Source organism: Phascolarctos cinereus, unplaced genomic scaffold, assembly GCF_003287225.1.
Source record: "Phascolarctos cinereus isolate Bilbo 61053 unplaced genomic scaffold, phaCin_HiC Scaffold_9;HRSCAF=440, whole genome shotgun sequence".
NCBI classification, from domain to species: domain Eukaryota; kingdom Metazoa; phylum Chordata; class Mammalia; order Diprotodontia; family Phascolarctidae; genus Phascolarctos; species Phascolarctos cinereus.
The window spans coordinates 171,545,556-171,833,913 of record NW_027556402.1 but is presented as its reverse complement, the minus strand read 5'-3'; the positions used below and the strand labels follow the sequence as shown (position 1 = coordinate 171,833,913).

At 40.1% G+C, this 288,358-nt stretch overlaps 4 protein-coding genes and 1 pseudogene across 4 annotated transcripts; 3 read left to right on the top strand and 2 right to left on the bottom strand.

Annotated features, from left to right (window-relative positions):
- The first annotated feature begins 2,947 nt into the window (after positions 1-2,947).
- LOC110212319 (sodium-dependent phosphate transport protein 2B-like) lies at positions 2,948-31,908 on the top strand. Its single transcript, XM_020992331.2, has 13 exons — positions 2,948-3,049; positions 12,307-12,421; positions 12,534-12,668; positions 16,382-16,510; positions 18,337-18,480; positions 19,006-19,117; positions 21,020-21,215; positions 21,974-22,069; positions 22,542-22,662; positions 24,318-24,485; positions 25,123-25,239; positions 25,364-25,488; positions 28,615-31,908. Exons 2-13 carry the CDS (start codon positions 12,310-12,312, stop codon positions 29,245-29,247), a joined length of 2,088 nt encoding a protein of 695 aa, XP_020847990.1. The 5' UTR covers positions 2,948-3,049; positions 12,307-12,309; the 3' UTR covers positions 29,248-31,908.
- A 22,678-nt stretch (positions 31,909-54,586) lies between these two features.
- On the top strand, positions 54,587-67,543 carry LOC110212327 (sodium-dependent phosphate transport protein 2B-like). The gene is given in 13 exon segments (XM_020992338.2): positions 54,587-54,700; positions 54,821-54,967; positions 55,848-55,976; positions 57,088-57,231; positions 57,802-57,913; positions 59,333-59,528; positions 60,218-60,313; positions 60,780-60,900; positions 62,237-62,404; positions 64,182-64,298; positions 64,410-64,534; positions 66,742-67,009; positions 67,012-67,543. Coding segments are annotated over 13 exon segments (1,944 nt in total). The 5' UTR covers positions 54,587-54,588; the 3' UTR covers positions 67,221-67,543.
- A 7,403-nt stretch (positions 67,544-74,946) lies between these two features.
- LOC110212336 (sodium-dependent phosphate transport protein 2B-like) lies at positions 74,947-131,043 on the top strand. Its single transcript, XM_020992341.2, has 9 exons — positions 74,947-75,002; positions 89,823-89,951; positions 93,004-93,115; positions 117,256-117,452; positions 118,776-118,896; positions 124,672-124,839; positions 127,207-127,323; positions 127,447-127,571; positions 130,004-131,043. The coding sequence occupies exons 3-9, from the start codon at positions 93,103-93,105 to the stop codon at positions 130,592-130,594; spliced, it is 1,332 nt and encodes a 443-aa protein (XP_020848000.1). The 5' UTR covers positions 74,947-75,002; positions 89,823-89,951; positions 93,004-93,102; the 3' UTR covers positions 130,595-131,043.
- Positions 121,673-122,493, bottom strand: LOC110212354 (proteasome activator complex subunit 1 pseudogene; annotated as a pseudogene).
- Positions 131,044-148,161: 17,118 nt separating the features above from the next.
- SEL1L3 (SEL1L family member 3) lies at positions 148,162-270,283 on the bottom strand. The gene is made up of 24 exons (XM_020992320.2): positions 269,973-270,283; positions 254,864-255,431; positions 240,764-240,890; positions 236,946-237,067; positions 236,539-236,654; positions 232,750-232,808; positions 227,821-227,953; positions 223,190-223,322; positions 220,297-220,437; positions 210,987-211,198; positions 207,344-207,523; positions 199,308-199,427; positions 195,195-195,335; positions 191,182-191,244; positions 181,431-181,607; positions 180,093-180,220; positions 179,217-179,300; positions 169,321-169,411; positions 169,122-169,206; positions 168,129-168,238; positions 161,029-161,156; positions 158,713-158,815; positions 158,537-158,609; positions 148,162-149,474 (listed from the first exon to the last, which is right to left on the bottom strand). Exons 1-24 carry the CDS (start codon positions 270,189-270,191, stop codon positions 149,347-149,349), a joined length of 3,441 nt encoding a protein of 1,146 aa, XP_020847979.1. The 5' UTR covers positions 270,192-270,283; the 3' UTR covers positions 148,162-149,346.
- Positions 270,284-288,358: the final 18,075 nt, after the last annotated feature.

Here is a 288,358-nt window from a genome sequence, read left to right as displayed (position 1 = left end):
GGAATATGTTTATCTTACCTCCTTTTCTCTTCATCTCCATGACTCACTTCCCTGCTGTATTTCTGGAGTCTATGTATTTCCAGCCAAGCTTTTGGAGTATAATGTGGGGATAAAGATTAGAGCAGAGTTGAGATGGAGAGAAACGGTGTAGGCAGCTAGATGGCACAGCAGATAGAGCTCTGGGCCTGGAGTCAGAAAGCCCTGAGTTCCAATCCAGCCTTAGACACCTACTAGTTTGACAGGAGTGACTTGTCCAGAGTCACACAGCTATTAAGTGTTATGAGTCCAAATTTGAACTCAGGTCTTCCTGATTCCAGGCCCTGAGCTCTATCCACTACACTACCTAGCTGCTCCAAGAGAATAGACATCCTTTTTTAGCCACCTCTGGAGAATAAACACTCTTTTCCACAGGGGACAAATGAAAGAAGTGTCTATCTGTTCTGAATTTCAGGAGGTGAATAGCAATCAATTGACAAGCATTTATTAAGTGCCTACTAAGATCCCTGAATGAAGTGAGGTGTCTACTTATAGCATGGCTCATATCATGCCAGGGGAGACAATATGTACATATAGAAGTATGTGTCAATAAAAAAATTACCAAGGTAATTGGGGAGAGGGAGAAGCAAGAGCATCTCGGGAAGGAATCAGCAAAGGCTTCATATAGAAAGTGGTTCTTGAGCAGAGCCTTGAAGGAAATTAGGGATTGTGTGTGTCAGAGAGGGGTAGAGAGTCCATTCCAGGTATGGGGGACAGCCTAAGCAAAGGTATAGAAATGGGAGACTAAATATCCCAGTTTGGCTGGACCCAGAGTATGTGGAAGAGTAAACTTTAATAGGTTGGCTGGAACCAGTTCCTCCTCCACTCCTAGTAGAGGACTCTGTACATAGCACACACTTGATAAGTGTTGCATGAGGATAAAGGATCTGTTGTGCGACAATAAAGGATCCAGTGAAAATATAAAAATAAAATACAATATTCTCATACTAGCCTGGAGGCTGTTCTTACCTTACCCTTCCTTGGTGGAAGGGGCTGGGTTGGGGGGGGAGGTGTTTGGACTTGGACTCATTGGACAAGTCTTGAATCTTGACTCTTCCACTTACTGTGTGACTCTGCCCTGGATCCTCAGTAAAAAAGAGGAGATTTGATTAAAATATACCTCTAACTTCCTTTTCAGCTCTAGGGCTGTCATCCTCTGATTATGTTTCTACTAAAAAGTGGGAAAACATACTGTAAGAAATGAGGCTGCCCACCTCAGCAAATAAGAATGTAAGCTTTTTGAAGGTAGGGACTAAATGGTTCCCTTCTGACTTCATAGCCCTAGGGCAAATTAGATGTTTTGGGAAAGAGAACAGGCATTTGTTAATCACTCTCCTATGTGCCGGGCACTGTGCTAAGCACTTTGCAAATATTATCTTATTTGATCCTCACCACAACCCTGGGTGGTGGGTGCTACTATTATCCCCATTTTACAGATGAGAAAACTAAAGTAGACAACAGAGGTCAAGTGATTTGCTTGGGATCACACACCCAATAAGTGTGTGAAGCCAAGGTTTTCCTCCCCTACCTGCCTCTCTGTAATTAATGGTTGTTGATTGCTTACTCCGACTTTGGCATCTTCCTTCTGGCCCTCACCCTCTACCCTTGAAGCCCCTTTTCCTGTGGGTGAGTTCTTCTGAGGACTTCCATTTTAAGGAAGGGTATGGACCAGATATTATTCATACTCAGAATTGCCTCACTCTCAACCAGTGCACCTCAACACCTTATCCCACTCTCTTTCTACCTCCACTCTCTTTTTTTCCCACTTCTCTTTCCTGTGTTCTCTTCTCCCATTAGAATGTAAGCTCCTTGGGGTAAAGGCTGCCTTTTTCAGAGGAGCTTGTATCTGTACCTCCTGGGCTTAGTACATAACAAGTGCTTAATAAATTATTGTTGACTTGATTAATTAATAGGAAAAACTGTTACCCCATCATAAAAATGAGAATGTAATCTTCCAAAAGGCAGGAAATGTTTCACTTTTTTCTTTTGTGTTCCAAATAACTGAAACAGACTAAGGATTTTAATGAATGACTGTTGATTGATGACTTGGTTCATACTTTAGCCCATAAACTCACCCTGCCTCCTCCTCAGCTTTTTGTGGTTGTTGAGGTTTTAAGAATAAAGACTACTTCCAAGAAGTCAAATCCTCCAACTGAACAATAATGGAATTCAAATTCTCTCCTTAATCTTATACCAAGATCTATCCATCCATTATTCCTTCCTTTCTTCCTTTCTGTCATCCATCCATCTATCAATCATCCATCCATCTATCTGTCTGTCTGTCTGTCTGTCTATCATTCCAGGCCTATTGCTGGCCCAGCAATCCACTAACTACAAGAAGCAATGCTGACTATGGGGCTTCCACCGGTCTGAGCACCTGAGCATTGATTGGGGTAAACATTCTTTGTTTTGAAAGGATTTGTAGAAGGATTTTTAATTGGCTTGCCTTTTTTATCCGACTCTTCCCGCCCTTTGTTTTTAAATTGGCCTATAAATGCCGATCCCCACAGAGATTAAGCCCTGAAAAGAACCGCATACCTTCTTTAGAAGGAACTTTCAGGGGCCCAGAGAGGGACTCTGGGTGGCCACAAAGCACCCAGAGCCTCTAGAATTGTGAGTGGCCTGGACTCAGATTCACATCTCCTCTAGTCGGGCTTATGCATGGAATGAGAAGGGCCACTGGTGTCCGAGAACTGATAGGGTGAGAGCAGGTGGGCAGTTTTCACCCGGCTGCCAGCCCGCTCTGCTGAGCCGAGCCCTACCCTGCTCTGCTCTGCCCTGCCCTGCCCTGTCTGGGAAGCGTGGCTGGATCACTGCGCAGACGGCAGGTAGGCTGTGTCCTGGTGGGCTGGCCAGGTGCAGGATTGGAATGTGGAGTGTGCGCTGACAGCAGCAGGAGTTGCTGCAGCAGCCGTATCTTTGCGCAACACCTTCCTCTATATATACCCGGGGCTCGGGAATACCTGGTGGAGTCATTCCTTTAGTTCTTTGGCCCAGGAGGAAAAAAGGACTGGTGAGTACAGGCAACTCTGAAACTAGGACAGAGACTCTTATTTAAAAGTCACTCAAAAGTTTGTTTCCACTCCTCTTTTTCTCCAGACAGCTCTGGCTCGTAGAAAGCTACTGAGGGTGGAGGATGTATTGGCCGTCCTTATAGCATTTCTGGGACGTACTAAGGGAGGTTTTTTTTTTTTAAGTTCAAACTTTGTCACTAGGTTTCTGCTTTTTATTTATCTTTAGGTCCTGAGATTGAAGTAGGGACTCTTGAGATCCAAATGATGCTTCTGTCTGCTGTCCATTAGACAGACTGTGCTCACAGCACAGTGCCTATAAGGATTTCAAAGTGTTACCTGCTGGAAAAGGAGCCTAAAAGTGCTTGTGGGGAAGGGTGGCTAGCTGCCTGTTACCCTGGAAGGAGGGTTTTCTCTGAGTTGAAGAACAGAGGGTTAGACAGCTGTCACTTTTCAGCGGCTACAGGACAATGATGTGGGCCAAGTAGTCAAGCTTGTGGGGATGCAGTTTTTGTAGAAGAATATGCGTGTTTTAAGTGTTGATCCACTTAGATGTCAGAAGAGTGCAGCATCTTCTGGGAGTTTATCCTAGTTTCAAAAGGTGAGGACAGTAGGCTAATTTATGCCGACGCAGAGAAAGTAATCCAAAAGCTTAAGGCAGTGTTGATGTCAAGGATGGCCAGAGGGAGTAGGAAGTTAGGAGTATTGAGAGGGCTGGCTTTGGAAGCAGAGGACCTGCTCCTTCCCATTTGGGAGACACTGGACCTCCACCTGGAACAGCCTCTGTTCTCTCATCTGTAAAATGCTAATATTGAACTAGGTGATCTTTAAGGTTCCTTTCTTTAGATCACTGCTGCTGGACTGGAGATCTGGGATCAAATCCTGGATACCAGTCTTGGTTGAGTGACCTCTCACCCGTCTAAGCCTTAGCTTCCCCCTCTGTAAAATGGGGATAATATTGTGGTGAAAATATTTTGCAAACTCTGTAAGTTCTATAGAGATCATAAACTTAAGAGCTGGAAGGGCTTTGAGAGGCCAGCATCTAGTCCAAACCTTTCACTTTACAGATGTGGAAACTGCCAGAGAGGTTCTGGTAATCTGCTGCACAGGTAGTGTAGAGTCTGGATTTGAACTCAGCTTGGGTGGTTCCTTAGCTAGTGTTCTTTCTGCTGTTGAAGTGACTTTACCTGCTTGCATCCCATCTTCCATTTAAATTTTTTAAAAAATCATTTCTGCTCCCTGATATTTTGCAGGCTGATCTAGTTAGTAGTATATTGGGTTAGCTGTGTATTTGTTCATTGCCTAATGCCCTCCAGCACTTCTTCTCTCTTCCCTCCTTTCCCTTCCCCCACTGTTTAGTCAGTAGGAAAGTTGAGGTGGCCAGAAACCACCATACTATTGTTTTAGATCTATAGATTGCCAACTGTGCCCTTGATAAAGATCTTTTTTGTTTTTTAACAGTATTTGGGGCAAGTAAGGTATGTTCTGCCACGTTGTTTGAGAATCTCAAGTAATTGACTTTTCCTTTGTTCTCATACTTCGTTATAATATGTGCTTGGTAGTGTTAGTCTGAGTCAGTTATTGCTGTTAAAAAGCCAATTCATTCATTTTCCATTTCCAACTCCATTCATTCAATTTAATGAAGGAAGAGAGCCTGTAGCTCTGAACCCTTGGTAGATTGCTGTGATTTGGAATAAAGTGGGAGCTATATAGTTTTCTCCTGCCATGCTCGGTAGAAATAAAAACATCAACAAAATCAGATGAAATTGGAAACCTTTGAACTACATTTTAGGAAGGAAGGCCTAAAAAATCTATTGTACTTGTGGTGCAGTGAAAAGTCTTGGTGGTTTTTCTGTTTCATCCCTATCTTTCCTCTGTGATGACTGTGCTATCATAAGCCTCCATTTCTATGGCTTGGCTCTTTCTGTTTTGACAGTCACATGTTGCTTTTTCTCCTGGATGGAGCAGTGCTGGTCAGTGTTGGTCAGGCAAGAGTGACAGAGCTACTCTTTGGTCTTTTACAGGGTAGAACTGGAGACTTAGTCTTTCTCTATTTTGTAATAGAAAAGCAATAAGAATCCACTTCAAATCACATGTGTAAAATGCTATAAATGTTAACAATTATTGTCTGTCTACCTGTACTCATGACCTAGCTAGGGAAGATTCACCCCCCTCTTTTACAAATGTGAAAACTGACTCAGATCTTTTAACAATTGTGCAGAATAATTTTCAGCAGGAAAACAATAAGAATAGTTACAATTCAAATCATCATGAAACTTAGTCTTGCTCTTCTCCTTTCCTGGCAGACCTTTTCCTTGGAACTGCAAACCAGTTCTGTGTTAGAAGTGGAAAGGACCTCAGAGGTCAAGTCTAACCCCCTCAATTTAAATAAACCTGAGACCCAGGGATGTTAAGTGATTCTCCCAAGATAAGACAGATGATCAACCTCAGTGGTAGGATTTGAATCAGGGTCTCCTGTCTCCAGAAGCTGTGTTCCTTCCATTGTACCACAACTGCTTCCTCTTTCCTTCCTTCTTGTCCTCTATTCACTGCCTACTGGGAGAAATTGAAAGTTATAGAGTGACCTAAAGGGAATGGGCTAAGGAAAAGTGGGGGTTATTCTCTACCTGACTTGGGATTGACTTGGCTATTTTAGAAATGAAAGCAGATCTGTGCTTTGGGAAAGTAAAGGAGACAAGAGTTGAGAAATGCTGGGGGAAGGACATACTTCAGGAAAATGAGGATTTATTAGAGGGTAGATCTCATGTAATTGAAAATACTGAGCAGTGTTACCTTACCCTTCTGACACTTTTTGACTATGCCAAAGAGCCTAGTCCAGATTATTTAGCATCCCATCCCCCCAGTTTAGATAATTTGGTGGCCTCTGAGATCAATCAATCAATCAGCCATCATTTATCAAAGACCCACCTAGTAAATAGGAGGCAGTTAGGTAGCTCAGTGGATAAAGCATTGGGTCTGGAATCAAGAAGACCTGAGTTCAAATTCAGCCTCAGACACTTGCCGGCTGAGTGACTCTGGGCAAGTCACTTAACCTCTATTTGCCTTAATCTATTGGAGAAAGAAATGGGGGGAAAAAAACACTGGCATCTTTCCCAAGAAAAGCCCACGGGCAATATTGGCATGCTATGGTTCATGGAATCACAGAGTGTTGCACGTGGCTGACTGACTGAACAACAACAATGCAATCTCTAAAGAGTTTACAAGCAAAGTTCCTAGTTTGCCTTAATTAAACAAATGGCTGGAAATGGCACAGCACATACTGTTACCTTTTTCCTAGGATTTCAAGCAATCTGGGTGAGTTGGCCATAGTAACTTTTACCACTATCACCAAAATACTTCCCCCCTCTCATCCCAACTACACCTGATGGCTCCATCCTTGAACCCTTAGCTCTTTCTGAAGGACAATTCTGCCCTTGAAGCACTCTTGTAGAGCTTAAGAGAGTTCCTCATCCCTGTATCCCTTACACTCATCCTCTTGCTGTTTGATGGCAACCCTAAGTAGCCTAGGCTACCCTTAAACTAGCTCAGCAGCCCCTAGATAACTGGGAGTTTATTCTAGTTTTACCTGGGCCAAACAGAGGATAAATGTAGTAACTGGAGCTTCCAAAGTGGTTGGATTCTGCAAAAGTCTGTTGGATTGGGTAAATGGGTCTCTGTATGTCTGCCTGGAAAATAGGTGCCAACTTCCTTCACTTACCTTTTGTTCTGAAGCTGCCAGGTGCCCTACTTTATCACCTGGCTCTCTCATCCACAGGAGCTTCTTTGGCTCTGGGGGTGGAGAAGGCCAGAAAAGGTGGAAGGGAGTGGCTCAAACAACTGAAGCAAATATTTGCTAGGTAGGTTATCCTGCTCTTCTGGCTTCTGGCCTCATAAGTATTAAATGGCCAAGCCCCACTAATATTGAAGCTTGCCTAAAACTCAACTTACTTAGCAATGCTTGGGATTCCTGCCTAGATGGATTGGGATTTCTCTGGAACTACTTCAAGTAAATGCTAAAATGTTGCTGAAATAAACTCCAGTGGGCTTTTCCTTCTGAACATTTGAAAAGCATCTTGGAATCCTAGAAGAGGAGCATGACCTTGAATTTCAGCTCTTTTTATCAATTGCTCCAGTAAAATCACTGACCAGCTTCATGATTGAAAAACCCGTGAAGATGAAATCTCTTGTAAAGCTAAACTTACTCTGGCCTTATTTTCAGGGGGAAGAAGGGTGAAGTAAGTTAAATGCTGTTTCTCACTAAATGGATAACCAAGTGGGAAGGAAAGTGAAATCTCCCCAGTGAACATCTACCACTTACTGATAGAAAAGGGTAGAAAATGCTTTGTTTTTCTTTAAACTGTCAGCGGCTAACAGGTGACTTTGAGAGGTTGACATTTGTTCATTCATTCTTCAAATGTTTATTTTTTGTGACATCTTCCTAAGTGTTTCCCTCTGAAACAAATCTTTTGTTGAGCAGGTTCTCTCTGTCTCCCAAGTTCACTGTTTTGTTTAAATGGGCAAAGTGAGAAAGATCTAAAAAATGATGCTCTTGTGTGACAGGAGAGAATTCCTTATCTCTTTATTTTTGACTGTAAGAGCCTTGACTAGTCCAAAAAAATCATCCCTCCAATTATATAGCCCAAGAGCCAGTCAACTGAGGTAAGAATCTAGCTCAATAAATATAGTGAAAATCATCAGACATCTTGGTGATAGGCAGTTGACAGACAGCATACTTCTCTGTGTATTGTATTCCAATTTGGAATTTTGAGGGTCATGGAATAGTTAAGTGGCTCAGTGGATAAAGCACTGGGCCTAGAATCAGGAAGACCTGAGTTCAAATATGGCCTCAGACACTTACTAACTGTGTGACCCTGGAAAAGTCACTTAATCTCTGCCTCAATTTCCTCATCTGTAAAATGAGTTGGAGAAGGAAATGGCAACCCACTTCAGTATCCTTGCCAAGAAAACCCCAAATCAGCCCATGAAAAGTTGGACATGACTGAACAAAAACAACTGTGGAGTATCTCAGGTATCTCTGACTTTACTGGGATTTAAAAAAAAAATTCTGGTCTGGGAGTCAGGAGACATGAACTGTGTGACTCATTATTATCCTAGGAAAGTGACTTAATCTCTCTGAGCCTTGGTTTTCTCATCTATTTGGCTATGGTAACTTGTAACTAATGTCTTGGGACTTCTTTTTACTTGATATTTCAGTTAAGAAGTCAGATTATTCTAGTTTTATCTTTTGGAGCAAGGTAGATGTTGAAGGGTTTGCATAGTTAGATATCATTGTATTCTAAGGAAGGTAAATAGAAAAATCACTGCATTGATGTCTTTTCCTGGGTAGGAAAATCCTCCCCAGAAGGAGGAGTAGAAGACCCTAAATTTCAAGTTGATTTTTAATAGTAAGTGTGGATCTGTTCCCTGAGATGTTGTTGACTCCATAGCTGAACAAGTCACTGTGATATGAAGGTCCCTGTTTTCTTTTGCCATGTAGTATCCTGATGCTATTTATCACTAGTCTTGCACAAGAAGAATTTTAAATGTGGAAGAAGGGATCTTCTAGTCTAATCTCCAACCTTTACAGTTATGGAAATGGATGCCCAAAGCCTGGACATTAAGAATTTAAATCCAGGCCTCTTGATTTTCAACTGAAGGTTTGACTAACTGGTTCTCTCCCTGAAAGGAGGGGTGGGCAGGGACCCTGATTGAAGTAATCAGGTTGATTGTGTTTAATTCATTCATCTGACAAACTTTTATTAAGCTCCAAATATGTGATTGTGTTACGCCAGGCAAGAGAGGCAGTGTGGTAGTCCACAGGGAGTGTGCTGGCCTTGGAGTCAGGAAGACTTGGATTCAAATCCTGCCTCAGACACATACTAAGTTTTCGACTGTGGACTAATCACTTAGACTCTTGGTATCCTAGGTTGACTTAGAAGTTGGTTACTTATTAAGGGAAGAATTTCCTCGTATTAGAATAAAATCAAAACAATGCCTAGAATACTCTATAAGATAAATATGACAGTATCCTAGTGCAATTACTGAGTCTGATTGGTGAAATGTATACAATTATTATTGTGTCTATAAAGAATATGCAAATTGTAGAGTGAGTACCATGTGCTCTGAGATCAGAAGAGCAAGATCACTTCCAGGAGTGAGGCTTCATGAAGGAGGTAGAACATGAGTTGGGCCTTGAATGATGGGTAGGCTATTTGGAGACAGGGTTGAAGAAAGAGAGTAAATAAGTAAAGCCCGAGATGAGGTGGGGAGGGTCAATGAGTAATCCTGTTTTGGATGGAATGTTGAGCATACAAAGGAGTCATGAGAGAAGTTGCTTCTCAGCTTCTGATAGTTGAGAATTACAGTTCTAAATAGGATTGCTCTATCATGTGGGCTTTTTACCTGGTTCATCTACCAAGTAATCAGTATCTTGGATGTAGTGTTACATTAAATGTGACAGGATCCCACCCTCCTTGGCATTTGTGTTTTAAAATATCCTGTGATATAGGGTTAGATGAATGAGTGAGTGATTGAATGAACACACAAACCATGGGGAACCAACTAGCTGAGAAAATCTAAAGGACAACTTCTCATCAAGGTTCCTGAAGAATGAATAATACACCAGTAGTGGGTAATAGGAATTGAAGAGGTGGGAGATCAGGGAACAGAACATTATTGTATCATTTCAGGCAGGTGGTCAGGAGGGTCTGAACCGTGCTGATGGCAGTGGAAGCAAAAAGGAAAGAGTGGTTATGAGGCCTGCTATGAAAGGTGAATTGAGAGGACTTTGCTGTAGAAGAGGGAGAGGGAGGAGTAAAACTCAGGTTTCCAGTCTGGGTGAGGGTGGGGAGGGAGAAGGAGTGGTGGGATCACTGGCAGAGGCAAGAAAGTTGAGCATAGGTGCATAGTTACAGAGGGAGATGCTGAGTCCAATTGTAGATTGTTGAGTTCAGTCATTTATATCAGAATACATTAATGTATGCTATTATAAATGCAGGACATTCAAGTGGAAATGTACAACAGGCAACTGGAGATAGGAAGTGATAGCTCAGCAAATGTAAATTTGTGGTTATCTCATCAAAATCATTCCTTATACACTGCAGGTGATTGGCATATCATAGGCTAGAGAATAGAGAATGTCTCCCTCTCTGTCAGCTCACTGATGAGGAAGACTCTCGTGTTGCCTGTATGGATTATTGCTCCAGTCTTGGGGATTTCTTTCTGTGCTAGGCATACCATTAGAGAGGGACTCACTTATTCTTGCTGCATGACTTCAACATTATGATATAAGGGATGGGACACTGGCCTTGCAGTCAAGGAACACCTGGCTTCGAATCCCGTCTCAGACACTTATTCAATGTATGACCTGGGTAATCACTTTAACTTCTCTGAGCCTCAGTTTCCTCATCTATAAAAATAATATGAGTACTTACTTCATTGTTGTAGGGAATCAAATGAGAAATTATTTGTGAAACATTTTATAAGCTTTAAAGAGCTATTTTTATGATTAAATCAATATTCAAGATGGCATTCATATGAAATGGACAATTCCTAAAGATGCCTTTATGAAGGAAACAAGCCAGATACTAACTCATACCCTTAATATGGGAAAATTAACACTTTTAATCTATAGAAAAATCGAAATGCACAGAAATTGTCTTGTTCTTTAAAAAAAAAAGATATCTATACCATTTTAGGTACAGCTACATAACAAGAACACTTAACTGGCAAAGTCAGTCAGTTACCAGTTATTAAGTAACTACCTACTATGTGCCAGGCCCTGTGCTAAATGCAAGGAGTTAGAATTGGAAGTCTCCCAGAATTAACATGCCAAGGCGAACCTCCATTCCCTCACTTTTCACCATCCTCCTCTTCCAAATTAATTAAAGCACAGGTGTTCATGCTCTTACACACACACACACACACACACACACACACACACACACACACACGCGAGGGCTCTCTCTCTCTCATCTTACCTTTCCTGGGAATGGCTCCTTAGTGACAGATTCTGGAAGCACCAGCTTCACTTTGTAACCCATTTGGTTGTCAGATATAAATAAAAGGCCTTTCATTGGACCCATCTGAAGAGTAAAACACAACACAACAGGTTAAGGCCATTTCCTGAGGCATATTCATTCCAGGAAGCAGTATGAGAGAAGGAAAGTGAACTTGGACTGTTAACAGCAAAATATTTGAAAACAAAGGGCTATTCCACCTTTGTTTCCCAACAAGGAAGCAAGAAAAAAGAACTCTGATGTAACTTCAGCTGTGCAAGAGATTAATGGCATTATCATTATCCCCATCCCAAATAATATTTCTCAGGTTTATAAGGGGGCCTACTATGTTGAGTAGGTTTTACACTGTTTAGTTGCTCAAAATCTGTGTGCCCTGCACACTTGCAACATGAGTCCCAAGAGCTGGCAATTTTAAACCTTGAGCCAAAACACTAGTATGTTTAAGTGGGAAAGGAACATGTAGTAAACATTTCTTTCTACTACTTTGTGATTTAGCATGTATTTTCCAACTCATGTATGTTGTGATATGTCAGTAGCAGGACTCTTCATCTCTGCCAAAGTGGATTATCAGGAAGTCTTAAAAGAGGCTGGAAAGTGTGCTTTTCATAGATAACATTATTTGAGGACAATAGAGAAGTCTCAGAAATAGTATGGAAGGAGATGATTGAAAGCATTCCAATATCAGGAGAGTGAACCTAGGAATTAAAGGAGATGAGAGTAATTGGTTAATTTGAAGTAGAGATTAATTATGAAAGGGGATGAAGACCCATTAGAGGAGGAGCCTTTACTGAAGAGAAAGTTGACATTTGTTGAGCTGGTGACTAAGACAGATGGTGTGGATAGTTGTATGAGATATCTACAATTTAGAGACCAAAGAAGAATAGATTAGAGGAATCCAATAGGGGAATGACCAAGACCAGGATTGGTCATTTAGTTATGAAGTTGGGGCAAGAGGAGAGAAAGAGTGAATCCAGGGAGAAGGGATATGACTTGGTAACAGGTTGGATATGTGGTTGAGAAAGTACAGTTTGAAGTTTAAAAAATGGCCCCATAATGTCACACCTAGAAGAAACAAATATGTTGGCTAGTTTTTTTTTTTAATGAGCTCTAGCACTATTGATTTGTGTTGTTGTTGTTGTGTTTTGTCAGTGCTATTGCTGTATACTTAATCTTTCTGGGTTCCTTGTTGACATAAAATCCAGCTGATGTACATTTTAAGTTTTAAATTTCACTATTCCCAGACCATGGCGCCGTGGCCTGAATTGGGAAACTCCCACTCTAATCCTAATAAATATATCGAAGAGGCTACCACCCAACAATCTACTATGTCTGGAAAAGATAAAGGAAACCCCAGCAGTAAGTACTATTCTCCCATTCATCTTGAAATAACACGACCTCCTCCCTAGGAGAAATGGGCCCTACTATCCCTGATGGTTTGTTGTTTTTTTTCTTTTGCTTCCTTTGGCAGATAATGCCCATCCTCCTGTAAACAAGATAGAACTTCTGCCATCTTACTCTACTATTGCATTGATTGAAGAGCCAGTGGTAGAGCAAGACCCATGGGACATGCCTAACATTAAGGACTCTGGAATCGAGTGGTCAGGTAATGCTGGCTCCTTTGGAACATCTCATTCAGTGAGGAATATATGACCTGGTGCTGCTTCTGTGGTCTACTTTATTTCTGGTAGCCATTTCCTTCTTGGGTATCATAATTGTGTGTGTGTGGTGTGTGTGTGTGTGTGTGTATGTGTGTGTGTTGTATGTCTGTGTGAGACAGAGAGAGAGAGAGAGAGACGGAGAAATAGAGAGAATATAGACTTGTGTATGTTTCTCTTTGTGGGAGGCTACAGTAGCTTGTCATTTCCAGGTAATGTAATATAGTGGAAAGAGCCCTGAATTTGTATTTAAAAATCAGGTTTGAGTTATGTTGGTTTTTTTTTGGGGGGGGGCTAGGCAATGGGGTTAAGTGACTTGCCCAGGGTCACACAACTAGTAAGTGTCAAGTGTCTGAGGTCAGATCTGACTCAGGTCCTCCTGACTTCAGGCCCAGCGGTTTATCCACTGCACCACCTAGCTGCCCCTTTGAGGTATGGTTTTGACACTTACTAGATGTGTGTTACCTTGGACAAGTCACTTCATCATTCTCAGTCTCAGTTGCTTCTTTAAAATCAGGATGAGACATTTCACATTTAGAAATGTTAGTATATTTATACTCCCTACCTCACAAGATTATTGTGAGAAACCATTGAGTCAGTCTTCAAGCCCTGCATAAATGTGATCTGGTATCATTTTTCTGATGCCCCCAAGCCTGCAGTTAGGGCCATCTTCCTGCCACCACTGCCGGGGTTGAGGACGTTCTTTGCTAAGGCCTCGTGAACATTTCTTTCTCATTATTATGCTATATCTCTCAGTGTGCATTGTTGTTGGGCTGCTCGAATTCAATTTTTGCCTCAGTCTAGGGCTCTGGCACAGTACTCCTCATAGTTTTCTACTTTCTCCTTTTTCATTCTATCTTTGGTTTCCCATTCTTCCTTGGACAATGCTAATGGGAACCATTGGACTCTCCCTACCTCCTTCATCGAAATCTCATGTAATTCTGTTCCTACAGACATTAACATTCATACTGTTCTATAATATGATTAACTAGTACATGATGGAGAAGACTTGGCATTATAGTAGTCCATGTAAAAAAGTTAATTTTGATATGAACCAACAGTATACCATGTCTGTCTCATTGACTTATCTTAAAACCGAGGTAATCTCTTTATTTTTGGTTCAAATCTGATTTCATAGGTATAGCAAACTCTTGGTATAGAATGCTGATACAGATTGGGCAATTCATCTCTATCTTAAAGTTTTAGAGAAAAATATTTTAGGAAAATATTTTGTCCACAGTCATTTAGTTATTGTGTGTGAGAGCGGGTTTTGAACTGAGATCTTAGTAACTCCAAAGTGAGCCTTCTCTGTGCTACATCACCCTGCCTCTTAATGTTAAGCTGCATTAATAGAAAGAGAGTGTCCGGATCGTGTTAAGTGATCATTCCATTATATTCTTTCTTAGTCAGAGCATTTCTGATGTAGTATGTTCAGTCCTGGGTGCTACAGTTAAGGAAAGGGACTTGGTTTGGATAGAATTAGATAAGAGTGGCTCTAGGAGAGGGCAAGCATGCTGGTTGAATTGTAGTCAAGGAGCTAGGAATGCTTAGGTGGAAATGAAAAGACTTATCTATATTGGCTCCAGAACAAGGAGGAAGCATCAAATTAAATCCAAGAATTATCCATAAGGGGAGTGAGCTTAGTGCAAGTGTACAATCAGACCTGAATGACTGGAGATGTGGGACAAGGGAGTCTTGGAAGGTATTACAAGGGAAGACTAGATGATATGAGGTTCCTTTCAACAATTATGATTTATTCAACAAATCTTTTTAGAAGCCTACTATGTGTAAGACGTATGAGCTTTGGGATATACAAACATGGTTAATAACCTGGGCCCTACGTAAGATAGAGTTGTCTGTCATCCCATTGGTCACTGGTGTTTCTGGTTCTGGTCATCCTCGCCTCCTTGGCTTAGCTTTGGGAGGCAGAAGTGGGTCTGAGCCAGTGCTGGGTCATATTTTCTCATTTGCTGTCTGCCAGCAACACTGCTGGGCACTGTTGGTGCTTTAAAGATGAATTTCATTATCACCATCATCAACATCCAATCCAATTGACTAAATGTGTCCATGCTTATGATGGTGTGCTCAGGATGCTACAAAGCAAGTGAGACTGATATGGATCATGTCCTAGGGGAGGGCGACAGCTCCACAGGGTCAGTAGGAAGAGGCAAGAGGATGGGCAAATGCATAGCATGGGAATATCAGATGAGACAGCCCTCTGGCGAATTGTGTAAAGCCAAAGGTCTCCCTCCTGCATTCCAGGATGGACTTATGAAAGTTCTGGGCATCATTTCTGAAGTTGGGAGGAAGGTGCATAAACACTTTCACTCCTTCTCCCTTTTATGTATACCACGAGGTGTACACTAGATGGTGCAGTGGAGAGAAGGCTGCATCTAGAGTCATAAACACCTGAGTTGAGTAGGCCTCAGACACTTCCTAGCTGTGTTACCCTAGGCAGGTCACCTAAGCGCTCTACCTCAGTTTCTTAGCTATAAAATTGATAATAATACTTACTTTACAAGGTTAATGTGAGGACAAATGAGGATTAAAGCACTCTCTACATGTTAGCTGTTACCATTACTCCTTCCTTCTTTCCATCCGTAGCATTTTCTACCTGTTCTTGTATGGTATTTCATATTTGGGCATATTTTACATCCCTGTTAGATTACAATCTGTAAGGGCAAGGAACATATCTCAATTGTCTTTATCTAGCCCCAGCTCCTGGCACAGTGCTTTCCACATAGCTGGCTCATTTAAAAAAATGGTTATTGATAGATGAATGAATGATTATCTTACCTGGCTGCTAAAGGGGACTAGCTGGGCCTTTGGAAGGCAAGTGTTGCTTAAGGACAAATGAAGGAAGGCAGAAAAGTGGAACTGGGAGAAGGAATACTGGGTGAGGGGGGGATCCAGCTTAGAGCCTAGTGGCCAGTGAGAAGAAAGGGCAGGTGCTGTGAGATGGGAACCATTGCTGGGCTCTGGGAAGGGGGTGAGGTGGGGCAGGACTAATCCTCCTAGGGCTGGCCAACATCATTAGTAATATTTGGGGCCAAAAGATTCTGTCATTCTGTCAAAGCAAAACTGTCATTTTTACTGAGAAGCCCAATAGTCAAAAGGAAGCCCTCAGGTCCTTCTGAAGAGCACTAAGTGCTTTGCTGGTCATTATCTCAGGAGCCGTCTGCCTGGACCTGGCTGCTACTACCATCTATACCACTTAGCAAACCAATGGTTCAGCTAAGAATGCAGCCTTGATTTGCTTATGGCTCCCCCTGCCTCCCCTCCAGACCACAATGTTATTGGTGCCCAAAAGCTTCTTCACAAATGTGGCTTTTTTTTTAAAGTGGGGGGAAATTTGGGGACCACTTCAAGTAAATGGCATATTTATTAAAATGCACTTCCTAATGCATCACTAAAGCTGACAACCCCAGCCTGCCTTCTCCTTGCTGAAAAGAGATGGGAGATTCTTGAACAAAATGCTAGTTCCTGTGTGTGTGTGTGTGTGTGTGTGTGTGTGTGTGTGTGTGTGTGCACATACATGGGCATGCTATACACACAAACATGTCATAAATAAGACAGTATTTGAAAGAGTGCTTAGCACAGTGCCTGGCACATAGTAGGTATTTAATAAATGCTTGCTCACTTCTCCTTTGTTTTTGCAGAGAGAGATATACCAAAGGAAAAATAATTGCTGTCTTTCGAGGGTTTGGGAAAGTGATTCTCCTCCTGGGATTTCTCTACTTCTTTGTCTGCTCCTTGGACATTCTCAGCAGCGCTTTCCAGCTGGTTGGAGGTATGAAAAGCAACATCAGAAAGGGTCAAAGGTTTGTGGGTGGCTTTTGTTTTTGCTTTCTAATTGATTTTGGTTCAGCCTATAGCAATCAACAAAGCAATGTCAACCCAAGTAATCTCCCTTCTTTTAAACTATTCTCTGACTGAGGGGGTCTCACCTTTTCATCCACTCCGGAAATGAGTATGCTTCTTGAGTGGTACTTTCCTCCCGTCCATCCTTTCCCTACTGCAGCACCCAGTCCACCTCACTTACACTCCAGTCTCTGAAAGTGAGACAGTTTAGGGATTAGGTTTCAAAAACCTTTGTGACAAATCTTTGTAATAGAGAATTTAGGCCATCAAATTAAGGTTTTGGGGTGAGGGTCTGAATTTTGATCCCCTGTTGATGTCTAAAACATAACCTCTAGTTTCAGAGACTAGAATCTATTTAAGATCTATGAAAGTGAACTGGTCAGATTTACACTGGGAACGTAAAGAGAAGAATTGGAGTGATTTTGTCCAAGCCTTTCTCATCCCACTCTTTATTCTCTCCACAAATTCTTCCAGTTCTATCTCAAAACAATCTGTGCTTGAAGGCAGAGACCCTGGGGTGTGTGTGTGTGTGCGCTTAATCTCCAGCCTGGCCTAGCATGTTTTCCACATTCTTGACTTTCATGGGTAAATGATCATTTGTTTTTGACTCCAACCATTTAGACAATTGATTTCATGCTCTACTCCATTTCCTTTGTGTAAAGCCTGGCCTTCATGCTTCTACTCTGCAGACTAATAATGGTAGCCATTATTATTACTAAGCTCTGAGACAGGGATGGGGGCATACAAAGGAAATGGAAGACCTATCTCTAACCTTAGGAAATTTGTAATTTTGTTGGGATGACACAACATGCACATGGAAAGGATTTCAGGTCTTATAAGCACCCTACAACGTGATATACCTTAAATAAACCAAATGGTGAAAAGCAATAAGCATATATGTGTGTGTGTATGTGTGTGTATATACAGATATATATATGGAGAGAGAGAGAGGGATAGATATAGATAGGTATAGATAGATATAGATAGATATCTATCTGTATATCATTTACCATATGCCAAGCACTCAGCAAATATTGTCTTCAAATATCATCTTGACAACAGCTTTGTGAGGTAGGTTCATTTCACAGTCAAGGAAACTGAGGCTGAGAATGATGAATTCGCTTGTCCAGGGTCATACAGCTAGTAAGTGTCTGAGGCTAGATTTGAGCTCAAGTCTTCTTGATTCAAGGTCCAAGCATCAACCAGCTGCCTCAGAACCCCTCAGTGCAATGGAGATACTTGGTAAAGGACAGAGTTGGGTAGAAAAGTTTTGAAGGAAGAGAGTGTCCCTCCCCTCCAATGGATGGAATACTGGGGGAGGGGATGGAGGAGAGGGAGGCACCCTTCTAGGCCAGAGTAATTCTTTCCAGGCATAGGAACATGTAAGTATGTGTGAGCAATAGCAAGTGGATTTGTTCTGATATAGCAGAGACACTAAACTGGAGTGAGAGAATGTGGTGAGGTTCAGGGCAGCAGATGATAATAACTGGCATATCTATGGCCCTTTAAAATTTGTGCAGAAAGGTGAAGTGCCTTGCCTTTGCTCACACAGTGAGACAGAGGCAGGATCTGACTTATGGCTTCCTAAAATCAAATTCAGTCCTCTGTCCTTTGCCACATTGCCTGCCTTGGCAGCCAGAGACTCCTTCTCCCTCCTCCTTCCCGCATAATGGTCCCTAGTCTTTGTTCTGTGGCCCAGCAGTTCCAACCAACTATCATCTATGTTATTTTATTTTAATTTCATTACATTTGCAGGAAAAATGGCTGGGGAGCTTTTCCGTGATGGTTCAGTGTTGAACAATCCTGTGGCGGGCTTGGTGATTGGTGTGTTAGTGACTGTCATGGTGCAGAGTTCCAGCACATCCTCGTCCATCATTGTCAGCATGGTGTCCTCTTCATGTGAGTTATCCCTGATACACACACAACACACACACACACACACACACACACACACACACACAGCCTTGTTGGTTAGGCAAGCCCAGATCCATTCGAAGAATTTCATTCCAAATTTCAGAATTATGTATTTGTTTACAATGTGGGCTGGCCTTTAATTTTTATCTTCTTGCTTTCCCATCTTTCCAGTCTTGGGACAGAGCTGTTGCCACGGACACAATTGGAGCAGTGATGATGCTCCCTAACATTGCCTCCTGTGGTCTCTAAGTTTTCTTGCCATTTTATACTCTCGTCACAGGTCTGAGTACTTGGTCTCAGCTGTATTGAGTTGTTCTTCACTACACTAGGGCTGGATGAGTGACTGACTGGTTGGGCACCTTGCAGAAAAGATTCCTCTTCTTGGTCATGGTTGGATTCCATAGCCTTCCCAACTTTTTTTTTTAAGCTGACTTTTCAACTTGTTTAAGTTTTCTTTTCCCTGTGAATTTCCACATTTTTTCTTCCTCATTTACCTTTTTCCTTTGACAGTGTTGACAGTAAAGGCAGCAATTCCCATTATCATGGGAGCCAATATTGGGACATCAGTCACCAATACTGTCGTGGCCCTCATGCAGGCTGGAGACAGGGATGAATTTCGAAGGTAGGAAGTTTTGTCTCACTTGTTTGCTAGTCATGTCTTCTCCATCACTGCAGTAACTATCTTTGACTAACAAAGTTGAGAATCTTCACTCAGCTACACAGATACATCCCAGGCTCTTCCAATGGACTTTGTTACAATGCAGATTGTGGGATGAGCATATATACTGAGTAGTTCAAATGACTTAGCTTAGTCATAAATTATCAGTTGATAATGATTTCATTTTTGGTACAATGCATTCCCTTTCATATTTTGTTCTTCTAGACTCATAAAAAGCAAAATATTCTAGGAAGAAGGCTGGGAAGAGGTGACAGGTTATTGGGGGTGGTAGTGGTGCCACTGAATAAAAGACAAAGGAAATCTTTGTCTCCCTAGTGAAGGGAATATCATCAGTATTTCATTTTCTGAACTGGTTTTCAGGTTTTACTGATTCCTGTAAGGGGATCAGAGCAAGTTAGACTGTGAAAATTGTAGAAGTGATGATCATGCCATTTTTGCCTTTCTTGTATAATATAATCAGGGTACTGTACTCAGAGAGAGAGCCAGATTGGGAATCTCAGGTAGGAATCTGTGTGGAGAAATGGCACAATTCCTTGACAATAAATGTCATACCTTGTCCCTTAATCAATAGATGCAAGTCAGAAGAGCTTAACTGGGTATGTACATCCTTTGGCCATTCTGTGCTCTTGGGCCCACCCATATTTAACTCCCACTGATACTTTTTAATGCAATTCTGCTTCAGTCCATGAATCACAAATGCTACAATACCTACTGGTGATCCTGCAGGTTAAATGTCCAATAAATATTTAAGTGAACATAACAGCTTCTTTGTCTATCCCAATAGACCTAAGTTGGTCACAGGGGAGACACTTTGAACTGAAATGAAGAGAATTTCTGTGATATGCCCCTTTATAGTAGGGAGCTTCCATACAGCTCCCATGTTTCATAGCAATGATAATGGAATGGAGTGAAATGAGTTATTTATTAAGCACCTTGTACCAAGCACTGTGTATTATTCATTTTACACATGTGTCTCATTTGACCCTCTCAACAACCCTGTGAAAGAAGTCCTATTATTACCCGCATTCTGTACAGCAGAGGAAACCCAGGCAGACAAGGATTAAGTGACTTGGTCATGGTCTCACAGCTAGTAAGTCTCTAAGGCTGGATTTGAATTTCAGTCTTTCTGACTCCAGGTCCAGCATGCTACTCACTGTGTCACTTAGTCACCTCTCTTTGTAAAAGCTATGTAATATCTAATATTATGTGTCATGTAATATAATAATAGCTAGCGTTGATGTAGAGGCTTACAATTTGCAAAGCATTTTATAAACATTGTCTTGTTTGATCCTCACAACAACCCTGGGAGGCATGTGCTATTATTATCCCCCTTTTATATATAAGAGAACTGAGTCAGACAGAGGTTAAGTGACTTGGCCAGGATCACCCAGCTAGTAAGCTTCTGAAAATACATTTGAACTCATGTCTTCCTGATTCCAGGTACAGTGTTCTATCCATCTTGCTACTATGGCAAATAACTCAGATGATATTATGGTGAAGTGTGTATGTAGACAATGCAGTCTTTTTCCCTCATGTGCTGTATTAAGTTTTGGGGGGGGGCAACTGGATCTGTGGTTTTACTGATGTGAGGAAACTTCTAATGTGGAAACCCCACCATTTTGCTGATGCTGATTGGCAACTCCAGCAGGGGATTAAGTCACTGAAAGTATTGAGTGACTTCTCGTGGTCCTATAACTAGAAGGAGACCTGAAACTGGGTCTTTCAAGCTGGTCTTTTTCATGACATTTGCACCATGCTTTCTCATTCTGCACACAGTAAGCACTTAATGAGAGTCACAAGACAATATCATAACATTAAATGCTTTGTGTTTTCTCCTTCTTTTAGGGCTTTTGCAGGAGCTACTGTTCATGATTTTTTTAACTGGTTGTCAGTGCTGGTGCTGCTGCCTCTGGAGGTGATCACAAACTACCTCTACCACCTCACCAATGTCATAGTGAAATCCTTTAATATCAAGAGTGGAGATGATGCCCCAGAACTCCTGAAAGTCATCACAGATCCCTTAACAAAACTCATCATTCAGGTGGGCTCTGGTTTTTAAATTTAAAATGAAATAGCACCAGTGATGGGCTTGGTTCCCTTGGAAGGGGAGTTAAAAATCTCCTTCTCCCCCCATCTAATTGGATGTTTCCCCTACTTGCTGTGACTTCCTCATTCACTGCCAGGGTGGAGCTAAGGAGCAAGCACTGGGTTGCTTAGACCTCCATGGTGGTATAGATTCACTCTTCACCACTGCACTGGCCCAAACAAGACTCAACCATTCTACCATTTTATGCCAGATGTCTCTTTTTTGGATGATGTGGATATCATTGCATTTATTACCCTTTAGATCAGGGTGATGTATCTGTCTCTAGCAAAAACTTTTTAATTCTGCATATGCTTTGCTATTCATCTGGCCCAAAAGGAGCTCTTACCCAAGGGATGCCTCTAACCAATCAGCATTTATTAATCTCCTACCATGGACCAGGTACTAGGCTTTACAGTGACAAAAAAGAGAGACCCTCATTGGCTTCAAGGAGCTGGCAGTCTACTGGGCCCTCCTGAAATGGGGCAAAAAGGGTTCATCTGGGGTGATGCTGGTCAAACTAAGATGAGACAAGGGCACATATGCAAGTGTAGTCCTCTGGAAATGAGGCCCATCTGTGTCTCTCTTTTACACACATCCCGGCTTTCTCTTCTGTACACTGGAGCCCCTAGGAGAGTAACTAATTAACTTTTCACTCACAAATCATAGCTGAAGAACAGGCTAACTCTTTTACTCATGTCTGTTGCTTTCCCCAGCTGGATAAAAAAGTCATAAATGAAATTGCTACAGGCGATGAAGCAGCAAAAAACAAAAGCCTGATAAAGATTTGGTGTGAAACTTTTAAAGATGTGGTAAGTATCAGAAAGTCATTCAAAGTACATAGATGGGGGATTGAGAATTCTCTGTTCCTTCTGTGATGTTGAGGGACTGCAAGTGCTGTTGGTTTTCTCTAAATTTAATGCCCTAGACCAAAACTCTAGTCACCCTGCCCTAGTTATACCTCAGACTAGGGGGCAGAATAAGACTGCTCCAAGATAGGGATAAAGCAATTGACTGCCCAGGTCCCCGTTCTGGGGGAGCAGTGCTCACTGAGTGTAGCTCAGCTGGCCTTCAGAAGTAATCCAGATGTTCTGTAGGTTCAGCCAATGCTCCATAGACCAAGCACAAAGGCTGAAGGTCTTTGGGGATTATGAGGAAGGTGAGGTAGAGAAGAGGGGGAAATGGGGATTTAGTGGCCAGTGGGGTTCATGTCTTCAGTGCTGTAACTTGTCTTCACATAATATCATTCTTAGTAACAACTTTTTTCTGTACTTTGTCATGTAGACTTTAAGCAACGTTACCGTTCCCTCACCAGAAAACTGTACCTCTCCCAGTCTCTGCTGGACTGACGGGAACATGACCTGGACCCTCATGAACACAACATATGAAAAGAACATTGCCAAGTGTGAGTAGGAAATCTTCTGGGAAGTCTGCTGAGGGAAAGAGGAATTTCTAACCCTATTCTCAACATGGTTCTATCCATTCTAACAGTGTTCTCGTCATAGTGGTGTGGTGGATAGAGCTCTGCACCCAATATTCTATAGTGACCCCAGAAACTAACTACCTCTGCCTACCTGTATGTCTATAGTTTACCACCAGGAGGTAATTTAGGAATTAGAAGCTCAAACGTCAATTCTAACAATGCCCTCCTCATAATGATGCGGTGCCTACTGCTCTGCACCCAGAATAAGGCAGACCTGGTCCAATCCTGCCTCAGGGACTTAGTCTGAGTAACCCTGAACAAGTCACTCACCTGCTGTCTGCCTCAGTTTCCTTATCTGTAAAATGGGGATAATAATAGCAATGACCTCCCAGGGTTCTTGTGAGGATCAAATGATATTATGTATGTAAAGCACTTTACAGACCTTCAAGCACCATATAAATGTTAGCTGTTATTATTGTTGTTGTTAGTATATTTGTGTAACATTTTACAAAGCACTTCATTATATTTTCTGTATAATTAAACTGAAGCAGCAAGTGAGTAATACAAACTTGGGCAAATCCATTCTTGGGAAGGGAGAAATGCCCTCTCTGGTGCAAAGATCATAGAATGTTGGAGCGGGAAGGCTTCCTTGAGGTCATTTAGTCCAACCCTCTCATTTTATAGAGCAGGATACCTGACACCCACACAGGTGGAAGAAGCTGCCCGCTGTCACAGAGATCACAGCAGAGAGCAGAATCAAGATTTGAACCCAGGACGTCTAACTCCATTTCCAGTGCTCTTTCCATTTGTTATGCTGGGTGTACAGAGACTTTCTCACACTCATGTTTCAAGGCTTTTTAAAAATCAAAAGTGCCACATTGTACAATGACTAACTTTGATAGACTTAGCTCTTCTCAGTAATGCAAGGATCTAAGATATCTCCAAAAGTCTCATAATGGAAAATGCTATCCACATCCAGAGAAAGAACGATAGGGTTGGAATGCAGATCAAAGCATACTATTTTGCTCTTTTTTTTCCTTCTGTTTTATTTTGTTTCTTCTTTCTTGTGGTTCCTCCTATCGGTTCTAATTGTTCTTTACAACATGACTAATGTAAAAATATGTTTAATAGGAATATATATGCAGAGCCTATATGAGATTGCATACTGTGTTGGGAAGGGAAGTGGGAAGGGAGGGGAAAAAATTTAAAACTCAAAATCTTGTGGAAGTGATTGTTGAAAACTAAAATTAAATTAATTAAAATAAATAAAATGTAAGAACCCCCCCCCAAAAAAAGAAAAAGAACTATACAGGATCACCATCGAGCATATTTTTCCCATAAAATAACTTATTTTTGTGTTTCTTAAATTCTAATAAAGAAGTTTTATTCATTAAAGAAAATCAAAAGTGGCTTCTTATAAAAAGGTCGGGGATGCTTACTCTGAGGTAGGTCCTGGGGCTAAATGTTATTTGGATTGAACTTACATATCTTTTGAGATTTGTTTTTGAACGTATAAACCTTTGCTTAATTAGACTCACTTTATACAAGGCATGGTGCTGCATAGAACGCTGTGTATCTCTGGGTTAAGTGATGAAGAAGAAGAGGAAGATACTAAATGGTTCCTCTCCTTCTTCCAGGCAAACACGCATTTGTGGATGTCAGTCTCTCCGATCTGAGTATTGGCCTCATTCTTCTAGCCATCTCTTTGGTGGTCCTGTGCACTTGTTTGATCTTGATTGTTAAGGTCCTGAACTCTGTACTCAAGGGACAAGTTGCTGCTGTGATTAAGAAGACCATCAACACAGGTAGGCATTTCACTCTCCCTGGGCCTTTCTTTGGGCAGTCCTTAAGAAAAAAGACACTTGCTGGTTCTCCTCTCATTGTGCTCACTGAGGTCCACACCTGACCCATATGTCTTGAGACAAGAACTGCAGATGACCCTGGTCTCCACTTGTGTTCTTTCCTTCCACATTAACAATCCTGGGAATCTATGTTGTCTCTTTTGTTTTGAATTTGCATTATTGAACCAGTCTTGGAGAGCCCTCACAGCTCTGGGTGACTCTGGGATTGTACATTATTGAGAATCTGCCAGCCTGCATTGGGAGAGGGAGTTCCCTCATCTTAGGGCATTTTTACAATGCCTACTATGTGCTAGGCACTGTGCTTAGTGCTTTTTACAAATATTATCTCATTTGAGCAAAGAAGGGTATAAATGTAATTTTTAGAATGTTGGCAGGGAGTTCCTAAGACACCCTCCTTTCCCCCACCCAGGAAACTTCTTGCTGACTGCAATTGGGAATTATTTCTGCTTGAAGTTTTGGAATGAATTTTTAGTAAAACTACTGTTTTTGAATTGCCCCTAGAGTGATCTTTTGTATCGGATATGAAATGCTGACCAGGACAATTGTAGAAATGGTGCCCTTTTCTTCTCCTGTTTCCCAGATTTCCCCTTCCCTTTTGCCTGGCTGACAGGCTACCTCGCCATTCTGGTTGGAGCTGGGATTACATTTCTTGTGCAGAGTAGCTCTGTGTTCACCTCCGCAATCACTCCTCTGGTTGGTAAGTCCTCTCTTCCTCCCGCTTCCCTTTTCACATGCCCATGTCTCCATTTTTACATGGGGTCCTGCCATGCTCAATCATTCCCACCCAGGACGGAATCCAATGTCTTTTTTTTCCCCCTTAGGCATCGGTGTGATCAGCCTTGAGAGAGCTTACCCTTTAACCTTGGGCTCCAACATCGGTACCACCACCACTGCCATCCTGGCTGCATTAGCTAGCCCTGGAAATACTTTACAAAGTTCACTCCAGGTCAGGATGCACAGTTGTGATTCATTGCCTCTTTCAATTAAGCTCTCTTTTCTTAGCTTACTACAAAATCCTTCAAATAAACCTGCTGGTTTCTTTCTTGTCACATGCTTCATGTCACAAGGGGACATGTATTACTCCTGATATCTTACCTGTCTTAGAGTGGTGACCTGTGGGTTACAAAATTGTCCCTAGCTATTGTTCTCAGATGCTGAACTTTTTTTTAATAATGACCAGATATATAAACAAGTTAGAGATAGAAAGCAGGTAGGCATATGATGGATAATTTTGATTACATTAAATTAAAAAGATTTTGTACAAATAAAACAAATGTAACCAAGATCAGAAGAAAAGGAAAAAACTGGGAAAACATTTTCATAGACAGTTTCTCAGATAAAGGTCTCAAACTTTGTCAAATCTCTAAGAATAGGAGTCATTCCCCAACTGATAAATGGTCAAAGGATATGAAAATGCAGTTTTCCATTGAAAAAATCAAGACAATGTATAGTCACATAAAAATGCTCTTAATCATTATTGATTAGAGAAATGCAAATTAAAACAACCTTAAGATATCATTTTACACCTAGCAGATTGCCTAAAATGATTGAAGGAGAAAGTGACAAATATTAGAAGGAAATGTGGAAACATGGGACACTAATTTGTTGTTGGTGGAATTGTGAACTAATCCAACCATTTTGGATGTTTTAAATATCTCTAACTTGTGCCCATAATAAACAAATTAGGATGGTGAATATTTACATTCCTTATCCCCTACCTTATTCCCTGTCTGCCACATAAAATGATTGAAAGGGTTTGGATAACTTCGCCTTTTTGCCCTTCTATCACTCAGAAAAAGTGGTATGGTAGGAAGAATTTCTGACTTTGATGTCAGAAGACCTGAGTTTGAATCCCAACTCTGTTACTTGTTAGGTGACTGGTATAGATCCATGTTTTGTGTTTAGAGGAGAGAGAGGTGACTGTTGGTGTCATGGGGGAAGAGAAGCCTCTTCCTTGAAGAATGCTGAGGATCTGTTTGGGCAGAGAGCAGGAGGAAAAGTATGAGAGGGAGAAGGATGTGAACCGAGGTCCCGGGGATATGTCGAGTGAACAAGCATCTTTGAAGAACCAGTTTCACTGGAGTGGATGATAATGGTCGCAGGGGCAGAACTAACATTAATGATGATAATAGGACTGTTATAGACACCATAGCAGGAGGAGGTAATGCTGAAAAAGGCAGATGAGGATCAAGTTCTAGAGGGCCTTGAAAGCTGAACTAAGGATTTCGGTTTTTCTTCAAACATCAGGAAGGCAAGAGGTATTGGATTTAAGGGTAGGTGTCATCAGAATTTTGATTTGGGAAATGTGTGTGTGTGTGTGATGTTTTAGAGCCAAGAGACCAGACAGGAGGAGGCTTTTGGAATAGGCCTAGGGTCATAGATGTAGACATGGGAGGGCTTTCAGAAATTATCCAGGTGCAGCGAGGTGGTACAGTGGATAGAGCTCCTGCCTTGGAGTCAGGAGGACCTGAGTTCAAATCCGACCTCAGATACTTGACACTTACTGGCTATGTGACCCTGGGCAAGTCACTTAACCCTATTGCCTAGCAAAAAGAAACAAATACAAAAAGAAAGAAAGAAAGAAACCATCCAGTCTAATCCTTACTTATTTTATAGATGAGGAAATTGAGATTAAGTGACTTGCCCAACATCACACAAATATTACCTAGCAGAGGAAAAGCAGCATTATTTTCCACCATAGTACAGAGTTCAAGTTACAAAAATGAAGATCTGGTGGTGTCATCAGGACTGGAAAGGAGGGGATGAATATAAGAGATACTGCAGAAAGACTTAGAGAGTCATCCTTTGAGAGGCAAGATTTGCAGCCTAGACAAGGACAGGATGGTGGTGCCTTTAACATTCTCCAGTGTGAATATTGCCTCACTAGGCACCTGTCTTCTCCTCTTCTCCTCTCCCCTCTCTGGCAAGGGAGGCCAATTGAACTGCTGGTGTGTAGGCGGGCCAGGCAATGCCTGGGTAGGAGAAAGGTGACGAAGGAATATGGGTGACAGGGTGAGGAGTAGAGCTTGATTCAAAGCATGATAAAACAATTAAATTAACTTTGTAAAACAATTAATTCCAAAACTGATTTTGAAAACAATTATAATAAAAGTCTCAGTGCTTCTGGACTGCTATAATTTTTTCTTACTAATTTCATTGCTGTTTAGCTGACTGGTACTTAATTCCACTTGGAACAATGTTTTTAATTAAGTAAATTGTTTTTGAAACCACTGTTAGAACTCAGCAAAAGTGGCTTAAATTATCAATTTAGTTTTGTTTGTAAGCCAGGACTCAAGCTCTTCATTGCATTTAGTTCCCTCCTGCATGCCCATTTGCAAAGAGGCCCATTTTCATGGGATTTAAGAGTTAGAAGGGATCTTTGAGATCATCTATTCATCCTTTTGTAGATAAGAAAAATGTTCTGCTGAAGGTCAAGGCCATGCAGGAAATAAGTGGCAGAACTGAAATTCGGAAGAGCAGAACATAAGCTTATTGGGGGCAGGTACTTTTCCTTTCTGTGTCCCCAGCACCTAGCACAGTGCTTTGCAGATAGGAGGCACTTAATAAATGCTTGTTGACTTAAATTGTAGCTAGGTCTTCACACTCCCACATGCGTTGTTCTTTTCATGACATCATAATGAGTACTCTTATTTGTAGAGTGCATTAAAGTTTCCAAAGCACTTTACATAATGATCTCACTTGATGTTCATAATAACCCAGTGAATGAAATGCTCTGTTGCTGTGTTTACAGATGAGCAAAGTGAGGCAAAGCTTCTAACCCAAATTTTCCTGACTTCAGGTCCAGTGCTTTCTAGGTCACACCTAACATAACATCCAGCCATCCTGCTGCTCTATATTGCTGCAAAACTGAATAGACTGGACTAGATGCCTCTGGTGTTCCTGGCCCTTAAATTTAAGAACCCATGATGTAAATATTTGTGATGACAGTTTCTGTGACACCACTGTGCTTTCCTTCTTCTCATCGCTGTGGGCCTCCTGATTTCCCTTCACTCACCCTGATTGACTCCCTGTGTGGGTTAGATGAGTTTTCATCTTATCCTTTTAATTTCAGATTTCCCTGTGCCATTTCTTCTTCAACATCTCTGGGATACTTCTGTGGTACCCAATCCCATTCACACGCCTGCCAATACGCCTCGCCAAGGGCCTGGGAGATATCACAGCCACCTACCGTTGGTTCGCCATCTTCTACCTGATCTTCTTCTTTCTCCTGACGCCACTGGCCGTGTTTGGCCTCTCGCTGGCGGGTTGGCCTGTGTTGGTGGGTGTAGGAGCCCCCATCCTATTGGTATTGCTTGTGGTGCTGGTGATGCGGGTGCTCCAAGCCCGCTGTCCTCAGATTCTCCCTAAGAAGCTGCAAACCTGGGGCTTCTTGCCCCTGTGGATGCATTCTCTTCAGCCCTGGGATGGGCTGGTGTCTCTCCTCACGGGCAAGTGCTGCCAGCTGCCCTGCTGCTGGTGCTGTCGCGTCTGCTGTCGTGTCTGCTGCCGGACGTGCTGCCTGCTGTGCGGATGCCCCCGGTGCTGCCGCTGCAGTAAGTGCTGTGATCTGTTTGAAGATGAGGAGAACGTCAAGGAAATCCCCATCAAGGTTTCCGAGGTGTATGAGAATACAGCAGTCATAAATAAGGAGACCCAGCAGGGGGGCAAAGACATAAAGACCTTCTCTGGCAACACGGCTTTATAGCAGGATGGTGATTTCAGGGGAGAAAAGATGGATTATTTCTTGTTCTACATGCCCATTCTCCCTTGAAGCGTGGGCAGGGTAGGGGCAGATGGTTAGCTATCTATCCATTGGAAAAATGGAGTCACAGACATTTGGTATTCCTACCCTTCACCCCAGAACCCAAAGCATTGGCAGGTAGGGCTGACTCAGTATTGGCAGAAAAAGTGATCAAAGCACCATCCTTATAAGGGCCACAATTCTTTCTTACATGATTAGTGGCTCACTGAAAAGCCTCAGACAAGAACCATAGGATTTTTGCAAGTGAATCCTGACTAGGTCAGTTATTTACTCTCTCCAGAAACACTAGAGCCCCTGACCAACAGGATGTGTTTTAAATCCCTAAACAATTTTCAGAAGGAAAAAGCCTGTGGAAAGTATTCCATTGCTCAAATGTACAGTTTTACTTTTATTTTTAAGTAAGTGTGAGTTTGGTTGCTAAGGCACAGGGCTCTTCCTAGGAAAGACCTGACTGTAAATAGGAAATCAGTACTTCCCTGGCCCCACAAAGCTTGGCGGCAGGGCAGGCCTAGGTGAGAAGATGCCAGCCAGTGATACACCCAGCCCAGTCTTAGTAAGCCACATGTCCATCCATTCCCTGCTATATGGAGACTTGCAGGAAGGGGAAGGTTAAGGACTACGTTTTGTCTATAGCAAACTTAGGTGGACACCCTTCCCATGCCCAGGAGAAACTGCTGGTGGTCAGCAGCATGCACTGGTTAGTCAGGTAGGCTTGGGCTGCCTCCACAGGCTGACGACCATGATTCCCAATACCAAAGATGAATTCTAGGGAGGTAGAATTACTGTATATGCTCATGCCCCCTCTTTCCTGATCTTCCCCCCCTTACTCTCTCCACAGTTTCTCTTGGGCAGGCTATAACCCAGCCAAAGCCAGGCAATTTCTAGAACAAACCATGTTTCTGAAGGATAGTAATTTAATTAAGAAGCAAAAAAGGTTGCAGATGTGCTTTTGCATTTCTTACTATTGGAGGGATGCAAAGGTGGGCATGTTCCCAGGGCAGTTAGCACTTTAGTTGCTAATTGGTCAGCAGCTGAGACTTCTGCCATGAGTCATTTTCAATCGGGGATACTCCAGAAAGCCAGATTCATAAAGGTCAGTGCTAAGAACTGGTCCCACTCTGATAATCTAAGTGCCTCAGATGTCATGAGGAGGTTGGGCAGGTTATGACAGACTTTCTATGGTTAGGAAAGATCAGTTCCTCTGTCCATCTTGGGCGATTGCTAGCCTCTCAAACTCTGTGGGAATTGGCCTTGATATTTTGTGGACTAAGCGTTTTCTTCTGCCAGCCCCAGTGAATGGTTTGTGAGTTATGTCATGAAGTTTGTTTTGCCCTCAAATGGAGGGGGAACAGAATAAACTGAGCTGACTGCAGAATCAGAGGACCATCTTCAGAGGTCCTTCTCACCTTGGATAGTGCCTTGAGAACTGTGTCTGGCCTGATCCAGAGGGATTAGCCAGTGGATTAGCCTTTTAAGGAGGTGGGGTTGAAGGATTCTGAGGTGAATGGTCTTGCTGTTAGCCCTTCTTCTTTCTGGGTCCTTCCATTTCTCTGTCCCTTTCACAGAAAGGAAAATATCCCAGACGCATTCCTCAAAGGATGATGGTCTGGCTAGACAAAAAGTACCTTGTTTTAAGATATAACCTGTTAAAGACTAATCTGGAACCTCTTTCCAAATTGTCTTTCATTTGCCAGGAATGAGCTTTACCCATTTCCATCTCCTGTCCTCTTTGGCCCTTAAACTCCTGCTTCTTAAAAAGGCTAATTGCTGAGCATGTGACTGAAAAGGCTTGAGCTGAGGCTAATCCAGAAGGTTGAATTGACCAGTCACCCTCAGTCCCAGAGCCCCTTTTGATATATGTTATGTGCATGTGCACGTGGGTGGGGTCAGGGGGCCTGTACCTTTTAGCAGCTCAAATGCCCTCTCTTTGCCTTTCATGGGCCCTTCTTCTAAGAGAGAACAATCTTCACTTGCCTTTCTACCAGCCACATACATTTCTTCCCTCTAACACACCCTCTGTAATACTCCCACCTCATCCTGCTTAACTGGGCTCTACCAACAATTTCCCAGCTCCAAAGAGTATGTAGGAAAGGGGAATATAAGATGAGGAAGAAGAATGACTAGCCCATTTCACAACTCCCAGGTCATTTGGAGCCTTATCCTGACCTTCTACTATGTATATAACCCTTCTCAGACAGATATCAATGTGGTCTGTATGTATAGTCACTGAATTGTATAGCTTTATCATATTATATAGAAAATAACCTGTATGATTCTGGTTTTATATTGCTCACCTTTGGAAATAAGAAAGTGTTTATCTATGAAATATATACATACATACATACAGATATATATATATATATATATATATATACATACATATAAAAAGTCAACATAAGCAAAAACATTTGTATATTTTGCAATATCTTTTAAACTTGTCCACGCCACACTGTAAATACGTATGTTAAGCACCTCATTAGTTCCATTTGCACTTTGTATGCTTTTTTCCATTTGGATTATTCATGTGATCTGTGTACATGATATAATTTTCATATTTTTGGAAAGAAAAAATAATAAAAGATATTCAAACCCAAAGGGGATGCATTTTTGAAGGTTCCAGAATGGGTTACTTTAATTTACTCTAACATTTTCTTCTTATCCTTAAAAACTCTTCAAGATGCTTCTTTTTCTTATGAGCCCCTCTGCCCTTCACCCCTCTCCTCAATTAGCAAAAATAAGTGTCACATCAAGTATCCTGTCTGGAATCTGATCTAGAATCTTATGGCTAGAGTTAAGGGTCCACCCTGTGAGATCCTTTATTTTTTCTTATTCCAGTTCCTGGATCTAGAAGCCTGAAATTAATCTACATAATTATTGTTAGAAGGTATCATTTCTTGTACTTTTCTTTCTAACTGAATATTTCCAGGTTAAGGAGTTAGGTCAGAGAGCTGCCATCAGCTCAAGCCAGAAAGCATGAAGATGCCATTTAATTAGTTAGTATCCTGACAAGCATCATGTGACTGATTTCAAAATGGTGGTGGGATCTGACAGATGATGGGGCCAGAGGCTGCCGAGGGTTGAGATGCAAATGAAAACCTAGCCCTTTGGAAACTCCTAATTATCCTGTTCTTCTGTAGTCCACACTAATACAGAGGGGTACATTATAAAGTATCAACTTTGCCATTAGAAGATAAACTTGTGAATAAGTCACACTCGACAGTCTAGCCTGGGTGGCTGGCTTGGGGAACATACATTATGCTCTCAGGACATAAATTATGCCCTCTCATTTGGCTGGGGTTAATCAAAGAGGCTCAAAGTTTCTCTGGTGCCAGCCTGTTTGTGCTGAGATTAGAAGATTCTTCCTCCTCCCTTGGCAGGGAGAATCTCTCTTTGGGTAATACCATTTCTCCATGGCTGCACAACTGTGGCGTAGTAGAAAGAGTGCTGAACTTGAAGAAAGGAAATAGCAAACCTAGTGCTTATCCCCCAGGAGTTATTTTAAGAAAGGAATGAGAAATGCTATGTGAATATCAACTCTGGCAAATACTATATATCTACAGTTCTCCTCCTAGAGATTTAGTGAGATGGGGCACATAGAGTAATCAATTGGAGTTAGCAATACTCAGCCATATGAGGGAAGCAGAGAGACTTCAGATTTAAGAGGAGATGGGTTAAGGAAGAATAGAAACTTGTAGAGTGGATCCCAAAAGAGCCCAGAGAACTGGTTATAGATTGTGAAAGCCCCGGAGATAGTCCTGGCAATCTGAGAAGGCTGGGTTGGCAAACATGGCTACTCCTACCAGTGTACCGTTTTCTCAGCTTGCCTGGGATACAAGACAGATTCCAGACTATCTGAACACACTGTGAAAGTAGCTATCTTTTATCAGGAGCCACCTTGTACTTTTCAGTGTATCTTCCTTTAAATATTTTGTTTCCTCAGTGGTGGTTTAGGACTTCAGAACCAAGTTTTTAGGCAACCAGTAGTTATGATATCAGCAGAGACAAAAGAATACTTTTCTTTCTTTTTTAAAAATTAATTAATATATTTTTAGTTTTCAACATTCACTTCCACAAGATTTTGAGTTTTAAATTTTATCCTTCCCCCTCACCAAGGGGGCGTGCAATCTGATATAGGCTCTACATATACATTCATAGTAAACATATTTTCACATTACTCATGTTGTAAAGAATGAGAACCAGTGAGAGGAACTATGAGAAAGAAGACAACAACAATAAAAGAGAGAAAATAATACGCTTCCATCTGAATTCAAACTCCAGAGTTCTTTCTCTGGATGTGGATAGCATTTTCTATTATGAGTCTTTTGGAGTTGTCTTAGATCTTTGCATTGCTGAGAAGAGATAAGTCAATTAAAGTTAGTCATTGTGCAATGTGACTGTTACTGTGCACAATATTCTCCTGGTTCTGCTCTTTTCACTCACCATCAGACCATACAAGTCTTTCCAGGTTTTTCTAAAGTCTTCCTGCTCATCATTTCTTACAGCACAATAGTATTCCATTACATTCATATACCATAACTTGCTCAGCCATTCCCCAATTGATGGGCATCCTCTCAATTTCCAATTCTTTGCCACCACACAAAGAGCTGCTATAAATATTTTTATACATGTGGGTCCTTTTCCCATTTTTATGATCTCTTTGGGATACAGCCCTAGAAGTGCTATTGCTAGGTCAAAGGGTATGCACATTTTTATAGCCCTTTGGGCATAGTGCCAAATTGCTCTCCAAAATGGTTGGATCAGTTCACAACTCCACCAACTACATTAGTGTTCCAATTTCCCCACATCTTCTCCAACATTTATCATTTTCCTGTTTTGTCATGTTAGCCAATCTGACAGGTATGATGTGGTACCGCAGAGTTGTTTTGATTTGTTTTTCTGTGATCAATAGTAATTTAGAGCATTTTTTTCATATGACTATAGATAGCTTTAATTTCTTCCTCTGAAAACTGCCTGTTCACATCCTTTGACCATTTATCAATTGGGGAATGACTTGTAATCTTATAAATTTTACTTAATTCTGATACTTTTCAAAAGTAACTAGTCAAATACTTGTCCTTGACAAATTTATAATTTCAAGGAATACACCAAAAGAGTCAGAGAGCTCTTAAAGGACATACAGAACAGTGGACAAATGGAAGCTTTCAAGGAAGAGAAGAGAATGTCTACAGCTTAAAACATGGAGATTTTAGGGAGGTCTTCAAAGGACTGCCTTGAAAAGACTAGAAAATCTGGATATTTTGAAATACCTGGGAGGAAAGGAGGACCAGTGGGCTTTTGGCACCAACCTAACAGGCTCAGAGTCACATGGAATAAAAGCCAAATAGAGTGACGGGGCCAGAGAGACGATCCCTAAAATCCTAGTTGGGGAGAGAGGAAAGAGACAGGTGAGATACAAAGATGACTGTCAGTAATGATCTCCTGATTATTTACATAGAGTTCAAATTCCTCAAAAGCCAAAACTCATGATCAGCTGATTGTCAAAGGTACCATTAGCCAAGTCCATTTGTTTATATTATTGACAGCCTCCATGGAAAGTTTATCTGCAGTGTTTTGCTCAGACCACAGTTTGCATGAGTGTGTCAGCATTTTATAGGGCCCCCAATCTCTCCCCCTTGATCCAAGAAATGTGGAAATGTAGCATATTCCCAAAATAACTAAAGTACAAAGTAGAGGACAAAGGAAAAGTATGTCCTAAAGAATTCCTTTGGGGATTCTAGATCTTACCTCAAACATTCACCAGAAATCTTTGAAATCACAGCCTATCTTGGGGTATCTAGGTGGTGCAGTGGATAAAGCACCAGCCCTGGATTCAGGAGGATCTGAATTCACATCTGGCCTCAGATAGTTACTAGTTGTGTGACCCTGGGTAAGTCACTTAAATCCAACTGCCTCAAAAAAAATTGAAATAACAGCCTATCTTTTTAATATCAACAATCTTTCAGAGGCGTTGGATGGCTTCAGGTAATGGAATACTATAAAGTCTTCAAGAAAATAAGTTTGCAGGTCATCTCAAGGGTAGTAGAAAGGTACATGATGAATGTGAATAAGCTGAAACATATTACCAATGAAGAAGTGCTTCATTGGGATACACACAATATCAAGATATAGAGGAAGTCTCACAACAAAATGAGTGGATGGGGTGATGGATTGGGGAGTTATGGGAGGACACAGAAAAGAGCTGGACAAAATAAAAAGTCATGGATAGAATCCAATCTGCCCCACTTGAGGAAGTACCTACAGCAATGTGATAACAGAGCCATTGAAGTACAAATGTTAGCCATCAAAAGCACCACAAGAGATCCTCTAGTACCACCCTTTGGCTTTACAAATGAAGAAACTGAAGAATAGGGACAAGAAATTATTTGTCCAGGGTCCCTCACTGCATCCCTGGCCATCACCAGTAGTCCAGACCTATGTCATGCCACTGGACTCCAATGACACAAGAGAAGAGAGTAAGGATGATGACTTTGCACAGCCTTGCCTCATTTAAATCCAATTCACTTGCAAGTCAAGACATCACCCTCCTGATGTCATTGGTCCTCTTTGAGAATGAAGGACAAACAACAACAGTTGAAATTATATATCAGGGGACTAAAGGCCTCTAAACACTTATCACTCTCTTCTTTCACTTATCTCCTTCCCCTCCTATTTCCCTGTTGGGTAAGATAAATTTCTATGCTCAGCTAAGTGTGTGTGTGTGATATGTATACATACATACATATATATATATTCTATCCTCTTTGAACCAATTCCGGTAAGAGTGAAGTTAAAGAATTTCCCACCACCCTCTCCCTATTTTCCCCTCCACTATAAAAACTCTTCTTTGTGTACTTCTTTTATGTGAGATAATTTTCCCCATTTTACCTCTCCCTTTCCCCTTCTCCTAGTGTATCCCTCTTTCTTACTTCTTCACTTTTTTTGAGATCATCCCAACACAATCAATGCAATACCAAAGCACACCCATTCCCTCTGTCTATGTACACTCCTTCTAACTGCCCTCATAATGATAAAGTTCTTAAGAGTTACATGTATCCTCTTCCCATGTAGCAATGTTTTCCCGTGTAGGACTTCATCGAGTCCCTTATGATTTTTTTTTTCACATTTATCTTTTTATGCTTCTTTTGGGTCTTGAGTTTGAATGTCAGTGTTTCTGTTCAGCTCTGGTCTTTTCATCAGGAATGCTTGAAAGTCTTTTTCATTAAACATCCATTCCCTTCTCCCCCACCAAAGGATTATACTCAACATTTGCTGGGTAGCCACTGAATCAGAAGAGGCAGCAGCTGCTTCCAGTATTCTCTGCCCACAGAGGGTAAAGGGGTCAAACAGTTGGTCAGAAAGAGATTACAGGGATCTCTTTGACAGCACTGAGGCAGGCCTCTATTGCTTTGCCCCTACTCCGATCCAGCTTGCAGTCCTGGATGGCATTCCCAGGGTAAGGAGGAGAACACCACAGCTCGGGGCCACAGTGTAGCAGGAACCCTCATCATAGTTTCAGGGCAGAAAAGAGTACTTGTGGTCACTCACAGACTAGAGTGCAGGCCAAGAGAGTAGTAAACACAGCTCTTCTTAGCTCATACCACCTTGGAAGAACAGAAAACTAAGAGTTCCCTAAAAGTATCTCTGAAGATAGCTGCACAAAACCGCTGAAGTTTGAGACAGTACACCCTGGAAGCAGAGCCCTACTTTAACAAAGAGTTAAAAGTCAAGAAATAGGCTAGGAAAAAGAGCAAAAAAAAAAAAAGAGAAAAATATGACGATAGAAAGTTACTATGCTGACAAGGAAGATCAAAACACACACTCAGAAGAAGATAACAAAGTCCAAGCTCCTACATCTAAAGCCTCCAAGAAAAATATGAATTGGTATCAGGCCATAGAAGAGCTCAAAAAGGATTTTGAAAAATCAAGTAAAAGAGGTAGAAGAAAAATTGGGAAGAGAAATGAGAGTGATGCAAGAATATCATGAAAAAAGAGTCAACAGCTTGGTAAAGGAGACACAAAAAAATACTGAAGAAAAAAAACCTGTAAAAACAGATTAGGTCAAATAGTAAAAGAGGTACAAAAAGCCAATGAGGAGAAGAATGTCTTAAAAAACAGAATTGGCCAAATAGAAAGGGAGGTACAAAAACTCACTGAAAAAAATAATTCCTTAAAAATTAGAATTGAGCAAATGGAAGCTAATAACTTTATGAGAAATCAAGAAACAATAAAACTAAACCAAAAAATGAAAAAACAGAAGAAAATGTGAAATGTCTTATTGGAAAAACAACTGACCTGGAAAATAGATCCAGGAGAGATAATTTAAAAATTATTGGACTGTCTGAAAGCCATGATCAAAAAAAGAACCTAGACATCATATTTCAAGAAATTATCAAGGAAAACTCTCCTGATATTCTAGACCCAGAGGGTGAAATAGAAATTGAAAGAATCCACCAATCATTTCCTGAAATAGTTCCTAAAATGAAAACTCTCAGGAATATTATAGCCAAATTCCAGAGCTCCCAGAACAAGGAGAAAATATTGCAAACAGCCAGAAAGAAACTATTTAATTATTACAGTTAGAACAACACAAGATTTAGCACCTTCTACATTAAAGGACTGGCGGGCTTGGAATTTGAGTTTCTGGAGGGCAAAAGAGTTAGGATTACAATCACCTGCCTAGCAAAACTGAATATAATCATTCGGGGGAAAAATAGATATTCACTGAAATAGAGGACTTTTGAGCATTCTTGATTAAAAGACCAGAGCTGAAAAGAAAATTTAACTTTCAAATACAAGACTTAAGAGAAGCATACAAAAGTAAACTGGAAAGGGAAATAATAAGGGGCTTATTAAGGTTAAACTACATATATTCCTACATGTGAAGATGATACTTGTAACTCATAAGAACTTTCTTATTATTGGGGCAGTTAGAAGGAGTATATATGGACAGAGGGCACATGTATGAGTTGAATATGAAGGGATGCTATCTAAAACAATGAAATTAAGGGGTGAGAGAAGAATGTCTGGGAGAAAGGGAGAGGGAGAGATCAAATGGGGTAAATTATCTCACATAAAAGAGTCAAGGAAAAGCTTTTACAGCGGAGGGGAAGAGGGAGGAGCTGAGGAAGAGTGAGTGAATCTTACTCTCATCAGAATTGACTCAAAGAGGGAATAACATACACACTCAATTGGATATAGAAATATATTTTACCCTACAGGAAAGTAGGAAGAGAAGGGGATAAGAGAAGGAAGGGGGGGAGTAAAAGGGAGGGCAGATTGGGGGACATGGCAGTCAGAAGAAAAATACTTTTCTTTTAAAAAATTTTTTTTTTGTTTTTAACATATGTTTTTAAAGCTTTGCGTTACAAATTTTCTCCCTTCCTCACTCCCCACCCACCCTCGTTGAAAAGCATCTTGATACAGGTTATAGATGTGTAGTCATGCAAAACACTTCCACAGTAGTCCTGTTGTGAAAAACTAAGTATATTTCCCTTCATTCTATCCTACCCCCCATTTATTCTATTCTCTATTTTGACCCTGTCCCTCCTCAGAAGTGTTTGCTTTTGATTATCCCCTTCCCCAAACTGCCCTCCCCTCTATCAACCCCCTGCTCTCTTGTCCCCTTCCCCCCTTATTTTCCTGTAGGGTAAGACAGATTTCCATGCCCCATTGTGCATGTTATTCCCTCCTTAAGCCAAATCCTATGAGAATAAGATTCACTCATTCCCTCTCACATCCCCCATTTCCTTCCACTCTAAAAGCCTTTTCTTGTCTGTTTCATGAGATAATTTACCCCATTCTACTTCTCCCTTTTTCCTTCTCCCAGTATAATCCTCTCTCACTTCTTAATTTTATTTTCCAGATATCACCCCTTCATCTTCAACTCATCCTGTGCCCTCTATCTAAATATACACACACAAAGTTTTTTCCCTCCCACTACCCTAATACTGACAAAAGACTCATGAGTTACAAATATCATTGAAGAAAAATACTTTTGAGGAGAGCCAGGGTAAAAGGAGAGAGAGAACAGAATAAATGGGGGTGTGAATAGAATGGAGGGAAATACAATTAGCAATAGTAACTGTGAAAAAAATTTTGAAGCAAGTTTCTTTGATAAAGACCTCATTTCTCCAACACAGAGAGAACTGAGTCAAATTTATAAAAATAAGAGCCATTCCCCAATTGGTAAATGATCAAAAGATATGAATAGCTTTCAAATGAAGTAATCAAAGCTATCCATAGCCATGTGAAAAAATGCTCTAACTCATTATTGATTTGAGAAATGCAAATTAAAACAATTCTGAGATACTAGCTCATACCTGTAAGATTGGCTAATAAGACAGAAAAGGAGAATGACAAAAAAGGAAAAAAAAATCAGTGGTAGGACCATTAACATCAAATCCCATGCATAGTAAATTATTTTTATGAGACTTACAGCAAAGCATTAGTATTAGGGCAATGTATCAAAGTAAAGAATTGTGCAGGCTTGAAAAAGTCACTCTATTTTCTTGGGTCCCATTTATAAGATGGTTATTACTTAAAGAGTTGATTCCATAGTCCTTTTCAGTCCTAGCCAGAGTGGGTGAGTAGATGGGAAGAGAATAAGCTCTTGGTGGCTATGTGATCTTGGAGCAGAAAGCAATTTGGGTGGGGTGAATTTGCCCTGGGGCACTGAATGTAGAGGGCACCCAATTTAGAGGTTATGATGGCACTTGCAATCCTTTAGCACTATAGAAACAACAGAGCTTATCATCTCCTTAGTGAGAATCATTAGTCAAAATAGAAAGCTAGTTCAAATATGGCCTCAGACACATGACACTTATGAGCTATGTGACCCTAAGCAAGGCACTTAACCCCATTGCCTAGCCAAAATAAATAAATAAAATAAAATAAAATAAAATAAAATAAAAAACAGAAAGCTACAGGATGGTGGGCTGAGGTATGCTCTGCCTTCGGTATCATCCTTGCTCTTAATATTCCAGGACTGTCTGTCTCCACATCATAGCACAGTATTCTCTCTCCCTACCTCCTACCTCCCTATCTCCACCTGGTGTAAAAATTCCATATTGGAGCTCTACCTCGGATAAATCACTTTTCTCTTTACATTTGTTTCCTAATCTATAAAATGAAGGCTGGGGATAGACTCTAAATTCCTTTGCAGTTCTAACATCCTACAGTCAATGTCATACACACATAAATATGTGTATATAATATATATGTGGCCCAAGGTCCAACAGGGAGTTAATGGCAGAGAACTAGAAACTGGGATTCCCGACATCTAGCTCCATGCTCTTTCCACACCCCAGAGCTTTCACCTCTATCCTTTGGACTTATTTCAGGTGAATAGCTGTTTATTCTTAGGACTGGCTAATGTTTAACTAAAAATAAGGATTTTCATATGAAACATTTTTTAAAAAAGGTAAATGTCAATGAAAAGCTGTATTTTGGCAGGATCCTCTAATTAAGCTTCAGATACCACGTGGTTTATTACTCTGGTCTTTGGCTCACAGAAAGACATTATCCCAAATAATGAAATGCTGTTAAATTCTTCTAATTCTTAGGGACCTTTGGTGCACACTCAGGTCTATTCATCTTGTTTCCATTTTCTCATCTTGTATTGTCGAGGAAGTGGGGCTAAGAAGAAAATGTGACCTTCAGAAGAGGAAATAGCACTTGATCAATTAGCGTACATAGCATGTGATCTTGTCTTTGCTCTTATGTTTCATAGACAAATCAATGAGGCAAGACATTAATCTTGAAACAACATAAAAGAATATAAGAGAGTATTGCTAAATGTTGTGGCACTGAAGGTAGAAGAAGGAGACATTGGTGAAGGTAGAAGTATGATTTAAGGTCAATAATCCTGGGCCTGAGTCCTGGCTCTGACACTAGATATGTGGAATTGGGCCACTCACATCATCCCTCTTGGCTTGTTTTTCTTTCCTATTTTGACAATTTTGCTAACTGAAAGGGCGGCAAAACCACAAACAAATATGAGATTTACACATTGTAGAAATACTAAAAAAGCCGCCCATGGAGAAAAAATATTTTCCCAGGCTAAAGATGGCTGTAGCAATGTGTTTCCCCAAACCTAATTTGCATATGTCTGACAGGAGCACTTTGGAACGACAGCTAGAAAATCTGGCCCCCAAAACTGTCCTGTGTGTATTGGACAAATGTACATTGACTAGTTATGCATTAGTCAATAGAAGTGAAGATTTTGCTAATCACCACGACCTAGAACTAAGAAAAAAACCTGTTTTCTCTAGGGAAAGTATGTATGAAAAGATTTCAAAGCTAATTGGAGCCATCTTCACATTGCTTGTACTTTGGCCATCATCATCATATCCCTTCCACTTGGACTCTGCCTCTGCATTTCTGGGCTCTGATAGGAGAGCTTGACCTAGTCTTGCCTGGACCCGGATTCCATGTCAGTTCCTAGACATCCACACACTCACCATGCTCCCCCTTACCACTCTTTCCCCCTACTCCCCTTTATATGTTGTATCCTCCAATTGGAATGTAAGCTTTTTGAAGATATGAGATGGTCTCTTTTGTTTATATTTGTATCCTGAATGCTTAGCACAGGGCCTGGCACATAGTAAGAGCCTAATAAATGTTTTATCTAGCTGTATAGGGAAAGGACTACTTTTTCCTGAACTGCCACTTACTGCCTAGAAGAGCTTCCTTATCCTTCTCTGACCTGCCCCATGCTGCCTGGGAGGTAGGAACCCCTCTGTGCCCAGAAAAGGGAGAAGAGCTGGGAAAGTTCTGTGCATCCCCACCTAAGAGTCTCCGCCCCTTCTGAAAGTGAAGAGAAGTGACCCAATTTTGGTACAGGAACACAACAGCAAGCAGAGCAGCAGCCTCCCTCAGCAGAGGCTCTGGGATCTATGATATCTGCACCAGAAGATCTATAAGAAATATGGCACTTTACCTTGAAAAAGACCTTAAGTTTGCTAAAGTGGGCTTGGGAAGGGATGAAGCTTGTGAATTATTGTAAAGAGGCATTAGCCCTAATTTCAAGGCAGAAAGAAAGTCAAAGAAAATTATGTGGGAAACCGAACATTTACATTGAGTTTACGCTTCAAGTGTGTGAGTGTGTGTGTATATGTATGTGTGAATATATGTGCAAGGGGAAAAAATAATGGTAGGACATCTAATAAATCTTACCTTCGAAAAAAAAAAGATGGCTTCTTTACATCTTCCTATGATTGGCTTGTTGTGAGTAGTAACAAGCAATTATAAGATCCAGGAACTATTTACTATTTATTTGATGCTCCTTTTTATAACTTTAGACTCTTGTGATGAGGTTATTGAAACAAATTTCCTCAAAGTGATACATACTGTCCTTCTAGGCTGGTGGTAATTCAATCATTCATTTAGTTATTCATCATAATTACTGACTAGCTACAATGTACTCTGCTAGGTATTTTACAGTATATAAAAGGGTCCTTACCCTTAAGGAACTTAAGATCTAGTGTAGGAGGTTTGGTGTGTCTCTAAATATCTGTAAGGGTGTATGGTGTTAGGCTAGTACTTCTGGTGTGAGGGCTGCTGAGCCCTTTTCAGGTCTGCTTTCAACCCTTTGAGCAGCAGATAGGTGGCATAGTGGCTAGAGCTCTGGCCTCAGACACTAATTGTATGTCCCTGAGCAAGTCACTTAACCCTGTTTGCCTCAGTTTCCTCATCTGTAAAATAAGCTGAAGAAGGAAATGACAAGCCACTCAAATATCTTTGCCAAGAAAACCCCAAATTGGGTCACAAAGAGTTGGAAACGACTGAACAGCAAAAATAAATTCTACCTTTGGTGTCCATCTGATTCACCTGATTCTCACCTGTGGCTCCAACAAGCTGCAGCATGCAGTGGTACAACCATGTAAGCCATTTGAGCATATGGGTTAAACCAGGCTGAGGGGAACTGAGGGATCTCAAACCTGTTGGTGAGTTAGGGGGTGTCTATTCCAAGCATGTGATGACTTCCCTCAGTGGAGTGGGCAGATGAGAACAACAGCAGCAATGGTCACTTACTACTGAAGACTTGTGTATCTCATGACCTCATCACCAACACTGTCTTTCATTCACCTAAATGCAATAAAACTTCGTGGATGCACCCTCTAAGCATGTAATAGATTGCTGTTGTAAGGAGAAGAGGCAGACAGGAAGTGAAAGTGATGCAGACACCTGCAAGGTACTAGACCAAACATAGACTCATCCTCTCCAAGCTAAATGTTTGCATTCACCAAGGCAAGATGAGGGCAAGAAGACTTAATGTCAATGGGTTGGAGCACTTCTCAGCCTGGGGACAGTTTGTTGCTAACGTGGAGGGAAAGCTGAACCAACACATGGCTGGCAACAGTGCAGCGGAAAAGGAGTGGGCAGCTTTCAGAGATTTGGTGCATGGCACTGTGTTCACTCATCTGGGCCACAATACTCGCAAACATCAAGATCAGTTGGATGAAAATGATGAAGAAATTCAGAAGCTGCTAAGCAAAAGATGGAAACTCCACAGGATCTACTAGCAGGATAGTTCATTCTTTTCTAAGAAGGCAGCATTTAACTCCACCAAAAGTAAAGTGCACTTGACACTTATTAGCTGTGTGACCCTGGGCAAGTCACTTAACCCCAATTGCCTCATCAAAAAGCAAAAAACAAAAACAAAATAGTATAAAAGTAAAGTACAAGTATAGCTTAGAGAGATGTGAGATTCTTGGTTCAGTAAGAAGGCAGATAAGGGGCAGCAAGGTGGTGCAGTGGATAGAGTACCTGCCCTGAAGTCAGGAGGACCTGAGCTCAAATCTGGCCTCAGACCAAACACTCGACACTTAGTAGCTGTGTGACCCTGGGCAAGTCACTTAACCCCAACTGCCTTAAAAAAAAAAGGCAGATGAAATTCAGTTTTGTGTTGATAGTAACAATCAAAGCACTTTTATGATGCTCTGAAGGCTATTTCTGAGTCAAAGAACTATAGTGAATTTCAGCTACTGAGTGCTGATTGAGCCATTTTGATTAGTGATTAGAACATGATCCTGGAGAAGTGGGCTAAACACTTCCACAGTGTTCTCAACACACCATCATTCGCCAAAGCTGAAGCCATTGACCATATACCTCAGTGGAAGTCAATCGCTTTCTAGCCAAACTTCCACCTGAAGAAGAGGTTTTGAATATCATTAGGCTCTTCTGGTGTGGCAAAGCACATGGTGCTGATTCTATTCCAGCTGAGATTTACAAGCAAGGGTTCCACTGTTCATACAAAAGCTGAATGAAATCTTCTGGGTTATGTCTCCATTGTCCATATCTATAAAGGAAAGGGAAATAGTTGTCCTGTGACAATCATGGTGGGGGTATGGGGGAGCCCTCTTAGTCATTCCCAGCAAGATTCTTACCAGAAACCTCTTTAATAGGATGATCTTTCACATAGAAGATGGTCATCTACCTGAGAGCCAGTGTGGCTTCAGGAAGGGCCAAGGAATGGTCACCATGGTGTTTGCAGCCCAACAACTCCCGGAGAAATGCCAGGAGCTGAACAGAGGTATGTACACAAGGTTTATAGATAGAGTGCTAGACTTAGATTCAGGAATTCGTGAGTTCAAACCCTGTCTCAGATACTTATTTAGCTGTATGATCCTGGATAAGTCATTTAACTGATCTCAGCTTCAGTTTCCTCATTTGTAAAGTGGGGATAACAAGAGCAACTACCACCTGGGGTTGTTGTGAGGATTAAATGAGATTGTATGTGCTTTGCAAATCTTACAAGGCTAGATACATTGTAGCTATCATTATTACTCTCTCTAGGTCTCAGTTTTCCTATCCATAAAACAAGGATAATTACACCTGTGGTATATACCTCACTGGATTGTTATGAAGATCAAATCAGAAAATGTATGAAAAGTGCTTTTTAGGGAAATTCAGTTCCACATTTATCAAGCACACCTACTGCTTTGTGCAGAAGGAAATGAAATGCTTAGATAAGATAGCCACTTCATATTCACGGGCAGATCACCAAAACTGGCAACATGACCCTGTTTTCCAGAGTTTATTATAAGACATGAGAGGCAGGGTGGCATGAAGGCCAATGAGCTGTTCTTGGAGCCAGGAAACTCTGGGTTCAAGTGCTGCCTCAGACCCACTATATCACTTGGTGATCCAGCTAAGTCTCTAAGACCCAAAGTTTTGCGGAAGGTGCTGACCTGGATTGGTAGAAGAAATTTCTGTGCTGCTCATACCAAAGAAATCACAATCTTTACCCCTATTATAAGACACTATTTTCTTTTTTTTTTCATTTGTCAGTAACATAGATTTCTTTATTACAATGTTTAGTTACATAGTTGGTCATTTTTTGTTGTTCTTTATCCTCAAAGAGAACAAAAATGACATCATTATGGCAGGGTCAAAGTACAGTGTAGTACAGTGTGTCTGACCACGGCTGACCTAAGAGAGCTCAGAAGGCTGTACCACACATTGGGGACAAATAGTCCATGTGAACATTTGGGGAGGAGTACTCTAAATTTGCACATCTCACCATTCTTTTGAGCTACTGCAATTCTGCTTTGCTAGCACAGCACAGTACATTCTTTGATGGGCTGGCCATGTCGGGTGGTCCTTTGCCAGTGTCTCCCATATCTCACAACTGATCACAAAATTTTTCAGAGATGCCTTGGGAATGTCCTTGTATCACTTCTTCTGACCACCTTGTGAGCACCTTCTTTGTGTAAGTTCTCCACAAAATAGTCTTTTAGGCAAACACACTTTTGGCACTTGAACAACGTGGCCAGTCATCATAGTTGTGCTCTCTGCAGTAGAAGGTGAAGGCTTGGCAATCTAACTTGAGAAAGGACCTCAGTATCCAGGACCTTATCTTGCCGGGTGACCTTCAGAATGTTCCTAATACAATTCAAATGGAAGCGATTCAGTTTCCTGGCATGGCACTGCTATACTGTCCAGCTCTTATAGGCACACAGCAATGAGCTCAGCACAATAGCTCTGTAGACCTTCAGCTTGGTATGCAGGCTAAAAACCTCTTCTCTCCTACACTTTCCTTGGGAGCCTCCCAAACACTGCGTTCTCTCTGGGGTAGGGGTCTGCAGCTCCCAGGGGCCACTCCCTCTGTCTGCTGGCTCCCTGCTTGGGCCAGACCTTGGTCTTCAGCAGACTGAGCTGGGGAGGGAGAAGGATCCCAGGGCAGGAAGCTAGCCTTGAACCTGCCCCCACAGAGCTGTTGTCCAGAAGGCACAGATCTCAGGTCCGAGAAAAGGCCGTGTGATCTCAGCTCTAAGGGAAGGCAGAGAGATCCCAATTCCGAGGAAAGAAGGAAAAGATCTCAGTCACAGAGAAAGCAGAAACAGTTCCTTTTGCTAGGCACTGGGGTTAAGTGACTTGCCCAGAGTCACACAACTAGTAAGTGTTATGTGTGTGAGGCTGAATTTGAACTCAGGTCCTCCTGACTCCAGGGCTACTGCTTTATCCACTACGCCACCTAGTTGCCCCTATAAGACACCATTTTCAAGGAAAGTCATTCCAGAGTAATTTATAAATAGTCCTTTTTTAATATCTATCAGTTGATATTTAATGAACCATGTACGTCAGAGGCTGAGGTGAAGAGAGATGACCCTGAAGGACTCAAGCAAAGAAATATAATGAAGACATGGGATTCTCTGCATTCATGAAAGGGGTATTTCATGGGTTACAGACATTGTCACAGTGTTACATAATTGATGGAGAGCTATTAGTGATATTAGAGAGCCTCTAGTCCAAATACCTCCTTTTACAGATTAAGAAACTGAGGCTCAGGGGTTAAGTGACTTCTCCTAGCATAGCAGCTAGGTAGTACAGTGGATAGGGCACCAGACCTGGAGTCAAGAAGACTTAAGTTCAAATCCCACCTGAGACACTTTTTTGTCATGTGAAAGAGTGGGCAAGTCTCTGAGTCTGAGTTTCTTTATTTGTAAAATAAAGATAATAGCATCCTAGGGATGTCGTAAGGATCAAATGAGATAATGTTGGTAAAGTGCTTAGCACAGTGCCTGGCACATAGTAGGTGCTATATAAATGTTAGCTCTTCTTGTTGTTCTCCAGGGACCCAGAGAAAGTTAGTATCAGATATGGGATCTGAACCTAATTCCTTGAATTTTATAGCCAATGCTCATTCCAGCACTCCACATAGAATCCCAAAGTTCATGTTTCTTGTTGTTTTTTTTTTCCAGTTTTACTCTGCTAATAATGTTGTTGTTTGTTCAGTCGTGTCCAACTCTTTGTGACCCCCTTTGGGGATTTCTTGGTAAAGAGAGATTTTGCCATTTGGTAAAGAAAAGGTTTGCCATTTCCTTCTCCAGCTCATTTTATAGATGAGAAACTGATGCAATGTGGATTATAGAGCTAGTAAGTGTCTGAGACTAGATTCGAACTCAGGATGATTAGTCTTCCTGACTCCAAGCTTAGCAATATATTCACTGCGCCACCTATAGGGTCCTAATGATACCATTTATACTTTGATGGAGATTCATTACTCAAGGAGGAGGGAGGGAGGCAGAGAGAGACAGAGACAGAGACAAAGAGACAGAAAGAGACAGAGAGAGAAAGAAATACCACACAAAATGGGGGCATGGAGAGGGTTCAGGAAAAGCTTCAAGTGGAAGGCTGTTCTTGAGAAGAGCTTTGAAGGACAATAGAGATTACGTATGAGTAGAGAGTAGCACATAGACAGTTCTTAGTTAACTGTAAACTCAAGCACCCAGTGGTGAAAGAATGGTATGGTCAGTTGATTGACTGATAAATGGGAAAATGTGATGTCCCATTTGAAACAATGATAAGCTTTTTAGAGGTAAAGATGGTTTGACTTTTGTCTTTTTTGTCCCTTCTGTCTGTCATATAGTTGGTGTTTCAATGAATGGCTACGGATTAATTGGCTCATACTTTGGCCCCTATACCCACACTTCCTCCCCCTCAATTTCTCTCTGTCGTTGTTGAAGCTTTAAAGATAAGAACCAGGTTATTCCTAGAAGTCAGGTCTTCCAATAGAACAATGACAGGACTCAAACTCATGCCAAGATCTGCAACTGACTAGACAGATTCCCTTCACTAACTTGGCCAATGTTGTCACTGTCCATTTGAATGTTGGAGTCTACATTTCCAGGTCTGGGGTGACAATGGAGGAAGACAGTGGGCTCATATTGGGTCCAATGAGGGTGCTTTATGGTCCACTCTCATCACCGGAGATTCCACCCAGGACTGAGAGAGAGAACAGGTTGGTTCTGTGATTCCCTGAGGAGAAGGAGATTCTCTGCTGACCAGGACAGTTTGGTCTTGCCAGACTTGTGACCTAAAGTAATGTAGGAATTGGCCTGGAAGCCACAGACAATGCCAACCAGAGCTCTGAGCTGAAAAGGTGGTGCCAAGGAAGTTAGTTCCTGCAGAGTCAGCCATACAGGACCTAGGAAGGTATCAAGTTGCAGAGCTCAAAAGGATCTTTGAGGTATTCTTGTCCAACTGCTGGTTTTTATATAGGTAAGGAACCTGAAGCCTGGGGAGGTTAAATGGAGTGCCCAAACAGGTATTACATAGCACATCTGTTTTTGAACCCAAGGATCTCTTCTTCACAGGCACTATACATATGTATCTTAATGTTTTAGTTCATCCTATATATGTCCAGGATTTTTGTTTTTCTCTTCCTAGTCAATACTTTTTGTTTTGGGGGGCTCTTTTGGAACTGGACTTATTATCTCATCAATAAAGTTCAGGGTGAAGGACTTCCTCTACCACTGCCTACTGGCATCTCTTAATTGTCTAGGCCACTGAGAAGTAAAGTAATTTGCCGAGAGTTAAAAAGGTACTAGGTGGCACCGGATGGACTTCCTTACTACTAAACAATATTTTTATCTATTATGTCAGGAGAATCTACTCCTCTCTAGCGTGCAAAAGTAACCAGAAAATTGGGGGAAACGCCCCCTTTGGCAAATACGTTTAATTGTAATTGTAATGCTTAATATGGGGCTACCACCACCTGGGTGAATAACCAGAAAATTAGGGAAAACGCCCTCTTCGGCAAATACATTTAATTGTAATTGTAATGCTTAATACGGAGCTCCCACCACCTGGGTAAGTACCTGACCTTGATTACGTAAATATTCTTTGTCTTCGTTTTGATAGGATTCGTCCAAACATTTCTAATTAGCCGTCCTTTTTTTATCCGGACTCTTCCCACCCTTTTTTTTTTTTTAACTGGCCTATAAATGCGGATCGCCACAGAGATTAAGCGCTGGGAAGGCGCTGTTCCCCATCGCTTCTTTCGAAGGCACTTTCCTGGGTCGGGGTGGAGACGCAGGGTGGCCTCAAAGCGCACCGAAGCTTCCAGGACTGTCGGAAGGGCTTGCGGATGGAATAAGAAGGGCACCGGCTGTCTGAGAACGTGAGAGCAGGTGGGCAGTCTTCCCTCGGCTGCCCGTCCGCTCTGCTCAGCAGTGCTCCCCGCCGCTCTGCCTGGGAAGCGTGGCCGGCATCACTGCGCACACTTGGGCCTCCCTGAGAAGCGTGCACAGGGATTGCTTCGCCGACGGCTGGTAAGCTGTGTCCGCGTGCGCTGGACCGCTGCCAGCAGCAGGAACTGCTGGAGCATTCATATCTTTGCGCAGCACCTTTGTCTCTAAATACCCAGGGCTCTGGAATACCTACTAGAGTCAGGAAAAAGGAAAGGACTGATTAATTCAGGAAACTTTTGAAAGTAGGACACAAGTTTTCCTTTAGCTTATCTTAAAAGCATTCCAAAGTTTGTTTCTAGTCTTTTTCTCCAGAAAGCTCTATCTCTTGGAAAGGTACTGAGGTCCGAGGATATATTTGGGTATCTTTCTAGGATTTCTGGGAGCACTCAGGAAGGTTTTAAAAAATTCCAGATTTTTTATCGGAATCGGTTTCAGTCATATTCTACTCTTCCATCACCCTGTCTGTGGTTTTCATAGCAAAAATACTGCAGTGGTGTGCCATTTCCTTTTCTAGCTCATTTTACTGAGGAGGAAACTGAGGCAAACAGGATCAAGATAAAGTGATTTTACCCAGGATCACATAGCTAGATTTGAACTCAGGAAGATGAGTCTTCCTAACTCCAGCATTCAATCCACTGTTATCTAGCTGCCACCTTCCCCCCCCCACCCCGGTTTTTTTTTTTGTTTCAGGCAATTGGGGTTAAGTGACTGGCCCAAGGTCACACAGCTAGTAAGTGTGAAGTGTTTGGTCTGAGGCCCGATTTGAATTCAGGTTGTCCTGGCTGCAGGGCCGGTGCTCTATCCCCTGCGCCACCTACCTGCCTCTCTCCCTTTTTTCAAATAGCTAGATTTCAGCTTTTTATTAATCAAGTCTTGAGATCTAAGAGGTACAGACCCAAATGATGCTTCTCTCTGCTGTCCATTAGACAGGTTTTGCCCACTCCACAGTGACTACAAGGATTTCAAAGTGTTACCTGCTAGAAAAGGAGCCTGAAAGTGCTTATGGGGAAAGGTGGCTGGCTGCCTATTACCCTGGAAAGAGGGTTTTCTCTGAATTGAAGAGTGGAGGGTTAGATAGCTGTCACTTTTCAGCAGGTACTGGACAATGATGTGGGCCAGGTAGTCAAGCTTGTGGGGATGCAATTTTAAGTGTTGAGCCGCTTAGATGTCAGAAGAGTGAAGCGTCTTCTGGGAGTTTATCCTAGTTTCAAGAGGTGAGGGACAATAGGCTAATTTATGCCAACACAGAGAAAGTAATCCAAAAGTTTAAGGCAGTGTTGATGTCAAGGATGGTGAGAGAGACTAGGAAGTGGAGGAGGCTGGCTTTGCCATCTGGGAGACATTGGGACTCCACCTGAAACAGCCTCAGTTCTCTCATTTGTAAAATGATAATATTGAATTAGGTGACGTTTAAGGTTCCCATCTTTAAATCCTGTGGATTCTTTGCTTAACACTACTGCTGAACTGGAAATCTGGTATCAAATAGTGGATACCCAGTCCTGGTTGAGTGATCTCTCACCTCTCTGAGACTCAGTTTCCTTCTCTGTAAAACAATGTTGTGATGAAAATATTTTGCAAACTTAGTATTTGGGGCAAGTAAGGTGTGTTCTGCCATGTTTAAGAATCTCAAATGATTTAATTTTCCTTTGTTCTCATACTTCATTGTAATTTGTGCTTGGTAGCATTAGTCTGAGTCAGTTATTGCTGTTAAAAAGCCAATATCACTCCATTCATTCAGATTTAATGAAGGAAGAGGGCCTATAGCTCTAAAACCTTGGTGGATTGCTGGGATTTGGAATAAACTGGGAGCCATGTAGCTTTCTCCTGCTATGCTAAGTAGAAATAAAACATCAACAAAATGAAATGAAAATTGGAAACTTTTGAACTACATTTTAGGAAGGAAAGCCTAAAAAAATCTATTGTACTTGTGATTCAGTCAAAAGTCTTACCTGTATCAAGTTACTTGCCTTCTCAATGAGGGTGGGTGGGGAGGGAGGAAGGGAGGAAATTTGGAACCCAAAGTTTTAAAAAGAAATGTTAAAAATTGTTTTCACATAGAAGTGAGAAATAAGATATACAGGCAATGGGGTATAGAAATCTATCCTGCACTAGAGAAAATAGAAGTGGAAGGGGATAAGAGAGGGTGGTGGGAGACAGAAGGGAGGGCAGATTAGGGGAAAGGTTATTCAGAATGCACAGTCTTGGGTTGGGGGAGGGACAAGATGGGGAGAAAATCTGAAACTCAAAATCTTGTGGAAGTGAATGTTGAAAACTAAAAATAAATAAATTAATGAGAAAAAAAGGGAAAAAAGAAGTTTTGGTGATTTTTCTGTTTCATCCTCATCGAATCATATGTGTAAAATGCTATAAATGTTAACAATTATTGTCTGTCTACCTTTACTCATGACCTAGCTAGGGAAGATTCACCCCCCTCTTTTACAAATGTGAAAACTGACTCAGATCTTTTAACAATTGTGCAGAATAATTTTCAGCAGGAAAACAATAAGAATAGTTACAATTCAAATCATCATGAAACTTGCTCGTCTGCTTTCGTGGCAGACCTTTTCCTTGGAACTGCAAACCAGTTCTGGGTTAGAAGTGGAAAGGACCTCAGAGGTCAAGTCTAACTCCCTCAATTTACACCTGACAAACCTGAGACCCAGGTATGTTAACTGATTCTCCCAAGATGAGATAGATGATCAACCTCAGTGGTAGGATTTGAATTAGGGTCTCCTGTCTCCAGAAGTTGTGTTCCTTCCATTGTACCACAAGTGCTTCCTCTTTCCTTTCCTTCTTGTCCTCTATTCACTGCTTACTGGGAGAAATTGGAATCAGCCATCATTTATCAAAGACCCACCTACTAAATAGGAGGCAGTTAGGTAGCTCAGTGGATAAAGCTTTGGGCCTGGAATCAGGAAGACCTGAGTTCAAATTCAGCCTCAGACACTTGCCGGCTGAGTGACTCTGGGCAAGTCACTTAACCTCTATTTGCCTTAATCTATTGGAGAAAGAAATGGGGGGAAAAAAACACTCTGGCATCTTTCCCAAGAAAAGCCCACGGGCAATATTGGCATGCTATGGTTCACGGAATCACAGAGTGTTGCACGTGGCTGACTGACTGAACAACAACAATGCAATCTCTAAAGAGTTTACAAGCAAAGTTCCTAGTTTGCCTTAATTAAACAAATGGCTGGAAATGGCACAGCACATACTGTTACCTTTTCCCTAGGATTTCAAGCAATCTAAGTGAGTTGGCCATAGTACCACTTGTACCACTAACACCAAAACACTTCCCCCTCTCATCCCAGCCACACCTGATGGCTCCATCTTTGAACCCTTAGCTCTTTCTGAAGGACAGTTCTGCCCTTGAAGCACTCTTGTAGAGCTTAAGAGAGTCCCTCATCCCTGTATCCCTTACACTCATCCTCTTGCTGTTTGATGGCAACCCTAAGTAGCCTAGGCTACCCTTAGACTAGCTCGGTAACCCCTAGATAACTGGGAGCTTATTCTAATTTTACCTGTTTTTACCTGTTCTGGTTTTACCTGGGCCAAACAGAGGATAAATGTAATAACTGGAGCTTCCAAAGTGGTTGGATTCTGCAAAAGTCTGTTGGATTGGGTAAATGGGTCTCTGTATGTCTGCCTGGAAAATAGGTGCCAACTTCCTTCACTTACCTTTTGTTCTGAAGCTGCCAGGTGCCCTACTTTTATCACCTGGCTCTCTCATCCACAGGAGCTTCTTTGGCTCTGGGGGTGGAGAAGGCCAGAAAAGGTGGAAGGGAGTGGCTCAAACAACTGAAGCAAATGTTTGCTAGGTAGGTTAGGTTATCCTGCTCTTCTGGCTTCTGGACTCATGAGTATTAAATGGCCAGGCCCCAGTGGTACTGAAGTTTGCCTAAAACTCAACTTACTTAGCAATGCTTGGGATTCCTGCCTAGATGGATTGGGATTTCTCTGGAACTGCTTCAAGTAAATGCTAAAATGTTGCTGAAATAAACTCCAGTGGGCTTTTCCTTCTGAACATTTGAAAAGCATCTTGGAATCCTAGAAGAGGAGCATGACCTTGAATTTCAGCTCTTTTTATCAATTGCTCCAGTAAAATCACTGACCAGCTTCATGATTGAAAAACCCATGAAGATGAAGTCTCTTGTAAAGCTAAACTTACTCTGACCTTATTTTCACCATGAAGAAGGGTGAAGTAGGTTAAATGTTGTTTCTCACTAAACAAATAACCAAGCTGAAAGGAAAATGAAATTTCCCCAATGACCATCTACCACTTAGATAGGAAATAGTCAGCATGTATTTTCCAACCCATGTTTGTATGGCATGATGTGTCAGTAGCAGGACTCTTCATCTCTGGCAAAGTAGATTATCGGGAAGTCTTAAAAGAGGCTGGAGAGTGTACTTTTTGTAGATGAACATTATTTAGTTTGAGGGCAGTAGAGAAGTCTCAGAAATTGCATGGAAGAATAGACTGGAAGCATTCCAATGTCCAGGAGAGTGAACCTAAGAATTAAAGGAGAGGAGAGTAATTGGTAAATTTGAAGTAGAGGTTCATCTTGAAAAGAAATGGAGACCCATTAGAGGAGTAGCCTTTACTGTCTGGTTTGGAAAGTGAAGTTTAAAATATGACCCCATGATGTTTCACTTGAAAGCAATGTGTGTGTGTGTGTGTTGTTGTTTTTTTAAATGAGTTCTAGAACTATTGATTTTGTTGGTGCTGTTATGTACTTAATTTTTCTGGGTTCCCTGTTGATGTAAAATCCAGCTGATGCACATTTTAAGTTTTAAATTTCATTATTCACAGACCATGGCATCTCAGCCTGAATTGGAGAATTCCTACTTTGATCCTAATAAGTACGTTGAAGAGGCCACCACCCAACAATCTACTATGTCTGGAAAAAATAAAGGCACTCGCAGCAGTAAGTACTGTTATCCCATTCATCTCGAAGTAACAGGACCCTGCCATCTTCCACTCCTCCCCGGGAGAAATGAGCCCTATCCCTGATGTTTTGTTTTGTTTTTTTTGCTTTCTTTGAAAGATAATGACCATTCTCCTGTAAGCAAAATAGAACTTCTGCCATCTTACTCTGCTGAAGTGTTTGAAGAAATATCGATTGAAAAACCCATGGTAGAGCAAGACCCATGGAACCTGTCTAACTTTAGGGACTCAGGAATGAAGTGGTCAGGTAATGTTATCTCCATTTTTGTTGTTCAGTCCTGCCTGCTATGGGGTTTTCTTGGCAGAGGTACTGGAAAGTTTTGCCATTTCCTTCTATAGCATATTCCCTATTTTACAGAGAAGGAACTGAGGCAAATAGTGGTTAAGTGACTTAACTACAGGCATACAGCTAGTAACCATCTGAGACCTGATTTGAACTCAGAAAAATGAGATAGGAACCAGTGCTGGGCTCTGGGGAGGGAGATGGGATAGGCTTAACAGCACTTAAGGGTTAATCCTCTTAGGGCTGGCCACCACGTTAGTAATATTTGGGGGCCAAAAGATTCTTTACAAAAGCAAAACTATTATTTTTATTGTGAAACCCAATACTCAAAAGTAATTCCTAATCTCCTTCTGAAGAGCAGTAAATGCTTTGGCTGTTTTCATTATCTCAGGACCCCTCTGCCTGGAGCTGGCTGCTACTATCATCTGCACCACTTAGTAAGCCAATGGTTCAGCTAAGAATGCAGCCTTGATTTGCTTCTGGCTCCCTCTGCCTCCCCACCAGACCACAGTGTTTTTGGTGCCAAAAAACCTTCTCTACAAATGTGGCTTTTTTTTTTAAAGGAGGGCAAAATTGGGGATCACTTCAAGTAAATGGCATGTTTATTAAAATCTTTCTAATGCTTCACCAAAACTGATGACTCTAGCCTGCCTTCGGACTAGAGAGAGATGGGAGATTCTTGGACAAAACGTTGGATCTGCTATGTATGTGCATGTGCACATGGGCATGCTATACACACAAGCATGCAATAAATAAGACAGTATTTGCGAAAGTGCTTAGTGCAGGGGCTGGCACACTGTAGGTGGTTAGTAAAACCTTGTTCACTTCCTTTTTGTTTTTGCAGAGAGAGACACCAAAGGGAAAATAATTGCTGTCTTCAGAGGGTTTGGGAGAGTGATTCTCCTCCTGGGATTTCTCTACTTCTTTGTCTGCTCCTTGGACATTCTCAGCAGTGCTTTCCAGCTGGTTGGAGGTAGGAAAAGCAACATCAGAAAGGGTCAAAGGTTTGTGGGTGGCTTTTGTTTTTGCTTTCTAATTGATTTTGGTTCAGCCTATAGCAATCAACAAAGCAATGTCAACCCAAGTAATCTCCCTTCTTTTAAACTATTCTCTGACTGAGGGGGTCTCACCTTTTCATCCACTCCGGAAATGAGTATGCTTCTTGAGTGGTACTTTCCTCCCGTCCATCCTTTCCCTACTGCAGCACCCAGTCCACCTCACTTACACTCCAGTCTCTGAAAGTGAGACAGTTTAGGGATTAGGTTTCAAAAACCTTTGTGAGAAATCTTTGTAATAGAGAATTTAGGCCATCAAATTAAGGTTTTGGGGTGAGGGTCTGAATTTTGATCCCCTGTTGATGTCTAAAACATAACCTCTAGTTTCAGAGACTAGAATCTATTTAAGATCTATGAAAGTGAACTGGTCAGATTTACACTGGGAACGTAAAGAGAAGAATTGGAGTGATTTTGTCCAAGCCTTTCTCATCCCACTCTTTATTCTCTCCACAAATTCTTCCAGTTCTATCTCAAAACAATCTGTGCTTGAAGGCAGAGACCCTGGGGTGTGTGTGTGTGTGCGCTTAATCTCCAGCCTGGCCTAGCATGTTTTCCACATTCTTGACTTTCATGGGTAAATGATCATTTGTTTTTGACTCCAACCATTTAGACAATTGATTTCATGCTCTACTCCATTTCCTTTGTGTAAAGCCTGGCCTTCATGCTTCTACTCTGCAGACTAATAATGGTAGCCATTATTATTACTAAGCTCTGAGACAGGGATGGGGACATGAAATGGAAATGGAAGACCCATCTCTAACCTTGGGAAGTTTCAGGTCTTATAAGCACTCTACAAATGTATATACCTTAAATAAGCCAAATGGGGAAAGGGAATAAGCATTTATATATCATTTATTATGTTTCAAGCACTGTGCTAAGCAAATTTAGCCCTCTGCCACATGGCCTGCCTTGGCAGCCAGTGACTCCTCCTCACTCCCACACAGTGGCCCCTAGCCTTTGATTTGTAACCCAGCAGTCCCAAATACTGACCACATATTTGTTATTTTAAAATTTTCATTACATTTACAGGAAAAATGGCCGGAGAGATTTTCAGTGATGGCTCAGTGTTGGGCAACCCTTTGGGCAGCTTGATGATTGGTGTGCTGGTGACAGTCCTGGTACAGAGTTCCAGTACATCCACATCCATCATCGTCAGCCTGGTGTCCTCTTCATGTGAGTCAGCCCACAGAGACAGACAGACAGACACACACACACACACACACACACACACACACACACACATACACACACGCACACACACACATGTGCTCGCAGAGTCTTGTTGTTTAGGCCAGCCTGGATCTGTTGAAAGAATTTCCTTCCAAATTTTAGAATCATGTAATTATTCACAACGTGCCTCGGAGTTTGCATCTCCTTCCTTTTCCATCCTTCTGATCTTCAGACAGAGCCACAATGCCAAACGCACTATTGGAGCAGTGATCACAACCCACCCACGTTTTCTTGCTGTGAGAAAAAAACAGTTTGCTCCCCCCACCCCAGTTACAGGTCTAGACACATGGGCTGAGCTTTACTGAGGCATTCTTCACGACACAGGAGATCTTTCGGCAAAGATTGGATGAGTGACTGCTTGGGGACATTTTAGAGAGGATTCGTATGCGTGGTCATGGTTGGATTCAATAGTCTTCCCAACTTTTTTTTAAAGCTAATTCCTTAACTTGTTTAAGTGTTTTTCCTGTAAATTTCCATAATGTTTCTTCCTCATTGACCTTTTTCCTTTGACAGTGTTGACAGTAAAGGCAGCAATTCCCATTATCATGGGAGCCAATATTGGGACATCAGTCACCAATACTGTCGTGGCCCTCTTGCAGGCTGGAGACAGGAATGAATTTCGAAGGTAGGAAGTTTTGTACAAAGCTGAGAATCTTGACTTGGCTCCAGACAAAGGTAATCTTTGTCTCCCTAGTGAATAGTGAAGGGGGGAATATCATCAGTATTTTATTTTCTGAACTGGTTTTCAGGTCCTACTCACTCCTATAAGGAGATCAGAACAAACTAGAACATAAAAACTAGTAAGAAGTGATAAACTGGGTCAGAAACAAAGGAGATTTTTGAGGAGGGGCAGGATGAAAAAAGAGAGAAGGAGAGAAGAAAAAACAGGATGGAGAGAAATACACAGTTAGTAATCATAATTGTGAATGTGAATGAAAAGAGCTCATCTATGAAATGGAAGTGAATAGCACAATGGATTAGAAACCAAAATCCAATGTTATTAGAGACACATTTGAAACACACTTTTTTTTTACAAGTTTCTCTGATAAAGACCTCTTTTCTCAAATATATAGGAAATTGAGTCAAATTTTTCAAAAAAGGAGCCATTCTCCAGTTAATAAATTGTTAAAGGATATGAATAAGCAGTTTTCTGAAGAAGAAATCAGTTATCTATAGTCATATGAAAAAGCTCTAAACCGTTATTGATTAAAGAAAGACAAATTCAAACAACTCTAAGGTACCACCTCATACCTAAATCATGTATGTTTGAAGGGAAGAGAGAAAATTGATACACTGATGAACTGTTGGTGGAATTGTGAACTGGTCCTACCATTCTAGGGAACAATTTTGAACTATACTCAAAAGGCTATAAAATTGCAGACCTTTGACCCAATAGCAGCACTACTTGGGGAAATGACCTGTATGTATGAAAATATTTGTAGCAAAATCTTTTTGTGGAGTCAAAGCATTGGAAATTGAGAGGATGCCCATCAATTGGGAAGAGGCTGAATAAGTTGTGGCATATAATTGTAATGGAACACTATCTTGTTATAAGAAAGAACAAGGTGGGGGATAGTTTGCACCATAATAGCAATGTTGTAGATCGGCTGTGGAAAAGCTTGGCTACTGTGATCAATACAGTGATCCAAGACAATTCCAAAGGACTCAATGATGAAAAATGCTATCCACCTCCAGAGACGAACTGCTGAACTCTGAGTGCAAATCAAAGTATGTTTTTTTCACTGTCTTTTTTTTTCTTTATTTTACAATATGGTAGGGGAAAACTTCCAATGTGGAAACCCCACTATTTTGTTCATGCTGATTGGCAACTCCAGCAGGAGATTAGGTCACTGAAAGTATTAAGTGACTTGCTCATGGTCCTATAACTAGAGGGAGACGTGAAACCACATCTTCCTAACTTTCAAGTTTGTCTTTCTCATGACATTTATACCATGTTTTCTCATTCTGCACACAGTAAGCACTTAATTAGAGTGACTAGACAGTATCATAATGTTAAATGCTTTGGGTTTTCTCCTTCTTTTAGGGCTTTTGCAGGAGCTACTGTCCATGATTTTTTTAACTGGTTGTCAGTGCTGGTGCTGCTGCCTCTGGAGGTGATCACAAACTACCTCTACCACCTCACCAATGTCATAGTGAAATCCTTTAATATCAAGAGAGGAGATGATGCCCCAGAACTCCTGAAAGTCATCACAGATCCCTTAACAAAACTCATCATCCAGGTGGGCATCAGAACTCACTCTGGTTTTTAAATTTAAAATGAAATAGCACCAGTGATGGGCTTGGTTCCCTTGGAAGGGGAGTTAAAAATCACCTTCTCCCCCCATCTGTAGTGCTAATTGGATGTTTCTCCTACTTGCTGTGATTCCCTCTTTCACTGCCAGGGTGGAGCTAAGGAGCAAGCACTGGGTTGCTTGGAACACCATGTTGGTAGAGATTCATTCTCCACCATCACACTGGCCCAAACAAGACTCAACCATTCTACCATTTTGTGCCAGATGACTTTTTAATTCCGCATATGCTTTGCTATTCATCTAGCCAAAGAGGATCCCTTTCCCAAGGGATGCCTCATAACCAATCAGCATTCATTAATCCTACCATGGACGTACTGGGATATACAGTGACAAAAAAGAAACCCTCATTGTCTTCAAAGAGCTGGTGTTCTACTGGGCCCCCTGAAATGGGGCAAAAAGGGTTCATCTGGGTTGATCTTGGTCAAACTAAGATGAGACAAGGTCACATATGCAAGTGTAGTCCTTTGGAAATGAGTCTGTGTCTGTCTTTTACACACATCCTGGTTTTCTCTTCTGTACACTGGAGCCCCTGGGAGAGTAACTAATTAACTTTTCACTCACAAATCATAGCTGAAGAACAGGCTAACTCTTTTACTCATGTCTGTTGCTTTCCCCAGCTGGATAAAAAAGTCATAAATGAAATTGCTACAGGAGATGAAGCAGCAAAAAACAAAAGCCTGATAAAGGTTTGGTGTGAAACTTTTAAAAATGTGGTAAGTATCAAAAAGTCATTCAAAGGACATAGATGGGGGATTGAGAATTCTCTGTTCCTCCTGTCATGTTGAGGGACTGCAAGTGCTGTTGGTTTTCTCTAAATTTAATGTCCTAGACCAAAGCTCTAGTCACCCTGCCCTAGTTATACCTCAGACTATGGGGCAGACTGCTCCAAGATAGGGATAAAACGATTGACTGCCCAGGTCCCCATTCTGGGGGAGCAGTGCTCACTGAGTGTAGCTCAGCTGGCCTTCAGAAGTAATCCAGATGTTCTGTAGGTTCAGCAATGCTCCATAGACCAAGCACAAAGGCTGAAGGTCTTCTGGGGATTATGAGGAAGGTGAGGTAGAGAAGAGGGGGGAAATGGGGATTTAGTGGCCAGTGGGGTTCATGTCTTCAGTGCTGTAACTTGTCTTCACATAATATCATTCTTAGTAACAATTTTTTCTATATTTTCTCACCTAGACTTTAAGCAACGTTACCGTTCCCTCACCAGAAAACTGTACCTCTCCCAGTCTCTGCTGGACTGACAGGAACATGACCTGGACCCTCATGAACACAACATATGAAAAGAACATTGCCAAGTGTGAGTAGGAAATCTTCTGGGAAGTCTGCTGAGGGAAAGAGGAATTTCTTACCCTATTCTCAACATGGTTCTATCCATTCTAACATTGTCCTCCTCATAATGGTGTAGAACAGGAATGGGAAGATGGTGGCCTGTTGATTGAATCCAAACTTCACATAAAAGAATTTGTTCCACACTAACTAGCTGTGTGACCCTGGGCAAGTAACTTAATCCCAATTACCTAAAAAAAAAATTGTTCCATAAAACTTGGACTCACTCAAAAGGATTCACCCAAGAATCTAGAAGGCCACAGGTTTCCCACCCCTGGTAAGAGGATACAGCTCTGGACCCAATATTCTATAGTGACCCCAGAAACTAACTACCTCTACCTACCTATATGTCTATAGTTTACTACCAGGAGGTAATTTAGGAATTAGAAGCTCAAACATCAATTCTAACAATGCCCTCCTCATAACTATGCGGTGCCTACTGCTCTGCACCCAGAATCAGGCAGACCTGGTCCAATCCAGCCTCAGGGACTTAGCCTGAGTTACCCTGAACAAGTCACTCACCTGCTGTCTGCCTCAGTTTCCTTATCTGTAAAATGGGGATAATAATAGCAATGACCTCCCAGGGTTCTTGTGAGGATCAAATGATATTATATATGTAAAGCACTTTACAGACCTTCAAGCACCATATAAATGTTAGCTTTTATTACTGTTGTTCTTAGTATATTTGTATAACACTTTATAAAGCACTTCATTACATTTTCTGTACAATTAAACTGAAGCAGCAAGTGAGTAATACCCACTCGGGCAAATCCATTCTTGGGAAGGGAGAAATGCCATCTCTGGTGCAAAGATCATAGAATGTTGGAGCGGGAAGGCTTCCTTGAGGTCATTTAGTCCAACCCTCTCATTTTATAGAGCAGGATACCTGACACCCACACAGGTGGAAGAAGCTGCTCACTGTCACAGAGATCACAGCAGAGAGCAGAATCAAGATTCGAACCCAGGATGTCTAACTCCATTTCCAGTGCTCTTTCCATTTGTTATGCTGGGTATCCAGGGACTTAACTGTCAATGCACCTTCTCACACTCATGTTTCAAGGCTTTTTGGAATCAAAAGTGGCTTCTTATAAAAAGATTGGGGACACTTACTCTAAAGTAGGTCCTGGGGCTAAGTGTTAATTTGGATTTTAACTTACATATCTTTTCAGATTTGTTTTTGAAATGTATAAACCTTTGCTTAATTAGGCTCACTTTATTCAAGGCATGGTGCTGTATAGAACACTGTATCTGGGTTAAGTGATGGAGAGGAAGAGAAAGATGCTAAGTGGTTCCTCTCCTTCTTCCAGGCAAACATGCGTTTGTGGATGTCAGTCTCTCTGATCTGGGTATTGGCCTCATTCTTCTAGCCCTCTCTTTGCTGGTCCTGTGCACTTGTTTGATCTCGATTGTTAAGGTCCTGAACTCTGTGCTCAAGGGACAAGTTGCTGCTGTGATTAAGAAGACCATCAACACAGGTAGGCATTTCACTCTTCCTGGGCCTTTCTGTGGGTAGAGTCCTGAAGAAAAAAGATACTTATTGAATTTGCATTATTGGACCAGTCTTGGAGAGCCCTCAGAGCTGTGAGTGAGTCTCTGGGATTATACATTATTGAGAATCTGCCAGCCTGCATTAGGAGAGGGAATTCCCTCACCTGAGAGCTCCCTGTACCAAAGAAATCACAGGAAGGTCCCATTCCCCATCCCTTAGTAAACTCTATAGAGCTCTGAAGTTTGCAGATCCCTTACAGACATCAATGCATTCAATCTTCATATCAGTGCTGTGAGGCAGCCACACAGGTATTATTATCTCTTTTTGAAATATGGTAAATGATCTGTCCAGGGTTACAATACCCAAGGTGGAATTTGACCAAGGTCTTTCTGATGCCCAAGTCCATCCTTCTTGGTTAGATACTTATTAACTATGTCATTTCGAACAAGTTAATGAACACACATGGGTTTTGTGGTACAATAGAAAAAAGCATTAGATTTGAAGTCAGAGGCCCTGGGTTCAATGGCTGCCTCTGCTATGGGCCTTTGGGCCAGTAAATGGAGTTCTCTGGTCCTCCAATTCTCCCTGTATAAATGAAGGGGGATGGACAAGGTGATGTAAAGTCTCCCATCTCTAAGTTTGAAGAGCCCATGATCTTCTAATTAAAAAAAAAGTAAGCATATACTGTTCCTGTTAAGGGCACTGTAAATAATAAAGAGCTCTAGAAATTTGACTGTCATTATTAGTTGACTAGGAAAGATAGTGCCAAGCTGCTATGTATCCCTGCTGCCTCATACACAACCACAGAAGCAGGAATGTTGGAGGAAAAGGGAGGAAGATCACAGCAAAGTAGTGGGCAGAGCATGGCTATGGTGGCCACCATAAAATAATAAATGTTATGAAACTTATAAAAATAATAAAAAGTTATTATTATAGAAGAGGGTATATTGGCTGAGCATACAAGACAACACAGTGATTAAAATGCTGGGCTGAGAGTCAGGAGTATGAGTTAGAATTACTCAAACACTTGCTATCTGTGAGTCCCAAGGCAAATCACTTTACCTCTGTTTACCTCAGTTTCCTTAACTATTAAAATGAGGATAGCATCTACCTCCCAGGTTTGTTTGTAAGGATCAGATAAGTATGTAGCACAGTGCTTGGCCCATAGTAAGAGCTTGGTAAATGTTTAAATCCTTCCTTCCCTTCTCTCTCACAACAGCCCCAAGACTCCAGCAAAGTCAATTACCCTTGGTCTCACCTCTTCCCCACCTGGGTTGTCATGGATTAGAATACTGATGAAACTTAGGAGGAGTTACTCCAATCTCCCCTGCCACCCCACCTCACTAAGAAAAGAAAGTTGAGGTTCAGACCTGGGTAAGATCTGAGACCCAGCTGTGGAAACGACAGGGGAAGGAGATAAGAATTTTTATAGTGCCTATTACATGCTAGGCACTGTGCTTAGTGCTATTTGCAAATATTATCTGATAATATTTGTAAAGAGCAAAGAGCATAAAAATTGTTTTTAGGATGTTGGCAGGGAGCTCCAGAGACTTCTTCCCCGCCCCCTGCAACCCCCGCCCCACAAACATCTTGCAGATGCTTTTAATTCTCTTTTGACCTCTTGTTTGCCAGAAGTTTTTGGAATGAGTTTGTAGTGAGAGGACTGTTTCTGGATTGCCTTTAGAGGAATCTATTGCATCGGATATGAAATGCTGACCAGGACAATTGTAGAAATGGTGCCTTTTTCTTCTCCTGTTTCCCAGATTTCCCCTCCCCTTTTGCCTGGCTGACAGGCTACCTCGCCATTCTAGTTGGAGCTGGGATTACATTTCTTGTGCAGAGTAGCTCAGTGTTCACCTCTGCAATCACTCCTCTGGTTGGTAAGTCCTCTCTTCCTCCCCCTTTCTCATGTCTCCATTTTTACATGTGGTCCTGCCATGCTCAATCATTCCCACCCAGGACTGAATCCAGTGTCTCTTTTGTTCCCTTAGGCATTGGTGTGATCAGCCTTGAGAGAGCTTACCCTTTAACCTTGGGCTCCAACATTGGTACCACCACCACTGCCATCCTGGCTGCATTAGCTAGCCCTGGAAATACTTTACAATATTCAGTCCAGGTCAGGATGCACAAATTGTGACTCATTACCTCTTTCCATTAAGTTCTCTATTCTTAGCTTATTACTAAATCCTTCAAATGAACACCTTGGTTTCTTACTTATCAGATGCTTCATATCACAAGGGGACATTTATTACTCTTGAGATCTTATCTGCCTCAGAATGGTGACCTGTGGGTTACAAAACTGTCCTTAGCTATTGTTCTCAGAAGCTGAACTTCTTACATAATGACCAGATACCTCCAGCTTGTGTCTATAATAAACAAATTAGGATGGTGAACAGTTACTCCCCACCTCTTACCTTATCCCATGTCCCCCACATAAAATGATTGAAAAAGGTATAGATTATATCCTCCTTTTTGCCCTTCTGTCATTCAGAAAAGGTGGTTGGTAGGAAGAACTTCTGATTTTGATGTCAGAAGACCTGAGTTTGAATCCCAACTCTGTCACTTGCTAGGTGAGTGGTATAGATCCATGTTTTGTGTTTAGAGGAGGGAGAGGTGACTGTTGGTGTCATGGGGGAAGAGAAGCCTCTTCCTTGAAGGATGCTGTTTGGGCAGAGAGCAGGAGGAAAAGTATGAGAGGGAGAAGGATGTGAACCGAGGTCCCGGGGATATGTCGAATGAACAAGCATCTTTGAAGAACCAGTTTCACTGGAATGGATGATAATGGTCGCAGGGGCAGAACTGACATTAATGATGATAATAGGACTGTTATAGACACCATAGCAGGAGGAGGTAATGCTGAAAAGGGCAGATGAAGGTCAAGTTCTTTTGATTTTGGCTTTTGTTCTTCAAACATTGGGAAGGCAACAGGTATTGGATTTTCCACCATAGTACAGAATTCAAGTCACAAAAATGAAGATCTGGTGGTGTCATCAGGAATGGAAAGGAGGGGATGAATACAAGAGATACTGCAGAAAGACTTAGAGAGTCATCCCTTGGGAGGCAAGAGAGAGGGAGGGGTCATGGTTGAGATTTGCAGCCTAGACAAGGACAGGATGGTGGTGCCCTTAACATTCTCCAGTGTGAATATTGCCTCACTAGGCACCTGTCTTCTCCTCTTCTCCTCTCCCTCTCTGGCAAGGGAGGCCAATTGAACTGCTGGTGTGTATGCAGGCCAGGCAATGCCTGGATATAAGAAAGGTGACAAAGGAATATGGGTGGCAGGGTGAGGAGTAGAGCTTGATTCAAAGCATGATAAAACAATGAAATTAATTTTGTAAAGCAATGAATTCCAAAACTGATTTTGAAAACAATTATAATAAAAGTCTCAGTGCTTCTGGAATGCAATAATTTCTTTTTTGTTAATTTCATTGCTTTTTAACTCACTGGTACTTAATTCCATTTGGAACAATGTTTTTAATTAAGTTGTTTTTGAAATCACTGTTTTGGAACTCAGCAAATTATCAACTTAGTTTTGTTTGTAAGCCAGGACTCAAGCTCTTCGTTGCATTTAGTTCCTTCCTGCATGCCCATTTGCAAAGAGGCCTATTTTCATAGGATTTAAGAGTTGGAAGGGATCTTTGAGATCATCTGGTCATCCTTTTGTAGATAAGAAAAGTGTTTTGTTGAAGGTCAAGGCTATGCAGGTAGTAAGTGGCAGAACTGAAATTCAGAAAAGCAGAATGTAAGCTTATTGGGGGCAGGTACACAGAAGTGTCCCCAGCACCTAGCACAGTGCTTTGCAGATAGGAGGCACTTAATAAATGCTTGTTGACTTAAATTGTAGCTAGGTCTTCACACTCCCACATGCATTGTTCTTTTCATGACATCATAATATGGGTTCTCTTATTTGTCAGTGCATTAAAATTTCCAAAGCACTTTACATAATGATGTCATTTGATGTTCACAATAACTCAGTGAATAAAGAGCTCTATTGCTGTTCTCAGATGAGCAAAGTGAAGCTTCTAACCCAAGTCTTCCTGACTTCAGGTCCAGTGCTCTCTAGGTCACACCTAACATAATACCTAGCCATCTCCTGCTGCTCTATATTCTTGTGAAACTGAGTAGACTGGACTAGATGCCTCTGTATTCCCTGGCTCTTAACTTTAAGAACCCATGATGTAAATATTTGTGATGACAGTTTCTGTGACACCACTGAGCTTTCCTTCTTCTCATCACCACTTGTCTCCTGATTTCCCTTCCCTCTCCCTGATTCCATGTATGTGCTAGATGAGTTTTCATCTTGTTTAATCTTTTTGATGTCAGATTGCCCTGTGCCATTTCTTCTTCAACATATCTGGGGTGCTTCTGTGGTACCCAGTGCCATTCACGCGCCTGCCGATCCATCTTGCCAGAGGCCTAGGAAATATCACAGCCACGTACCGTTGGTTCGCCATCTTCTACCTGATCTCCTGCTTTCTCCTGATGCCACTGGCTGTGTTTGGCCTCTCGCTGGCCGGTTGGCCTGTGTTGGTGGGTGTAGGGGCCCCCATCCTATTGGTATTGCTTGTGGTGCTGGTGATGCGGGTGCTCCAAGCCGCTGTCCTCAGATTCTCCCTAAGAAGCTGCAAACCTGGGGCTTCTTGCCCCTGTGGATGCATTCTCTTCAGCCCTGGGATGGGCTGGTGTCTCTCCTCACGGGCAGTTGCTGCCGGCTGTGCAGATGCCACTGTAGTAAGTGTGGGGAACAGGACGAACATCAGGAAAAGTTAAAGAAAACCCCCATGAAGGTCTTGGGGGAGTAACTAACAAGTCCTAAGCCTGAGGCCCAGGCACAGGAGGAAGGCCAAGACCAGGTAGGGTGAGGGAGCCCATGCATTTTAGCTGCCTTTAATGGCACCTTCTTCTAAGTACAGCTTTTTCATAACCTGTATGATTCTGCTTTTATATTGCTCACCTTTGGAAATATCTTTTAAATGTGCCCATATCACACTATAAGTATGGAAGTTAAGTACCTCATTGGTCCCCTTTGCACTTTGTATGCCTTTTTCCGGTTGGATTATTCATGTGATCTGTGTACATGGTGTGCTTTTACATGTGTTTGGAAAGATACAATAAAAGATATTCAAACCCAAAGGGGGTGCATTTTTGAAGGCTCAGGAATGGGTTACTTTAATTCTAACATTTTCTTCTTATCCTTAAGTCTTCAAGCTGCTTCTTGTTCATGTAAAGCCCTTCAGCCATCATGCCCCTCTCCAATTAGCAAAAATAAGTGTCAGATTAGGTATCCTGCCTGGAGTCAGATCAAGAATCTGTAAGCTATGGGGCAGCCAGGTGGTGTGGTGGATAGAGCTCCGGCCTTGGAGTCTGCAGGACCTAAGTTCAAATTCTACCTCAGACACATAACACTAGCTGTGTGACCCTGGGCAAGTCACTTAACCCCGATTGCCTCACCAAAAAAAAAAAATTCCGAGCTAGACCTGGGTCCATTATCCTGCAAGATCATTTCTTAAGCTTCTTGCTCCTTTGTTTTCATTTGCGTCTCACTATTCCTGACCCCATTTGGCACTTTCTTGGCAAAGATAATGGAGTTGTTGTTTGCCATTTCTTTTTCCAGCTCATTTTTACAGATTTTTATAAGTGGCTTGCCCAGGGTCACACATCTAGTAAATGTCTGAGGCTGCATTTGAACATATGAAGATGGGTGCTCCTCACTCAGGTCCAGCACTCTATCCAGTGTGCTACCTAACTGCCCTTTCTTAAGCTAGGAGAGAATAATAATCATTGTCGTTATTTTTTCTTCTTCTGGAAACCTGAATTAATCTACATAATTGTTGTAGAAGATACCATTTCCTTTAACCTTCCAGGTTAAAGAGTCAGGCCAGAGAGCTGACATTAGTCCATGCCAGCACACATGGAGGTGGCCACCTAATTAGTCGGTACACCGAGAAGCGTCATATGACTAATTTTAAAATGGAGGTGGGATCTGACAGATAATAGGTCAGAAGATGCAAATGAAAACCTAGCTCTTTGGAAACTCCTAATTGGCTTGCATGAGGCAGGCAGTTCTTTTGTAATCCCCACTAATTAATGTAGTGGAGTGCGTTATTAAGTATCAGCTTTGCCATCAGAAGATCATAGTTTGTGAGTAAGTCACACTTGCCGGCTGGCTCTTGTACCGCATTAGGGGCATCCATTATGCTGTCAGAAAATGCATTATGTTTTCTCATTTGGTGGAGGTTAATCGGGTTGCTCAAAGGGTCTCTGATACCAGCTTTGCTTGTGCTGAGATTAGAGGGTTCTTCCTCCTCCCTTGGACACAAAGAGCTGCAGTGTTGGGCCTGGAGTCAGGAAGACCCATCTTCCACAGCTCGAATCTGCCCTGAGACATTTACTGTGTGAACCTGGGCAGGACACTTAACCCTGTTTGCCTCAGTTTCTCATCTGTAAAATGAGCTGGAGAACAAAATGGCAAACCATTCCAGTGTCTTTGCTAAGAAAACCTCCAAATGTGGTCATGAAGAGTGAAATGCAAATAAGTGAACCATCTCCTCCCTTGGCAGGAGGTATCTCCTTTCAGTTGCACCATTCCTCCATGACTGTTCAGCTGGGGGGTGGTCGAAAGAGTGCTCAATACAAGGATCTAAGACACCTCCAAAGGCCTCATGCTGGGAAATGCTGTCCACAGCCAAAGAAAGAACTATGGAGTTTGAATGCAGATCGAAGCATACTATTTGCTCTTTTTTTCCTTCTGTTTTGTTTCCTTTTTCTGATGGTTCCTTTATTAGTTCTAATTCTTACTTAGAACATCACTAATGTAAAAATATGTTTAATAGGAATGTATATGTAGAGCTTATATCAGATTGTGAGCCATCTTGGGGAGAGGGAGAATGAGAGGGAGACAAATTTAAAACTCAAGCTCATGGAAGTGATTGTTGATAATTCAAAATAAATTAATAAAAAGAAAGAAAGAAAGAGTGCTGAACCTGGAGAAAGGAAATAGTACTTACCTAGTACTTACCCCTCAAAGTTATCTTAAGAAAGGAATGAGAAAGGGCTTCCCAAGCTTTTAAAATGTGATCTAAGTATCAACCCTGGCAAATCCTCCCTGAGGTTTAGTGAGATAAGGCTAGAGTTGTGGTTGTTGTTAATCAAATGACATAATTTTAAAGCCCTTCAAACAGTGCTTGACACATAGTAAGTGCTATATAAATGTTAGCTATTATTACCATTCATCTTCACACAAAGACGAAAGGAAGGAAATGAACATTTACTGAGTACCTAATATATGCCAGACACTTAACAAATATCTCATTGGATCATCACAACAATCCTGGCATTTTATAGTAGGGGAAACTGAGGGAGATAGGGGTTAAGTGACTTTCCCTGGGTTAAATATCCTAAGTGTCTGAGGCTGGATTTGAATTCAGATCTTCCTGACTCCAGGTCTAATCCTTGGTATTTTCCTTCTGCCTCTTCATTTGGTTCAAGAAACAATTTTTGTGAACTTAAAAAGCTTTTTTTCAGTTAACAAGCATTCACTGTGTCTCCTTACAGCCTGCCTCCTCTCCCCTGTCCTCACTAAAAAAACAGGCAAAACCGAAAAGTCTTGGAAAGGGTATGAATAGTCAAGCCAAACAAATTCCATTGACTGTGTCTAAGACATTCATGTCTCATTCTTCACCTTGAGGTTACCAGCTCTGTCAGGAGGTGAGTGACATGCTTTCACCACCAGTCCTGCATTCATTTGTTCAACAAATAGCTAGTTATTTAAGTACATTCTCCTATACTTATTACATAATAAGGATATTCATTACAAGGACCTGTGGACAGCGTTAGATTTTTTTCCCCCTCACTGGATCAGTGATTTCATTAGTGTGGGGTGGATTTTCTCGGCAACTTAATTACCAAAGCCACTGAAAGATTAAGAGACTTGCCCAGGGTTACCCAGAATTTGGGGGCGAAATATGCCAAGACAAAAAGCAAAGCAGTTCTTGACTTTGAGGGACTTATTTTACTAGCAAGATACAATAGAGGCATAAATAAGTAGTTTAAATACAAATAATATGTAGTAAATTAAAGATAGAAAGAAGGAAATAAGTGTTCATATGGCACCTATTATGGGCCAGGCACCATGCTAAGCACTTCACACCTGTCTCATTTGGTTCTCATTTGGGAGGCAGGTGCTCTTACTATCCCCATTTTAAAGTTAAGGAAACTGAAGCCAAGAGGTTAAATTACTTGCCCAGAGCCATACAGCTTGTAAGTGTGTGAGGCTAGATTTGGACTCAGGTTTTTCTTTAAAAAGTAGAATTGGCCAAATGGAAAAGGAGGTCCAAAAGCTCACTGAAGAAAATAATTCCTTAAAAATTAGAATTGGGTAAATGGAAGCTAATGACTCTGTAGAGATCGAGAAACAACAAAACAAAAAAGAATGAAAAAATAGAAGAAAATGTGAAACATCTCATTGGAAAAACAACTGACCTGGAAAATAGATCAAGGAGAGATAATTTAACAATTATTGGACTGCCATAGAAAGCCATGATCAGAAAAAGAACCTACATATCATATTTCAAGAAATTATCAAGGAAAACTGCCCTGATATCCTAGAAATAAAGGATAAAATAAAAATAGAAAAAAATCCACAGATCACCTCCTGAAAGAGATCTCTAAAAAAAAAAATTCCCAGGAATATTATAGCCAAATTCAAGAGCCTCCAGATTAAAGAGAAAATATTGCCTGCAGCCAGAAAGAAACAATTCAAATATTGTGGAGCCAGTCAGGATCACACAAGATTTAGTGGTTACTACATTAAAGGATTGGTGATGTTGGAATGTGATATCCTGGTGGGCAAAGAAAGTAGGATTACAACCAAAATCAACTACTCATCAGAACTGAGTATAATCCTTCAGGAAAAAGAAATATATATGTATGAAATAGAGGACTATTAAGCATTCCTAATGAAAAGACCAGAGCTGAATAGAAAATTAGACTTTCAAATACAAGTCTCAAGAGTAGCATAAAAAAGACAACAGGAAAGAGAAATCATAAAAGATTCAATAAGGTTAAACTGTTTACATTGCTACATGGGAAGATGATACTTGTAATTCCTAAGAACTTTCTTATTAGGGCAGTTAGAAAGAGTGTACATAAACAGAGGGAATGGGTATGGACTAATTATGATGGAATGATGTTTAAAAAAAGTAAAATTAAGGGGTGAGAGGATGACATGCTGGGAGAAGGGAGACAGAATGAAGTAAATTATCTCATGTAAGAGAGGTGCGGAAGTTTTTATTGTGGAGGGGAAGATGGGGAGAGGAGCTGGCAGGCAATGTTTGAACCTTATTTTCATCAGAATTGGCTTAAATAGGGAACAACATACACACTCATTTGGGTATTGAAATCTATCTTACCCTACAGGGAAGGAGAAGGGAAGGGAGAATGAAATGATTAGGGGAGATGGTGGTCAGAATCAATCAAAACACTTTTGGGGAGAGTGAAAGGAAGGAGAAAAAAGGATAAACAAGAAGAAAAGTAGGGTGGAAGGAAATACAGTTGGTAATCATAACTGTGAATATGAATGGGATAAACTCACCCATAAAATGGAAACAGCAGAGTGGATTAAAAACAGGAATCCTACACTATGTTGTTTATATATACTATAGGATTTATGCAAGAAGCACACCTGAAGCAGAGAGACATATGCAGAGTAAAGCAGAATCCATTATGGGGCTTTTTTTTGCAGTTTTTTTTTTTCTTTTTAGGCAATTGGGGTTAAGTGACTTGCCCAGGATCACACAGCTAGTAAGTGTCAAGTGTTTGGTCTGCAGAATCCATTATGTTTCAGCTGAAGTTAAAAAAAAAAAAAGCAGGAGTAGCAGTCATGATCTCAGACAAAGCAAAAGCAAAAATCTAATTAGAAGAGATACATAGGGAAACTACATTTTGCTAAAAGGTACCTTAGACAATGAAGTACTATCAATACTAAACATATATGTACCAAACAGTATAACATACAAGAAAAAACTGAAGTGGAAGAATTGTTAAGCTCTTCCCCAGAGGAATAACACTCAGATTGTCAGAAGGGAGAGAAGCTGTCTGTGTTTGATGGCAAACAACTGTAATCTCTGCTACAGGGGAGGCAGAGGCTGATGGATTCCTGGAGCTCGGGAGTTCAGAAACTGCAATAAGGCTAAAGCTGATCAGATAAGTCAGGTGCCTGAACTAATTCTGGACCAATAGGATAAGCCTCCAGGAGCTGGGAACCACCAGGCCACCTAAGGAAAGTCAACATTGAGTGGCTGCTGCACTTCCAACCTGACATAGGAAGACTCATTGGTATGAAGAAAGGAAGAATGAGAGGGAGAGGGGTGGGAGAAGAGAAAGAGAGAATGAGAATATTGTGCTTCTAGCCTCAGGCTTCTGGAGAGAAGATCCAGCCTTATAGATTTTCTTCTGGTATAGGTCCCTGGAGGAAGAGAAACACTGAATGGATCCTTTCTCCTCTCCTCCCCCTTTACCTAGATTATCCTGTTACCTAGATCACTTCAAAGGAAATAATGAGAGGAATACTACCCAGGGTTGGGGGTAGGGAGAGGTTCAGGGAAAGTTTCAAGTAGAAGGCTGTTCTTGAGCAGAGCTTTGAAGGATATTAGGGATTGTGTGTATGAATAGAGAGTAGCACGCAGATAGTCCTTAGTTAACTACATGCTTAAGCATACAGTGCTTAAAGAATGGTGGTTGATTGCTAAATCAGAAAAAATGGTGTCCCATCTAAAAAGGCAGAGATTGTTTCACTTTTGTCTTTTGTCCCCAGTGCCTTGCACATAGTGTTTGAATGAATGGTTGTGGATTAATTGGTTCACACTTTAGCCCAAATATTCACCTTTCCTCTCCCTCGATTTCTCTCGGGTATTGCTGAGATTTTAAGGATAAGCACTAGGTAATTCCAAGAAGTCAGGTCCTCCAATAGAACAATATTAGGGCTCAATCAAATTCTCTCCTCAATCTTCTACCAAGATCTATACCATATATATCTCATATGGGCATATATGAGATATATAATACACACACATATGTCACATACATGCAGCATTTGATGCTTTTGTTAAGGAAACCATTTCTTTTCTTTTAAGCTTTTAGTTCATCCTAGTTAGGGACTTGGTTGAACTGTGAACTTTGTAGTTCTTGATGTCAAGGTGATCATGTTCGTGCAAAAAACCATCAAAGGAATAAAGTTGTAGAAGAAAGGCTTGGCAATGCAAATGTACAATTTCATTTTGTTGCTCTGCATACCCAGTGGAGTGTGATTTTTCTCTCATGTCTTTCATTTCTCGTCCCTCACAGTGCTAGGCACATTGTTGGTGCTCAATAAATATTTGCCAACTGATTCTTGCCACAATATTTTTGTTCTGACTTGTCGGGGGTTTTTTTTGTTTTTGTTTTTTGTTTTGTTTTAGGCAATTGGGGTTAAGTGACTTGCCCAGGGTCACACAGCTGGTGAGTGTCAAGTGTCTGAGACCACATTTGAACTCAGGTCCTCCTGACTTTAGGGCCAGTGCTCTATCCACTGCACCACCTAGCTGCCCCTGTTCTGACTTGTCATCAAAATCCAATGAAATCGTCCTGGGAAATAACTCTCTTTGTTTACCACCTTTGCCCTCCAGTCTGTTGAAACAGACAGTATAGTTTCTCCTTTAAGCCAACTTTCTACGCAGATTCCTTCACTAACTCGGCCAATGTTGTCACTGTCCATTGAATGTTGGAGTCTACATTTCCAGGTCTGGGGTGACAATGGAGGAAGACAGTGGGTTTAGATTGGGTCCAATGAGGGTGCTTTGTGGTCCACTTGCATCACTGGAGATTCCACCCAGGATTGGGAGAGAACAGGTTGGTTCTGTGATTCCCTGAGGGGAAGGGGATCCTCTACTGACCAGGACAGTTTGGTCTTGCCAGATTTGTGACCTGAAGTACTGTAGGAATTGGCCTGGAAGCCACAGACAATGCCAACCAGAGCTCTGAGCTGAAAAAGGTGGTGCCAAGGAAGTTAGTTGGTACAGAGTCAGCCATACAGGACCTAGAAAGGTATCAAGTTCTAGAGCTCAAAGGGACCTTTGAGGTATTCTTGTCCAGCTGCTGATTTTTATATAGGTGAGGAATCTGACGCCTGGGGAGGTTAAATAGCGTGCCTAACATGTAATAAATAGCAGAGCTTTTTTGAACCCAGGAATTCTGTCTCCAAAGCCAATATTCATATGTACCTTAATGTTTCAGTTCATCCTGTGGTCAAGTTCTGAAATAAATCAAAGTAATGGATTGAGGAATAAAGCATCTTTAATTGAGATAACAGGGTAGGAAATCTGCTACCCTGATCAATGCCCTATTATTGTAAAGCATAATGGATGTCCCAATCAAGAGACCCACGAAAAGTTTCTTTATACTTTTAGGAGGGGAGGAGGAGGTATTATGAGGTAGCAAGGCCTGTTCATGAGGTCATGAGATTCTAGCTGCCCTCAGCATTCTGAACAAGGCAAAATCACTTCATTCTGGCTGTTTTGCCCTCCATGCCATGAATCCCAGTAGAAGGGGTAAGGACATCAGGGGGCTCAATATGGCTTTGTTTGCAAGGAAAGGTTCTAGGGTGGGGACTTAAGGTATAGTACAGCTCAACCTAATTGTTATAGTTCTTTATTCTCTAAGATTACTAATGACATTAGGAGGGTGGTGTATTGACTGGCAAATGAATTGGATTTAAGCAGGACAGGACTATGCAAAGTCATCAGCCTCACTCTCATCTCCAGAGTCATTGGAGTCCAATGGCAAGGCATAGGTCAGGATGACTGGCCTTTTTAAGCTAAGGTCTTTCCCAGGTCTCTGTTTGTCAAAGGCAACACCCATTCAGTGATTATAGGCCAGATAAGAATTGAGACATAAGATGGCCTAGTTTGACTTCCAAACCAATCAATCTGGGAGGGAAGACCCTCCCCAAGTTTCTGACTAGGACCAAAACAATTGCTCTTTATACTCACTCTGAGCCATCAAAACCCAAACAATGAGCAAATGAGGCTTGGCTTGGGACCTGTTATTGGCCAATCACTGAGAGTGATTTGAGTTTAAAGGCATAGTCAGATAGTTCTATTTGAATCCCAATGGGCTCTATCAAAGCCTGGTTTAACCAGAGCAGTATTTCCAGAAATCATGAATGAAAACTACATGAGACAAAAGAGTTAATTGTTCCAGTTTTTTTTTAAAGATAGAATAAATAAATAAATAAGTTGGGGGAAAAATTTAGCCCACAAACCCCTACATATTTTGGAAAGTGTAGCAATCAAAAACATGTGTAAGGATATGACTCCCCAAATGGACAGAGGGAGAAGAGGAGGTGGAGAAGGAAAAATGACTCAGTTTAATAAGCACTATCTTAAGGGCAGGAATGCAAGGACATTACTGGAATTCTGACGTTGCTAGAATGATTAAGAGATAGTAAAAGTTAATATTACATTTGGTATTAATCTTGTCATTATATTAGCAATGTTTCTGTCACTGTGAACACCTGCTTGGTTTTTTTTCCCTTTTTTCCTAGTCTGTATTTATTGTTTTGGGAAGGCTCTTTTTTGGACTGGACTCATCAGTACAGGGAGATGATGGTGGACTTCCTCTACCAATGCCTTTTGGCACCTCTTCACCACAGTGTTAGAGAATTGTCTAGGCCACTGAGAAGTGAGGTGATTTGCCTTGAATTAAAAACGTACCCAATGGACTTGACTTCCTCACTTCAAATCAACTTTTAATCTACTAGACCACCTTGATCTACTTCTCTTTAGTTTGCTCATATGATGAGGATGGGATCTAGACCCCAGAAAGGAAAAACCTTGGACTTTCCCACATGGCCAAGTCTCTGGTTTTCTGCTTGAGTCTATAATCCCATCAACTGGCCTTTCATTGTGGCTACACCCAATCTTCCCTCCATTGTCTTACCTCCCTATGGCCCTTGGCCATTTCCCACACTTAATCCTAGCTAGGTTCCATTGTCCAGGTCCCTGGTGTTCTGTTCACCCCAGTTTACTGGCCACTCCCATCCAGATCTCCTTAGGCCCCTCCTCCCATCACCCCAAATTACTTGGCCACTCCTAGATCCCTCCCACAAGCTTTCTGTATATAAGGACCATCTTATCTCCATTAAAATGCTAGGATTCTTATAATCTAGCCAATAGCCCACAGATGCTCAGATTCTTTAAGAGTCTGGCTAATATGGCAAATCTTCAATAAACCTTGTTTTTGGCTGAAAGACTTGGGTTGAATTCTTTCAGGCAGGACCCAACTGTTGGGATTTTGGGATTCCAGGACCCCTAGCCTCTAGACCTCATCACATCTGCAAAAAAATACAGCAAAACTAATGACAGCTACTCTAGAGTTTGAGGAGAAAGACCAACTTTGGCAAATAAGTTTAATTGTAATTGTAATGCTTAGTATGGGGCTTCCACTGGTCTGAGCACCTGAGCATTGACTAGGTAAATATTCTTGGTCTTTGTTTTGAAAAGATTTGTCAAAAGATTTCTAATTGGCCATCATTTTTTTATCCTACCCTTCCTGCCTATAAATGCCAGTCCCCACAGAGCAGAAGCTGGAAGTCAAGTCTAACCCCATATCTTCTTTAGAGTAACTTTCAGGGACCTGGGGGGAGATACTCAAGGTGGCCACAAAGTGCCCAAAGCCTCTAGAATTGTGGGCCAGGCTTATGCATGGAATGAGAAGGGCCTCTGGTGTTCCAGAACTGAGAGGGTGAGAGTAGGTGGATAGTTTTCACCCGGTTGCCAGCCCGCTCTGCCTGGGAAGCATGGCTAGAATCACTGCACAGACTGCAGGTAGGCTGTGTCCTGGTGGGTTGGCCAGGTGCGGGATTGGAATGTGGAGTGTGTACTGACAGCAGCAGGAGTTGCTGGAGCAGCCCTATCTTTGCGCAACACCTTCTTCTATATATACCCAGGGCTTGGGAATATCTGGTGGAGTCATTCCTTTAGTTCTTTGGCCCAGGAGGAAAAAAGGACTGATGAGTACAAGCAACTCTGAAACTAGGACAGAGATTCTTCTTTAAAAATCACTCAAAAGTTTGTTTCCACTGCTCTTTTCCTCCAGACAGCTCTGGCTCGTAGAAAGCTACTGAGGGTGGAAGATGTATTGGCCATCCTTATAGCATTTCTGGGAAGTACTAAAGGAGGCTTTTTTTGAAAAAAAGTGCAAACTCTTTATCACTAGATTTCTGCTTTTTATTCATCTTTAGATCTTGAGATTAAAGAAATAGGGACTCTGCGATCCAAATGATGCTTCTGCCTGCTGTCCATTAGACAGACTGTGCTCACAGCACAGCGCCTACAAGGATTTCAAAGTGTTACCTGCTGGAAAAGGAGCCTAAAAGTGCTTGTGGGGAAGGGTGGCTGGCTGCCTGTTACCCTGGAAGGAGGGTTTTCTCTGAGTTGAAGAGTGAAAGGCTAGATAGCTGTCATTTTTCAGCAGTTACAGGACAATGATTTGGGCCAAGTCAGCTTGTAGGGAGGCTGTAGGAATAAAAAATTATTCAACCTAAGAGACTTACCTTAGGTTCAGATAATTTGGGTGGAGACAGCAAGGGGAGTCTAACTTCCCAAGGCCAGTATGCATGGGGGGCATGGGAGAGCCATTAGCAAAAATTCAACCCAGTGTGTGCTGGCCTAAAAAGGCTGAGAAGTGAGGTAGTGTCCACCGTCTCCCTTTGTGGTTGCCATAAATGTGGGCATAAAAATCATTCAACCTACAATAAGAAAGAAAGAGGCAGAGCTCTGAGCAAATGGCACTTTATTAGAGGGTGCATGGTCTCCTTTAATGAAATGGACCTCAGATATTCCTCAGGATCTGAGATGCCCCCTCCTTCCATGGCCCTATTTTTATAGGGTTAGATATCTAGACATTCAAGAACAGCTATAAAAGGGGCAGCTAGATGGCGCAGTGGATAGAGCACCGGCCCTGAAGTCAGGAGGACCTGAGTTCAAATGTGGCCTCAGACCAAACATTTGTCATGTTACTAGCTGTGTGACCCTGGGCAAGTCACTTAACCCCAATTGCCTACAAAAAAAAAAGGACAGCTACACAAATATAGAATAATTCCATTGGTTGAGAGATGCTGCTAAGATAAGGGAAAATGATCTTCAAGATCTCAAATGACTAGGAAGTGACAAGATGGATGGGTTTCTCCTTAGGTTAGGCAGGAGCTATACATACACTGCAAGAATATATTAGGGGGATTTTCCATACCATGCCCTCAGCCATGCTTAGTTTGGTCCTGGAATTTGAGCCTAATAGGATGGATATCTCAATCAGCATTCTTATAGTTGCATAAGTCAGCTCCAAAGCTGATAAACAGGTGACTTTATGTATGTGACCTCTGTTACACTGGGCTTGGTCACCATGACAAGGAAAAAAAAGGGTGGAGGGCCTCTAGTTAACTTCTTATCATTAAGCAAGTGTTCTTCCCCCCCCCATTTTATTAATTTATTGATTTATCAACAATCACTTCCATATGCTTTTGGGCTGAAAATTTTTCTCCCCCTTTCTCCCCCTCACTCTCCCCAAGATGGCACACAATCTGATATAGGCTTTACATTTACATACCCCTTAAACATATTTTCACATTAGCGAAGTTGTAAGTAAAAATTAAAACCAATACGAGGAACCATCAGAACAATGAAACAAAACTCAACAGAAGGTAAAAATAAGTGATAGCAATCTGACTTCCATAGTTCTTTCTTTGGATGTGGACAGCGTTTTCCATCCTGAGGCCTCTGGAGAGGTCTTAGATCCTTGTAATGCTGAGAAGGGTTCAGTTTAACAGTATTAGTCATCATATAACGTGGCTGTTATTGTGTACGAAGTCCTCTTGGTTCTGCTCACTTCACTCAGCATCAGACCATGTAAGTCTTTCCGGGTTTTTCTGAAGTCAGCCTGTTCATCATTTCTGATAGCACAATAGTATTCCATTACACTCATATACCACAACTTGCTCAGCCATTCCCCAATGGATGGGCATCCTCTCAATTTCCAATTCTTTGCCACCACAAAAAGCTGCTATGATATTTTTGTACATGTGGGTCCTTTTCCCATTTTTTGATCTCTTTGGGATATAGCCCTAGAAGTGCTATTGCTAGATCAAAGGGTATGCACATTTTTGTAGGCCTTTGGGCATAGTTCCAAATTGTTCTCCAAAATGGTTGGATCATTTCACAACTTCACCAACAATGTATTGGTGTTCCAGTTTTCCCACATCCTCTCCAACATTTATCATTTTCCTGTTTTGTCATGTTGGCCAATCTGATAGGTGTGATGCGGTACCTCAGAGTTGTTTTGATTTGCATTTCTCTAATCAATAACGATTTAGAGCATTTTTTCATATGACTATAGATGGCTTTGATTTCTTCATCTGAGAATTGTCTGTTCATATCCTTTGACCATTTATCAATTGGGGAATGGCTTGTGTTCTTATAAATTTGCCTTAATTCTCTATATATTTTAGAAATGAGGCCTTTATCAGAGAGACTGGCTGTAAAAATTCTTTCCCAATTTTTTACCTTCCTCCTAATCTTAGTTGCATTGGCTTTGTTTGTGCAAAAACTTTTGAATCTAATGTAATCAAAATTATCCATTTTGCTTTTCATAATGTTCTCTATTTCCTGTTTGGTCATGAATTCTTCTGTTCTCCATAGATCTGATAGGTAAAGTATTCCTTGTTCTCCCAGTTTACTTATGGTATCAGCCTTTATATCTAAGTCCTGAACCAATTTTGACTTTGTGCAAGTGTTCTTATAACCTGCAGCTCACAGTTCTGGGGCCAAATATGCAGAACTCAAAATCACTACCTTTATCATATCAAATTAATATTGATTGGAATACAGTAGGGGTCCTCAGTGAATCAAATTTCTCATAGAATTTTTGTATGGGAATATACATATTTTAAGTATTGATCCACTTTAATATTAGAAGAGTGAAACATCTTCTGGGAGTTTATCCTAGTTTTAGGAGGTGAGGGCAGTAGGTTAATTTATGCCAACACAGAGACGGTAATCCAAAATTTTAAGGCAGTATTGATGTGATGGCAAGGATGACCAGAGGGAGTAGGAAGTCAGTTAGGAATAGGAAGGCAGGTGCCTTTGAAGGCAGAGGACCACCTACTTCCCACCTGGGAGACATTGGGATTTCTCCCTGAGTAGCCCTAGTGCCCTTATCCTATGGGTTCTTTGCTTAACACTACTGCTAGAGTGGAAATCTGGGATCAAATCCTGGATACCATTCCTCTTACCTCTCTTAGCTTCCTTCTCTGTAAAATGGAGATAATGTGGTGAAAGTATTTGGCAAACTCCCTAAGTTTCTATAGAGATCTTAAGAGCTGGAAAGGCCTTGAAGAGGCCACCATCCAGTCCAAGCATTTTATTTTACAGATGCAGAAACTGCCAGAGAGGTTTGATAACTTGCTACATAGGGAGAGTTTAAGTTTGAACTCAAGTTGTCTGACTCTTTACCAATGTTCTTCCAGTTGTTGAAGCTGCTCTTTCTCCTAGATGGAGAAACTCTCTCATTGCTGCTGGGATGAGAGTGATAGAGCTCTGCTCTTGGATCTGCAACAACAGGGTAGAATTGGAGAGAAAGAATCTGCTGTTTCTCTATCTTGTAATAAAAAATAACAATAAGAACTTACATCAAATCACTTGTGTAAAATGCTATAAATATTAACTCTTATTCCTCTGTCTACCTTTCCTCATGACCTAGGTATAGTCCAAAAGTGTCAGAAGAGTAGGGTAAGTAACACTGGGTATTTTCGGTGCTGTGAGATCTACCCTTTAATAAATCCTGATGCTCCTGAAGTGTACCCTTCCCCCAGGATTTCTCAAACTCTTGTCTCCCTTACCTTCCCAAGGCACAGACCTACCTCCATTTCTAAAATGGCCAGGTCAGTCTCAAGTCAGGTAGGGAGTAACCCCCACTTTTCCTTAGCCCATTCCATTTAGGTCACTCTATAACTTGCAATTTCTCCTAAGGTAATACATAAAGGATAAGAAGGAAAGGAAAGAGGAAGCAGTGCTGGTACAATGGAAGAAATACAACTTCTGGAGACAGGGGACTCTAATTCAAATTCTCCTTCATATTGATCATCTGTCTCATCTTGGGAGACTCACTTATCATTCTTGGGTCTTAGGTTTGTCAGCTGTAAATTGAGGGAATTAGACTTGATCTCTGACGTCCTTTCCACTTCTAACCCAGAACTGGTTTGCAGTTCCAAAGAAAAGGTCTGCCAGGAAAGGAGATGAGCAAGACTAAGTTTCATGATGTTTTGAATTCTAACTATTCTTGTTGTTTTCCTGCCCGCATTATTCTGGATAATTGTCAAAAAGCCTAGGCCCTAGCTACAATCCTTACAGGCTAGCCATGTGGCCCCAGGCAATTCTCTTTACTTTGGAGTCGGTTTTCCTTGTTTGTAAAGAGGGTGATTAAGGCTAGGTAAGAAATGAGGCCAAGAAGGTCTCTTTTGCCTAGTAAAAGAGTGTGTCTCTGTTTTGAGTGTTTCTTGTAAACAACATATTGTTGGGCTCTGATTTCTAGTTCATTCTGCTATACACCTCAGGTTTTGTGGGTGAATTTATCCCATTCATGTTCCTGGTTGTGATTGCTAACTGTGCATTTCCCTCTATCCTATATTCTTCTATTTATCCTTCTGTCTTTCTTTTTATCCTCTTGTCTGTCTCTTTTACATCTGACTATGGGCTAGATTTTTTTCTTAAGGACCTTGTCTTAAGCCCAAATCTCTCTGGCTGTCATTGATTGGTCAACAATAGATTCCAAGCCAAGCCCCACTTAGTGGTCATTGTTTAGGCCCTGATTGACTCAGAGTGAATGTAAATAACGATTCTGTTTTGGCCAGAAACCCTGAGGGTCTTCCCCTCCCAGATTGATTTTTTTCTTTTTAACTAGGTAAAAGAGGCCATTCTCTGCCTTATTTTTTACCTAGCCTTAATCACTGAATGGCCATTGCTTCAATCAAACTGAGACTTGTTAAAGAATTTAGCTTAAAAAGGCTAAGTTATTCCACTACATCCAGGGCCATTTCCAGTCATCCTGATCTATATCTTGCTGCTGGACCCAGATGGCTCCTGAGGAGAAAGTGAAGCTGTTGACTTTGCATAGCCCTCCCTCACTTAGAAAATCCAATTCACTTGCATGTCATGGCAGTCACCTCCCTGATGTCATGGTCCTCCCTTTTATCACCTCCCTCTTTCCTTTATCCCTTTCCCCTCCTACTTCCTTGTTGGATAAGAAAGAAGCCTGTTATCATTTGTGTGTGTGTGTATTTTTCATCTTTTTGAAACAATTTAGGAGTGAGATTCAAGCATTGCCTGCCCACTTCCAACTATTTTCCCCTTCATTGTAAAGTATCTTTCTTGTGTGCCTCTCTGATATGAGATAATTTTCCCCATTCTTGTTCTCCTTTCCCGCTTCTCCCAGTGCATTCCTATTTCTTGCCTATCCATTTTTTTTTACATCATCCCAATGTAGAATCCTTCTAGGTGCCTTTACAATGATATAAAGTTCTTAGAAGATATATGTGTCATCTTCCCATACAGAAATGCACACTGTTTAACCCTATCGAGTCCTTTATAATTTCTCCTTTATGTTTACCTTTTTATGCTTTCTCCAGCATCTTGTAATTTGAAAGTCAAATTTTTTATTCAACTCTAGCCATTTCATCAGTACTGTTGGTAAGTCCTCTATATCATTAATTACCTATTTTTTCCCTAGAAGGATTATACTCAGTATTGCTGGGTAGTTATTCTTGGTTGTAATCCCAGGTCTTTTGCCTTCTAGAATATCATATTCTAAGCCCTTTGCTCCTTTGATGTAGTTCTTTCTGGCTGCTTGTAGTATTTTCTCCTTGACCTGGGAGCTCTGGAATTTGGCTATAATATTCTTAGGAGTTTTCATTTTAGGATGTCTTTCAGGTGGATTCTTTTTTGGTTTGTCTATGTTCTTTTTGTACTTTAAAAAAAAATATTCATTAAAAAAAATTAAGTTCCAAATTCTCTCCCTCTCTTTCCTCTCCCCTCTATGAGAAGGCAAGCAACTTGAGGTGCATATATGTACAGTCATGCAAAACATATTTCCAAGTTAGCCCCGCTGCAAAAGAAAACAGACCAAAAAACAAAACAAAACGAAACAAGAAAAGTTAAGGTTTAAAAAAAAAGTAGCTTTGATTTGCATTCAGACTCCATCTGTTCTTTCTCTGGAAAAGGAAAAGTTTTCATCTTAGTCCTTCAAATTTGTCTTAGATCATTGTATTGATGAGAATAGCTAAGTCGTTCACAGCTGATCATCATGCAATATTGCTTTTAACTGTGTATAATGTTCTCCTGATTCTGCTCACTTCACTTTGCATAAGTTCATATAAGTGTTCCAAGGTTTTTCTAAAAGAATTCTGCTGGTCATTTGTTATAGTATAATTGTATTCATCACATCCATATACCACAACTTGTTCAGCCATTCCCCAATTGATGAGCATCGTCTTGATTTCTAATTCTTTGCCACCACAAAAAGAGCTATTTTAATATTTTTGTACATATAGTTCCTTTTCCTTTGATCACTTTGGGATACAAGCCTAGTAGTATTACAGACCTACTAGTGTTACTGACCTAAGGTCTTATTTTCTTCAGTATTTTTGTGCCTCTTTTTAGCGAGTTATTGTCATTTCATAATTTTCTTCCTTAGCTTTAATTTCTTTATCTAATTTTTCTTCTACCTTATGTGATTTTGAAAATATTTTTTTAGCTCTTCCAAAAATTCTTGTTGAGCTCTTGTCCAATTCACATTTTTTGCTTCCCCCTCCCCCCTTTTAGGCTTTGCTTGTAGCTATATTGACTTTATTGCCTTCTTCTCAGTTTGGGTTTTGATCTTTCCTGTGACCATAGTAACTTTTTATAGCCAAGTTCTTTTTTCATAGTTTGCTCATTTTTCTACCCTATTTCTTGATTTGGAACTTAAAGTTAAATGTTGGTCTGTGTTCCCTGCAAGAGGAGGAGGGCTTCTGTCTCAAGCTTCAGTGCTTCCAAGGTGGTGTGATCTAGGGAGAGATATGGTCATTGCTCTTTTGGTCTGCACTCTGGTTCTTGCCCAGGAAGGGCCCCTGCTTTCTTGGGATTATAATCAGTACTGTTCTCCATTTTACTTTACTTTATTTCTGGAAAACTTCTCCTTTTTAGATATCATTGTTGTGTATGTGTGTGTGTGTGTCTGTGTCTGTGAGAGAGAGAGAGATTGAGAAGATAGGCTTGTGTGTGTGTTTCACTTCTTTGTAGGAGGATACAGCATCATTTCTAGGTAATATAATATAGTAGAAAGAGTTCTGAATTTGTATTCTAAAAATCAGGTTTGAGTCTTGGTTTTGACACTTGCTAGCTATGTGACCTTGGACATTTTATCTCTGAGTCTCAGTTTCTTCTTTAAAATAAGAATAAGATATTTCACATTTAGAATTATTAGTATACTTGTACTCCCTACCTTGCAAGGTTGTTGTGAAGAAAGCACTGTACAAATTGTAAAGCACTGTATAAATGTGATCTGGTATCATTTTTCTGATGCCACCAAGCTGGTGGTTAGGGTGTCTTCTGCCACCACTGCAGGGGTTGAGGATGTTCTTAGCTAAGGCCTTGTGAACATTTCTTTCTCATTATTATGCTATATCTCTCAGTGTGGATTGTTGTTGGCTGCTTGAATTCAATTTTTGCCTCAGTCTAGGGCTCTTGTGCAATACTCCTCATAGTTTTCCACTTTTTCCTTTTTCATTTTTTCTTCTATCTCTGGTTTCCCATTCTTCCTTGGACAATGGCCAATGGGAACCATTGGATTCTCTCTACTTTTTTTTTCCTGCAGCCATAGACAAGGTTTATTAGAACATCTGTCATAGTGGTCAGACTTTTAAGGAATCTGAACATTACTGAGCTATGGCCTAGATTATAAGAATCTGAGCACCTTAATGGAGACAAGATAGATCTTATATACAGAAAGACTGTGGGAGGGATGTAGGAGTGGCCAAGTAGTTTGGGATGACTAGAGGAGGGGTCTAAGGAAGATCTGGATGGGAGTGGCCAGTAAACTGGGCTGAAGAGAACACCTGGGACCTGAGACCTGGGCCATGTAGCCAAGGGACAATGGAGTCTAGATAGGATTAAGGTTGAGAAGTGGCTAGGTGCAACTGGGAGGTAACAGAATAGAATTGGAAGATTGGATGTAGCCATAATGAAAGGCCAGTTGATAGGATTATAGCCTCAGGTGAATTAGAGATTTTCTCCCTACCTCCTTTATCCAAATCTCAGGTAAATTCTGTTCCTACACACATTAACATTCATATTGTTCTATAGTATAATTAACCAGTATATGATGGAGAAGACTTGACATTAATTGATTCAGATCCATGGCCCCTCACTATGTAAACTCCTTGTAACTGCCATTATAATGATAAATTGTTTTATAGTTACAAGTATTATCTTTCTGTGTAGGGATGTAAATGGTTTAAGGTTGTTGAATCCCTTATGTTTTCTCTTTCCTGTTTACCTTTTTATGCTTCTCTTGAGACTTGTATTTAAAAATCATTTCTTTGGGTTCAGTTCTGGTCTGTTCATCAAAACTGCTTGAAAATACTCTGTTTCATTGAATATGTATTTTTTCCCCCGAAGGAGCATACTCAGTTTTGCTGGGTAGGTGATTCTTGGTTGCAATCCTAGCTCCATTGCCTTCTAGAACATCATATTCCAAGCCCTCCAATCCTTTAATGTAGAAGCCACTAAATCCTATGTAATCCTGACTGTGGATCTATGATATTTGAATTATTTCTTTCTGGCTGCTTGTAGTATTTTCTCCTTGACCTGGAATTTGGAATCTGGAATTTGGAATTTGGCTCCTGGGAGTTTTAGTTATGGGATCTCTTTAAGGAGGTGATCAGTGGATTCTTTCAATGTGTATTTTACACTCTGGTTCTAGGATATCAAGGCAGTTTTTCATGATAATTTCTTGAAGTATGATGTCCAGATCCTTTTTTGGATCATGGCTTTCAGGTAATCAAATAATTCTTAAATTATCTTTCCTTGCTCTGTTTTCCAGGTCAATTTTTTTTTTTGCTTTTTTGGTGAGGCAATCAAGGTTAAGTGACTTGCCCAGGGTCACACAGCTAGTTAGTGTCAAGTGTCTGAGGCTGGATTTGAACTCAGGTCCTCCTGACTCCAAAGCCGGAGCCTATCCACTGTGTCACCTAGCTGCCCCTTTAAAATGGTGCGAATTATTTTTCCAATGAGATATTTCCCATTTTCTTTCATTTTTTCATTCTTTTGACTTTGCTTTATTGTTTCTTGCTCCTTCTTGGAATCATTAGCTTCCACTTGCCTAATTTTCATTTTTATGGAATTCTTTTCTTCAGTGAGATGTTTGTTGTATCTCTTTTCCCATTTGGCTTATTGTTGCTTTTCAAGGAATTCTTTTCTTCAGTGTTTCTTAATGTTAGACTTCCTTAATAGAAATAGAGTGTTTGGATCATATTAAGTGATCATTCCATTATATTGCTTTTTAGTCAGAGCATTTCTGATGTAGTATGTTCAGTTCTGGGTGCTAGTGTTAAGGAAAGGGACTTGGTTTGGATAGAATTAGATAAGAGTGGCTCTACGAGAGGGCAAGCATGCCGGTTGAATTGTAGTCAAGGAGCTAGGAATGCTTAGGTGGAAATGAAAAGACTTATCTTCAAATACATGAAGGGCTGTCATGTTCAAGAGGGGCTAATTGGTCTTCTCGATAAAATTACATGGAGGTAGACATTGGCTCCAGAACAAGGAGGGAGCATCCAATTAAATCCAAGAATTGTCCGTAAGGGGAGTGAGCTTAGTGCAAGTGTACAATCAGACCTGAATGACTGGAGATGTGGGACAAGGGAGTCTTGGAAGGTATTACAAGGGAAGACTAGATGATATGAGGTTCCTTTCAACAATTATGATTTATTCAACAAATCTTTTTAGAAGCCTACTATGTGTAAGACGTATGAGCTTTGGGATATACAAACATGGTTAATAACCTGGGCCCTACGTAAGATAGAGTTGTCTGTCATCCCATTGGTCACTGGTGTTTCTGGTTCTGGTCATCCTCGCCTCCTTGGCTTAGCTTTGGGAGGCAGAAGTGGGTCTGAGCCAGTGCTGGGTTATATTTTCTCATTTGCTGTCTGCCAGCAACACTGCTGGGCACTGTTGGTGCTTTAAAGATGAATTTCATTATCACCATCATCAACATCCAATCCAATTGACTAAATGTGTCCATGCTTATGATGGTGTGCTCAGGATGCTACAAAGCAAGTGAGGCTGATATGGATCGTGTCCTAGGGGAGGGCGACAGCTCCACAGGGTCAGTAGGAAGAGGCAAGAGGATGGGCAAATGCATAGCATGGGAATATCAGATGAGACAGCCCTCTGGCGAATTGTGTAAAGCCAAAGGTCTCCCTCCTGCATTCCAGGATGGGCTTATGAAAGTTCTGGGCATCATTTCTGAAGTTGGGAGGAAGGTGCATAAACACTTTCACTCCTTCTCCCTTTTATGTATACCACGAGGTGTACACTAGATGGTGCAGTGGAGAGAAGGCTGCATCTAGAGTCATAAACACCTGAGTTGAGTAGGCCTCAGACACTTCCTAGCTGTGTTACCCTAGGCAGGTCACCTAAGCGCTCTACCTCAGTTTCTTAGCTATAAAATTGATAATAATACTTACTTTACAAGGTTAATGTGAGGACAAATGAGGATTAAAGCACTCTCTACATGTTAGCTGTTACCATTACTCCTTCCTTCTTTCCATCCGTAGCATTTTCTACCTGTTCTTGTATGGTATTTCATATTTGGGCATATTTTACATCCCTGTTAGATTACAATCTGTAAGGGCAAGGAACATATCTCAATTGTCTTTATCTAGCCCCAGCTCCCGGCACAGTGCTTTCCACATAGCTGGCTCATAAAAAAAAAATTTGGTCATTGATAAATGAATAAATGATTATCTCACCTGGCTGCTGAAGGGGACTAGCTGGGCCTTTGGAAGGCAAGTGTTGCTTATGGACAATGAAGGAAGGCAGAAAAGTGGAACCTGGGAGAAGGAATACTGGGTGAAAGGGGGGGATTCAGCTTAGAGCCTAGTGGCCAGTGAGAAGAAAGGGCAGGTGCTGTGAGATGGGAACCATTGCTGGGCTCTGGGGAGGGAATAGGGTAGGGCAGGACTAATCCTCCTAGGGCTGGCCAACATCATTAGATTCTTTACAAAAGCAAAACTGTCATTTTTACTGAGAAGCCCAATACTTAAAAGTAATCCCTGTGTGGGACAGACCACTTACTCAAAAATAAAAACAAAGACATAGATACCTTGAAAGTAGAAAGGAGTTTATTGCTTTCTTATAAGAAAGGGTACCACCCCCAGTGGCCATTGCCGGCCAGGAGAGTACGAGTTGGGTACAGAAATCAAGGCTTATTTATACCCTACTGCAAGCTCCTCCTCCCTAACCCCCTTCCCCTTATCTCATTGGCTGGGCTTTCAAGGGTTACAGTCTACTCATGGAGATGCAAGTTTGGCCAGAGACAAGAAAAGGCAGGAAGTTTTCCAAGGGCAAGCAATTCAGGTTGGGGGTAGGGCTATTCTTTCTGTTAAGTACTTAAAAACGCAGGGGGGGGGGCATGGTTTAGGGTTTTGAAAACAACAATACAAGAACTGTTAACAAGAACTAATGACCTTTTGAGAAGGCTTCACTTCTGAGAGATCATCTCTTACATCCCTCAGGTCCTTCTGAAGAGCACTAAGTGCTTTGCTGGTCATTATCTCAGGAGCCGTCTGCCTGGACCTGGCTGCTACTACCATCTATACCACTTAGCAAACCAATGGTTCAGCTAAGAATGCAGCCTTGATTTGCTTATGGCTCCCCCTGCCTCCCCTTCAGACCACAATGTTATTGGTGCCCAAAAGCTTCTTCACAAATGTGGCTTGTTTTTTTAAAGTGGGGGGGAATTTGGGGACCATTTCAAGTAAACGGCATATTTATTAAAATGCACTTCCTAATACATCACTAAAGCTGACAACCCCAGCCAGCCTTCTCCTTGCTGAACAGAGATGGGAGATTCTTGCACAAAATTCTAGTTCCCCTGTGTGTGTGTGTGTGTGTGTGTGTGTGTGTGTGTGTGTGTGTGTGTGTGTGTGTGCACATACATGGGCATGCTATACACACAAGCATGTCATAAATAAGACAATATTTGAAAGAGTGCTTAGCACAGTGCCTGGCACATAGTAGGTGTTTAATAAATGCTTGCTCACTTCTCCTTTGTTTTTGCAGAGAGAGACACCAAAGGAAAAATAATTGCTGTCTTTTGAGGGTTTGGGAAAGTGATTCTCCTCCTGGGATTTCTCTACTTCTTTGTCTGCTCCTTGGACATTCTCAGCAGTGCTTTCCAGCTGGTTGGAGGTATGAAAAGCAACATCAGAAAGGGTCAAAGGTTTGTGGGTGGCTTTTTTTTTTGCTTTCTAATTGATTTTGGTTCAGCCTATAGCAATCAACAAGCAATGTCAACCCAAGTAATCTCCCTTCTTTTAAACTATTCTCTGACTGAGGGGGTCTCACCTTTTCATCCACTCCGGAAATGAGTATGCTTCTTGAGTGGTACTTTCCTCCCGTCCATCCTTTCCCTACTGCAGCACCCAGTCCACCTCACTTACACTCCAGTCTCTGAAAGTGAGACAGTTTAGGGATTAGGTTTCAAAAACCTTTGTGAGAAATCTTTGTAATAGAGAATTTAAGCCATCAAATTAAGGTTTTGGGGTGAGGGTCTGAATTTTGATCCCCTGTTGATGTCTAAAACATAACCTCTAGTTTCAGAGACTAGAATCTATTTAAGATCTATGAAAGTGAACTGGTCAGATTTACACTGGGAACGTAAAGAGAAGAATTGGAGTGATTTTGTCCAAGCCTTTCTCATCCCACTCTTTATTCTCTCCACAAATTCTTCCAGTTCTATCTCAAAACAATCTGTGCTTGAAGGCAGAGACCCTGGGGTGTGTGTGTGTGTGCGCTTAATCTCCAGCCTGGCCTAGCGTGTTTTCCACATTCTTGACTTTCATGGGTAAATGATCATTTGTTTTTGACTCCAACCATTTAGACAATTGATTTCATGCTCTACTCCATTTCCTTTGTGTAAAGCCTGGCCTTCATGCTTCTACTCTGCAGACTAATAATGGTAGCCATTATTATTACTAAGCTCTGAGACAGGGATGGGGGCATACAAAGGAAATGGAAGACCTATCTCTAACCTTAGGAAATTTGTAATTTTGTTGGGATGACACAACATGCACATGGAAAAGATTTCAGGTCTTGTAAGCACCCTACAACGTGATATACCTTAAATAAACCAAATGGTGAAAAGCAATAAGCATATATGTGTGTGTGTGTGTATATACAGATATATATATGGAGAGAGAGAGAGGGATAGATATAGATAGGTATAGATAGATATAGATAGATATCTATCTGTATATCATTTACCATATGCCAAGCACTCAGCAAATATTGTCTTCAAATATCATCTTGACAACAGCTTTGTGAGGTAGGTTTATTTCACAGTCAAGGAAACTGAGGTTGAGAATGATTAATTCGCTTGTCCAGGGTTATACAGCTAGTAAGTGTCTGAGGCTAGATTTGAGCTCAAGTCTTCTTGATTCAAGGTCCAAGCATCAACCAGCTGCCTCAGAACCCCTCAGTGCAATGGAGATACTTGGTAAAGGACAGAGTTGGGTAGAAAAGTTTTGAAGGAAGAGAGTGTTCCTCCCCTCCAATGGATGGAATACTGGGGGAGGGGATGGAGGAGAGGGAGGCACCCTTCTAGGCCAGAGTAATTCTTTCCAGGCATAGGAACATGTAAGTATGTGTGAGCAATAGCAAGTGGATTTGTTCTGATATAGCAGAGACACTAAACTGGAGTGAGAGAATGTGGTGAGGTTCAGGGCAGCAGATGATAATAACTGGCATATCTATGGCCCTTTAAAATTTGTGCAGAAAAGTGAAGTGCCTTGCCTTTGCTCACACAGTGAGACAGAGGCAGGATCTGACTTATAGCTTCCTAAAACCAAATTCAGTCCTCTGCCTTTTGCCACATTGCCTGCCTTGGCAGCCAATGATTCCTACTCACTCCCCCCCTCCCACACAGTGGCCCCTAGTCTTTGGCCTGTGGCCCAGCAGTACCAACCAACTACCATATAGATCTGTTATGATTACTATTATTATTATTTTTTATTTCCTTACCTTTGTAAGGAAAGCGGCTGGTAAGCTTTTCTATGAGGGTTCCGTAATTTACAATCCTGTGTCCGGCTTGTTGATTGGTGTGCTGGTGACTGCCATTGTGCAAAGTTCCAGCACATCTACATCCATCATCGTCAGCATGGTGTCCTCTTCATGTGAGTCAGCCCCACCCCGCCTCCCCCAACTCCTCCTGAACTTTGTTGGTTAGGCAAGCCTGGATCCATTCAAAGAATTTCATTCCAAATTATAGAATCACATAATTATTCACTATGTGCCTAACCTTTATCTTCCTGATGAGTCTTCCATCAGGCTGAGTCTCTGTCTCTGATGTCCATCTATTTGTCCTGTGTTCTGTACTAGTTCTTGTAGAGTTAGAAAATTAGGCTCTAGCTGGGAGAATTGGGTTGCATATTCTTGGAGGAAATCTTAAATGTGCATTGCTGGAAATGAAGAGCCCTAATCATAACGATCTGCTTTGGGAGAAGAGAGCTCACTGTGAAGAACCCCTTTCTCTTCTTTTTTTCCTTTCTGATATTTAACCCAGCTGAGTCTGAGTCAGTGTCTTGGATGTAATTACAGTTTGAGTGGATTTCTTTTTCTACCAGAGATAATTCAGACCAGATCCTTTTGAATCACTTCGTTGTTTTTCAAATGGGCTTGAATTAGACTAGATCTCTCCAGATCCCAGGACTGGGTCTTCCCCCAACCCTCCTTATAGGATGGATATGTCAATTTTCCCTCTAGTACAAGGGACAGATTGTGAGGTCAGGAGGTAAGCTTCCCTGAAGTATGGCTATGCAGGAGAGAAGAGGATGGAAAACTCCCCCGGAAGACAGAGGATTCTAAATCGCTGAACTGAGAAGAGGCAATCTTGAGACAGAGCTGTTGCTGCAGCCACCATTGGAACAGTCACCACACCCCCCAACATTGCTGCCAGTGGTCTAGTGTTCTTGTTATGGGAAAAGCCCCACTTGCCCTGCCCTAGTTAAAGGTCTAGGCACTTGGTCTCAGCTGTACTGAGTTGTTCTTCACTACACAGGACATCTTCCAGCAAAGGCTGGATGAGTGACTGGTTGGGAACCTTGGAGAAAGGATTCCTCTTCTTGGTCATGTTTGGACTTCATAGCCTTCCCAACATTTTTTTCAAAGCTGATTCCTTAACTTAAGTGTTTTTCCTGTGAATTTCCACACTTTTTCTTCCTCATTTACCTTTTTCCTTTGACAGTGTTGACAGTAAAGGCAGCAATTCCCATTGTCATGGGAGCAAATATTGGGACTTCAGTCACCAGTACTGTCGTGGCCCTCATGCAGGCTGGAGACAGGGATGAATTTCGAAGGTAGGAAGTTTTGTCTCACTTGTTTGCTAGTCATGTCTTCTCCTTCACTGCAGTAACTATCTTTGACTAACAAAGTTGAGAATCTTCACTCAGCTCCACAGATACATCCCAGGCTCTTCCAATGGACTTTGTTACAGTGCAGATTGTGCGATAAGCACATACACTGAGCAGTTTAAATAACTCAGCTTAATCACAAATAATTATAAGTTGATAATGCTTTCATTTCTGGTACAAGGCATTCCCTTTTACATTTTGTTCTTCTAGACGCATAAAAAACAAAATATATTCTAAGAATATAGTCTGGGAATGGGTAACAGGTCAATGGTGGGTGGTGGTACTGAATAACAGACAAAGGAAATCTTTGTCTCCCTAGTGGAGGGAATGTCACCAGCATTTTATTTTCTGCACTTGTTTTCAGGTTTTCCTGATTCCCATAATGGGATCAGAGCAAGTTAGACTATGAAAATTTGTAAGAAGTGGTGATCACATTGTTTTTGCCTGTCTTGTTGAGTATAATCAGGGTATTGTACTCAGAGCCAGAGCCGGATAGGGAAACTCTGATGGGAAGTTGTGTTGAGAAATGGCACCGTTCCTTGGCAGTAAATGTCATACCTTATCTTTTAGTCAATAGAAGCATGTTAGTAGAAGAGCCTAACTGGGTTTATATACACCATGGGCCAATCTGTGCCATTGGGCCACCCCTCCTTCATATCTAACATCCATTGTCTCTTGGTTATCCAGTTCTATTTCTAGCTGTGAAGCACAAATGCTATAATACCTAGTGGTATTCCTGCAGGGTATATGTACAGCAAATATTTGGCATTTGAACATAATAATTGCTGCTCTTTCTATCCAATAGATCTACATTGGGCACAGGGGAGAGATTTTGAATTGGAATCAAAATCATTTCCACGACATTCCATTTTTCAGTAGGTCACTTCCATACAGCTCTCATGTTTCACAGTAATAACAATGGAATGAAGGGTAGAGTCAAGATGATGGAATGAAGGGTCACAACTGCCAAATTTCCCCCTCAAACCTCTTTCTACAAAACAACCATAGAAAACACAAAATCAAATTCTGAGTAGAAAAGCCAACAAAATCATAGTGAGTCATCGTTCTAGCCTAGGAGAGCTTAAAAAAAGAGAATCAAAGGTCTATGACACTGTGGTGGGAACTGGTTGGGAGAATGAAGCAGCACTGGCTATGGGCCTTAGAGGTGGTGACAACACTGGGAACTATCATAACCCAGGCATGGTAAAGGGAATGAGCACCTGACCAGAAAGAGAATCCAGGGCACCCCTGTAATTAGAGCTAGGTGCAGAATCCAGCTCACTCTGGCAGCTTTCAGGTTGTAATTCAAGGACAGAGAGGAATGGCCACTGTCACCATACCTGGGTGAGGATCAGAATGCTGACCAGGAGAGAAGCAACTAGACCTCTCCGCATCATACCACCTTGAAAGCACTGAAAAACCTACAAAACCCAGATAGAGCTTCAGAAGCTCATGCCATCCCTTCTCCCACAGAGGTCAGCAGAGTCCAACTCTAATATCAGGTCCAAGGTCAAGAAGTAGGCTGGAAAAATAAGCAAACAACAAAAAGAACATGACCACGACAACTTCTTTTGTGGCAGGGAAGCTCAAGAAAAAAACTCAAAAGAAGGCACTGACTTGAAAATATCTAGAAGCAATGCCTTAGAGAAATATGCACATTAAACACAAGCCCAGCAAGAATTTCTAGAAGCATGAAAGCAATTTTTAAAAGAGCAAAAAATGATTTCAAAAATCAAATAAGAGTGGCAGAGTAAAAATTGGCAAATGAAATGAAGAACAATACAAGAAAATTATCAAAAAGAGACTGAATAGTTTAGCAAAAGAGATACAAAACCTTACTGAAAAAAAATTACTTTTCAAAAACTGGAATTGGTGAAATGGAAGCTAATGACTCAGATACAAAGAAACAGTAAAACAAAGTCAAAAGAATGAATAAATAGGATCTCATAGGAAAAACAGTTGAACTACAAAATTGGCTGAGGAAAGATTATTTAAACATTATAGAACTACCTGAAAGCCATGATAAAAAAAGAAGTGCCTGGACATCATGTTTCAAGAAGTTATAAAGGAAAACTGCCTAGATAGAATCAGAGGGTAAAATTGAAATAGAAAGAATTCATCAATCACTTCCTAAAAGAGATTCCCCAATAAATACTCCCAGAAATATTGTATCCAAATTCCAGTGCTCCCAAATTGATGAAATGTACAAGTAACCAAAAAGAAAGAATTCCAATATCATGGAGCCACAGTCAGGATCACACAAGACTTAGCAGCTTCCACATAAAAGGAGTAGAAGCCTGGGAATATGATAATCCAGAAGGCAAAGTAACTAGGATTACAACCAACAATATCCTACGCATCAAAATTGAGATTAATCCTATTAGGGAAAAAAGGGATGATTTAATGAAATAGAAAACTTCCAGTATTTTTATGAAAAGACCAGAGCTGAACAGAAAATTTGACATTCAAACATAAGATACAAGAGAAGCATAAAAAGGTAACCATGTGTGAGAAATCATGAGGAACTTAATAAGGTTAAACTTTTTATATTCACAAAAGGGAAGATGATATATGGGACACCTAAGAACTTTATTATCATTAAGGCAGCAAAAATGCATCTATTTAGACAAAGGGCATGTATATGAATCTATTATATTGGAATAATCTCAAAAGAAAAACAGAAGGGTGAAAATGAAGGATTCATGAAGAAGAGGAAAGAGAGAAGAAGAATGGGAAAAATTATCTCACATAACAGAGAGAGACACAAGGAAGAGTTTTTACAGTGGAGGGGGAAATAGGGGGGAGGAAGGAATGGGCAACAATTGAATCTCACTCTTCTCTGAACTGGTCAAAAGATGGAAGTTTGTATGTGTGTGTGTGTGTGTGTGCATTCATATATATATATATATATATATACACACACACACAACACACACACACATACACATATTTTCTTTTTTACACATATATACCTATGCGGTTGGGTATAAAAATTCATCTCAATAGGGAAGTAGGAAAAAGGGTTAAGAGAAAAGGGGTGTAGTAATGAGGGGAAGGTAGATTAAGGGAGGCAGTGATCAAAAGCAATGATAACTTTTGACAAGGAGACAGTAAAAAAAGGAAAAGGATAAATAGAAAAGATAGGATGAAGGGAAATACACAGGTAGAAATCATAAGTAGGAATGTGAATAGGATGAATTCACCCATAAAACAGAAGAGGGCAACAGAATGGATTAGAAACCAGAATCCAGGAGAGGATTCCGGGAAGATGGTAGAAAGTTCCAAGCTCTCCAGATTTTCCCATAAACAAGATAAAAATAGCACCTTGGGGTAAATGTGGGGGATGAAGGGGGGATAAGGAAGAGTTGAGGCAGTGGTCCTCCTGCTCCTAGGACAAGCCGAAAAGATGTGAAGAAAAATCTCAGGAATGAGGTTTGTTCCCAGTGAAGAGTAAACAGTTCCAAGGTAGTTCTGCTGAAACAGCAAGTGGCAAGCCCTAGGGCATCTTGCAGACAGTGTTAGAGGGGGGGAAATGGAGGCCAGATAAATGCCTGCTGATAAGGGATATCAGACCCAGCTGTGCTGCTAAGACATAGCCCTGGGTAAGAAGGAACCAACACATGCCAGTAAGTGCAGAAAGCAATGGGGCAATGATGCCACTGGCTGTGGGCACTTACAGGAGGGCTAAGTTCTTGATTTTGGTTCTAGGCCAGAGAAAAGAACTGAAGGAGGATCTGAGGACCTGAGGCCAGAGGCACCATCCCCCACACCCCAGAGCTAGAAGTGATTACAATAGTGAGTTGCTACAAATAAAAAAAAATGATCAGGTAAAGGAGAAAGAACCCAACTCTAGAAAGTTACCATGGGAATAGACAAGACCAAGGTTTGTCTTCAGAGGAAGATATTGAAGAAAAAAAAGCCTTTCCTACCTCAAAGAGTAATGTCAAATGATTATCTGCCCAAAAATAATTCATAGAAGAACTGAAAAAAAAACTTTAAAAATCAAATGAGGGGAGATCAAGGAAAAATTTTTTAAAAAAAGAAGAATTCATTAAAGCCATCTATAGTCATATGAAAAAATGCTCTAAATCGTTATTGATTAGAGAAATGCAAATCAAAACAACTCTGAGGTACCACATCACACCTATCAGATTGGCCAACATGACAAAACAGGAAAATGATAAATGTTGGAGAGGATGTGGGAAAACTGGAACACCAATACATTGTTGGTGAAGTTGTGAAATGATCCAACCATTTTGGAGAACAGTTTGGAACTATGCCCAAAGGCCTACAAAAATGTGCATACCCTTTGATCCAGTAATAGCACTTCTAGGGCTATATCCCAAAGAGATCATAAAAATGGGAAAAGGACCCACATGTACAAAAATATACATAGCAGCTCTTTTTGTGGTGGCAAAGAATTGGAAATTGAAAGGATGCCCATCCATTGGGGAATGGCTGAGCAAGTTGTGGTATATAAATGTAATGGAATACTATTGTGCTGTAAGAAATGATGAACAGGCTGACTTCAGAAAAACCTGGAAGGACTTATATGGTCTGATGCTGAGTGAAGTGAGCAGAACCAAGAGGACTTTGTACACAATAACAGCCACATTATGCAATGACTAAGATTGTTAAACTGAACCTTTCTCAGAATTATGAGGATCTAAGACATTTCCAGAGGCCTCAGGATGGATAATGCTGTTCACATTCAAAGAAAGAACTATGGAAGTCGAATCGCTATCACTTATTTTTACCTTCTGTTGAGTTTTGTTTCATCTTTCTGATGGTTCCTCGTATTGGTTTTAATTTTCACTTACAACTTCACTGATGTGAAAATGTGTTTAATGGGTATGTAAATGTAAAGCCTATATCAGATTGTGCGCTGTCTTGGGGAGGGTGGGGGGGAGGAAAAGAGAGAAAAATTTTCAACTCAAAAGCATATGGAAAAAATAAAAAAAATTTAAATTAAAAATAAAATAAAATAAAATAAAGAACAATTCAAGAAAACCAGAAGATTATGAAAAGAAAGTCAATCAACTGGAAAAGGAGATCCAGAATCTTAAGGAAGAAAATGACTCCTTGAAAATTAGAATTGGACAAAGAGAAGTCAGCAAAGTTATAAGAGATCAAGAAATAATAAAACAAAATATAAAGAATGAAAAAAATAGAAGAGAATGTGAAATATCACATGAGTAAAAGAACTGATCAAGAAAAGAAAAAATAAGGATAATTGGACTTCCTGAAAGCTATGATCAAAAAAAGAATCTTGATACAACAATACAGGAAATAACTAAAGAAAATTGTCCTGAAGCATTAGAACAAGAGGGAAAAGGGGCAGCTAGATGGCACAGTGGATAGAGTACTGGCCCTGAAGTCAGGAGGACCTGAGTCCAAATCTGGCCTCAGACCAAACATTTGACACTAGCTGTGTGACCCTGGGCAAGTCACAATTGCCAAAAAAAAAAAAAGAACAAGACGGGAAAGTAGAAATAGAAAAAATCCAGAATATACCACAAGGAAAACCTACAGGAATATCATAGTCAAATTCCCAAACCCCCAGCTCAAGGAGAAAATATTACAAACAACAACAACAACAAAATTCAAATATGCCGGAGCCACGATTAGAATCACATAAGACACAGCAACAGTGACACTAAAAGACCTCAGGTCTTGGAACACTATATATCAAATAGCAAAAGAACTGGGGTTGCAGCCGAAAATATCACACCTAACAGAATTAAGCATCATCCTGAATGAAAAAAAAGAAAAAAAATTCAATGAATTGCCAGACTTTCAGGATTTTGTTGCAAAAGGAAATAAGAGAGACACAGAAATGTAAAATGAAGATTGGTGTAGAATTTATTAGGAAAAAAAAAGCAAGGGTAGTAATCATGATCTCAGACAAAGTTAAAGTTAAAATAGGTTTAATCAAAAGAAAAATGGGGAAAGTATACTATATGTTAGCCATATTAATCAATATTATTTTGCATGAAGTCATCAGTCTCCTTGTCTGCTCCAGAGTCATCATGGTCCAGTGGCAGGACAGAATCAAGACAACTGGTGATGGCTCAAGATGCAGCAAATGACCTTACTGTCTTCGATGTCTAATCAAGCTCCACAGCACCTGCTTCAGCTGCCTTTGTGGCCATTGGAACAAATTATTCTCATCTGCCCATTCCACCAGGGGAAGGATCTACATGATTGAGGTGGACACCTCAGTTACTCTCAACCTGATTTTGCCTGTCTGCCGAAATGATTTACCAGGATGTGGCTGCTGCACATGCTACAACTTCTTGGAGCCATAGGTGAGAATTAAATGGAATAGGTAGACATCAAAGGTGGAAAACAGCCCTGAAAAGTGCTTGGCAGCCTTCACACAAGAGGTACTAGTCTTCCCTGAACATAGCCTACCAAAAGGAGTGAATGACAAGTTCATGACAACACAATTGCCATGTGTAGGAAAATGTTACACCACCATCATCAGTGCCTATGCTCTCACCATGATTTACCCTGATGAGGTCAAAGAAAAATTTTATGAAGACTTGGAGACCCTTATCAATGTGCCAAAAGAGGACAAGTTTATAATTCTGGTGACTTTAATGCTAGAGTAGGGTCAGGCTACCAGACTTGGCAGGGAGTCTTAGGGAGGAATGGAGTTGGAAATAGCAACAATAATGGTCACTTACTACTAAAGACGTACATCTCATAACCTCATCACCAACACTGTTTTCTGTTTTCCTAAATGCGATAAAACTTCATGGATGCACCCTTGCAGCAAACATTGGCATTTAATAGACTAGACTATGTGATTGTAAGGAGAAGAGACAGACAGGATATGAGAGTGATAAAGGCAATGTGTGGTGCAGAGTGCTGGACTGATCATAGACTTATCCTCTCCAAGCTAAATTTTTGCTTTCAACAAAAGCAGTGTCCCTAAGGCAAAACAACTATCAGAAGAATTAATGTCAAGAGATTAGAGTCTTCTCTGAATGGGAACAGTTTGTTGCTAACTTGGAGGGAAAGTTGAGCCAACACACAGCTGGCAACAGTGGAGCAGAACAGGAGTGGGCAGCACTGCATTTGCTCATCTAGGTCAGAACACTTGCAAACGTCAAGACTGATTTGATGAAAATGATGGGGAAATTCAGAAGCTGCTAAATGAAAAACAAGAACTCCACAGGGTTTGCCAGCAGGTTAGTTCATCCATCTCTAAGAAGGCACCATTTAATTCCATCAAAAGTAAAGTACAAACAAAGCTTAGAGAGATGCAGGATTCTTGGCTTAGCAAGAAGGCAGATGAAATTCAATTTTATGCTGATAGTAACAATCCAAAGCACTTTTATGATGCCCTGAAGCCTATTTATGGGCCAAAGGTCTATGGTGAATCTCAACTACTCAGTGCTGATGGAGCCACATTGATTACTGATAAAGATGTGATCCTAGAGAGATGGGCTGAACACTTCCATAGTGTTCTCAACAGAACATCATCAATTAAAGCTGAAGTCTTTGACCGTATACCTCAGAGTAAAGTCAATCCTTTCCTGGTTGAAGTTCCAACTGAAGAAGAGGTTTTTGAATGCCATTAGGCTTCTTTCATGTGGCAAATCTCCAGCTGAGATTTATAAGGTAACGGGTCCATTGCTCATACAGAAGCTGACTGAAAATTTCCAAGTTATATGGCAAGAGGAGGTTATCCCCTAGGAGTTCAAGGATGCCTCCATTGTCCACCTCTATGAAGGTAAAGGAAATAGATTGTCCCATGACTATTACAGGTGGTCTCTCTCTCTTAGGCATTGCTGGCAAAATTCTTGCTAGAGTCCTCCCTAATAGGCTGATTCTTCACCTGGAAGATGGTCATCTATCTGAGAGCCAGTGTGGCTTCAGAAAGGGCTGAGGAATGGTTGATATAGTGTTTGCTGCCCCACAACTCCAGGAGAAATGCCAGGAGCAGAACAGATTTGACCAAGGCCTTTGATACTGTCAGTCATGAGGGCTTATGGAAAATTATGTCAAAATTTGGTTGCCCAGAGAAATTCATCAGCATTGTATGCCAATTTCATGATGGCATGCTTGCCCAGGTTCTGGATAATGGACAATGCTCTCGTGCTTTCCCAGTCACCAATGGAGTGAAACAAGGCTGTGTGCTTGCTCCCATGCTTTTTGGCATGATGTTTTCAGCCATGTTGTCAAATGCTTTCAAAGAGGATGAACACAGCACCAGGCTCAGCTACTGTACATAAATTCTGATGATAAATTCTTCAACTTGGAAAAGCCAAGACCAAAGTGGAGGGAGTGTTGGTGCATGATTTTCTGTTTGCAGATGATTGTGCATGCAATGTAGCCTCTGAAGCTGAATTATAACAAAGTATGGATCAATTCTCTGCAGCTTGTGCTAATTTTAGTCTAACAATTAACACCAAGAAAACACTGGTTCTCCATCAGCCACCACCACACCATCCATAAATGGAACCATTGGTTATAGCAAGGGGAAAAATTTTGAATGCTGTGGATAAGTTCACTTACCTTGGTAGTGTACTTTCCGGGAATGTACACATTGATAATGAGGTTGATGCATCCATTGTCAGAGCTACTTCAGTATTTGGGAGACTCTGAAGGAAAGTATGAAAGAGAAGATGTATTAGACTGACTACCAAACTGAAGGTCTACAGAGCCATTGTACTGACCTCATTGTTGTATGCCTGTGAGATCTGGACAGTATACCAGTGCCATGCCAGGGAACTGAATCACTTCCATTTGAATTGTTTTAGGAAGATTCTGAAGATCACCTGGCAGGATAAGATACCAGACACTGAGATTCTTTTTCAAACTAAACTGCCAAGCATTCAAACTCTGCTTCAGAGAGAGCAACTCCCATGGGCTGGCCACATTGTTTGAATGCAAAATGTATGGTTGCCAAAAAGACTGTGTTATGGAGAACTCACACAGGGCAAGCATTCACATGGTGGTCAGAAGAAGCAATATAAGGACACTCTCCAGGTCTCTCTTAAAAACTTTGAGAACAATTGATTGTGTGACATGGAGACAATGGCATGCCCACGTCAGAGAAGGTGTTGTGCTCTATGAGCAAAGCAAAATTGAAATAGCTCAAAAGAAAAGCAAGATGCACACATTTAGAGAACCCACCCAAATGTTCACATGGAATATTCATGCCTGGCCTGTGGTAGAACATTCTGAGCTCACACTGGTCTGATCAGCCACAGTCAAGACACATTGAAACTTGACTCTAGCATAGTGATGTCATTTTGGTCCTCTTTAAGAACAAAGGACAAAAACCATTAATCACTATTATTTTAGATTATTTAAAATAACTAGACAGTGTAAGGTTGGAATATTGTTGTGATGTAGGAAATGATGAGTTGGTGGACTTAGAAAAATATGGAAAGACTTGGATTTATAAAGGAAGATGTTATCCACCCTCAGAGAAACAGAGCACAAACAAGTATAGTACGGTCTTACATAGATGCATATGAATGTAAATGTCTATATATGAGCATGATTATAGATATCTAAGTATATGTATATATGTAAGTATGTATATATGTATGTGTGTATATGTGTGTTTGTGTGAATGCATGCATGTATATGTGTGTGTGTCTGAGCTTAATTGTAGCCTTTTTGGGGGAGGGGGCAAAGGAAGGGGGGATAAAAGAACACTGTAAAGGGTGCACAGCAGAGGACAAATGAAAACTCACAAGGAAGCAAATAAGATGGACAACTCTGAAAACACAATGTGTAGTATTTATTATATAGCCTTTCTTGAAATGGAAATTTATTGCTGTATATTTTTGAATCCTCTCACATTCTGCTGTGCACATGGCAATGTTTTTTTTCTTTTCTTATTTTGTATTTAAGTTTTAATATTTAAGTTTACAATGTGTTTTTTCTCTTTTTTTATTGTATATTTAAGTTTTAAATAAATTAATTTTAAAAAACAGAATCCAACATGTTGTTTACAAGAGACACATTTGGGACAGAAAGACATATGCAGAGTTAAAATAAGGGGCTGGAGCAGAATCAGTTATGCTTCAGCTGAAGTAAAAACAAAATGCCAGCAGTCATGATCTCAGCCAAAGCCAAAGCAAAAACAGACCTAATTAAAAGAGATAAGGAAGGAAACTACATTTTGCTAAAAGGTACCATAGACAATGAAGTAATATCAATACTGAACATATGTGCCCCAAATGGCATAGCATCCAAATTCTTGAAGGAAAAGTTAAAGGAACTATAGGAGGAGTTAGACAGTAAATGATCTAACACTTGATGAGACCAAGGACCCTGTGGAAGTTGAGGAGAATATGGAATGACAAAACACTGTTCTTGAGTGGTTTAAAAGAGAAATGAGAATTATGAGAGTTGAATTTATGTTCTGCAGAGCAAAAATAATGAACAGAATGAAAAACTTGAATCTGCAATAGCAAGCCTTATCAAAGAAACAAAAGTGAGAATTGTAGAGCCAGAATGCAAGTACAGAGAAGCAAAAGATGATCTAGAAAAAGAGACACAAAGAACAAGAAAGTTTTTTAAAAATATGCTCAATATGCAAGGAAAATATATGGATCTCAAAGACAGGATGCATAGAAACAACCAAAGAATCACAGGTTTCCCAAAAGAACATAATAAGACAAAAAAGCCTTAACACCATAATAAAAGATGTAATAGAAGAGAACTGCCCAGAACTTCTGAACTTAAAAAAAAATGAAATTCAAATGGAAAGAATTTACAGATCAGATGGGGTGGGAGAGAACAACCCAAGGCTGAAAACTCCAAGACATATAGTGGTTAAATCTAACAATTTAATTCAGGAAAAAATTTTCAAATCACCAGGAGAAAGACTTTTAAATACAGAGAAAAAGACACTTGAATAACACAAGACCATTCAACACCCAGTAGAAAAAGGAGGAAGGAATGGAATGATGTATTCCAAAGAACACTGGAGCTCAGGATGCATCCCAGGGACCTAGCCTACAAATCTGAGCCTAACCATACAATACAAAATATGGGCATTCAATTGTATTTGGACCATTTTTAGAAAGAAAACCAGAACTAAAGAGATTATTTACTTCTCAGTCACCCCAAACAACAGAAGGAGTGAATAAAAGTAGACAGCAACAGGAACCATGAGAAAGAAAGACCAGTAAGATTTTTCTTTCTTTTTTTTTCTTTTTTCTTTTTTGGTGAGGCAATCGGGTTTAAGTGACTTGGCCAGGGTCACACAGCTTGTAAGTGTTAAGTATCTGAGGCTGGATTTGAACTGAGGTCCTCCTGACTCCAAGGCCAGAGCTCTATTCACTATGCCACCTAGCTGCCCCCAAGATTTTTCTTTCTAAATGTTCAAAAGGAGATGGGTGAAAGTAGAAATCTGAGAGGGGCATCAGTGAAGAGATGGACAAAACTTGGCAACACCCTGCCTATGGGTACACATTCTTTTATGGGATTACATTATAGTGTGGGAGGGTACATGAAAGATGGAGAAGGGAACAAAGGGTTACCAAGGAGTGAGTGATACACCAGGGTCAAATCAAGGGCTAACAGTGAGGGGAAGGTGACCTTTATGGTCTGAGAAAGAGAAGAACCTACAGGAGAATTGGTGAGGACATAGAGGGAAAGATTGAAGAAAGGAGGAAAGAGGGAGGCTTTACTTTGGAGGTAGGAGGGGATTCCACTGATGAATTCTCCTATAGGTGAAGTGAGATGAAGACTTTACACTGGATGAGGCCTAGGAGTTTTGGTGCCTGAAAAGTCTACTCATTGAGGGAAGGTGATGTAGCTGGATTCTCTGAGGGCATTTGGCACTGGGAGGAATGGGAGAGCATGGACTCAGGGAGGAGATTTCTAAGCAAATGTAGGGGGAAAAATGTCAACAAGAGGGTATTGATCAGTGGGAGAAGTTTTGATTATATGAAAAAATGGAGTAAATAGAAGCTGATTGATGAAGAATATAGGGAAAAGAGAGCAGAGGATTATAGGGGCCATGAATCAGAATGAGAAAACAGATAATAAAGAGAGTGAAAGAAATCCTTTCTTGAAAGGAATGCCAAAAAAAAAAAAAGAAAAGAAAGAAATTAAAAACAAACCAATGAACAGAACTAGTTGGAGGGGAGGAGAGGTAAGGAGAATGTACCTGAGAGCAGAGAAAGAAGTGTTAGAAAGCTATAACCATATAAAAGCAAGAGAGAGGAACTATTAAAACCCTAAAGGGAAAGGAATGACAAATGAGAAGAAGGAGGAGGGTAGGGGGGAAAGATAGGGAAAGGGAGCAGGTTCACCTTAAAAAAAAAAGATTAAAGTGACTGAAGAAACATAATGCTGTGTTTACAGCAGAAGAGGTGCAAAAGCATGACTCAAAAAATTTTTTTTACAGATAGATGGAAGAAAATATAAACCTAACCCATGTAATTTTAAATGTGAATGATTAAACAATCCAATAAAACAAAAAAGGGTGACATTGGATAAGAAAACAAAAACCTGCAGTTTGCTGTATACAAGAAACACATATAAAAACCAAAGACATACACAAAATAAAATTGTGGGGATGGAAAAAAAATTACTATTAAATGAATCCAAAAAAGCAAGATTTTCTATCATGCTATCAGACAAAACAAAAACATTCAACAAATAAAAAGGAGTGGGGCAGAGTCAAGATGGCAGACAAAAGGCAGGGATTTGCCTGAACTCTCCCAAATTCCCCTCCAAACAATTTTAATGTCTCAAAACAAATTCTGGAGCAGCAGAACCAAGAAAAAGGATGGAGAGACATAAGTTTTCAGCCCGAGACAACTTAGAAGCCTGGCAGGTAAGGTCTGTTGCAATGGGGTGAGAGTGGAGTTCAGTCCAGAGCCTACTGCACCAACTGAGCCCGGGCCCCAACAAATCATGACTTCAGCATGACTGAATCAGTGGTGTCAGGGGGAGCTTCTGGGCCTCTTAGCACACAGATGGTAAGGGGTTCAAACTGCTGATCAGAAGGATATCACGGGGGTACCTTTCCTGGCGCTGGGGGAGGGGCAAGATGTTGTTGCTTTGCCCCTGTGCAGATCCAGGTCACGGTCCTGGGTGGCAGTCCCAGGGCAAGGAGGAACACTAGCACAGTAGAGCTTACGAGGACCCTGATCACAGTTGCAGGGTTGACGAGCGCTTGTGGTTGATCACAAATCACAGCACATGCCAGGGCAGTAGTGAGCACACCGCTTTGGAAAAACTGAACACTTGCAGGTCCCCAGAATTAGCTCTAAAAACAGCTAACCAGAAAAAACCCAGAATCTTGGGAAAGTACTCCCTGTTTCCTGGAAGCAGAGCGCCGCTTCAGCATAGAGTTAAAAGTCAAGAAATAGGCCAGAAAAGCGAGCAAGCAATACAAAAAGATCCTGACCATAGAAAGTTACTATAGTAACAAGACCACACTAACTCAGAAGAAGATGACAAAGCCAATACTTCTATACCCAAAGCTTCAAAGAAAAATACGTATTAGTCTCAGGCCCAAAAAAGAATTCCTGGGAAGAGCTCAAAAAGGATCTATAAACTCAAATAAGAGAGATAGAGGAAAGATTGAAGAAATAAGTGATGTAAGAATATAATGGGGGAAAAAAAGAGTCAACGGCTTGGTAAAGGAAGTACAAAGATACTGAAGAAAATAACACCTTAAAAAATAGGTGAAATGTTTTTTTTAAAAAAAGGCCCAAAAATCCAAGAGAAGAATACCTTAAAATGCGGAATTGGCCAAATGCAAAAGGAGGTACAAAAATTCAATGAAGAAAAAAATTTCTTCAAAACTAGTATTATACAAGTGGAAGCTAATGGCTCCATGTGAGATAGCAAGAAACAATAAAATGAAAAAGAAGAAAATGTGAAATATCTCGTTGGAAAAATCCTGACCTGGAAAATAGATCAAGGAGAGAGAATTTAAGAATTACTGGACTACCTGAAGGCCATGTTTTTTAAAAAAGAGCCTACGTATCGTATTTCAAGAAATGATCAAGGAAAACTGCCCTGATATTCTAGAACCAGAGGATAAAATAGAAATTATAAGAGTTCACCAATCACCTCTTCGAAGAGAGCCTAAAATGAAAACTCCCAGGAATATTATAGCCGAATTCCAAGCTCTCAGGTCAAGGAGAAAATATTGTAGGCAGCCAGAAATAATTCCAATATCATGGAGCCATAGTCAAGATAACACAAGATTTAGCGGCTTCTACATTAAAGAACTGGAAAGCTTAGAATATTCTGAAGGGCAAAAGAGCTAGGCTTACAACCAAGAATCACCTACCCAGCAAAATTGAGTATTAATCATTCATAAGGGAAAATAGATATTCAATAAAATAGAGGACTTTTAAGTGTTCCTGATGAAAAGACCAGAGCCAAACAGAAAAAAACAACATTCAAATACAAGTTTCAAGAGAAGCATAAAAAGATAAACAGGAAAAAGAAATCATAAGGGATTCAATAAAGTTAAACTGTTTACATTACTGCATGGCAAGATAATACTTGTAACTCATAAGAACTTTCTCATTATTAGGGCATTTAGAAGGAGTTTACATAGACAGAGGGCATGGCTGTGAGTTGAATATGATGGGATGATTGTCTAAAAAAAATAATTAAAGGCTGAGAAAGAGGAATGTTCTGGGAGAAGGGGAAAGGGAGTGGTAAAATGGGGTAAATTATCTTACATAAAAGAGGTGTGAAAGAGCTTTTACAGCAGAGAGGAAGATGGGAGCGCAATGGGGGGAATGTTTGAACCTTATTCTCATTAGAATTGGCTCAAAGAGGGAATAACATGCACACTCAGCTGGGTATAGAAATCTATCTTACCCTATAGGAAAGTAAGAGGTGAAAGGGATAAGAGAAGTGGAGGGTGCTGATAGAAAGGACGGAATTGGGGGAATGTGGTAGTCAGAAGTAAACACTTTTGAGAATGAACAGGGTGAAAGAAGAGAGTAAGATAAATGAAGGAAAATAGGATGGAGAGAAATACATAGTAATCATATGACTACTGAAACTGAAAATTTTTTGTAGCAAGTTTCTATGATAAAGGCCTCATTTGTCAAATATATAGGGAGCTGAGTGAAATTTATAAAAATAAGATAATTTTAAAAATTCAAAGAAAAATGTGTATTAGTCTCAGGCCCATAAAGAATTCCTGAGAAGAGCTCAAAAAGGATTTAAAAACTCAAATAAGAGAGGTAGAGGAAAGATTGGGAAAAGAAATAATTGACATAAGAAAATCATGGGAAAAAATGGTCAAAGGATATGAACAGGCAGTTTTCAGAGGAATTAATCAAAACTATAGTCAGTAATAGCTGAACAAGTTGTGGTATATGAATTTAATGGAATACTGTTGTGCTATAAGAAATGATGAACAGGCAGACTTCAGATAAACCTGGAAAGACTTGTATGGTCTGATGCTGAGTGAAGTGAGCAGAACCAGGAGAACATTGTACATAGTAACAGCCATGATGACTAAAATTGATAGACCTAATCCTGGATCTAAAGGCATCTCCAAAGGCATCATGATGGAAAATGCTATCCATATCCAAAGAAAGAACTACGGAGTTTGAATGCAGATTGAATCATACTGTTTGCTATTTTTTTTCTTCTGTTATGTTTTGTTTCCTCTTTCTGGTGGTTCCTCCTATTGGTTCTAATTCTTACTTACAACATCACTAATGTGAAAATATATTTAATAGGAATGTATATGTATAGCCTACATCAGATTGCGTGCCATCTTGGGGAGGAAGGGGGAGAAAAATTTAAAACTCAAAAGTTTATGGAAGTGATTGTTGAGAAATCAAAAAAAATTAATTTTTTAAAAAGAAAAAACTATCTATAGCCATATGAAGAATTATCTAAATCACTATTGATTAGAGAAATGCAAATTAAAACAACTCTTAGGTACCACTCCACACCTATCAGATTGGCTAATATGGCAGAAAAGGAAAATGACAAATGTTGAATGGGATATGGGAAAATTGGGACACTAATGCACTGTTGGTGAAGTTGTGAACTGATCCAACCATTCTAGAAGGCAATTTGGGACTCTGCCCAGAGGGCTATAAAACTGTTCCTATCCATTGGCCCATCAATACCATTACTAGATTTGTGTCCAAAAGAAATAAAATAATAAAAGGGAGGGGGAACCTATTTGTATAAAAATATTTACAGCAGCTCTTTTTGTGGTGGCAAAGAATTGGAAATTGAAGGAATGTCCATCAATTGGGGAATGGCTGAACAAGTTTTGGCCTGTGAATGTAATGGAATATTATTGTGTTATAAGATATGACACTGGATGATTTCATAAAAACCTGGAAAGATTTACATGAACTGATGCAGAGTGAAGTGAGCAGAACCATGTAAACATTGTACACAATAGCAGCAATAATGTATAATGATCATTAGTGAATGACTTGGCTATTCTCAGCAATACAATAATCGAACACAATTCTGAACTACTTGTGATGAAAAACGCTATCCATCTCCAGAGAAAGAACTGATGGAGTCTGAATGCAGATTGAAGCATCCTTTTTTTTTTAAAGTATTTTTTGTTTGTTTGTTTTTTGGTGTTTTCTTCTACAAAATTACTAATATGGAATATGTTTTTACATGACTGCACATGTTTTGGGGGGGTTTGTCTATGTTTTCTTCTACAAAATTACTCATATGTAATATGTTTTTACATGATTGCACATGTATAGCCTATATCAGATTGCTTACTGTTTTATGTAGGGAGGCAGGAAGGGATTTAAGGCTATTATTTCAAATTCAAAACTTAAAAAAATCGAATGCTAGAAATTGTTTTTACATGTGACTGGGGAAGAATAAAATATTATTTAAAGAAAAAAAAGAGAGAGATCAATTGAAGAGACTAGACCAGAGAGATTCAGAAACAATAGAACTCAATAACCCAGTGCTTGCTAAGGTGGAAAAATATGGTTAGATAGGGTAAAATTCCCTACTTGATTTTTTTTTTAAACCTGTCAGAAAAAGTAGAAAGCCATCTGGCAAAAATTAGGCTTAGACCAACATCTTATTCCACATGTGAAGTGTGAACTCCTTAATACACACATTCCAAATGGATATGTGATCTTAACATTAAAGATCATATTATAAAAAAAAAAAAAGAACCAGTTCATGTGCCTCTCATACCTGTGGAGTGTTCTTAACCAAACAAGAGATAGACGCAATTATAGAAGATAAGAAGATAACTCTGATTATTTGAAATTAAAAAGTTTTTTCACAAACAATATTAATGAATCTAGAAAAAGGAGGGAAGTGGTTGAATGAGGAAAAAATTTTTGCATCAGATTCCACTGAGAAGGGTTTGATATTCAAGATATGTAAATGATTTTGTAAAATTGGCAAAAATGACCAACATCTCACAGTTTCTACCAAGATAAAGTCAAAATATGTATATGACTTAGACACAAAGAGTGATATCATAAGCAAATTAGAGTATATATAAAAAAAATTACCTGTTAAATAAGGGAAGAATTTAAGATCAAAAAAGAGATAAAGAGGATCATAGGATGTATAATGGATACTTTAGTTTACATAAAGTTAAATCTATTTTTGCACAAATAATGCCAATATAACCAAAATTAGAGGGGAAGTAGGAAACTGGGAGAAAAAATTGTCGACTGAAAGTTTCTCTGATAAAGACCTTGTTTCTCAAACATATAGGGAACTGAGCCAAGTTTATAAAAATAAGAGCGATTCCCCAGTTGATAAATGGTCATAAGATAGGAATAGGCAGATTTCAGAACAAGAAATCAAAGCTATCAATAGTCTTTTGAAAAATGCTTTAAGTCACTATTGAATAGAGAAATGCAAATTAAAACAAGTGTAAGAGTGGTTCATGTAACAGAAAAGGAAAATATCAAAGGCTGGAAAGGATGGGGAAAAGCAAGGATACTAATGTACTGTTGGCGGAGTTGTGAACTGCTCTAACCACTCCTAAAAGCAATTTGGAAGTATGCCCAAAGGCTTATAAAAACTATGCATACTCTTTGACCTAACAATACCACTACTAGGTCTGCATCCCAAAGAGATTAAAGGAAAAGGGAAAAGCACCTAAATGTACAAAACTATTTATAGCAGCTCTTTTTGTGGTGGCAAAGAATTGAAATTCCCCCTCAACTGGGGAAGGGTTGAATAAATTGTGGTATATGATAATGATGTAATGCTATTGTACTATAAGAGATGACAAATGGGATGGTTTCAGAAAAACCTGACAAGATTTGTATGAATTGATGCAGAGTGAAATGAGCAGAACCAGAAGATCATTATACATAGTGACAGCAATATTGCAATGATGGCCAACTGTGAAAGACTTAACTACTGTGGTCCATACAATGATCCAAGATAATTCCAAAGGACCTATGATAAAAGATATTATCCACCTCCAGAGAGAACTGATGAACTCTGAGAGCAGATTGAAGCGTATTTTTTTCTACTGTTTATGTTTCTTAAAAAAAAAATTTTAAACATAGGTAATACAGAAATATACTTTGTCTGACTTCACATGTATAACTGATATATTATTTGCCTTCTCAATATGTAGGGAAGGGTCTGGTGGGAAGAGAGAATTTGGAACTCAAAATTAAAAAAAAAAGAACGTTAAAAATAAATAAAATTTAAAAAACAAATTGGCAAAAGTGACAAAAAAAATGGCAATAGTATCTAAGGGGTTGTGGGAAGATAGGCACACTAATACATTGTTGGTGGAGCAGTGAAATGGTACAACTATTTTGGAGAATAATTTGAAATTATGCAAATAAAGTGATTAAAATGTTCATACCCTTTGAATCAGAGATTCTTTTACTGGGCTTATGGCTCCATATTCTCCAAAATATTATAGCAGCACTTTTTGTGATAGCTAAGAATCAGAAACAAAGTAGATGCCCATTAATTGGGGAAAGGCTAAACAAGTTGTGTGTAAATGAATCTAATGGAATACTAACGGCTGTAAGAAATGATTCATTTGATAAATACAGAGAAAGCATAGAAACATATATATGTACTGATAAAGTGAAGTAATCACAGCCAAAAAAAATTAATATCTATGATAATTACAACATAAGCAGAAACAACAACACATAAAAAAAGTAAATATAACAAAGTTATAAAGATCAATTAGGACTCAAATGAAGGAGATATGAGAAAACACCCCTTATTTAGGTATTAGTAGAGGTGAGAGGGTCTACAGGTGTTACACATTGCTCATGTTTTGGGATTTTCTTAACATATTGAGCAGTAATGCTGATTTTGTTCCTTTCTAAACACATCACTATTTGTCATATTGGATGGCTCTTGGGGAGGGCTACATGGGATACTATGGTCATGTAAGAAACAGAAAAAATAAAAAGAATAGTTAAAATTAAAGCAATTATTAGAAGCTATTTTTCCCAATTGTATGCCAATAAAACTGATGATCTAAATTAAATGGATGAATATTTATAAAAATATAAATTGTCAGGTGAACAGAAGAAATAGGATATTTAAATAAATTTATCTTAGAAAAGGAAATTGAATGAGCTATAAATAACCTTCCTAAGGAAAAAAACCCAAGGACCAGATGGATTTAGAAGTGAATTCTACCAAACATTTAAAGAACAATTAATTCCAATACTATATAAATGATTTGAAAAAATAAGCAAAGGAGGCCTATCAAATTCCTCCTGTTACACAAATATCTTTCTGATACTTAAACCAAGGAGAGCCAAAACAGAGAAAGAAAACTGTAGAGCAATTTTCCTAATGAATATTGATGCAAAAATGTTAAATAAAATACTGTCCAGGGGGAATTTATACCAGGAATGCAGGACTGGTTTAATATTAGGAAAATTGTCAGCATAATTGACCATATCAATAACAAAGTCAACAAAAATCATATGATTATCTCAATAGATGTAGAAAAACCTCTTGACAAAATACAGCACTCCTTTCTATTAAAAAATAGAATAAATGGAACTTTTCTTTCTTTTCTTTTTTTTTTTGTTGGGCAATAGGGGTTAAGTGGCTTGCCCAGGGTCACACAGCTAGAAAGTGTTATGTGTCTGAGGCCGGATTTGAACTCAGGTCCTCCTGAATCCAGGGCCAGTGCTCTATCCACTGCACCACCTAGCTGCCCCCTAAGGGGAGCTTTTCTTAAAATGATAAGTGGTGACTATCTAAAAGAAAGAGCAAGCATTATCTATAATGGAGATAAATTATAAACCTTTCCAATAAGATCAGGAGTAAAGCAAGAATGTCCATTATCAACATTATTATTTAACATTGGACTAGAAGTTATAACAAGAGAAGAAAAAGAAATAGAAAGAATAAGCATAGGCAACAAAGAAACAAAATTATCACTTTTTGCAGATGATATGATGGTATACCTAGAGAACCTTAGAAAATCAACTAAAATCTAGTCCAAACAAGGGAGTAGTGAAGTTGCTAGATATAAAATAATGAGCTAGATATAAAACAATGAGCATTTCTATATATTACATATATACATCCATCAGGAAGAGATAGAGAAATTCCATTTAAAATAACTGCAAACAGTATAAAATACTGCCAAGGCACACCCAGAAACTATAAGAACACAATTACAAAGCACACTTCAAACAAATACAGATCTAAAAAGTTGGAGAAATATTAATTGCTCAAGATTAGACTGAACCAATATAATAAAGATGACAATACTAATTTATTTATTCAGTTCCATACCAATCAAACTACCAAAGAATTTTTTTATGCAGCTAGAAAATTTAATAATAAAGTTCATCTGGAGGAACAAAAGGTCAAGAATATTATGGGAATCAATTTAAAAACAAAAAAGGAAGGCAGCCTAGCAGTAGCATATAGCAAACTGTACAATAGAATGGTAATAATCAAAACAATCTGATATTGGATAAGAAATAGAGTGGCTGATCAATGGAATAGATTAAGGTTACCAAATGCAGAAGTAAATGATCAGAATAACCTAGTGTTTTATAAGCCCAAAGATCCCAACTATTGAGGCAAGAACTCATTACTTGACAAAACCTGGGAAAACTGGAAAGCAGTCTGGTAGAAACTAGGCATAGAGCAACATCTTGCACCATATAACAAGATAAGCTCAAAATGGGTACATGATTTAGACATAAAGGATGATATCCTAAGCAAATTAGGAGGGCATATAAAAAATTGCCTGTCAGATCTAGGGATAAGGGACCAAAAATGAGGTAAGAAAGAGTCACAGGAAATAAAATGTATGATTTTGATTACAACAAATTTAGAAAGTTTTTTTTGCACAAAAAACCCAATGCAGACAAAATTAGGAGGAAAGCAGGTATCAGGGAGGGAGGAAGGAATTGAAAAGTTTCTCTGATAAAGGCCTCATTTTTTAAATATGTAGGAGACTGAGCTAAATTTATAAAAATAAGAGCCATTCCCCAATTGATGAATGGTCATAAGATATGAACAGGCAGATTTAAGAACAAGAAATCAAAGCTATCAATACTCATAAGAAAAATGCTCCAAATGACTATTGATGAAAGAAATTCAAATTAAAACAACTCTGAGATATCACCTCATAACCATGACAGAAAAGGAAAATGACAAATGCTGGAGGGGGTGTGGAAAAGCAGGGATACTAATGTACTGTTGGTAGAATTTTGAATTGGTCCAACTATTCTGAAGAACAATTTGGAACTATGCCTGAAGGGCTATAAAAAACTGCATATCCTTTTACCCAGAAATACTGCTTCTACACATCTATATGCCAAAGAGATCACAGAAAAAGGGAAAAGACTTGTATTTATAGACATATTTGTCTATAATTTTTTATTAAGACAAATATCTATAGGAGCTCTTTTTTATGTTGGCAAAGAATTGGATGCTAAGGGGATGCCCATCAGTTGGGGAATAGCTGAACAAGTTGTGGCATATGATTATGATGGAATACTATTGGAATATACAAAATGCGGAAGGAGATGGTTTCAGAAAAACCTGGGAAGACATATGAATTGACACAAAGTGAAGTGAGTATAACAAGGAGAACATTGTACACAGTAGCAACAGTATTGTAATGATGAATACCTGTGAAAGTCTAAACTACCTGGCCAATACAGTGATCCACGACAATTTTAAAAGACTCACAGTGAAAAATGCAATCCACCTCCAGAGAGAGAACTGCAGGGTTTCAACAGCAAATTGAAGCATATTTTTCTTTTGTTTTTTTCTTGTTTGTTTGTTGTTCTTTTCCCACAACTTGACAAATTTAATATTTTATATTATTTCATATGTATAATGGTTAAAAATTTTTTTTGTCTTCTCAATTCATGAGGTAGAGGGGAGACAGGAGATACCTTGGAAATGCAAATAGAAATCAATTTAAAAAATAGTTAAAACAGTATTACTGGCTGAAAAATGAAACTGAATTAAACTTTAAAATGTAAACCAAAAATGATAATAAAAGAATGGAACAGACACTTATTAAGCACCTACTATGAACCAAGCTATAGTGTGCTATTCACTTTATTCACTTTACAAATGTTATCTTGCTTGATCTTCACAACATTCCTGTGAAAAATGTGTGATTATTATCCTTGTCTTTTATAGCTGAGGAAACTGAGGCAGATAGAGAGGTTAAATGACTTACCCATGATCACACAGCCAGGAAGTGTCTAAGGCTGTGTTTAAACTTAGACCTTCCTAGGTCAGCCAGGTAGCACAGTGGATAGAGCTCTGGCCTTGGAGTCAGGAGGACCTGAGTTCAAATCCAGCCTCAGACACTTGACATTTACTAGCTGTGTGACCCTGGGCAAGTCATTTAACCCTGATTGCCTCACCAAAAAGCAAAAACAAAACAAAAAATAAACTTAGACCTTCCTGACTCCAGGCCCAGCACCCCAAAGTTTCACCTGTATATATAATAGCTACACAATATTACGTAGCCATACAATGTGATATAATTTATTATACAATATTATATAATTAAAGCTAGCATTTATGATTTAGGCCCATAGGTAGAGCTTTAATATGTACATAATACTTCATAAATATTGTCTCTTTTTATCCTTACAACAACTCTAGGACATAGGTACTATTATTATCCCCATTTTGCAGATGAGGGAACTTAGGCAGGCAGAGGTTAGGTGACTTGCCCAGGGTCACATAGTTTGTGTCTGAGGCTGGATTGGAACTCCAATTTTCTTGGTGCCAGGTTACAGTACTCTATCCACTTTGCTGCAAAGGCAGGTCAACTAAGGTGCGTTGGAAAGGCCACGGATTTTTACCAATTGTTACCTTTGTAACCATGGGCAAAGTCACTTCTTGTTCTGTTTTCTTATATGCAAAAATGAGCAAGTAGTATAAGTCTGTACTAAGAACTCCCCTAGTTCTAAAGCTATGATCTTGTCTTTGATTCAATTAAGCCTTGATAGGATAAGCATACCTGCTCCTCTTCATGACTGCTTGGGATAGCCATATCGTGGGGGGCAGTGGAGGAAGTGGGGATGGGGAGTGGGGTGGGGAAGAGCACTTAAATGGGAAATCTGGAAGCTTGGTCATTATTCTTAATGCCTCCTCCCTGTGTGACCTTAGTTGAGCAAATTCCAAGGTTTCCTTGTCTGTGAAATGGAAACATTAACAATTTGGTCTGCCTACAGAAGTATTATCCCTAGATAGATACAAAAGAGCTTTGAAACAGGAAGCTCTATAACAGTGCAAGACGGGGTGGCATTATGGCGATGTGTGTAGACAATGCTGTCTTTTTTCCCCAAGTGCTGTCTAGTTTGGGGGGTGGGGTGGGGAGTGGGCACCTGGATCTGTGGTTTCACTGATGTGGGGAAACTTCTAATGTGGAAACCCTCCTCCCCCCTTCCTCCATCCCCCTACCCTCAGTGCTGATGCTGATTGGCATCTCCAGCGGTGGCGTGGGTCGCTGCTAAGTGACTCACTCATGGTCCTATTGCTAAGGTGGGCTTGAATCCTGGTCTTCCTGACTTTCTAGGCATATGGATTTTGCACACAGTAAGTACTTAATGCTATGTATTGAATTAACTGTCTTGTCACTTTTTCTTTGGGTTTTCTCCTTCCTCTAGGGCTTTTGCAGGAGCTACTGTCCACGATTTTTTTTAACTGGTTGTCAGTAGTGGTGCTGCTGCCTGTGGAGGTGATTACAGACTACCTCTACCACCTCACCAGTATCACAATACACTCCTTTAATATTAAGAGTGGAGAAAATGCCCCTGAACTCTTGAAAGTCATGACACATCCCTTAACAAAACGTATTGTTCAGGTGAGCATCGAGACTTGCTCTGATTTTACGTCTGAGTCATTAAGAGAGTAAAATAGCATTTGTGATGAACTTGGTTCCCTTGTAAGGAGAATTCAAAATCTCCTCTCTCAGTCTGGTAGTGCTAGTTGGATGTTTTTCATTCTTGTGTCTCTCATTTCATTGCCTACGTGAGTGGAGCTAAGAGGCAAGCACTGGGTTGCTTTGAGCACCACGTTGGTAGAGGTTTGTCCTTACTACCGCTCTGGCCAAAGGAGAGACCCGACCATTCTACCATTTTGGGCTCGATGACTTTTTTTTTTTTAATGATATTGACTTGATAGCATTGCCCTTCAGATCAGGTCAAAGCAGAAGCTCTTTCCCAAGGGGTGCCTCATTCCAATAGCAGTCAACCAATAAGAATTTATTAAACCCCTACCATGGACCAGGCACTGGGGGATACAGAGACAAAAAAGATCCTCACTGGCTTCATGGAGCTGGCAGTGTACTGGGCCCCCTAGAATGGGGCAAAAGGGTTTATCTGGCCTGATCCTGATCATACTAAGATGAAGCAAGGTCACCTATGTAAGTGTAGTCCTCTGGAAGTGAGACCAATTTGTATCTCCCTTTTACATACATCGTGGTTTTCTCTTCTGTACACTGGAGTCCGTAGGAGAGTAATTAATTAACTTTTCAGTAACAGATCATAGCTGAAGAACGGGCTAACCCTTTCCCTCATGTCTGTTGCTTTCCTCAGCTGGATAAAAAAGTCATAATTGAAATTGCTACAGGAAATGAGGCAGCAAAAAACAAGAGTCTGATAAAGATTTGGTGTAAAACTTTTAAAAATATGCTAAGTACCCCAAATGATTCAAAGGACATAGATGGGGAATTGAGAATTCCTTGCTCCTCCTATGATGTTGAGGGACAGCAAGTGCTGTCCGTTTTCTGTAAATTTACTGCCCTAGACCAAAGATGTAGTCACCCTGCCCTAGTTATACCACAGACTATGGGGCAGAATAAGACTGCTCCAAGATAGGGATAAAGCAATTGACTGCCCAGGTCCCCATTCTGGGGGAGCAGTGCTCAGTCTGAGTGAGCTTAGCTGGCCTACAGAAGTAATCCAGATGTTCTGTAGGTTCAGCCAATGCTCCACAGACCAAGCACAAAGGCTGAAGATGTTCTTTGGGGATTATGAGGAAGGTGAGGTGGAGAAGAGGGGGAAAGTGAGGATTCAGTAGCCAGTGGGGTTCATGTCTCCATTGTTGTAAATTGTATCTTCATGGAATACCATTCTTAGGAGCAGGTTTTGGTTTTTGTTCTTTTTCCCTCTGTGATGTCATCTAGGCTTTAAGCAATGTTACTGTACCCTCCCGAGACAGTTGTACCTCTCCGAATCTCTGCTGGACTGATGGGAACATGACGTGGACCCTCATGCATATAGTATATGAAAAGAACCTTAAAAAGTGTGAGTAGAAAATCGACTGGAAAATCAACTTTACTAATTTCTAACCTCATTCTCAGTTTTTGCTAGGGAGACAAGTGCAGAGCAAAAGAAGTCTTGGGTAAACAAGACCTATGAAAATACAGTGATGTGAGACCTGGGAAGATGTGAGAGTCATCAGCAGAGCTCAGACCGCTCACACTCTGTACTTACTCCTCCACTGTCAGCAACTGATAGCAAAATTGTCCTTGATGTGAGAACAGACTGCCAGGCCAATAAGGCAGGCCCGTAGAAGTAGTACTGAAGGCAATATCCTTGGGAAAGAGAAAGTGGCTAGGCCTACTCTAAGGATCAGCCAAGCTCTTCTTTGCCTGGTGCAAATGAGTGCTTTCTTGTATTGGTGATACAGGAGGCAGGGCAAAGAGCTCAATAAATCCTCTGCAAATTTGTCTGGCCTTCTCTGTAACATTGGTCCAGACCTGACTCTGAGTTATGGGGAAGCATTGGTCTAGAGCCTAAAACAAATCAGACATCTCTTAGGAATATAGGATGCTGGAGGCAGGAAAAAAGTCAGCTTTCACATGGAATTCTTGTATACACTATAGTCATTTAGGCAATGGCCTCTGAGGACCAGGCCCTCTTTGTTCATATGGGCCCCAAATATTTGTAGGGCATTGTCAATAATCCTGACATTCAAAGAGCCTTAAGAATTCACTTACTCAACACCATAGCCCTTTGCCTGGAAGTATTAACTTGCCTGCCTGAAGTGGAATAGGACTATCCCCATTTTATAAAAGACAAGTGACATCCATAAGGTCACATAATGAGTTAATGGCAGAGTTGATCCTAGGACCTTCTTTGCACTGCACCCCTATTGGCTCTCAGGTACCATGCCTAGCTTGAATGATGTGCACTGCTATTACTACTATTTGACACTTATTGGCTTTTCTTCTCCCCAGGGCTTTAGCTTGTCCCTGCAGGATTTATTTTAGACTCTGGATAGGGGCTACTCTAGGGAGTCCCATTAGCTTTTTGATGTTGTCAGGGTAAAATCCATACAGTTTCCTGTATTCCTATTTTAGTCACTTGGTTTTGGAACACTCCATTGCACTGAGACTGGGGAGATTTAGTAAAGACTATGACCAGGTTTGGTCCTCAGTGTACAAAAGATTCCTTCCTGAGAGGCACGCGTGTGTGTGTGTGTGTGTGTGTGTGTGTGTGTGTGTGTGTGTGTGTGTGTATGTGTGTGTGGCAGAAATATAAAAAGATCTAGATTTGAATTCCAGATTCAACATTACAATGAATTTTAAAGAAGACTTGAATTCAATTTCCAACTCTGGTGCCTAATACTCATATGACCCTGGGCAACTCATTTTACTTCCCCTCGGGCCTTGATCTTCTCATCTGTAAAATGAGTGGGCTGGACTAAATGACCTCTTACATCTCTTCCCAGCAATAAAATTCTGGTTCTATAGAACCAAGGGTTAAAAAAACTATTAGTAACTATCTACTTCCACCTATCTAAACGTCTAGTTTACTACTAGAGAGTAATTTAGGAATTGAGGCTCCTCATAATGGTGCAATGTTTGGTGCTCTGGACCCAGAGTCAAGAAGACCTGGGGAAAATCCAGCCTCAAAGACTTATCTGATGACCCTAAACAAGTCACATAGCTGCTGTCTGCCTCAGTTTCCTCATTTGTAAAATGGGGATAATAATAACACCTACCTCCCAGGGTTATTGTGAGGATCAAATGATATTACATTTGTAAAGCACTTTGCAAATTTTTTTAATAGTATTTTCTTTTTTCTTATTACATGTAAAGATAATTTTAAACATTCACTTAAAAAATTTTTGAGTTCCAAATTTTCTCCTTCTCTCCCTCACTCCTGCCTCCCTAAGATACTAAGCCATTTGATATAGGTTATATATATGCAGTCATATAAAACATTTCCACATTAGTCATATTGTAAAAGAAAACACAGAGCACAAGAAAAAAACCAACAAAAAATGTTTTGATCTGTATTCAGACTCCATCTGTTCTTTCTCTGGATATGGATAGCATTTTTCATCATGAGTCCTTTGGAATTGTCTTGGATCATTGTATTGCTGAGAAGAGCTAAGTCAATCATAACCGATCATCATATAATATTGCTTTTACCATGCGTAATATTCTCCTGGTTCTGCTCACTTCATTTTACATCAGTTCCTGTAAGTCTTTCCAGGTTTTTCTGAAGTTCTCCTACTCATCATTTCTTATAGCACAATAGTATTCCTTTACATTCACATGCCACAATTTGTTTAGCCATTCCCTAATTGATGGGCATCCCTACGTTTCCAATTCTTAGCTACCATAAAAAGAGCTGCTATAAATATTTTTGTTCATGTGGGTCCTTTTCCCTTTTCCTTTTTGATCATGGCTTTTAGGGAGTCCAATAATTTTTAAATTAGCTCTCCTAGATCTATATTTTCCAGATCACTTGTTTTTTTCTAATGAGATATTTCACATTTTCTTCTATTTTTTCATTCTTTTGATTCTGTTTGATTGATTTTTGATGTCTCATTAAATCATTAGTTTCCACTTGTCCAATTCTAATTTTTAAGGAGTTATTTTCTTAGTTTTTGTACCTACTTTTCAACTTGGCCAATTATACTTTTTAAGGAGTTGTTTTCTTCGTTAAATTTTTGTACAATTTTTTTCTATTTTTTGTGCTTCTGTTATCAAGCTGTTGACTTTTTCATTTTTTTGGTGAGACAAAATTTATTGGTGCCTAGAAGCCAAAGTATGGATAAGATGGGAAGTTCTAAATGGAAGCTAGACTGTGGCAAGACAGATAATCCTAGTTAAGGGGTGATGGAGAAAGGAGGCAGGCTCCATTTTTTCAATAGATCATTCCTTTTGTGTCTCCCCTGGCCTATCTTCTCATAGTTCTTCTGGAGATATCATATAATACAACATAAGTATTTTGGATCTCCATGACCATCAGTCTGGTCTCTCCGTACTGTGCTTCATCTAATTCATGAACCAGCTGTCGGCGGTCGCCCACGTATGGTTGCTTTGCTGCTTTAGCCACTGCATCACCCCTTTCAGAGAAGCACTTTGAGATCTGGATGTGGAAGCCGTCCAGCTTAGTTCTAAGTGTGGTCATCAGCTCAAATACCTTCTCCTGGACACCTACTCCAAAGTTGTTTCCATCAATTCAGGGCACCTGTAGCTGCAGCCTCATGGAAACCAGGTTGAGCTGTTCTTTCACATCTTTGATCTCAGGCTTCAACTGCCCAAGAAGGGCCACAATCTTCTCATTGCAGCTTACAGGCCCACAAGGAGAACCTTTATCTTCATCTTCCTCTTTTTTCTTTCCATCCTTACTATCCTTCTCTTTTTGTTTCTGATGCTGTTCCTTCTCTTTTTCTTTGGCTGTGTCAGGGACTGGGATGTCCAGAGGGGCCTTTAGGAGACCCAACTCAGCCTCATTCAGAGATGGGTCCTTCAAGAACTCACACAGCTCTGAAATCTTTGTGTGGAAATAGGTTACGAGTAGAATCTCTGCCTGAGCACATAACTCCTTTCTGAAAAAATCTACTGTGGCTTGGGCTTTGGGTCTGACACTGAGGGTGGCCATGGCAGAGGAGTTAAGAGGCCAGACCAAGCAGTGAGACAGGAGCAAGGGGGAAGGTACGGACTCTTTTTTTCATGACTTTCTTGCAGCACTCTCATTTCTTTTCCCAATTTTTCTTTTATCTCTCTTCTTTGATTTTTAAAATCCTTTTTTATCCCTTCCAGTTCTTTTTGGGCCTAAGACAAATTCACATTTTTCTCTGATGTTTTGCTTGTAGGCGTTTTGACATTGTTGCCTTCTTCTGAGTTTGGGTTTTGATTTTCCCTATCGCTATAATAATTTTCTATGGTCAGCTTCATTATTTTGTTTTTTGCTTACTTTCCCCTAGCCTATTTCATTACTTTTAAAGTTGGGCTGTGCTCCTCAGGTGGATGGGTTACTGTCCCAGATTTCTTATACCAGGGACTGCAGTCTCTGGTTGCTTGCCTCATGCTGCACTGGGGTTGCAGGGGGCCTGGCCACCTGGTGCTGTGCCAGGGTCCACAGGGGGCAGGAGATGGGGCTCTGGCCACTCATCTGTCACTGATCTGTGCTGGGGCTCAGCACTCTCTTCTGGTTGCTAGACTGTACTCCTCTTTTACCTGAATGAGACAGAGTTTTCCTCCCGACCTTCTAAGTTGTCTTGGGCTGGAAAATTGTTTCATGCCATCTTTTTGTTGGTTCTACAATTCCAGAATTCATTTTGAGGTGTTGTTTTATAGTTGTTTGGAGGAGAATTTGGAAGAGTTCAGGCAATTTCCTATGTTATTTTGCTATCTTGATTCCTGGAAGTCAAGGGTACTTCTGCACTTTGTAGATCTTAAAGCACCATATCAATGTTAGCTACTATTGTGTCAATGTCGCTCTGAAGCTAACTTAATAGCCATATTTCCCAGAAACACTGGATCTGGAATATAGAGGAGAGCCTGATCAAGCCAATAATGAACACCACCTCCCCCCCGCCCCAACCCCACACACAATAGACTGACATAATTTGCAACTCTCAACCCTAACAGAACTCTCAGTGTGCCCTTGAAGCTGAGTCAGCTACAAGACAGGTGCCAGACAGTCTGCACTAGACTGGTAACCTGTGTGCAGCTGGAACCTTTTTGATAAGCAAGGACATCCTACCTCCATGGTCCAGCAGTTCCCAAAGGAGGAATGGGGGGCTGGTGCCCCTCCTCCTCCCTCTTGTTCCCCCTCCTTTTGCTGGCCCCTTTCTCCTCCCACATCATCTCCCATTTCGGAGGGGATTGCCCTTCTCTCCTCCCATATGGCTTCCCCTTTTCATTGTAACTCTTAAATACCCAAAGCTTTGGCTGCATTATTGAGTTCCTTTGTACACTGTATAGAGAACACACAACACACATGTCTTCTCCTATCTCTTTTAACAAGTTACTGCTCAAGTTCTTTGGAGTGGTGACTAAAAGTTGACAATTGTTAGTATTAATATATTACATAGCATTCTCAGTATACAAAGCACTTTATTATATTTCCTGTACAATTAAAGTGAACTGGCAAGTAACTAATACAAACTCAGGCAAATCCATTCTTGCGAAGGGGGAAATGCCATCTCTGGTGCAAAGATCACAGAATGTTAGAGCGGATAGGATTCCTTGAGGTCATTTAGTCCAACACTCTCATTTCATGAAGCAGGAGACCAGACACCCAGACAGGTGGAGGAAGCTGCCCACTGTCACAGAGATCACAGCAGAGAGCAGAATCAAGATTCAAACTCAGGACTTCTAGCCTTAAATCCAATGGTCTTTCCACTATGTTATATTGGGTGGGCAGGGACTTAACTGTTAGTTGACCCCCAAGCCCTCACATTTCAAGGCTTTTAAGGACTAAAAAATCAGCTTCTTATAAAAAGGTTGGCAACTTTTACTCTAAAGCAGAGTCCTAGGGTTAAATGTTGTTTGGATTTAACTTAAATTCCTTTTGCAAGATTTCTCCTGAATCTATAATCTTTTTCTGAATTAGAATCATTTTAGAAAAGGCATGATGTTTTGTAGAAGACCATGTACCCAGATCAGATGAGAAGGAGGAAGAGAAAGATGATTGGACTACAATGAAATTTTTAGAAAGAGAAACACAGTAGAGCCCTAGAAAAGACTATGTCAGCACCAAAGAAACCTTCTGGTTTGCTAGGCCTTATTAGCCATGAATCCTCTTGATAAGTGGTTCCTCTGGTTCCTCCAGGCAAACACTTATTTGTGGATGTCAAACTCTCAGATTCAAGCATTGGACTCATCCTTCTACCCCTCTCCTTGCTGGTCCTGTGCACATGTTTGATCTTGATTGTCAAGGTCCTGACCTCTGTGCTCAAGGGACAAGTTGCTGCTGTGATTAAGAAGACCATCAACACAGGTAGGCATTTCACTCTCCCTGAGACTTTCTGTGGGTGGAGTCCTTGTGGAAAAAAAAGACACTGGCTAGCTCTCTTCCTATTGTGCTCACTGAGGTCCACATCTGTCCTCACCTACCTGGAAGCAAGAACTCTAGATGACCCAGGCCTCTGCTGGGATTTTCTACTTCTGATTGACAATCCTGGAAATGCATGTTGTCTCCTTTATTTTGAATTGGTATTCTTGTCCCGGGAATGTTCCTGAGCCCAACAGAGGGCTCATTGCTCTGATATTGTGTCCTGTATAAGAAAGAATAGGCCTGGAGGGTCTGGTTTAGCTGTACAGAGAGATCTAGGGAAATATGAGTTAGCTTTTACCATATTTCCCACACAGAGATTCTTCACAAGACCTTAGTGGGACCATTCCCCTTGGTAGACTAAGAATAGTAATGATAATGATAATAAGAGAGGCAGCATGATATAGTGCATAGAGAGCTGACCTAGAAGCCGGGAAAATCTGAGTTCAAATCTCACTTTTGACACATACTGGTTGTGTGACCAAGTCACTTAACCTCTTAAGAGTTCTAGGCAACCCTTTAGGACTATGTTACAGAGAATCTACCAGCTTGCATTGAGAGAGTTGGCTCACTGGAACACTCTCTATACCAAAGAAATCACAGGAAGGTCCCTTTCCCCATTGCCTAGTAAACTCTATAGAGCTCTAAAGTTTGCAGATCCCTTACAGACATCAATGCATTCAATCTTCATGCCAGCGCTGTGAGGCAGCCACATGGGTATCATTATCTCTATTTGAAAGATGCTAAATGATCTGTCCAGGGTTACAATACCCAAGGTGAGATTTGACCAAGGTCTTTCTGATGCCCAAGTCCATCCTTCTTGGGCAGACACTTACTAGCTATGTAAACTTGTACAAGTTAATGAACCCACATGGGTCTTGTGATGCAATAGAAAAATAAGAGCATTAGATCTGGAGTCAAAGGCCCTGGATTCAAATGCTGCCACTGCTATGTGTCTTTGGGCCAGTAAATGAAGATCTCTGGTCTCCCTGCATAAATGAAGGGAGATGGACAAGGTGATATAAAGTCTCTTCCATCTCTAAATTTGAAGAGCCCATGATCTTCTAACAAAAAAAAAAGAGAATATGTTAAAAAAATTATACATGTACTGTTCCTGATAAGGGCACTGTAAATAATAAAGAGATCTAGAAATTTGACTGTCATCATTAGTTGACTAGGAAAGATAGTGCCAAGTTGCTACATATCCCTGCTGCCTCATACACAGCCACAGAAACAAGAATGTTGGAGGAAGAGGGAGGAAGATCATAGTAAAGTAGTGGGCAGAGCATGGCTTTGATGGTCACTATAAAATAATAAAAGTTATTAAAATATAAAAATTATAAAAATTATTATTAGGGAAGAAGAGGGTATATAGGCTGAGCATACAAGATGCCACAGTGCTTAGAATGCTGGGCTGGGAGTCAGGAATATATGAGTTCAAATCTGGCCTCAGACACTTACTAACTGTGTGGCCCTAGGCGGGTCGCTTAAGCTCCCTGTTTGCTCACTTTTCTACCTCCCAAGGTTGTTATGAGGACCAAATAAGATGTGTGCAAAGTGTATAGCACAGTGTCTGGCATATGGCAGGCACTTAATAGATGCTTAATTCTCTCTCCTCCCTGCCCCAACCCCACCAAGTAGAGAATTAACAACCTCTAGCAATTCCTATTGATTCTTTTTTCTTTTTAGGGGGTTGCTATTTTCCACATGTAACGTCTTGGGGAAACCTGGGATATTTCTCAATAAACCCTTTTAGGCCTCAGCTTCACTTCATCTTCTACTGCCCCTGATCTCACCCCTTCCCTAGCTGGGCTGCTGTGAATTAAGATACTGATGGAACTTAGAGAGAGTGAGTTACTCAAACCCCCTACTCCCACCTGAACTGTTCCAAGCAAGTAAGTTGAGATGCAGACTTGGGGCACTTCGAGTTGCTCAAGGAAACAGGTGTGGAAACCATGGGGGATGGGGATGAGTATTTATATTAAACCTACTATGTGCTAGGCACTGTGTTAAGTGCTTCTTACAAACATTGTCATTTGTGTAAAGAAAAGTAAAATGAAAGTAGTTTTTAGGACATTGGCTGAGAGCCACTGATAGACCACCCCCTATCTCTGCACCTCCTCCCTGGGAACCTCTTGCTGGCTGCTTTTAATTGCCTTAGAAACTGTTTCTGCTAGACGATTTGGAATATGTTTTTAGTAAAATGACTATTTCTGAATGGATCTTGGAGTGGTCTATCGCATCAGATATTAAATTGTCCTGTTGGCCAAGACAATTGTAGAAATGGTGCCTTTTTCTTCTCCTGTTTCCCAGATTTCCCCTCCCATTTTGCCTGGCTGACAGGCTACCTTGCCATTCTAGTTGGAGCTGGGATTACATTTCTTGTGCAGAGTAGCTCTGTGTTCACCTCTACAATCACTCCTCTGGTTGGTAAGTCCTCTCTTCCTCCCCCTTCCCTTTTCACATGCCCATGTCTCCATTTTTACATGTGGTCCTGCCATGCTCAATCATTCCCACCCAGGACTGAATCCAATGTCTCTTTTGTTCCCTTAGGCATTGGTGTGATCAGCCTTGAGAGAGCTTACCCTTTAACCTTGGGCTCCAACATTGGTACCACCACCACTGCCATCCTGGCTGCATTAGCTAGCCCTGGAAATACTTTACAATATTCAGTCCAGGTCAGGATGCACAAATTGTGACTCATTACCTCTTCCCATTAAGTTCTCTATTCTTAGCTTATTACTAAATCCTTCAAATGAACACCTTGGTTTCTTTCTTATCAGATGCTTCATATCACAAGGGGACATTTATTACTCTTGAGATCTTATCTGCCTCAGAATGGTGACCTGTGGGTTAGAAAACTGTCCCTAGCTATTGTTCTCAGAAGCTGAACTTCTTACATAATGACCAGATACCTCCAGCTTGTGTCTATAATAAACAAATTAGGATGGTGAACAGTTACTCCCCACCTCTTACCTTATCCCCTGTCCCCTACATAAAATGATTGAAAAAGGTATAGATTATATCCTCCTTTTTGCCCTTCTATCATTCAGAAAAGGTGGTTGGTAGGAAGAACTTCTGACTTTGATGTCAGAAGACCTGAGTTTGAATCCCAACTCTGTTACTTGTTAGGTGAGTGGTATAGATCCATGTTTTGTGTTTAGAGGAGGGAGAGGTGACTGTTGGTGTCATGGGGGAAGAGAAGCCTCTTCCTTGAAGGATGCTGTTTGGGCAGAGAGCAGGAGGAAAAGTATGAGAGGGAGAAGGATGTGAACCGAGGTCCCGGGATATGTCGAATGAACAAGCATCTTTGAAGAACCAGTTTCACTGGAATGGATGATAATGGTCGCAGGGGCAGAACTAACATTAATGATGATAATAGGACTGTTATAGACACCATAGCAGGAGGAGGTAATGCTGAAAAAGGCAGATGAGGATCAAGTTCTAGAGGGCCTTGAAAGCTGAACCAAGGATTTTGGTTTTTGTTCTTCAAACATCGGGAAGGCAAGAGGTATTGGATTTAAGGGTAGGTGTCATCAGAATTTTGATTTGGGAAATGTGTGTGTGTGATGAACAGACCAGCCAGGAGGAGGCTTTTGCAATAGGCCTAGAGACGGAAGGACTTTCAGAAATCATTCAGTCCAATTCCCCCTTATTTTATAGATGAGGAAATAGTACTTGAAAAGCAGCATTATTTTCCACCATAGTACAAAGCCCAGGTCACAAAATGAAGATCTGATGGTGTCATCAGAAATGGAAAGGAGGGGATGAATACAAGAGATACTGCAGAAAGACTTAGAGAGTCATCCCTTGGGAGGCAAGAGAGAGGGAGGGGTCAAGGTTGAGATTTGCATCCTAGACAAGGACAGGATGGTGGTGCCCTTAACATTCTCCAGTGTGAATATTGCCTCCCTAAGCGCCTGTCTTCTCCTCTTCTCCTCTCCCCTCTCTAACAAAGGAGGCCAATTGAACCTGCTGCTGTGTATGCAGGCCAGGCAACGCCTGGATATAAGAAAGGTGACAAAGGAGTGTGGGTGCCATGGTGAGGAATAGAGCTTGATTAAAGCATGATAAGACAATGCAATTAATGTTATAAGACAATGAATTCCAAAACTGATTTTGAAAAGAATTATAATAAAAATCTCACTAGTTCTGGAATGCAATAATTTCTTTTTTTTTTTTATTAATTTCATTGCTGTTTAGCTGACTGGTACTTAATTCCATTTGGAACAATGTTTTTAATTAAGTAAATTGTTTTTGAAACCACTGTTTTGGAACTCAGCAAAAGTGGCCTAAATTATCAACTTAGTTTTGTTTATAAGCCAGGACTCAAGGTCTTCATTGCATTTAGTTCCTTCCTGCATGCCCATTTGCAAAGAGGCCCATTTTCATAGGATTTAAGAGTTAGAAGGGATCTTTGAGATCATCTATTCATCCTTTTGTAGATAAGAAAAATGTTCTGCTGAAGGTCAAGGCCATGCAGGAAATAAGTGGCAGAACTGAAATTCAGAAGAGCAGAACATAAGCTTATTGGCGGCAGGTACTTTTCCTTTCTGTGTCCCCAGCACCTAGCACAGTGCTTTGCAGATAGGAGGCACTTAATAAATACTTGTTGACTTAAATTGTAGCTAGGTCTTCACACTCTCACATGCATTGTTCTTTTTATGACATCATAATATGGGTTCTCTTATTTGTCAATACATTTAAGTTTCCAAAGCACTTTACATAATGATCTCATTTGATGTTCACATAACTCAGTGAATAGAGAGCTCTATTGCTGTGTTCTCAGATGAGCAAAGTGAAGCTTCTAGCCCAAGTCTTCCTGACTTCAGGTCCAGTGCTCTCTAGGTCACACCTAACATAACATCCAGCCATCTCCTGCTGCTCTATATTCTTGCAAAACTGAATGGACTGGACTAGATGCTCTGGTGTTCCTGGCCCTTAAATTTAAGAACCCGTGATGAAAATGTTTGTGATGATAGTTTCTGTGACACCACTGACCTTTCCCTTTCCTTCTCATCACCACTTGTCTACTGATTTCCCTTCCCTTTCCCTGATTCCATGTGTGTGCTAGATGAGTTTTTATCTTATCTAATCCTTTTGATTTCAGATTGCCCTGTGCCATTTCCTCTTCAACATATCCGGGGTGCTTCTGTGGTACCCAGTGCCATTCACACGCCTGCCGATCCGTCTTGCCAGGAGCCTAGGATATATCACAGCCACCTACCGTTGGTTTGCCATCTTCTACCTGGTCTCCTGCTTTTTCCTGATGCCACTAGCCGTGTTTGGCCTCTCGCTGGCAGGTTGGGCTGTGTTGTTGGGCGTAGGAGTACCCATGATCTTGGTGATTTTCATAATAATGTCATTGTGGGCCTTTGAGGTTCACCACATACTGCCCCTGTGGATGCGCTCCCTAGAGCCCTGGGATGACCTGGTGACTCGTTTCATGGACAAATCCTGCTGGGATGGTTGCTGCTACTATGTAGGCATTTGTTGCAGGGTGGTGCTCTTGCCCTGGAAATGGTGCTTTTGTGAGAGCTGGCAACTGAAGAGAGATGAGGAAAAGGTCAAGGAAGTCCCTGACAATGTCCCTGAGCAGTCTGAAAACACTGAAGTCGTGACTGACAACTCCCAGACTTCAGCCCAAACACAAGAGAAAATCGAAGAAATGAAGATCTCTCATAGCAGCATAGCCTTATAGTGGGACAGTAAATGAGAGGGGGAAAGAAAAGATGGATTATTTCTTGTTCTACATGCCCATTCTCCCTTGAAGCGTGGGCAAGGTAGGGGCAGATGGTTAGCTATCTATCCACTGGAAAAATGGAGTCACAGACATTTGGTATTCCTACCTTTCATCCTAGAACCCAAAGCATTGGCAGGTAGGGCTGACTCAGTATTAGCAGAAACAGTGATTAAAGCACAATCCTTATAAGGGCCACAATTCTTTCTTACATGATTTCTGGCTCACTGAAAGGCCTGGGACAAGAACCATAGGATTTTTGCAAGTGAATCCTGACTAGGTCAGTTATTTACTCTCTCCAGAAACACTAGAGCCCCTGACCAACAGGACATGTTTTAAAGCCCGAAACAATTTTCAGAAGGAAAAAGCCTGTGGAAAGAATTCCATTGCTCAAATGTACAGTTATACTTTTATTTTTAAGTAAGTATGAGTTTGGTTGCTAAGGCACATGGCTCTTCCTAGGAAAGACCTGACTGTAAATGGGAAATCAGTACTTCCCTGGCCCCACAAAGCTTGGCGGCAGGGCAGGCTAGGTGAGAAGATGCCAGCCAGTGACATATACCACCCAGCCTGGTCTTAGTAAGCCACATGTCCAACCATTCTCTGCTATAAGGAGACTTGCAGGAAGGGGAAGGTTAAGGACTATGTTTTATCTACAGCAAACTAGGAGGACACCCTTCCCATGCCCAGGAGAAACTGCTGGTGGTCAGCAGCATGCACTGGTTAGTCAGGTAGGCTTGGGCTGCCTCCACAGGCTGACAACCATGATGCCCAATACCAAAGATGAATTCTAGGGAGGTAGAATTACTGTATATGCTCATGCCCCCTCTTTCCTGATCTTCCCCCCTTACTTTCTCCACAGTTTCTCTTGGGCAGACTATAACCCAGCCAGAGCCAGGCAATTTCTAGAACAAACCATGTTTCTGAAGGATAGTAATTTAATTAAGAAGCAAAAAAGGTTGCAGATGTGCTTTTGCATTTCTTATTATTGGAGGGATGCAAAGGCGGGCATGTTCCCAGGGCAGTTAGCACTTTAGTTGCTAATTGGTCAGCAGCTGAGACTTCTGCCATGAGTCATTTTCAATCGGGGATACTCCAGAAAGCCAGCTTCATAAAGGTCAGTGCTAAGAACTGGTCCCTCTCTGATAATCTAAGTGCCTCAGATGTCATGAGGAGGTTGGGCAGGTTATGACAGACTTTCTATGGTTAGGAAAGATCAGTTCCTCTGTCCATATTGGGCAATTGCCCAGCTTCTCAAACTCTGTGGGAATTGGCCTTGATATTTTGTGGACTAAGCGTTTTCTTCTGCCAGCCCTGATGAGTGGTTTGTGAGTCATGTCATGAAGTTTGTTTTGCCCTCAGATGGAGGGGGAACAGAATAAACTGAGCTGACTGCAGGATCAGAGGACCATTTTCAGTGGTCCTTCCCCACCTTGGATGGTGCCTTGAGAACTGTGTCTGGCCTGATCCAGAGGGATTAGCCAGTGGATTAGCCTTTTAAGGAGGTGGGGTTGAAGGATTCTGAGGTGAATGATCTTGCTGTCAGCCCTTCTTCTTTCTGGGTCCTCGCATCTCTGTCCCTTTCACAGAAAGGAAAACCTCCCAGACCCATTGAGAGGAGGTGGAGTGGCAGGTGGCCATGCCCTAGGCAAAATGTGGATTTCAAAAGCATGACCCTCCTCAGACAGACCATTTACCTTTTCTATATCCTCAAAGGGTGATGGTCTGGCTAGACCAAAAAGCACCTCGTTTTAAGATATAACCTGTTAAAGACTAATCTGGAACCTCTTTCCAAATTGTCTTTCATTTGCCAGGAATGAGGTTTACCCATTTCCATCTCCTGTCCTCTTTGGCCCTTAAACTCCTGCTTCTTAAAAAGGCAATTGGTGAGCATGTGACTGGAAAGGCTTGAGCTGAGGCTAATCCAGAAGGTTGAATTGACCAGTCACCCTCAGTCCCAGAGCCCCTTTTGATATATGTTATGTGTATGTGCACGTGGGTGGGGTCAGGGAGCCTGTACCTTCTAGCAGCTCAAATGCCCTCTCTTTGCCTTTCATGGGCCCTTCTTCTAAGACAGTACAATCTTCATTTGCCTTTCTACCAGATACATACATTTCTTCCCTCTAAAACACCCTCTGTAATACTCCCACCTCATCCTGCTTAACTGGGCTCTAGCAACAAGTTCCAAAGAGTGTGTAGGAAAGGGGAATGTAAGATGAGGAAGAAGAACAACTAGCCCATTTCCCAACTCCCAGGTCACCCCATTTGGAGTCATACAGAGCCTTGCCTTCTACTATGTATATAACTCTTTCTAGACAGTTACCAGTATAGTCTGTATGTGTAGTCACTGAAGTATACAGCTTTATCATAACCTATATAGTAAACAACCTGTATGATTCTGGCTTTATATTGCTCACCCTTGAAAACAAGGAAGTGTGTAACTGTGAAATATATATGTGTGTGTGATATATATATATATATATATATATATATATATATATATATATAGCCAACATAAGTAAGAACATTTGTATATTTTGTAGTATCTTTTAAACTTCTCCATATCACCCTGTAAATACAGAAATTAAGCTCCTAATTGATACCCTTTGCACTTCATATACCTTTTTTCTAGATGGATTATTCACATAATATGTGTACATGGTGTGTTTTTTCCATATTTTTGGAAAGGAAAAAACAATAAAAGATATTTAAACCCAAAGGGCATGCATTTTTGAAGACTAGGGAATGAGTTACTTTGGTTTTCTCTAACATTTTCTCCTTATCCTTAAGAACTCGTTAATATGTTGTCTGTTTATATGTGCCCTTCCCCTTTGTGCCCCCTCTCAAATTAGCAAAAATAAGTGTGTGATCAAGTTCCTACCTGATCTGATCAAGAATCTGAGAGCCAGAGCTGGGGTCCATTATCCAGCAAGATCCTTTCTTAAGCATATCATTTTTCCTTATTCTTGTTCCTGGGTCTGGAAGCTTGAATTAATCTACGTAATTGTTATAGAAGGTATCTTTTGTTGTACCTTTCTAATTGAACATTTCCAGGTTAAAGAGACAGAGAAATAACTGATAAATAGAAGTATGCCTAGCATGGTGGGGTGTGTGTGTGTGTGTGTGTGTGTGTGTGTGTGTGTGTGTGTGTATGTATATCTGTGTCTAATGGTGGCTTCTAGTTCAGGGTGGGGAAGAAGGGAGGAAGACAGCTTGGAACTTAAAAAACAACAAGACTCAGGCCAGAGAGCTGCCATCAGCCCAAACCAGAAAGTATGGAAATGCCACCTAATTAGTCAGTACCCTGAGAAGCATCATGTGGCTGATTTCAAAATGGAGGTAAGGTCTGACAGATGAGGGGTCAGAGGATGCAAGCCCCTTGGAAACTCTCCTAACTGCTTATGTGAGACAGGCCACTCTTTTGCAATATGCACTAATTAATACAGTGGAGTACATTATTAAGTATCAACTTTGCATCAGAAGATAAGTTTGTGAATAAGTCACACTTCCAGTCTAGCCTGGGTGGCTGGCTCCTGTACAACATAAGGAGCATAAATTATGTGTCAGGATAAAAATTATGTCCTCTTATTTGGCTAGGGTTAATCAAAGATACTCAAAGGTTCTCTGGTGCCAGTTCTGTTCGTGTTTAAGATCCTTCTCTTCCCTTGGTAGAGGACATCTCCCCTTTGGTTAGCACCATTCCTCCATGGCTGCTCAGCTGTGGGGTGGTAGAAAGTGCTAAACTTGGAGTCAGGAAATAACACACCTAGTATTTTCCCCTCCTATCTCCCTAGGTTTATCTTCAGAAAAGAATGAGGAAGGGCTTCCCAAGTCTTTAAGATGCTATGTAAATATCAACTCTGGCAAATGCTAGGTGTCTAAGGCTCTCTCTTTCCAGAAATTTAGTGAGATGGTGCACATAGAGTAATCAACTGGAGTTAACAATACTCAGCCATATGAGGGATGCAGAGAGACTTTAGCTTTAGGAGGAGATGGGTTAAGGAAGAGTAAAACTTGGAGAGTGGAGCCCAAAAGAGCCCAGAGAACTGGCTATAGGTTGTGAAAGTCAAGAAGATAGTCCTGGCAATCTGAGAACGCTGGGTTAGCAAGCATGGCTACCCCTACCAGAGTCTACCTTTTTCTCAGTTTGCCCAGGATATAAGACCTTACTTAGATTCCAGACTATCTGAACAGTGTGTGAAAGTAGTCATCTTATATCAGGAGCCATCTTGGCTTATCTTACTTTTAAGTGTGTTTCCCTTTAAATATTTTGTTTCTTAACTGCACATGTATAACCTATATTGAGTTGCTTGCCTTTTCAATGAGGGTGGGTGGGGAGGGAGGAAGGGAGAAGATTTGAAACCTAAAGTTTTAAAAACATATGTTTAAAAAAATGTTTTCACATGCTACTGGGAAATAAGAAATACAGGAAATGGGGTACAGAAGTCTGTCCTGCCTTACAGGAAAATAGAAGGGGAAGGGGATAAGAGAAGGGGGGAAGAGAGAGAAGAGAGGGCAGACTAGGGGAAGGAATATTCAGAATGCACGCCATCTTGGGTTGGGGGGGAGGGATGAGATGGGGTGAAAATTTGGAACTCAAAATCTTGTGGAAGTAAATATTCAAAACTGAAAAAAAATTTTGTTTCTTCAGTGGTGGTTTTGAGCTTCAGAACCAAGTTTTCAGGCAACTGGTAGTTATGGTACCAGAAAGGACAAGATGATACTTCTAAAAGTAACTAGAGGGGGGCATCTAGGTCGCCCAGTGGATAGAGCACCAGCCCTGAAGTCAGGAGGATCTGAGTTCAAATCCAGCCTCAGACCAAACACTTAACACCTACTAGCTGTGTGATCCTGAGCAAGTTACTTGACCCCAATTGCCTAAAAAAAGTAACTAGGCAAATACTTGTCCTTGAGGAATTTGTAGTTTCAAGAAAGACACAAATAGAGAGCCCTTAAAGGACATACAGAATAGTGGACAAAGGGAAGCTTTCAAGGAAGAGAAGGGAATGTCTAGAGCTTAGAACATGGAGAAGTTAGGGAGGTCTTCGAAGAACTGCCTTAAAAAAAGACTAAAAAGTCTGATTATTTTGAGATACCTGGGAGGAAAGGAGGATCAGTGGGCTTTTGGCACCAACCTAACAGGCCCAGAGTCACATGGAATAAAAGCCAAATAGAGCGACAGGGCCAGAGAGATGATCCCTAAAATACTAGTTGGGGAGAGGGGAAAGAGACAGGTGAGATACAAAGATGACTGTCAGGAATGATCTCCTGATTATTAACCTAGAGTTTAAATTCCTCAAAAGTCAAAATTCACGATAGGCTGATTATCAAAGGAACAGGTCCCATTAGCCAAGCCCTTTTTCCATGAAGAGTTTATCTGTGGTGCTTTGCTCAGATACAGTGTTATGAGTATGTCAACCTTCTCTGGGGCCCCCAATCTCTCCTTTTTGGAATGGGCTGCCCCAGTCCTATGGATGAATGAAAAAGCACTTGTTAAAGTCCATGTGCCAAGCATTGTGCTAAACCCTGAAGATACCAATAGAAAATTAAGACATTTCTTCACTTCAAGGTGCTTCCATTCCATTGGTGAGAACCCAAAGGTGCTTTGATTTCGAAAGTTTACTGGGACAGTGAGTGGAGTGATAGTGGGGAGTATATTGGCCCACTCTTTCCAGGAGAAATGGTTGATATGATTATGATTCTAGGACTAGAATGGTGTGAGGGGCAAAGATGGACGGTATTGGGCAGAACACTGTAAAGAAGATGGCAAGCATTAGAGTGAATCCCTAGCCAGGACAGAGCCACATTTTCAAGAACTTGACTTGTCCACATTAAAAAACAAAACTAAAAGGGTCAGCTAGGTGGCACAGTGGCTAGAGCACTGGCCCTGGAGTCAGGAGGACCTGAGTTCAAATCTGACCTCAGACGCTTGATGCTTACTAGCTGTGTGACCCTGGGCAAGTCACTTAACCCCAATAGTCTCACCAAAAACAAAACAAAAAAAACCTAAAGTGATAATGAAATGATATAGAAATGTAAACTATTATTATTTCTACTCTACCATGTCATCTCTCACTAAATACAGGCTGTCCCAAAAATCTTAGTGCAGTTTTAAGCTTTAACATCTTAAAGCTAAAGGGGGCTATTCAAGTTAAAAACTGCACTAGACTTTGGGGACACCCTGTGTTCTGTAACCAAGCAAGATCAATTCCATTAGCTTTTGCCCGTGTTTGTACAGTAGTGGTGAGCTTTGGGATTCCAAAGCCTTTTCAAGATGAGTAGAACTTCTGTCTTCAATCCTTACAGGCACCCAGTCCACCGTTAACATCGGTGGTAGGGCCATTATCATCAAATCCCATGGGTAGCAAATTATTATTATGTGACCTACAGCAAAGCCTGGTATTGGGGCAATCTATTTAACTAAATAGTTGTAGAAGTTTGAAAAAGTCACTCCACTTTCTTGGGCCTCATTTATAAGATGATTATATTTGAAGAGTTCTTTCCATGGTGCTTTCCAGTCTTGTCAGTTTCTCTGAGATGGCAAGTTTTTGAGTGGGTGATAGGAAGAGGATAAGCTCTTACTGGCCCCATAATTCCATTGCACCAAGCCCAGAGTGAGCCAACAACTACATTTCCCATGATGGCATGAAAATGCTCTACTGACCAAATGACTGAAAATGCTTGGTATTGGGGGTTGAGTGGGGAGAAGAGAGATTAGTTAAAAGTCTTAAGTTACCAGTGCATCCCCTCCAACCAAGAATTTATAGCTCCTTTCAAATGACTGGGTTAATGTAGTGAAGATGGACCAAATCAGATCGCTCCCAGTCTGGTGCTTGGGAATTAATGTGATATGAACAGATGAAGAATGCCAGTATGAGTGTGCAAAGTCAAATAGAAAGACCACAGCATCAAGGGCATCCTTGGTTTGAGTTTCCTGCCAGATAATCTTGCTCCCCTCTCTGTTAAACCTGGCATGCCCCTATTGTTTTTTTTTTTTAAGAATCCAGAATTGCAGGTAACCTTAATAAAGAGCCCTTTTTTGAACGTTAGGGGCCTGTGATTCTAATCCTGACTGTATTGTAAGTATACGAGTAACTCATCTCTCCATTCTTCAGTTTCCTCAGCTGTGAAGCCAAAGGGTGGTACTAGAGGATCTCTTGTGGTGCTTTTGATGGCTCATATTTGTACTTCAGTGGCTCTGTTATCACACTGCTGTAGTTCTTCCTCAAGTGGGGCAGATTGGATTCCATCCGTGCCTTTTCATTTTGTCTAGCTCTTTTCTATGTTCTCCATAACTCCCCCACCCCATCAGGGGCCCATTCAATTTGTTGTGAGACTTCCTCTAGATCTCCTGATATTGTGTGGATGCCAGTGGAGCACTTCTTTGTTGGTAATATGTTTTAGCCTATTCATACTCCCCATGTACCTTTCTACTACCCTTGAGATGACCTGAGAATCTATTTTCTTAAAGTCTTTACAGTATTTCATTTATTGAAGCCACCCAACACCTCTGAAAGATTGTTAATAATAAAACGATTGGCTGTTCTTTCTACTTAGGTGACCTGCCCAGGATCACACAGCTACAAGTATATAGATCAGATTTAAACTCAGGTCCTTCTGACTCCAGGGCTGGCACACTATGCCACATAGTGTCCCAAGATGAGCTGTTATTTCAAAGATTTCTGGTGAGTCTTTGGGGTAAGATCAAGAATCCCTAAAGGAATTCTTTAGGACAGGCTTCTTAAACTTTTTCCACCCCCAATCCCTTTCCTGCCTTTTTGTTTCTGTAGCATGGCGTGGCCTGAGGGCATATGCAATGCAAAGTGTGCATGCTTTGTGTTCAGAACCAAGTGAAGTTGCTGGATGCAACCCCAGTAAGCACTGCCAGAAACACTTGGGATATGATTTTGAATTAATTTTTGGTTATTGTGCACTCAGAAACCCTTTATTGTTGCCAATTTTTTTGCAATCCCATATGGGGTTGCCACCCACAGTTTAAGAAGCACTGCTTTAGGACATACTCTTGCTTTGTCCTCTACTTTGCACTTTTGTTATTTAGGAATGTGCAACATCCCCACATTAGATAGTAAACTCCGTGAAAGCAGGGTCCTCTAGGGGCAGCTTCGTGAAGCAGTGTATAAAGTGTCAGGTCTGGAATCAGGAAGACTTGAGTTCAAATCCAGCCTCAGACACTTATTGGCTATGTGACTCTGGATAAGTCACTTAACTTCTGTTTGCTTTATTTTCCTCATCTTTAATATGGGGATACTTACAACACCTATCTCCCAGGGTTGTTATGCAGCTGAAGTGAGATAATAGTTATAAAATGCTTAGAACAGTGCCTGGCACATAGAGGTGCTTGTGTGGTTTGTCCTTCATTCTTGAAGAGGACCATGACATCAGGAAGATGATGCTGTGACTTGCAAGGGAGTTGGATTTAAGTGAAGCTGGGTTGTGCAAAATCACCAGCCTCACTTTGTCCATCTGGGTCCAGCAGCCAGATATAGATCAGGACAACCGGAGATGGCCCAGGATGCGGTGCATAGTAGGTGCTATATAAACGTTAGCTATTATAGCTATTTTAATTCAACTTTATTACACCCTCCTGCCAACTAGCATAAAGCTCTACACACAGTAGGCATTTTATAAGTGCTTGTTGAATTTATTGGAAGCATCAATTTGACTTTTTTTTGGCTGATCACCTTCCTTAGTGTTAAAATCAAGAACCCTCCATTTTAATCTCAACGAAATCAGGTTAGAGTGAACAAGAGCAGACTCGCACGAGCCAGTAAGCTACAGAGGGGAAGCTTGAGAAGTGTGGAGGGACAATTCTACCAGTGTGGCTCTGTCAAGGGAGGGTAGGGGAAGGGTCATTGTTGGGGTGTCAGGACTTATGATTCCCCACGTTGATACAGATTGGCAGATCATATTTAATTTATAATCTTAGGGAGTTTGCTGGGGGACAGCAGAGAAGTTGGATGACTTGTTGCAGTCTCACTGGTAGTACATGTCAGAGGGATATCTTGAAGCTGATTCCATAACTGGCCTTCTGGCTAGAGCACCATGCTGCTTGTTGGTAAGAGAAGAAATGGAGGTCAGGATATTTCCAAACCACTCAAACTTCTCTCTGAGGAAGGGAAGTTCCTTCTTATAGGAAGGAAAACAGGAGGTTCCCAGGACATCTCCCTTCATGTTTGAAAGTGGTGGTGAGGAAAGATCAGTGGCCTAGAAGCCAAGACATTTGGGTTCTAGGATTGTATCTGTCCCTAACTAGTTGTGTGATCTTGGAGCAGAAAGCAATTTGGGTGGAGTGACTTTACCCTGGAGTACTGAATGTAGAGGGTACCCAGTTTAGAGGCTATGATGGCACTTATAATCCTTTAGCACCACAGAAACAACAGAGCTTAGCATCTTTTTAGCAAGGATCATTAGTCAAAATAGAAAGCTACAGGGTGGTGGGCTGGAGTATGCTCTGCCTCCAGTGCTACCTTTGCACTTAATGTTCCAGGAATTTCTGTCTCCCCACTGTGGCACAGTATTCTCTCTCCTTACCTCCCAACTCCCTACCTCCACCTGGTGCAAGAATTCCGTATTAGAGGTCTGCCTTGGATAAATCACTTTTCTCTTTAGACTTGTTTCCTAATCTACAAAATGAGGGATTCCTTTGCAGTTCTAACATTCTACAGTGAATATCACATACACACACACACATATATATATGATATATATGTGGTTCCACAAGAAGTTAATGGCAAAGAACTAGAAACTGGGTTTCCTGATATCTAGCTCAATGCTCTTTTCGACACCCCAAGCTTTTACCCTTATTCTTTGGACTTACTTCAGAGAACAGCTGTTTATTCTTAGGTCTGGCTAATGTTCAACCACAAATAAGGATTTTTATTTGAAACATTTTTTAAAAGGTAGGCTTAAAAGTAAAGCTGCATTTTAACAGGATCCTCTAATTAAGCATAAGATAACACATGGTGTATTACTCTAGTCTCTTAGTTCACAGAAAGATACTATCTCAAATAATGAAATGTTGTCAAATTCCTCCAATTCTTCGAGACCTTTGACACATCCTCGAGTCCATTCACCTTCTTCTACTTTTCCTATCTTACACTGTCAAGACAGTCAGGGCAGACTATCTTGTTTAGCCAAGGTTTTATTGGCATATACAGAATATGACCTTGTCCTTACCTTCAAATGTTGTATACTAAAGTTGATGAGATAAGATATTAATCTTGAAACAACATAAGAAATACAAGAGAGTGTATAACTATGTACTAAACTCTATGACACAGCAAAGGATCAGCGGAAGTCGGTATTGGTAAGGGCAGAAGCATGATTTAAGGTCAATAAGCCTGGGCCTTAGTCCTGGCTCTGACATTTTTGTTGTTGTTTAGTCATTTTTCAGTCAGATCAGACTCTTCATGACCTTTTTGGGATTTTCTTGGCAAAGATACTGGAGTGGTTTGCCATTTTCCTCTCTGGCTCATTTAGCAGATGAGGAAACTGAGGCAAACTGGGTTAAGTGATTTGCGTAGGATCACACAGCTAGTAAGTATCTAAGGCTGGATTTGAACTCGGTTCTTCCTGATTTCAGGCCTGGCAATCTTTCCATGTTGGATAAGTCACGTCTTCCCTCTTGGCCTGTTTCCTTTCATTATTCAGGCAATTTTGCTAATTTAAAGAGAGGCAAAAATAAAAACAAATATGGGACCTACATGTCAGAAAACACTAAGAAAGCTGCCCATGGAGAAAAGGCATTTACTCAAGTTAAAGATGGTTATAGCAATGTGTTTCCCTGAATCTAATTTGTATATGATTGACAAGAGTACTTTGGAATGATAGCTGGGAAATGCTGGTCCCCAGAACTGTTTTGTGACTATTGGACAAATGTACATTAACTGGTGATGCCTTAGTAAGTGAAAATGAAGATTTTGTTAATCACCATGACTTAGAGTTTAAAAGAACCTGCTTTTCCTAGGAAAAGTATTTAAGAAAAGATTCCAGAGCTGATTAGAGACATTTTTCACACCATATTGTCGGTATTTTTGACCATCATTGTCATTTCTCTCCCACTGAAACTTCTGGGAGAGTTCTGGTTAGCATGAATTTTGGGTTAGGGTTAGGGTTAGGTTCAGAATCAGAGGCTGGTTGGAGTCAGAAGTGTTTAGAGTTAGGGTTAGGGTTCAAGTAAGAGGCATATTGGGTTGGTTTAGAGTCAGAGGGTTAGGGTTGGAGTCGGAAGGTTAAGGTTAGAGTCCTGCATTACAGTTAATTTACCTGGACGTGGACTTCCATGTCACTTCTTAGACATCTACTATTATCATGTTCACTCTTATCTTCCCCTTCCCCCTTCTTTCTAGTTCCCCTTTATGTAGGGTCCCTCCATTAGAATGTAAGCTCTTTCAGGGTAGGGACTGTCTTGCTTGCTTGTATTTGTATCCTGATTGTATCCACAATTCTACAACTGGGGTTTCCTTTGCTTTGTGCTTCAGTATAATGGTACATCCACATGATGTGATCTCTTCCACTCTGCCACCTCACTGCCTAGCGACCTCCGAACAATGTGTTCTTCCTGACAGAAATGACTTGTGGATCTTTCCCAGGTTCTTTACTGAAATTATGCCATCTTCTTCATCTGGCAAAGCTCATTGGTACCACAGTGTATCCAGGTATCCTTTATTCTGAGGAAACTAGTGACATAGACTTTTGAACCTACTGCATTAATACAGTAGAGAACTAATTTGCTTTATAGAGCCCAATGCCCCAAATCTCCAGGGTTGTTCTGCTTACTTGTGTGCTTGAAAAACAAGTAGGCTATGGCAGCCCAGCTCTGTTAAGAAGTATTGCTTGACTTAAGAAGCCAACCAAGGTTTAAAAGCAGACCAGATAACCTATGAATAAGGACAGGGAAAGAAAGACCTTGGAGTTATAAGAGAGGAATTCGGTAGGCGTGGCTTACCAAAGAGACAGCCGCAGGGGTTTTGGTGAAGAAAGTGCTTTGAAGTACTATTTAAGCATGTAATTGTCATTACAATTTTGAAGTCAAGACCGAAGTCTGAAACTCCTTTCTGTGACTTTTCTTTGTCTCAGTTTCCTTACTTGAGAAATTGAAACTGATTATTTCTCTGTTGCCTTTCAACTCTAACCAGAGGAGTGCTGGTAATATTTAACAATAGATTGGGATAGAGTGGCTGAAGGATGTACAAATCACTTTTAAGTTTAATATGCAATGTTGACATTTTCTCCATCACTCTTTTAACTCTCGAGTCAGACAATCAATGAAACAATAAGTCAAGTCCTGATTTGTAGCATTTTGCAGATTTCTAAAGCATGAAAGTTCACACTGAAAATTTATCAGTCAGCTCTCCTGAAGCCAATTGGAGTTAGCACCAGCCCACCCCTGCCTCTAACATTTTTAAAGCTAAACAAAGATTTATTGGGATCTCATCTTTTAAATGAAAAACACCTTGGAGGCACAACTTAGCATTAGAAAACACTATCTTTAGTTTTGGGTGTGGCTTTCTAACACTAAATCACAAGAATCTAGGTTTTCTGGAACCTAACTTTTTTTTTCCATTTTCTATCTGGAAAGTTCAAAAGTAATTTGAGAACCCACAGCTCTTGCTTTTGAACCAGTTTTTTCATCACATTCAATAGTGTTACAGGGATCATGAAAATGAATCTGGATGTTACAGGCAACTTTGATGGTAAAGGAAGATATGACCACCTAGGTAACTGAAATCTGCAGGTGCTCTTCCACTTGGTAAGCTCTTCAGCTCCCATGGGTTTAACTAACATCTTTATGCAGATGACTCTCAGATCTGCATGCAGCCCTAGTCTCTCTGCTCACCTCCAGTTGCACAACACCACTTGCCTACTAGACATTTCAAAACAGGTATTTCATAATCATCTCAAACTCAATATGTCTAAACGGAACTTTTTCTCCACAAAACCTACCCTTCTTTTGAACTTTGCTATTTCTGGAGAGAGGGGGGGCACCACCACCCTACTAGGCACTAGGTTCACAACCTCAGCGTTATCTTCCACTATTCACTCTCCTTCACTCCTAGCCAACCAGTTGTCAGTTTCTGCTGCCACAACATTTCTCACATACGACTCTTTTTTTCCACTCATACAATCACTCACTTGCTGTTATTCAGTCAAGTCCAACTCTTTGTGACCCTATTTTGGGGTTTGGTTGGCAAAGATACTGGAGTGGTTTGCCATTTTTTTCTCCAGCTCATTTTACAGATGAGGAAACTAAGCCTAGCAGGGTTAGGTGACTTGCCCAGGATCAAGCAGCTAATAAGTCAAGCTGGATTTGAACTCAGCTGAAGACTACTCTATCTGCTGTACCACCTAGCTACCCCCAATCACTCCCTTAGTTCACCTCTTCTCACCTGGACTATTGGATTAAGCTTGGAACTCGTCTCCCTGCCTCAAGGCTCTCTCCATTCCAATCCATTCTCCATTTTACTAAAGCTGTGTCATGCCCCTACTCAAAAAAAGTCACAACCACAATGAAAACTTTCCAATGACTCCCTATTGTCTTGAGGATAAAATATACAGTCTTCAATCATCTTTTAACAGCCTTCACAGCCTAGTCCCTACTTAACTTTCCAACTCTGTTATACATGAATCCCAGTCACACCGGCCTTCTTGTGCCTTGCACTCAACACTTCCTTTCCCATGTCTGAATCTTGGTACTGTCTGTCTTCCATGCTCTTCTCCCCTCTGCCTCTTAAAAATTCTTATAGTCCTTCAAGGTTCACTTCAAGCACCACTTTCTACAAGAATCCCTTCTTAGCTTCCTCAGCTGCTAGGGCTCTCTCCTGCCCAAATAACCATGCATTTATTTTTGTAAGAAGAAAAAAAAAACCCCAACACACATACATACATAGATATACACATATATAAAAGAGAGATGTTATCTTCTCTCATAGAATGTAAGTTCCTTGAGGGCAGGAACTATTTAATTTTTTACCTTTGTATGCCTATTGCCCAGCATAGTGCCTGACACATAGAAGGTGCTTAATAAATGTTTACTGACTGATTTTGCCAGCTTGTTCAATTTTTCTCTCCATTCTACCAGAGTAAATAAGTAGCTAAAAGAACTGATTGCAATTTTAATCTCCTTTCATTTTCTTCTGCCTAACCTATAGGGGAGTTGTAAATGGCATTCAAGACCTGCTGTAATCTGGCAGATTAGACCTTTGAACATGGAATTTGGGTATGAATATAACAGGTTGCATACATTCTTTTATTTTATTTTGCAAAACAAGCTAGTTGGAACCAGTTAATTTTTTAAACTAATTAACATGGAGAAAGCATACATTTAGGGACATAAATAAACTATTCAGTCAGAATAACTCCAGTTTATGTAGCCCCTAGACCAGGGATGGGGAACCTGCAACCTCAAGGCTGAAGGTTCCCCACTCCTGCTTTAGACATATGTCTTCTCATTTGACCAACCCAAAAGACCTTTGAGCTGGGCTGAACAGACATATTTTCATCTTATAAATGAAGAAACATCAGTTTGGGGAGTTAAAGTAAGTTGACAGAGGTCATAGAGCTAATAAGTGATGGAGACCAGACCCAAATCAAGGCCTTCTGTCCTCAATTCCATTGTACATGGGACCACAAGGCCTGTGAATACAGTACCTTGCTGCTTCATCCTACTCCTTCTGTCTCTTGACTAGCTTGTGGCTTATTAGCTCCTCAATTAAGGGGAATGAGACAAACAGAAAGATTACTGTGACTTGTGAAGCTGTGTCCTCGGTCCCCCAGTAACAGAGGCAACAAAGAATTGGTAGTATCAGCAGATGGCTTTAAGATCTCAGATATTAAAGAAAATCCAAAAGGTGACCAGGGAAATCTAAGGCTCAATGGCATGAGACTAATCCTTTAATAAGATTCAGCATGAGATCCTCCCTTTAAAAGAACAGTCACATACTTACAACAAAAAATGATGGTGGGTATGTCAGCATGAGTTCCTTCAAGGCATATAGTGCTTCCTTCTAAGACAGAATGAAAACTGAAGAAATCAGACAATACAGGGCAGAGTTTTCATCCATTGGAAGAACTATGGAACATAGTCAGAGATTTCCTGAGGTTTCATGCCAGCCCTCCACTACCTCAAGGCCCTATATCATTAACTTAATTTCTCTGAGCCTCATTCCTTCTGATGAGGTCTAAGGGTTAGGGGTGCTGGAACCCCAAGATCACAACACTTGGATCCTGTCCAAAAGAATTCAACCCAAGCCTTCTTTCTGCCAAAAACAAAGTTTATTAAAGATCTGCCATATTGTCAGGCCCTTGAGGAATCTAAGAGTCTACAAATATTGGCTAGATTTTAGGGATCTGAACATCTTAATGGAGATGAGATGGACCTTATATACAGAAAGACTATGGGAGGGATCTAGGAGTAGCTAAGTAGTCTGAGATAATAGAATTCCAGGGGTGGCCAAGGGAGAATGGAGCCTAGATAGGATTAAAGGTGTGAAATGGGGGGGGGCACTGGGAGGTAAGACAATGGAGGGCCAGGCTAGGTTAATGAAACAGAGATTGGGCATAGCCACAATGAAAGGCCAGTTGATGGGATTATAGCCTTAGGGGGACACCAGCATGTGGGAAAGTCCCGGGGTTTTCCTTTTTGGGGTCTAGCACCACGTTCTCTGTAAAGTGAGGAGAGGTACTGCTGCCAGCTTCTCCTCCTGTACCTCCCTTTCCTCAATCCAGGAGGGCTTGGTGGTAATTTACTTGGTGGTAAGTAATCTAGGCCTTTAAACCCATACAACAATCTGAATATTTATACACTGAGTTTGACAAAGTATCAGTGGTACTAAATTGAAGAGACCTTCAGATAGAAGGTAGGTCTGAAGAAAGTCTCTAGAGGAGCAGAAGTCAGGGAGGTGATACCCACTCTTTTGGATACATGGTACAGGGGACCTCTAGAAAACTCTGCATGCTCCTTCTTAACTCCAGTCCTAGCCCTGACATGGCACCAGCATGGCCTCTCATGAATTTAGTTCTAAACAGAGAAGGGAGTGTGCTGGACTTGGAGTCTGAGAATCTGAGTGCAAATCCTGTCTTACTTAGCCACTATCTATATGACCTTGGGCAACTCACTTCATCTGGACCATGGAAAAGTCACTTCCCCTTGACTGCTGTAGTTTCTATGTCTGTTAAGTGAGGTAGTTGAACTAAACAAGGGTGGACAAACTGTCCACATGTGACCTTTGGAGTCCTTGGGTGTGGCCTTTTGACCGAGTCCAAGTTTTACAAAACAAATCCTTTTATCAAGGGAATTTGCCCTGTGAAGTTTGGATTCAGTGAAAGGGCCACACTAGAGGACCTAGAGGGCCACATGTGGCCTTCAGACCAAAGCTTCCATACCCCTGGACTAAGTGGTCTCTAAAACCATGGTCTTATGAGGGAAGAGGGAGAAGGCAACAATAACAGTAGCTAGAATTAATATAGCACTTTATGGTTTGCTAAATACTTTATGAGTTATCCCAAAACAACCTTGTGAAATAGACGCTATTATTATCCCCATTTTACAAATATGGAAACTAAGCCTAAGAGAGGGTAAATGACTTGCCTAGGCAGCTAGGTCTTGCAGCTAGTAAGTGTCTGAGGAAGGATTCAAACTCAGGAATTTCTGTCTCTAAGTCTAGTACCTGGAACAGAGCAGGAATCCTAACCTTCCATCCATTTGTCACTCTGACAAAGCCTGTGTAGCCTTTCTTAGAACAAAGTTTGTAAATGCATAAAATAAAATATAGAGGGTTAAAAAAGGAAGCCAAATAATGAAAACAAAGATGCACTTTTTTCCCTCTCCGTGTTCACAGATTCACCGAATCCCTAGAGTAGAGTATGTTGGAAAGGATTGGGCTGCCTTGGCCCTCTTCCCTATTGTACCCAGCTTTGAGCCCAGAGATCAGGGCCTTAGTTTTTTATCAGGCCTTATCAGGGCCTATCCTGGGGTGAATTAAAACCCTTGGCTTGGCTCTAGAAACCACTCTGCCCTCCCTCAAAAACTATCTGAAGAAGAGATGAGTCAGTCCCTCCTTTTGGACCAGAATCCAGCCTGGTACTAAACCAACTTCCGGAGACCCAACACTAGCTACCTGGATATTCACAGGTGTTCAGGTAAAGGGACAACAATTGTAACTGAGAAGTGGCCTAGCTATAGTCAGGGGCAGTGCAGAAAGGAGTTTAAAAGGGACCAGTCAGGAGAAGCTAACTGTAATAGGGGACATCTGGCTCTAGCTTTAAGAAACTTTGAGGAGAGACAAAGACCCAGGGCTGGAACTTGAGGTGATTGGTCATTTAAAGTGGGGAGCCACCTGTCCACTTTTTAACCTCAAAAGTTAATGTCACCAGAAAAAAAAATCTGTCTGATAAAGCTTCTCCTTACCTCTGCTTTTACAAAAATTCGTGGACTTTAGAACTGTTAGTGATTAAAAGAGTATACATGTGAAAAAGGAAAAAAAAACCCAGTCACTTCACAGGTGGTAAACAGTATAAAAATAATTTTATTTACTACTGTAAATAAAGTAGTGCAAAGAAGAGTAGATGGACCCACAATATTGCATTACTGATTTAATTATTCTAGCGCGCACGTGCACGCACACACACACACACACACACACACACAGAGGCACATGTACTCTTCCTCTTTCATATACACACATGTGCACAAGCAAGCACACACACACACACACACACACACACACACACACACACACACACCCCATGGCATACTTCTTTTAAAATCCCAAGAACCAGGCACAGGGGAACTAGGAGCTAAAGGATTGTTTTCTGCATATTCCATTGGCCTACTTCTATTCTAATAGGTAATTCGCGGTGAAGACTACTTTTAAATACTAATCATTTTCTAAATGGCATCTGAAGGTTTACAATTGTGAAGAAATCATATCTGGCAATATCATTAAAGCATTTTAAGCACTATGATCCTAGAAAAATTTAAGGAGAAAAATGTAAACCAATTTACAATGACATTTCCTTTACTGTATTTCACACTGACTCTGACTGAACTCTAATTAAGGCGCCTTTTGTTTCCTGTAGGCATGGCAAGACAAAGAGGAATTTGGTTTGTGCTTCCAGAAGCAGCCTGGCTGTGGAAAGGATTCTTCTTACAAATGCTATGGACCAAAACATTACAAACCCTGCTTAGTATCCACATTTGCCTATTTTTCAATAAAGGAAAATTTCAAAAGGACTGAACAGCACTGATGGAAGCCCCGTTAGAACATAACTTGCTTTAAGTGGATTTAGATACAGCACAGGTAAATGATGTCCCCTGAAATATAGCAATACCATAGTGGGAGTCCAGTGCTCCATAATCTTGTAGACCGTAACAGGGCATCAACTATGTCCCTAACACTATATGGGAAGACAGTTCCACTGTATTTGCTTGATACCCTGGGAAAAGCAGTATCTGATCTGGACACTTCACTATAACTTAAATATCCATATCCATATGTCTATATTTAATATATGTTTATATTTATATAGATATAGATATTTTCTCAAGTGCAATATTAACTTCTAGTAGTCAAAACATGTTCAAGTGTTTAGTATTGTAATTCCCTGGCTGCCGCATTCCTAATGTCTACTGTCAAATACCCATGGTCCAAAGGCTCCATCTCTCATCTAGGGAAACATGGAGAGTCAGCAATTCACCCTCGCTGCTCTAAATTATTTGCAGGGATGGCCTCTTCTTGTTCCAAGTAGCCAACGGCTGGATTTGCAATGGAAGTGGCAATTTCTGAAGAGAGCTGTGAAACAGATGCAGGAGGACCACTGGCTGTAAAGAGACACACAGACAGACACAAATACACATACACACACACACACACAAAAAAAAATGCTGAGTATCTAAAACAACAAATAGAAAAAAATACCCAAGTTTAGTAAAAGCTGAAGGACAATAGACTAGGCGTTGGGTCCCAGTTCTAATCTCTTTCTGTGCAGCTTTGGACAAACCACTCAACACCTTTGACCCTTCATCTCTAAGAAGGTGCAGGGGTGAATCCTCTGGCTGTGAGGCCAGTCCCCTCATTGATTACCAGAGAGCTCTGCTGGCTGAGCTGGGAGATGTCTTTCTCCTCCCTCATATGCCATGTTTGTTCCTCCTGAAGCCGTCCTCTTGACTGGAAAGAGGATGACATGCACTAAAGGGACAGTGCTGGATTTGGAGTCTGAAGGCCTAGATGTGAATCCCTAGAGTGAGTTACTTCACTTCTCTGGAAGGTTATTTAACTATAATAAAAAGAAGGCTGAAGTCCCTTTCTGCACTAGATAAAAAAAAATGATCCTACGGAATGCTATTCTTTAGCCAGAAGCATGTGGGTAAATTCCCTTGGGGTCTTCAAAAGCCTTCTTCAAGTTCAAAAATCCCTGGAAGGGATAATAGAGTTAACATTTTAGTAGGGTATTACATTAGTAAGGTAAGAAGCAGGACTTGTGGGGATGGTATGGGCACATAGTCACACAGGGAGCCCCAAGAACCAGGAGATGGAATAGAGGCAGAAATACTCACAATACAAACTTGTCTACTGAACTGTTTTGCTTAGAGCTAACAGTGCCTGGTAAGGAAATCTCATCTCATCTGTTCAGAGCAGAAAACTAGGAAAGAACTCTCTTCCTCATGGAACTGCATAGGGCAGGGCTTTCCCACAAAACCGAAGAAACATTGGCCTCAGAGTTCCTAATTGGTAAAGAAGCTCTATGGTGAAAGAAAGCCTGCTCAAGAGCATGATTTGCAGTCCTGGGACTCGCTTTTATATAGTCTTTTATGGCAAGGCACTTTATACACATGATTTGATTGGATCCTCACAAGACCTTTGTGAAGTAGGCAAACAAGCCTTTATATCACTCCCATTTTATAGACAAGAAACTGAGGCTCAATGGGGTCTAGACAACTTGCTTAAGGTCACACAGCTAATAAATGTCAAGTTGGGAACTCCAATCCCATTTCTTCTTGGCAGGAGTCCAGTGTTCTTTCTAGGACATCACACTGTGTCTCTAATGCTGCCTGGCAGGGCTGATGAGAGAATCTGCCACACTTCATGCTGTGATTACCAAGATCCTTCTACCTTCTGGGGCTGATTGTAATTCTTCTCAAAGAGATTTTAGTCCCACATCATTTCTGTAAGTTAAGCCAGCTTTCATTCCTTATACGTGTCTGCTTTTAAAAACGCCACTGTGCTTTAGGAATTATGGCTTCACCTTTTGATTATTTGCTGTGATGGAGAAAAGCTTTGGTGTACAGAAACCAGCATCATTTCTATCAGGTTCTTCAGTATAGCTGCCTCCCCAATTATGGTATCAATTGCTGAGGTTTCCAACTATGCCTCCCCTTCCTTCAAGTTATGCACCACCCACTCCCACCCTCCCTCTCACACACAACCTCAGCTCCTGGAGGGGAGGGACTGTCCTCATTTTGTCTTTGAATCCACATTGTGTTTTGCACACAGTTAGTGCTTAATAAATGTTTGTTGTAATACTAAAAGGAGCCCACTTTCCCCAAGCATCTGGTAGGGGGTGAAAAGAGGCAGGCTTGGGGTGGGGGGAAGAGTATGGATCATCCATGTTCTGGGTCATCATCATTAGTCCTGATGAATTATTTCAAAGGACGATGTTCTCAGTTCAAATGTCATCTCTGCCATGCAGATGTTCGGAATTCCAGAGCTGTAAATGATTTTTTCCCACATCTGATCTCATGGCATTATATGCTCCTCAGTCACACATAGCTTGTATCATATTTAGCTCTGTCCATCTTATCTTCACTATTTGATTATAGCTTGATGTAGGTAGTGAGAAGCATTGTGGCATAGTGGAAGGAAAACTGGCCTTGGAGTCAGGACAGCAAGGGGTCAAGTCTTGCTTCTGACCCATAAACCTCTGTGTGTGACCCCGGCTCAACTGAACCTTTCAGTGTTTTAGGCAACTCTCCAAGCTTATCAGTTGCTGAGGCTATGCATTGGTAGAGGGAATTTCCATACCTAGGGGTTTCCTCTACCGATGAAGTCATGAATCTAGTTCCTATACCCCTGCTTTCTGAGGTCAGGAAACCAGTCTTATTTGTTTATTTATTTGTATATTATTTATTTAAATTCAAGAAGTAGTTATTGAGTTCATGCTATGTTTAAAACAGGCCTGCACAACCTACAGACTGTGGGCATGCCAAAAGATTTCGGGCAGCTCGTGAAATTGTAGAAGATGTTTTCCTCTACATTTTTTTTAATTTTTAAATTTTTTTTGGCTAGGCCATGGGGTTAACTGACTTGCCCAGGGTCACACAGCTAGTAGGTGTTATGTGTCCGAGGCCAGATTTGAACTCAGGTCCTCCTGAATCCACAGCCAGTGCTCTATCCACCTCACCACCTAGTTTCTCCCTCCTTTACATTTTTTGCGGGACACCCAAAATCCTTTGGTGTGCCACAAGCAGCCCACTGGCTGTAAGCAGCCCGAGGGCCAAAGATTTTGAAAGCCTGGTTTAAAACATAGCACCAGGCAATCTAGGGCAGACAAGAGAGATACAAGGCATGGGATCTATCTCAAGGACCTTGTAGTCTTGTTAGAACCCTGTCTTATTTATCTCCCCTATTACTCAATTGCTTAGAATATTATGTTCACAGAGTAGGTGGTTACTGTATTTTTTGTTCAGTGAATGAATGAATACATGTAACTTTATCTGAGACCTGATGTGGGGACTTCTTTTCAATAAGTGAGGTGGGAGGGAAGAAGTGGGACCCAGTTAGGAAAATATTTAAGTAGGAGTTGGGACCTGAACTTTGCTTTGAAAGAAGTCAGAGATTCTACAAGAGGGAACTGGGGAGACAGCGGAAGACCACTGATGCCAAGGTAGAGGATTATCGAACGTGGGGTATGGGCAATAACGAACAGGTCAGCTTGACTGGACCAGACACACCTATCAGCTATGCGGCCCTGGGCAAGTCATTTAACCTCTGTTTGCCTCAGTTTTCTTAACTGTAAAATGGGGATAATAACAGCACTTACCTCCCAGGATTGTTGTGAGGATCAAATGAGACACACCAAGTGCTTTAATCCAATTGAATAGTCAGTCAATAAATATTTATTAAGCACCCACTATGGATCAGGCATTGTGCTACCTCTGGTAAAAGACAGTCTCTGCTCTTAAGGAGCTCAGAGTCTAATGTACCTCAAAGTAGCTGCATTGAACTTAAGGAAAATTGGGGAGAGGGGGGTTTGGAATATTTTTTTTGGCACAAGACAAAGTTATCTGTTGAGGGTCTGGAGCAATGGTTTCTGTGGCTTGGACCCCTCAGACAGTCTGATGAAGTATATGAACTCCTCAGGTTATTTTAAATGCATAAAACAAAACACAGAGGATTAAAAAGAAAACTAATTATATTATAGCTGTATCCCCCCAGCCATCCAAGCATAGGGACCCCATCAAATCTATCCACAGATGCCAGGCTAAGAACTCCTGAGATGGTTCAGTGCTTTACTGAGCATAAGGCAGAAGAGTATATAGTAGACACAGTTTCAAACTTGGAGACAGGATGAAATGAGTTCATAACTCATTTCTGACACTTTAATTTCTCTATCTGTAAAATGAGAGTAATAATAACTGTAACAATAGCTACACCATGGGATTGCAGTAAGGCTCAGATAAAAAAAAGACTTGAAAGTTATATAAAATTTTATAACTTTTATGTAACTTTCTGTTATTACTGTTACTGTAAGTGGTAGAAATTACTTTGCCTGGTATGCCCAATAAGGCTTCATTTTTACAGGACTTACACTGGGTCTTGAGAGCTCTTCTCAGGAACTAGAGAGCAGCCTTTGGATATACAAAGCCATTTGACCAATACTTAGGAACAGTTTCTGGAAGTAACATCATTGAGATACCAGGTGATAGTGACACCTGGCCAGAAGTTGATCAAATAACTTTCTCTTACCATTTTTTAAAAATGAATTCACAGGGCAGCTAGGTGGCACAGTGGATGGAGCACTGGCCCTGAAGTCAGGAGGACCTGAGTTCAAATCCAGCCTCAGACCAAACACTTGACACTTACTAGCTGTGTGACCCTGGGCAAGTCACTTTAAAAAAAATGGATTCATATTCTAGGCTTCTCTTAGTTTCTGAAGAGAGGCCTTAAAAAAATTGCCTTAAAAAAATGGATTCACATTCTAGGCTTCTCTTAGTTTCTGAAGAGAGGCCTTAAAAAAATTGCCTTAAAAAAATGGATTTACATTCTAGGCTTCTCTTAGTTTCTGAAGAGAGGCCTCCTAAGAGCCTACTTTGAATGCATAATGGAAATCTCACTGGAAAAGTGTCAAATATACTAAAACAAAGTAAATCAATAAGTTATTTTTAAAAAGTGGTCATATTAAAGATTATGGTATATTGTTTAGGGTTGTTCAACCACTCTTATTTGTTCCTTATCTAATTATTGATGTATGGTGCAAGTGGATTTTCCCATATAAATGCTCTTTCTCCATTCCGAGACATAGTATCAATCTCTAATTTTCTGAATCTTTTTGTTCATTCTGAGATCCCAGCCAGAGACTGTGCTTCTTGGAAAAACAACCAGTTAGAACTATATCTGGGGATGATAACCCCTCAGCTGCCACCTTCCAATGTATTTCCCACTAGAAAAATGTTGGTGGTTAGCACAATATATAGAAGCAAAGTAAACATTTAAAACAAAGAAAAAAAGATAAACAGATTCTCCTCCTGCTCAGAGGAAAAGGCTTCAATCCCTAACAAAAAAGCTCAAGGGGAGAAAGAAGCAGGATGACTGCCCTGGGCCTAGAGTCCAGAGCAGTTCCAGCAACACAAGCTTCCTTCTCAACACGTCGTGACCAATCTGTCCAAGCAGCCTCATTCCTAGGATGTTGGCTCCTTTCCTTTTGGGGGTTGCCTCTGTCTGCAGCTCCATGTGGCTTCCTATTCCCATTCCTGAGGCTTCTCTGATGAGGAATGCATGACCCTTGCCCTTTTTCCCAAATGAATTTGGATGCCCACTTCTTGAGGGGGGAAGATGATGAGATTCAAATAAGTCCATGAGAGAAGCCCATTATCTTGAGTACCACTTAAAGTCAGTTTAGGAGATAATGAGATTCAAGTAGGCTGGTAAATGAAATATTGAAACTAACAGGGACCCTTCTACCCTGGGCAAATGGGCTGAATACCGGAATAATGTGCCTAGATATCCTCAGAACTCTGAACTATCCCTGACCCCTTGCCAGTGTGTCCCTGGTTATCTCATCTTCCTGTCTACCTTTTTGTCCCTGATTACCTCATCTCCCCACCCATGGTAGATTTTCCTCTATAAGAATCCCTCGCTTCTCCTGGCTAGTGGGCATCTCCCTTAGGAGGCTGCCTCCCTTGGGGGGCTGCTTCCCTGAGGGATTGCTTCCTTTGGGGACTACTATATCTCTTAAGAAGCTGCTGTCTCCATTAAGGAGATGCCCCGTCTCCCTGAAGATGGGGTCAAGCTGCAGCCTCCCTTAAGGAAGAGTCTGCTTGGTGTATTAACTAGAATAAATGCCTTCACTTGATTTGGAGGCAGCCTAAATGGATTCTTTCAAGATGAACCTGCCACAAGCATACCTTGCATCTCAGCATTTTGGGGTGCCCCTGAACCTCAACATTCTCCTCATGTGATTAGGAGCTGGATTCTTCTTTGAGTCTGACTCTTGGTCCCGTGAACTGATTTTAAAAGGTTAGCTGGAAGTAAGCCTATCTGTGGCCTCCATTCTGCCACACTCATGAGATTAATTCATACCCTGGTATCATGCAGTTTAACACCTTCTCATCTGATCCCTTTTCTAAGATTAAGTCTATGAAAAGGCCAGCTCCCTTCCATCATAAGTGCAACAGATTGACAAAAAAAAATAGAAAAATGTTTAGCTAATCCAGTTTTTTTCATCTAGTTGGTTGTAGAACATCAGGTGTGCCCTTCGAGATGGATCAGTTAGTTTAAAATATTAGTGAGTAAGGTACCTAATTGTTCCTAATTATATTTCTGAAAATCTTATATACAGATTATTACTAATATTATTTCAATAGTTTATGCTAATATGAGTTAATCTTTGGGTTTAGCTATTTAATGAAGATGTCTATTATAGAAAAACTGCCTTCAGTGGGAAAGCATGATACTCTCCTCCCCAGTGAATTAGTTCAAGAGAAGCTTGGGCACTGGGACCCTAAGGCTAGAATCCAGGTGTTACTGTACACTTGGTGGCAGCCTAGGCCAAACTGCAAGCAAAGCACCCTTGGAAGAAATAAATAACCTCGTCAGAGTTAGCCTTGCAAACACCAACCAATAAAGTGATGGCCAATTTTATACAAGGTTTCAACCGATACTAAATAGAACATAATTCTCTATGGGTGATTGGAGCCTAAAGTAAAATGGATGGACATCTCAGTGTAAAAGTACAAAAATGAATTATTATATTTTTTAAAAAGATGACTACATAGACTGAAATGCAAGTCATCAAATAACAAAGTCCCTTAACTTAGATCAATGTGCCATTCACAGGGCTATTTCTTCCATATGGTTCCTGGATTTCCAAATAGCTGTGTTTTGAGGGTTTTGTTTGTTTGTTTGTTTGTTTTTGGTAATACCTTGCTAAGTGTCAAAAATGCATCATCACATCTTCTGCTACTACTCTGGTACTGAAGAATGCTCAGCCACTTAATCATCTTTCATACTTCTTTCCTTATTACTTTACACTGCTTGACCCCTAGCAGAGAGGGACACCATGAGTCAGCATTATACATTTGTTAAGTCTTTTTGATATGGATTCACCAAAGTTCAGTTTCTTCTTTCCTCCTCTCATGCTTTAATATGTAAAATGGTCCCCAATTGAATTGCCAATCCCATAGTTGTGGCTAATTATTAACATAATAGATATAAAGCAGAAGAGGACCTCAAGTGATCATCTAGTCCAATTTCTCATTTTACAGATGAGGACATTGGAGCCCTGAGAAAAGTTAATTACCCAGGGTCACACAGGAAATAAAAGAGCAGAGCTGGGATTCAAACATAGGTATCTGGATTCCAAACCCAGGATTCTTTCTAAGTTTGAGCCCAAGCTGAAATCTTGCTAAACACTAAAGACATTTTTATGTATTTTAACTCTTTAAAGTGTTCATGGATGAAAAGAGATTGCAGATGCCATTGAAGAGGAAGAGAAAGAGACAGAGTTGGGAGAGAGCAAAAAGTTAGGGGGGGAAATGTGTAAATATGTGGGTGGTACAGAGCATCCCTTCCAATGTGGAAAGCTGAGGAAAAGGAAGAAAAAGGAAAAGAAATGATAAAGTGAAGGAGGAAAGAGTGAGTTGAGGATATATTGGGAGTATGGATGAAGATACGAAGAAAAGTAGCAGAAACAACTTTTCATAAAAAACAATTCTACTAGCCCATGAATTTTCATGGGTACCAGCTGGTATAAAATCATAAAAACAATTTTCAGCTCCTCTAACTGAATTGCATTTGTAATAATCATAACAATATTTCTACAGAGTAAGAATGACAACGATAATTTGAAATGGAAAACACTGACAAGATGCAAAATGAATGTGCTATACCTGGTAACAAATTTAGTGATGGAACTGAATTTGCATGAGCTAGATTTATAAGCCAGCTGACGATAAGGCATCAGACCTGGGAGAGGGTTTGGATGGTCCCTCATTAACATCCTTAAGGGACTGGAAGCAAAATGATGATTCCATCTGCCCTCCTCACCACTGACTCTTTTCTTATCACCTCCTGACATCAGGTTTATTCTGTTCGCTTTTCGTTTTCTGCTACACAAATAATCCCCACACTAATGTTTATAGAGCATGTCCCTTCTTCATCTTGTTGTTTGCTAATGTCTGCATAGATGTTTGTGAGTCTTTATGTCTTTTTATGTCTGGTCAGGTTGATGGAACTTGTTTTAGACTACAATCTAAAAAGAGGGCCTGTATGTCTGTTTATTTTGGTCTTTACAGTACTAAGCACTTTCCCCTGCTCAGACACATGCTGAATAAATGCCTTCTGATGATGATTTCAAATTTATACATCCATGTATTTAACACATATCAGCTTGTATCCATCCATCCATTCATTCAACAAATATTTATTGAACACTTGCCATATGCAAGATACTGTTCTGGATATAGTGAGAGATACAAAGTTGTTTAAGTCTCCATGCCTGCTCTCAAGAAATTTATAATCTAGAATGACGGTTCTTAAACTTTTTGTGTGAGTCATCAGCCCCTTTGACAGTCTAGTGAAGCCTATGGACCCCCTTCTCAGAGTAACGTTCTTAAATGCATAAAATAAGATACATAGAATTACAAAAAAACCCAAATTATATAGAAATATTATTATCAAAATATATTTTTTAAAAGTTCATGAACCCCAGATCTAGAAGACAAGTTAAGATGTATGTATGAATATCCACAATACAATATGGTACTGGTAAATGTCATATGAGAAACACAAACTAAATCCTAGAGAAACGGCAAGAACGGGGCATCATCACAAGCTGGGGGTGATTAGGAAAGGTACTCAGTTCACTGCAATGAAACAAATATCTACTGTGGTGATGAAGAAGAGGTGGTATGTGAGGTGAGCCTTGAAGGGAAAGATGGGAAGTGTTGTAGTGAGTGGGAATCAGGGGGTATTCTAAGTAGATGAAATAAACTAAATAAAGAGGAAAATGGAGGCAGGAAAGTAAGACCTAAGAGAGGAAGGAAACACACACACCCACCCACACCCACACCCATACGCACACACACATACACACACACACACACACACACACATATCCTTTTTTTCTTCTTTTTCTGTAATGGATTTGATTTAGATAAATCATTACCTGAGACCGATTGAAAATACTGGACTGCCAATGCGACCAATATGGATACCAGAAAGGTTCCCAGAAAGTAGATCTGCCAAATATTCAGAAGTGGGTATTAGATGAATGACAGCCAGAAAGGCCAGGATTGTAAAGACAGGTGTGGGTAGGGGGAGGCCCAGGGACATAATACCTACCGGGGCAGAGTGCAAAATTCCGTTACAGACAATCCGAAAATAAAAATAAAACAAAGCTAATGAACAAGGACTGAGTGAATCTTCATTACTATGGCTCCAGCACCTACAATAAAAACCACAAATCACCCTGATTATTTGACTTAATTTGGTAGTAACACTGATTACTGACATTTTCAAAATAGTCTACAAAACTGCATAGTTTTCCTTGTGAGTAAGAACAATTTCAGGATGGAAGATAGGTTTCAAAGCAGAGTAGAATGGCACCTTAGCTTTCTCTTCAGTTTTGTTTTGTTTTAGGCACTCAAGGTGAACTCTCAAGGACTCAAGGACCCTTTTGGGTAACTATTAAATAAATCATTGAGTCTTGCTGCAATGCAGAGGCTGCTTGGGCAGAATTCTGATAAAGTTGGCCAGTCCCTACTTCTTAAAGCATTTGGGAGGAATGCTAGAGGTCCAGATCACACCTCCAGGGCAAAATCCTTTGCTGAAGCTCTAATCACTGCTGCCACCTAGCTGCCCTGATGAGCTCATTATTGACGTTCACCACAGCTCCATAAAACAAGGTTCTATCAGCCCCATTTTGTAGCAAATAAAGATCTGTGGCAGGATTTCAAGTCAGGGATTGCTAACTCCAGGTCCACCTCTCTACCCCACCCCACTTTCTCCAAAGGACCATAAACTGAAAAACAACATCTAAATGATTACTTTGCTAACATTTGTTATGCCCCTTCCCAAAGCTTCCAGCTGAAAGAGCTTTGGCACCTGTCAGAAAACATGGCCTAACATCACAGAGTGTTAGGGCTAGGAGAAGCCTGGACTTCACAAAACATCACATCCTTTCACAAATGAATCTGCTAATGTTCAGAGGCTTGCTGAAGATCACCACATAATTTCATTTCTTCCCTATCTACAGCCCCAATCTTATCTTCCCTAGAAAGTTAGCTGGGGAACCTAGTGATAGAGCATCTGTCTGGGAATCGGGAAGAGGGGATCAAGGGATGACTAAAATGCTTTTGCATCATTTGCTATATGCTTAGTACCAGGGACAGTGCTTAGACTAGACTAGGAAAAGTGAAGACAACCCTTGCTTTCAAAGACCTCACACTCTAAGAACTGAATTCAAATCCTAGCCCAGACTTATTGGCCCTGTGATTCTGGGCAAGTCACTTAATTCCCCTGACTCAGTTTTCTTATCTGAAAAATGGGGCTAATAATAATAATAATGATGATGATAATAGCACCAGCCTCCAAGAGTTAAGTCACTTAATCTCTTGGTTAGTTTCCTCTGATACAAAATGGATACAAAATAGTGATGAGGATGGGATCTAGTCCCCAAAAAGGAAAAACCCTGGATTTTCCCACACGGCCAAATCTGAGGCTATAATCCCATCACTTCCCATCAACAGAATCTCCCAATCTCTGTTACCTTTAACCTAGCCTGGCCCTCCTTTGTTTTACCTCCCTATGGCCCCAGGCCACTTCCCACCCTTAATCCTATCTAGGCTCCATTCTCTTTTGGCCAAGTGGTCCAGGTCCCTGGAGTTCTATTACCTCTAGACTACTTGGCCACTCCTAGATCCCTCCCATGGTCTTTCTGTATATAAGGTCCATCTTGTCTCCACTAAGATGCTCAGATTCTTATAATCTAACTAACAGCTCATTAATGTTCAGACTCCTTATGAGTCTGGTCAATATGGCAGATGTTCTAACAAAACTTGTCTTTGGCTGAAAGAAGGCTTGGGTCGAATTCTTTTGGGTAGGATCCACTTGTTCTGATTTTGGGGTCCTAGCACCCCTAAACCTAAACAACAACCCCTACTTCACAGAGCTGTTATGAGTATCAAAGGACATATGTATAAAACACATGTAAACCTTAAAGTGCTATATAAATGCTGGCTGCTAGAGTCACCATCACCATTATTATTATTATTGTTTATTTAATGCCTAGCTATATAAAAACTTCACACCAAGAAAACTTATCTGATGATTGTTCTTTTTACAGCTTCCCATAAGCATTCTCAAAAGAAAGATTTATCTAGCAGTTCTACTTTATATCAACAACCCAGAACCTTAAACCTTGTGCCTAAGGCAAATAATCAATCAGCTGATGTTGGCTGGGCAGGGAAATTTGTAAATTCACTAGTAAGCAATGGATCTTCAGCCCTTTTCATTCTCCCTAGTTATATATGCTAATAGGGAGTCAGGATGCCTGGCTAGAGCGAAATGGAAGGGAGACTTTTACGTAGAAGCAAATACTTCCCCTTTAGCTCATGTACAAAAAAAATGCCATATTGTCAAGTGAAGTTATGAGCTCACCTTTCATAGAGTTCCTGAAGGATTGAGATGTTACTAGAATGGAGTGTTTGATCAATCTCTAGGTATTCCAAAATGTGGTATGGGATAGTAGCTCCCTCTTCAATTAGAAGGGCCAGGTTAAAAAATCCCTAAAAAAATCAAAACAAGCAAAAAAAAAAAAAAACAAACCACAAACAAAATTCATCCATTTCAAACAAACAAATCACATACCCACACCCCTCATCAGAATGTAAACTTTTACAACCTCCATATTTTTTTCAGTCCTAGTGCCAGATGGTTTTGTCATCTTCATTGATGAGTTGTTTCCCTAAATATATGCATCTGAGAAATTTATTTGCAAAAGAACCAGTAGGCTTTCATAGGGATGCTGAGCTCCATCTGCTCAGAAACTAGTCAGGCAGAGGATTTGTCCTTTCCCTTCACTTTTGAAAACAGAACTAGCTGGAACTTTTGCCTTCATATCAGAAAAAGAGGTAAAGGACCAGAGCAAAGGCTTGTGCTCATTATTTACTGTTTATTCTTGGAGACCCCATCAGCAGGTTGGAAATCAAACTCCGTATTTTCACATTTTGGTGGAGTCATATTCTAATACTGGGCATACTTATAAGGCCTAGGATAGCTGTGCTTAGCTTTCCACTAATCACCACGGGAAAATTATTTCTTTAGTTCCTTTTTCTAGAAAAGTCTCAGCTCTGCCATCTGTTTTCAGGAAGTCTGGGAATGGTTCTGATGGGGTGTGGCCCAAGCCGAGGTCTTCGCCCCTTGTACCAAAGGGAATCTGGCTCCCATTTGTCTACAGATCCCAGCCCCTCATCTCCCTTTGAAAGCCCTAGCCCCACCTTTTTGATCTCATTCAGATGCCTTTCAGTTCTTTCATTATCTATTCCCATTGTCTATTCAATCTCTTAGACATTCCAAAGGGAAATCTCACCCAGACCCTTTTCCTAGACCATTTTCCCAGACCCCTCCTCTGGCTACCCAAAGTCACTTTAGTATATAAGATCTACCCTGGCCACCATTCAGAGGCTGAGAATCTCATGCCCAAAAGGCTGAGACTTTCTTATGCCAGCTCGTGTTACCTGGCCTATGTGTTTTATCACTAATAAACTTTTCCTCTGGCTGGAAGATTTGAGTTGAATTCTTTTAGGGCCCGGTGTCGCATTCTTGGGGTTCCCAGCACCCCAAAGTCCTAGACCTCTTTAGTTCTAACCAGCTACACTCTGGAGCCAGCTTGTATGGGCTGGTAAACTGATTGTTAAATCTTCAGTGTGAGCATTCACACTTCAGAAATAGGTAAATGTCTCAAATCAGTGATTATTTATCATTTTGTTGATTGTCTAGGCTTAAGATGTTGGGAAAAGTTAATAATGCAAATTAATGCAGATTAAACTTAAAGGTGTATTGTGCATACATATTTTACAGAGAGCCTGTTGTTAAACACTTACTGGCAAACACTGTCATGCCCCTCCCCCCATTATAAATCTTTAGATAGATTCCCTTCAGGGGTTTGAGCAGAGCAAGAATAATACCACTTGCAAACTTGGTCATATAGCCCTGAAAGGGAAGGTGCCTAAGCATGGGGCACTAGAGTGCCTTACTGCATTTTCTTCCAGCTGTATAGCTGCCACTCCCACTGTGTTCTCACTTAAACATTTTCCTAAGTTATTTTTATGGCAGTGGAAGGACACATGCTTTGCCAGAGGCCTCTGACCAAGGCTACCAGCTCCAGGTAAGTGATTTTTCACTAGACCTAGGGCTTGGAGAATTTATTTGTTGTTCACATCTAGGAGGGAACAATGTTTATACAAAGAGTGAAGGAAAGAACCCTGCTTTCTGTGCTGATCCCTGTATATGGATGAGAAGGAAAACCTTGGTGATAAGTTGCTAATGAACTCATTTTAAAGTAAAAGTTAGACTAAGTTAAATAAAATTGTTGCTAATTAGAGGGCTCTTGACCACTGCTCTCTCTTCTCTCATAGGATCATAGACTCAGCCCTGGAAGGCCTTTAGAGGCCAACCTGTCCCACTTCTTCATTTTACAGGGGGGAAACTGAGGCCCAGAGAGGTTAAACAACTTGCCCAGGGTCACACTGGTGGTCACTGATAGAGGCAGGATCTAAAGGCAAGGCCTCCAAATCCAGAGCTCATCCCACTGCCACACAGCCCATTCCTTAGGTCCAAGTGCTCATTTTTTCAATATTTCAATGGAGCAAGACCTCAACAGTATGTGTATTTTCTCCAACTCTTTGCAATATAAGCAATCCAAACCTCATTGTGGACAATTATGCTCCACATTCCTCCACAAATCTTCACTAGAGAAAGTTCAAACTCTACAGCACTGGAAATTTTCCCTTTATTAAGTTATTCCTCTTAATTTGGTAAGTTTTATTATTAATTTCCAACAAGTCACAAAATAAGACTATGCTCACCTAAGGTATTCACTGCTATCATGCAGCTGTCCAGGGCAAAGTAAGTTATTCCTCTTAATTCTAGTGCCTTCCCTCAGTTGATTATTTCTATTTTATCCTGTATATAGCTTATTTGTTCATAGAAGTTTGGAAATTGTCTCCTCCACAGCACACTGAGTTTCTAGAAGGCAGGGACAGTCTTTTTGCCCTTCTTTGTAATTTCAACAATTAGCACTGGGCTTGGAGCATTGTAGGCACTTAATGTTGATTGAAGGAATGACAATGGTCTTCCAGTCTTCATATTCTCTCATCCTGTCTATGTATCACAATCTTCTTTAAAAATTCCTTTGAACTCATATACAACATACATAATACAAAAACCAGCCTTGCCTCCTATCTGCAAATAGGACCAAATTAAAATCTTTCTGCCCAGTATTCAAGGAACTCTACAATCTGCCCACCCTACTACCTCCTCCAACTTTATCTTCCATGGCTCATCTACACAAATCCTTCCTTCAGGCCAAATCCTGTCCATTCTCCCTGCCTGGGTGGGATTCCTTCTCTCTACTCCCCTATTTACTAATCTAAATTTTACTCTTCTTTCAAACTCCAGCTCAAATCTTAATTCTTCCCTAAGGCTTTTCCCAACCTGCCTAACCCCCAACAATGAGTAACTCCTCAGAGTTCCTACAGTACTTCTAATCCATCCTTTATTGGCCTTGAAGATCTGCTCAAGCACAAGAGTTGCACTGTATGAGAAGGCATGGATGAGCTGGGAGCTGCACTAATGGATGTCATCCCCATACTGATGTGATAGATCACAGGTCCATCTCACTATATAAGTATATACTACTTTAGATTGTTAGTTTTCTTTTTGTGTAGATTTCAATTCAGTTCCAATAAATGTTAAGGACCTACTCCTACAAGACAATGTCTCTTTGTTTCAGCTAGATTACAAAAACTCCTGCAGGAAAAGGGACCATCCTTGTAATACTAGAACCTAGCATGGTGCTATTAAGCATAGCAGGTTCCCAATCTCATCTTTGTGGATGATAAGCAAATAATTAATAAGCACTTATGAAGCACCTACTGTGTGTCAGACACTATATTAAGTACTGAGGATGGAAGGACAAAAAATGAAATAATTCCTTCTTACATTCTTTGAGGATGGCTGAAACCTAGCAAGATATCTTGGGGTTTATGGGTTAGATTTCTTTCTTAAAGACCATACTTTAAGCCCAATTCACTCTGGCTTTCACTGATTGGCCAACAATAGGTCCCAGGCCAAGCCCCACTTAGTGGTCATTGTTTGGGCCCTAAAGGCTCAGCGTAAAGATAAATAACAATTGTTTCTGTTTTGGCCAGAAACCTGAGAGTCTTCTCCTCCCTTATTGTTCTTTATTCCCCATTAGGTAAAAGGGTCATTTCTTACTTAGCCTTAATCACTGAGTGGACATTGCCTCAGTCAGAGTGAGAACTCAGAAAGACCTTTGCTTAAAAAAGGCCAAAGTCTCCCACTGCATCAGGAACCATCTCCAGTCCTGATTTATATCTGGCCACTGGACTCAGATGGCTCTGGAGGAGAAAGAGAGACTGGTGACTTTGTACAGCCCTCCCTCAGTTAAAGCCAATTCACTTGTAAGTCATAGCTTCACCTTCCTGAGGCCACAGTCCTCTTCGAGAATGAAGGACAAAAAACAACATCTGTTGTTCAGTCATGTCTGACTCTTTAGGACTCTGTGGAACATACTGTTCATAGGGTTTTCTTGGTAGATACTGGAGTGATTTGCCTTTTCCTTATCCAGTGGATTAAGGCAAATAGAGGTTAAGTGACCTGCCTAGGGTTACACAGCTAATAAATGTCTGAGGCTGGATTTGAATGCAGGTCTTCCTCACTCCAGGCCTAGATGCCTATCCACTGAGCTACCTAGCTGCCCCATGGATGTGAAGAGAAGATCATTAAACCCATGGGCGATGATGAGGTTAACCAAGTGGGAGAATGCAGAGAAAAAAAAGGAGCCTTAGTGTACCTCCACATTCAGGAAGGAATGATGATCTAGTAAAGGAAACAGGAGTAGTCGGACAGGAAGAGAAAAAGCTGAAAAGTATCATGAAAACTCAGAGCAGGCAGAACATTCAGGAGGGGCGGGTGATCAAGAGTGTCAAATGCTGCAGAGATCAAAAAGGATGAGACCAAATGAGGTTGAGATGGTGAGACTGTGACATGTGACTACAAGCCTCTGATCCTCCCTCTGCCAACCTCAGTCACAAGCTCTCCACAACTTAGCAGGGGTCTTTTTTTTTTTTTGGCTAGGCAATGGGGTTAAGTTACTTGGCCAGGGTCACACAGCTAGTCTGAGGCCACATTTGAACTCAGATCCTCTTGATTCCAGGGCTGGTGCTCTATCCACTGAGCTACCTAGCTGCCCCCAGGTGTCTTTATAAACTGGTCCTAACATCACCAGACCCACACTCAATGCCTTTCCGGCATTGGCAGACTTATTAGAACTTGCGTTCCACAGGCATAGTTTTTGCAAACCAGTATTCACCTCAATGCCATAATGAGAAATTAAACCAAGGTGTTAGCGTAGGGTGGATATTGGATAATACCAACCTTTTTTATTAACCTTCACTGTTAAAATGTTGAGGGTTAGGGGTTCAGGGGTACTGGCACCCCAAAATCAGAACATATGGGTCCTGTACAAAATAATTCGACCCCTGTCTTCTTTCAGTCAAAAATAAGATTTATTAGAACATCAGAATATTGGGCAGACTCTTAATTTCTGAATGTTAGTGAGCTATTGGCTGGATTGTAAGAATCTGAGCATTTTTTTTGTAGGCAATTGGGGTTAAGTGACTTGCCCAGGGTCACACAGCTAGTAACATGACAAATGTTTGGTCTGAGATCAAATTTGAACTCAGGTCCTCCTGACTTCAGGGCTGGTGCTCTATCCACTGCGCCATCTAGCTGCCCCAGAATCTGAGCATCTTAATGGAGACAAGATGGACCTTATATACAGAAAGACTATGGGGGGGGGATCTAGGAGTGGCCAAGTGGTTTATGAGGTAATACACAATGCCAGGGACCTGGACCAAGTGGCCAAGAGAGAATGGAGCCTAGATAGGATTAAGGGTGGGAAGTGGCCTGGGGCCATAGGGAGGTAATGCAGGGCTAGGCTAGGTTAAGGATAACAGAATTGGGAGATTCTGTTGATAGGAGTTGATGGGATTATAGCCTCAGGGGAAGGCCAGAGATTTGGCCTTGTGGGAAAGTCCAGGTTTTTTCCTTTTTGGGGTCTAGATCCCATCTTCATCAAAAATGGTCATTAATGCAAACGGTTGTAGTTCAGTGTATTGCTACCCCCTAGGAAAAACAGATTGATATACACTCAGGAGGTACAGCAGACACAAGCGCTATACTTAGAGTCAGGAAGTTCTGAGTTTGAACCCTGCCTCAGAAACTAACTAGCATTGTGACCCTGGGTAGCCTCTCAGACTCAGTTTCCTCATTTGTAGGGTGGGAATGGTAACACTTCACAGAGTTGTTGAGGATCAAATGACATATGTGTAAAGTGCTTTGCAAACCTTAACGTGCTACAAGGGGCTAGCTGTCACTATCAATTATTCTCATGTTCCACTCATTTTCCTGGGGCCCATCAACAAGACTTGAAGCTTGAGCCACTAAGGGAGAGCTGGGGTTATAAATAGAAATGGGATGGAAGATGAAGGCTCAGTCTATGTTTTTGCCTTTTACCAGCCAGGGCTAGAGGCAGCTGGAGGGAGAGAAAGCCAGCATAGAGAGAATGACAGATACTCCCCTCTCTAGAGGGGAGCAGGTGCCCTCTATCTATAGCATGACTGAGCTAGCAGAAATGAGCAAACATGCCAAATCAAGGCACAATGAGACAAGGGCGGATGGGGTCGATGGTCCACTTTCCCCTTATTTTTGAGTTTCAAACTAGGTGGGTCTGCAGGCTTCGCTTGATCTCAGTTTCAGTTCCAGCCTTGTGTTTATATAAATGTACTCTTACAAACTGACACTAGGGACAGCTCTAAATATAGAGATGCAACAGAACAAATGACCAAGGTCAAAATGTTTTCCATTAGAAAGTAAATTAAATAAACATTTTATAACTGCTGAGCATATGCCCCCTAGTCAAAAACAACCTCCCTTCACCTTCGGTCCTCTCAGAGCACTTGCGTTTATCCTCTCACACGTAGAATATTGTGTATGAAGGTTATTTTTGTGTCATATTGTAAGCTCCATAGGGGCAGAGACCATGTTTTAGCTAAGCTTTGTATCTCCCCCCAGGCATTGCACACGGTTCTGTACAAAAATGGCACTTGGTATGAAGAATGAACGAATGAGATTGAAAGGATGGGCTGGTCATACTGTGCATTTGACTACAAAATGTCACCATGGTCCCAGTCATTCTGCATATTCTCTCTCTCTCTCTCTCTCTCTCTCTCTCTCTCTCTCACACACACACACACACACACACACACACACACACACACACACACACGATAGCACTTTGAAATAAACTATAAAATGGTTCCCCAAGGACTATTCTGCCACTGGTGACGGCCAGTAAAAGGGTGCTGCTGTCTTGAGGTAGCAGCTGGTCTCCTAATCTTTGTGCAACATGATTTCAGAAATAGGGCATGGGACACAGTCAAGTGTTTATTTACCTGTGAGTCTCCATCCAGAGCAGCCTGGGCATACATCTGCACAGACAACTCAAGATCTTTCGACTGATTCTGGTGGCCATAGTAGTAGAGGTCTCCCATCTTCAAATAAGCTTTGAGACAAGAAGAGATTCACTTTAACAGTAGCTACCTAGCCTTCACATTGCTGTTCCTCTGACCTGCTGGCTCCTGAGACAAGGCCTTTGTGCTTCCTAAGGAGGCACTTAAAGATATATTTGTTGAATTGAATTGAATTAAAAGGGGGGAAGCTTTCCCGTGCCTAGTTAAGGAGTCATAATCATTTCTCTAACTGTTTCTAATTAATATAGCTATCCTGAACGGGCCTATGGATTTCTTAGAGTTCAGGCTCAAAGCCCTTCCATGGCAAGATTTCTCTTCGGTGCCAAAACTTAGCGATATCCCTAGCACATAGTAGACATTTAATAAATGCTCATGGACTCAATTTGTTGCTTAATACCCAAAATCTTGCTGCTTAAGTTTGACTTCTCAACTAGAAATTTTCTTTGCTGTCTCAGACAAGCTTTTCTCTCCTATAGCAAACCCATGTTTAAGAGTTATCCTCCAAATAACTTGTTTTTTTTGCTAGCCAATGGGGTTAAGTGACTTGCCCAGGGTCACACAGCTAGTAAAGTGTCAAGTGTCTGAGGCTGGATTTGATCTCAGGTCCTCCTGACTCCAGGGCCAGTGCTCTATGCACTTTGTCACCTAGCTGCCCCCAAATAAGTGTTAAAAATTTTTTATCCTATCTTTTTTTTTCTACCAAAATGGTGAGTCTGAGCAGGCAGCAGATAAGGAGAGACCTGTGAAGGTCTGGGGAATCTGACTTTTAACCGTGATTTTCATCATAGAGTTCTTTCTCTTTCCTCATTTATTTTAAAAGCTCTTACTTCACATAAAACAGTTAGGTTTTTCCTTGTTACCCATGTTCTCATGGTTGTTAATGGCCCAGCTCAGCAGCAGTCTTTCTATACATACCAAATGCAGGGGCATCGATTTGGAAAACAGAGAAATTATAATATCTCCAAACACAGTTAACTCCCAAGTATCTTCTTGCCAGTTCCTAGTGGGGAAGAGGGTGAAAGGAGGAGTCAATCCATCAATCAATGAAGTTTCATGAGACAATTTATTCCCTTTCACCTTAAATTAAGAGTAGATACAGAAAACATTTACTTACTGGTCTCTCCTCACAGATATGGGCTAAATTTGTTTGTGACACTTCAATCCCAGTTTCTGCTGCTAAGACAGAATACAGCAGCGCTTCATGCCTAAAAATAGACAATTAATAATAAATTCCATGTAGAGGCTCTTACAAATATTCTGAGAGAATTTTATACTCAAATATAAGAGAGCACAGAATAAGCAGTTTTAAAAAAAACATGAAATCACGAGTTTTTAAAAAAATGAATACTGTAGATAAAAATACTGCATGAATTGATTTATTTCTTTTTCATCTTAAAAGGCTGAATTCACAGATAAGGGTTTTGTGAACTAGCTGGTACAACGGCGCCCTCTACTGGACAAATATGATGTCTAAACACAGTCTACGTTCTGGACCTCATTGCTTATGCTCTTCCATTCTAAAGATGCCCAGTGTTTGTTTGGAGCCTTCTATTTTGTAAGAGAGTCCACAGGCCTCACGATTTAGAACAGCCTCAGTGAAAGCTTAATATTTAAGACGTTAGGAGTTTGGCATTAGGATGTCAGCAAATTGAGGAGAGAGATTGTTTTCATTCTTGCTATGTGTATCCCTACTACCTAGGGCAGTTGTTTGTCCTTCGTTCTTGAAGAGGACCATGAAATCAGGGAAGGTGATGCCATGACTTGCAAGTGAATTGGATTTAAATGAGGGAGGACTGTGCAAAGTCACCAGCCTCACTTTCTCCTCCGTAGCTATCTGGGTTCAGTGGCAAGATATAAATCAGGACAACTGGAAATGGCCTCTGCTCTGCTACTTGCTACATGCATAACCCTGGGCAAGTTCCAGGTTACCTCATCACTCTGAGCCTCAACAGCCTCATCTGTGAATGGGACTAAAACATGAGCACATTCTGATTCACAGGGTGGTTGTAAGGATCAAATTAGAGGCATGTAAATCACTTTGTGACTGCAAAGCTCTATATAAACAGATTTCATTTATTATTTTTTAATCTTATTAATATTTTATTTTTCCCAATTACATGTAAAAATAATTTTAACATTTTTTTTTTCAAATTTTGAGTTCCAAATTCTCTCCCTCCTTCCCCTTCTGCCACCATTGAGAAGGCAATCAATTTGACATAGGTTATACAAATGTAGTCATGCAAAACACATTTCCATGTAAGTCATTCTATGAAAGAAAACACAGACAAAAAAACAACAAGAAAAATAAAGTATGGAAAAGTAGCTTTGATCTGCATTCAGAGTCTACTAGTTCTTTCTCTGGAGATGGACAGTACCTTTCATCACAAGTCCTACAGAACTGTCTTAAATCATCACATTACGGAGAATAGCTAAGTTATTCATAGTAGATCATCATACAATATTGCTATTACTGTGTACGATGCTTTCCTGATTCTGCTCATTTCACTTTGCATCAGTTCATGTAAGTCTTTCCATGTTTTTCTGAGAGCATCCTGCTTATCATTTCTTAAAGCATAATAGTATTCCATTACAATCATATACAACAAACATGGTCAGCTATTCCACAATTGATGGACATCCCCTTAATTTCCAATTCTTTGCCACCACTAAAAGAGCTGCTATAAATATTTTTGTACACATAAGTCCTTTTCCTTTTTGTTTTTTATCTTTTTTGGATACCGACCTAGTAGTGGTATTGCTTGGTCAAAGGGTATGCATGGTTTTATAGCCCTTTGGGCACAATTCCAAACTGCTCTCCAAAATGGTTGAATAAGTATACAGCTTCACCAATAGCACATTTTAACTTTCCCACACTCCTTCCAACATTTGCCATTTTCTTTTTCTGTCATATTAACCAATCTGACAGGTGTGAGGTAGTAGCTCAGAGTTGTTTTAATGTACATTTCTCTCATCAATAGTAATTTAGATCGTTTTTTTATATGACTATAGATAGCTTTGAGTACTTTGTCTGAAAACTGCCTGTTCATATTCTTTGACCATTTATCAATTGAGGAATGGCTCTTATTTCTATAAGTTTGACTCAGGTTTCTGTATGTTTGAGAAATGAAGTCTTTATCAGAGAAAGTCACTGTAAAACTTTTTTTTCACAGTAATGATTACCAACTATTTATTTCTCTCCATTCTATTTCCCCCCCTGTTTATCCTATTCTCTCTCCTTTTACCTTGTCCAGTCTCAAAAGTGTTTTACTTCTGACTTTTACCTGCCCCAAACTGCCCTCCTTTCTATCAGCTCCCCCCACCCCTTATCTTATCCCCTTCCTTTCTTACTTTTCTGTATGGTAAGGTAGATTTCTACACCCAACTAAGTGTGTATATCATTCCCTCCCAATTCTGATGAGATTAAGGTTCATGTGCTCCCCTCCCTGCTTCCTCCTTTTCCCCCTCCACTGTAAAATCTCTTTCAAGTCTCTTTTGTGTCAGATAATTTATCCCATTCTACCTGTTTCTTTTCCCTTCTCCCAGTGTATTCATCTTTCTCATCCCTTAATTTTATCATCACATTCAACTCGAAACTCTGCTTTTTGTCTATGTATACTCCTTCTAATGGCCCTAATAATGAGAAAGTTTTTAGGAGTCATAAATATAGTTTTCCCATGTAGGAATATAAACAGTTTAAGCTCATCAAATCCCTTATGATTTCTCTTTTCTGTTTACCTTTTTACACTTCTTTTGCATCTTGTATTTGATAGCCAAATTTTCTATTTAGCTCTGGTCTTTTCATCAGGAATGCTTGAAAGTCTTTCATTTCATTTAATTTCCTTTTTTTCCTCCTGAAAGATTATACACAGTTTGCCAAGTAGGTGATTCTTGTTTGTAGTCCTAGCACTTTTGCCCTCAGAATATCATATTCTAAGCCCTCCAATCTTTTAATGTAGAAGCTGTTCAATCTTATGTTGTCCTGACTGTGGCTCCATGATATTTGAATTGGTTTTTTTTTTGGTTGCTTGCAGTATTTTCTCCTTGATCTGGGAGATCTGGATTTTGGCTATAATATTCCTGGGAGTTTTCATTTTGAGCTCTCTTTTTTGAGCTGATTGGTGGATTCTTTCAATTTCTATTTTACCCTTTGGTTCTAGGATATCAGGGCAGTTTTCCTTGACAATTTTTGGAAATTTTTTGATCGTGGCTTTCAGGTAGTCCAATAACTGTTAAATTATCTCTCCTAGATCTCTTTTCCAGGTCAGTTGCTTTCCCAATGAGATATTGCACATTTTCTTCTATTTTTTCATTCTTTTGACTTTGTTTCTTGATGTCTCATACAGTGATTAGCTTCCACATGCCCAATTATAACTTTTAAGGAATTATTTTCTTCAGTGAGCTCTTGTACCTCCCTTTCCATTTAGCCACTTCTACTTTTTAAGGAGTTCTTCTCTTCAGTGAATTTTTGTATATCTTTTTCCATTTGGCCAACTCTACTCTACAAAGCATTCTTCATTTCACTGGCTTTTCTTTTTTTGGCCTCTTTTTAGCATTTGGCCTATTCTGTTTGTTAAGGTGATATTTTCTTCAGTATTTTTTTGTGTTTTCTTTCCCAAGCAGTTGACTCTTTTTTCATGATTTTCTTGCATCACTCTCATTTTTCTTCTCAATTTTTCCTCTCCCTCTCTTACTTGATTTTTAAAATCCTTTTTGAGCTCTTCCATGGCCTGAGAACAATTCATATTTTTCCTTGAGGCTTTGGATGCAGGAATTTTGGCTTTGTTGTCTTCTTCTGAGTGTATATTTTGATCTTCCTTGTCGTAGTAACTTTTATGGTCAGAATTTTTCCTGTTGTTTCCTCATTTTCTAGCCTATTTCTTGACTTTTAACTCTATGCTGAAGTGGGGCTCTGCTTCCCAAGTGGAGGGGGCCCACTGTCCCAAGCTTCAGGTTTTTTGTGTAGTTGTTTTCAGAGGTAATTCTGGGGACCTGTAAGTTTTTAGTTCTCCCAAGGTGATATAATCTGTAGAGAGGTGTGTTTACTACTCTCCTGTACTGTGCATTGGTTTGTGAGTGACTACAAGCACTCTTTTCAACTCTGGAATTGTAAGGAGGGTCCCTGTTCCACTGTGGCCACAAGCACTACTGTGCTAGTGTCCTCATCCCCCTGGGACAAAGATCCAGGACTGCAACTCAGGTCCAAGCATGGGCAATGAAACACAGTCCTGCCCCTGGTGTCAGCAAAGGAACCCCTGTAAATCTCCCTTTTACCCGTTATCTGATCCCCTTACCGTCTGTGGGCTGACGGGTCTAGAAACCACTACTGGTGCCACTGATTCAGTTGCCCTGAGACCTGCTCCTGGTTTGCTGGGTCCTGGTCTGTGCTGACTGCACTGTGCTGGACCAAAATAAATAGCTAAGTTCTTTCAAAAGTTTCCATTTAAAAACCAGTTATTTAAGATCATTTCTAGAAGAAGAGAAGGATCAGATGGTGGAAGTGGATCTATTTATTGTGGAGAAGACAACACAGGGTGCCATGTTCAAGTGGGCTGTCACATGGAAGAGAGATTAGACTTGTTTTTTGTGGCTCCAAAGGGCAAAACTGGAAACAATGGATGGAAGGTCAATTTTGCCTTGATAGAAAGAAAAACTTCCTAACAATTAGAGTTGTTTAAAAGTGGAATGAGTCGCTATAGGGAGTAGTGGGTTCTCCATCCTTGGAGGCTTCATTGGTATATTGGAGAGGGGATTCATGTTCAGGTGCAAGGCAGGCTAAATAACTTCTGAGGTACCTTTCTAATAATGATAATAATTAATAGTAATAATAATAATGATGACTAGCTAACATTCATATAGTCCTTTTATGTTTGCAAAATGCTATACATACCTTAATATGTCATTTGGTCCTCATGACAACCTTGTGAGGTAGGTGCTGTTATTATTCCCATTTTACAGTTGAAGAAAGTGAGGCAGACAGATTAAATGACTTGCCCAGTGTTACACAGCTAGTAAGTATCTGGTACTGAATTTGAATTCAGATCTTCCTGCTACTCTATCCATTGCTCCACCTAGCTACCACTAATCTGAGAGTCTGGGAAGTTTCATAGTTCGGGCAGCAAAAATTCCTTTTGATGAGCACTAAGTAGATCATAACAATATTCCTCCTCTCCTGCTCAAAATCAGTGTCAGCTGAGGAGCTGGAAAAAACCCAGAGACTTTTCCATAGACAAAATGTATGTTGAACTTCTCCCCAAATGCCTGATTCTGACACCTTCAGTTTTCACAGGCTGAAACAACAGTGATGAAGGGGGCAGGGATTAGTCCCTTTCCCCGAGTCACAAAGCAGGATAGACAGAGAGCCAGGATTAGAAATCACAATCCCACAGATCCTAAACTATGACATAACTACTGAGACACCCTGCTTCTCTAAAAATAATACCTTCATGTTTACAAAGTAGCCAGTCTCTACAACAGCTCTGGGGTAGATAGAACAAAGTAGTATCTCTAGTCTTTGTAGCTGGAGAAACTGAAGCTCAGCAAAGTTAAGTGACTTGTCCAAAGACACATGGTTCACAAATGGTAAACCTGGGTCGAGAACTCAGGTCTCTTGACCTCTAGTTCAGTGGCTTTTACAATTCACCATATTGTTGCAGCAGAAAAAAAAACCCAAACCATTCTCAAAGCATTGGAAAGCATCCAGAAGTAGCCAGAGCATATTACAATTTTTATCACTTGGCCATATTTGAAGAGAAACTGTACAGGAATGAACCACAGGATCATAGGTAGAGAGTTGGAAGGAATCTTTGGAGGCAATCTAGTCCATACTTTTAATTTTACATATGAGGAAACTGAGGCCCAGAAAGTGGGCCTTGAGTGACTTATCCAAGGTCACATAGCTGAGAAATGGCAGAGCTAAGATTTGAACCCAGGTCCTTTGATTCCAAATCCAGCCTTTTTCCTACTGTTCCACGTTGCCTCTACAATGGCCAAGGTGGAATGAAACCTGGGTTCTCCTTCCTGCTTTTCCACTAACTCTCTTTGTTATCTTGGGCAAATTATTTTGCCATAGAATCAGTGTTAAATAGTACCTTAGTGGTCATTTAGGCCAATATCATACATGAAAAGGTATGGTTCAGTATCTACATATATACATACATCTCTATTCAGGTATATTACATAAGTATCTACAACTGATTCCACATTGCCTCCATATGATGAACTCACTTAACTACAGGTAAATTAAAAAAAAAACCCAAACATCTTTAAACTATTTCCTGCTCTGTCCATGCCTAGGGCAGGGGTTTGGGGGACAGAGATGACATCAGGAAAATTAAAGTGTAGTATACACTATGTGTTCAACAAAGTACATCTTTTTCACCTGAAACCCAGTGGATCAATTTGTCTTGCCGGAAGCCCACCATAAATCTGGCATCCTCTTAGGTTAAGTACTTTTAGGACATTTCAAGACAAAAGGAAAGAGAATGTATAGCTCCCAGATAAAACACATATAAAAGGAGAAAAGAGTGGAATTAACCACGACACCTTGACTGCTGGCCCTTTCCTGGACAATTTCTCAAAATGTCCAAGGATGACCTCAGGTGCTCTGACATTGTCTTCAATACTATGCCAACGTAGCAAAAAGCTCATGTTCCCTTTTTAAATTATTCCAAATGAATTTTAGAATGACCTAGGAAAGCACCAGCTCATCGAACTGACACACACAAGTTGAAAATAATGTCCAGAATAAATCTCTTCATAAACTAGGAAAAAAAGAAAAGGAGGAGGTGGTACTGAAAGTTGGTTCACTGCAGAGATGCACATTATATTAAAAATGGCCAACTGGGGAAAATCACAACATGTTATGGAAGAAAAGAAGGATATTTTCTATTTTCTGTATGGGGAAGGGAAATGGGTTTAGAAATATGGAAGATGCAAAAACACATCCCCAAAATATTTTCATAGGTAAGCACTTTCCTTCTGAGATAGACGATAATGTTTCCTTCCTTTTGGCACTGAAAGTCTTTAAATCTGGGCTGAAGCTTATATTTTAAAAACCCATTAGGCTCATCACTGATTTTGCTATGCAACCTAAAAACCATGCAAAGTGCATCAGGGCCTCTAAAAAACCCATGTGCTGTCAGATTACTGTAAAATGGAGAAAGCAAACAAATTTTGATCTGATGTCAACTAACAGTAGATTTTTAAAAAGTGATACTTAAAAGTAAAACTCTGTATGGTGTCAAGCCATTTAAATTCAGAAAAATGAAAGAAAGAATCCTATGTTATTAATAAAGCAGAAAAACACTTCCTATAGAAAGAATAAAATAAAATAAAATATGGCCCACAACCAGGACCATTTTACAAATATGTTTTCCCTTTAAGAGAACCCCAAATCTGAAAATAAAAGTAGGCATGTTTATTTCCACCTAAGTGTTTCCTCACAGACCATTAACTAGTTGACTGGCTACAGGGCATAAAAATGTCAAGTAAAAATTGAGCTGCTACTGCTCTGGAAATGATAAGGTATGTCAACAGGAAAAATGGGATTTGTCTTAAAAAGTTCTTAACAATCAACTTTCTGTTGTACAAAGTAAGGCACACCCATACTGTGTATATTTAAATGGAACCCTACACACATAACTCGACAAAAGGGTTGGGGTGGTTCAATCTGGCAGTTCATTTCAAAATCTATCACACTGACAAGTCTTCACAAGCTACTGTATTCTTATATTGCATTCCTGGTGACTGGCTTCCTATGACTGTGACCTCTAGTAGCCCAAAAAGGAAAATTACCCATCATTTGAGTTACATTTAACTTCTGAATTAATATTCTTACGAGAGCCTAGTTAGGTTTGAGCTGGTCTGATTTCTTTCATAGTCTATTTCTATCATGGTCTACAGGGCCGTGTTAATTTGCATAGCTATTTTCATTTTTACTGAAATGTCTAAATTTAAGCAATAAACCAGCTTAAAATTGTTTTGCTTAGAAGAAAATTGTGATAGAGAGTTGGGATATGGATTTGAAAGAGGCAAAGATTTGAATAATAACAATATATATTTACACAATGATTTATAGTCTGACAAAGGGCTTTAGCATACATTTGGGGGCAACATGACATAATGAACTCGGAATTAGGGACCTGGGGTTTGAATCCCGGCTCTTTTAACATTTAATAGCTGCATGACCACAGACAAGTCAATTTATTTCTTGTAGCTTCAGCCTGCTTATCTGTAAGACGGGGATAAAAATATTCCTGTTACATATGTCCCAGGACTGCTAAGAGGAACGGCTTTCCAATCCTTGAAGCAGTGCATAAATGTAAACCATGTGAGCTATTCTATATCATCTCATTTGAGAGGAGATCCCTTCATGTGGCAATGCAGCAGGTTGTGTGTATAAGTGATCATCTGCTGAGTCTGACACCAAGCAGCTCAAGAAGAAGATTCATAATGCTGAAAAAGAGGGGAAAGCCTTCTCACATGCTAAGCTAGAGCGCTGATGAATATGTCCTGGTCATCCTAGGCTCCTTGTCACCTGAGATGGTAGGATAGACTTCATGGAAGGTCAAGATTTAAGCCTTCCATCTACCCATCTGTGTCGTCCTTGGCAACCTGGATGGGACAGCTTCTCCCAAACTGCCAACCTGCCCATAGGGCAAAGAGGAGAGTGACTTGAGGTTATGCTGATAATGCTCAAATCTACTTATCCAGCATTAGCCTCTCCTAACCCCTAGAATCATATCTTCCATTGCCTAATAGACATCTGGAACTGGATGTCCTGTAGATATCTTACACTCAACATGTCCAAAACTGAACTCAATATCTTTCCCCCAAGACTTCCCCTCTTCCTAATTTTCCTATTGCTATCGAGAAAACCACCATCCTCCCAGTTATCTAGGCTGGCAACCTTGACATCATCTTGAACTCCTCACTCTCTTACCCCCATAGCCAATCATTGCCAAGTTTACTCTACTTTCTAACATTTCTCATATATGCCCCTTCTCTCTTCTCATACTGCCACCCACCCTCACCAACTCACATTTGGGTTATGAAGATAGCCAGCTGGTTGGTCTTCAGGCCTCAACACTCTCCCCATTCCAGTTCATCCTCTACTCAGCTGTCAAAGTGATCTCAGATCACAAGTCCAACCATGTCCTCCCCCATGCAATAAACTCTATTTGCTCCCTATCATCTCTAGATCAAATACAAAATCCCATGGCTTTCAAAGCCCTGTAATCTAGCCCTCCTCCCACCTTTCTAGTCTTTTTACAACTTACTCTTCTGCATGTACTCTGTAATCCAGTGACATTGGCTGCCTAGCTGTCCCTTGCACCAGGAAGTCCATCCTGCCTTCCAATTCCTGGAATGCTTTCCCTCCTCATTTCTGTCCCCTCGGCTTCCTTCAAGGCCCAGCTTGAATCCTACAAGAAGCCTTTCCTGATACCTCTTGACACTAGTGCCTCTATGATTATCCTCAGTTTCCTGTAGCTCTTGTACCCTCATTATCCTGTAGATATGCTTTTGCTACATAACTGTTTACATGTTGCCTCTCACTTTACACGGTGAGCTCCTTGAGAGCAGGGACTATTTTTTTGCCTTTTTTGTGCCTGGTGCATGATAAATGCTTCTTGACTTAGGTTCCCTATATGTAAGGGTAGCCTTGATTCAGAACTCCTAGGACAATGCAAATGCTCAGTTATCTACAGGAATGGGACGCAGGAGGAGATGTGGAGTCAACTGAAATGTTAATGTATTTGTGTTTCTTAGTTTGCTGAAGGTGAAGTTTTCCCTCAGTGAAACAGTTCTCTTGTATAATTAAAACTGGAAATATTATTTCTCAATCAAAAGCCAATTAGCCTCTGAAATGCTGCCATTACTGGAAGTCCATAACTTTCACGCATTCTGCTGGGTTTAAAAAACATATTTATTAAAGCTGTATAAACTAATTGAAAAACACAAACAAATTAAAGAAGTGCAAACATTTATGTGCAGTTGGTGTTTCAAACTTACCATGACATGTCCAGGTAGGCATTGAGAGCTTTCCGAATAACGTGACCCAAATAGCCATTCTTTTCTGCAACATGTTTTGCCCAACTATAAAAGACAAAGGGGATAGCAAATATCAAAACCACTGCAAATTAAATTAGGTGGAAATAATTACCCTTTTTTTTTGCATATGGGCTCTACAAATCCCATTTGGGGAATATTTTGCCTGTTAGAATTTTTACATAGCAACAAATCACAACTGAATGTCAAGAAGAAAAATGATGATCCATTTTTTTAGAGCTCTGTAGTGACTGTTCTTTCTCATAAATGCTTACAAATGAAATGGTAGAGGACAGGTACAGATGGTTAATTCTTAATTATTTATGCTATAGAAGGACAAGTATAGTATGCAGAAATCAATAAGGTCAATTTTTACTTTTCATAAACATCATTTACCTATGATATGCATATCACTACCCATTTCCATTACTACATATGAAAATGCCTCTGTAAAATTGGCAACGTCTTTGTTCACGTTTCTGAACAAAAGTAATTTGAAGAGGTGCTTAAATTCACCTTGCATATTGACTTCCCATCCAATAAATGAAATTTATAATATAATCTTAAAACCTCATTTTCACCTGCAATTCCAATCACCTCTTTGTTAAAATGTGCTTTCTTTTTAGGATCTAGCTAAGTTTTATTTTCTTAGAAAGCTACCGGATAATCAAGAGTTGGTGAATTCCAAATAAGGTAAGTTTTGGTGTAATAGTGATTTCTGAAGGAGAAATGTAAAGAATTCCCAAGACATTATTTCCCCAAAACATGTTTCTCCATTCCCTCAGTTGCTGTTGCTATGATAAATGTTTCTTCCACATATGACTTTTCATGGTTTCTTACACAACAGCTTTCTCAGGGTCTCTAGGAAAAGTCTCCAAATTGCCTGTCATATAGTATAGGGAACACCACAAGGTTCCTTCCATGTGTCCTCCTTGTGCAGCCTTATGGAAATATTCACCAGCTAATGTCTGTAAAGAAACAGATAAAGATGTCAGCCTGCCTAATAAAGAGGTCTCTTGTCCGTGTTCTTCTTCACTCTCTGCTGAGCCAACTTCCAAAGTGCCAAGATAGCGAGGTACCTTAAGACTGATTTTATCACAGACTCATAACTTCAAATACCCTAAAGGAAACAAAGACAGGACAAGCAGTTCTAGAAGACACAAGCCCTCTGAAGAAGGGTTTCTGTCTGATATGTGACAACTTACTCCAGCTAATCCAGGGATCAAGCTAGCCAGTAAACAAGCCTGTTCATCACACACAAAGCACACTAGCAGTCACTTCAGGTGAAAATCCACTCAGTTGATTTTTTTTCTAATCCCTCCCTCCAAACACATACACATAATTTTAATTTATTTTAAGAGGGATGAGAACTAGAATATAATTAGCAATATAAGTGTCATGTATTTAGATGTGTAGGAGGGTTATTAAGCATGTATAATGAACAAAAATACATACAAGTCATCCCAAAAGTCTTAGCACAGTTTCAAGATATTAAAGCTTAAAACTGATTTAAACTATTAAAGCTTAAAACAGCACTAAGATTTTTTGGGACAGCCTATGTGTGTTTTTGTTCATTATGCATGTTTAATAACCCTCCTACAAATCTAAACACTCTATGAATACCTTCTTTTCTGTATCAGCAGTTAGAATCTGTACCACCCCAATATAGTTCCTAATTAACTACTGTCACATACTGTTCCAAGTTATTTCACCTTAGTCTCACTGTTTCAGCTAGACTAAAGCCTTTGGGGCAAGGACCCAATGCCTACCCATCTAAACCTTCTCAGGTGCCTTACAGCAGTGCTGAGCACTCCGAAGACACTCGACAAATACTTGCTTCTGCTTAGAATTCATGGCCATGACAAAGTTCTTCTCTCTCTAGACTAACTTGTGTGCTTCTCTTTTTCACGATAATGAAAAATATGTAGCTGAAATTGTATCCACTTACGCCTGAGCTGCCAGAAAGTTTAGAACAAAATTAAGGGCTCAACTTTCAAAAACTAACTCAGTCTAGGTACCTGGCTATGCCTACTTCACTGCTTCTTTTCATTGGTTTTGGTTTTGGTTTTTAGTTGTCCTTTTTCCCTATGTCTTTTATAGATTTCCCCAAGCCCACTGGGGAAGTAAGTGGGTTAAAAGAAAAAGCTTTCAGTAGAGGCTCCATGAAGTCTTACTCACTTGGTTCCTTCCAGTAACTCCTGGGAAAATGCCATCTAGGTAGAGAACTCCAAGATTGTACGAGGCATCTGGATTCCCCATTTCTTCTGCTTTTAGCCAGTATTTTGCTGCTTTGACATAGTTTTTCCTAAATTTGTGGTAATACCATCCTAGGCCATTCACTGCTTGATGTAACCCCTACATTTTGAAACAACAACAACAACAACAACAACAACAAAATAGAAATTATTCTCCCTAGAAAGCAAAGTTAAAATAGTAATAGAGCATAGGAGTAATCTGCACAAATCTAATCCCTATGGAAGCTTCTACTGTTACTTTTTTTTAGGGGTAGATGGGTTATCTACATAGATCTTAGAATTACTCATCAAGGCATCCCCAACATCTCTCTCTATGTAGGCTTCTTAAAAAATTTTTTTTTAATTTTTAGGCAGTTGGGGTTAAGTGACTTGCCCAGGGTCACACGGCTAGTAAGTTTCAAGTGTTTGGTCTGAGGCCACATTTGAATTCAGGTCCTCCTGACTTCAGGGCCAGTGCTCTATCCACTTCACCAACTAGCTGCCCCTCATGTAGGCTTTTATGACGCAGCTGCAATGATTTCTGTCTATCATCTTAATAATGATGTAAGCCCAAATTTATCACTCACTTTTTGTGCTCTAATGATTCTTAGTTCCTTAGGAGGGCAACATTTTACTGTGTGCAGGGCAGACCAGCATAGATAAGCAAAAGGAACAGGACTTTCTGAACAGCCATGGAAGTATGTGAGGCATATGGGACCATGATGTTTGAACTCTGCCCTAACTCAAGGAGGTTTCCAATTGATCCATTTGATGATCTGTTGGGTTACTCTGCTGCAAACAATGAAATCACCACAGCAGGAAATTGCCACAACTTTCTACTTGCAAGTAAAGGCCATCTGTGACTACTGAGCCTTCCCAGCTTTGACAGCTAGTTTAAAGCCTCAGCAGGGATTGAGCATCTAAGAGAAGAAGGGAAGGTATAGGAAGGTAAGAGGAGGTTTTCCCAAAAAGTGCCTAAACCTGGAAAGGGCCAACTTTAGAGAGTGCACTGGAGATAGGTACTAACTAGGGTGCCCATATAAAGCCTGACTTGCAATGAATCCTCCTGCTCTTTTTGGATTAAATCCCTTTGTATGTTTCATATCCTTGCTCTTTCTTGCATCTTTTATCCTCTTCAATAGAACCTCTTCCAGTCTCTCTAAAAAAACAATCTGTTTGATATTAGATCTATTGACCTAGAAGAATTCTAGGAGGATTTCTACTAAAATGACTTCTTAGCTTTTTTTGTGTGTCATGGACCTATTTGGCAGTCTGGTGAAGTTTGTGGCTCCGTCCTCAGAAAAATATTTCTAAATGCACAAAACAAAATACATAAGAACACAAAGGAAGCCAGTTATGTTGAAACACAGTTCTCAAAATATTTTTTTCAAAATGTCACCTGGTACTAAAAGGACTCAGGACCAACAGTAAGTCAAAGCTCTTCAACAGTGTCTGTTTGCGTGCTGTTCTCCAGTGAAAAAGAGACTCTGGGTACTAGAACTGTTTTTTTGTTTTGTTTTTGTATTATCCAGCACCAGTATAGCAGCTTGCCCAGAGCAGGCACCTCATAAATGCTTATTATTGGATTGGCTTAAATGATGTAGTAGAAAGAATTGAACCTGGATTTGGCATACCAGGGTCCAAAGGCCTGGTTCTGCCACTTACCAGCTATGTAACTTCGGGCAAATCATTTAAAATTGTTTGAGCCTGGGTTCACTTCCCTGTAAAAACGGAAACAACAGTCCTTGCAAGGTCTACCTACAGATAAGAGGTTAGACTAGATGGTTACTCATGTACTTTCCAATTCTAAGACTCTAGGATTCTTTGTGATATGAGTCTGTACACTATAAAGTGCTATATAAATATACATTATTATTGACATCATTGTTGATCGATAGATAGGCTAGGTAGACTATCAAAAGAGAATGGACATGAGGGAGCCACGATGGTGGAGTAGAGGTATCAACCTAGTCGAATTCCATGAACATTCCCTCCCAAACAGCTTTAAAATAATGGGTTAAATCTATTTCAGGAGCAGCATAGTTAACAAAAGGTTATGATGAGACATTTTTTTCCCCAGCCTATAAACAACCTAGGAGGTTGGTTAAGAGAGGTCTGTGACATGGGGAGGTAAGAAGGAGGGCCCAGCCTGGAGTACATGTAGTAGCAACATCAGTGGCGGGCCTTAGAAGAGGCTGCAGTAGCAGCAGCTGAAGCTTCAGGAGTTCTCAGCCCAGGTAAAAGGACTGAACAACTGGTTAGAAAGAAATTACGAGGGACCCTGAGCAGATACTGGGCACATGACTAGGTGCTCTTTGGTAACAGGGGCCCTGATTACCGTTAAAGCAGACTGAAGTGAGCAGAACCAGGTGATCATGGTACACAGTAACAGCAGTATTGTAATGATGATCAACTATGAAAGACTTAGCTACTGTGATCAATACAATGAAGGAAGATAATTCTGAAGGACACATGATGAAAAATGCTATCTGCCTCCAGAAAGAAAACTGATGAATTCTGAGTACAAACTGAAGTACAATTTTTTCATTTTATTTTTCTTGCTTGTTTTTGCAGGATGGGGTGGGGGGAAGGGAAGACATGGCTAATACAGAAATAGGTTTTGCATAATTTCACATGTATAATTAATATCACATTGCTTGCCTTTTCAATAGGTGGGAGAAGGCTAGAAGGAGAGAGAATTTGGAACTCCAAATTTAAAAAAGAGCATTAAAATAAATAATTACATTTTTAAAAATTCAAAAAATAGAGCAGACAAACATTCCTCATGAAAAATAGCACAGCAACCTTGGCTTTGCTTGACTCATTTTTAAAATAGCATAAGCACTGAATTAAGTCTCTCCAGGTTTCCCATTTATAAGTGATGAAAATAAGGCCATTGACTGATGCTCAAGGACATAGCAAAATATATCAGACAATGCATTAGGAATCATAACCCCCAAATTTGCACAGACTAAGAAGGATGACTTTTAAAAGGCAATAATTGTTATTTTAGGCATCAAATCATTGTAAAAGATTATTAATGAGACAGATGACTAGAAAATGAGATAAAATAGTCATGTATCAAGAAAAAGGGGTAACAAAGTGCCAACTAATGTATTACATTAATACCCTCAAAATGTTAAGGGAGCTAATAGAAAATCTAGGTATGGACTCTGATGGAGGACTTATGGGAGAATCTACCTGATAAGAGTCCCACCCTGAGTATGTATAAATTGCTTACAACATGTCCCATTGGTGGGTATATCACCATTAGTGAGAACACAGATTCTTTGAAGGGCTGAAGTATTTATTCCTTCTGCTATAGTTCAGGGAAGCCAAGAGAAAATAAATGGTATGCAGGAGACAGGAGTGCTCAACAGAGTCATAATTTTCAGAGGGGTCAAGGAAAACGAGGCTGAGAAAAAGTCATTAGATTTAGTGAGTAAGACATCTATTCCATAGTAGGAAGTTGGCTTCTTCAGAGGTAGAGCTCTAATTTCATCACTGCTAGATGGTGGGCTCTCTATTGATGAGTTTTTTTCAACTACCCTACATTAAGCAGAAGCAATGCCTACACAAATGAAATATTAGATTTCTTAAAGTGTTGTGTAACATTGGTTTTTAAATTTTATTTATTTTTTTATTTTAACTTTTAGGCAATTGGGGCTTAGTGACTTGCCCAGGGTCACACAGCTAGTAAGCGTCTAGTGTTTGGTCTGAGGTCAGATTTGAACTCAGGTCTTCCTGACTTCAGGACCGGTGCTCTATCCACTGCGCCACCTAACTGCCCCCTGGTTTTTAAAATTTAAACAAACATAATCCTTTGCTTAAGTTTTATTTGGTTGCTTCATTGCAGTATGGATTTCCTGGATTCTGAATGCTGGCCCCTGAAATCCAAGATCTGATAGTTTCTATCAAAGTACAACAAGCTTGATGAAAGACTTCATGTTTATCATTTGAAGACCAGCCTAGCTAAGTTAGAAAATGTTCATATTGAGGATGATGAGGTTTTTGGCCATAGCAATGCTTTAAGACCATCTACTAAGCTGTGGACCTGGTGGAAGAAGTTAATGATATTGATAAAGTTACATATTCTTTAAGTATTGAGGTAAATAAACATATATAAGGGATTAGTGGTCCCTCAGAAAGCACTGGGACAGAGTAGGCAGCAACTATCTCTCTGACTAAATATCCCTAAAGGCTTTCTTCCTAAAGCGCCATGTGTAAGCTCCACAGCCATATTCCTACATACAGGAGTTTAATTAAAACAAAACATAACAAAATAGGATGGCTGAATAGAAAGAAAAAAGAAAGAGGGGGAAGGATTATATTTGGATGGAGAAAGGTAAAGATAAATATCTAAAACAAATAAAGCAGCAGCAAAATACTTTTTAAGTGCAGAGAAGAAAACAAAATAAATTTTCAAAACAAAAAAGCAAATTATTATCTTATTAAATTATGTATATGAAATAATATATAAAACACACATACATGCATAGTCTATATATATACATATATATAATCTTAAAAAATAAACTATATTTCAAAAGATTTCAGCTTCTTGTGCAATCTTTTTTTCCCCTGTTCTTTGAATATTGAAATGTTTTTGTTGATTCACATTTCCTTATGCTACTGTGGTTCTGCTTTGTTCATAAAGCACGTGCCTCCCTTGATGCACTATGCCATGCTGGGCGGTGCTGTGCCAGCGTCTTCCATGTCTCACAATCTATACTCACGTTCTTCAGAGAGATTTTAACAGTGTCCTTGTACTGCTTCTCCTGACCTCTCTGTGTGAGTGCTGGCCTTGTGCAAGTTCTCCATAAAATGTATGTTTACCTCACAAGTGACTGTATCAAAGGCCTTAGTCAGATCTACAAACGTTGTATGACAGACCTGTTCTGTTCCTGGCATTTCTCCTGGAGTTATTGGGCAGCAAATACCATTTCAACCATTCCTTGGCCTTTTCTGAAGCCACATTGGCTCTTGGGTGGGTGACCATCTTCCAGATGAAGGTTCAGCTGATTAAAGAGGACTCTAGCAAGAATCTTGCCAGCAATGACTAAGAGAGAGATGACTCCCCACGCCCCCTTCCCGGCCAGGTGATTGTCACAGGACAATCCATTTCCTTTACCTTTATAGAGATGGACAATAGAGACATCCTTAATCTCCTGAGGGATAACCTCTTCTTGCCATATAACCCAGACAATTCCAGTCAGCTTTTCTATGAGCAGTGGAGCCCCTGATTTGTAGATCTCTGCTGGGATGGAATTAGCACTAGGTGCTTTGCCACATAAGAGGAGCCTAATGACATTCAAAACTTTTTCTTCATTGGAAATTTGGCTAGAGGGGGACTGAATTCAACCTGAGGTATACGGTCAATGGCTTCAGCACTGGATGACAATGGTCTGTTGAGAACCCCATGGAAGTGTTCAGCCCAATTCTCCAGGATCAAGTCCTTATCTCTGATCACTATGGCTCCATCAGTATTGAGTAGTTGAGATGCACCATAGATCTTTGGCCCATAAAGAGTCTTCAGGACATCATGGAAGTGCTTTGGATTGTTGCTACAGGTATAAATCAGAAGCTTATCTACCTTCTTACTGAGCCAAGAATCCTGAATCTCTCTAAACTTCATTTGTACTTTACTTTGGATGGAGTTAAATGCTGCCTTCTTGGAGTTCGTGTTTTTCCTTTAGCATTCCTCATGACCCTTTTGGGGTTTTCTTGGCAAAGATACTGGAATGGTTTGCCATTTTCTTCTCCAGTTCATTCTGCAGATGATGAAACTGAGGTAAAAAGGGTTAAATGACTTGGCCAGGGTCATATGGCTAGTAAGTGTCTGAGGCCATATTTGAACCCATCTTCCTGACTCCAGGCCTGGTGCTCTATCTACTGCACTACCTAGTTGCACACGTATAGCTTATATCAAATTGCTTGCTTTTTCAAGGATGAGAGAGGGGAGAAAGGGAGAGACAAAATATGGAATTCAAAACTTTAAAAAACATATGTTAAACATTGTTTTTATGTGTAATTGAGAAAAAATAAATATATTTCAAAAAATAAAAGAAAAAGGTGAGGACAAGATTAACAACAACCACAAAGTAAGATCACGAGAAAAAAATATAGATTCATTACCTAGGCTAGTCATGTCCTTAATGTACTAAGTTTTTTACTTAATAGATCTTTAAAACTTGTCTTATCTCTAAAGTTCTACAAATCTATCTATGATTTAGGTGTGACTTATGTTTAAATAAAAAAAACCCATTGTATTATCTGGTTATATAACACCCACTTTAACAGCTATGTAGAGTTACACTTATAATCACCTACATTTTACATGGTAGTTAACTCGACAAGTAAATGTCAATATAATATGAAGCATGACTATACAGTTACGAGATTGATTTTATTTAAACAAATATGCCAGAATTTTGTAGCCAAATGAGTATTATCTCTTTCAAAATAGTCATACTGGAAGATTGTACAATTGTGTTCCTATGATGCTGCCATTACTCACAGCAGGGCTGAAACTTTTTTGGGGGAATTTCTGTTAGTATCTACAACATAATCTTTTGGGCATCCTTATTGGAGTTAATCTTTTGAGCATTGATATGATTTTTGGAACTAGCTAAATGTTGTAGCACAACGTGGTTGTTACTGTGTACAACATTCTCCTAGTTCTGCTCACTTCACTCAGCATCAGTCCATATAAGTCTTTCCAGGTTTTTCTGAAGTCCGTCTGCTCATTATTTCTTATACCACAATAGTATTCCATTACATTCATATATTACAACTTGTTCAGCCATTCCCCAATTGATGGGCATCCCCTCAATTTCTAATTATTTGCCACCACAGAAAGAGCTGCTATAAATACGTTTGCACCTTTTCCCATTTTTATGATCTCTTTGAGATACAGCCTTAGAAGTGGTGTTGCTGGGTCAAAGAGCATGCACATTTTTATAGCCCTTTGGGCATCTGCTCATCATTTTTTATAGCACAATAGTATTACGTCACCATCAACTATTGCAACTATTCCCCAGTTGATGGGCATCCCCTTAATGTCCAATCCTTTGCCAGTACAAAAAGAGCTGCTATAAATATTTTTGTACAAATAGGTCCTTTTCCCCCTTTTAAAATCTCTTTGGGATACAGACTTAGTGGTGGTATTACTGGACTAAAGGGTATGCACAGTTTGGTAGACCTTAGGACATAGTTCCAAATTGCTCTCTAGAATGACTGGATCAGTTCACAACTCAGGAAAGAAACTTTTAACTGGAATCAGGAGCGTTTCCACAACATGACTCTTTATTGCAGGGAACTTCCATACAGCTCACATGTTTCACAGTAATAATAATAATAATGGAATGGGATGAGTATTTATTAAGCACCTACCATGTACCAGGCACTGTGCTATTACTCACTTTACAAATGTATCTCATTTGATCTTCACAACAACTCTGTGAGATAAATGCTATTATTATCTCCACATTTTTTTTAATAGCTGAGGAAACCAAGATAGCCATGGGTTGAGTGACATGGTCATGGACACACAGTTAATAAGTGTCTAAGGTGGATTTGAAGTCAGGTTGGGTATTGGTATTCCTGATTTATTTAGATGTCCTTGCCTTCTTGTGGTACCAGAACATAGAGGAACACAATTTGTGTCTCATGTTAATCATCACAGCAGTTTTTAGCATGAGCAAACTTCAACTTCATGCCACTCCACTTTATTTCTTATATTCATAGGAATAGTTAGAGCATGTTGACTGAGGTCCTCACCCAGTCAGTAGTAACGCTAGAGACCCCATGGCATTTCAGCATTCCTATCAGTTTACAATCACTTTAGCGGTCTAAGGACACATAACAACAACAGAAGCAACAGAAGCGGCAGCAACAATGAAAACAAGAGTGCTTTAAGGTTTGTAAAGCACTTTATATGTGTTAACTCATTTGACAGAGGTACCCATTGTACAACCTCTTGACTGAATTCCCCTGCTTGGCTGTCATTGATTGCTTATGGCATGGATGACAAGTTTGGCTCTGAGGGGGTGGTAAAAGTAATAATGAAAGCAATTATTATTATTTAATTATTTAAGATCTATTTAATGTGCATTTAAAACAGAGCACATTGTGATTCATTTTCCACTCAAAGGTATAGCTGGATCCCTGTGCACACAGAAGACCATGACATTTGTGTTCTTTTGTACAGTCAGGTCCTGGTTAGTGCAAATCATGAAATCTAGTGAAGAAGCTATATTATTTACATTCTCACCGAATATTTCCAGTGGGTTAGAACCAATTACTTTGTTTTACATAGTATGAAACTGAATATATACAACAACTTCACAGGATTCAATATTTGCATTAATGAGGACCTAGCTGCTTATTAAAAAAAAGAAACCAACACTCTTCTAGGTATAGAGGGGAGAAAACCTATACCCTATCTCTGGGGTGTCTAATGCAGTACCTTCCCTGGTTTTGTGAACATGACTTCAAAAGTATTTGCAAAGCTCTATGAGGCGTGGTCACTTTACTCACACTGTCTTATCCAGGATTACCCCTTTTTACGGAGCCAAATGGGTGAATGACTAATAGCCCCTCTGGTTTTCATCCCCTTCCTTCATACTCCAGTAAAATCAAACTACTTGAGGCCAGAAACTAGGTGTTTTGTCTTTGTCTCCCAAGTGCTTACCACAGTGCCTGGAAGATAATAAACCTTAATAAATGATGATGGGAACTGAATACTCCCTAGATCCACATTGGCCATTTGGTGTTCATTTGGGAAAGGGATAGGAGAGAAGAATTAACCTCATTATTCTAGCTTTCGTTGTGCTTCTAGAAAGTTCTAAGTACTCCTTACATAGATCACTATTGTAATGGAAATACTTTCAATAGACAGCAATACATGAAGAAGATGGTATTGTGGTAGCACAGCTTGGTCCTTACTTTCAATTATGTGAAATGCAGACAATAGCTCCAACCAGACCATAACTTCCTTTCTACAGAGCTTCTTTTAAAACTGCTACTTTGAACATTTCCTTCTGAACTAATGACACAATCAGAACAGTTTCACAGGACCCTAGGATTTCCAGTTGACAAAGACCATCCAGCCTAGAGACCATCCAGGGTGAGAGAAACTAAATGATTAGCCCAAGGTCACACACAAGTAATAAGTGGCAGTGTCTAGCTTTGACTCCAGGTCTTCTGACCTGAAGTTTGGTGCTTTTTCCAATGCTATATGCTGCATTAAAGCCAATAATACAGTCATGGCTAAAGCCCTGTCAGCCAAAAAAGTACTTTCACATTCGAAGGTTGAATTTAAAAAATGAAAATGTTGGATTTTCAAATTCAATAGTCTTTGTACCCATTCTATTTTAAGAAGATAGGCTATTTCTTATCAATGGAACAATGATCACATTTTCATCTCCCAAAATAATTTGGCTTGAATTATGATTATAGAAAAACGAATTCAATTTTCAAATTGTTCTGTCTGCTTTGTGGCAGGTTTCTGTGTGTGCAGTAACTAAATCACGCCTAACCACTATACAGTTGCTGTTTCTTCCCCCCCTTTTCTCCTCCCTTTTTCACATTCAGGATCTTTGTGTGTAGTGAAGCCATTTACTTCTGTAAACTAGTGAGTGCGTAGGTGCTCAGTGTAGAAATGTTTCACTATAAATAAGAGGCTTAGGTGTTACCTTGGCAGCAGCTTTTTTCATCAGTTCTAAAGCAAGCCTTCTATTCTTCCGAACTCCTTGACCCTAAACAATAACAAACAACAACAATAAAAATGATGAAGAAAATATACACAGTTGATGCTCTGTAGCACAAGGCAAATAGGCATGCCAGCTTTTGACAGGACGTGCATTGAAAAATGTTAACTCACACTTTCTAAATTTAAAGCCAATTCCAAAAGAATTCTAGCTACAGTATTGTTATTCTGTTATTATTATCTGGGGCAATGAAATTCCCATTGATCACTGATATAAATTCTATTTCAACCAAACCTGAACTGATGCTATCAGAAGTAATGGCTAAGATACAATTAGGTTAACAGTCTTAGATGTGTTCCTTCTAAGATTATCTAACTGGTAAACTAGGTAAAATGACTTCAGTGGGGTAGAGAGACGAGGCGGAAGTGATAATAAAAGGTTAAAACCATTCTCTGTCTTGGTTCATTAGGGTATAATCCAGTGGGGTGAAAACACCAAAGAATTAGTACTAGTATAACAAGGAGAGGTAAAATACTCAGAATTCTTCTGAATCAGGATGACATTAACTCAAAGTCTTAAGAAAGAAAAGATTTTTGCTGCCATAAGAATGAAGCAAATGCTTCACTGTTAAAATCATCACATTTCTGCAGCAGAAAAGAGTAGAAAGCAATTAGAAATGAGTTGTTTATGGGAAAGGGGAGGGATTGAGAGTGCAGAGGAGATGGTAATTAGACTTGAGGATACAAGTTAGAGGGGAAAGACGCAGGCTGACTGTATAAAATACAAACTCATGGATTAGCCAATGGTCCTCCACTTGTGGGGTGGGAATAGATAGAAAGGCATTTATGCAGAGACATTGTCAGACCCTGGAGATCCTGGGTTAGGGTAGCCTGGTGAATGAATTGCTCTATCTAACTTTCAGTAGTGTTTATTATCTGTCCATATCATGGTATCTACTGCATGACCTTGGGGGGCACAACGAATTGCTTCCAATTACTTCAAATATCAAATAGAATTGTCACGAGAACTGAGTTTTTGGCTGGCTAAAATAAAGCTCTGAAACAATCAATCTTTGCCCAACAGATATACTTAATAAACACAAGAGTGGCTAGGAGGGTGGAAAAAAATGACCTTGCCTCCTTAGTTTTACCCTTTGGTCTGGCAGAAATTCATGTGCGTGCCAAGCCACAGAGGATCCTGAGAATATCTAATTCTTAAGTTAAATAGTTACCTGAAACAGAAGGCTTTGATCTCTTCCCAGGCAGGTGTAAGATTGAAAAGAAAGGACTCAATCTTAATCCAAGAATCACACACATGAGCTAGGTGCAGCAGATTTTATGAGCTAAGGACAGATAAGCCCAAGCTCAGCAAAAATTACATGCCCAGAGCCACTAAGAGACCAGCAGAGCAGTATATACAGTGCAATGATATTGTCAGAAAATATTAGTGGACCTAAGGTATCAGGTATGTATTGCTCTTCCACGTAGCTATCATTTCCCATTTCTGTGCCCCTTATACATGCTCCTTATGTGTGCTCACTCTTCTCATTAATGGTATATGTATTTGTATGATTGAGGCCTAGGTTAATGGAAGGAATGTTCTATTTCCAATGTTCTTGCTATACTATTTTGTTAAATGCCTTTTCTTTGAATTGATTGTGTCCTCTAGATAACTAGAGGAAAAAGTGAACACATGAGATGGGGCGCATGAGCTGTGGTTTTGAGTAAATGTAATCCTCCAGAATACCTTGAACCTGGGGAACTGTTCTGTTATCCTGGGTGTAAGAAGGGAGTTCCCCAGATGCTAAAAAACTGGGACCAGATTGTGAAGATGCTTTGCAAGGTAGAATGTGTGAAACACATATAAGGTGTGTATATTAACATGCTGTTTCATATTAAAAGACAATATGGAGAATATTGAGTAATATGGGGAAATTTTGAAATATTTACTTTCTTTATAGGAGAATATAATGAACTGTGAACCAAAAGCCACAATGAATATGACAAGAATCTCAAACAGTCACTTTCTATCAAACTGCAAACTCAAAGATCTTTTTTAACAAGAACAACACACCACATGAATCAATTCAATCCGGAGTTGAGTCTCCTTATTTACTAGTGCTATTGATCCAGAACCAAACTGCAACAACAAATATCCTCTGAACATCTCTTCATTGGGTTCAAGTCCCCTGCTAGACAGAGAAATAGAAAGATGAAAATGGAGAGACAGACTAAAGGTGCAAAGCGGAAGTTTACAAGCAGGGAGGACAGAAGGAAATTCCTTAAGGATGACTGAGGCAACGTTTGGTAGGATGTGGCATAGTGTTGATTTGCTGGGAATGACCAACTGAGTAGTCTGGTATGCAATTAGAGATGAAGTTGCCTTATCAAGGCTCAAGACTGACTGTGAATCTGAAAACATTATAACAAATAAGTCATGACTCTGTATGTTGTCATTGTAGATGTAAGTGCTATGAGGACAAGATCATCTGCGGAGGGCTCAAACAAGCGATGTTCATCAACATCAGTGATGTCCTCTTTGTATTGGAAAAGAGACTATGGAAACACAAGACACAAATATATCTTGTTCTATAAGACAGTAGAAAGAGCTGGCTTTGGAGACAGGATGACAGGTTCACATTCCACTTCCAACATATATTGGCTTTGTGACCCCAGGCAAATTACTTCACTTTTCAGTGCCCTGGGCACTTAGAGTCTCTAAAACCATAAGATGCATTGAAGATGATGACCTGCATTGATAAAGAGAGTTTCCCATCCAGGAGTTCCCTACTCATAAAATCACAGGTCCAAGCCCTATCCCTATCCCAACTGATCTCCCCATGAGAAGAAGTAGCTTAATGCAGAGCTTCTCTTTACCAGACAGATGCTTAAACAGTGTGTAATTTGGTTGGAAGCTAAAGGCTTAACTAGGCTGTTTTCACTGGATCAAGCTAAGATTCATTACAAAGACAAAAAGATGATTAAACTTGGACCCATGAGAAAATGTTAAGGGAGTTGGGATGATTAAGACTGGAAAAAGAAGGCAGGAGACTTAAATGAATCCATCTCTGTGAGTGATGAGCCTGTATATTTTCAGCCATAGACTGGGGAGGGGAGATAAAGCCAGTGTTTTGATGAATAGCAATAGCCATGGAGCATTGATGCCTGGCTCTGTGGAAGAACACAGTGATGCAGGTATGCTGCCCTTTGGCTCTTGATTTTTACGAATACTCAAGTAGGGAAAGGCTATAAGATTTGGTGGAAAGAATATCAGTTGTGTATTCAGAGGACCTGGATCCCCAAATCCAGAGCAAGTCATTTAACTTTTCTGAGCCTCAATTTCCTCATCTGAAAAATGAGCAGATTGAGCTAGATGATCTCAAAGGTTCCTTCTAACTTGAAATATAGTATTAGTGGCATTTTAGCATGAGATAGCTGAGACTAACTCTCACTAAAGGTTTTCTCTTCTAATTCCCCATTGCTTGAGTCAGTAAGGGTTAATTAAAAGGCTTCAGACTAAAGATAAGAATCTTAATATCAGCAAATCAGACACAGGTGTGATTTCTGGCCCAACATGGGCGCTGTATAGAGTGAGTGTGTGTGTGTGTGTGTGTGTGTGTGTGTGTGTGTGTGTGTGTGTGTGTGTGTGTGAGAGAGAGAGAGAGAGAGAGATATGAATAAATGGTTGTCCAATAAGACCAGTTGTAGGGCACCAGACTGAAAAACAGGGACATCTCTTAGAGAATGCAGCAGTATCGGGAGCCAAAGAGCCAAACATAGAAACAGTTATTAAAAAAAAATTGGGAGAGTGAGAAAGGGATGTGAGCAATTCTCACTCCACCTTTTATCATCTATCTCTTTCTCCCTAGAGTGAGTGACAGGAAGCAAATTCTAAGTTATTTAATTACTTACTCCCTGTTTGCACATATGCCTCCAGGAAACTGTTCTGCAATTCTGATGGGAGCTGCAAAATTTAGGCACAAATTAAGTTATTCTTACCTTGAATAATACAATGGCATAATCATATATTAATGCTGGGTCTTCAGTCTCCAAAGCACCCTTTGCATACCACTCTATTGCAGCTTCAGGGTTTTTAGCCACGCCTTGTTGTCCCCAGAATAGCATCTGTGCCAACCGTTGCTTAAACAACAAATAATAATAATTATGATAATGATTTTTCAGAATGACTTTCACAAGCCATGGTTAACTTCAGGCTTTTTCTAAAATAGAAAACACATTCAGCCCAATGTACTTTGTTATCCGCAGCCAGCAAGGTGATTGACATGCTATGTTTTCCAACTGATAACCATAGCCTTTAATCACTGTGTAATTAGAAACACCCTAATAGAAGCAAGGGAGTGAGTATATCTTTGTGTGAGTATGTGGAGGGAGAGAAAGATAAGCAGAAATGGAGGTATCACAGAATCACAGAATTTCAGAGTTGGAAGGGAGGTCAGTAGTCATCCAGTCCAATTCTGCAATCTCCCAATCAGGTCTTTGCCTGAAAACCTTCAAGAAGGGAGAATCCATCCTTCCCTTTAGACAGCCTTAATTGTTACAGAGTTTTTCCTAATGCCAAACCAAATTTTGTCTCTCTGGAGTCAAACAGAACACATCTAATCTAATATTCCACATGACAGCCCTTAAAATTCTTGAAGACCAATATCATGATCTTCCTGAGGATTCACTTAGCCAGGCTGAATGCCCACAGTTCCTTCACCTAATCCTCAGACAGCACAGATTTGAGACCATTCACCATCCTGCTTGTCTTCCTCTGGATGCTCTCCAGTTTATCAATGATATTCCTAAAATGTGGGAACCAGAATACTGGAATATGAAATTTCAGAGATGGTCTGATCAGAACAAAGGACAACACGCCAATATGCAATCACATTCTGTGGCTTTCTTAGCAATATACATCATATGGAACATAAGACATGATTCTGAGGATATGGCTTATTCAAGAATCGATTAAAGCCTTCTGAGACTAAAAGTTCAGTTACTGAATTCTCAGGAGCAGTTGTCAGAAGTAACCTCTTCTTCCTGGAAGCTTGGCTTCTCTCAATCCATCACAAGACCATATTAACCATTTCTCACAGCCATGTCACAGGGCCAGCTAATGCAGATGGAGCTTGCAGTCCACTAAAACCTCTAGATCTTTGTCAGAGAAGCTGCTGAAGAGCCAAACTCACTCATTTTATACTTGCAAAGTTTTTTTTCTTCTTGAATTCATGTAGAATTTTACACTTACCCCTCCTAAATTTCATCTTACCATATTCAGTCCAGTGTTCTAGCCTATTGTGATCCTTTTGGGTTCCACTGTCACCTAGTGTGTCAAACACCCCTCTAAGCTTGGTGTCACCTGCAAACTTGATGAGGCTGCCATGTAATTACCATTATCCAAGTCCCTAACAAAATTAGGCAGCATCGAATCAAACACAGATTCCCCAGGATACTCTACTAGAGGCCTCCTTTATCAATAACATCCATTTAATACTACTCCTCTCTTATCAATGGTCCTGTGAAAATGTAATTGTTCAGTACTCAAAACCTTTCTTCTCATGAGACAATGGGAACTTCATGTCTATTATTTTAAGTCAATAAAACCACTGTGTTCCCCAAGGGATGTGTCTGACAGAATTTCCAAAATTCTAGACCTCACTTGTTTGACAAAGGAGATGGATAGATAGATAGATAGATAGATAGATAGACAGATAGATAGATAGATAGATAGATAGATATAGATATCTACCTATAGATAGCTACATAGATATACATGTGTATAGTTGGTGTTGTCCTCCATTCCTGAAGAGGACCAAAATGACATCACTATGCTAGAGTCAAGTTACAGTGTGTCCAACTGTGGCTGATCAGACCAATATGAACTCGGAATGTTCTACACAGGTCAAGCACAAATAGTCCATGTGAATATTTGGGGTGGATTCTCTAAATTTGTGCATCTTGTGTTTCTTTTGAGCTATTTCAATTCTGCTGTGCTCACAGAGCACAGCACCTTCTCTGATGTGGGCACTCCATGCTGGGCGATCCTGTGCCAATGTCTCCCACGTCACACAATCAATTCCAAAGTTCTTAAGAGAGACCTTGAGAAGTGTCTTTGTATTGCTTCTTCTGACTACCATGTGAACGCTTGCCCTGTGTGAGGTCTCCATAAAATAGTCTTTTTGATAAGTGTACATTTTTCATTTGAACAACTTGGCCAGCCCATTGGAGTTGCACTCTTTGAAGTAGAGTTTGAATGCTTTGCAGTTTAGTTTGAGAAAGGACCTCAGTATTTGGTATCTTATCCTGCCAAATGATCTTCAGAATCTTCCTAAAACAATTCAAATGGAAGCTATTCAGTTTCTTGGCATGGCACTGGTATACTGTCCAGGTTTCACAGTCATACAACAAGGAGGTCAGCACAATGGCTCTGTAGTCAGTCTAATACCTCTTCTCTCCCATATTTTCCTTTGGAGCCTCCCAAACACTGAGCTAACTCTGGTGATGTGTGCGTCAACCTCATTATCAATGTGTTCAACCTTGGAAAGAACACTACCAAGGTAAGTGACCTTATTCACAGCATTCAAAACTTCTCTATTAGCTGTAACCAATGCTTCCATGTATGGATGGTGTGGTGGTGGTGGATGGAGCACCTGTTTTCTTGATGTTAATTGTTAGGCTAAAACTAGCACAAGCAGCAGAGAATCGATCCATATTTTTATTGCATCTCAGCTTCGGAGGCTGCATTGCATGCACAATCATCTGCAAACAGAAAATCATGCACCAACACTCTCTCCACTTTGGTCTTGGCTTGTAGCCTTTTCAATCTGAAGAATTTACCATCAGTGCAATAGCTGACCTTGATGCCACATTCATCCTTATTGAAAGCATTTGACAACATGGCTGAAAACATCATGCTAAAAAGCATGGGAGCAAGCACATAGCCTTGTTTCACTCCACTGGTGTATGTATATATGCATATACACATATACACACATATGTATATGTGTGTATATGTGTGTATATGTGTATAAATACATATACATGGAGACAGACAGACACACAGAAAGGGGGGAGAGAAAGAGAGAGAGAGAGAGAGAGAGAGAGAGAGAGAGAGAGAGAGAGAACTAAAATGAAATCTTTAAATGGACTTCTTTCCTGAGCCATGAAAAACAAAGGCAGATCCCCTCTGGCACAAGAACCCAGATATCTTAGGAACTACTGTCAACACTTTGCCATTCTTCACTTTATATATCTCTAACTTTCCCATGTCTTCTACCTTTTCTTATCCTATAACAATAATGATGATGATTATGATGCTAGCTTGCATTTATTTGGCACTTTATGGTTTACAAGATGTTTTACAAATAAATAGGACTGGTGAGCTAAGGGACTAGAGGGAGCCATAGGAAAGTTTCCTTAGAGTCCTGAAATTTAATTTTTCCATTTCTTTCTTAATGTTTCCATTTCCTTTTTCTTCTTGCTTTCTCACTTTCCCTTGCCTCATACCTTGAGGCAGCTAACAGTACCCAAGAGCACTCATGGGCAGTGAATGTCCAGCTTATCAGTGTCTGAACTGAATATAAGGTTTCTTTTCGTGTACCCTCAGTCCTAGCCAATATTCTGCATGGGGGTGTTTTTACTAAAGTGAAATTTAGGCCATATACTTGGAGAAAGTTTCCCAAGTTCCTCAAACTTTTAAGTTCATTCTTTTTACCTCCCAAAATCTTTCCAAAGTACATAAAAGTGCTCTAGGAAGCAGATAAGATCCTTTCTTAAGTCCCCCCCATGTCATATTTTCCCACATGTTTCTACATTTGTTATCCCAGCTCTGCCAAAGCGGTAACCTGTGGACTTTGGGCAAATCACTTAACATATCTACATCAGTTTCTTCATATGTAAAATGAAGGGATTGGATTAGACCATCTCAAAGGTCCCTTCTCTCTCTATGTTTGATCCTATGCTTCCCTATTGCTATCTTCTCGCAGGGAGATCCCCCAGCCCACCACTCTGGTCCTTCCTGCACTCTAAATTCCTCCCTTTCCCCCCATTACATACAACCCATGGAACATTCAATACCACTGTAAGATGGCTGATGGTTCACATCTTTACCTGAGCTGCTGCATTGCCTCTTGTTGCTTCATGTTTCAGCCACATGAAAACATCACCATCTTCTTTAGTTTGGACCTTTAGCATCTCATCATCCTTCAGCCTTATTGTTTCTACATATGCCTAAAACATGAGCAAAACCACAGAATATCAGAGATGACCTGGGGGCCTTAAAGTTATCTAATCCAACCCTTTCATTTAAGGCAGAAGGAAAATTAGGATTCAGTGACTTGGCCACTTGGCTACCTGGTGAGTCAGCGGCAGACCTGGGACCAGGACCTTTGTCTCCTGACTCCCAGTTCCTAGAATGATACAGGAAGTTACAAAAGGTGAAGGGCTATTATGCATTTTCCATTTTCATTAGCAGACTGGACTGATCTAAACTCTAAAATACAGCATGTATTTTTTGAATGGGAAAGCAAACCTGCCTGAATAAATAGCCAAATGATTGTTGTCCCCAACAGGGGACAATGTGCTTATTCCAATATTGGTGCCATTGCTCAGAAAACATTGAAATGCTCTCTCTGGTCTATCTTCAGAAACAATTTAAGGGACACCAAAGAAAATAAGCCTATTCACTTATTGTTGTACATCATTTTGTAACCAAACAAAGCATAACTCAAATCAACAAATGTTATTATGATTATTATTTAAACAATACCTAACTTGGTAGCATATTTATTATATTTATTTCACCTCATGCATTCTCTAGTAGGTATAAGGAATCCCGTCCTGAACACAATTGGAACTAAGCCCTTTCTGGTAACACATCTGCCCTGGCTCTTTTTGGTTGGCTCCTTGATACTAGTTAGCATTTACATAGCATTTTAGGGGTTTGCTGGTGCTTTCCATATTATCTTATTTGATCCTCACAACAACCCTGAGAGGTGGGTACTATTTGTATCCTGACTTTACAAATGACGAAACTGAGGCAGGCAGAGGTTAAGTGATTTCCCCAGGGTCACACTGCTAATAAGTATTGGAGACAGGATTCAGGCTCAGGTTTTCCTAACTCCAGATCCAGTGTTCTATCCACTTAGCTACCTTGATAAAAGAGGCTTCTGGTTGAGGACATACTGCTACTTACTACTTTCCTGTACTCACCTTGATGGAAAGGTTGCTGCATCAAAGAGAATTAGCCACTGAGCAGCAAGTTCACTCAGAAGATTTAAGAGAGAGAGAGACAACTTCCGCTCTTTCTTCCTTTTTTTTTTTTTTGGCTGGGCATTGGGGTTAAGTGACTTGCCAGGGTCACACAGCTAGTAAGTGCTATGTGTCTGAAGCCAGATTTGAACTCAGTCTCTCTTCTTCCTCTCTTCTGAACGTGTGGCTTAGGACTCGGACAGCCCTCTGAATTCCCTTTCAAGTAGTCACTTTGATACTTATTCCTATGATGAAACAATGTGTCTTCTAATTATTGTCCAAAACATCCTTGGAACTCTTTTACTAAAGGAGCCAGCTAGTGGCTCAATGGATCTAGCTTCAGGAAGACCCGAGTTCAAATCCAGCCTCAGACACTTACTAACTGTGACTATGGGCAAGTTACTTCACCTGTCTGCCTCAGTTTCCCCAATTACAAAATGTGGAGAACAATAACACCTTCCTAGTGCATGATAATAACACCACCACAATCTAATTGGTACCATTGTGGTGAGATTTGTAAAGTGCTTGGCATGGTGCTTAATAAATGTTTCTTTCCTTCTCTTCTACTGACCCTGCTTTTAGAGCCTGCAGCTTGAATGTCTCTTGAATACCTTCAGTGGCGGCAAATCTTAGCCCTTTTTGGAGGGCTGATTTAATTTTTTAAAAATAATTGGACAAAGACAACTAAGATACATAAGTCCTGACATGTTTGGGGAAAAGAGTGGTCACATACACATAGTGACATCTAAGAATGATGCAAGAGTTGCTTCCAGAGAGTGGTTCCCATTCTGGCTGCTCCCAGATCCGTTCATTTCATGAGCAGGTGGTGAAACAACCGGAGATATTGGATCCAGACCTAATCTGAGAAGGAGGCCCCAGACAGCACTGGAACGCTTTGATTTCCCTTTTGACACTCTCTTAATGAGGGTTAACAGAAACACCTGGCATCACAGAGTCTACTCTGGAGTTCTATTTATGCAGCTTAGGTCTCTGTTTTCCAGATGTTGACATGTGGAGTGAGGGTCCTGTAACACTGTAGGAGGATGTTAGGGGCCTGAGGCAGGCCTATAATATAGCATCAGGGGCACTGGCAGGCACTGAAGCTGCATGGGGTAAGCTGGGACAAATGTTCAATATCAGTGTCTGCCAGCCGCCTTACTTTGTGAGGCCACTGAGTTTCTGTGGCTAAAACTGTACAAGCCGTTCTGTTCTATTTATTCCCTGTGAAGCACATCGGTCAATATTTGCTGAGGGCTCAGACTGAACATGATGCTACAGGCCAAACTTTAGGGGACAGTCTAAATTCTTTGTCACATTGGAATCTGTACTATTTCAACAAGCAATTTACTAACCGAGACTAGGAAATGGAACTTTGCTGCAGTGATTCTGTGGCAATAGGATGCTTACTAAACATCACACGGGAAGATACGGGTTGTGCCCTCAAGGAGTCTATAATCTCTGATGTTCTCATTCACTATCAGCACTTGTAAGGACTAATGCTAAGGCAAAAGTGAAAGGTCCTGAGTTAGGACCATGTACCCGGGAGTATCACAGGCTTAGAGAAGGAAGGGATGGCAGAGATCATGGAGTCTGAGCTCATCATCTTACAGATGAGGCAAACAAGGCCATGAGAAGTTAAGCAATTTCCCTAATGTCACCTAGACTAGGGCTGGCCAGTGGCAACATTGTGAACTTACTCTGGGGCGCTTTGGGCTCCCTGTCTCCCTTCTTTCCACTGGTGCCTGGTGCCCTCGTGCTTTTTTTTCCCTTTTCAAACCTGGCTCTCAGGTCCTTCCTTTGTGATGGATAGCAGTTTCAAATATTACCTCTCCCACATATCATTTCAATTTTTCAGGGATCAAAGCCTTAATCTAAAGGGACTACAACCTGATCAGAGAGGTATCAGGCGTAAGCCAATAAAAAGGGGAAAATTGGGCAGGTGTAGTGGTTCTGGGCTTTCTCAGTTACCTTGAAATTGTACCACAGAGGTGGTCATCTATTTGCCTGCTAACATTAGTGGAACTACAGAGGTAAACAGCACCAAATCAAGGCCGTGTGCCCAGGGGACAGTCAACTAGTGCTAATTAGCACTAATGTTAATTGAGGAAAGGAAAGCATTTAAAAAGAATCCTGTTCAGCACTGGCCAGGAAAGGGGCCTTAGAGGGAAGCCAAGACCTGAGCCTACCAGGCAAAAGATACAGAAGTGGATAAGAAGTAGCCTGGCCCAAGACTCCAGCTGAAAGTTGGAGACTATAGAAGGGCAGCCAGAACACCTGCACCTTTAACCTCCTCAAGGAGAGCTGCTTTTGTTTCCTCTAAGTTCCAGCTATTGGAACTCTCCAGTGCTGAGGCTCGCAGCCCTGGCCGCTCAGCATGACTGCTCCTAACGAATAACTTTCCCATCAAGTGTATTTCATGAAAGAAATATGCAGTACTGAGGTAAAAAGAAAAAGGAAGGATGCAGAAAAAGAGAGCTTTGTGCAGCTGGGAAGTTGCAGTTTCCAGTGGGGGCTCACACAGGTTGCAGAGACATCTGCATTCTCTCAAGTTATAAAACTTAATGGGTCGGCCAGCAGGCCTGGAGCTCTAAGAAGCACTCACAGTACGAGGGGAGAGCAATTTCATAACCTACCCTTTAAACACCTACAAACCCAAACCTCCTTCAGGGCCTGCCAGAGCTGACATTGGGAACCCAGTTCTTGGGGTTTATAAGTCAGCTGTGATATTTGGCTCCCACTAGGAAGTGATGCGGCTTCCCACCCCACCCTTTCCACCCCCCAACGGATTTCTTGAAATTTAACATTTGAGATATTTTAAAAGAAGGGGGAAATAACTCTCTTTAACGACAACAGTGAATAGTGGAAAATACTCAGGTTTCAAAGAGCACTGGACGTCATTTTAAAATGAAATACTGGGTGCAATTTAGCCAGTGCATAAAGTGGGTCGGATGCTTTGGGTATTTACTACTGAATATTAAATGCCAGTTGCTGCACAGTAAAACATCAAGGTTTAAACTCAGGCCATCACACAAGCATGACAATTATTTTGTAGGAGAACAATAGCTCCTGAATAAACTTACCTTATTCATCCCAAGACATTATTAACATTAGAGACACATACAATCTGGCCAAATCTAGATACGAAATAATGTTCTAATTGCTAATGCCAGGATGATGGGAATTTTTTTAAAAAAATAACATAATGGCCCTAGGGGAAAAAAAATCAAGCCACATAAATGTTGCTGTTTAGTTTTCTATTAAAGCTAAAACAGTTTCCTACTCAGCCATAAAAAAGAGAGATCTGAAGTGAGACTACCATTAGAGTTTACTGTAAAATTAAATTAGAGATTACTGTAAAATTATGCAGATCATAACTCATATACTAAAGAAAATGGAAGAAAAAACACTACCTTTTCTTGATTCCTTTTTTTAAACTGACACTTCCTTTGTTAACCAAAGGTCTGGCTTCTTACAGTGTGTTAATTTGCTGGGTGCCACTGATGAATTAATAGATTTTCAACAAAGGGACATTTAAATTAATGCATTACATCCACTTAAATTCTCAAGAAGCCATTCATTAAGTATTCTGAAGGAAATGTGAGTTCTAATACAGTCCTCCTGACTATTTAGTTTGCAGGCACAATTCTTCATTGTGTTGTTTTCTATCAGCAAGGAAGAGCACTTCATTTCATCTTTCCTGGCCCTGGCCACATGGGGGGGCAAATAAATAAACATGCTTCATTTCAGAAGGGCCAAGTATCACACATTCAATTTTCAGTAGGAAAGAAATCCATTAGTTTCATTCTATATCTCTGACTAAACCAATTAATAACCATTTATTAAACATCTACCATTTGTCAAACACTGTGCTAGGTACTAGAAATACAGATACAAAGAATGAAACAATCATTATGCTAAAGGGACAGTTTTAAAAAGCACACTCTTGTGGGAGTCATTTATTTCACAACCACGAGGACGGTTAAGTTCTATTTCCTAGACCACCAAAATCTGGCTCAGCCAGCCATGGGCAAGCTCTCTGCGCTAAGGACCTCCATATACAATCAAAGAGCCAGGCTGCATTGTCTAGCTAGGTCAGGGTAATGAGCCAGATCCTTGGCAGGCACATGTGCCCAGCTAAGAAGGGTAGAAAGTGGCATAGTTCCTACAATGACCATGACCTGACTTGGGTGGATCATTCATTCCTGTTTTCTGTATTGATGGTTAAGAGTTTATAGAATTTATCAATACAATTAATTTTCCATTTACATAATGGATCACTATCAACTATCTGAAAAAAATATAATGATCAAAATTCTTCATGACTAACTCCTGTTAAGTACTGACTTCCATCATCAGCTAACATCTTTCTTCAAGATAAAGTCCTGATAACTTTAGCTACGTATTGATTTTTTATAGGAACTGTAAATTCATAGAAGAAAATGCCTCTGCTGAAGCAGAGTGACTTCTACTCTGCAAATAATAATCCTATCAGTTTGAGCTGGGGGGAGGGGGTACAGAGATGTTAAGTGGATTGCCTGATGTCTCAGAGACAAGATGGGTTAGAAGTGGGACTTGAACTCTACCTTCTGTCCATGAGACAGTCATGGTGTCTCAATGTGAACCATCACTTATGTATTATAAAATTTTTTATATTTTAAAGTGTGGCATAGGGAATGTGGTATAGTCAGCCTCAGAGCCAGGAAGACCTAAGGTCTTTCCATATGTGACACATACAGGCTGTGTGACTGGGGGCAGGCCACAGCAATTCTCTATGACTACCTAAGTTGCAGAGGATATGCTGACCTGCATGGGGGTGGGGGAAAGAGATTCCTTTGTGTCATAAATAGTTCCTTTTACCCATGAAATTAGAGGTCCAGTCCCTATTCCCCAGGTTCTATCTCTACCAGATCCTCAAAACCACTCCAAAAACAAAAACAAAGAGGCAACTAGCAGCACAACTCAGTCAGTCAATTAACATTTCATTAAGAAAACACCTACTGTGTGCCAGGCGCTGTGCTAAGTGATGAGCATACAAAAAAAGGCAAAAGACAGTCCTTGCCCTCCAGGGGCTCATTATCTAAAGGGAGAGACAACATGCGAACAAATACATACAAAGTAATATGCACAGGATAAATAGGAAATAATTAAGAGAGGGAAGGCACTAGAATTAAGAGGGGTTTGGAAAGGCTTCTAGAGAAGATGCAATTTTAGTTGGGACTTAAAGGAAGCCAGGGAAGCCAGGAGGTGGAGATGAGGGGGAGCATTCCAGACATGGGGGACAGCCAGAGAAAATGTCTGAAGCTGAGAGATAGAGTGTCTCCTTCATGGAAGAGCCAGGAAGCCAGTGCCACTATATCTGAGTATATGTCAGGGAGAAAGGTGTAAGACAGAGGTGGGGAACCTGCAGCCTTGGTGTAAGAAGACTGGAAAGGTAAGAGGGGGCTGGGTCATGAAGAGCTCTGAGGGGCAAACAGAGGATTTTGTATTTGATCTTGTATGTGAGAGCCACTGGAATTTACTGAGTGACATGTCAGATTGTGCTTTAGGAAAATCACTTTGGTGACTGAATGAAGGATGGCTTAGACCAGTGAGAAACTTGAGGCAGCAGGCTATTGCAATGGTTCAGGCATGAGGTCATGAGGGCCTGCACTAGACTGGTGGCAGGATAAGGGGTGGGGGAAGAAGGGGAAGTATTTTAGGGATGGTACAAAGATGAAAATGACAGGTCTTGGCAATAGATTGGGTATGAGAGGTGAGAGAGAATAAGGAGTTGAGACTGACACCTAGATTGTGAGTGTGAGGGATTGGGAGGATGGTGTTGTCCTCTATAGTAATAGAGAAGGTGGGGGTGGGGAGGGGAGTAATGTTTTGGACATGCTGATGTTCACACATCCAGTTTGAGATGTCTGAAAGGCAGTTGGAGATGTAAGATCTCAGATCAGCAGAGAGGTTAAGGCAGGATAGGTAGATCTGAAAATCATCAGCAGTAGAGATGGTAAGTTTTGGGAGCTGCAAAGTTAGGAGTAAAGGTTAGTCCTTCTCAATCAATTCTTGTTTAGAGATAGGGAGATTCCCTGCTACAAATTCTTTATCTTTTGGAGGAACACAAATGGATGGTAATCATCATCATCATCATCATCTCTCACCTTTCCATGATATTTTATAGTTTACAAAGTACTTTTCTCAAAAAAAGCCTGTCAAGTAGATAATTCAGTCATCCTTACTTCTATTTATCAGATGAGGGAATTAAATCTCAGAGAGGTTGGTACTTCTGCTACAGTGGCCAGATAGCTAGGCATCAAATCTAGGTCTACTACCTCTAAATCCAGAGCTTTCTCATTGTATTGAGTCAGAACAAGTAGTGCACATAAAACCCAGAATTGGGGCTGTAGTTAGTTTTTTGTTTGTTTGTTTTTCGTAGTTGATAACTACCTCTTGTTCCTCATTTAGCCTGCTATTGCCACTGCTCTCTTTATGCTATCCATATCTGCCATCTGGGGGCCATTCTAGTCCTTAGCCTCATTTCATTATGGTATCTAGAAGGGAAGTCATTATACCTGTTTTCTTTATGTACTGGGGATTGATCGAGGGCAAGGGGGGGCCCTCTCATCACTGTGACAAATTTAGGCAAGAGTCCAACTCTTCAAATACTCATCCTTCCTCCTTCTAACCCTACAGAGGTTTTGGAAGACAGAAATGAGATTGTTCTTATTACAGAATTGAGAAACAGGATATGATAAATGCCTTTAACAAGTTCCCCTCTCAATTTAGTGAGATGCATTCTCTAGGAATTCAGGAATAAATCAGCAACAGATGCAGGCACTTTAGCTGGTTACTTTTAAAGCCTTGTATATATAGTATGTAGTCAGTTCTCTCTGTTCATTAATCCTGTGTACCTGATCTCCTTGCAGAGTGTGCTGATCGAGAGGGGTCTTCGTGGCAATGTTGCTGTAATAGGCGTATGACAGTTCCCAGTCTAGCAGGTAATCATCAATACCCTGGTAATGTTTGTACCCAAGATTCATTGCAGACAGCCTCTCACCGCCCTGGGCACCGACCAAGCTATACAGCATGCCCTGTTTCAAAAACAAAATGAGGGTCACACGAATAACAATCATCATAGAATCACTCATTTGTCAGGGATGCTGCAAAATCAATTAAATTGTTCTCCTTCCCTCAGGCCTCTCCCCACTCCAATCTATCCTGTATGCCGTTATCACAGTGATTTTAAGGTGTACATATGACTGCCTCACTCCAATCTCAATGTATTCCAGTGGCTCCCTGTTTTCTCTAGAATAAGATGTAAACTATCCAGTTTAGTTTTTAAACACCTTCCCAACTTGAACCTAACCTGTCTTTCTAATTCATTATAAATTACTCCTCATCTAGTATGCCTGGTCCAGACAAACTGTGCTTTTCTCTGTTCCTCACACATGGCACTCTAGCTCCCTTCTCCTTATTTTTGCTCTGGCCACCCTCAACATCCGGAATGTGATCCCTCCTGACATCCACCTCAGAGAATCCCTGACTTCACTTGAGACTCAGCTCAGTCTCCACCTTCTATAGGAAGCCTTTCCTGATTTCCCCAACTTACCTACTTGTTCATTTGTCCTGCATATTGTCTTCTGCATTAGAATGTAAGCTTCCTGAGAGCAAGGATTGCTTCACTTTTTATTTTTATCATTGGATCCCCAGCATTTAGCATTGTGCCTATCACACATCACAGACTTATTAAATATTTTCTGATTGATCTGGTCTAAGAGTGCCAGTCCCAGAGTCAGGAAGATTCATCTTCTAAGTTCAAATTTGGCCTCAGACACTTGACCCTGGTCAAGTCACTTAACCCTGTTTGCTTCAGTTCTTCATTTGTAAAATGAGCTGGAGAAGGAAATGACCAACCACTCTGGTACCTTTGCCAAGAAACCTCCAAAATGGAGTCATGAAGAGTCAGACATGACTGAAAGGACTGAACAATAAGAGCTGGAGGGGGAAATATAAGTAAAAACAGTCTCTGTCTTCAAGGAGCTGACATAGTAATAGAGGAGACAATATGTAAATAACAAACTGATAATAATAGCTTGCATTTATGTAACATTTTAAGATTTGCAAAGCATTTTACAAATGTATCTCATTTGATCTTCACAACAACCCTGGAAAGTAGGTGTTATTATTATTCCCTATTTTACGGAAGAAGAAACTGGGGCAGACAGAGGTTAAGTCACTTGCCCAAGGTCACACAGCTGGTAAAGAGAGTCTGAGGCTGGATTTGACCTCAGGTCTTCTACTCTATCTACTGCACCAACAAGCTGCCTAAGATAAGGTACAGGTATTATAGGTAAGGTATATATAGAGGGTAGATAGATAGAAGGTAATCTGAGAGAGAAGGTGCTAGCAGCTGGGGAGGAGGGGGGTGGTCCAGGAAAAGCCTCCCCTAGAAAGTGGGATATAAGCTGAGTCTTGAAGGAAGCCAGGAAACGAGAGGCAAAGGTGAAGAGGGAGAGCATTCCAGGTATGCAGGGCAACAGAAGAAAGGTATGGAGATGGAAGATAGAATGTTATATGTGGGGATCAGCAAGGAGGCCAGTATAGCTGGATCAGGGAGGGCTTGGAGGGAAGCCAACCAGAAGGGTAGCAAGCAAGAAACCTGGAAAGGCGGGAAGGGGACAGTGAGTGAAGAGCTTTCAATGTCCAACAGAGAACTTTTACATTTGATCTTGCAGATAATAAGAAACTGTTGGAGTTCATTGAGTGAACCTACGTCAAATCTACACTTTAGGAAGATTACTTTGGCAGTTGAAGGGAGGATTGGGGAGGGGGGAGGGGGTCAGGCCTTGAGTCAGGTAGACCAATTAGAAGGTTCTTTCAGTAGGTCAGGTGAGAAGGAAGGCTGCTGCCAGATTATCTCAGAAAACAATTGCTATTTCTAACAGAACAGAGAAAGACAAAGTATGAACTTCAGTGTTTCGTGACACTCAATATAATGAGATTCTTCCATATGATGTAGCACATCAAAGAACGAAAAGCACTTCATCTCTCCCCTATTAAATAGATAATGCAGGTATTTCAATCCCTCATTTACAGATCAATCAACAAACATTTATTAAGCACCTACTATGTGCTGGAGCTGACACTAGATGCTGGGGATACTAAAATAAAAATGAAACATTCTGTCCTCAAGGAGGTTATATTCAGTCAGGGGAAAAAAAGAAGTACATATAAGTACATATGAAATATCTACTAATCATACACGGGGAAGGATCAGGAGAGACTGCATATAGGAGGTGGTGCTCCAAGGAGGAAACAGGATCAGAGGAGTTATGATTCCTTTTATTCTTTCTTCAGTAGAAATAGAGAGGAGCTGTTCAGCACAGATCAGGCACTATCCCTTTATACACAGCTGAAGAATTCTAGATAGAGTCCCAGCTCCTTAGATCTGGAAGGGATGGAACGATGTAGTCTAATCCCTGTTAGCTGGCTTCCTCCTCTGCCTTCTCTTCTTGGAGCCCCCTAGAGGTGAAGTGACTTGCCCTAGGTCACAAAGGTGGCAAGTTAGCAGGGGCAACATTTGAACTCAGGTCCTGCAACAAAGGTCTAAAATGACTTGCTTCAAAAGTCACCTGGTTGGTTTGTGGTGCACCCCAGGTTAGAGATCATCAGGTTCCTGATGCTATTAGCTGATGCTGCTTTTACAGGGGCTTCCCCCCCACTCAGGATTCTCCATAACATTAGGGGTGGAACTCCAAACAAAACTCACAAAGACCACCAACAAGGCACTGAAGAGAATCGGCAACGTCTTTGCACAATCAGGGAAGCAACTCCCAGTTGTCTGTGCTCTAAGGCAATCCAGGGATCAAAGATAATCAACAAAATATGGAAATCAGAAAACAATATGCAGATAGGGCAACATTTTATAGCGTTTATGAAAAGTGAATACAAAATGTTAGATTAAGCCGCATCGTGAATTTGTTCGGTTTGTTTTTAAACCCTCTGTGGCATGGTCATTCCTTTTCTAGGGCAAGGGTGGGGGAGGGGCAGCTGTGGTGATGCTTTGACCATAGGCCCAAATTGTCTCCCTTAGCTAAAGGATCAGGAGGACAAAAGAGGCTAAAGTAATCAAAGTCAAGCATTTATCAAAATTTGGTTTTGGGAGGAGGGGGCCAAGATTTTCTTTAAAGAAATAATCTGCTCTCAAATGCTCAAGGAGTTGTTGTACGTGGCAGTAAAAGTGCTTCTCTGGATGATGAAAACCGGCACTTTGTCCAAGGCTGCATTTCCAGAAGAGATATCACTTCCTCTTTTAGTCAAATGTTCAGGCATTAGCCTCAGCATCCTGGTGTTACCTCATTCACTGGCTATTTCTCTTCTACCTAAAGAGCTCCAGAGCACCCTGGGGAGTTAGAAATGGCCAGTTCTACCAAACAAGATGAACATCAACTATTCAACCTTCCCAACCTCTTCAACAATTTTTTAAAATGACTGCTAAGGAAAAAAAATGTAACGAGGGTTATTGATACCAGCAAAATCCAGGAAATACTCTACCTGTAGGTGATCTATAGGCACATTTAGTCCAGTTTCATAAAAGACTGCAAGGAAGTAGGATGCTTTATGGTATCCACAGCAGCTGGAATCCATCAGGGAGGGAATAATGGAGCTAATTTGATGTAGACCGTCAATGCCGGAGAGTCTCTTTACAGCCTTCTCAAATATCCTCCCACCAACTTCTAGCACTGAATCATTTTGGCTTCCTGGCACTGGAAATAACATAATTCAGGGCACACAAAATTAATTACCATGAGATGGTCAGGATTCTGGAAAGAAGGGGGAGAAAGCCAATTAAATTACCTGAGTTATTGTTATGACTGATCCTACAATGAGTCAAGGTAAACCACCCTCAGGGGAGGTAAATTAAACTCTTCTGGGATTCTACGACGTCATTTTGCAAATGACTTCTTCCTAGGCTCTAAATGACTGCCTAGTGCCCTGGGAAAACCGATTCGCCATATATAGCTGAAAAGATTCCCCCTAGAGAGCAATTTATTCAGTGTGACTCACTACCAAATCAGGACCATTGAAACTCTTAGGATTCTTCTATTAGATTTTCTTAAGAAAGGTGTGTTTTTCTTCTAATATTTCCTTGTTGTTGTTTTTTTTCTGAAAAAAGTTGTGCAAGTCTCCCAATTCTCTTGCCCCCCCACCTTTGAATGGGATGCTCTCTTTTCACCCTTTGACTCCAATTCTTTCCCAGGGGTTGCCATATATAAAACATAAGTACCTAGTTTTCTTTAAAAACACTGCTGTGAGCTAGGAACTGATTATTCAGATTCCTTAGGCTACATATCATCTTACAAAACCTTCCTGTGAACCTATAAATTTATTAGCACTTAGCAAAACTTGAGGATTTTATGGTACAGCCATTCCAGTTATCACCATCTCCTAATTCTCTAGTCTATTCTTCATTATTCATTCTTTCATGTATTTATTGAGAGCCTACTGTGTGCAAGGGAGGCCTTGTGCTGGGTGGTGTATTATAAAAGACTCCTGCCCGGTGTTAGGCCACACAGATGACTCACTTTTAAAGAGCTATTTTCAACTAGTTTAAGCTCTTTCTTATCTGCTTGAAAACTGTGATATTCAACAGGAATTTTCCTATGGAGTTAAAAAGCTTTTTTCTTGATTTTATTTTAGATTTTCCACTCAACTACTGAGGAATCAACACACAAAATAACAAGAGCCATTTGGGAAGACAAGCACAAAGGATGTGGTTAAAACCAGATATTGGCTATGGTACTGAAGGTACCCCTTTCCTCATAGCACAAGGGCAATTCAAACATTGAGCTGCAGGGAGTGGGAGTGTTTGTCTCTCTCCGTCTTGCTACTCAAAGTGGGGAGGAAAATGTGATAGTCCTGCCTTCTAATTATAGACCCTACTCCCTTGTAAGCTGTCAGCCACCACCTTGAATCAAGGATCTTCAGGCAATCAGAGAGTGGCTCCAAACCACAAGATGTTTTGGGACATGGATCTGGATTTTAACCTTGCACAATTCAACCCATGGGTTATCGTGAATTGCCAGGGAGCAGTGTATGGTGGGTATGACTAGGCAACAACACATAACAAATGAGGAAAAATGAAGAACTTCAGGAGTGTAGAATGTTTTTAGGAAAATCTACAGTAGAAAAGATACATGAGTCATGTAGAGAGGACAAGGGATGACAGGTAGAAAGCCCCATTGGTATTCTCATCACATCAGGAGAAAGTGAGGAAGAACCCTAAGCACACTGGGTAGACTGCTTGTGTTGAAGTCATAGGAAGACATGGACAAAAATCACCCTGGAAGGGCTGGCACAGAAGGGCTGCAATCGGTATCATTGCAGGAACTTCTACCTCAGTGAGGTCACAGATCCACTGGAATACACTGCAATTAAGAATCTTATTTTACTCAACAAATCTCATCTTCTCTCTATGCAATAGAAATTGCACCACTCAAGTGAAGTTTTAAAAATAAATCCTATTCAAACTTATTCATAGATTTGCTTTTAAATATGTATTCCTCTCAGGTGCCTCCCTGTGTGAATGTGTGTATTCACAGCAAAGTATTTTTAAACATTAAGATGTTATTTGTCCATACCTCACCTGTTGGGCCAAAAACTTGAATAAGATGATCAGGTTGTCCTGAACACCCAGGAACTCCAGTTTTGATGCCTGTTGAGGTGGAAGAAGAGAAGGCCCTGGGGGACTGAAGGACTGTCATGTGAATTATATGTGTTCTTCTGGCTCCAGAGGGGAGAACCAGGAGCAGGGGTGAAAGGTGCAGATACCAATTTAGGTTTGATATCAGAAAAAGCTTAATGATTAAAGCACTGGTTGCTTTGAGAGGTGATGAGTCTGCAAGCAGGGAATGAACAAGCACTCAGTGAGTGTTTTATAGTGGGGATGCCTTCATAAATAGGTTAGAGAAAGTTCCTTACAATTCTCAAATTCTATGATTCTGTGAAGGTGAAATAAACTTCATAAAAACGTGTGACTCCTATGGCCCCTGGCTTGTAACTCCAGAAATTATTAGCATTGGCGCACTACTGGTTAGGAAGTGATAGATAACAAGGGCCGGGAGGGGAATTACTCATAAGACTTGAGCTTCTAGGTCTAGAAATCTCATAGACTTGGAAATCATCTGTTTTTAAAAGATTTTTTTATTTCTTTTAAATAATTAAAATTCTGAACTTAAATGAATGCATGAATCAGTCTTTGCTGTGAAAGAACTAAGCATTCAGCAGTGAGAGGGAAGGCAATTTAAAAATTTTAATTCCAAGACAAAACTGCTAGTTTCACACATTCTTTGAAGTCTGAATTTCCAATCATGGCACAAAACCAACACCATGATTGCTTTGGTGTCATCGTGAAACTGACAATTTTAAAATCAATTTAATGAAACTGTTAATTTCGTCCATCTGGTTTAACATATGCACTTTCTCTAGCTGGGCTGTAACTAAAAAACATGCCTCATTTATGGAGATTAATGGGGTAGGGAAGGAACCAAAAAAGCATCCATGTTCTTTCTCCTTATCAGAAGCCAAGAAAACAAAATCCCCCATCATCATGACTTAACCCTTGACAGTTGCAGAGTAGCCTCGCTCCCTCTCACAATAATCACACCAGGGAGATCACGGACACGTTCTCCATCTGAAGAGGAGAAAGCTGAGCAAGAAAGGACTTAGCTCCTTGCCTCGGGTTCACAGAACTGAACCAGAGGTAGAAACCAGAGACCAAACTAACTCATTGTGTGTCAGAGGAAAGGAAATATAAAGAGGAAAGTTGTTTTCAGATCAAGCTTCCAAAAGGGCATTGCGAGTAACGTAGATGGTTTTGTTCTTTTATTTTTAAGGTGTGAAAGTGTAATCAAAGGAATGGATTGTGTACATATGCGTCAAACATTAGAAAAATCAAAGTAGTTGAAAAGGATTTGTCATCTGCACTCTAATGCAGGTAATGGCCACTGGGCTGTGAAGACTCAGTAAATGGTTTTGTTAACACCCTGTGAATCAACCAAGAGTTGGCAGTTTCCAAGACTGTTGTGGATTATACATACTCTCCAAGGAATGAATGCCCTTACATAAAAGGTGGCCCTGGTGCTGAAGGTTAACCTCTCTCTGCCTCTATCTCAGCCCAGAAAAGTATCTACCTGAAGGACTCTACCTGCAGACCATTCCGAAAACAATAAATAATTGTTGTTGTTGTTCCTTCATCTTCAAAGAAGACCAATGACATCATGGGGTGATGTCTTGACCTGCTCCTGAATTAAATCTAAGGGAGGCAGAATTGCACAAAGTCATCAGCCTCACTGTTTCTTCTAGAGTCACTGAAGTCCAGTGGCAAGACAAAAGTCAAGATGACTGGCAATGGCCTGGGATGCAGTGGATAAGCGTGGCATCTTTAATGTCTGACCATGCTCTATGCACCTTACAGCCTGCTTCAGCTACCTTCATGACTATTGGAACAAACTGTTCTCATCCACCCATTCCACCAGGGGAAGTCTTCACATGCTTGGGGTAGACATCCCACCTAACTCACTGACAGGTCTGTGGACCATTGGTTACCCTCAATCTGGTTTAGTCCATCTGCTGAGACAGTTTACCAGAGTGTGGCCTCTGTGCATGTTACAGCTTCTTGGAGCCATAGGTCAAAGTTGAGTGCCCCTTGGAGCCCAAAATTGGATGAGCAGCCCAGAAAGGGATTTGACAAGCTCGCACACCAGAGGTACTAGTCGTCCTTGAACATCCATACACCCAGAAACAATAAATAGCTATGGGCCAAAAGCCCCTTACAACCTGTAGAAAGCATAATAAAGGACCAGAGAGAAAGTATCCTCTGCCTCAGGATCAGAGGTCACAACTTTCTTGGCTTGTGCCATTGAGTGCTATCTGAGCTGCCTTCACTGACCCTCCATGTGCTGGACTCTACCACCCTGGACCCAGGACATTCGTTTGCACTAGCCTGGACCTGCTAGACTAAACCTCTGCTATGTGCTAGGCTTCTCTGGCTCAGCTGGACTCCTTGCTCTGATCCAATCTGGCCAGCCCTATGCCTCATTTCCTGGCATGACGGGCATATGCAAAATTTTATGGTGCTACTACACTGCACTCCTAAATTTTAAATCCACGCGAAGGCCACATGCCAAGAGAGGAAAGGAAAGGAATAGAAGAAATCTATGTGACTTTTGTTGTAATTATGGAACCCACATTTATGAGCATTTAAATTGAAACCCCATTAGAGAGAGTTCAATTTGGACAAAATCTAAATGCTGATGGGGCAGCTTTGAAGGGAATCATTTCGCTGGGGCTGCTGGACCTTACAAGGAACTGGACTTCTAGGTTGAACAATCACAATGGCCTGACCTTGAAGTGAGGGCCTTTCCTGAGGGGCAGGAAGCTCTCTGTGTTATGGTACCATCAGGAAATTGTCAAAGAATTCGAAGCAGCTAGGTGGCATAGTGGATAGATCACTGGGCCTAGAGTCAGGAAGACCTGAGTTCAAATCCAGTCTGAGACACTTACTAGCTGTGTGACCCTGGACAAGTCACTGAACCTCTTCATCTACTGGAGAAAGAAATGGCAAACCACTCCAGTATCCTTGCTGAGAAAACCCCATGGTCCACAGGGTCACAAAGAGTCAGACATGACTGAACAACAACAGAATTTGAAGCCTACTTATTTGCCAAATTCTTTGGCTCTTCTTATCTATCCATTTCAAGGTCATGGTTGACTTATTTAAAATTAAGCCAAGTGATATTCCCTCCACAATCTTAGATACTGCTAAGGGAGATACAACCGTATATAGAACTCTGGGAAGAAGAGACTCCCTCTACCAATGTCAGCTGGGACCTTCTCTACAATTTGTAAATTTAGAGAGTTGCCCGGGGCATTGAGAGGTTAAATGACATGCCCAGTCAGTATTTGTTATGGGCCAGAGGCAGGACTCGAACCCAGGATTCTAACCACAGTGCCATGTTACTAAGACTATATAGGTATATATACACATGTATGTGTACACAAAAACCTCTGCTTTTAGATAACAGAGCCTATGATTTTGTAACCATGTATGTGAGTATGTAAATATATACATAAGCTTTCCCTAACCCCCCCTTAATTCCAGTACCTTCTCTCTTTTAATGGTTTCCTATTTATCCTGTACATAGCTTGCTTTGTATATATTTGTTTGCATGTTGTCTCCCCCATTAGACTGTAAGCTCCTTGAGGACAGGATCTGTCTTTTGCCTCTTTTTGTATCCCCAATGCTTAGCACAATGCCTTAAGCATAGTAGGTGCTTACTATATGTTGACATATACATATATGTACACACATACAGTTATGTATATATTCATATACACATATCTATACACACACACAGATATATATATATATATATATATATATACAGATATAGATATACACACTCATACATTCATACATACATAGTCATGAAATCCCAGGTTCTATTAACTAAAAGCAGGGCTGTGCTTAACAAGGCTCTCTTAGTTTTTGGGTTTTTTTGTTTTGTTTTTTTGGTGAGGTAATCGGGGTTAAGTGAATTGCCCAGGGTCACACAACTAGTAAGTGTCTGAGGCCACATTTGAACTCAGGTCCTCCTGACTCCAGGGCTGGTGCTCTATCTTCTGCACCACCTAGCTGCAGCACTCTTTTAGTTTTGAAGACTTCAGAGAATCCCAGAATCTCTTAGTTGGAAGGGTCCTCAGAGATCATCTAGCCTGGCCCAAGGCTGAGCAAGAATCTGCCCTACAACATAGCTAACAAGTGGCTGCCAAGCTTTTACTGGAATACTACCAGTCATGGGGAAGCCATGATGTGACAGCCACCAGCCCATTCTACTCTCAGGTAGCTCTCATGAAAGAATACTTACCCAAATCTGTTTGTCTCTTTGTAACTTCTACCCCCCCTTTCCTCCCAGCTCTGCCCTTGGAAATGACTTCACAAATTCCTGTGGTGATCCATTCAGTCATTCCAACTTTATGTCAAGGGAGGTTTTCTTGATGTCTGGTCCAAATCCCTCATGTCACAATTTAAGCCTTTGCTTTATCCCTCTATGTAAAAGTCCAATCAGAAGTCTGGAGGCTGGAACATTTAATTCCTCTCAAAGTTTTCCTTTACAAAGGGCAAGATTTGGACTTTTCGGCTCACGTTCCACTTTCCATCTGCAGCTTTGCTAGGTTTGAATGAGACAGAACGAGATGCCCCTGAGTGGGGTCCCCTCTGGTGTCCTTCCCTCCCACCCCTACCTTTCTAGCTACCCTCGGTGCATTGTTCTTCTCCAGCAGATTATAAGCACCTTGAGGGCAGGGGGTGTCACTTTTTTCTTATTTGTATCTCTAGTGTTTAACATAGTGCCTGGCACAGAGTAGGCTCTTAACCAATGTTTATTGAATTGATAAAGTATGAACTCCTTGGATTAGAGTCTTTTAAAAACCTGTTATTCCTCCTTCTTCCTTCAATGACTGAAACAAGTGGCTCCAAACGTTACACATCTGATAGAATTTTCACATGCTTTCATCATACCCAATGGTGGTAATTGGATAGAAGCTGCATAGATCTTCTATGTCCCTATTTATTCACAATTTATCTTCCTCATTAAGATGTGAGCTCCTTAGAGAAGGGATTGTTTTTACCTTTCTCCGTATCCCCAGTGTTCAGCATGGTGCCTGGCAGTGAGTAAATAATAAATGCCTGTTGACTGACTAAAAAAAAACCCCTATGTAAACTGAAAGGTGTTAATGCAAGCTACTGACATGCAGCAGATGAATTCCAAACAAGGAAAGGATTATAAAAACAACCCATACACACTCTCTTGTCAGCTACGGTCAGCCAATGATCAATTTTACCTAGTGAGATTCAGAAGCTATGCTAGGTACTTAGGACAGATTGAGGTCAGAAGGGAGGGAGGGAGCAGGCACCGTCACACCAATTTGATTTCTGTTCCTTCCACAGGAAACCGGGGCAAAAATGCTTTAAAACCTAAACTTATTTATTAGAAACTACAAAATAAGATTTACATGTCATTTATTCCTTCTGGTTACATAACTAAGCATATCTCAGGCATGCCAACCTTTCTCACTGTGCTAATGTGAGGACTCGCTAGCTCTGGCCAATGAAATGCCCCAGGGAAAGTATGACTTGTCTCTGAAGAAGGTTTCCTCCTTTTTGGAAGGGAGAGGTAGCTGGGGCGGGGAAGGGCTGCTGGCAGGATAGCCCCCAACTGGTGCTTTTCATTCTTCTGCCCCAGAGGAATGACTGAGAAGGAATATAGGTCTGTGTGTGTCTGTGGGAGGCAAGGCTTGGTGCAGAAAGGGGAGATCTAGCATTTACAGCAGCACCTAGTGGGCTGCTCCTTAGCACAGATCTAAGCAGAGCTGATGCCAGAAGAGGCCTGAGGGGGTAAGTGAAATGATAAGTCCCAGTTTCTCCACACCCTCTCACTCTGAAGGAGGCAAGCCCGGGATGTTAAAGGGCTCCAATGGAACACACCCAATGCATAGGGATCTGTGAGTTGGGTAGCAGGAAGTTATCTATTTTTGATGTTCATATATGAATCTCTTCAAGGAGCCAACAATTTCAGTTTACACTCATCTTTCGTTGTCAGACCCCAGGCACTTATAAAATAATGATGTCAGAGCTCCTGACACTTGGGCAAAAATTTAAATTTAGATTAAAAGAAGTCTTACTGAAGTGGAAAATGAAACATGAAAGGATGCCAATTAGTATCACTTGCTTGGTTTTTTTTGAAAAAAAGATTTTAAGTTTTTTGAAATAGTGGAAACTAATACTGATTTCTTTTTGAACCTTTTGTAAGTAATACAATCTTATGTAAATATGGTCAGAAGCCTAATTATAGAACTTTAAATCTGGAAGTAACCTTAGTCCATCTAGTCCAATGTCCCACCCAGTACAGGACTGATTCTCTTCTTTAAGATTCCCAACAGATGGGTACCCATCTGTCCTAGTGAAAGCCCCATCTTCCAGCAACGGGGAGTCCACTGTATCATAAAGGATCTCGTTATACTTTTGATTGTTAGGAAATCCTTTCTTATGTCTGAAACATGTCTCCCATTAGCATCTACCTAGTTTTGGCCTCAGGAGCAGCACAGAATATTGTTACTCCTACTTCTACCTCAGGACAATCCCAAAATTTCAAAGGGCTTCAAATAGAAGGGACCTCAGAAGTCATCTAGTCCAAGCCTTTTCCTTTTACAGACTGGTATACTGATTAAGTGAATGCCTAAGGTGACAGGGGTTGTAAAATAGCTGAGCTGCGCCTCTTGACTCCAAACCCATCACTCTTACTATGCTGCTTCTTGATCTGACAATAACTATCATGCTTTTCCCTCAGTCTTCTTTTCTCCAGGCTAATCTTTGCCTACTCCTCCAACCATCTAGATACTCTATGACTAGCAAACCTCTTACCTTCCTAGTTATATCTATCTACTTAATACATAAAATCAAGTCATTGGATACCTAAGGAGGTGACGACAGCCTGTGGAAAGCACCCTTAGAGATTTCTGGGTTGTGGATGATTTAAATTACAATTTGAATTAAGGACTGTCTAGGTGATTTCTAAATTTAGGGCCCAGTTTTGAGCCATGGATTTTTTTTTATATATATAGTATCACTCTCAGATCTACTGAGAGCTACGTGGCCAGAATTTAACTCTACAAATACCCTAGGATACTCTAGTTAAAGGAAATGCTTAGAAACACAAGCCAGCAAAGGGAACATGCTGAAATATCCCCAAAACAGGAGCTTTCCAAACCAGTTTCCACAAAGCCAAGACAAAGACTCAATTACCAGATGATAAATCCTTTTCCTGCAAAACCTGGAACAAATTTAAGTATCTGTCCTTCAGTTCTGTTCCCCAAGGAAAGGCACGGCATGTTGACAATCTTCCATACCTAGCATTAAGGTCTAAATAGTAGTTCTTGTGGTTACCTAGAGAAAATGAGAAACATAAGAAGTTATAATAATAGCCTACTTCAAAATAGTATTTGTGGGGAAACTATTTGTGGTGACATACATTATCTCACTGATCCCCACAACAACTTGTGACAGAGGTGGAGTACGAACAAACTATTATCCGCAATTTCTAACGGAGGAAGCTGGAGCTCAGAGAGGCTGAGCAATTTGCCCAAGGTCATGGAGCAAATAAACGGCAGAGCCAGAACTTGAAGAAGGTCTTCGACTCCCGTCAAGTGCTCTTTTCATCACACTAATCTTCCTTCCTGTTTCATATGTGTGTTGAGAAAGGAAATTACTCCCTTCTCTAAGATCCAAGGGAAACTTGAAATGAAACCTGGGAGATGGAAAGGGATCTGAGTTCATATAAATTGCTGATGTTTGACTGTTTGAGGAGAAAGGAATTGGAAAGGGTGCCCTTTGTCACTGGGTCACATCTTGGTTGCCCACCCAGGGGAAAGTGATCCAGAGCTGCCAATGACTGCTAAGTGGTTTTTGCAAAAGGAACAGCTGGTCCCCTCTAGGACCAATGAGGTGAATATCTGTTCTACTCTAGTTGGCAGCGTAGTCTCAGGAGCAAAGCAAGGGGAGCTGGAGGAAGGCAAAATCCTCAGGGGGGGAGTCACAGAGATCTCATGTTGTCACTACTCCTCCCTGAGAAGTCTCTGCATAGAGAAGGTTAGATTACAAAGTGAGGTGCTGACTGACAGAATACTTCCCCTAAAATTATATTTTTAAAAGCCCCACACATTTCTTTCTGCTTGCAGATATCTCAGCTCCCCTATATTCACTCTCTCTTCTTTTGACAGTATCATATTTTTGGCTTATTTTGTTGTGACAGCAGCAGTTTGGGATCCGTATAGCCTATTCCTGAATTGAATTTCCAAAAGTACTGCCTTTTCACACTCGTATAACCCATCTCTGATCTCCAACTTGGAACATTTGATGCAAAACTCATTTGACTGGCATATGTGCAAAATTTGCCCCTCAATCTAATGGCAATTGAGGAGTTCAGCTACAGGGTATATAGGGAGCTGTGTGGGCAGGAATGAATATGTAATTTGCTGCAGCTAACAGCAAATATCCCCTAGGAATTTCCTGTTCCAGAAGAAATGCATGTGACTAATTCTAGCATCACTGCATTAGACAAGGAGTCCTATGGCACTGGAAGTAGTTAGTGAGCTCTCAACCTCCAGTTAGGACACCAGAGGCCGATTGATTATCCAATTCAATTCAATCCAATCCAATTCGATCCAGTCTAATCTAATCCAATCCAATCCCCAAAGCATTTATTAAGCTCTTACAAAACAGAAGGTAAAAATACAAGACGTGGAAATACAAAGGCAAAACAAAAAACAGTATATACCAGTCCTCAAAGAGCAAATATTCTGTTACAGATGTGGGAGATGGTAATAATGCATATAAAATATTCAGAAAAGTAGATACACGATAATAAAGGTAGGAGAGAGAGAGAGGATGCTAGCAATTCAAGGAATTCAGGGATGGCTTGTTGAGCTAAGCCTTGAAGGAAGCAAGAGCTTCTTGTAGAAGTGCAAACAGAGTATGTTCTGGGCATGAGGTACAGCATGTGCAAAGGTGAAAAGGCAGGAAATGGAGTGTTGAACTGGAGAACAGCAAGCAGGCCAATTCGTTTGGAACAGAGAAGGGAGAGGTGTGCAGTGAGCCTGACAGAACCAGCTGGAGCTGGGGCTTTCACTGCCAAACTGAAAAGTTTGGATTTTATCCTGGAGGCCATCAAAAGCTTTTGGAGTTTCTTTAGCTGAGGTGACATGGTCTGATTGTACTTTAAGAAGATTATTTTGGGAACTGTGTGGAGAATTGATTACAGAAGTCAAAGGACTGGAAGCTAGGAGCCCAATCAGGAGGCTGTTGCAATAGTCTAGTCAAGAGATGATGAGGGATTGGTGACCGCATGAGGGGAGAGAAGATGGATGTGGGAGATACGGAAGTAGAATGTATAAGATTTAACAACTGATTGGATATGGTCGTTTGAGGGAGGGGAAAGATCTGAGGATACCTCTAAGGGTGCAAACCTGGTTGAATAATAGAATGATGCTCTCAAAAAGAAATAGAGAAGTTTGGAGGAGGGGAAGATGATGACTATGGCCTAGTAATATAATGAAATAAATTTCTTGCTGAATAGTTGTCAAGAGATCTGTATAATTTAATTGTAATTTGTTCTTTCTATTAAAAAATTGCAAACTTCTTTGAGTAGAATTCAATTTCAAGGACTTAAAAAAAACACAAACACAAACTCATAACAACAAACTCATTATATAGTATTTGTAAAGTTTGCAAATTTGTAAAAATTTGTAAATAATTCTTAATGGTCTTAGGTTAAAATGCACCAATGAAAGAAAAACATCTAGTAATTATTTTTTTCTCCAATGAATCATTATTTTCTAAACTGCTAACTCTTTGGTTGGGAATAAAGCAATATAGTAATTTAAATCTCTTTCTCTAGCTATATTAAAACCACAGGACAGTTTTATGCTCCTCTTTGCCTTTACTTTTTTTATAATCCTTTGCTAAGGTTTTGCTAAGTACCAACTCCAGATTTTAGAAACCGATTTTTTTTTAAAACTTATATCAGGTCATTGTTGCACTTTTCAATTGTGTTCCAGTTTGAGTTCATTTTCAAGTTCAATATAGAAGAAAGCACAAGAGCATGGTGCCTACAAGTAGTGCCCCAGTACTGAATACTTACACATTCTTGGATTGTCATCATCTTGCCGTATGATGTCTGCATATAAAGACACGATTTCTTTAATCTCAGCACATCTTTCATAGTATAACTCAATCTGATCGGCAAGTTGTTTTTTGAAGAGAGGATTGAAGATCTAGAGAAAAGCAAGTGCAAAGACTGAGTGCCAATGCCTTCAGGCCCAGGAGATCCCAAAGAGCCCATCAGACTCTCTTGAGCACCTCTTCTGAATGTGCACCTTCTGCTTGAGATTTTTCAGAATAATGTACTTTGCAAAATCAAAGTCCCTGCTTTTTCCCTTCTCCTCTCTCAGCCTAAGCTCTCTCCCATCTGCAGGGTCCTTATTTTTCTCCCATTTGGGACTTGAATTTTAGGGTGCCAGTCACCCTCCTGAAGAATTAACTGTAAAAGAAGTACTGAAAAAAGGAGACTTTCCTATCAAGGGACTGCTAATACAGACAGAAAGCTTCTGGTCTTCCTTCCTGGAATGAGAGAAAGAACGTCACAGTGAGGGAAGGCAACAGCAGCTAGGGCTCCCCCGTGGGAAACGTGAGGTCTGCATAGTAATAATAACTAACATGACATGTGATCCTTTCAATTTGGCAGAGGTCTTGATGCATATTACCTCATCTGATACTTACAGTAGCCACAGGTGGTACAATGGGTAGAGTATGGGACTTAGAGTCAGGAAGACCTGAAGTCAAACCTGGTCTCAGACACTTACTAGATAGCTGTGTGATGCTGGGCAAGTCACTTAGCCTCATTCCACCTCACTTTCCTCATATATAAAATGGGGGATAGTAGTAATAGCTCCTCTCTCACAGAGCTGTTGTGAGGATTAAATGAGATAATATGTAAAGGTCATCACAAATTTAAAGTGTGTGACAAATGTTAGCTATAATGTAAAATAATCACAAATTAGTAAATACCAGAGTTAGGACTTCCAGACTCCAAGTCCAGCACTCAATCTGCTATCCCATATATATTCCTCCCATCCCACCTGGCTGTAGGCAGGAGTTAGAATCATTAAAACCACAGTCCAGATAGTTGGGCCAGTTCAAGCAACATTTCCTTATGTGGGATTTTGCTCCACATGAGCATAATGTTACACAGGCCATGTTACACATGGCAGCTAGTTTCTATAGTACCAAAATTTAAAAACTCATCAGCTGTTCAGACAACTTCTAGATAAGGGACTTTAGTAGTCTGTATGTTACTCCCCAAACCATCCACTGTGCCTGTCTATACAGAAATTCTCCAAATTACATATACCTCACTTACTGACATATCTTTCAGAGAGCCCTGAATGCCAAGGTAAAGAGTCTGGGCTCTATTTGGTCGGCAAGATACTTTACATATCTCTTACACAAATAATCACCTGAGTGAACATAGGAAGACCTATTTCCTCCTGGCAGCTGTAATTTGGGATTTCCTATCCTTCTCTTTCCACCGCCCTCACTGCTTTAGACCCCATATTGCTGGCTTCCTCCCTTTTTCCCCAAGCCCTAGCTTTAGTCTCTGATTCTTATCTAACTGAGTTGCCACTCCATTCACGCCACAAGCATTTAGTCTAGTTCAGGACTCATGAGGAGAAGGTAAGAAGCAGTGGTCCTCTGAAATGTAAATAGGTATTACTTTGGTCCTATGTGTACTCAAAGAACGACCATTAATTATCATCTGAGTGTACCTTTGTCTTTCTCTATAGGACTGTAGTGAAAAAAGGAAAAAGAGGAGAGGGGATGATATGAAAGAGCGTTGTTTTTTTAACCTACTACCTTTTTCCCCTGTCCTTTCTAGCAGTTCAATTTAATTCATCAAACATTTATTAAACTCCTTCCACATGCAAAAAGTTGCACATGATCACACACAGAAATCCCTGTCCCAGGTACTGAGGAAAATATGAAGTAAGAAAACAGATACACATACAAAAAATATAAAATAAAAACATGATAAATGCAAAAATCCTATATGAGATCCAAGGAAGGAAAGATCATGTTCGACTGGGGAAATCAAGGAAGTTCTTGTGAAAGGGCATTTGAGCTATAATAGTAAAATTTCAGCAGGTGTAGATTGGGAGAGAGAAGGGCATATAGACATAGGTGGGAAATGCATAGATGTGTAGAGAGAATGATGAGTAACCTGGTTTGACTGAAGCATAGAATCAATGGTAGAGAATAGTGTGAGCACAGTGCTTGGCAAATAGTAAGCTCTGAATAAATGCTTGTTGACTGATTGATTTGTAAAGCTGGAAAGGAAGGTTGGTGCTGTCATATTGTAGAGAGCCATGAATGCCAAGGTGGAGTCTGGGTTTTATTTGGTAAGGCAAAAGAGAGGCGCTGACTGGTTCTGGGCAGAGGAGTGACTAGACATATGCATAAGAAAGACTAATCTGGTAGTTATATGAAATGGACTGAAGGGAAGAAGAGAATGGAAGCAGGGAGATTAATAGGAATATATCAAAATATTCCAAGTGGGTGGTAATAAGGGCATATAGTAGGCTGGTGGCAGAAATGAGGAGATAGATTCAAGGGAAGTTACATATGTAGAATCAATAATATTTCACATTTGATTAGATGTACCAGTGAGAAAAGGGCCAAAAGTTAACATAGGGATTCAGAGTATAGATAAGTAGGTGAGTGGCTGTGCCACTGACAGAAACAGGAAAAACTCTTAGGAAAACCTAAAAAGGGGCAATTGCTCTGGCCTAAGGGAAAAACTGTGACGTTTTGTTCTGTTCTGCAAGGGATCACAGATGACTAGAAACTGTGGATGGAAGCAATAGGTAATGACAGTGAAAAGGAAAATATGATCAATCCTTGGGGCCCATGGAAAAGGAAGGGAGTGGAGAAAAAAGTGGACTGGACAATGTACCATATGTTAGGTAACAAAATTCATTATACCCTTTGATCCAGTCATTTCATTGCCAGGACCTTATCCAAAAGATTTCATGAAAAGGACAAAAAGATCCTCCTGTACAAAAATATTATCTGCTTTATTTGTAATAGAAAAAAAAAAGAAAACCTAGAAACAACCTCTATATCTGGATTGAAAAATGGCTAAATAAATGATGGTATATTAATGCAACAGAATGTTATAGCGTCATTAAAGAAGATAAATATGAAACTTATCAGGGAGTATGGAAAGGCTCATAAGGAGAAATGCAAAGCGAGAGCAATAGAACCAAAACAGCATACGTAGACAATGACTATATAAAAATGAGAAAAAGAAACCAAAGGTAATAGATGTACAGACGAATTGTGAAGGGGACACAAATTAAATATATTTGGTTTGTTTAATTTGACTCTTTTTTGTTAAAATGTACAGTATAATTTTTACGGTTTTACTATGATTCTGTTTCTAACTCTTTACATTTATTTGATTGTTTATTTTTGTTGATGGTCCAAACTGGACACTTCACTGGGATGAAATCATTCCAGCATGGCTTCCCTTGGATGCAGATCAGCAATGTGTCTATACCTTTTTAGTTTTATGTTGTTGCCTAGGGCTCCCAAAGGTTAAATGACTTGCCTATGGTTCTAGAACTTGAACCTGGGTCTTCCTGACTCTAAGTCACTTTCCATTATGCCACTTTTTCCAGCATGCCACGATGTTTCTCTTTACTAGGTTTATAATTTTTTTTTAATATTAAGAAAAAGGAAAGATGGTGGACAGAATGAGAAGTGTCTCTAGGGAAAACAAAAGGTCTGACCCAAGATTTTCCCAGCATCTCACCTTCCAACCTCCTCACTCATTTCTCTCAACATCTAATCAGCTAGAGATCCTACTCCTGAGCATAGAGAAGAGCTTAGAGCTTGTTCTCACTGCCTGCAAAGTGACAGAGTGAGTGGAGAAGAATTCCACAGGATCCCACTTCCAAATTATAATAGGAGATGAGGTGTTCCAGGCATCTGGAATTGTAACTCTGAACATAGTTTCCCATAGAAATATTGTTACATATGGTAGCCACTATTAATACTGTATTATATTTCAGGCATATTATGAGTTAGGATTTCTGAGTTGGTTTGGGAACTTAATCATTATATATGTATGCACATAAATATAGGTGTGTATGTATAGCTATTTATCTATATATGTATGTTTGTATGTCTATTTATAAATACACACCCTTATAGATACACATATAAACATTTTCTCTATGGAAATATATGTTTCAAACCCTAAATAACTGCCTTACAAATTAACTTTTAAAACAATCCATTCTTAAGTCAGAGGATGCCTGTATTTTTTTTTAAAGGAACTTACTAAACAAAGAATTTCCCTTGCTAAAGGGATGATACCTTAATGATACCTCAAAAAGACTGAACAACTTAGATTCCTTTCATTAGTTTAATCAGTGGATATTCAACATCCTGATAAAAGTCTTGCTCTATCATTAAGCTAGCAGTTATTAAAACATAGAAAGCAAATTATTTCCATTTTATGAGTATTAAATGAACCAAATCTTGACAGAAATCCATTATCACACTTGCTGAAACCCCTCAAAATTAGTCATGCTTGATTACAGAATTACTCAATTTGTCTTCAGTAAATCTCTTATTTACATTGTATTGCATGTTCTTGTGTTACATTCTTCTTGAATGACCATTAATTTGTCATCTAGCCTCTGTACCTACCTGTTCAGTCTCCATCACACTGAGACGATAGTATTTCATGGGGCCAAAGAACCCTTCAATCCCAGGAGCATACCTGCTCCCTCCAAGAATGAAGTAGCCATCTGTGTCATTATAATAGAAATCCTCTCGAAAACTAGAAAAAGAATATATAGGTTATTAAGCAGACTCTTATGTTTTGATGGTACTTACCACAAGAAATGCAAGTCACTTTGATGACTCCTTTAGTCATTCTCACATGCCCCCAAGCCTCTCCCTCTCCGAGAGCAACACGAACCAGCAGATGGAGCACTACTTAAGAAATCATTTGTTCTAAAAATCGTGATGGGTGACCCTAGGACCAATGACACAGCCTCTCTCTGTTCTGTTCTCATTACCAGTAAAAGTGAAATTGCCTGATTTTACAACCACAATAACAACACCAATAACAATAAAACCTCCATATGAAATGGGTATAGGTAATGGTGGATCGTGGCTCTAGGTGAAGAGTAGGTCCAGGAAAGATGAAGCAAAAGCTGAAAGGTAGAGAAGGTATTAAAGGCCGGAGATAGCACTGGGTCCACTGTTTCTATCAATAGGCAAGGATTGAAAAGTCAAGCAAAACACAGTCAGAATCTAAGACGGCAAGAGGAAGTTCAAGGTATGTGCAAACTGAATCAGAGTCAAGGCAGTTTAGAAACCAAGCAAATAAGAAGTTGGAAGAATCAGGAACCCTAGTTCAAATCCAGGCTCTGACAATAGCTGTGTAACTATGAGAAAATCATTTAACCTCTCAGATCCTCAGCTTCATCACCAGTACAAAAATTACACTATCTATCCTGCAGGGCTGTTGTGAGAAAAAAGCACTTTGCTTAAAGTGATAGACTAATACTGGATAATAGGTAGCATTTGTACAATGATTTGAAGTTGGCACAATGGTTTTATCATCATCATCATCATCATCATCATAAAGCATTCACTAAGTGCCAGGTATTATGCTGAGTAATTCACAACTGTTATTGCATTTGATCCTCATAGGGACCCTGAGAGGTAGGTGCTATCGTTATCCTTATTTTACAAATGAGGAAACTGATGCAAACAGAAGTAAAGTGACTTACCCAGGGCCACACAGCTAATGTCGGAGGCCAGATTTGAACTGAGGACTTCTTTACTCCAGGTCCTGCTCTCTAGTCACTGTGCTGCCTAGCTGATATGCAATCATATTATTATCATTAAATAAGCAAGCAGTCAGAAGCCAAGATCTCTGCAGGAACCAAGGACCAGACCAAAGTAAGCAGAATGGATTTATGGTGACAGAAATAATGCTGGATTCCTGTGGTGACCCCGTGCTGCCTCAGCACAGAACCCTTCATATTCCTCCTATCACAGCTGGTGAGTGAGACCCTCTGGGTAGAGCTAGAAGAGAAAGGATGAAAACAAGGGCAGTGTCTGACACATTCAGCAATAAGGCCCAATGGGATGATGAGTGTAGACACCCAGAAATGGACTGGATACAAAAGCTAAAGGAAAGTGGAAACAAACCAGTCTTTTTTTTGTTCTTGAGATATGCCTACATGTCTCCCTATCTTCCATCAGGACCATATATCAACACTCTCCAAATGAGGAGAATTCAGTCCATTGTTAGAGACTTTCCCACTTCTCTCAGAGAACACTGGGCAACCTCAGTGACTTTTTCTGACGACCCACAAGGTCATCTTAACTGGCTACAGAAGAGTTGTGCAGACTTGTTTCCTATTTGTGTCCATGTTTTTCTCTTTTCTGGCCCTCTGCAGTTTTCCCCTACAAAACTCTCATTGGCTTCACAAAAGAAACCCTGTGTCTCCTGATAGCATCAAATGACACATGACTGCATGAGAACTGGACTCCCCCAAAATGGCCCTGTCCTTGCAGGTGGAAACTGAATTGAACTTCTAATGGCCATGAATCTGGCTGTCATAGAGTTGCAGTTCCATCAGGATGGCCATCTTCTTCACCAACACAGCTCTCACTCCTTCTTCACATACTAGATGGTCTTTTGCAACTGCCAGAGCTGAAAAAAATTAACCTTTTGTAGCCAACACAAACCTTCACTGAATGCCTAAGCCACTCTCTTCAGATGAGTTAGGCACATTAGTATGCTCTTACCTGCTCAGCAGGGTAATCAAATCGAAGGATTTGAAAGAATTAATGAAAATTAAGAAGAAAGAGTCAAGCTTGGAGGTATACAAATACATATAAATTTGAAAAGACTTGGTCAAGTTTTAACCTGGATTAACCCTAAGCTAATTTTCACTTACCCACTAAATGGCTGTTGCTATATGAAGGACTTAAATTACTGACTTCTACAGACTGTCACCTACAATTGGTGGCTTTCTGAATCCCAGATTTGTATTTTGGTTCTTCATTCTCAAGCACCTTTCAAACATTCCCTGGTGAACTCACACTATCTCACTTCTGTGGAAGAGCCAATATAAGTGTTTTTCCTGATAGAACACTGAATCCAAAGAGTATTAAGAGGCTTTTCTAAGGTCATACAAGTGCAAGCAAACCTGCAATTTGCGATTGTCAGTTTCCTGACCAGACACTTTCTGAAAATGGAGCCCCTGGAAACACCTGAGATAGAGAGGAGCCTGGGTACACACAGATATCTAAGATCGATCTCTCTATATATGTTGCAGAAAAACATAACAAATGACTCTGAAGTTTAACCAGATATATATTTTAAATAATATTGTATTTCCCCCCAATTACATGAAAAAACAATTTTTAACATTCATTGTTTGTTTTTTAAAGTTTTGAATTCCAAATTCTATCTCTCCCTTCCTTCCCCCCTCCCTCCCTGAGACAGTATGCAATCTGATATAGGTTATACATGTTGCAATCATGAAGTTCAACCAGATATTAAAAATATCTGGGAGGGGGCTGAGGAGGGGCAAGGAAGGGAGAAAGAGGAAGAGACAATCCCCCCATTTTTTTTTTTTGCTTTATGGTGAGACAATTAAGGTTAAGTGATTTGCCCAGGGTTGTACAGCTAGTGTCAAGTGTCTGAAGCTGGATTTGAACTCAGGTCCTCCTGACTCCAAGGCCAGTGCTCTATCCAAGGAAGAGACCTTTTAAACTAGCTTTCTAACACTTAAGTGGCACTACCATGATTCAAATCCAGTTTGATTCCAAATTCAGCATTATGCCTCTCAGTATAAGAAATCAATGCTGTCTGACTATGATCATAGAAGGAAAAGTAAATAAGGAGTAGTCAAAAAATCCTGAAGGGGATTTAGAGAAACTGAAGAAGTTTGTGATACTTTATGAATTGAAATTAATTAAGATGTAAATACTTACTCGGTAACTGTAATTGATGTTTAATATTATGCTTCTAATAAAACATTTAATTAACAAAAAGAAATCAGAGTGGCCTAATGAGAATCGGGAAATGCAATAAAAACTTAAAGACTTAATTTTCATAACATGTCACAGAATCAGAGCTGCAGAGATCTAAAGAGACTATCTAGTTTATTCCCTTCCTCCAAATGGTTACCTACTCTGTTCTTGAAATCTTCAGAAGAAATGTCAAAATCACCCATATTAAAATTCAAAACTCTTAGGCTCATTGAGCTTTTCTTTGGGTCTAATCTAAATCTCACTTGCTGCAGCTTCATTTTATTTCTTTTGGCTCTATTCTTGATCAAGACTAACTGGTTAATTAACATCCTTCATCTGGTTCAACATAGTTATTAAGTAGCTGCCTCAGCCTTCTCTTCCCATGCTAAATAATACCAGTTCTTTAGGCATTCTATATAACTCTAATCCTTTAATCCAGCCATGAAAAAGCACTGTTATATGTGCCCAGAACCTGAAAGGAATCAGTGTCGGCCTAATATGAATCAGGAAATGTGGTAATAAACAAATAAATTTAATATACACTGCCCAACTCCTTTCATTTCTTCTTTTTTTTTTTTGCTTGGTTTTCAAGGGAATATGTTTTTGTCTTGCATTCTAAGTTGTTTAAACATTTGTTGCGGATTGCATATGCTTCCTTGGACTTTCAAAGATATGCACATGAAAAAAAGTGGCAGAGATGCTTAAGATAAGAAAAGGCGGCATTGCTAGGTGTGAATGGGGCTGAGGGCATGAATACCAATGGAATTTTAGCTGTCCTAATGAATTCTGAAAATCGTTTACAAGGATGCTTTCATGGTTTTCTTTTCTCTTCATTAGACCCTCTCCACACTTTCTACAAACCTTTTAAGTCTCAATGTAATCAGAATATTTAGTGCCTTCCTGATTCTGAATTATATCAGAAGGTTGCCCCTATGATTTCAGCATTTTAGACTCTTGGCTATGAGTCCCAGGATTATACACAAAAACTGGAAGAAAGGAAATAATTATAAAATACAAGGCAAGAGGCCAAATTCTTTTTCTATAACTCTTTTGAGAAGAGATTACATAAGGATGACAAACTACACCAATATTTATAACCGCATAAATTTCTAATTCAGATTAGAAACATAAATATGAAGAATGCTTCCCATTTATACAGTGCCTAACATATCAACTGTTTTCAATAAACAATATTAGAAAGGTGATGTATTTTACACAATGTTTTTCAAAGAAAACGAGTAATTTTAAAGTACTATAAAACAGAAACCTAATTTATGTGCATATGTAGAAAAGGAATATGGCTCTGTGACTTGAAAAATGGGAGGGGAGAGTCTGTGGACAGAAAGGAAGAAAGGAAGAAAGAAAGGAAGAAAGGAAGGAAGGAAGGAAGGAAGGAAGGAAGGAAGGAAGGAAGGAAGGAAGGAAGGACAAAGTCTTGTCACAGAGCAAGATAAAAAGATCATGAGTAAAGAAGCTGAGTGAAGAGGAAAGCAAACTGTGATACACAAACACAGTACAGACATTTCTCAGTCCTCACACTGCATCATTTTGGGTAAAACAAAATGCTGCACTTACATAATTGACTGATTGTGATAGCTTTTCAAAACCTGTCCAACACTGGCTGTTACCATGATCTAAAAAGAGAAAGAGACAAGTATTATTAGTGGTTGAATTAAATAGAATTAATCATATTATACTAAGTATGGTAGACATAATTAACATTAATATATTTTGGGTTCATCTCTTATTTGTATAATTTCTGAATACTTATCAACACTATACTCTCATTATGTGTACTTAATGGATATGATCCAAAAATGGAACCTCCCTAAATGACATAATGTGATATGTATGTATATCTGTACATATGTATGCATGCACATTGTAATGCATGTATACATATATATGGTATATACACACCCAGATAAAAACATATATATGTTGTGTATATATAATATATATAGCTATGAACACTGCATATATGTATTTGTATATATACATACATACCCATATACATCCAGATATAAAGACATTTCTATGTATGCACATATATATGCATATATACACATACCCACGCAATCCAGATATAAACACATGTGTATATATATATACACACATGCATGTATATATATTCATTTGTATATGTGGTATGTACTCATACATATATACACATGTGTATATGCACATGCACACACACATATATTTATATTAAATAAGAAGTGCTTCCCATTGGATTTCAGATCTTTCAAAACCACAGTCTCTCACAAACAGAAGGGCTTTTTATTTCATGTGTGACGACTCAGGTTCTTGAAAGAAAATGGAACTTTAGATCTCAAAGAGAGCTTGTTAAAATTTAGTCTGCTGCCAAAGAGTTCTCAGAAAATTTTTTGAGTTCTGTGGACCCTTCATATACCGTTATCCTTTATCACTCCTCTGAATTTTTGAATTCTCAAAGTGCTTTTAAGTTTACATCATACAATATAACACTCGATTATATGCTGTCTTATGTTATTCTCTGGTTGTTTCATGAAGGTACATCTGTTCTCATTAATGAGAACGTAAGTTTCCCAGCCAACTAAGTAGGGCACAGGGCCTGTAGTCAGGAAGACTCCTCATCATGAGTTCAAATCTGGCCTCAGACACTTACTAGCTGTGTGACTCTAGACAAGGTTAACCCTGTCTGCCTCAGCTTACTCATCTGTAAAATGAACTGGAGAAGGAAATGTCAAACCACTCCAGTATCTTTGCCAAGAAAACTCTAAATGGGGCCATGAAGAGTCAGACACAACTGAACAACAACAATAAATCTTCCTAAAGGAAGGGGAGTTTCTCTTTTAATTTAGCTGTATTCCCCATAGTGCCCAGCTGAATACTGAAAGCACACACTAGGTGCTAACTAAGTGCTTGTTGACGATACTCAAATATGATGCTACTGGTGATAACTGCTAGATGGTTCAATGCCTACAGAATAGAAAACCACTCATAAATTTGGCTAATTCAATCAAATAATTGGTCAGGTCAATAAAACAAAAAGAATCTATTCTTCAACTAAACTCACAGATTGCTTCACTAAATCCACTGGTCAAATGATCTGTCGAAATAATTGAACTGGTAACACCATAACAGAAAAAGCTTGGGGATGCCTGCCTGTACAACTGGAAAAACCTTTACAGGTTAGGCTTACACAAAAGAGCTCTTTGATGTGTGTTTTTGATCATCTTTTAAAGAGCCTACCCATATTTTCTTTCTGCCTCCATTTCTCAGACCTGTACTCGTTTAGAAGCTCAACATAACGCACTTCCAATTAAACCTCTTAACTCATCTCCCTGGTTCCAGTCTTCTCTGCTCCATTTGACCCTGTGTAACGCAGTCATATTAGTCAAACTAAAATGCTGTTTTCATCATGTCACTCCCCTGCTCCAAGACTTTCAATGACTCCCTACTGCCTATTAAATGACACCCAAATTAAATAAAACCTGGAATTTGAGTTTCTTTACATTTTCTTTACAACCCGAGTCTTCACACATGAAATAAAAAGCCCTTCCATTTGTGAGAGACTGTGGTTTTGAAGGATCTGAAATCTAATGGGAAGCACTTCTTATTTAATATAAATATATGTGTGAGTGTGTATGTGTGTGTGTGTGCATACACACATGTGTATATATGTATGAGTACCTACCACACTAACTTACCTCTTTGCTTTCATTTTCTGCTTCTCCTCATATGAATCCTCCCTTCAAGTCAAACTGGTTTACTCAGTATCTCCTGAATATGGCATTCTTCCCCGCTTCCATTTATATTCACAGCTTTTCATCTATCTTGAATGACTTTCTCCATCTATGTAAATCACATTCATCCATTTTCTCTTCTCTCCTTCTAGCAAAACTCAGCAGAAATGTCATCCCTTCTATAAAGCTTTCTCTGGCACACTCCAGGCATAGTGATCTCTCCCTTCTATAAACTCCTATGGCAATTACCGTCTGTACTGTTCAGTTGGCAATTAATCATGGACATGCCTTTGTGACATCCCTGTTATGGTCATCTGAAGCTGAAACAATTCGATTGTTTAATTTTGTTGTTGTTCAGTTGTTGCAATCTTGTCCAACTCTTTGTGACCCTATTTGGGGTTTTGTTGGCAAAGATACTGGAGTGGTTTGACATTTCCTTCTCCAGCTCATTTTGCAGATAAAGAACTGAGGCAAACAAGGTTAAGTGACTTGCCCAGGGTCACACAGCTAATAAGTGTCTGAAACCAGATTTGAACTTAGGAAGATGACCCTTCCTGACTTCAGGCCCAGCACTATATCCATTGCTCCACCTAGCAGTTTCTTGACTGTTTATATCTTGATGCTCTGTCTTGCCTACCAGACTGCAAGCTCTCATAGTCCACCTTACAAATAATAGGGACTCAATAAGATTGATTTTGTGTGATTTAAATATTTCCAGAAGCAATACATAACCCTGACACTGATAAAAGATACAAAGAACATATTCTTACACAAATACACAAAAACAAAATAGCACCACAATTTTTACATTAGAAACTGGGCTGAACAGAGGATTCTGACACTTTCAAGGAAACAAAAACCCCAAGCTATTCACAGAACTCTCCCAGAAAGGAACCATGTTCTAACATTATTTTCCTTTTCTCTAAGGAAAAAAAAAACATAAACCAACAACCAAGAGTGAAACCAGGTATCACTCAGCGCACAATAAAAACAAAAAGTCTCTTCCCAACTTTGTTTCAAGAAAACCACAGACCAATAATGAAGGTTCATGAAACGAATAAAGTGACCAGGAAAACATAATATATTGACTTTGTATACAGTGAAAAGATGAAATTAGCTCCAAAAACAACAGTTAGAGGTTTGCTGTGACATATCTGCACCATGAGGACATGGCACTGCCATTTGTAATGATTCATGACACTATATGTCTGAACGATCTTTTCCTCACTAGAATAATAACTTTATGGCTGTGTCTATGTGATGTCAAAACACCCAGGTAATTAATCAAAGACCTATTTAGGTATTCTGCTGGCCCTATGCGAAATACAATTGAGGCTGCTGAAATATTTACCCTTGTAGAGCTGGATACTCAAGGGGAAGGGAATAAATCTAGATAATTGTAAGTGTATTGTTAGTGTGATTACTTCCCCATTCATATCATTTAAAAGGGATGCTTTTGACTGTAGTGAAACAAGACTGTTCTGGTCTGAATGCCTGTGATGGTCTAGAAAGATCACTAAGTTCTCCAACAAATTTGTTTCTGGATATTTTGCTGCTCTCTAAAACCAAGTCTTCCACCTTATTGGCACAGATGCTGAGAATGAAATAGATTATGGACTATCTACAGACACCCTACCTGTCCTCCACTAAAAGATATATCCAGTCGAAACCACTTCTGCAATGGAAGGATAAAGTTGGTTTTCACGGCAAGGTCTTCCCCTTTGACAAGATGCATTTGAATATGCAGGTGACCTAATGAGAAAAAAAAAACGAGTTTAAGATGACAGAAAGCTATGCATAAAAATGGACTTTCCAGTATTTTTTCAAAACATATTTCAACAAGATAACCTCATTTCTTGTTGAATAGGAAAATTACAACAGCTCTTGGGCAGCTTAAGTTAACATTCTACTCCGGGCAATATCATTGTCTAGGAATATTAGCTTCCTTAGTCTAGGATTAGCTAGTAGGCTAATAAAGCCTTCTCTTTTGAGAAATCTTTGCAACATTCCAATGGCTCCTTCAGGTCATTGTGTTGTACTTACCCTCTTCAGTTAGAAATAAGGATGGTGTGCCATACATCTCATTTGAATCAACAAAGTACAGAATCCCACAGAGATGTGCTTTGCAATAATGGAGTAAATAAAGCCATAGTGAAATGGTAAACCTGGAAGAGCAAAGGGGGAAAAAAAGAAAGAAAACTGGCTTCTTTATCTCACCCAAGAACAGGTTATTATAGTTAACAGCTATCAACAGCTATTATTTTCTTCCTAATAAAGGGATGACTTTGTCTTCAAGTATATCTTGGGAGATGAGCAGCAAGGTATGATTTCTCAAGACAAGGAAGCCACATTAACCTATACCACAGGGGAGGGAGGCGTCATTGTACAAATCCAATATTCAAGCTGACATTTTTGTAAACCCTGTTTCTGTGTTTCTCTGAGAATCTCAGGTGACTGTCATTTCTATTCGTGACTAAGGTTACAAAGCTAAGAGGAAATAAAAATTTAGGTGCTAGTAAGAGATAATTTAATAAGCAGTGATTCTAATTTGAGTGCCTAAAAATAATAACATGACATCACAATTAGGACTTTTGTTCCCTTTTCTTTCCTACAAAGGTAAAAATCTTAAAGAAGAAAAATAGACTAGATTATAACATGTGGTCATCATATGATACTTGATAGTGCTATGTTGTTGAGTATATGGTTTTCATGTATTTCCATGCATTTTGGTTATTTAGTATTTTCATATTTCCAGCTTACCGACATGGAACAAATATCGCGAATGTAAGTTTTTCTAGCAGAATACAAGCTCCATAAAGGTTACTGATGTTTTGTTTTTTCTCTGTATCCCCAGACCCTAGCAAGTATTATTGAATTTGAGTGATCATTTTTTTTTCTTGGACTTGGGCCATCTTATTTTAAAAAGTAATATTTTATATTTTGTGATTAATAACGTGTGACAGAAAAGTATCTAATGTACATTTAACCACAAAGTTATAGTACTATAAAGCATATGTATATAACAAACACTTTTAACTGAATAATCATTGGTCCAGGTTGAAACAAATATGGGTGAGGAATGATTCAGTGGGTGAGTTCTCTAAATTGATCACAATACTAATTCACAATTAGAGTTAGGGTTCAGGGAGCCTCAGGTTGTTGACGAGTATACAGGCGTACCTCATTTTATTGTGCTTTGCTTTATTACATTTTGTAAATACTGTGTTTTTTATAATTGAAAGTTTGTGGAAACTTTGCATTAAGCAAGTCTATTGGCGCCATTTTTCCAACAGCATGTGCTCATATTGTGTCTCTATGTTACATTTTGGTAATTCTCACACTATTTCAAACTTTTTCATTATTACATTTGTTGTGATAATCTGTGATCATTGACCTTTGATGTTACTATTGTAATTGTTTTAGGGCACCATGAACTGTCCCATTTAAGATGGCAAATGAAATCAATGAATATTATATGTGTTCTTATTGCTCCACCAACTTGTCAGCTGTTTCTCTCCCTCTCCTTGGGCCTTCCTATTCACTGAGACACAACAGTATTGAAATTAGGCCAATTAATAATTCTAAAATGGCTTCTAAGTATTCAAGTAAAAGGAAGAATCAATTGATATGGCAAACTTCATTGATGTCTTATTTTAAGAAATTGCCACAGCCACCCCAACCTTCAGTAATCACCACCCTGATCAGTCAGCAGCCATTAACATTGGGGCAAGACCCTCTACTAGCAAAAAGATTAAAACTTGCTAAAGGCTCAGATGATGGTTAGCATTTTGTTTTGCAATAAAGTATTTTTAAATTAATGTATGTACATTGGCATTTTTAGACGTAATATTATTACATACTTAATAGACTACAGAACAGGGTAGACACTTCTATATGCACTGGGAAACCAAAAAATTCATGTGACTTGCTTTTTTGTGATATTCACTTTATTGGGTTGGTCTGCAATATCTCCAAGGTATAACTGTACCAAAATCCTTCAGAATGTCCAGGGCTTCACAGTCTGACATCAAAAATCAGTGGTGAGATATTCAAACAGATGGAACCATACAGCTCCCTCCTGACCATCCAGCTGAGAAAGCTCATGAAGATAAGTTATTACAAGGAAGCTTAGCAATAACATACGCTCGCTAAACTGACTTAAGATCTATCTATATCCCAGCAACATGGGAAGGATTAAATCACTCTGCTAAATCCATCCAGTCTGAGGAGACATCCCTCAATCTAGCTGAAAGAAAATGCATGTTTTACTGGAATCAATGAAGAAAATAAAAAGTTGCCCAACTTTCAAAGTCTCTGACCTAAGAAGGGCAGAGTGGAAGGCAGAAAAAGTGTTAACTAGAGAGCTACATCTGAAATCTTTGTGTGGCATCAGCCCTTGGCCTCAGGCCTTTTTCCTATTGTCACTAGTCTTGTCAGATATATAAAACAAACAAACAAAAAAGCAATAATGTATAAGAAAATGACACCAAAATAAAGTTAGATTTTGAGTAATTTTAATGACCAATCTTGGTCCCAGAGAGTAGATTATGAAACATTTCTCTTAGCAAAAAGTTGGGGGATTACTTTGCAATGAATTATATAATTGATAAGATGCAATCATTACATGGGCATTTTTAATTAACTATTTTTCTCTTTCAGCAGCTAGGCAGCACAATGAGTAGAGTACTGAAGTCAGGAAGAGTCATCTATCTGAGTTGAATTCTGGCCTCAGGCGCTTCCTAGCTGTGTGACTCTAGGAAAGTCACTTAACCCTGTTTGACTCAGTTTCCTCATCTTTAAAATGAGCTGAAAAAGGAAATGGCAAACCACCCCAGTATCTTTGCCAAGAAAACCCCAAATGGGGTCACAAAGAGTTGGACACAACTGAAAAACAACTGAACAAATCTTTGCTTTAATGGAAAGTTAAATACATGGATGGGAGTAGGGATGGAGGTGGCTACATCTGAAAATGACCACTATGTAAAAACAAAAGTCACCAATAAAACCAACTGAAAACAAAAATCTTTCAACCACCCCCAAATAAATATAAAAACACAAACATATATGTGTATGTGTGTGTTATCCAGTATGCATAGACATAGACACAGACACATTTTTGCCATTTAACTCTTATGAAGCCTCTTATACACCTAATATCATTTTGTCCAAACAACAACTTTGAAGGTACACTTTAGCATATTACTATTCTTATTTTATAAATAAGGAATCTCTTTAGAGCAGTTAAAGAACTTGACTGTGGTCACACAGATAGCAAACATCAAAGTTGAGATCTGAACACATTCAGGTCTGACTCTCATATACACTATTGCCTAATACTAAATCACCTCTTTTACTTCAGTCCAAAAAAAAAAGATTCTCCATTTGATACAGTTTGTTTGTAGTATTATCAATTTTATAATATATATTTAATGTGTTTCGTATGTGTCATGTTTATACATGTTTGGCTTGGGAAAAAAGCTCAATCATTTGCTACATAAAATGTTTACATATAATGTGTTTAGTTTAGTAGATTGGATGTTAAATCTTATATGATGATGAGAACTTACGTGATAAAATGGAAATAAAATGAAATTAAAAAAAGAAAATAAAAATCTTTCCCCCAATTTAATTAAACCAAAGAATAGCTGAGAGTTCATGATAATTCAGGAAAATTGGGCTTTCCAGGCCTATGGAGCTGGTTTTAGGACTTGTAGACCTTAATTTAGGTCACACAGATATTGACCTTTTAAAGAGTGTATTAAAAAATGCATGTCTTTTAAAAGACTGCATTAGACTGAGTATATTCCCCAGGGAGAGTCAGTGAGCGCCACTGGCCTCTGGTTTATATTCTCTTTACTTACATTGGGTAATCAATACGCTGGCGTCTGGTTGCCTCAAGCTCTCTGTTCTGAAACCTCTGGAACTTTTTCACAATTCCTGTGTTTTCTCCACTAGATGCATAGGGAAAGCTGAGAATATTGACCACATCTGAAAATAACAAAAATTTTCAGTTTAAATGATCATATAAAAACCCATGTTACCCATCAAACTAAATACTTAGACGAAACATTTTGAAGACAGGCAAAAAAAATATCTCAAACTGTATAAAACTTGAGTCATAGGATAATGAAAACTCTTGAGATTTGTACAGTTCCTTTATTCTAACTTGGAGATTCACTGTAGCTGGTTTGCTGTTCAAAGATCTTCTATGCATTTAGGCATCCTCATCCTCTAACATACAAATCCCTTAAGCCAGGCCTATCATGACTTTGCAGAGGTGGGGGAATTTGTATTCTATGTCTCTGGGAGGCACAGTGATGTACACAGGCAGAACCTTCAAGGGAGATCCCAACCAACACCTAGCTATGGCTAGTCATTGGACTCATTAGACGTTTATTTTCCTATGGGAAATAAGGTCATTGAACTAATTCCTGGAATCACAGGATTGTAGATTTACAGCTGGGAGATAACTTGGAGTTCATCTAATCCATAAGTTCCCAAGGTAGGCAATACCTCCAACGGGGGAAAGGGGGTGCTGAAACAATCCAGGGGGGTGGTAGTAGCCTCAGGTGCAACTGGGGGGCATTGAATAAAAATAAGGGGGGGGAGTAGAAGCATAAAGAAAGAAGAGAAGAGAAGGAAAGTTTGAAAAACTGTTCTTACATGTTTCATCTGTTGTGTTACAGAATTAAAATCGTAGTGATTACATTATTTTCCAAATAAACATACAAAATGCAAGTTATAACTGATCAGTGGTCAAGTCCACTGACAGGTCTTAACAAGCAAGTGTGGACAGGCAAGTGTGTCTCGCACAGTCAGGAAGTGCAGCATATACTGGCAGGAATATGTATATGTAACGAATGACTTGTTACAATATGATACTATACGGTTACATGAAGCAATATTGCGTAATCAAAATTTCAATGCAGGAAAAAACCTACAAATTTACATTAAATTATTAAATTTAAGATGAGTCGTTTAAAATAAATTTTATATTTTTTTGAAATGATGTACGTTTTTAAAAAACCATTAAAGGATTAGAGAAAGTAGATTTCTGGGGAGGGTGCTGAATAATTTTTTTTAAAGGGGGCAGTAGGCCAAATAAGTTTAGGAACCTCTGAATCCAGTTCTCCCAACCTAAAGATGAGAAAGCTGAGGACCAAAGAAGTAAAAAATGATTTGGCCAGCATCCCACAGCTAGTTAATAGTAGGGACAGGATTCAAACTCATATTCTTTGAGTCCAATTTTCGTTTCCTTGCTGCCTCTCATTTGTTTTCTTAAAATAACTCTTTGGGCTTAGCTTGATAAACCCTACAGGGAACACAAACTGTCTCTACTAAAGTATTCAAATAATCCTATTTAGCAGGGCTCCATTTAGGAAAGTAAAAGATAGAGCCACTGTGCAATGCACCAAATGCAAATGTTAGCACTAAACAACAGAGCCTCCTGATGAGACCTAGGGCATCAGAAGTCTGGCTCATCAAAGCAGAAAATTCTCAGTCATAGAAAGAAAAGAATCTCTGGTTTGTTTAACTGGGAAGTCACCAAAGCACAGTGCAACATCATAGACAACAGTATACATATTTAATATCATTAAATGAGCCAAATTTTTGCAATCAGCTTCTGGAAAATCCACCTGCTATGTTAACAGGTCAACCCATTGGGGAGTAGAGGACTGTGTGGTTATCAATGCTAACAGGAGACCTGCAGTCTCATCTTTCCTATTCAGACACCAAGGTGGGAATGGGCACTCTCAACTTTCTGATCTGCCTAAGGGAATTTGGCCAAAGGACTGGAAATGCCACAAGAGATTTTTAGAGAAACTGGACCAATTTCACCCATCAGGTTCAAGTCAGCTGAACCTTAGTTTGGCATCCACGGGGTTGTGTGATGCATAAGACAGACAGATGGCTAAATTGGACCCCTAGGAAACCTTCTGTTAGCAATAGCTGTTGAGTTATCTCGTATGCAGTAGGAACATTTATCAAATGAGAACAGGATTTTACTGCTTTCCAACCTGACTCTAGTAATACAGGCTCAAGAAAGGTTTCTAAACTGAAAAAAAGAAAAAGAAAAAAAGAAGGTAATGTAAGTGAGTGTTGATGTGGGTCTCCTGTGCCCTGGGATTAAAAAGACAGCAACTGGGGAAGGGGGTCCTGCAATAAAAGATTACGTAGGATAAAAAATTAGACCTGAGGGTCTAAACTAATTTTAAAGCACCCCACAGACCTACTCCGTCCAACAAATCCAAATTAATGGTGATTTCCTTCTGAAATGGAAAAACCAGACCTTGTGCCTGGAGCTTCAACAACCATATAATTTGGAAATTCAGGGTTATGACAGATAATGTTATCGCTTCCCTTCTACTGTTTACTTCTAATTGGATTGAGAAGTAATCAGTCAACTTTATCATCCATGGATTTTACTGCTGGAAGGGACTATTTAGATGCTCTAGTCTAACATTTTTTATTTTATAGATGAGGAAACTGGGGTTCAAAATTGTTAAATGGCTTCACTAAGGTACCCTAGCTTGTAAGTAGTAGAGCCTGGATTAGAACCCACGTTCCCTTCTTTCCTTTTGCAGTATTCTTCCCACTATACCATACTTTATTCTTTCAAATTCCTTCCCCAAATCCAGTTCCCCTGAAAGAACTTTGATTTGATAGGTGCACCTGGCATGAGATTACTTGGCTATGCCAAGATGCCAAGATAAAGATTATACCAAAATGTCACGAATCTTTAAAAAGCATCATCAACACTTGTTCATTTTATTTAGATCATGTGAAAATGTGCAAGGTTTTGTGATTTCATCTGCCTGGGAATGTGGGAACCTATGAAATCATAGAGAATTTTCTGGAGCATTGAAAGATTAAGTGATTTGCCCAAGGTAACACAATAAAGGTTATTAGAAAGTGGTGAGTTCCCCTTCGTTGGAAATCTTCAAGCAAAGGCTGAATGACCAATTGCTGGATGAGTTGTAGAGGGGATTGTTTTTTCTGGGTATGGATGGGCTGGACTAGGTGGCCATTGAGATCTCTTCCAACTCTGACATCCTGTGATTCTATGAATAAACTAGGACATGGCAGAATAGGATGTGAGCCACACCACTACCCATTCAGATCACAAGTCCACTAAAAGGAACCATTAGGCACAGAGTACGCTGCTGCTCCTCTATAAGAACAGGATTAACACAAAAGCCATCCGGAATCTTTTCCATCTTATGAAAAGCCAGATTTTCATGTAACCAGACACATTTCTTACAATGCAGCACAGCACAAAGAAGCCTTATTATTTTGTCCACATTTTAGGAGGAATATGGAGAAACCAGAAATAGACTGAGGTGGGGGGAGAGGAACAAAAACCCTTGTAAATGGAGCTCATGAAGAAGAGAAAATTGATGGGATAACCAAATAATGTTCCCTAAGTGTACTATTGAAAGCTCTTTAAAAGATGGTCAAAGGATCCCATGTTTATTGACCCTAAAACAAGAAGATTTGAAATTCATGGGGAGGTAGGCTAGATATTAAACGACCTCAACTCTTAAGTGGGTTAGAGAGGGAGTGGAATCTTTTTTACTTAAAATCTTTAAGAATACTGTCCAGGGTTGGGAAATCTGAAGCCTCGAGGCCACAGGCTCACCACCCGTCGTGTAGCCCCAGCCACCTCAAAGTCAGGGAAAAGGACAAGGTGACCGTCTAACGTCTCTCGTAGCTCTGTGAATCTATGCTTTATTTAATGCATAGAGTCACAGGGCTAGGAGGAATCTTCAGAGGTCTTCCCTTCCCTCCTGGGTGTTTAGAGTTAAGTTTGTGATTCTGGAATAAAGTGAGGCTGGATAATAAAGGAATTAAAGCAATTGAGATTCAAGAAAAAAAGTTATGTAGCAAATGTTTAGTTTTTTTGAAAGCCAACAATCACAAAACTGCAGTAATGTTATGTCGCTTACCTGCAGAAAGCCACAGCATGAGCTGACATTTTTATAGGGATAGTTAAAATCCCATTACCACAAAATCTGCAGGCCCCCTAATTATTTTTGCTGCAATGGAGCTTTGTTAAAAATTAATACATCCCTAGAAATCACATTCTAAGTCTATAGCTGAAACAGAGCAGAAACCTTGGAGCTATGGACTGAATTAGCCCATGAAAAGATAAGGACAGGCTGAGGAGCGGCTGAAGCTCAGTATGGGATGGAAGGAACTCAAATTTGAAAATGACCCAATGCTGGGAAGCATGTTAATATGCTGGATTACAGAACTGAGATCCAAAAAAAAAAAGACTCAAAATGCTAGAAAAAATGGGTTAGATTGAATTTATTCAGATAAATATAAATTCTTCATTGCAAGTTTAAAAAATCAACCTCCCAAGTATGACCAGGGAGTCCTGGCTAAACAGTAATTCATCAGAAAAAGATCTGGGTGTTTTTTTTTTTAGTGAATTGGAAGCTCAAAATAAGTCAAAGCATGCCACACACAAGAAAGCTAATGTGGTCTTAGGCTTTTTAGATAGTAACCAAAAAAAGGAAGGTGATAATCTCTCTATACTATTCTGTCTTAGTCAGACTTCATATGGAGTATTGGCAGCTAGGCAGCCTCATAGTGCATAGAGCTCCAGGCCTGGAGTTAGAATGGCCTCAGTTCAAATCCTACCTCAAATTTACTTACTAGCTCTGTGACCCTGGGCACAAACTTCTGTTTGCCTCAGTATCCTCGTTTGTAAAATGGAGGATAATAATAGCACCTACCTCTATAACTACTACTACAGGGTAGTTGTGAGGACCAAATGAGATGCTCATTGTGTTTAGCACAGTGCCTGGCACATAGTAAGTGTCGTGCAAATGTTAGTTGTTATTATTTTCAGTTCTGGGCACTACATTTTAAGTAGGACATTAATAATTTTGATAGTGTCCAAAGGAAGTAACAAAAATGATGAAGGAACTTTGGCCAGACATAGTAAGTGTCATGCAAATGTTAGTTGTTATTATTTTCAGTTCTGGGCACTACATTTTAAGTAAGGCATTAATAATTTTGATAGTGTCCAAAGGAAGTAACAAAAATGATGAAGGAACTTTGGCCAGACCACATGAGAACTGGCTGAAGGAATTGGGGATATTTAGCTAGGAAAAGGGACAAATTAGGGAGGAACATGATATTGTCACCAGTTATCTGTAGGCTATTGCATAGAAAAGAGAATGGAAGTGTCCTGCTGGGCCTCAGAGCACAAGACCAGGGACAGTGGTAGAAGTTGCAGAAAGGCAGATGTAGGCTTGTTAGAAAGAAAAAAACTGTTGACAATTAGAGCTACCAAAAAGTAAAATGAGTTGGCCTTTTGAGATGTAGTAAGTTCCAACACACTTAGAGGTTTTCCAGCAAAAATTAGATGACCATTTGCTACATGGTATTGTAGACAGGATCCTTATTTAAGTATGGATTGGACTGGATTTTTGAGGTACCTTCCAGTTCTGAGATTCTGTGCTTTTATCTGAATGCCACATACACCACAAAGTCACAAGATTCCACTGTGAGTTTCTGGGCAGTTTTTGGTATGTTGTTGCATATTTTGAGAGTTTCTATAGGTTTTTCTGTTGGAAATGTTATATGTGAGGTAGAGTAAAAACAGGGAGTGGGGGGCAGAATTAATCAGTAATTGCCACTTGACAGGTCAGAAGAACTGAAGAGTTCAACTACAGTTACGCTATCATTTCCCTGCTTACAAAGTACAAATACTTTTCTATAGAGAAGACAAAAATCAGATAAAATACTATCTGAAATTATTCATTCATGGAGTATTTCTTTGAATCAAATTACTAGAGAATTATTTTTATGGTCCATCTGATGGAAGATGGAAATAGCTTAATACAGAATTACATAGAATCTTTCCCATAGGCCATGGAACTTTAGAAATCTTCTAGTCCAACCCCTACCTGAAGTGTGAAACCACTCTATAAAATCCCTCACAAAAGGTCATTCAGCTTCTGTTCAAATACTTCTAACAATGGAGCGCTCACTACCTCAGAAGTCAGTGCGTTCCATATTTAGATAGCTCTAATTCTCAAGAAATTATTCTTTAATCTGAACTGAAATCTGCATGGCTTTCCTAGTTCAGCCTCCTGGAGCTAGACAAAATAAATTTAACACCTCTTCCATATAAGAGCCTTCAAATATTTGGAAAAAATCTACCGTCTTCTCCTTGACAAGAAAAACATTCCTAAAATTCCTTTAACTCATCTCATATGACATAATTCCAAGTCCTTACATAACAATAACAATAATTGTGCCTGATATGTATACAACACATTCAAAAAGCACTTAATGTCATGATCATGTGGTATGAGATCATGTGATCTCATTTGATCCTCACAAAAACTCTGTGAAGCCAGTGCTATAAATACTATCATCCCTGTGTTACAGATGAAGGAAGAGATCCATAGAGTTGAAGTGGCTGGCCCAACGTCACACAGCTAATAGCATCAGATTCAGAATCTGAGCTCAGGTTTCTCCAGACTCCAAAGTCCAGCACACTTTCCTCTATGCTGTGGAGCCCCCCTCACTCACGTTGTTCTCCTTGGGAATAGACTCCAACTTGTCACTCCACTTCTTCTAGAAGGTCTCTCCTTCCTAGGCTTTTCTGACACTTCTCCATTATGTTTCTCTTCCTATCTGTCTGACCACTCCCTTCTAGGTCTTTTTTGCAGGATCATCAGACACGCGCAAGCCCTCTGATCATAACTCTATAAACTCTCTCTGATTATGTCACTTCTCTGTTCAAGAAGCTTCGTTGGCTCTCCATTGCCTCTAGGATAAATACATGCTCTTCTGACCATCTTTTGCCAACCTTTATTCCTAGGCTGATTATACATTTCTCTTACTCACACCATCTATGCTCCTGAAAAATTGGCTTCCTTGGTGTTCCCCACACACAGCATTCCATTTCCTGGCTCTTGAGTTTTTATCCCTCATGCTTGAAATGTTCTCTCTAACCTTGGCCTCTTGAAGCGTCTAGCTCACTGGGAAGGCTCAGTTCAAGATCCATATTTTTTATGAGGTACTTCCTGATTCCCTGCTCTGAATCACTTTGGATTTATTTTTCATGTATCTCATATTTACTTGTCTGTGTAGATCTTATACAATCAAAGGGTAATGGAAGTTTCTTGAAGGAAGGGACTGTCTCTTCATTATCACTAGTATCCAACATGCTGTTGGACACAGAACAGGCAGTGCTTGTCCTGCCCAGAATTGATTGCCAGAGTTAATCTGAACAGAACACAATGGAAACTCCCTCATCCTGCACACCAGTCATCTGTTAATACGGCCTAAGATTACATTTGATCTTTGGGCAGCCATGGCCCATCATTGGTTCCCAGCAAGCTTGTAGTTAATTGAGAATTCCAGCTCTCCTCTCCTGAGCTGTCTAGACACATCTCCCTATCCCCTACTCGTGCAGCTAATCTTTAGACTCTTAAGTATGGCACTTTTCACATATCTCTCTTACTGGAGTTGGCCCAGTGCTCTAGCTTGTCAAGATTTTAAAAAAAAATTCTTCTACTATCTTCTAACCTATTAGCTATCTTGCTCAGCTTTGAGCCATCTGGAAATTTGATAAGCATTCATCTAAGTCACTGATAAATGACTTCTTCTAATGATATTGGTTATAATGGTGTTTTAAGAGTATTTATGTTCTGCTGGGCATCAGTGACAGACAAGGAACAAGCAGGCCTTCATAAAGTAATCCTTTAACACTGCAAAAACACTCAGGGCAAAACTGTATCCTAGAAAGCACTATTATACAATAATAAGTCAAATATAGCAAAAAAAAAAAACCCCAAACCCAAAACATTAGTAGGAAATAGTAAGAAATAAAGATAATAAACTTTGAACAATCAGCACCTCCTTATCCCCCAAGGCATAAATAACATCTCTCCCCCACTTAATTAACAATGATTTAAAGAGCAAGAGGGCAATACCTTTTTTGCCAGTGTATCTCTGTATTACACCAGCAGATAAAGAAATAACAAGGTACTCAGTCTACTTCAAGAGTTGTAGAGGTCGGAGAAGAATAATTACTTATTTCATTTTGTGGTTCTTGGGAGTTTGGCTTAAAAGTCAAGGCCAGATGGCTCTGGAGGGTTTGCTATTAATGGTTCTGCTATTTTCAAGTCACCTTGGGAAGTACACTTATACAAGTGATCAAAACAGTGATGTCACACCAGCCTATTGGCTTTGTTATACAGGCCCAGGGATCTTAATTATAATGGCAGGAAGACATCTCATTCAGCTACACATTTCCTAGAAAAAATTAGCTCCTGTGATAAAAATGAATGAAGAATATGTGCTGACATAGTCTCATCAAGCGTGTGTTTTTGTCTTATAAATCTTCATTTAAGTCTGGATGGAGACAATAAAGGCAATATTGACATATCACCTCATAAGGAAGTCAACAGGAATGGTTCCTGCTATTAAGCACAGAATGCTATGGTAAGCAATTAGAAATATGACAAGACTTAGTGCCCAATCTCCCAAAAACGAGTTCAGGGCATCTTTAATAGGTCCTGCCACCCCTTTAGTCATAGCATTTTCCAAGGGTGATGAAACACATCGGTGAAAGCATAGAAATGCAATTCAAATTAATCATTTGAAGCACCTACTATGTTCAAGGCATCATCCAGTATCTGGCAATCTGTGTTACAAATAATTGATACGGAGCTCTGAGGACTACAAAAGAGGTTTGTGATAGAAATGGGGAGCTTTGAACGCAGTGCCACGCTGTTGGGACCTTTTGGTCAGAAGATCCGAGTTTTTAATTCTGCAATGTAACAGTTCTATGACCTTGGGAAAGTCTCTTTACTTGTCCGGTCTCATTTTCCTCAGCTGCAAAATGAGAAATCTGGATCTTATACCATATGCCACAAAAAGCTTAAAATGAATATATAACTTTAACATAAAAGGTTACACCATAAAAAACTTGGAAGAGTACAAGATTAGGTACCTTTTAGAGCTATGCCTGGGGGAACAGGTTTAACCAAATAAGGGACTGAGGTGATCACAAAAGATAAAATCAATAGTTGTGATTACATTGAGTTGAAAAACTTTGTACAAACAAAATGAATGCAACTAGCAGAAGATGGAAAATCACTGGGCAAAACTGCTTGCATTAAATATTTCTGAAATGATCTAATATCCAAGATATATAGGGAACTGGCACAAATATATGACTAAGTGCCATTCCCCAACAGATAAGTAGTCAAAAGACATTAACAAAGTTCTCAGAAGAACTGGAAGCTATTATGTTATTATATTATTATAAACCATATGAAAGATTTTTGAGAATCACTAATAATAACAGAAATGCGAATCCAAACAACTCTGAGGTATTACCTGCTACCTAGCAAATTGCAAAAATGACAAAAATGTAAATTGCTAGTATGGAGGGGATGTAGAAAGACAGAAACACTAATATACTATCAGTGGAGTTGTGAATTGCTCTGCCCACTCTGGAAAGGAATGTGAAATATGCTTTTTTTTTTTAAGTGACTAAAAAGGCCTATGTTTTGATCTAGAAATCTCACTGCTAAACATTCACCCCAAGGAGGTAAAAGATAGAAAGATATGGCCCATACACACCAAAATATTCATAGCAGCACTTTTTGTGGTAGCAAAAAACTTAAAGCAAAGTAGATGAAAATGATTAGAAATTGGCTAAGGAATGTGTGGTACATTAATGCAATGAAATATTATTGTTTTTTTTAAAAATGATTCATATAAAGAACTTGGATAAATATAGGAAAACTCACACAAACAAATGCAGATTGAAGTAAGCAGACTCATAAAAATATACACACAATGACTATAATAACATAAATTGAAAAATAACAAGAAGTCAAAGTGAACCCTATGTAATTATAATGACCAAGCTTGACCCAGGAAAAAGAGCTAAGAAACTGCATCTCCTTCCCTTCTTTGCAGAGGTTGGAAACTATGGGTGTGGAACATAATGTATACTATCAGACACGGCTGACGTGTTGTTTAGTTTTATTGACATGCTTTTATTTCTGCTTTCTCTTTTGCTATTTGTTATAAGGGATGGCTTGCTGGGGAACAAATGGGGAGGTATATATTTGGAAATGAAGTTGAGGTCAAACTAAAGGATACCAACAAAAATAAGATAAATAGTGTTTGGCTTGTACAAGATGATTCTGATGGTCCCTTACAAATCTGATTCAATGAATATATGGGTCATTAGAAGGTGTCTAATACAATTGAGGAGTTCTTCCCCTGTAGTGATTCTGCAAAATCAATATGAAATCTTGACCAAGGATTCTTACTCATATCTCACGGAAAAATATTGGTGGGTTATATCAAATAGCTTAGCATGTTCTTCTTGGATTTTCAATACTTGAATCAATTCCAGGCCACTAGGCATAGCCTCAAGCTAATGCTCTCATCCTAACTATTTCTGACTGTGCTAAGCATAGTGAGTCCAAGCTAACATGGCAAGTACCATCCAAATAGCAATGGAATTTACTCACAAAAGTCAACCTTTCTGGGGTCATATTAGTAGATCATATTAATTGACCAACTCATATTGATGGATTATGATCTAGATCTAGAGATAAAAGGAACCTCAGAGGTCAGTCAGTCAACCCTTTCAGTTTACAAATGATGAAACTGAGGTATAGAAAAGTTCAGTGGCTTGTCCAAGGTCATATGGGTAGTAGTAAGTGGCAGAGCTGGGATTTCAGCTCAGGTGCTTGTACTCCAAGTTCAATGCTCCACACTCAGCCCTCTTTCACTGCACCACACTACCTGGGAATGGTTTTAATTATTCAGGCATTTTTTTTTTTGGCTAGACACATCCCACCCCACAAGAAAGACAACTGTTGATTTGGTGATCTTGTGCAACTCATTGTATGATTCAATCAGCTTAGAGAGATAAGTCCAAGGCCATCTTCTAACATCAATGCTTCTGGCAGAGTGGTACTACATAAACTGGAATTTGTTATGGGACCTGGCTTAGGGTGTCAGCATCTGAGATTATTCTTCTAGGCTTATAGACAAGCATGGAGTCTAAGGATGGAGCAAAATCACCAGTGTTGCATCTATGAGGATACAATTATAAGGGAGGAGGCTTTTCCTTAAAGAAGATGTAGAGAAAGAGTCCATAAGCACACAGCATTTGCAACATGGCCATCTTCTTAATTAACATAAGAAACCTGCTTATACGTGGGTGGAAGAACTCTCTAATAATACTAATCTGCCACAGGTGCAAAGTGACTTTGACTCATCCTGAATATTTCTATAGAGCAAAAGGAAAGTAAAATAAATATGTATGTACAGTAGCCCACAGGCAGAGCCATCACAATACATCAGACACTTGACAAAGTATGTATCTCAGGAAAGCCATGTTGCTGCTGGAATCAGATGGTGAAAGGGACAGAGCCTGAAAGAAGTCCCACTGACTGAGAACAATTGATCAATCCTCTGCCTTCTTTATTCCATCTTATTGTTTTGAGCTGATGCCTGCTCACTTCCCAGCCAAACAAGGCTGTCCTACTGTGAACAACATTAGGGCTGGACCTCGTCAATTCCCCAGCCATAACGGAGAACAAAAGTCTTCATGCTTTCCTTTTGAAGACTATTTTATCTTCTCTTTTGATTTTTCTTTTAGGAAGAATACCAGGTACACATTTCGTTTTGGAAAGGGGAGTACGTTCTAGCACTGTTAATGGAGCAGGTTCAGAAGTCCCTATTTTGGTCTGTTTTAAACACTTTTAAAGGTTTTCCTCTAAGTTAAGGTTGCTTATATTGGCTTGCATCCCAAAGGTAATATGGCAAAGAAAAGCTAGGGGAAAAAATCCCACTGAACTATTTCTGAGCATTGTGAATATGGAATAAAGAAAAAGAATTTCACATTTTAAGGTTATGTTCGGAAGCCCTGGGAACTCAGTAAGCTCATAAATGACTTCATTTTTAAACTTCCAGCTCTCATTCATTCATTCTTCAGTGAGAAATATATGATTTGCCAAACACGAAATGGAATCATTAAGCCATAACAAAGTAGGAGGCAACCGAAAACTGTGTACTACATATGCCCAGTGCTTCATTCCCCTTAACAAATTAGGTACCCGCTATGTATGGCATTCTAGACAGACGCAAGTATGAGGTTTTGGTGGTATACATAGTGATCATCAAAATAAATGTGACCTTATTTATTCCAGACATTTAATTACATGCCCAGGAAGGGAATTAGATTTCCTCATTGGTATCAACATATTTACAGTCCAGCAAAAGTACAAAGTCCTGGCTATCTATTAAAGAACAAGTAAGTACTTCTCATTCACACAGAGATGCAATTAAAACAAAATATAAATCTCACCAATGTACTATTTCACTAGGACAATTTACTCTAACCAGCTATTTAACAAGATCACATGGACCGATTAATTTTTCCTAATGTAAATAGCAATATTTTGGTGGTGCCAATAAAGTGCTACAGCTTCCCTCTCCTCCCCCAATTTCCTCCCCTTCTCACATGGGACCTTTGGAAGGAATTATTTGATAACAAGTGACAAAAGTATAGGTAACAAGAGGAAGGAGACAGTGGTCCATGTCTCTAAATCCACAAAGTGCCTGTGGGAATCCCCAAAGCTTGGAAGATGACAGGACCATTGGACTCAGAGCTAGGTCAGACATTAGATATTCTATAGTTTAATTCCCTCATTTTACAGATGAGCAAATTGAGGCTCAAGGAGATAGTGATTTGCCCAAGGTCACATCAGCAATAAATAACAAGACTGAAATTTAAGCCCAGATTTTTTGATTCTAAGTATGTATCATATAAGAAGGGTAATATTTTGATGAACCTTGGTACCTTTCTAACCACACTTGAGTAAGCAATCAACAAATACTTATTAAGTATCTACTATGTTCCAAGCACCATACAAGGCTCTGGAGATGCTAAGACAAAAGTGAAACAGTCCTTGCCCTCAAGGAGCTTACCTTCTATCAAAGGGCATCACAGCTTTTGCCCTTTGATCACAAGGTCTCCATGGGCTTCTCAGGATTAAGATATAGATTGAGTCCATATTGCTAAAGGGTTAAGTAAGAAAGCTAGGAAGCTATTCAAAATGTGTAGTATCAAGATATTCCTTTTTGATCTCAGTTTCATTGTGGAGACAGTCAAGGTAAAGACCATCCACTGTCTGAGTGCAGAGTTCTTCAACTCTCAGGCTTAGCTTTCCATCACCATCTCATACATACATACTGTGTTTAGGGAATCACAGTGAGGTCATTGATCACTGAAATACAGCCAGGGGTATGCTGGAGCCAGCTTGAACCAGCTTTTGAGCTGATCATTAAATTTTCAGTGTGAGTGTTTACACCTTGGAAATGAGCAAACTATAAATCAGGGCTTGATTTATTGTTTTGTTGATTTCTAAGCTTAAGAAAATGATGGACAAAATGTTAATAATGCAGATTGAACTTAAAAGTGTGTCTTATGTACACATTTTTTCTGAGGAGCTGATTGTTGAATATTTACCAGCAAACCATTATATAAAGCCATGGCCATACAGAATGCTCTTCCCTTTAATTAGTGCTTGAGGTGGATAGGAACAAGAGTCTCTAATTTTTTCTTCTTTTTTTTTGTGGTGGTTTGAATTTTGCTCCTGCATTTCTGTGCCATTAAAAACCAAAACATCCCATTTATTGTCACTTCCCTTAATTTTTGTTTCTTATTTTCTCCTTCCACTCTTCCCTCCAGCCTGACCTCCTAACAAAGTATGAAGTAGCCCACAGATGGCAGAGGCAGAGAGGTTGGATTGGGGAATGGTTAGGAAAAGGAGTTAACTTTTTTTTTTAATTTCTCTCTTCAAATTCTCCTAATGCCACAAAATGCTCTCCTGTCCTGATACTAGCCATTTGAAGAAAAAATGGTACCTACCAAGGAATAAGGTCATCAAACCTACCATTTTCTAGAGGGCATTGGGGTATCTTATTTGCCTGTAGGTTCCATATGTAGTCCATGTTCCACTCAAGACATACTTGATGATCTTTGAAAGGGCGTTCAAAAGGTGGAACTGATTTCAACAAAGTGAAGTTCTTTGTTACAGCATGTAAGAAGTTTTCTTCCCATCTTGCACTCAGATCTCCACTGTGCTTGTGAGTGATCCAGGCGTGCAGTATCACAGCAGAGACTGTAATGGAGTGTCTGATGAAATAATCATCTCTATAAACCATGATGCTTGGGAATTTCACATGCACCATTTTAATTCTCCTAGTATGAAGATGTTTCTCATTCATCCATCTCTTCTTATACACTGGAATGCTGCTTCTGAACTCAGATGACACAATGGCTTCAAAATTGACCACACAAGGCTGAGAACATAAATACTGAACTGAAACTTCAGAAACATTGCGAACATTTCCTTCGATAACAATGACATGAATGAAATCTTTATAAGTCACACTTGGCTTGGCTTCTGGGATCAGTGATGTAGTCAGGAGTGTTTCCCGACCCAAGGCTGGCACAAAGTTCTGAAAGAAAAAAAATAAATCTTTAAGGTCAGACCCCACTACATACCACTGATACTTTTATCATCTATTTTGCAAATTCTAGCACAGTGTCTGGTACATAGTAGGTACTTAATAAATGCTTGTTAATTTGTTTGCTCTGCAATGGCTTGTGGATTTCATAAGGGAAAGTGTCACTTACTGGAGAAAAAAAATTGTACAAACTAAGAATTGGCTACATTAAAGTCTTTGTAAGTCCATTCCCTGGCACAGTAGCAGCTGCTAATCAAAATGCTACTCTCTGAACAATGTGGCAACAATCCACAGAGCTGCTTTCCAAAAGGAGAGCTATGACATAACAGAGCTGGCAGCAATTGAAGTGACTGGTAGAGTTTAAAAAAGACACCCCAATTTCAGATGCTGTAAAAACCATTGTCAAGACTTCAAAGAGTAGTGGTCAGAACCTGCCAGGATTCATCAGGGAGAAGGGATCAAAGTGAACCCCAAGGGTAATGTCAACAAGAATGCAAAAAAATGGCCCTACCTTCTCCCTATAATTTCAAAGTTGCAGACCAGCGGGAGACTTGCATTGTTCTAAAAAAATCAAACACAGGCAAGTTCAGACCAAGAAGGGGCCTGCTCATCCCCAGAAATATCAAGAAATGTTTTAGCTGCCTATTTGTTTAAGGAAGAGAAATTAGCTTTACCTTAGAGCCCCTTTGGCCAAAGTTTGCTATGGCTCTAGGTCTGGCCATCTATAGTTTTGTCAGAAGACCAAGAAACTAAATGAACGCCTAAATTCAAACTGGCCCCCCAAGAATCATAAGATAAGTAAAATTGGAAAACTGCTCTGTATGTTGCCCAGTTGACTCTGGATAAGGAGGAACAAAATCTGTATCACTTGCTTCCCCACCAGATATAACTGTCATAACATGGCCCACTGGTGGAAGGGAAACCAAAATAAGCCCCCCCTTTTTTTTATTGCCAAGTCGTGGGAAATGGGTGGGAAGGTGTATGGGTATAAAGGGTCCGAGACCCTTAGGGGAAAAAGGAAGTTGGTTTGCCCTCTAATTTTCACTCCTACAATGAAAGGATTAATTAAGTTACAATTTCACATATACGTATAAATTATAGGTTTAAAGCAGATATAAAATGATCTTATAATTAGCAAGCAGTAAGTTTTAAAGAAAGACTGTTTCAGTCTTGATTTATAAATCTGGAGTGAATGCTGTTCTCTAGGGAATGGTAACAGAACCAGCAATGGTAGCAGCAAGGGCAAGGTCAACTGATGGGTTGACTCGTTTTTCAAGATGTACAATGGAGTCCTTAAAATGAGAAATGAACTGTTCAGAATGACTATTCAGCTGATCCAAAGCAATGCAAGATCAATGGTGCTGGAGGCCAGTTTAGACCATAACTTGATTTGTAGCTCACTTTTACATGGGTGTGATATCTCCAAATACTTCCTCCCAAAATACCAGTCAATGAGCTCACATGATTGTTTTAGCAAAATAACAATTCACAATGGCTCTAGGATGTGCAAATGATATGTAAAATAATATGTAAAATAGTATGTTTGGCATCTCATTTCAGAAGAATGACTTTAAACCTCCTCTTCATTCTTTTAAAAACTGCTTTACTCTTCCATGCACCATCCTACAGCATCATCAAATATTTCTCTCATCCTTCAGCACTTGGCATTGAACAAGACAGCATAGCAAAATCTCAATTAACCAAAATGTTGAAGGAAACACTGTTCTGATTTGCTAGTAGTTTCCATCAAATAGGAAACCTTTTTTGTTGTTTCAATTTGTTATTACTGAAAATCTTTCTAAAATGAACCAGTCCAGTTTTCTGTTTTTGTAAATTTGTTGACATATTTTGAACTTTCATTGATGATGACCTCAAAGTATGTGCTTGAGTAGCTGGGGGTCTTCATTGTGGAGATCTATGATCCCTGTTCAGTCCCATAGACATAAATAGCCACGATATAAAAGATCAGACTGAACTTGTACTGATCCCAGCATGGAGGCTACAAGGTGTTTACTTAAGAAATCCCTGGTGTGAATTTCCTTTCTTTAAATTTGCTACTTTTAAAAGTTGAATGTACAAAAATAGGCCTAGTTAGTTTAGAATTCTGATTACTTTGGTACTGGTGATTCCAGATTATTCATTATTTAGATATTTAAAGAGAAAACAGTATTCTAAGATACTAAGCTATTACCATCTAGAAGGAATGAGATAAATATTCTTTAAGCATCCATTCATATATATGAATATACTTGTATACACATATATAAGAATACCTTAGTAGTTTGGGGGACAGTTGGGATTTTTATTTATAAAGGGACTTGATCAGAGAAATTCTCCACTCTCCAACAGGTAAATTTGCCACCCATATCTCTTCTATGCAGAGTACGGCTATGCAAACTATTGCTTGGAGGACAAAGACAAACTCCTGATTGGTTTTCTGTGACTGGCACTGGGGCAACTCCATTGACTTGGACTCTGGTGAGGAGCAACTGTCACCAGAGGTGCCTCCTCTCTCTGCACTCATCCATAAAAGTGAGCCAATAGACCTACTCAGTTCCTCTTTCCTGCATTTCCTTTTCCCCTTGTACTTTTTTTTTTCTGGAGAGCAAATGGGGATTGCAGCAAAAAAAAAAAAAAAGGAATAGATTCCTCTCATCCCCTCTCCTCCTAGCAGGAAATGATGACTTGTTGAAGAAGCACAAGCTAAGTTGCATGAACCTATTCATATGGCCTAAGAGAAGAGTTCCTGATACTCAAGTTCTTGGTCTTTCTGAGCAGACATGAGAGATGTTCTGGTGAAACTTCCCATCTCAAGAGATGGTCACAGCCCATGGCAACAATAGAGTTTTTGCAGATACAAATGGAAGAAGCAAATACGCTACACTTGCCCCACCCAGCCTGAAATTCGTGGGCAATATTTCTGAGCTACAACCTCCTTTGCAGAGTAGGTGGGATTCTGATTCCCTGTATAGCAAATCTCATGATCTAACCTTCTAGCCAGAAGGGAGATTTCTTGAGCAGGGCCAGCTTTGAGGGTTGCTGCACAAAGAACCCCAATTTTTAAAGTTCTTGAACAATATGCTTCTCGGAGGAAGAAAAGAATCACCCACGTGGCTCCCGCAGCTAAACAAGCAACAAGATGACTTAAAACCATTATGGGGGAGGGGGAGAAGATCACAGTACACCCTCCTATGACAATGACTTATTCATATGATGCAGGCTGATAGGAAGTGGGGTTACCTGTCCACTAGCTCCAAAATATGTTTGCCTTCAAGGAAGGCAACTATTCATTTCCAAAGGAGTATGTCACTGGTGGGAGAGTTAGAGATTTGCCAGAATGCTGGAATAGTATCCTGCTGGCAGCCTTGAGTTCAGTTCTTTCTGAGAAGAACTGCTGTGAGTGTTTTATGTGTTTTCTGTATTTTCATATGGGCTCCTATGAGTGAGCTGAGGGCTTGTTTCTTTTCCGTATCTGGGGGCTCCTGTGAGTATTCTGTTCGCCTTGCATTTTCTGTGGGAGTGAGGTGAAGGGGGTCCTTTCAGCCCTTTCAAAGAGTGTTACTTTCAGTCATTGTTTAGCAAATAGGGAGCATATTATTCACCTTTGTAGAATTCTAGACATGAATATATTAGGAAATTTCCCAGAGTAAAACTGAGTCAGGGATAATCAACCAAAACAGAAAAGTATCCCATTGGGTCAACCATTGAGATTCGGACCTGTGTGAGCCCAGAGCCTGGGAAACCCTGGGCCATGGGAAACATATTATTTGAGGATGTCCCCATCTCATTCCTGTTTTGTCCAGAAGAATTTGTATAAAAGGTGGTATGGAGTTACACTGAATAGAAAAATACAATTCAAGATAGTATTTATCAAAAGAAGAAAGAAGGCAGAGTTGGTAGCAGGTTGTAAGAATGTAGGAGGTCACTATTTTAAATGTGTTGTTTTTAAGAAGTAAGGTCTTTTGGTAGTAAAGGTTTTACAGATCAGTTCAAATTTTTTGTTTATTATTTTTCAACAGATTGGCAGTTATAAAACAGTGGGCTAGTGGATTATGCTAAGGAGATTACTAAAAGAATGGGGAGGAAGTAATGCGCAGGCAAAGACTCATAGATTAGAAAGATTTTCTAGCTCGGTGGGTGGAGCAAAGGCCTCATGATCAGCCTTGAAAATACAGAACATAGCTTGTACAGAGTGTGGGTTGGATCACTTTCCTGTCTTTTAGAACATATGGAGCGTGTAAGCCAGGGGCACTGTGGGTTGGAGCAAGGCCAATGTGCATATAGCCATTGCCTGCAGGATGTACGTAACCAGTACCTATCAGTGACACATCACACTCTAAATATTGATTATGCTAAGCTGGTTTCCTGTCATATGTTATGTGGGGTTATTAAACATTTCCTGTTGGGGAAAAAAGTCAGTTAATTGAAGAATGGAGTTTCAGGGTAAATGCTGTATTTAAACTTCCTGGATTTGTTCACTTGCCAGATTGTATTAACATAAAATAAAAACAACTAATTTTTCTTGTTAAATATTGGACCTTTATATTTAATACTGGCTGCAGCAAAGACATACCACACATCACGGCTACAGGATCCTAAGCAACAGCTCCACGGAAAACAGTGCCCCAATAGCCTTCCTATTACTGGTCTGCTCTTTGATTCTCCACCTACCACCCTATCGCCTCAGTTCAATTCAGCTTTTTTACTTTTAACTCATTTCAATTTGACAGAATAGCCATTTATTGAGTGCCTAGTCTGTACGTGGCACTGAACTTTTAAACAATGAATTTAACACAGAATAAAAGGAAAGAGAAAAAAAACAATTCAGCAACAACAATCAACACACTAAGCATCGTTCCCCACTCAATTCTTGACCTGTTCTCCTTTCCATGCTGGGTCTACATCACTTCTCTGATGCTGTATGCACTATTCCATATACATAGTGCTCCCCTCCAACCACCTCTGCAAAGAAGAGAGGCACAGGTGTATTTTTTTTTTTAGGCAATTGGGGTTAAGTGACTTGCCCAAGGTCACACAGCTAGTAAGTGTCAAGTGTTTTGGTCTGAGGCCGTATTTGAACTCAGGTCCTCCTGACTTCAGGGCCGGTGCTCTATCCACTGCACCACCTAGCTGCCCCAGGGGTGTATTTTTTCAATTTATCCTTAGGTCAAAGTTTGATACTAAAAATTACACAGTGAGTTTTTTTTTAATTGATTCTTTCTAATTACATTGTTATATTCATTGTGCATTTTGTTTTCCTGGTTATGCTTATTTCTTATATCACTGTATTCTTTACATTACTCATTTCTTAGAGCATAGTAATATGTATTACATACATTCATGTACAACAATTGATTTAGCTATTCCCCAATCAATCGACAGGTATCTACTACTTTTGTTTCTGGTTCTTTGCTACCACAAAAAAGTGCTACTAGGAATTTGGGGGACGTATATGGGACCTATCTTTCTGTCTTTGACCTCCTTGGAGCACGTGCCTATCTGTGGGATCTTTAAGTCAAAGTGTGCAGACATTTTAGGTACTTTTTCAAGCAGCATAATCCCAAATTCCTTTCCAGATTGGGACCAATTCACAGCTCCAACAACAATACATTAATGTGCCTGTGTTAAAGGCACACTTATCTTCCAACATTAAGACTTTGATGCTGAGGGTTGGCCCTAGGGAGAATTGAAAGTAGGAGAAACTTGTTTTAGACACTTTCCATTTAACCTTTGTTCATTCCTTCCTCCCAGGCAGCAAGTCCTATCACTGTTTTTTTAGCTATACAGGCTCCTCACCCCTCTGCTTCAATGCTTTATATTCCAGAACTTTCCCACTTTCTTTGATGCTCATTCTCCATCCCACCTCCCCACAACAAACAAAAATCAGTTCTGTGTAACATCTTCTCAGGATGTCCTGATAATCTGAACAATTATTTCATGCTAATGTGATAAAGAGTGATCTGAGGTTGGCATGCTACAATTTTCTGGTGACAATGACACATATCCACAGAATTTCTGGAGAAAAGACTTTTGTGCCTAACCACCTCACACCCATAAGAGTAGCCAACATGACAGAAAAGGAAAATGACAAATGCTAGAGGGGATGTGGAAAATTTGGGACACTAATATACTATTGATGGAGTTGTGAACTGATCCAACCATCCTGGAGAACAATTTAGAACTATGCCCCAAGGGCTATAAAACTGTGCATACCCTTCGTCCCAGCAATACCACTACTAATTCTGTACCTCAAAAATATTTTTTTTTAAAAAAGAAAAGGACCATTTGTATAAAAATATTTATAGCAGTTCTTTTTGTGGTGACAAAGAATTAGAAATGGAGGGAATGCCCATCATTTGGGGAATGGCCAAATAACTTGTGGTATATGGTGGTGATGGAATACTACTGTGCTATAAGAAATGATGAGCAGAATGGTTTAAGAAAAACCTGTAAAGACAATTGCTTGTTTTCTGAAGGTGGGGGGAGAGGAGGAAGAGAATTTGGAACTCAAAAATTTTTAAAAAGAATGTTAAAATTTGTTATTACATATAATTGGAAAAAATAAAATATTTTTTTAAAATTTACTTTAAAAAAAGACTTTTCCCTAAAGGCAGAATGACAGTTCCAGGGAAAGACAATTTTGGGCATGTAGGCCTTTCTTACATCCCACAAGTTATACACTAGAGTCCTATGTTGCCTATCTGCTCTTTGAGTTTAAAAAGGAACACTAAAGCACTCTTAAGACACTGGATATCCTCTGTATATACAAAAGTTTAGTTCCATGGTACTTCATCTATAAAATATTAAATCCAATTTTAAAATGATTTTTTTTCATGGGAGGGGTGTGCATTCAGCAATACCTGATTATTTTGTAGATTAAAAAAATCAATTGTACACATGTTTCCATGACAGATAACCCAGACTGGGACGCATAAATGTACTATTTTTCTGAGTGAGATTCAACATAGAAGTCGAGAGTCTGAAGGATTTATGTTTCTTCTAGATGGGAAAAGGATGAGTCAATAGCATCTAGAACTTCCTTTGGGATGACTGAGTTCTATATGCTTAAAAAAAATCAATGAGAAGAGACTACTCAAATAACCATCCCTTGACACCAAGGCTGTTAGCAACATTGAGAAGACCATGGAAAAACATTTTTGATGTTTACTATAAATGGCCCATCAGATGATAATGGCAGGAGAGGGGACATGTGGATAATCCAAAATTCATTCATTTTTTACATTCATTCACTTATTTCAAATATGTTTGTATTTACACAGGCATGTCTAAAGTGCAAATAAAATTCAAACCCAACAATGAAACCATATTATGAAAGTCTAAGTGTCCAGTGTGCTCAGTCAAAGGCTTAGACTAAAATCAGGCTGAACCGTCTCTACATATTTGCTGATTCAATCTTTCTTCAAGTCATGGAGGGAATAATTTTGGCTTAAAAGCCCTCCTTCTCCGATGTTTGCAGAACTATAGATAAAGAAAAATCCTGTTTCTATCAACAAAATACAACATCGAGTAGAGTAGGTGATACTGCCAGGAAGCAAGATTGGTTGTGAATAAAGTATCCACGGATAACAAGTTGTATGATGCCAGAGAATTCCATTTTGTTCAACAAGCATTTATTAAACATCTACTGTTTAATTCCAGAAACATACTCCTATTTATTAAAGAACGATACTTTTGGAACAAAATTTACCACTCTTAACAGTGCTTAAGCCCCAAAAATGTATTAGACAAGTGATTCTAGGGTGCTCTGAGGCTCCCTAGAGGTCCCCAAGACCCATTTGGGGGTCTGAAAGGTCAACATTATTTTCATAATAATACCAAGATGTTATTTGCCTATTAACAAATTGCAGTTGCCCAACTACCTATATGTGTGACCGATTTTCTTCATGTATCTCAACCAAAACAACATTATCACAACAGATTGAATGCAGAAGCAGAGATGAGAATCCAGCTGTCTTATATCATTAAAAAGATGTACAAAAACGTGTAAAGCAATGCTGCTCTTCTCACTATTTTTGTTTTGTTTTGGAAAATGTCATTATTTATCACTTAACCCCGTTTGCCTCAGTTTCCCCATGGGTAAGATGAGCTGAGAAGGAAATGGCAAACCACTCCCAAATGGAGTCATGGGAAATTACTTACAACAAAAATAAATATTTTTAAATGTATGTTTTAATTTCTAGTATGACAAATATCAATAAATACAACCCATATAAACAAAAGCTTTTTAGAGTCCTCAATAATTTTCAGGAGTATTATAAAGGGGTTCTGAGATCAAAAAATTTGAGAACTGCTTCATGAGGATGCATGGCTTATGTGGAAGCATCCACACTCTCTGGCTATATCCCAAGAAGCCCTGCAACATAAAATGAACACGTGGCTGTAATTGTGGCCTGAACTTCTGTGCTCACCTCTGTAACTACAATCCAAAGTTCAGGCAGCAGGTGACTGAATAACTTCTTAAGAAGTATGTGAGCTCACCTACCTCCAGCATCCTCAGTAGTTTCACTCTAGTCTAGAATGACTTACTACCTGCAACCACATCATCAGTACTATTACCACCACCACCACCACCAGCACCTCACCACTACAACCACTACCACCATCATTCCTGTCACCACAATTCCATTGATTCCTTCTGTCAGTGAAGAAAGGCAGAAAGCAAATGCATGGAAACAGTAGCATCTCTGTATTTCCACATGGCCCCAACCAGTCCCTTGATTCCTTCTACAGAGTAAAGATTTAGTAAGGGCCAGCAAACAAAAGGCTAAACATTATGCATTTTAGGTTATACTGCAGCTGGTAAATATGTTAGTGAGTTATCCAAATTCTTTTTCTTTTCCATTCTTCTTGCTTTACCTCTGGATGCTCTCCTTACCACCTGAGGCATTCTATAAATAGGACAAATATGAAGAAAAGGCAGCAAAACTGTTGGTGTGGTGGGGAGGGGTGTAGTGAAAAGATTGCTGGATCTGGAGGTCAAAGGATACCAAGGTTTGGACCATGCCTCTGATATTTAATAGCTGCGTGGTGGAGAGCAAGTCACTTAACTTCTCTGAGCCTCAGTTTACCTGACCTGTAAAATGGCGATGGTATTTGCAGTACCTCACAGGATTGTTTTGAGGATCAAATAAAATAATATAATATTGCACTTTGTGAACAAAGCACTATATAAAAGTGAGGTATTATCTTTGGACTTCAGTGATCCATGGTCCCTAATGATTACATATAATTGAAAATTGCTTATATTTTCCTTTTATTTACTAGACATGGTGCTCAACACTTAGTAAGTGGCCAATAAATTCATGATAGATACATTTAGGCTATTTCCCAAAGAAGATTTATGAGAAGATCTCTCCTTCCATTGTTTTGAAGAGGTTGTATGATATTGGTGTGAATGTTGCACATAATGTCAGATTTTTTTCAATATATTGATCTGCTTTGCCAAATTATTTTCTTTTATTCCTTTTTTTCCCATTAAAAAATTCCTTTTTTTTGCAAGGAATGGCTCTCTGGGGAGGGATTTGAAGAGGGATACAAAGGGAAAATAGATATTTTAAAAACAAAGGATATCAATAAAAGTCTTTAAAAAAAAAAAAGAATGCAATCTATCACTGCTGATTGAAAACTCTCTGACATCCATCACAGCTATGATCTGCTATCCCCCATATACATCTGCTGTACAAAACCCCTCTTATTTCTTTGTTCTCTTGCTGTCTAACAAGCACAAATATCCACACTGATCATTTTAGCTCTACAGCTGCCTTTGATACTGGTGATCACGACACTTATTTTTCAATTAAAGAAAAAAACCTTTACACATTCATGGCCATTGTTGGGAATGGGAAGAGCCGCATTCTAGCAAAGCCATTTCTCACAGATGGTACTGTAGTGAACTCTCAGGTCCTAGCCAAGTGAGACACCAATAAGATACAACTAGTGAGTGTTTAATCAGATGAGACCACAGTTATTGTGTTGGATAGGACATGACATTTCTGAAGACCATGCTCAGACCACTGTGGTTGCCTCAGCTGATGGAACCCTACTCCTCTTTGCTACAAAGGTCACCATCCAGAAGTCCTCACTGCTCTCTGACATTCACTGACTTCAGACTTCTCAGAAGGCAGCTGTGACCATGGTTTGTCTTTCTAAAAATTTGTTTGGCACGGTTTCTGTGACTTATCGTTCAGGCCTCATCACAATTATTCATGCTTTGGCAGTAACCTAGCTACAGTCACAGTACTCTTCTTGGGCTGACATTGATGATTGTGAAGCCCCAGCTAATATAGAACAAAACATCTCATCTCTCTTTGGGCATTGGCTATTGCATGATCACGTAAAAGGATGTATGGTTAAAAGCAGCATGCTATCTAGCCAACTATCAAATTTTAGCTTCATCGAAGACAATAAGGAAGACTGGCTAGTATAAAACCAAACCAAAAAAACCTCACGCAATCATTTATACCTGAATCTGGAAAGTGTCAAAGATACCTTCAACACCTATTGTCTTTTTTGACTTTTCTCTGTATTCCTAAAGCTTAGCACAGTGCCTGGCACATAACGTCTTAACAGATGCTTTTTGACTTGACTTGACCCATTCAGAGATGTATTCAGACACATGTATAAGCTCAGCAACTCATGCTGTCAGGCCCTTGGGAATAGGAAGAAAAGGGGGAAGACTCCAAGGACCTCCTCTGCCAACACTAAAAATGAAGCATCTTGTGTTTTTACTACATAAGTGCTCCTCCTCCTCTGGAGTTTCCACAACTTGTTTCTGTCCCCATTAATTGATTTTAGGTTACTTTAGATGTAACAATGTCTCTTCATAAGAAACTTCAGAGCAGCCAGTGACAGCTTAAGTACTATGCATTTAAGTATGGAAAGGAAGGGATATTTCAAAAGTATTGAACATCCCTTGGTATCTAGGGTAGAGATCAGGAGTTCTTATTTTGGGGTCCAAAAGCCCCTTAGAGGTCTTTCAATAGGTTTCAGAGGGTCAGTGAACTTGGATGACAACCCCTCCCAAATTTAACATTTCTTTCAATTATTTTAAAACAATTTTCTGAGAATGGGTCTGTAGATTTTACCACACTGTCAAAAGTGTACAAGACACAAAAAAGGATAGGAATTCTAGGGTCTAGATGGACCAAATGCTTTAGTCTAAAACTCAAGACACTCCACTATCTAGCCCCACCTACCTGTGTAGCTTTCTCTCAGGCTAATTTTTCTCATATATTACAAATTCGAGGAAAATACATTACTCATTATTCCCCAAATGCATTGCATCCTTCCCCTACACTTGATTCATCCTACTGCTCCCTATCCCTAAAATACCCACCTCTCCCCTCCTATTTAATATCTACTGAAATCCCATCTACTCCTTAAGGCTCAACTCAAATGTCAACTCCTCCACATCTCTATCCCTGATCCCTCCCACTCCTGTCTCATAGCACTTATCATATTCTAATGTATACTTCCTTGTGTATATACCTTATTATTCCTCAACTAGACTATAAACTCCTTGAGACCAAGTACCCAGTCTGCTTTATCTTTGTATTTCCCCTAGCCTTAAAAATTTGTTGTATACATGAATGGATGGATGGATGGACGGATGGATGGATAGGTATTCCTGGACTTCCGAAAAATGAACTTGCTTAAAATTCTTTAATATCTGGAATGGTCTCCATTTCGTTACCAATTCAAATACTTTGTGTCTCCTCAATCCTGCTTAACAAAATAAAACTTTTTCTCTGACTGATCCCAACTGACTGATGATTCCATTACTTAAGTCCACTCAGTATTCAGAGGTACCTTAGACATTACTGAGTTCATTTTCTCATTTTCTAGTTGAGGAAACCAAGGCAAAGAGAGAATTGATTTGTTAAAGGTCATACAGGTAATTAGTGGCAGAGATGGAACCAAAAGCCTTTCTCCATTGTCTTAATCCAGTCAGTGCTCTTTCCACTACATCCTACTGTCTCTCTGTAACAAGTTTATGAATTCATTTTGTGAGATGTTCTTGATATCTTGCTTCTCTCAGTGTCCTTTGGTCATTTCATTATGTTAGATTTCCCCAAGCAGTTTGTAAAGTTCCAGGACAGAGACCAGGACTTTTGTCCTTTTTTGTTCAGCAGCAGCACCTAGGACAGGGCTCTCCACACATTATCCTCTGACTAGACTGACACTAGACAACCCTGTATCACTTTATTAACCCCTTCAGATCTTCCTCTCCCATGCCACCAGTTTCTCCTCAACATCACTTAAACTTATGGTATGCAGTCTTCAAGAGAAGACTTTGCCTGTAGCAAAACTCAACAAATAGCACACTTTTCTGAAAGCCCAACTAATCAATAACAAACTAACTAGCTTTCAAAGCAAAGTATCAGTCTTTAAAATATTTTGAGTCTTTCTCCTGCTTGATTGGTAAATTCTTTGCATTAAGTTGGGAAATAGAGTTCTTATTTCCATCATTGGATGGTAATCCAGAGTTGTATCTGATAGACATATAAATGGACAAGAATCACTGATATTTCCTTCTTCATATTTCCCAAAAATGTTTCACTTCCTTCTCTCTTTGCCAAGACATTCATCCACGCTCTAATTATTTGCCATGTTACAAGGTTTTCTGGAATCTTTCTTTTTTGGAGTTCTTCCTCACCACCAATACAGCCTTTATTCTGTCCATAAACACCATTTCTTTTTTGTGCACTGCCCTATTTCTTGATTTTCCCCCTCTGCTCACAGAAAACCTCATATTCTTCCCCAAACATTTCCATTTCTTCAGGTATTACCTTTGGCCTCCAACCTTTTTTATACCTACCCTATACAACCCTATACACCAGAAGCTATAAAAAGCTGGGTTTCTGTTCTTTCTAGGGTGGGGGAGGAGAGGGGGAAGGGTCTTCTCCACTTGTAATCTTCACACATTATTTCATTTATGTTGATGTACAAGTACCTCATGGAAAGGAATCATCTATTTAGGTAAGAGCTCTGTCATTTGCTAGAGCAGTTTTATTAATAACACTGTGCTATGCAGCCCTGTGGCACAAGTATTAAATAATGATAGTTCTTGGACCAATACATTTTTTTTCTTCATTTAAAGTGACAATTTCAGCTGAAAATGCATAGGTAATTCAATAGCACAGTACTTGGTAATTCCAAAGTAAGACAAAAAGCAGTCTACACTCAACAGGTAGATTTCAAGGTAGAATTAAAACGGATGCCTGGTTATCACAATGGTTTCTAATTTGAGGAAGTGAAACATCATGGTAGCAAGACACATAAAGATAAAGAAAGGTTTCTTGTTCTGGGTACCAGATCCCAGAGATAAAATTTTCACTTTTCCCACTTTCTAACCAGTTCTTAACCAACACACAAAATTAATCTTTTCCCCATACCCACTCACCCCAAAATGACAATATCAAACAAATTATAAGAAATCTGGACAAATACTGGTTAATTTCTTTAGCGTTCTGTAAATTTCCTATTACATCAGTTTCATGATTCAGCATTTACCATTCTGATTATTTACAGTAATATATAGCGTGATAACACCCGGTTTGTACAGGATCCTGAAAGGTAAGGTGTTGTTGTACACAAAGGATTCCAATTGGCAAATCCATTACTATTTAACTCAAGAAAAATGATGAGAATTTAGAGATTTATCACCATGGCTCGAAGGTATAAATTTTACTCCTGCTTGAAATTAATAGCTTTAAAGTATAGGTTACTGACTTTGGTTGTGGATGACAAACAAATGTATAGACCCAAATTGAAATTATAAGGCAAATGGCATAGCTAAGTGAAAATAAAATACTATTAAACATGTTATCTAGAATTGTGCCTCTTCCTGACATCTGAAACTTTAGAGAAACTGGGAAGGAGTTCAAGAGCGTTGGTAATTCCAGGTTCACGGAGGGATATGTCGTGGCATAAGAGAACACTTAAAGAATCAAGAAGGAGCGTGTGAGCACAGAATATAAAGGAGTTGGGTAGAGGTGAAAAAGAAACGTCTAGCGTTATTAGCGAATTGGAAAACAAGGGGGAAGGGGAGAAGAGGGTAACCTAAGGGAGATAGAGAACGGACCTGGTAGTCCGGAGTGAGTTTGAAACGAAATAGTGGGTGAAGGGGCATTCTCTGAGGTGGGAATGGGTGCGTGGGAGAGATGCTGCGGGAGAACGTGAGTGAGTTCGGGAGAAAGGAAGGGGAAAGGAGGAAAGAGAAAGAAAGAAACTCCCTTTCCATCCCAGAACACTCCGGTACCTGAGCTCCCCTTCTCGGGTGCCTGGAGCACCTGGTGCGTAGCAGGCAAGGAAAGAAAGAAAACTAAAGGCTTTTCCTATTGCTTGCCAGCCTGCCCACCGCGGGAGCAGGAGAGCCCAGTGTCCGCGGTGGCTGCTCGGTCCCCCGCTCTACACACCACACCCTGGGGAGATCGATGCCTGGAGGGAGGGAGCCCAGGGAGTGGGGGGGAGGTTAGGGCAGGGGCAGAGGCAGGGTCCTGGGCAGCTCACCAAGCAGCAGAGCAGGAGTATCGCGGAGGGGCGGCCGCCGAGGCCCGGGGGGACCCCGCCAGTCCAGCCCCTCGGGCTCTCCTCCTCCTCCTCCTCTTCTTCCTCCCCGTTGTCCGCCGCGGGCCGGGGGGACATGGCTCTTGCTCCGCGGCCAGGGCAGTCCTGCTCCGTCGCGGGCGGCGGCTGCTGTTCCTCCTGCCCCGCGCAGCCCGGCTCCATGGGGAGTCGGGGGAGGGGACCGCGAGGGCCGGCCGGATCCGAGCCCGGAACAGGGTCACCTGGTGCAGAGCCCGGCCCTGGGACCGGCCCCCGCTGGAGGCGCCACCTTCTCTCTCCCCGCCCTCCCCGCCTCCTGCCCCGCGCTGGGCCACCTGCCGCCGCGGCGCCGCGGCCGCCGCCGCCACCTCCGCCCCCGCAGCAGCGGCAGCAGCAGCAGCGGCGGCAGAGGCAGAGGCAGCGGTAGCGGCGGCGGCAGCGGCTCCTCCCTCCCCCCTTCTTCCAGCCAGGGGGGCCCTCCCCTCCTGGCAGTCGATTGGGAAGGTGCTGGTCCCTTAGGGCGCCCGCACACGCTGGCCCTTGGGTTCTGCTTCGGGGTCCCCAGTCCCATAGACTCGGTGCGACTCCGTGCCAGGCTTGCTCCCTTCCTGGGCGAGCTTGCCCTCTCTCCAGAGCTCTCAACCTCTTTCTTTCTGTCTCTCGTTATCGAAACACCTGCGGGGGGGTTGGGGAGGGGTCCAATGAGGCTAGAAATTTTGTTTTCTGACCATCTTCTCCGCCGCCCACCTCATCCACCTGGAAGGATGGGGATACCCCCGTAGACTTTCAGGCCATTCCAGTCATTGTAATTCATCTTTTGTCTTTCTGATTGGGTCCCACCCTCTCTGCCAATGAGAAGAGGGACACAGGACTCTCAGATTCAAAGGTATACACATTCGAGTCAGTGGTGCTATCCTGTTTGCTTTTTAAGTGCCAAGCTATTGGCTCCAAAAAACTGATTTGTATTTGATTTGCATCGCTGTGGAAGTTCACGAGCCCCTAGGTCCCACTTTGGACATAAAATAAAATAAGTTAATAAGTTCAACTCAATTTTACTCAAACCCGCAATTAAGGGTGTTATGCCCCCTGAAATACACACACGATTAAAAACACATTTAATCACATTCCTGGAATTAAGAGAGTGGCAGGAAGGCAGTTAGAAATTGCTACTCACCAGCCGGGACTACAATGCTGGAACTGCCCTAGCTAAGAGTATGACTGCACCCTGTCCATATATTGCAGCTCTCAGTATACAGTCATTCATTCCTCGAGTTGTCTGTCTCAAGCCAGTGAGCTGCTTCGCTGCTGCTATTGCTACTCAGAAAGTTAATCTGCCCCCAGAATCATTAGCAACTGCCACTAGTGGGATCAGGCTTATTAGTACTAATAATAGATCGAAAGTCTGATATAAAACAGTTCATTACCCTGGGGATTCAAAAATATTACAGGTCAAGCCAAGACCCCTGCAGAAGAAAAATAAATTTACGCTATTACTACTAAACATATAAATCCCACAGCGGCACAGCTGAAACCTAGGAAGGTCTGTAATGTTCTCCATTGCCCAGGTAAGGAGAGTGACCACTTGGTGATTCTCGGACATTTGTGGTCCAAATAAGAAACTTAGGGCATGTATAGAACAGCCCTTAATTAATTTCATTACAAAAGCTTACAGCTGAGATCCCATTATTTCAACTTCATGTGGTATACAGAAATGAGCACTGGATTTAGAATGAGAAGATACCTGCTCTAAATTCCAGGCCCTGCCACCTGTGTGACTTTGGCTAAATGACTTCTTCTTCTGGCCCTCAGTTTCCTCACCTATATAATAAAGATGATGTTTACTGCCCCTTTAGTCTATAGATCCTATCCAGGGAAAGCAAATCATGGAGATAATGTAGCCTATATAGTGATTTCACTATATTAAAACGTGTTTGGAGATTCTTCATGTGACATTTTCTGCTGCTACTTTTGTTCCCCTCTCCTGGAGTTGACACAAATTTTCTAAGAATGTATGTCTGGTCTCTGACTCTGTCTTTGAGAATCTGAGAATCCATCTTTAGTCCTCAGCAATCATTTCCTCATATTTTCTAGGGTACCAATGATTTGGTGATTTTAAGTCTTCTTGGGCCAAATGAATTTGGAGAAGAAATGTTAATGGAGGATAAATTTTCCAAAAATTCATAATTTTTCTTTGTTTTCAACTCAACATCTTAGCCTTTGTCCTTTTAAGTTTTGCTCCTAATTTGACCCATAATTGAATTCAGTTCAACAAGTATTTTTGATTTCATCCACTAAGTGCCAGGAACTGTGCTAAGCTCTGGGAACACAAAGACAAAAATAAAATAGTCCTATCCCTCAAGTAACTTACTTTCCAATAAATTCTATAAAACCACTTTGTGATTTTATTGGAGGGGGAAATGGTCTGCCAATAAATATCTCTCTGACTAGCCCATAAAGATGTCTAAAATTCATCATTAGGGAGAGGTTTCTTTAGAATAATATTAAATATTAATATTCCTAGATCAAGCAAGGTATCAGTCACAAATACCTTAGCATGGATTCATTTATCAGCTCCTTTTTACCAGGATAGCTAGATAAAAGCAGAGAGAACCCTGCAGAGACACCCTCAAATGGCAGCAGAATCTGGTGGGCAAAGTTAGACAGATAAGTCTAGATCACAGGAAAGACAGGATCAGTTTCCATGAGTCCTTGGGCATGCAGAGGCCAACATGGCAGCACATGACAATGAGGCAGAGTATCAAGAGAGATGAGTGCTAAAAGGGGAGATGGGAGAAGAAGATTGGGTAGGATGACCTCTAAGGTTACTTTAGAAATCTAATGCTGTCAAGCAATGATTCAAATTCCTTTGTAAGGACAAATGGCCTGCTAATACATTGTGTGTGTGTGTGTGTGTGTGTGTGTGTGTGTGTGTGTGTGTGTGTGTGTGTGTGCTCGGTCCTCGAGAACCTTAGCTGGCACTACCTGTGGGTCTAAGAATATTTTTAAGGCGAGAATCAATTCTTGAGAAAATAGAATGTTTTTAGGGTATAAAGTCATCTCATCTTGAGATTATACAAGATAGAATTGGTCCAAAATGAGAAAAATTTTGTAAAGATGAGGGACACCTTTCCATCTTTCAACCTTATTTTTCTTACCTGGAGCTATTTCCCCATTCCTCTTCCTTTCTTTAGAAGTCAGTATTTCCCATATGCAGAATTCTATGGACCTCTCTCCCTTCCTCCATCAGTTATTCACAATGAAGATGTAGGAACCATGACATTTGCCTTCGATATAAAAATGGAAGAGAAGATTACTATTAAGCAACAAACCAAAAAATAAAAATAAAAATAAATAAAAAATAAAAAAAAGCAACAAACCACATCGAGATTGGAAAACCATTGCTATAGCTTCTGCCAAAGATCACCTTTGGCATCTAACTAAATCTTGCAGACTTGTTTCCATTTTTATAATTTCCATTTCTCATATGATCTTTATCTTCCAAATATCTATCCTCAGTCTCTGCTTCCTTTACTCTTCACTTCCCTCAATCACCAGAAACCACCATTCTTTTCCCCCTTAGACTGTTCCATCAAATTCCAGACTCCAATTCCTAGTTTTCCAGGCCTCAGTTTCTCCCCTGAGCCAGTCTTTCTAGTCCTAAAGGGCTGCCATGAGAGCCATATAGGTCTTGCTTTGGAAAACATTCTAGTAAAAGAGTAAATGGGTTTGGGAGGCCGGGGGTGGAGGGAGCCTTTTTAAAAGGATTTCCTTACATTTTTATGGAAACTATGAAGATCTTTGATTCATTTGATATGAAGAAGCCCCAGTCTGTTTTGAAATGAGATCTATTTCTGGGCACGTCAAAAGAAATGCTACTGCTTTTAGTTATTTTTGGATCTTTGCCCTTCCGAATAGGTGCATATTCAGCTCAATTCTCCCCTCCCTGCTGGGAGAAACTAGGCAGCTTTCCTTACCCTATTCTTCCCCAGGGCTCAGGAGCCATTTGCCTCCTAGAATTGTGCTGCCTTTGGGCAGCAGCCTACTGGAAGCACTGACTATACACACATTTTGTTTGTCTAGTAAAAGGGAAGGAGAAGGGTGTGCCCAGCTGAGCCCTTTGCACAGGTAGGGCCAAGAACTGGAGGATATCAGAAAACCACATTTCCTGATTCACAGCAGTCCCTTTAGACTCTGTACACCAACAGCAGCCAAGCTGTGCCGTGTCAGTTTGCAGAAGGTGTACCCGAGGAAGTGCCTCACACTCTTTTGCTCACTTTCAATGGTGTATTGTTTACGCCGGTGCATACTTACATGTGTGTCCATTCCCTCATTTGAGGCAAAATGACTTCAGGCTCAGTAACTAGAGAACTATCTATGTATTGAGGAAATGAGAAAAAATGTGTTTTGAGCCAGAAGGATAGAAGTATGCATCCATATGTGTAAGCATGTATATGTATAGGCATTTTGAGAAAAACATATGTGGATAATAGAAAGTGTTAAGTGTAACATAAGGGCTGAAAAAAAGAGTGTGGATGTGTGGGTCTACTCCAGGACACAGAGCGAGAGGAGAGAGCAATTGGGCGTTGAGAGAAAAAAGTGTAAATAATTGAAGAGAAAGAATACATGTGTGAGCCAAGGGAGAAAGTGATTTATGCATTCTACCTCCCCAATCCTGACAATATTGAAATGTAAACTGTATCTGAAATTATGAATGCAAAAGTGGATTTTAAAATTAAAAATAGGACAAGTGAACTCTAGCTGTCTGATGCTAATCGATGTAAAATATCAGCCAAGGCAAATTTGTGGTACCAGAAGCCCCTCAGTGAGTCAGAGAACTGGGGAGGAGCATGGGAGAAGAGTACAGAAGAGATGTTTGCTGCCAAAGTCAAGGTGAGCATAGAGAGGAACATTCACTGAATAGGTCGCCTAGTTCACTTCCCTGACATTCCCCATATATAAGAGTTTCCTAATTTGAAGGGTCTATAGAAATGAAAATTCTAGTCTCCTTTGGTAACTCAATCAAAAGGGCAACAATGATCACTTTCAAGAAGTTCTAACGTAAAACGAAGTTCTAACGTAAAACTATCACATTGCATGCTAAGTCCATTTCCTTTTGTTTTGTCTTCAGGGTATCCCTTTGTCTACTTCTGTCTTATTCTGACATCTGATTAAGGCCCCAAAGGACTTGATAAATGGGTCCCCTTTCCTACCTACTACAGTTCAGCCCAGCTGACCTTTTTGCTGTTCCTCACACAGAACACTTTATTCTGACAGCAGATTAAGGTCCTAATGCACTTCGTAATTGGGTTCCAAGCCAAACCAGCCTTCTTGCTATCTCTTCCACAGAACAATCCATCTCTTATCTATACCTTTGCACTCAGTATCCCTTGAATCTAGAATGTGTTCCCAAAGTATTTCCATTTTTTACAATTCCTTAATTTCTTTAAAATTTTCTTCCCACAAAAAGCTTTTTCTGATTTTCCCAGATACTACTGACCTTCACTGACTTAGTATTCATTTTATATGTACTTATTTATGTGCAGGTTACCTCCCCCAAAAGAATGTAAAGGCCTTAAGGGAAGGGACTGGGTCGTTTTTGTCTCATATCTTTAGCACTTATGAATTGCTTGATAATTGATTGACTAAATGAATGAATGATACAAGTACTTCTTAATCACTTAGTATATTCTAGCAGTATATTAAACACTAAGGATCCAAACAGAGTTTGTAAAAGAGCCCTGCTCTCTAGGAGCTTACATTCCAATGGGAAGATAACACCTATGGAAGGTTTCATCTGCAAGTCAGATGGAAGGGCCCCTAGGACCTTAGGGTGTAGTGGCAAAGCAGATAGTAATGAAGATTCTCAGCCTTAGCAGAAGATTCTGGTGGCCAGATTGGTTTCCTAAGAATGCAGAATAAATGGTTATAGCAGAAATGGTGAAAAACAAAAAGTAGTATTGTATTGGAAACAAGACAGCAGAACTGAAAGCCAGGAGACCAGTTTGTTAGCTGTGCCACTGTCACTAATAATAATAATAACAACGTCAATCACACATTTATATAGTGCTTTAAAGTTTTCAAAAAGCTTCTCTCTCAACAAACCTGTGAGACAGTGAAGGACTCATCCCTCCACTCCACCTCAGCACAGAGAGGTTCATGCCTATGAACTTTTCATCACCCACAATTATTCTACTTCTATGTTCACAAACTCTAAAATTCCCTTTTCTGACCATAATCTTTTCTCATGCCATATGTTCCTATGCCTTGTGGCCCCTAACCTTGTTTTGCATCCTCACTTTGACCTTCAGAAGACCTCTCTCTCTCTCTATAACCTCCGTCCTCCATCCCTTCCAGGCCATCATTCTCTTCATTTCCCTATCTTGGTAAGCCAGTTCATCTTTACTTTCCATCTGTTCTTGAGTCCTTTGCCAGCTTCATCCTGTTACTGATCACATCCCACCAAACCCCAGTCCTGGAATTCCTCTTAACATTTGCTTCCTTTGCTTCTTCTATGCTTCTGAATGAAGTTAGGAAAAATCATGAGATCATAAATAGATCCTTACTGCAGCGAGGTAATCCTTTCACTTCTCTCTAATCAATTTCCAACTGGCTCATCACCTGAAGCTGTTTTCATCTCTCCTCAAACATCCCACCACATTTCCTCCCCTACCCCTTTGCTGAGAACCTCATCTCATACTTCACTGAAAAATTTAAAGCCGTTGCCAAGAGTGCTTTCTTTTTCCCTCTTCCACATCTCACAACACTCAGGCATCTTCCCTCACTATCTCCTCTTTGACTCTGGTCTCAGATGAAGAGGTGGTTCCCCAAGCCAAGGCCAACTCCTCGCTTAGTAAGAACATAAACACTTACAGTGAGTTAATTGAATGAATATCCCTTCACTTCTATGGTCTTCAGTCTCCTCATTTGTTAAGAGGTCATTGGTTAAGAGGACTAAGGTCCTCTAAAATCTAGTTGAAACTGAAGCATATCAGGTAATTTATTCAAATCCTCAAGGAAAATTACCATTCAGAACAGAATTGAATTTTAGTGCAGAAGCTCCCAATCAACCGGCATCTACCTTTTCCCTTGTCCTATCCCCAGAAGCGAAAGAGGGGAGGAGAATATTATGCATATTTGTCCTTGTCTCCTTAGAATGTCTCCAGAAGGTCAGAAACCGTGTCTAAGTGTCTTCTGCATATTCTGAACAGTGTACTACTTAGCACATTATTGATGCTTATTAAGTATTTCCCCATTAGCAGACCTCTAGAGGTCCCTTCCAGATCCTTGATTCCATGATAATAAAAGACATAAAAATTAATGCAACACAGTGAAGCCAGTTCTCTCCTATGCGTCCCTGGTGAATAGGCTAGTTGTCCTGCAGAGTCCCATGTAGCATAACTAGAGCTTGGCTAACTAGAGGGAACATTTCCTTCATTTATATAAATTATATTTATATATGCCATAAAGTGCTATGTTAATATGAATTATTATCATTATTATTTTCATTATCATTGCCTAGAAGCAGCGAGGTACTGCACTAGGTAGAGCACTGAGCAGAAAGACCTGAATTCAAATCGCCTCAGAGATTTACTAGCTGTGTGACCCTGGGCAAGTCATTTAACGGCTTTTTGCCTCAATTTCCTCAACTCTAAATAGGGATAATAATAGCATCTATGTCACAGGGTTGTTGTGAGGATCAAATGAGATAATATTTGTAAAGTGCCTAGCATAATACCTGGCACATAGTAAGCACTAAATAAATGTTGCCTCCCACTCATCTTCCTCCTTGGGCTGAGGAAGAGAGAAGTTTTGGGTTTGTCCACTTCATCCACATGTACCTGGGAGTCCTATGAGCACAGTTGTCAAGTAGGTGAAATTTGTGTTTATCTCACTGTCCCTCTATCTGTTTTCAACATTCCTCTTCCCTGACGCAGTGCTCCCTACCCCTACTGCAGGAATTAAAAAACCTAGCCGTATCTTTTGGCTGTCCAGGGCTAATTTCCCTAACACCCAGTCCTATCAAAGAGATTGCATGCTGTAATCAAGAAAATAACAACCAAACAAATAAACTGGTTGGTAAAACCAGAAACAAAGTGTCCAGTGTTTGGTGAATAGCTGAACAAATTATGCTACACGGATGCAGTAGAATATTACCGTGCAAGAACTAATGAACACAATGAACACAAAGAAGCATAGGAAGACATGTGGACTGATGCAGTGAAACAATTAAAATAGGAAAATAACATAAACAATTATTGAACCAATGTGAATAGAAAAAGAAAAGAAACTGAACATTATATAATTGCAATGGCCAAGTTTAGTCCCAGAGAAGAGTTGAGAAAATGCAACTTGTTCTTTTCATTAGAGAGGCAGGAAAACCATGGTTGTGGAATATTGTGTATATAGTCAGACATGGTTGGTGTATTGGTTAGTTTTTCTGATTTGCTTCTCTTTTTTATTAAAACGGGTAGCTTGATGGCTAAGGGATGACAAAATGTGATGTGAGGATAAAAATAAGATAAAATAAATATTACATACACACATAAATATATATGTATATGAACAAGGGAAAGGAGTGAACAACTAGGTTCGATTTGGGTGCTAGTCCTGGCTGTGTCACTTATCAGATTGTAATCCGATAAGACCATATAATGTCTCGGTTTCAGCTATGAAACAATGGTATTGGACTAGATTAAGGAGTGAGATATGCACAGATGAGAGGGAAGAGAGAGAGACAGAGACAGAGAGAGAGGGAGAGGGAGGGGAGAGAGAGAGAGAGAGAGAGAGAGAGAGAGAGAGAGAGAGAGAGAGAGATTCCATCTCTAAAGTTCTTAGATTTTAGTCAAAGTTCCAAGGTCTACCAGTAGATTCCGATCAACTATTTAGCGATCTCTGGTTTAAATAATTGTCTGGACAGTTGTCAATTTTATGACCAATTGTCCTGGTTTTCATATCAGAAAGGATTTCATTAACTAATTCATGCTAAGATAGTAATAAGTGATAAAGATAATATATTAGCCCTCCCAAGGATATTTGCATTTTAATATGAGATGTCCAAACAAAAAGAAATAAAATACTAATGGCCGAATAAAAGGCATTTTCAGTATACTGGTTAGAGGCATATATGTGGGCAGGGCCTTCCCAGGATCATTCAAATTACGTTATTTAGGTGACTTCTACCCTAACTTGTGCTTTGCTGCCTCAGAAAATGTGAAATGGGGACAGGGCTGGAAGGGTTTCTACCAGTTTCTAGGGCTCTACTGGATGTGAAGGGAAGAACTGGCCTCATTCTATGCATGCACTATGACTGCTGTTTTAAATTCCAATACTGCTGAACAACTCAAAAATAGATCCATTATAGGTCTAGTTTAGCCCCAGGGTTTTAGCACAGGTCACCAGAAAACCTGAGACAGCATAGTTACTCAAACCTCCAAGAGAAAAAGAAAAATGCTGATCAGCATTTTTTTTTTTGGCATACCAGGGAGCACCTCTCCATTTTAGTAGTGTACTCAGAACAAATAGCTCTTAAATTATAAGAATCTGAAGTCCAATTTACTTATTAATTGATAAGAACAGCTAATTTTACTTCTCAGGCTATAAAGTAAGATTATAGTATAAATAAATTGGGTCATGGTTTAGCAAGATAGATACAAAAATATTCTATAATTCTCCTTAATCTCTGGTTTAAAAAAAGCCCTAAGATTTTGACATCATTGCTCAATAACCAAAGAGAATATGTCACTCCTTAATATCTAGCCTAAATTAGTCCTATTGTTCCCAAAGACAAAATCAACTGAATTTCTGTAATGGCTTTCTTAAGTTGCAGGCTCCCCTTGTCAATCTGCTTTACTTGATGTGAGAAGAAAAGAGGTTGTGGTTTCAATGAACAGTTCAATTTAATTTTTATACATTTTCATATATTCTCTTTTTCTTGTTGTCAAGAAAGGCAAATAGAACTGGCAGAGAGGGAGGGGTAAGTAAACAAAAGTCCCATTGACTATTGAAAACAATCCTCTATTTAGTGTTTTATGTTGTCAGCCTTTCATTTCCCTAGCTTCTTAGAACACTCTAATTATTAATCTCATTCTATGGCTATTATGAGTTTAAAGCTTCCACTAATATTGGAATGCAAATTTTGCATATGGATCTGGCCCTGAATCATCTTGATTTAATATTTATTGAGCATCCACCATGTGCTAGGGACTGATAGAATTGGCAGAAAGGGAAAAGAATCAAACAGAAGGAAATTAAAAAAGAAGAAAGAGAAGAAAGGTCCCCAAAGGAGAAAAAAAAAAGAAAGAAAACAAGACTGTAACTTCAAAACACCTCATTAGTAAAATGGGGCAGTTAAGGGAAGAACTCACCAAGTAATCTGCTTAAACTTTAATTAATTATTCACTTACATACATTCATATGGCACTCTTCCTCTAAGGAACCAATGTGCTTCGTAAACATATTAAATAATTAACTCTCTCAAATCTGTGTGACATGAAGAAGAAAAATGACTGTATTCAGTCTAAGCCCATTGGTGACATATTAGCAAATGCCTCATTGCAGTGAGACACACTGGCCTTTCTAGGTCACTAGCATCCATTTAGCAGACGACCTCTTGCAGATTATTGGAGTGGAATGAGGGGGAGGAAGGGGTTGAATTTTGGTAACTTGTATGAGGACCTTCCCACAGGAAATTATTTACTTCCCCTCTTACCAAGTAGATCAGGTTTGTCTCTTTTCTTTTTTAAAGGTAAACATATCTTTCTCCCAACTAAAATATGCATGTAAAATATAAAAGAATTATTACAGAAAACAAGAGTATTATGAGAAATTTTTTTTAAAAGAAGGAGTAGGATGGGTTAAAAGGACAAAGGAAACAAAATCCTACTTGAAAGATAAAAAAAAAATGAGAAAAGTTAAGCAGTATCCCAATTCAAGGACATTGATTATGATAGCAAATAAACTAAGCTTTAGATTTATAAAGGCTAAATGTTTATTAATAGAAAATGCCAGCTTAAAGGTTTGATCTAAACACATTTTTGGCTTTAAAATTATGTGTCCTCACTTCTTCAAGGACCCAATATTCTTTTTTAAAAATAGCCTTGAATCAAATGGTTTTAAAGATCACTACAGAAAGGATACAGAGAGTCTTTCCAGGTCAGTAAAAGGCTAAAAAACAAAGAAAAAATTTAAGTGGGAAAATAGAACCGAAAGTGACAGCTGCTTAAGATAAGGTAGTTGTGATTACTGAGAAATTATGGCAGTAATGTGAATCAAAATAGTCAGAAGGAAGCAGAAGAAAAAGGAAGGGAATAAGCATTTAAGTGTCTATTATGTAAAAGGCACTGTGCTAACCTCATTACAAATATTATCTCATTTGATCCTCACAATAACGCTGGGAGGATAAGTGCTGTTATGATTCCTATTGACAGCTTAGGAAACTGAGGCAGACAGTTTAATTGACTTAGCCAAAGTATCTGAGACTGAATTAGAACTCAGAAGGACTACTGCTTTAATAATGGAGTAAGAATGCCTTCTCAATGACAGGCACAGTCATCTATTACTTCTTTTTTTAAATAATATTTTATTTTCCCCCCAATTACATGTTAAAACAATTTTTTAGCATTTTAAAAACAGTTTTGAGTTCCAAATTCTATTCCTCCCTCCCTTCCCCTCCCCCTGTTCAGTGGGAACCCAGTGAACTTCTTTAAGAGGACAGATGTGGTACTTAGATCATATTAATAAAAAATCTATCTATAACATGTGTCTATATATATATATATATATATATATATATATATATATGTATATATTACTGGTAATAAGGGAACACTTTGATCTGCTATGGAGATTAACCAGATAGGGCTTGTAGGACTGATTAAAGAAGAGGGCATGTTAAGTATTATAGTTTATATATATATATATATATATACACACACACACACACACACACACACATATATATATACATATATATATATATATATATATATATAGTATAATATATAAGTTTGGCAGAAAAGTTTTCTTTCTTTTGAAAACTGGAAATTACAATACTATCCTAAAGTACACTATAATGAGACTACAGTAGGGGGAGGAGTTAGAAGGAAAAAAAGGTTTAGGGGCTTTGTTGTAATTTTTAAAAGGGAAAAAAACACTTTGGCTCCCAGTTCTAGCTAGAAATCTGGAAGCCTCCAATCTGTTTATTTTTGCTTTAAAAAAAAAAAAGAAAGAAACAGAGGAAGAGGAAAGAAAATTCCATCCCTAAACTCTTTCTTAGCCTGGGTTTGGGACTCTGCAGGCCAGGGGACACTTATTCACTCACTGACTCATTCTGCAGCCAGTGAGATGTGGGTCTTTTTTTTTGGGGGGGGGTTAGGCAATGGGGTTAAGTGACGTGGCCCAGGTCACACAGCTAGTAAGTGTTACGTTTCTGAGGCTGTATTTGAACTCAGGTCCTCCTGAATTCAGGGCCGGTGCTCTATCCACTGCACCACCCAGCTGCCCCTGAAATGTGGGTCTTAAAAGTTCAACCATCCCTTTCAGTTGATGCTAATGTGATATGGATACCTCAAAGTAAAGTTGCGTTCAAGTCATTGGTTTTTTTTTTAAGTAATTATTCATTTTGATGCTTGCATTAACTTCATTCCTCAAGTTAATTTCAATAGTAGTGGTTCTCTGTGTTAGGACAAGTACATAGTATGGTCTCCCTTTCCAGATATGCAGAGCAGAACAGAGGCAGGGAAACTCTCCCTCTATTCTTTTCTAGTGGATGTAGATAAACCCACTCCAGGATAAAGCTGCAGGTTTTCCTGGATGACTTTATCTCCAGGGTTTTATGACAGTCTAACCTTCAAACAAAGAGATAGAAAATCAGACTGGTTAATTTGTACTTCAATAGCATTTCCAAATTCTGGCCCACATTTTTGCTTCCAATTATATAGGAGGAACATCTGGTTACCTATCTGTACACAAATTTCAAAAATTAATGGGGTGAATACTATAAAAGAATTAGCAGCATCAAAGTGAAGAAATCACTTCCCTCAAAGGAAGGGTGCTAGATTCAGCTATTGCTATCTCATTAAATCTCATAACATTCTGTCGAGGTAACTGGTCATCATTCTTATTTTAGAAAAAGTATAGGGAGGTACATGCAGATACTGTGATTTCATTGAGGTCATATATGTACAGCCTGATAAAGTAACAGAAATCTTAACGTCTTTTCAGTTCAGGCATTTGAGATATAACACCCCAGCTAGACAGTTCTTTCTGTACTCCACAGAAGATATTAGACTATTTTGAAGAGGTGCTCCAATCTTATACAAAATTTTATGAAGCTTTTTTAATTTCCTTTTGAACATTGTTAAACATCTAAATAATAATTTGTAGTTTAAAAAACATAACCCCTAAGTTGAAGTATATATAAAAATTATCTATGATGTGAATAAATATTTTAAGCCATTTACCCACAAAGTGGAAAATACTATTTCCTTACTTCCTTTTCATTTCTAAATTTAAAATGGCAAAATAGTTTTTGCATTTCAAATTTAGATAAAGAAATTCATTTTCTGAAACCTGAGCTTCAATTCTACTCATTGAATACAAAACTCTGGGGAAGAGCTATCTGCCCTGTAATCAGGAGTGTGGTGGTATAAATAGCAATGCTATAAAATCATTTACATATGTGTGATGCACCTAGATGGTTTGAATATTATAAATAATTTAAGATTTAAAAAAACTCAAATAATTTATAATTCTTGATATAGCACACTCCTACCTACACATAGGTAAACATGCTAATTGTGATTTTAGCTGTAAGTAATGTCTAAAGTAAGTATTTGGAAGGGAATCAAGAGAAAGAACTGTTTGGATAAGCAGTGAATTGTCTAAATGACCATAGCAATTGACTTTTTAGTTTCAGCATTCCTTTCCATAAGTGCTAGTTGGCCAAAATGAGAATGACATTGACTGCTGACCTGTTAAAACCATGGTTCCAACTTACCTGAATTTTCTGTCCCAGGCTCTCATATATGCTATCTGATTAGTTCACAGATGCTCTGATTGAGGCACAATTCATGGGCTCGGGTTCTCTTTTCTCAAAGCTGTTTCATCTCTTTTTTTGGCATTTCCATAATTCTGTGATGTTTCAGTTTTGTGGACCTAATGAGTTAAAATCTGAAGATGAATTACTGAGGAGTCATTTTTTCTTCTTCTCTGGGCTCATCACTTTGTTGCATTCACATAGGTAACAGCCGGGCTGCCGAATGTGTGTTCCTAATTTGCAAGAAATGTGGGGGCACTGAGGCACCCTAGGAAAAGAGCACCTCAGAAAAGAGATCTCAGTACAGGAGCTACATGGAATTTTTCATCTGTACAGCAATTGCTTGCTGAAAAGAGACCATTTCAATAAAAGGAGATGTTTGTTGCCAGCCAGGGTTGAGTCAACACAAACAGAACAAGTCAAATTGGATCAACTCCTTTAATGGATCAGAAATCAAACATTCCAAATAAAATAGTTGATTCAGTCGTAAAATAGGATTTTAGAGTTGAAAGGGACCTTAGAGATCATTTCATTAAACCCCCTGATTTTGTAGAGGAGGAAGTAGAGAGGCTGAGAGGATATGTTAGTAGCAAAGCTGAGGCAAGAACTAGAATGTCTTGGTGCTCCAATGTTCTTTCCATTGTATCACACTGCCCTCTTTAACTGGTGCCTTTTTTGGGGGGGTCCACATCTGTGATTTCATAATTATAGGGAACTCTTGGTGAGGAAATCTACTCTATCAATACAGATTGACATCTGCTCTGACACTTCTGGTCCGAGTTGTTTGGGGTTACTAAAAGATTTAGTGACCTGCCCATTGTCACACAGCCAATATATGTTAGCAGTTGGACTTGAACCCAGAACTCTCTGATTCTGAGGTGGACCATCTGCTGCTCCACAGCAACCTCAGTTGGTCATTCAAACCACCTGAGATTAACAGTCTTAATCAAAGTTTCTTTTTTTTTTAATAATATTTTTAAAACATTCACACAATATTTTGTTATGTATACTATAAATCTATTCAAGGACTACCCTGTGTAAGCTTGTCCATAACTAATTCAAGCTGTGAACTGAGCCACAACTACACAAGAATGACACTCCTTTATTGAACAAACAGACCATTTTATTCAGATTTGGGTGTAGTTTTCTAATAATTCTGAAATCAGAAACCCTGTCAAACTGTTACAGCTAAATGCACTATCTGAACAAGCTATAGTGAGCAGACGATTCTGGCCAAAATGGTTCCTTGGTATGTAATGGAGACCGCAGAAAGAGGCTACTGGAATGTGTCCCATTCCAGCCTGTATGCATGCCTCCTTAGTATCCAGGCAGGTTTGTGAGGTATGCCTATCCAACAGTTGTCAGCTATCAATGGGACATATGTGGTTGAGTAAAGGTATAGACCAAAGACTACCCAGAGACATGAACAACTTAGAATGAGGTTTTAAAACCCACAATCCCAGAAGCTTCAAAAAATTCCACAGAAGTATTTACTGAATGAAGCCTTTCCTGGACTTCTTCCTTCCTTTATTCCTTTCTCCCTCCTTCCCTTACATTCTTCCTTCCTTCCTTCCTTCCTTCCTTCCTTCCTTCCTTCCTTCCTTCCTTCCTTCCTTCCTTCCTTCCTTCCTTCCTTCCTTCCTTCCATCCTTCCTTCTTTCCTTCCTTCCTCTCTCCCTTATATCCTTCCTTACATATTAAATGTCTACTATGTGTAAACACTATACAAAAGACTGACAAGTTATTAAGTATTAATATGACACAGTACCTGCCTTCATGAAGTTTATAACCTAAGATAGAGTGATAAGACATATACACAAATAGAAGTTTTTTCAAGAACTATGGTCACAACATCTGGGCAAGACTGGTGGCTATGAATCTATTATAGGGTGAGGGGTTACCCAGACTTCTCCACTGAATCAATCAGAGCTGTGAATTAGGTGTGAACAAGGCCAAGATATCTATAATGAATCAATGAATCAATCAAAGGAACTTCAATGAGGCACCACAGGGACTGTGTTGATATTGGCTGGGGAGATTCAGATACCCTGTGGGTCTATTATAAAATAGCGGGGAAGTTCAGAACACAGTATTTGAGTGTCTGGCAGCTTGGCCAAAAGAGCGATTCCAGCCAAGCCCCAAAATAGGAATTGCTTGTTGGGAAAGAGTAGAGCTTCTCTCTTCTCTCTCCCCATCTGTGACTGGTATAACAGCCTGTATCAAACTAAGCACACTGAAGAAAAACTGTTTTAGGACTCTTTAGCAGAAAGCTACACCATATCTAAAGGGATCATCTTTAAGACTCTGGAAAAACAGATTCAAGAAACTGTTGGTTATTACTTTTGTCACCTGTGATCTAAGCTTGAGCCCATCATCCTCTGAGCTCTGTGTGTACTGGTGGAAGTGTACCAATGACTTTTGGGAGGATATTTTCTATCAACTATTCTTACCATACTACCTTAGTAACTCCCTCTTTCTAAAAGCTAATCAAATCTGACTAAGTAATACAGAAAGAAGTATTTGGGGGAGGGGGAGAGCTTATTAGCAATAGTACTAGAAAAACACCCCCATTCCTATTGTTCAAGTTCCTGTAGCACCCTGAGGAGAGAAGTAGTAGCTGGCCTTTTGGGACCCAACCTACCAAAACAAGTTGGGGTTGAAAGAGCATTCCCAGAACATTTACTACACTGTGGGCCTTTTTGGACATTATTATTATAGTCAGAGAATTCTGTGTGAAACTGTACACATTACAGGCAGTGCAGATATGTAAAAATAATAGACTAGAAACTTTGGCCAAATAATAGGATATGTGGAGAAACTATTTAAAAAACCAAATTAGATAAGAAAAAACACATTCATATAATTCTTTTATATTTGCAAAGAATTTCACAACAATTCTATGAAATAGCAGTATAAGGGTTATTAAGCATATTTTTTGTGAGAAATTAAGGCTTAAAGAGATAGTGACTTGGATAGAGTCATACCCAGAATCAAAAACTGTCAGAGCTGGCCTTGAGATTCAGAATTCTCCTGACTCCCATGGTCTTTCTAACTCACTAGTCAGGAGGAAAAAAAATCCATCATTTTCTGTTTCACTAAGATCAGCACCAAAAAAAAAAAATCTCATAGCAAACTTTGTTGTCTGAGGTTGTTCAATCCTGCTTTCCTCTGTTCACTCGACTTCCCAAATGGGCAATGTCTGCATACTGTTACATGCCTTTAAATGCTGTTTGTCGTGCCCCCCCCCCTTAACCTTGCTTCTGTAGTAGAATGCTATGCAATGCACAGGAGACCAATCCCACCATGTTGAGTATTTAATTGTGACTTTGAGACATGGGTCTCCCTTCAATAGAAAAGTCTGCTGATATAAAGATGAAAATGACATCAAAGCTTAGAGTCTCCTAAATAAAAAGACATAACACTTCTTGCATATATTTTGCTGAAATAAGTGCTGTATATGATTTGCTTTAAAAACGATTTAAAGAAGGCAATATATAAGAATGCAGAAATTCATTTTTGTAAATTTAAAACAATTCTAACCAAAGGAAGTTTTCTCTGATCTGATGGATGATATATAAATGGAAAGAAGATTTTTAAAATTAATCTCTGAACCAAGCTTGATTTTTATATTACTGTGTCATTTCATGTATCATCCCCAAGTGCCTCATCACTGACAGCCACTCATTAAATCATTTAAATTATCGTGTAAAAATAAAGATGCAATTTAAACTACATTGATTCAGTCAGTCATTTAACAAATATTTATCACTTTCCTAGAGGTTCATAATATCATGCTAGGTGACAGAAGTATATGTAAAACAGCTAATATAAAATTCCCCAAATATCTCAATAGATGAGAACAGTAGGCTGAAACTAACAAGAGAAGATAAATGGAAAGTCCTGACTTTAGGTTTAAAAATGCGGCAGTACATGTATAAGAAGGAGAAGACGTGACTAGATAGCACTTAATAAGGCTGGCAGATGGTAGAATGGATAGAGTGTTGGATTTGGAATCAGGAAGACCTGAGTTTAAATCTGCCAAACCAAATCAAATCAGATACTTACTAACTATATGACCCTGGATAAGTCACTTAAACTCTGAGCTTACCCCAATTTTCCCTTAACTGTGAAAGGGAGATAATAACAGCACCTACCTTTCAGGGTTGTAATGAGGATAAAATGAGACAATATTTATAAAGAGCTTCATGAGCCTTAAAGTCCTATGCAAATGCTATTATATTGTTGTTGTTGTTCTGTTTTTTTTTTTTTTGCTGCTGCTGCTGCTGTTGTTATAGTGAAGACCTAGGGATTATAG

Excerpts from the sequence above, each read along its gene's own strand:
- LOC110212319 (XM_020992331.2), top strand. The coding sequence starts at position 12,310 with ATGGCGCCGTGGCCTGAATTGGGAAACTCCCACTCTAATCCTAATAAA. Across the intron at positions 19,118-21,019 it reads GACAGGGATGAATTTCGAAG|GGCTTTTGCAGGAGCTACTG; the intron begins GTAGGAAGTTTT and ends TCCTTCTTTTAG. Across the intron at positions 25,240-25,363 it reads CGCAATCACTCCTCTGGTTG|GCATCGGTGTGATCAGCCTT; the intron begins GTAAGTCCTCTC and ends TTTCCCCCTTAG.
- SEL1L3 (XM_020992320.2), bottom strand. The coding sequence starts at position 270,191 with ATGGAGCCGGGCTGCGCGGGGCAGGAGGAACAGCAGCCGCCGCCCGCG. Across the intron at positions 191,245-195,194 it reads ATGCCATTGTATTATTCAAG|GGTCAAGGAGTTCGGAAGAA; the intron begins GTAAGAATAACT and ends GTTATTGTTTAG. Across the intron at positions 149,475-158,536 it reads GTATTTTCAATCGGTCTCAG|CCAGTGGTCCTCCTGCATCT; the intron begins GTAATGATTTAT and ends GTCTCTTTACAG.
- LOC110212336 (XM_020992341.2), top strand. Across the intron at positions 124,840-127,206 it reads TAAGAAGACCATCAACACAG|ATTTCCCCTCCCATTTTGCC; the intron begins GTAGGCATTTCA and ends CCTGTTTCCCAG. Across the intron at positions 127,324-127,446 it reads TACAATCACTCCTCTGGTTG|GCATTGGTGTGATCAGCCTT; the intron begins GTAAGTCCTCTC and ends TTGTTCCCTTAG.